At 35.1% G+C, this 239,599-nt stretch overlaps 6 protein-coding genes and 3 long non-coding RNA genes across 12 annotated transcripts; 6 read left to right on the forward strand and 3 right to left on the reverse strand.

Moving 5' to 3' along the window:
• The first annotated feature begins 2,786 nt into the window (after positions 1 to 2,786).
• Positions 2,787 to 133,265, forward strand: LOC118277929 (aryl hydrocarbon receptor). Of its 3 annotated transcripts, XM_035596951.2 has the most exons (10): positions 76,702 to 76,844; positions 121,041 to 121,135; positions 123,831 to 123,920; positions 127,811 to 128,020; positions 128,348 to 128,535; positions 129,852 to 129,958; positions 130,140 to 130,281; positions 130,425 to 131,151; positions 131,881 to 131,927; positions 133,085 to 133,265. In XM_035596951.2, exons 2-9 carry the CDS (start codon positions 121,046 to 121,048, stop codon positions 131,920 to 131,922), a joined length of 1,596 nt encoding a protein of 531 aa, XP_035452844.1. In that variant the 5' UTR covers positions 76,702 to 76,844; positions 121,041 to 121,045; the 3' UTR covers positions 131,923 to 131,927; positions 133,085 to 133,265. The 3 variants fall into 3 exon arrangements, 2 of the variants coding, with proteins under 2 accessions (XP_035452843.1, XP_035452844.1); XM_035596950.2 differs by adding an exon at positions 2,787 to 3,102 and having other exon boundaries at positions 76,654 to 76,844; positions 130,425 to 133,265; XR_004783813.2 differs by having other exon boundaries at positions 130,425 to 131,927.
• On the reverse strand, positions 27,121 to 28,068 carry LOC118277930 (uncharacterized). The gene is made up of 2 exons (XR_007706197.1): positions 27,915 to 28,068; positions 27,121 to 27,827 (listed from the first exon to the last, which is right to left on the reverse strand). It is a non-coding gene; the product is annotated as an uncharacterized LOC118277930 (long non-coding RNA).
• On the forward strand, positions 50,166 to 54,740 carry LOC126911670 (uncharacterized protein K02A2.6-like). Its single transcript, XM_050700065.1, has one exon. It carries the CDS (start codon positions 50,372 to 50,374, stop codon positions 54,509 to 54,511), a length of 4,140 nt encoding a protein of 1,379 aa, XP_050556022.1. The 5' UTR covers positions 50,166 to 50,371; the 3' UTR covers positions 54,512 to 54,740.
• Positions 133,266 to 140,045: 6,780 nt separating the features above from the next.
• Positions 140,046 to 154,154, forward strand: LOC118277942 (uncharacterized). The gene is made up of 2 exons (XM_035596974.2): positions 140,046 to 140,190; positions 152,559 to 154,154. The coding sequence occupies exons 1-2, from the start codon at positions 140,152 to 140,154 to the stop codon at positions 153,702 to 153,704; spliced, it is 1,185 nt and encodes a 394-aa protein (XP_035452867.2). The 5' UTR covers positions 140,046 to 140,151; the 3' UTR covers positions 153,705 to 154,154.
• An 8,419-nt stretch (positions 154,155 to 162,573) lies between these two features.
• On the forward strand, positions 162,574 to 163,443 carry LOC118264508 (uncharacterized). The gene is made up of 2 exons (XM_050700258.1): positions 162,574 to 162,733; positions 163,241 to 163,443. The coding sequence occupies exons 1-2, from the start codon at positions 162,574 to 162,576 to the stop codon at positions 163,423 to 163,425; spliced, it is 345 nt and encodes a 114-aa protein (XP_050556215.1). The 3' UTR covers positions 163,426 to 163,443.
• A 2,851-nt stretch (positions 163,444 to 166,294) lies between these two features.
• On the reverse strand, positions 166,295 to 169,245 carry LOC118278247 (tol-Pal system protein TolA-like). The gene is made up of 3 exons (XM_035597380.2): positions 168,812 to 169,245; positions 168,335 to 168,538; positions 166,295 to 167,495 (listed from the first exon to the last, which is right to left on the reverse strand). Exons 1-3 carry the CDS (start codon positions 169,061 to 169,063, stop codon positions 167,196 to 167,198), a joined length of 756 nt encoding a protein of 251 aa, XP_035453273.1. The 5' UTR covers positions 169,064 to 169,245; the 3' UTR covers positions 166,295 to 167,195.
• A 457-nt stretch (positions 169,246 to 169,702) lies between these two features.
• On the forward strand, positions 169,703 to 170,854 carry LOC118278105 (uncharacterized). Its single transcript, XR_004783816.2, has 2 exons — positions 169,703 to 170,094; positions 170,345 to 170,854. It is a non-coding gene; the product is annotated as an uncharacterized LOC118278105 (long non-coding RNA).
• A 1,081-nt stretch (positions 170,855 to 171,935) lies between these two features.
• On the forward strand, positions 171,936 to 173,480 carry LOC118278274 (uncharacterized). Its single transcript, XR_004783842.2, has 2 exons — positions 171,936 to 172,168; positions 173,061 to 173,480. It is a non-coding gene; the product is annotated as an uncharacterized LOC118278274 (long non-coding RNA).
• Positions 173,481 to 176,857: 3,377 nt separating this feature from the next.
• On the reverse strand, positions 176,858 to 236,126 carry LOC118278196 (uncharacterized). Of its 2 annotated transcripts, XM_035597307.2 has the most exons (8): positions 235,804 to 236,125; positions 188,058 to 188,180; positions 181,275 to 181,414; positions 179,951 to 180,275; positions 179,320 to 179,686; positions 178,718 to 178,892; positions 178,046 to 178,274; positions 176,858 to 177,883 (listed from the first exon to the last, which is right to left on the reverse strand). In XM_035597307.2, exons 1-8 carry the CDS (start codon positions 235,859 to 235,861, stop codon positions 177,018 to 177,020), a joined length of 2,283 nt encoding a protein of 760 aa, XP_035453200.2. In that variant the 5' UTR covers positions 235,862 to 236,125; the 3' UTR covers positions 176,858 to 177,017. The 2 variants fall into 2 exon arrangements, with proteins under 2 accessions (XP_035453200.2, XP_035453199.2); XM_035597306.2 differs by having other exon boundaries at positions 179,320 to 180,275; positions 235,804 to 236,126.
• Between the last annotated feature and the right edge of the window lie 3,473 nt (positions 236,127 to 239,599).

The raw sequence follows: 239,599 nt of genomic DNA on the forward strand, positions 1-239,599 counted from the left end.
TGTTTTAACCTTTAAAAATGGCCTATAAATTAACAGCTACTTAATTTTATGATAAAAATGTGAAAGTTGGTGTCTAATGAAACAATGTTGCTTAACATTGATCGCGATGTTACAAGACTAACTTCAAAACTATAGACAAGTACTTAATGTGATGAGAAACAAAGAAACTTAAGTATATTTTAGTATTTTTACAATATCTATGCAACGTCACGCCTTTTATCCCCGAAGGGGTAGGCAGAGATGCACATTACGGCACGTAATGCCGCTATACTTACAATGTACACCCATTTTTCGCCATTTGTGTTATAAGTCCTATGTGATAGGGGTAAGCTTATTGTCATAAACTGGGCACAAATCCAGACACCGTGTTACTATTGAGATTTTTTATGTATTCTTTAGACTTTATATTATAAAAGTATTTTGATGTATTCTTAAAAACACATTACACCAACATTATACTTCCAGACCCAAAACAATAGATTGTAAATTACACAAAAATTATTCATTGCGGGAACGCGAACCTACAACATGGTGTGCGGCAGTCAGCCGCTCAGCCGTTGCGCCAACTATGAAGTCAAAAAATCTATATCATGAGTAAAATGGGTGTTACGGGACATTTCACAACGCAGGAGTAGGAAGTAATTTGGTTTTGGCATTATCTCTATGCTTGTCTTGCTGGTTGGAGATCTCTGTTTAAAAAGTTCAGTGCTTTGAGGTAAGTAAATGCTATTTAAGCGCTTATCTACTGACAGAGTAGAAAGCGTGATGTAAGCTTATATTATAATCTTTTGTTTATGTTTCATTTATGAGAACAGTTTTTTTGGAAATCAAATGCATCTCTTAACATTTATTTCATCCATGATCACAATTAGTAAAAAAATGCTAATTTAAACATAGGGTCGTCCGCCTGTGTGCACGGTCGAGGGGAAAATGCGAAAACTCGCCCTCACCCGGCGGCCATTTTGTGACGTCATCCCTAGCCGCATGGGACGCATTTGGATGTTATATTTTTTACAAAAAAAGTAATTAGTGTGACTGACGATATCTCGATACAAAAATATCAAGTAACAGTAAATAAATTAAAATTCAACATTCGCAGAATAATAAAAATATAGACGAACAAAATTTATACATACTTAAAAACGAAGGACAGTTTTTATTAAAACTTAAAGCACTTATAAAATTTTTATGTTATTACTGTCCCATTTTTCATATTTCCAACGTTGATAATAATTCGTACAATACCGATACCGGTACTAAACATAATTTTCCACGAAACTTAAAAACTAATGCACTTAAGAAATGCCAGTTATCCTTTCTCCTGAACGTCGACATTGCAACTGACATTGCAAACAAAACCTATACAATTTAAAACAAAACTATACAAAAAAAGGTGCAAAAGAAAAACTCGAGCGCAATTGTTAAGAAAAATAAAAATGAACGTTCAGTACGTCCCCGTGTGCGCTTTGATGATGCCGGAGAGTTTCGATTGGTCGGCGAGAAGTGCAAGGCGTGGTTAGTTTTAGTCCCACCCACCTCCGTTAAGGGTCTTAGATTGTGAGGCTCCAAACGTCATCGGGCGCTTGCCGGCTGCGCCACGCGTACTCACACAACTTAGCAAAAATTTGAACACGTGCTTTCTGTAAGAAAAATTATAAAAAAACCGGTGAATACCCCGTGCAGTGACAATGTGGTATATTTTTATGTGACTCAAGATAAATATCGGACCCAAACTGTGTTATGGGTTAAAAATATGATTGTATAAACCAAGAATGTTATGAAAAGTGTGGAAACGAATGTTTTGTGTTTAGTGTTGTGGCATCGATCGGCTGAAAAGTGACCTCTGGCGGTTGAAATTGGCCGTGGTACAAAACAGTAACAATACAGCTATTTTGTGGAGTGAAATGTTCAGTTGATCGACGTAATATTTTTTAGTTTGAGCCAAAATATCTTCCAATAAGATTTTATTCTGTTAAAGCTCAATCAAATTCTTCCAAAAATTCTTAATCAGCTTCTAGTTTTGGTATAATTTTTAGAATTCTTTTTCATTTTCTTAAAAAATCTTGACAGCCATTTTAGGCTTTATTCGTGCAATATAAAAACAAAGATAGCCTAGTGTACAGCGAGTGTAAATAGAAAGCTCAGCCTAGATCGAATTTAAGATCGAAATTTAAGTGTAAATAATAGGCTCATTAGTAGTGATAAATTAGATCAATTTGACATAGCAAGAGATAATGACAATGATGATATAGAAGCTGTAGATAATTTAAAATTCGTAAATAAAGAAGATCGAAGGGATATTGAAGATCTCAAGTATTGTATAATAGTTACAGACAAAGGAACAATTATAATTCACGTTCGACCTTTACAAGCGGATGAATTAATTGCTATCAAACTGTTAATTTTGCAAGGAACATCTAATTCGAGGTCTTTGTTCACGAGTTTCCAATACAATCAAGATTTTAAGTGCTGACCAATTAAATTTGGAGTAAATATACCGAAGAAGAAAATATTAAAATTCAAATTGCTGAATTGCCGCATTTAGCATTTATAATTAGAAACTGCACACGTTTATCTATTGGAATTCGGAACGTTTATAGTTTTGTGATTTGAAGCTTCTTTTGATATTTGATCCTTATTATTGGAGTGTGCATTAATTGTGGGATCTGGAGCAAAATCATCAGTTGTGTCGTCACGGACAGAATCACATCCAAATGCTGTTACGCTAACTTTGCCTTCGCCACTATTGACAATAATATCTTTATCGCCAATCCCGTGAACTGCGGCTCGCAGTTCCTCAAAATCTTCGTTCGCATCGTTGCAAGAGTGCGTTGAACCAGAAATACCAGATGCATCATTGACCATATGTTGTTACCCCACCGATCACATTAACCCGGGGGTGCACATATCTGGCGTGGAGTTGCAAGCCGTCAAGATAGCCACTGAGTCGAAACTGCAGCTGTGCGGGGGCTGGAGTGGGCAGGCTAGCTACGCGCTGGATGGATGCGTGGACGCTGGCCTGCTCAGACCACCGCCGCAGCCGCACTCCAGTCAACTTGGTACTGTTTATGCCACAAAAAGAAGAAGAAGGAATGGAAAGAGGTTAGTGTTTACATATTACTCTATTCTCCATTTTGTTTTATGCATTTGACGAGGGTCGGATTTAAGAATTAAGAACACGATAGGGATAAAAGTATTTATTATCATAATCAAAAATACGTTTTTAAGAAAGTTTAAAGTTTACATGGACCAAATCATTTATCATGATCAGGCCGAAAAGCTAGGTCATACATTTGAACACCGATTAGGATTTAAAAAAATGTTATTTATTTATTATTCTTATAGTTACAGCTTTATGTTTAGCAATATTCGGTTAATCTCGGGCCAATGTTTTAATTTCTTACACCATCACTATTTCGCTGAGTTTCAAAAGTCTTTCAATTGGGAGGTCATTGCGGCTATATTTTGATATGAGATCCATTTGTCAAAGTCTTATTGAGAGTATTTTAAGGTTATGTTTTTTGGAAGGTGAAGGTTAGCTATTTATCATACACAATACACATTCTCAACTCATTCAGAAAGATAGTATTCTCAGTATACAAACAATAACCTAAAGATTTCCTAAAATAGAAGTGTCAATCAATCAATTAAAGACAATAATTCGTCAAAAACTTAACACTTTTTTATGAATAAAGTGCCGGATATACGATATGTAACAAAAAAGGTTCAACAATCGTAACAAATCGATTTAAAACAATTAATAATTTTGGAAACATCAAAATTCTCAACACGTTTCGCCTATGCCCTCGGCATTTTTTTACAAAATTGTACTTTGTTCCTTATAAAATAGGGATAGAAGTTGCATGTAATGAAGGTTGTTTAAAATTTGACAGCTACGCTCATCTGAACATAGAAATTGAATTACTAGATGCGGCTACAATGTAAGTTTTGTCATAATTTTTCAACGTAATCATGAAAATGCTACCCGTTAATGTCTTTTTCATGTTTTGTTGCTAGTAATTATTTTTAATAAGTACCTAGCAACCATCTAGTAATTAAATATCATTAATTATTAACATCAAAGTGGTTTGCATGCATTATTATGAACTATGGATTTTTTTACGAATTCAAATAGAAGTTCTGATAATAATAGTTGGTAATTTAAATTTCAATCAGTGTGTATTGTGATTAGATATTTTATTTGTTTGAAGTATAGGTAATATATTTCATTTTAAAAACCAATTTAATGTTTTATTTTTCACATCAAACTTAATGTTAAATCTTTTGATGCTATATTTTTTTAAGGCATTTTAGTGAATTTAGTATTCTTAAAAATATGAAATGAAATCGAGAAGCAAGGTTAAATACAATTTATGAATATTTAATTTACGCATTTATCTTTTATTTAAACTTTATGTCTTCCTTTCCTACCCTTTTATTTTACCTTAAGAAATAATTATTTTATTAAGTCTCATGCTAATAATCACTCATACTCTTAACGGCAATATCAGTCATTTTTATTTAGAAATCAGAATACATTTAATACATTGTCTAAAGCAATACTTTTTATCACAGAACAAAATTTTAACTCACAAATAGGTGCAAACGCATGATGCAACCGCCAATACCATTGAACTTATTGCAACAACCGTTATTAAAAACCGCTATTTTAGCTCAACAACCTATTAAAAAAACGTTGCACATATTTTTTTCAAAACTCCAATAAAATTTAATGCGTCAATCACATCTAGTTTTCTATATCCATAAAAACCAATAGCGTTACGAATGGTCCGTTCAAAAATCAGTGCTGGCCTATTAGGTTAATTCGATTATTAATTTATGAGGTGAATAATAACCGTGTATCGATACAGTTGAATCGATTCCACTCGGTATGACCGTGGCGATTGAATCGTATAACGGATTTCGAATGTGTGATGTTGAATTTCGAATCTGTGATTTTTCTTTGCTATTTTTTTTTTTATTGAGGAAAATGTAAGAAATATATTTTTTGCTATTTTTAAATTGAGGAAAATATATTTAATTCTTGAGAAGAGCCTTTAATGTAGTAGTTGTAAGTGAATTAGTTTAGGTTTTTCAATGAGATTCGATGTTAACATGTCATTACACTAAAATAATCTGAGGCAACATATTTAGCATAACTCTACCAATTATTAATTTTATTGTTTAAATAATGTTTTAAGTAAATGAACGTTATATCTTAACCTTTTATAAATATCTAATATTTTATTGCAAGTTAAACGTAGCAAAACTTTTAATAAACAAAATAAGGTAAAATCATGTGAAAAATAGTAAAAAAAATAGGAAAAGGCTTTTTATGAATTGGTTTAATGTTATTAATTACTCTTCACGTTAAAAATGGCTATACTATATAAAGTTTTACTCTTAATTATTTATTGATCCTCAATTATAAAAATATTAAAAGTTGTGTAGTTTTGTCATTGAAGCGGCTTCATTCCCCGTCGCTGCCGTGGTAAACTATATACAATCACGGGTTGAGCAAAATCTTTTATTGGCGAGGGATGTTGCATATTGTTATTTTAGTGCCGTGTCATTCTTGCTTAGACGCGTCGGAAATCTTAAATTACAAAGTAAACCATAACAATTGCTAGAGTGCGTCTGTTGTCACTATTATTAATTGATCAGGACCGACGGATAACAATAATTCAGCATCATGAACAGATCATCCGCGGAACTGCGGACTACCTAGCGGGTCTCAGGCTCGAAAAGCAGGAGTAGGAACGGGGTGGTTTTTAGTCAGCAGAGTCTGACACTCCCTCTCGCCTCGCCCAAGGCGGGAGAAGTCAAGGATGATTTGCCACCCTCATGAAAAGGCATCATGAACAGTCCTTTGCTGGACAATGGGCTTGTTTTACAATTGACAATGGATATTTTAGTGTTTGCTATAATCTCCACGCTTGGCAGAAGGGTTGGAGATTGCTAAAAAATCATGATCCTCTCTCGCCTGGGCAATGCGAAGGGACTGTCAGACTCTTACTGGCTAAAAACTACTTTATTCTTACTCCTGATTTTCGAAACGGAGCCCCGGTGTGCTAGGTAGTCTGCAAAACCTTTTCTCAGCTAGGTATACTATTAAGTCTATAAACTTAACCAGTTTTAAGCGAAAATGCTATAACACATTGAACGCCGTGGTGGTCACCGACCAACGTTAGCGGAGGACTTGGTTATTCAGTCAAAGACTTAACTATAGCTACACAGAATTTGAGCTCGAAATAATGAACGAAGAAAGCGATGTTTCACACAAACTTGGGTGGAAATTATGGGGTTGAATATTGACGTCATCACCTCCCCCCTTCTCTTATACTTTTAGGGGGGTTTTAAATACACGGCACACCTACTGGCTAAGGTTACTATGTGATAATGACCTTATGTTTTGGTTATTATTTTAACAAATTGCTGTGGCAAGAGTTAGCTAGCTCGTCGTATTGTGTGTAAAGAAGGTTTCATTGTACATTAAACACTTGTACTCTTATACACTTCTGATGCTCTGGTTATCCAAATCGTATGTCTAATAAAATATATGAATAGAAATTAGCCTATATGGTACCTTGATGAATAATTTTTTTTTCTTTTTAAAAATCGTTGCCCCACACTAGGATTTTCTCCTGTGTCGTGGGTGCGTTTACAAACATACAAGTTCACATACACATCACACCCAGACCCGAAACAACAATTTGTGGATCACACAAAGAGTTGTTCCGTGCGGGAATCGAACCCGCTACCCGTTGCGCGGCAGCCAGTTGCCCAGCCACCGCACCAACCGTGCAGTCAAATTCTTCTCGCCAACTCGCATTGTGCAAGCGTGGTGGTTAATGCTCAAACCTTCTCCGCGTGAGAAAAGACCTTTGATCAGTAGCCACTTATATGCTGTCGATGTGAATAAATTTTCCAACAGTTCAGGTTTTCAAATCGGTCTAGTAGTTGCGGGGCCTATTGAATACGAACTAACGGATAAATCTTTTTCTCTTAGTTATATCAGTAGGCATAGACTTAGTTTTTGTTTTATAGAATTGGGGGCAAACGAGCAGTCGGGTCACCTGATGGTAAGCGATCAGCGCCGTTAGTTAGTTTTTTAGTACGCTATTAGATATGAGATTGCTGAGCAAGATACTCAGTTTTGATTACCGTAAACAAATTACATTGTCATCATAAAGACCAAGAGAGTGAGGAATCGTGTTCAAACGCAAACATCTTCAACATTTTCTTGTTTAAATGAGCAGAAAACTTTACACCTTACACACAATTTTGTAACACCATTCGTGACGTACGTGTGACGTCATGATTACGCAATTATCTTCACTCGAAACTATATTTATTAGACAAGTATTGTGTTTAAAAACCATGGATCCATGGCGTATAATTTTATAAAAGTACAATCGACGCATGTCTTGGGTGACTACGTGTGAATGTGTGCGTAAAATGTCGTATTATATTATTATTTATTATGTTAGTAGTGAGTAGAATTAATAGATATGATTTTTATTCAAATGCTATGAAAATATTATAAAAAATATTAGATGTTAATGCTAGTATAGACTTTAGGTATTTTTAAATCCTTATACCTGAATACAATTAAACATAGTTTCAATAAGTAAGTAAATAAATAACAAATAAAACAACATTATCAACGGTAAGTAAATAAATAACAAATAAAACAACATTATCAACGCTGTCACATGGAGTCTACTTACATAATAATATTTCGGATGACTAGCTTTTGAACATGGACTACAACATTTCAATTTTAAAAACAAAAATATCACTATACACGAAGCATTTCGTTGATAGTACTTACTCATAACATTTTCATATAAAATTGAGTACAACAACATTGTAAAACGTTTTTGACATTAAAGTAGACTTTTTAATTATAAAGCACTTAATTATTACTTTCGTTAAAGAGAACATGATGTCTCGTACTTAATGGTAAAGTGTAGAAAAGAGTGACCGCCTGTAACAGGTAATTATATTTTAATTTTAATGAAATTATAAAATAGGGCTTTGCTTGTATCTAAGTATTAAGGTACTTGCTTTTACTATACAAAGGAGTGGTAAGAAGTAGGTTTGTGATAAACATGTTTAGAAACTTCTATGGTTCTTTCTTTTAAAATTGTATGGAAGAGAAATAGAATGCTTCTCTCCATCAGACCACCACAGATGAGCCCCATAGAGTTATGTCCCAACCGGTGATGCGAGATAAGTGCAATGCTATCTCATCAAATTTCATCAACATCCTAAAAGTGGTCACTGCTGGCCAAACGCGTCTTCGCACGGAGAAGGTTTCATTAATCATCACGCTTGCTCAATGCTGCGGTTAGGTGATTTCAAACTTATAATTAGACATTATAAGTTCAAGTTATCTAAAGATGTTCACCTTCACCGTTTGTCAGTGCTTAAATAATTCAAGAACAATGGCATACAGCAGCCTGATTAGGAGCAGTAGGAGCGGGGTGGTTATTAGTCAGTAAGAGTAACATTCCCTCTCGTCTTACCCTGGGCTAGAAAGAGCCATTTGATGATATTTTCCCTCGTCAAAAAGACGTTCGCTCAATAATTATAGTTAATTATGTCTAGACTGTGACCTCCGAGTTAATTTCGGTGTTTCTTATCGAAGAATTAGTCGAAATTTACATAGAACTTATAACATACCTGAGTAAAGATTAAATTGACTGCCTCGTTTGTCGAGTGGTCGCAAGTGCGACTGCCGGACAAGGGGTCAAGTCGGGCAAAATAAAACTGGGTTTTTTCGGCTTTTCGAAAAATTGTCAGTAATAGCACGGAGTCTGGAATTGTGCTCAGTATATAGTAAAAGGCTCACTCCCTTACATGGGACTTATAACACAAAGGGTGAAAAGTAGGTTGTACGTTGTGTGTAATGTGCACTTCTATACTACTTCGGGGATACATAAAATGACGATAAAAAAATAGATTAAAGCAACCTTAAGTCTATTCTATAGATATATTTTTAGATAATCTAGTATTTTTGTCATTGCACACTTTCACCTGTACTGCAAACACCACCAAAGAAAACAGCGTGAAGTTGAATTGTGAAGAATTTTTACTTAAACCAACTGTCAATATAGCTAAAACTTTTTGTCCGTCTTCATTAATAATAAACTAAAGTAAGTAAAAACTTCATAAGTCGTTTCTTCCACTAGAAACGTTATGTATAATTTATAAGATTGCAATGTATGTTTGTTCGTAAAAAGATGCTGGCGATACCTGATAGGCAACTGTTGGGTGTATGTTCTAGTTTGAACGGTTGAAGAAAAATCTTTTTTTTGGTCGTACTTGCTTAGGAATTTATTGTTGCACTGATAAAAATGTTATCGGACTACAAAACTTCTAATTTATACACTTGAATCATACAATGAAACGGTTTTCACAGTACAGTTATTTATCAGACATTTTTTTATGATAATACTAGCTGAACCGGCAAACTTTGTACTGCCTCAAACATTTTTTCTCACCTTTTAAACCTTCCTTGGACTTCCACACACAAATAATTCAAGACCAAAATTTAACAAATAGGTCCAGCCGTTCTTGATTTTTATTTAATGGGTATTTTTTTTGCCAATCAAAAGGATAAAACTATGTTTGTAGGCACTATTGCTATTAGAGATGATCTTCACTATCCTTTTAGCTACAATAAGCCACTGTAGAAAGACTTGTCCATCAATGAATGGCTGACTGATCCATGAGAGATTTGTCACTGGTGACCGACGCTTAGCGGAAGATTTGCCAACAGCTTCGGCAGTTAATGCTTTAATCATCATCATAATCAGCCTGTTCTCGTCCACTGCTATACATAGGCCTCCAAATAGCACGCCACTGAGCTCGATCTTCAGCTCTACGCATCCAACCACAATAAAATGAAATGCTTTAATAAAATAAAATATTAAAAATAAATTAAGACAATAGCAATCACATATCAAACCATTTTCATATCTAATAACTAAAAAAAATCTGCTTTACTTTATACAAAATACTTGAAACAGCTATAAAACTAAGCAGATGTTCTCAATAATTGACAGACTTTAACAAATAAAATACATAGTAATTAACAAACCCATTTAGACAGCTTAATTAAAACGTAAAGAAACCGAGACGGGGGCTTGTATCTAAGTAATAACTTAGTATTGCCGTTTAGAGGGTTAGATAAGTACATTAGCCGCCATTGCACTATGCATGACCATTCGTCAGGTTTAAAATGGGTCTCTACGTCTTAAAACTGCAACCAACTACCGCGATACCATTTTAAGGTTTCGCTAAGTAGCACAGTCCCCAAAGGATAGATTTTGGATATCGGTATAATGATGACTAGACTTCCTTAAATATCTATATTACATTAAAAAAGAACAAACTGTAACTAACTAGTAGAAAAATATAGACTGGTAACTGATGAAGTGAAAGAGGTATGTAAGAATCGTAGCAGTTGGCGTTCCATAGTCTCTGCTTACCCCCATAAGAAACAGGGCTGAGGTTATGTATAATTCCCATTAATCAATGTAACGGAGTTTGAGCATGACCAAAGAACAAATGTCTTTGTTCCTAAAGAGAATTAAACAGTTCCACGCGTCACTTTGGCCTAGATAGGCACAAATATCTGCATTTTTGCTACACCTGGTTCAACCACGAACGATTGAAAAGCTCATGTACGATTAGGCAGTAAATAACAAACTTCCTACCACCCACATATTGCAAAAAACACACATAAAAATATATAAACAATCCACACAATCGTTAATTCAAATGAAACCGTCGAAAATGTAAAATAAAAAAAAAAAACGAAATGTACAAAATTGCGCGCGCGATGCGCCAGCGCCACCTGCGCACGCAGATGGCAGCTGTCAGTTTGTTGTTAAATAATAAGTTTGCCATTTGAACCCCAAAGCGTAGTGAATTTGTCGCGCGATTTCTTAGTTTTTCAAAAGTCAAATGGATACGTATTAATTTTATTTGAAGAGGTATCCGTTATGTTGCTAGGAGATAATGAATAAGATAAGGAATGTAAAGTTCATCTAGTTGCGTTCATCGTAATTAGTGGCGGTTTTAGTTTGGAATTATTGAGATATTTTTCTTGGTGACACGTTTTAAGCTGGGGAATTTTCGATGAGACAGAGACTAAAAGTATAGGACATATTAATTTATTATTGTATGACCCAGCAGTGTAAATTTCGAAACTTTACTCAAATATTGTACTGAACAACCATTCAAAATGAGACTATCTATATGACCCAGCAGTGAATATTTGTAAACTTTGCTTTACTCATATATTGCGCTGAACAGCCATTCATTAGAATATCTAATAAGCAATCTAAAATAATGATTAGGTTCTACAAATTCTTCTAAAAAGTCGGTACAATTTTAAACGTTATACCATTCTAATAGAAGCATACATCACTCTCACCAATATCTCTTCAAATCCACCAACAAAATCTCAACTCATCAGACCCTTAAAGATGTCTAAATGATGAAACTTAGAATAGAGTAGTTAACTGATCTATTATACAATCAAGGCGTTAACCAGGAGTTACCAAGACAATAGACTTGGCCAGCCTCAAACAAAAACGGTATCAAAGAATCGTGATTCCCATAAAAGATCGCGTTTAAATCGATGTGAAACCATTGATTACCGATTGGTATCGATATAAGATCGCTTTGGGCGAAATGCGCCTATAATTTCGTGGACCGTAGTATCTTCTTGTCGCGTGCTCCTTGTTATTGTTTTATTTATCGATGGTTAAGTGTTAATTTGATGTGTGTGTGGTATTTAATTGAATAGGATGTGTACTAGAATTGGTTATTTGTTATTTGGTTGAAATTTAGAAACTTTAAATGCGGTAGCGTTCTTTTCTGAACCTACTTTTCCCTAAATGCTTTGGTTATGTGTTATACTATTAAAATCTCTCTGGACTAAACTGAATCTACCCTTTTTTAATGCGTCTCTGATATTTAAGGTTTTTCAAAGCAATGCTAAGATACATATGTATAAAAGCTTTATCTCCCTATATCTTGGTTTCTCGTCCTATTCATATGATCTAACCAAATCAAAAATGTATATACTGATTAATTATTATCAGCCCCTTTAAATCCACTACAGTATATAGGCCTCTCAGCACGTTACACTGTGTTTCCTGATGGGTATAATCTGTTTGTCTTCAAGGCCCGAGTGAATAGATCGCATTATGGGCAGACGTGCTCCTTTCGTAGGCCCATCATCATCATCATCGCTTACCACCAGGCTAGATGGTAGCTAAACGTCGACGTCATCAAATTAATAAAATTCAAGCAACGTTGAGCTTCAACAATTCATGCACTATAGGTATACCCCAATCACTTTCTGTCCTTTTATACTACAACAGGTATTTTCTGACCACAACATTTCGCAACCTAACACAATATTTATCTAGCATTCATTCTCTTTTACGCTTATTCCACCAATCCAGCGCCGCTGGCTCCATTTATGATTATCATTATGTGATAGTTGTGGTAAATAACAATAAAACGTATAAATTATGACACACACAAAGGTACTTATCGTGTAATAATACATCATTTGATTGCAGGAACATATAAAATCAGTGGACTGTGAATTATGTAGGTTTTAGTTCTAGTATCATTTTGGTCTATTCTGTCAATCAGTCTGTGCCCTTGTTTTAGATATTTGGTTTTTATGTTGTTTGTTTTGTATTACATTGTGTATTTAATATTAGATACCTAAAATAGTAGGCTATGATGTTCTTGAGATTCTTAATTTTGGAGTTCTCTATACTTAGATGATGGTAGTAGATACCCCATACAATACATGATGTCTTACAATCATTTGCACGGCATATGACTATGACTGCACGGTTGGCGCGGTAGCTGAGCAACTAGCTGCCGTGCAACTCTTTGTGAGATCCACAAATTGTTGTTTCGGGTCTGGGTGTGATGTGTATGTGAACTTGTATGTTTGTAAACGCACCCACGACGCAGGAGAAAATCCTAGTGTAGTGTAGACAATGTTTTTAAAAAAGAATGTTTATAAATTGTCTTAAGACCTGACTACAGAAATAAATCGAGTAGCGACGCTGTCTAATAAACATAAAATAAAAAAGCCTTTCATTTCTTGCTTTACAATTAAAATTAAATAAAAGATAACATAAAAATGAAAAATAAACATCGAAACAGTATACATATTAATTATTTAGGTACCGTACTTTATTTTATTTCATGTACTTTATTCTCTATCTTTGTGTTTTTATATTTATCGGCAAGAACCATAAACCTTTTAAACTGCAAATATTGAAAACCTTGGAAGCTTTCAAACTCTCTCTGTCTCAAATAAAAAAAATTATGTTTAACATAATGACACGTTTTAAATACCATCCATTTAGGCAGCATTACGGCAAATTCTCCCACACAGGAGGAAAACATAAAAATATCAAGCAACCGCATGATAATAATAATAAGAGGGGTTATTATCAAACATACAAGTAATTAAACATTTATCTTTACATTTTTAACGTATAGTGTCAGTATTAAAGATTTTTAAATGTCCGGTAACAAGGCTCAATTTAAGGCAGATGCGCTGTTGTGCTGCGTTTAAACGAGATAGTGGGGGTGAGCAAGTAATCGTACAAGTAGTATTAAAGGCGAGTTTAGTGAGGGATGGATAAAGTTTACTTATGTATTTATTGCTTTTTAAATACTCGTTGGTTGAGTAGTCGCAAGTGCGACTGCCGAACAAGGGGTCTCGGGTTCGATTCCCGGTTCGGACAAAGTATTAGTGGGGTGTTTTCCATTTTTCGAAAATATCTCAGTAGTAGTACGGAGTCTGGAATTGTGTCCAGTATATGGCAATAGGCTCACCCCCTATTACATGGGACTTATAACACAAATGGTGAAAAGTGGGTGTACATTGTATAACGGCATTACGTGTCGTAATGAGCACCTCTGCCTACCCCTCCAGGGATAAAAAGCGTGATGTTGATATGTCGTTGCTTTAAAAATAAAAAAATATACTCTTATAACAAATAAATCCAAATTACCTCTATTTATTATGTTCAATTGTATAAAAAAGAAAGCTGATTGAAAATAACAATAAAGTTAATTATTTCAATCTTAAACTTGTTGATGTCTAGTTTTCACTGCCTCGTTGGTCGAGTGGTTTTAGTGCCAATTCGTCCATGCATGCCTCAATGTAGAATTTTCTTTTATTTCTTCTCTAAAACACTTACACATACACGTCATATCGAAACGATATATCTTTTTTAAAGATCAAATGTTCCCTCCCGCTCTGGCAGGAGAGTGTTTAACTTTTACTGACTAAAAGTCACCTCGAGCCAACGCCTGCTTTGTGCTGTGACCTTGGTACATCTTCGCTGTTTACTCCAGTATTCTTTTGTTCATGCTGGATTCAACTCTTTTATACATTTTAAAACATCCTTGCTAAGACGCCAAGCAGACACGTGTTATTAATTTTCTACGTGTAAGAAAGAATACTTACATGGTTACACAGCAATACGCCTTCAGTGCAAAACGTAATGTAATTTAAAAAATATGTAGACGATTTGTCAGTCTGAATTGTAAGTCTATATTGTTGCTAAATTTTGAATAAATAACGTCACACCATTTATTCCCAAAGAGGAGGGCAGAGGTGCACATTACGGGAATTAGTTAAACGGTTGAATTATGAATAAAGAAATAGTATCTAAACTAGCCTCCAAACTTGTCAATTCAAACGAGGCTCCATTTTTGCATTAAACACATGTGCACGTGACTACCATGTCGATTGTCCTAATTAGATCAAAGGTGACCGACGCAAACCAGTTATGATAGCCATTTTAATTTCACACCACACACCAGTTACATTTAAACCACACCTAAATATAGTAAGGTTAAAAACTCACTAGCATAATTAGGTATGTTAATTTAAATGTATTATTATAAAATTATATTTCGCAAGTTGTTATTTAGTTTAAAATAAAAAAAATGGAGATAGTTATTGACTAATCATTGATTGGATTATAATTTTAAGGATAATTTTATTATAACTTTAATAAATACCGTGTCCCGGAGCTGCGGCACAACCAAATAGGTTACAGAGTCTGTGGCTCAAAGCAAGAGAAGTAAGTTGTTTTTAGTCGCCAAGAGTCTAACACTCTCTCTCTATTCTCTCTCGCCTCGCCCGCGGCCGGAAAAGTCCTTGGATGATTTTTCCTCTCTAACAATTTTTTTTTTTTTTTCTTTTTTTGAGGGGGAAAATCATCCAATGACCTCGCCTTGGGCGAGGCCCAAGTGTCAGACTCTTATTGACTAAAACAACCCTGTACCTTCTCCTGTTTCGAGCCGGAGCCCCGGTAAACCCGCTAGGTTGTCCGCAGCTCCGGATTAGGCATCAGCCCTACTGGGCCCCATCTGTGGTGGTCTGATCTGCTCGTTTGAGGCGCGCGCGGATACGCGATAAAAAAGTACGGGTCTGGTTCATGGTCGGGCGGCGAACTACCTTGCTCGCCGTCCGCACTACTAGACATTTACAATTGCATACCATTGAACTCTGGAATCTAATAATTAAAATATCCACTGTTACCCTATAAAACTAACATGTATTAGCTGTATTAAATAAGACAGTATAATAGCATCTAGCCTTCACAATAGCAACAGTGCCAATTACTCCATTCAAATTACAGTTTCTTTCAACATAATACTTTAAATATTTATCCCTAAAATGGATCATTTGATTACAAACAGATGTTACAAATTAGTTCGTACTAATTGGGCCGAGAAAACTATTCGCTTATCTTCATAACTTGTTTTTAAAAAAAACGTATCAATGATGAATTTTTAGCCGCTGTGTAATAATTATGACACTTGGTTTTTGTTGCTTTGTGACTTTTTAGGGCTTCGTTAAGAAAAAGTAGCTTACTGCCTTGTGAAAGACATAAATTTAATCATTACTTAAACTGATTCGTTAGCTCATTTACCGGCTTATATCCGAAAACAAGTAAACTCTAACAAATCATGCATCGTTCCATTTCGTAATCCATTAGATATTTACAATCTGCAGTACCACTGAGCTTTGGAATCTAATAATTAATAATATCCAATGTTCCCCTATCAAGGCTAGTCATGTATTAGCTGTATTCAATAAGACAGTATGAATAGTGCGATCTAGCCTTCAGGCTATAGCCAACAGTGCCAATTACTCCAGTTCAAATTACAGTTTCTTTCAACTATTAATACTTTAAATATTTATCCCTAAAATGGATCATTTGATTACAAACAGATGTTACAAAAAGTTCGTACTAATTGGGCCGACGAAAACAATTTATAACTCAGAACCTGTTAAATCGATTTCGCTGAAAATTGGTGGGGAGACATTTTATCCAAGAATTTTCCGAAAATCCCACGAAATTGCGCGAATGAAGTCGTGGGCAGAAGCCAGTTAATTAAAAAACCTTTATCACCTGAAATTCCACTGAGTCACACTTCTATACTTTCATGAGTCACCCTGAAAGTCCAAACTATTACAAAAACCCGATGAAAATTTATACAGCAATTTCTGAGCACAGTTTTCCGAAACTATTGCAAGGACCTGATGAAAATGTATATACTAATTTCTGAGCACAGTTTTTGATCTAAGCAACACGCGTCGAGGTTATCGTAAAGACCATATTCAAAAAGCCATAGAATTATACATTCAAGCAAAGTCTTCTCTCAAATGATTTATATCTAGACTCCGTCACAAACTAAACTGGGAACTAAATCTTCTAAACACCGTTTTGTTAATCAGATTTCTTGAAACAAAGCGTTCAGTTTTTCAATCGTAAATCTTCATAATCCGCTTTATATGCTTACATAGTACACAATACATAATGTGTGTATGTATGTATGTGTAAACTGTTATTTCCTAGGTATTAGAAAAACATTTATCCGCGTTAATCATGGTATTCATACAGCGCTAAACCAATAAAAATATCAACAATGTGCTTTTAAATACATACGGGATGGTAATATGTACGGTTGTGGCGCGTCTTATGTTTGTTTGTATGTTTTTTTGTACAGATATCGATATTTTCTTTACATAGTAACGTAATTATACTCACACCTTTGTCTCATGGGAGTAGACACTATAGAACGATAATTACCTGTTATAATTCTTACATGCATTTAGCCATACTACATAATGTACTGTTTTAAATAGGTTTGCAGAAAAATGCTGACGATACCTATCGCTAGGAATTTTTCTTATATTGTAGATGAGTTGAAAAACACAACCAAATGTCGCATAAAGCGTTGCTCCTGACAAGACGTCGAACGCTTTAAAATAAGGCGCAGCTATTCCACAAAACATGCACTTATAGACAGCCTATTTGCTTTCCTACAAAATTATATTGACTAATCACATCATCCATAAGTAACTGCTCCTCCACATTAAGTAAAGATCGTGACTACTCTACCACGTGCAATGTCTTAGCATCGGTCCTTATTTTAGCAACTCCTAAGTATCATAGTCTGACGCCCGAATACTCAAATGCTACTCAATTTTAAGTTGTACTTAAATATCTATCTCTGTCATTTTATAAAGAACTGATAGTGACAGAACTACATTTGAGAGCGTCTTAAAATTGAGTGTGTTTAAGTATTCGGGCATGAGTGAGCCCTACCACGTGCAAAGTCCTACCATCGGTCTTTATTTTAGCAACTCCTAAGAATCACAGTCTGAGTGAATCTGAGCACTACATAATCGTGCCCGCTCCCAACGCATCCCCGTACATTTCACGCGCGGCTGTATCTAAAGGAAACATCAGTGAACAATGGCGGAATGGTATCAACTCTCATGGTTGTCACCTGTCGTAATTACAATAAAAACACCAGAGTCTCACATTCGATTATACTTGCTACGCGTGGCGTGAAGTTTTGACGTTTTTTGAGAATTACGGTGCGGTTTTGGAGATGAGCGGTAGCGAGTTTTAAAGCTCAAGTGACATTTTTACACTTTTTTTAAGTGGGTCGCATGATTTATGCGATGACTTCTCCCGCCTTGGGCGAGACGAGAAGGAGTCTTCTGATACTCCTTCTCTTACTGACTAAAAACCACACCGTTTTTACTCCTGCTTTTTTAGTCGGAGCCCCAGTTCAGGCATCAGCCCTACTGGGCCCCACCTGTGGTGGTCTGATGGCTCAGTTTTGTATTTTGTAAAAAAACGTTATGGTTGGTGCAATTTGCTTCAAAACAGATGTAAGCTACGTGTTTTCTATTGATAGTTCTAATTATAGAAAACCTTTTATTCACCGCGTAGGCAAAATAGAAAACCTAGATCGTACGGTTCGATGGTATCCTTGGAAAAAGGATCTTATCAATATTAGTAACATGGTTCTAATTTCAACTTCAAAGTCAACAACACCATCGAACCGTGAATAGGCTTTATCTATAATATTTTTTATGAATATATTTATGTGCTAGTAATTGCACAGGATACTACAATTGACAGCTCAAACACGACATGGTATTCTCTATGAATTGTGTTTTTGTGGCATTCCCACTATGCTAGTAGAAAGCTACTTTTATATGCTCATTCTTATCTGTAAACTCATAATTATGGAACATAGAACCTGTATCAAATACAATTTACAATTCAAACATTCGATTATAAATGTATTTGCAAAACCCGACCTTTCTGCCTCGCACAGCAAAACTATGGTATGAGCTGTCGTTGGCGTTATTTCCGAACCGATACGACCTCAAACTTATTTCTTTTTAAAAGGCCGGCAACGCACCTGTGACTCGTCTGGCGTTGCGGGTGTCCATGGGCGGCACTGATCGCTTACCATCAGGTGACCCGTCTGCTCGTTTGACCTTATTCCAAAAAAAGACCAAAGAATAATATATGACACAATATTGGGCATTACGGCCTATTAATCAACTGCTCAACTCTCGTTGCTTCTCGTTGTCTCTTACTCAATTAATTTCAAGCCACGTCATAGGCCCTTATTCACGAGCAACATCTCGTTCAAAATACCCTTCTTATTTTTTACCCGCTACCGCTCATCACCAAGTCACACCCTTAAACCCACCGTCACACTAACAGCAATAATTGTCGCCGCGTTAAATGTTGGTTCAGTATTAAGTGATCCACAACTATGGCAGGAAAATTACTAGCAATGGATCGCTAGCATTTGTTACACTTTAATCAAAATTGTACGTGACGCGGTATTGGCTACTTTAAGTCATTATCCAGTTGATTACGTCATATAGACTTTTTTACCATAGTCTGGATGTTTTTTTTAAGACTAGCTAGGGTTGCTTTGAAGAGAAAATTGTGCTAAATGATTGATTGCAAGGCTGTCTGTTTGGTTGATGAGTTATAAACGTGTAGGGTTGAAATGTAATTTATAGATTAATTTATGCCACAGTTTTTTGTACAATATTTTTCATACGTATTTGAAAAGGTTTTGACGTTAAACCAAGCCTTGTTGACATAAAAAAGGCCAGAAGAAAGAAAGACAGCAGAAGTATAATTTACTAAAATAAACTTCTGCTATCTTTGTTGGATACTAAGGATGGCTTAGAGTGATACTAGGAGTGCTACAAGGCACAAATATTATTGAAAATCTTAAAACAAAATATTTGTTGAGTACGATTCGAAGACTTGCAAGATCAAGAAACTGGTAAAAGTAATGATGTTTTTGTAGCAAACTTGAAAGTACAAGACAACTCTGATCTGGAAGGCCTTACGAGTTTATCGGGGGTCCGGCTCAAAAAGCAGGAGTAGGAACGGGGTGATTTATAGTCAGTAAGAGTCTGACACTCCCTCTCGCCTCGCCCAAGACGAGAAAAGTCATTGGATGATTTTCCCCCTTAAAAAAATACATGACAACTATAATGTTCTACATTTCAACTGATAAAATGTGAATCACCAATAGAACTACAAAAAACACCATAACAGTACAACCCAATTGAATGAAACAACAATTTCATTAATGTGATTTTAACACCCATAATAACATCTAACGATCGACTTTCGCACACGATTCGCGATTAATCGCAGCGATTTTTAAACGCTAGTGTAACGGTTCCAAACGCCTATTAAGTATTGATCGCTTCACGCGTAATTTTACTTAGACTTTTATTACTAAAGACAATGGAAAACTATCGATGTATGGTAATAGAGGCGTGAAACGGAAAAAAGATGTGGTTGTGGTGTTGGAGGCGGTGTTGGGTTCCGTATAGGCACCATTAACATTGAAAACCTGTATTAACCTATCCTATTACTGTTTTGGGAAACAGGGAGTAAAAATCCCTAAGAAAAGGACGATGCTCCGACCAAGCGAGGTGATCATACCTGACAGGTTTTCTGCCTAACTGTTGTTCGTTGAGATTTCCTTTCCTTGTTTATTCGCATGTGCGAAATATAGGATTTTATGACGTCATCCGTTGATTTGCTCGTCGATCGTCTATGTGCGACTTCTGTCATCTGTCACTTGTTACCTGTCGCCACACTGTTTAGCACCAATAACATTAGAAATGGTTGAAGTATACTTCTAAGTATCTACATACCTGTACTAATCATCATTATCATCATTCTCTGTAGTTTGCAACAATTCACTGCTGATGGGCTATATGGGCTTCCTCTACATCATAGAGGGTTTACCATAATTTTCACTTGGCTTAGCAGGCATGTTCAGGGAGTGCAGATAAAGGGTGCTTTTTCCACCAGAGATGTGTTATGCTACGTTGCTGTGAACGCGTTTAGGCTCCCACCAAAACGTAACCTAAAAGTTCAGGTTCTCTCACAACACCCGCTTAAAGAGTAGGGGTAATAATATCAAATATATTATAATGTATCTGTCACCACACTGCGAATGAACCATACTTCTACGGAACCCTAAATCCGTTATTCTAAACGCTGTATTAGAAACATTCTATAACGACTAATAAAGATTATTAACAGCTATTGTGACCCGATCACACGACGATATAAAACGCTTTTTTGTGCGCAAGCGCAGGTATATTGAAAAACTGACACGTTTTCAATGTCTTGCTTATAGAGTTATCAATTACCGCGGATGGCTTCGATTCTGATCATTTGTGGAACTTTCTTTGAATTTTCTTTGTGTTTGTTTCGAAGGAAAATAACTGAGGGTTCTTAGGATTGCTGATCAAAATTGTGGAACAACAATTATAGTAGGCATACTGAGCCAAAAACATACACAAGTGTCCTGACGTCTTTTAATTTTAGACAGCCATGCTTCGGCAAGAATGGGCCGGCTCGATCGAAGTGATACCACGGTCTCACAGAAAACCGATTCGGGACAACGTTTGCGTTGTATTCAGTTATGTAAGTAAGGTTACCGGAGGCTCAATTCGTTCCCCCCCTTCCCAGTCCCCGATTCTCCAACAACCCTTAAATTCCTAACCCCCAAAAGCCTAGCAACGCACATCTGACGCTTTTGATGTTTCGCGTGTCATGGGCGGCGGCAATTGCTTAACAACAGGTGATCCGTCTGCTCGTTTACTGGCTTATACCATTAAAAAAAATTAAGAAGAAGCAAGCAGAGGTGCAAAAATTTAGCTATCATTATATGCACAATATTGCTGAAAATTTTCGTTTGTAACTGAGAGTCTTTCAGAAGTCGCACTTGCTTCCATTCGACCACCAAAAGCAATATCTATACAAGTATTTTTTCCTAAAAACCAATCACCACAAAAGGCACATGCGCGCAAAAGTTACGCTTCTATAGCAGTCGCATAAAATACTAGCACTCGTATATATGAATTAATTTGCAGCATTTCTCCGCTGATATGGTTTGTGCGTCACGGTGGTCGGAGCCGTTAGTATCAGTGCACACCGCGGTTTGATTGTAAACATTGATTCTGGGTTTTAGTTTTAATTTAGAGCTGGTTTTTGAGCTTGCCTGTATAAAAATATTAACAAAATGTCTGATCTTTTTATGCGATACAAATTAGGTGATGCTGCGGGTCCTGTTAATATTGGAATAGTTAAATTATAATCTACAGCCATTTAGCCAAATAGGAACAAAGGTACTAGTTCCATAGTTGTAGAATAACACTTGCGCTGATACTCTGCCAAACTCTGAACAATAACAAGGTATTCCGAAATCGAAAAAGCCAATAAAACAGTCCTTAAATGCGCTGAAAGTTGAATCCAAGACTTCAATGCCATCCTTGCTACAATTTTATCAAGTAGCTATAAATAAGTTGACATTACAGGATATCTCATAGATATTAAAATAACTACGTCTGAAAAAAAGCTCATGATAACAATCTTCATTTATTTCCCAAAACATCACCATACACCATATATACAACAAAAGAAAAAAAAGACCCTGTTTACTTTCTTACAAATTAATGCAACATACAGAGTCATGTATTATGCTAATTTTGACCATATAAGGGCATAATGGGTAATATGGCCATGCATGCATTTGACGTATGCTATGCATCAGACCGTTTGATGAGGAATATTCATGACAGTATTTTGTTGTATTTGTTTAAGTTGGTTTGTTTGTAAGTGTATGCTGTGTGTGGTCTAGTGATTATACAGGTGACTGTTGATTAACTTAACAATACATACGTTTTGCAGAATTTGTCAATTCTGTTTTTTTATGATATAAGCCGGTAAACGAGGAAACAGATCACCTGATGTTAGGCTACCGCCGCCGCCCATGGACACACTAAACACCAAAGGCGTCACAAGGTTGTTGGGGAATCGGGGATTGGGACGGGGATTAATTGGGCCTTCGGTAACCTCACTCACACGCAACGCAAGCGTTGGTTCACTACTTAGTTTTCTGTGAGGCCATGGTAGCACTCCAGTTGAGCTGGCCCATTACGGAAGAACGAACGAAGAAATAACGGAAAGAGTTTCAATTAAAGTAAAGGGATACTTACTAAATAGTTACGGTGATAAAAAGATTATAGATCATCAATATTACAATATTTATAGTTTTATGTGTCCAGTTCGCCCCATCGCAGTCCTTCGCCAAAAGTTAAGAGAAAAATATGTTGTTTTAATTATTTTTGATTCCCTTTTTCCTCTTCAATTATTGCCCAAAAACATTTATAAATATTTTTTAAATGTCCAATTTCTCCTTATTGCCACGACCCACAGATATGGGAACTATACCATTGTGAACTAGATTTAATTGCCTATCCACCGTACCTAATTTTATTTTTGTTCGCCGTAGGTAAGTGTCCCATACAAAAATGCCCGATGTTCTTTGCTCAATAGGTTTTGTGTTTCAATTATTTTTTTACACAAATCTAAACAACTAAGTAGATGACATTGACGGATTATTTTGTTCGTTTTCTAGTCACAAAAAAATGAAATTATATGAAACATATTCTAACTGCATCTTTGAGTTTCATCATTATTGCAATCTTATATTATTTTATCAATTTCTTACCATACTTTCTAGCTCCCAGCTAATAAGAGAACACAATCTAATTCATACTCTACCAACTTTATAATAAAGTTTATTATCCGATACAACAAAAACATAAGTAAAAAAATTCAACACAATACCTAGTGTTACTCACATTAATCATTCGAAACCAAATTGTTTTAGATCAGTGTGTGTTCGGTTTTCCATTTTCAGTCTTAGTTATTAAGTGATAAGGTTAGAGTTCCTTTGTTTTATGAGAAGTACTTAAGGCGAAGCTCTTCGTATGGGAGAAAGATTGACATTTAAATACTTAAGTGGAAGTGAAAGGCTGAGAAAATGATATTTTTGATTAAAATTGGAAAATAATTGCGTCTCCCACGTAGATGCGGTGCTCAAGTAATGGTTATAGTTTTTTTTAGTCGTTTAGTTGACTGCCGGTTGCTCCTAAACTGGTTATTTCCGGTTATTTAGTCGATTTTGCCGGTTCTCGAGAAGTCGAATCTGTGATGAAATCTTGGTTTGAAGATCTGAAAAGATTTCTAAATTCGTTTTCAACTTTAGTAAATGGCTGGTTTAGAGTCCATTTATCCATTTTGTTCTCTATGCGAATTATCTCTTTGGCAACATTTTTTTTAATAAAATCTTGAAAAAGAACTCAATAATAAAATAAATTCAAATACCGTTAGAATCAAACCAGTCAATACAGTAACCTTATTATGTCTTAATAAACCGATCACATTTGCATACAAGCAAGCACCAATACCAGGAATTCTGCCCATTCCGTTAACCTAATGATGTGTGAAGATATAGATCGCCAGTCTTACTATTACGAGACTTCCTTTTGCAATAACCTCTACACATACTTTTACGTATTATTACAATATTTCCTTTGATTACTAAGTCATCATTATTATCGCGCGCGCCTTAAAAAGCCATCAGACCACCACAGATGGGGCCCAATAAGGCTGATGCCGACCCGGAGCTACGGACTGCCTAGCTGCTAAAAGTCTGAAATTCACTCTCGCCTCGCCCAAGACGAGAGAAGTCATTGGGCGATTTTAACCGCTTAAAAAAAAGTCATCATCATCATCAGCCTATTCTGATCCACTGCTGGATATAGGCCTCTCTAATAGCTCTACGCATCCAAACACTACAGTTAACTTGCGGATATTTTCATTCCACTTAGCTGGAAGAGGCCCTTTGGGGTTAGGAATTTAAGGGGTTGTTGGGAATTGGGGATTGAGAAGATTGGAAAGAGGGTAATTGAGCTTCTAATAACCTCACTCACAAAACGAAATGCAACGCAAGCGTTGTTTAACATCGGTTTTCTGTGGGACCGTAGTATCACTCCGGTCGAGCCGGCCCATTTGTGCCGAAGCATGGCTCTCCCACACTTAAACAGAAGATTACAACAAGAGTAATTTTTGAAGGAATAGACCGTTCTTATTCCTGGAGTAATTTGATATTTTATGACGCAAGCAATCTACTTAATAACAAACTGATTAAAACTAACCAGATACTAATAAGCAGATACATCAAATAACACATAATAATGCATCCTTAACCAATACCTATCAACGATTAATATTTACGATCATCCTCCATACACATTTCTTCATCAACTGGTGAAATAACTTCATCAAGCCAGCATATATCTTCAAACCATTTAATGTCAGCTTCGAACCGTCCAATATCTGCCCATATCAATTAGCTTTTATCCCATAACTAGACATAATTACTACTAAGTATAACAGTAGTTTAAAAATAGCACTTTCCACCAAGACCCTTCATCCCTTTGTTAATGTATGTGAACAGAGGTCTTGTTAAAATGGTCGCTAGTGCTATGAAATTTAATGACGCCTGACCACTGCACGGTAAAGAGCAGCAAAAAGCTAACAATTTCAATAGATTGAGGTATTATTGTTTATGATCAATATAATTTACTGATGTTAGTGTGTTAGAACATAAGTATTTGTGCCACTTACTTATGTGTAGGGAAAATACCGTTGAACATGATAATGTTTTAGTATTTTAAATAATTAGAGACATGGCCTTTTTTGTTCAGGCAATCATACGCAATCTATCACCTGGTGAAATTCTACCGTTAAATTTTAGATCACTCTGTATAAAAATAATTTGTCGAACCTAAACATTATTTTTAAACTGCGTTCTTAAAACTGCCTTACCAGCATTCAGATTACAGCGAACCCACTTATTGTAGAGGAGACCAATAATCCAGTATCACGGGGTGTTGATTATCATGTGGTAGATTTTTTTATGGAATAAGTCGGTAAACGAGCAGACGGATCACCTGATGGTAAGCATTTGCCGCCGCCCATGGACACTTGAAACACCAGAGGCGTTACAAGTGCGTTGCGTGCGTTTTGGGGGTTAGGAATTTATGGGTTGTTGGGGAATCGGGGATTGGGAAGGGGAGTAACAACAAAACACAACGAAAGCTTAGTTTCACGTCAATTTTCTGTGAGGCCGTGGTATCACTCCGGTCGAGCCGGCCCATTTATGCCGAAGCATGGCTCTCCCACACAGTTTATTGTGACTTATTTTTCTGACTAATAAATTTAATTAAATCGACGCATTTGATCTTTGCCTACATGTAATTACTTTTTATCCGACCATAAACTAGTTTGCCACCCTAGTAGCATTAAAACATAAATTAATAAAATATCGTTAAACTTATATATTGCTTATTTAATATCATCGGTAACATGATGTGGAAATTACTATAAAAGTCAAGTTAACTAGCTTATAAACTTGATTATAATAAGTTTTATACATATATGTGTAAATTATAATTAATAATATGGGGAAAAGGTCGGTGAAAGAAATAACGACAAACTTTCTATTTGTGTTTAACAATATGTGCAATCGTTATCGTACTTAGTACACATACTGCCACACTCAGAGTCAGTTAATGGCTACTTAAGTCGTTCCTTAGTAAAACTTAAAAAAATTCACTCTCAGAGACAGTTAATGGTCCTTTATCTTGCTTAAATGACATTTAAAGTTAAGTATGGCAAAACCTTTACTTAAGGTAGTTAATGGTCGATTATGACGTCCGCCATCTTTGTCGAACATATGTTTACACAAAATTGGTCATATTTTAATTTCTAGTTTCATTGTTTTAAGGGAAGATGTTTGATTTGGTAGACTTTATTGATTTTGTGGAATTTGCCAGAAGGAACAGAGAAGTCGGATCGTGGCGGTTTTCGAGAATTCCATGAGCGTTATAGATTCACCCCAGTATCCGTATAGTGTTATAAAATTGCCTTTGCCGGCTCCTAATCTAAAGAAACCAACGAAATCAGTGTTATGGTGTTAATATAACACCAATTTTAAACAGAAGCCAAATGAAAACCAGATATACTGTGGATAAATGTTTTTGTATTTGGAAAAGAAGATTTCCTTGTCTTTAAGACGGACTGGGAATGGGTATGAAGGTGGAAACAATTGTGGCTATCGTATTTGCATGTGCAACATTGCATAATATAGCATTATTGGTAGACGGTTTGGTACCAATGAACTGTGTTGGTATTCAGATCCAAAATGATGTTACCGTTGTACTAATTAAAGAAAACACCAACAACAATGTGTTTTATGGTACAACATTCTTTGGTTGATAGGTTCCTATGTTAATATCAATTATTGAATAAATAAAAATCCATAAAATAATCAATTGTAAACATTTATTTCAATCCTTTTTAGATTTTTTCATTTCTTCTAATTCTAATTTAGCTTTATAAATAATATAATAAATAAATATGTTTATTGAATTACAGAGCACTCAAATTAATACATGGAGATCTACAAAAATATAACTTCTGAAACATTCTAATAACTCCAAAACGTAAAGTCACAAATACAAACATTTGTATGAACTCTGGTACCCAAGCGAAAGATTACATTATACACTATAGTAAATTTTATTCAGAAAGTACATAGTCAAATTCAATATGATCTACAAAATTGAGCAATTAATGTAACAATTTTATATAAGAAGACCGAGCTTGCCTATTTTGTGTGTGTTGAAATTAGTCAAGTAATTAATAGCACTTCAGTGTCCTCGTAACTCTGAGTTTTTATTCAGCTGACAACCCTTTCCTTACACTCACGGATGATAGTAGAATGTATGAAACAGATTTTGTTGATCTTATTATAAATTTGGCTACCAATCCCATAGAAGTGTTGTTTAGCCAGTGCTGTTTTACAGCGCTGCACTGGGCACACCCTATGAAGCTGTCTCTTTCCCTGGGAGCAAGTGATGTATGATAGGGTCCTGTGCATATGCAACACTGTGTGAACCTTTTTGTAGATAAAATTTGTTTTCCTCTTTCTGTAGCCCGAGCTATAAGTGTGATTGATTTCTTATCATCAAGCTGAAAAAACAGAAAGTTTATAGATACTTAGGTATGACAATTATCAAAACAAATAATTCTGTATCAATAATAATAATTCCTTCTTACCATGTGTATATTAGCATTACAATTAAACTCCCATGCCGCTTGTTTCTTGGGGACCATCTTTTATTTTGGATTTTACAACATTAGTCTCTTCTTAATCACTGTTGTGCCAGTAAAGCTGTTCATCGGCGGAGAAATTGACCACTCTGTCGCGTGATTTTATCCTAAAATAATACAAAACATGAACAGAAGTTTTAAACATAACCATCTTTTATTTGTTGTTATTGTATTGTTAGATGTACAGAATGTACTTAATGAAACTTACCAGGGTGTGATAACGGATAGCACATAGGTTTATTATTATTGGTTTAAGCGCAAGAACCAAAGGAAATAATTTATTAATTTTAATGTAAACAACACAAACTACTGTCATAATAAAACATAACAGACTTTGATACTGACAAATGCCAAAGAGATTCCAGTTACCAGGAAAAAAAGAGTCCGATTGCTTTATCTTGTTTGATCGAAAATAGCCGTTTTGGTTTGTATTTTATTAAAAACTATCGATAAATGTACGAAATTTAACTTGTATTACTGTTTTATATGCATTCAATGTGTTTAAATAAACGTTTTTAATCATTTGATATTAACATTTTTTCATGTGTAGCCACACCAAACGTTTATCGATATGCAATCTATACAATGATTTGGCGATACCCTACCCTACGAATACTTAAAGATGACATTAACTAACGAACCCTTAAAAAATGTCTCTGAGATGAATCGTTCATTAACGGATTTAATGAAAATTAGTTGTGTATTCGTTAGGACTAATTTAATGAGCCACTCTGAGTGTGGCAGAGAGACATATTACTTAAAATATCCTTTAGTAGCGATTTTGTTTCGAAAACAATTGCTAAGGACTAGGTTAACTAACGATTAAATTACTGAATACGGCATATTTTATCCTTTTCTACCCATTATTTTTCTTTATTCTAATATTGTTCTTTATTTTAAATTTTATTATTAAATATCACTCATCTCTTTAAAAGTACTTATAGTTTAATGTAAACAAAACTGCATATTTTATTAGCATTTAAACATAGATATTAGCATTCTAAACAAAGAAGAACTAGCCACAAAAGAAGTGTACTACAAAAATAACACTAAGCACAACATTATGCCATAACCAAGCTCACAAAATACAAAATAAATGATATTTTAATTCCAACATACGCCCCCAATGAAGATCTAAAGAAATGAGTCCTCGACAAACTGTATAGTCTAAGAGCCACTGAACCGTCCAAATAAAGTTCGTCCTGTAAGGCTAGAAACTTTGTGGGATGATGATTTAGTACACGCTAAGGCCAAACGTCATAACATGGCAGTCATTGTCAGTGAACGACTGAATGTGCTGTGTAGGTTACACATAACCAGTATAAACTGACCATCTAATACGCGGAAATATCATACAAAGCGAGAACATGATAAACAGTTTTTTTTTAAAAAGGTGATAATTTATAGGACTACACTCTACACTACAAATTCCTCGTCTTACAAGACGATTTTTAACCGATTATAAAAATCAGGAAGTTCTCAGTTTGACCTATATCTATGTATGTATGCACGAGATTATCTCCCGTTTAGTTGAACCGATTTTGACACGGTTTTCAGACATTTTTGAAGGTGGTATCCCCATTTTTAAAAAATGTTTTAATTCAGACGGATGCAGCGGCTCTTAGACTAGTAAGTTTAACATTTAAGCAAGAACGCAACATCTGCCCGTAATCATTTGGATTAAAAATTATTTTTTAAATATGTAACCGCGTGTGGTCTAATAATTATATAATTGTCTACAATTTATTTTGATAATTAAACGAGTTGCAGAATTACGCAGTTACGCGAAAAATGTTGCCTCTTTATGCATGTTAATGTGTGTGTGTTAAGTTGATATGAGATTAAGTTCAGCTGTTGTATGAAGCTTTTGATATTGTGATGTTTCTTTTGTTTATAGTGGAATACAGAAACAGAATAGAAGTTAAAAAGAAAAATAAGTTTCGTTTTGTTTGATATAGGTATCGATTTTGACGCGGTTTTCCCACGGAGCACTCTTTGTGTGATCCACAAATTGTTGTTTCGGGTCTGGGTGTCATGCGTATGTGAACTTGTAAGTTTGTAAAAGCAACCACGACGTAGTAGAAAATACTAGTCTGGGGCATTTTTTTTTTAATTTGCTTGGTATTACATTTACTACTACTGTACAAGCTACTGTTAATCCTAATTATGTGTGCGAAGCCACAGGTAGAATTCAGCTTTAACGGTACATACTATGTACACTTCATACTATGTGTAATGCTACATTTTGGTTGCATTTTAAAGAGCTTTTTTATAATATAAAAATGCGTTATATTTAACTAACTCTAAGGACTTACACAATGTCTAAATAGCCGCTATGTATCAGATAACTTTGAATTAAGAACGTAATTTGTATGCACTATCTGTCACATAAGTTTATCGGGCACTTATATGAAGGTGGTGAAACAGACACTAAAGGTTACATAAATAATCTTTATTTATTACAAAAATCTATACATAAAACAAAAAAGCATAGCTCCTATATAGTACAAATGTAAGTTTTTTCATAATTGAGCCTTATTATGGCGCATCAAACAAATGCTTTGGAATTTGTTCCACGAAAACTGTTGTACAGTCAGCAGCGAAACAACGATCATAATTACTACAATTATTAATAATTATTACTGAAAAAAATAGTATTATTATTTTGAGAAAATAATAATTCGAATGTCTATTATGTTATTATTAAAAATGGTGTAGATAAATGTGTAGGATAATAATAATAGTTAATATGAGCATTATTGTTTTGTTATTAATTTGTGCGTGACTTCAGTAATGATATCGTAAACTGTGTATTATTAGATTGAGTAATAATAACGGCACTTCTACAGATTACTGTTAATATCATTATTTTATGGCTGAAAATAGTAAGGTTTCTACGTGTCTGCATAAATTATGAGGCGTTCTTTGTACAACAGAAATGAAATGTTTATTCCTAGTATGATAAGTAGGTAACTTGTGTTTTATTAGTAGGTAAATAAGTTTATTTGAATCTTTATTCAATTGGGAACATTTGATTGTAAATTGAATGAATTAAATAGGATTTATACAATTCATACATTCATACGTATTTGAATGAAAAAACCCTTTTTTCATTTTAGGAAAGTTTCTTGTTGTAGATATTGTAAATTGCTATGGTGTTCAATAACAAGAAAAATATACAACGCGTTACGTTTAATAAAAATATTTTTGTAAATTACTATGACAATAAAAATAATATATTAGCGTTACGTTTTACTTCTTATCATTTTGTAATACTGTATACCTATTTCGAACGACTTTCTTTGCTGACTGTACATCAATATTAAGTCCACTACACCCGCACCGCGGGGCAGCGTTTAAATGACTTATCATTATGTAATTACTATCATTGTTCACCCACACATTCACAAAACACTCATTCATACACGAAACTCACACAAACACACTCATAGCCACACACATGCAAATGAGCGCGTAAATTTTTCACACATACATATAAAGATATAGGATATAATTTCAACAATTTATTCGAATTGATGTGTTTCAGGTTTTGTATGTTTGTGCGTTTGTTGTGTATGTGTTTGTGGTAGCTGCGGCAGTTGTGAAAGGGTCGTTTTTTGTTTTAAAAATAATTGGTAAATTGGCACGTTATTAGTTACCACCGTGAAATAATATTAAAAACATTAATATTAGCTAATTCACTACAATTCTAAAAATATGATTATTATACTGCCTCATCTAAATGTGACTACCAAGATGATTTGTCGGCAATCTGAAACTTTTCAACAGTTTTGTTACATTGTCATAATTATGTAAACCAGAATCGAATTTATTACCATACACTGATTAAAATTACAGTCTCCGTACTGATATTGAGAATTACCGAAAATCGAAAAATCCTTAATAAAACTTAATCCGATCCGGGTATCAAACTCTCAGTCTCTCTTTCAACTTATTGACCAACAATGTTGCCAATGATTTAATACATAAACAACACAATTTAACTAAACCACCAGAAATCGCAAAATTTTCAACAATTCACGATTTTAGCCGAAACTTAAGGCGACAGTCGTGAATAAATTCGATCAAATTATTATATCAAGTTTGTCAATTCAGTCTAGATTTTATCTAGTTGATAGACATGTCTAATAGCCTAGGTGTTAAAATCTGACCAGTAATCCAGAATAATTGGAAATTTATGCCTAGGTATAAGTTTAGTTTAATTTAAACTATTCAGAGACACGCCAATGGGTATTGGTATTAGTCATTGGTGGTAAAAGAATGTTATTTTAGTTTCAGTAAATAGACAAAGACTTGACTTGACCATACCAATGTGACTTTTTCCGAGTTGTATGTCCTTTCTATGATTATTTCGATGCCACCGTCAAACGGTGAAGGAAAACAACGAGAGGAAACCTGAGCTTATAATTTCTCATTATGAGTTTGAAATCGCCAAACCACATTGAACAAGCGTGGTGATTAATGCTCAAACCTTCTCCTTGAGAGAAGAGGCCTTTGGTCAGCAATTAACTCTGCTCATACCCATAACACCAAAGAAATCACTGATACCAGTTGAGTAGTTTACACTCCAACTGCCCAGCACAAGGTTTTAGCGTCTATTGTATATTTATTTTTACCTAAGGTGAAATAAAACGTATAACAAGTTATTATTACATTACATTATGAAACTATTCCACACAAGACTTACTACCTACAATACAAGCAGTACAGTGCACCATAAATTAGAGCTACATAATATCTTTAACAATATAATTGACGGTTCCCGAATCAAATCTAGCAATCAAGTAAACTGACATTGCTCAGGAGTCAACATTGTCATCCAACAGATATAACAGAAGGTCCATTGATTACAATAGTCTTAATAAATATATAATTTGTATGCAGTTTTTATTGATAAAATTATACGACATGTCGACATAAACTGAGCTTTTTGACTAAGTACCTCTATTTTTGAATACTCACTTCGTATAGCTAGGGATTTCGCTTTCCGGAGCTGCGGACTACCTTACGCGTTTACCGGGGCTCCGGCTCGAAAAGCAGGAGTAGGAACGGGGTGGTTTTTAGTCAGTAAGAGTCTGACACTCCCTCTCGCCTCGCCCAAGGCGAGAAAAGTCATTGTATGATTTTCCCTCTCAAAAAAGGGATTTCGCTTTCCCAAAAATTACTCAGTATTGCGACGTAATTTTTATAATAACTATCGTGAGACATACTAAATTACCTAAAAATCACGGTTGCTCAAGTAAATTAATGAAGAAAATAGACTGCGCAACATCGCCGTCTGCGCTCAAGATGAAGATTGCCATGACGAATAATTGGCATAGTCTAGAAATGTGTCTGGTATAATAAGCTCGTCCTTATTACATGGGATTCAAAATACATATTTCTAGAAAATAACATGATATGCATGCATATACAGTTAATAAATTAGACGTAAAAATATATTTTCTTTTAAGTTATATAAATCTACAATATTTCTTTATTGATACCTATAATATATTCATAGTTTTATTGTACTATGCTAAGTGGTGGACCTTCTGATCAATTTTGTTCTACGTCTCTTCTTTGAAACGGTCATTGGTCGGCTTCCCAGAAAACGAATAAACTCTAATCAAACTCATTATTACTCCTTTGTGTTAGTCGGTTATAATTATTAGTATTTTAGTTCGTTGACTGTACTTTGTAGTATAGTGTATAGAAAAGAAAAGCAAAATACATCTTGTAGTATAAAATTACAAAATATTTTTTAAAGTACATAAGCAATACAAATGGTTCTATAGGATAATATGATACTTTATAAAGTACGTTGATTTACCTTATAAATTATTTCTAGAAAATAGATAATAGCCGATTCTCAGACCAACTGTATTATATACAATTTGGTAAAAACATTTTGAAGAACTACGGTGACTAACATTCTGACATGGAAATTTTATGTATTAGATAAGGAAATTTTAAATATTTCTTTTACTTCTATTCTAAGTCAACACAACAATTAAAATCATAATAAACAAATACCGTAAACCCTAAATAGTTTTCATTAATATACCTATCACTAACTGCGAATCAATAAAACTTAAAGTACCTAGGTAGTAGTTTAAATGTCAACTGAAATACCGAGCGTATAGCCATTATAAATAAGGTCTAACTCATTACACCTCCTTGCCGCAGTCGGCTAATTTAATTGGATAAGTATTGTACTCCGCTATCTCTGAACGTCCTCTTATCTTTTGGTTTTAGAACAGGGGTGGGTGTGGAGTGGTTGTATGTGTTGTGGTGCTAAAATATAATAGTGTTCCTGAAATGTACTTAATGGTCTCGATACTTTTAGCGACATGATGAGGAGTCCCTCTGTGACTCGAAACTAGTAGAGCTTTTCTCCATTAATGAGTAAACCGTGATTTTTAGTTGATTTAGAAAATATAATAGATAATATTGTAATATTTTTTATGACTATTTATAATATTTATTATTAACCTTATGTAGGTTACTTAAGACACAAAATAATATATAGTGCAAGAAGTACATACGCTCATTTTTATTAGAAATAGCACTTCACACAAATCAATCACACTAACAATAAACTCAACAACCCGAAACATCAAAAATAACTATAAAGCAACTCCATTCCCTCCTCTATTCCACCTTTAGCCAACCAGCGGCAAACAGTTTGACGTACGATGAAGGAATTTAGCGATAAACCAGCTCTACGTGCTTCGCTGTCCGGTCCCGATTGTCCCTGCCGCGAAGGTTCTCGTTAAAATGGGTTTTAAATGAGCACCTGTTTTTTTTTTTCGTTGATACTGCATTTATAAGTTTAAGCGAGGTTATAAGAGTATGGACTAATAACTCTCTTTGTGGCGATATTTCTATAAATTGGTATTGATGATTTTGCGTTTTATTACTTCTTAAAAGTAATAATAATCTATCTTAAATTATATTATCTTAGATTATACTTTGTTTTTGAAACAACTGAAATCTCATAGGCGCAAGCACAAAAGCGTTGTAAAATTAAAAATGGCTACCAATGCGCATGTTAACAATTCTGCTTAAAATGATAAATAGACAACAAAATTAATAAGATTCATACAAATCTACATACTTGAACCTTAGTATAAGTTTAAAGTAATCAAAACCAGAGCGGGTTCGGCGCTATGATTAGTTGGTTTATTCGAGCCAGCCAATCATAGCAGTAGAATTGCAGCGGTTTAGGAGGTGGTGGCGGGCTTGTCCCATAAAAACACCTATCTTAATTAAAATCGATGAAAAAGTTGTCATTAATTTCATACACGATTGAACGGATTAACAAAATCTTTAGCATATTTTGATCAAAGGTAGACAAAACCTATCCTAAAGTCTTAGGGCCACAAGGCCAATGCCCCAATAACCTACAGAAGGCCAATGGGCCGAACAGAGGCCGATCGCGAAATCACCTCGTTTCACGCCGATACGATTTGACGTACTGATGTTTGCTGTTTAATGGCATGGAAAACTCTTTGGTTTTGTAACTTTAAACCTTTACACCTCTGGAAATATCTTGCTACAGTAAAAACAACCTTATGTTCGAAGGTGTAAAGCTGATTTCAGTTTGGTGTAGTCACAAAAGTTGTTGTAAAGGATTTTGGGATTTAGGCTTTGAAGCTTAAAGTTGAATTTTGGTTGGAGGCTAATGTTGTTCGAGAAGTGTAAATAAGCTACTGTTTTAGTGTCAGTTTACTTGTACGTTGAGTTTCGATGTCCAAAATTCGATTCTTGGTCAATTAAACATGTTATCATATTTGGTAGACATGGCTGTATTGAGTTGTTCATTTTGGTTTGTGGTTACCTTTTTGATTTCTTTAAAGAATTTTGGTTTAAAACGTTTGTAGTTCAAGATTATTTTGATAGATCAAAGATTTTTGTTGGTCAAAGTGATAGGTATATAAAAGTCATTACCTATTCCATTGTTTCTGTCTACCCCCATGGGAGACAGGCGTGAGGTTATGTATGTATGTATTACTTATTCGTACATTTACGAAGCAAGACTTAGGTTCAAAACCTGTCCTAGGTAAAGTTCAACTTGTCAGCACATATTTTTTTTTATAACATTTCGTTCGGTCCTTTGGCATACCACCAATCACAATCCCGCATTACAAAACTTACTCATGCTAAAATTCCAAAACACTTTACTTTATAACTTCAATACCTTACCCGAGAATCGTATCGAGAGTGATAAATACTTTAAAATAATACTCCAATAACCAGACTAATGAGAACGAATTCTGCTGTCCACATAAGGACAAAGGAGCGAGATAATACAACGCAATATTGAATTCAGTCCCCCACTGCGCTTGCGCATACCACTGCCGTAATTGAGACATATATCAACGCAGTGTGTTTAGCCGGACAGGGCCGGGAGGCAAAACTGTACAAGTACTCGTACTTTTGTACATTTACATTTTTACTGTAGTTATTATAATGTGCGAAAGTTTGTGATTATAAATGTTTGTTACCCATTTTTAAAACAGAATTTGTGTGAATTTTATTGGATCTAAGGAAACACAGAGATTGTTGATTGTTTTTTGATTCAATGACTTCTTCCGCCTTGGGCGAGGCGAGAGGGAGTAACTCTTACTGACTAAAAACTACCCCGTTCCTACACATGCTTTTCGAGCCGGAGCCACGGCAAACCTGCTAGGTAGTCCGCAGCTCTGGAATACATTTTTATGCTGTAAAAGTGTTTGACTGACTAGTTTCAAGCCATGCTAGAGGCTCATATTCACGAGCAATATTCCACGACACACGACGCGGCGATTGTCAAGCTGCTACTGAAACCAACCGAGTTCCTCGTCAAACAGTTACGTGCGTAAGCCGATAACATAATAATTAATTTAGTATGTGTCATGAAAGTTATAATAAAATTATATTGAACAAATTCATCCAAGTGTTAACTTTTCAAAGAGCAACAATTGAAACTATTTATCCCGACACTTTTACAGAATCGAGACCTACTCTTGAAATGAACCTTTTTAAAAACTACGCAGACCCGCAGGCGATAAGCTAGTCATCTATATATTTATGACGATATCATAAATATCTATAATTAATTGACGCTAGCGGCTATTTATGTTTGTCAAGTTTAGTAATAAAATTATCGTTATTTATTTGTGCCTTTTGTTTTTACGAAGCGCCAGGAGGCAGTGTGTTGAAGTGAAATAATAAATTGAATATGGTACCTACATGACGTATGCATGCATCTACTTTAGTTTTGTTAGAGTTAAGAAGAACGCTAAAGATTGAGCATAAATATACTGAATTAACATAAAAATATGACTAAAAATATTATTTTTGTGATAATTATTTCGAAAGTCACAAAGTTGCAGGTATCTTCAGTTAATATTAATACTAAGTTTTAAGACAAACATAATAAAAAAAACATCATATTAAGGCCAACGACATATAAAAAAACAATTAAAAATAATAACTTCATCAAACCAAAACCTAAAGCTCACTGATCCCTAAAATCGATAACCAAATTAGAAAGCATAAGAAATCTTTAATACGTACCACAAACCGTTTATTACGGGGTTCCGTATATATTTTTTCCTTATAAAATTATGGTTTGCAACCAACAATGAGGTATGCAAATCTGCGGGGGAATCGAACCTGTACTGGTATTAGCTGCCGTCTAAGACATTGAGCATTTGGTGTTATTATAGAGTTTAGTCCATTTTCAGAGGTTAATGGCTGATTGATTGGGATTTAGCATTTGTAGGGCAACGCTCCTGGCCTGATGATGTAAAGGAGTTTTGATACTTGAAACATTTTGTTCTACAGTCGAATTCGTATTGTTTTTTTTTCTGATATAGAGTAGGCACACTGGCTGACGGACCACCTGATGGTAAACGATCAACGCCGCCCATGGACACCTATAATACTAGTGAATAATTAAAAAGGGATATGCTCTTTTCTTGAAGGTTTGAAGGTCGTTTCGGTTCGGCAGTTTTGCCGATGACAACAGTAACTCATCCCACAGTTTTGCTGTGCGAGACAGAAAGTTTCAAGAAAAACGCACCAACACACATCTATGATGAGGATGCAAGTACTGTCGTGTATGTAGGTCGATGGCGAAAAGACGAATTTAACATTAACATTATTTTCACATATACAATGATATATCTACATTTAATATTCTACTTCCTTGATTCCATGAAGGAACAGGTTCGTCACCAATGTCATCATCATATCAGCCACAAGAAGGCAATTACTAAACAACAACCTCCAAGTTTGACATGTCGTAAACAGTAATTATTATCTTAAAGCGAAAAAGACTTGTGTACAGGCAAACCAGCTAGTTTTACCAGACCGTGGATGATTGTCCTTATTATTTACTACCTTCATATAGACCAGTTAAAAAGATCCTCATCATTCCTTATCGTAATTCACTTACCACTTACATTGTTGGACCTCTCAGTTCACCGCAAGCTAACTACGTTATTAGGCTGCTTTTTCACCAAAGATGTGTTATGCTACGTTGCTGTGGATGCGTTTGGCTTCCACTAATCATATTCATTGGTACACATAGTTTAGCACTGGTAGAAACGGACTAAGCTAAGCTATGTTTTTTATATGGAAAGATGCGTGCTATGGATGGCTTTCTTACTATCGATACATCGCATATTCGAGCTGCGCATCTTCCTCGCACAGCTACTTTGCGGCGGTGCATATACATACCACATTTTACTCGCACATAGCATAATATCGGTGGAAACGGCCACATAGTTTCACAGCTTAGCTATAACATCTACGTAGCATAACTACAAAGTACATCTCTGGTGGAAAAGTACCCTTAGGTTCAATTCCCTTCTCCTTCTTCTCTATTCTCTATACTGAGACCTTCGTCACCAAAAACCTCAAAATGATCTTCTTTTCTAAAAATTTCAACCTAACTCCAGACCAGTCAGTTAGGTTGTACACTAACTTCTAACAAAGAGACAGTTAGCAACACTAGTTACGGCTTAACTTGGAAGGTACTGAGCGTGTGTATCTCGCGTGCTTTCTTCACCTTTAGCAGGCACGAGTTGTAGAGTGACGTCACCGCCTGCTTCCACTCCTCTTCATTCAAGAAAATGGCCTCTAATTAGACCTGAGAGTTGTTTAAATGGCTTACTTATAATATTTATAGGTAGATTTTTATGCTGATATAAGGTTATTTGCTATTTTGCTTTATGTTTCATCTTTTACCTTGCTATCCTTTATTAGGAATGTAGGTACTGCATGAATCTGAATACCTAAATTGTAATTTACCACTCATCAATAGCACAATCATATTTGTCTTATGTCTCATGTAGAAACCGTTTTCAATCATTTTCAGCAATGTATCCCAAATTCATATCCTTGTTATGTTAAAATACAACATTTGACCAATTAATCCGGTAGACCAGATATTCCAAAGATTAGACCAATCGACTCAATGCTAAGCTAAACCAACCCAGCCACAACCCAGACAGCATCACAACACATCTCACTACCAACGAACGGAACAAAACATAACCTAGAAAGAACGAATGTAAACAAACGATCTGACTGCAAGCTTGGGCTCGTCCAAGCTCTAAAATGCGTGCACGACTCGCGTGCTTTCTTCGCGTGTTACGTCACACGTGGCAACACGCAAACGTAAAACTGTTGTGATAACGTTGTGTCAATGGATAGCGTGTTGATTTTTAATCATGGTTGCCTGGCCAAGAATGGTGCGTTCGCGTGACAGTTCAAGCATTGAGGAAGGTCGATGATAGGATGATGACGGTGATGCTGAATGACTGTTGCTATGTCGCTGGGTTGGTTGTTTTGGGACCAGCTAACCACGTGGTCTCAGTCACTTCAGCTGGAGGATCTGTAGTAGAAGCTATATAGAACAACACAGAGGAAATGAAATCTTATGCAAGTCAAGAAATTGGACAAACTGTTTTTGATCTTGTTAATGTGCCGTATAACAAAAGAGATGGTGATCAATGGTTCGTGAATTAAGACTAAAGTTATCTGCAAAAGCATGAATCTTAGAAATTGCACGACAGTTGTGCACAGAAATATTTAACTAGAAGTAGATTAGCAACACAGGAACTCTGCTATGGCCATAGGTACTACTACGGCCAGTGGATCAATCAAACATTGAACCTTAAACCCCATACTCATCAGTAGTTACGACCAATCCAAAACAAATTAAGTACCCCATAAAAATAATTAAAATCAACGATTAACTTACTCCACACACACTATCTTATATGATCTAAATAGAAAATAATAAGTGAAACTATAAAATGAAATACTATCAGTATTTACGCGGCCATTTTAAAAACAGCACATGAGCAGCTCAGGTAACGCTAATCTACTTTTTTTTTCTTTAGATCAGTGCAAAGGAAATCGTTAATGTGCCTGTATTGTTTTAAAATGGACATAAACAGTTCTTAGCTTATCTGTGGCGCAGTTAGGGGCAGCGAAGCGAGGTAAATGGATAAAAAGAAAATTGTTCATAAACTTTCATCTTTGCATCAGCCCGGCTAAGTATGTTGGTCTACTAAATACAATGATTGCACATTTTTAGTTTTAGTGCACGCTTTGTTTCTGTTGTGTGAAATGGTTTCAGAAGGAAACAATAACATTTTTGTTAGTTTTGGTCAAAGCATAAGCATATATTTCAATTAATCCTTAATAGGTACTTTTGAAAATATCAGATGAATTCAGTCAGTCGTCAGTTTGTCTGCCAGTGAAGCTGGGTGCTCATTCCAAAGCATAGTTTTGAATGGAGAAAAACGAGCAAGATATTCCATCGCTATTATGGGTGGTAGCTTAGATACATTTGATTATTTTGAATGTACATTAGTACTAATCTCATTGCCTAATGAAGTTCAAATGAGTTGAAATCACTCTAAAGCCTTTCTATGCCTTCGGTCTTTATTCCTGACTACCATTTTTTTATTATGTTTATAATAACTATCATGAGACATGCTTAATTAACTAAACAATCACGGTTTACTCACGTATTAATATTGCAGCCTACTGAATAGGCAACGCGTCTGTAAATGGGATGTAACAGCACGCTGCTCATGATGAAGTCCCTTTGTGGCACGAACTTAGTAGTACGTACATTCATTTATTTTAAGATCCAATTGTAACAGGACTTAGACCCATCAGGAAACTACATCATTTTTCCTAGGAAAATATTATAGGTATGAAATATTATAAGTCTCAAGTAATAACAACACAAGGTGTGCAAACTACATACAATACGTCACGCTTTTTGACCAGCCCATGTGACCAGTGTGACCACTCTATCGTCCACAGAGTTTAATGCACTTAGCAACGAGGGTGCACCTCTAGTGAAATAATTTTCTTACATAACAATAAATTGGAATTAATGAGCTCACTGCCAACCGCTAAATAAATTGTATGCAAGTGTAAATCTTTTTTAATTAGTCATAGATTTGTGCGATTTTAAATCTATGTACGAGTAGGTATATAAAGTCACTAGCTTTTGCCCGCGGCTTCGCTCGCGTTAAGAAGTATTATTATTAATTAGTTATGGTTTTTGCGGCTTATTTTTGTTTAGCGTGTGTAAAAAATTAGGGCCTACAAAACTTCTTTGTACACAATATTCTTTACTAATCTGTCATTAGGCGCTACGCCTTAGTAGCTTTATGCATGCAAAGTCTCAGTCCGATTGGCTTAAAATTGACAAAGTTTCATACAAACTTTCATCCCCTATTTTATCCCCTTGGGGGTAGAATTGATCAAAATCCTTTCTTAGCGGATGCCTACGTCGTAACATCTACCTGCATGCCAAATTTCAGACCGATCCGTCCAGTGGTTTCAGCTGTGCGTTGATAGATCACTATGTCAGTCAGTCAGTCAGTCACCTTTGAGTTTTATATATTTAGATTCTTTACTAATCTGTCATTAGGCGCTACGCCTTAGTAGCTTTATGCATGCAAAGTCTCAGTCCGATTGGTTTAAAATTGACAAAGTTTCATACAAACTTTCATCCCCTATTTTATCCCCTTGGGGGTAGAATTGATCAAAATCCTTTCTTAGCGGATGCCTACGTCATAACATCTACCTGCATGCCAAATTTCAGACCGATCCGTCCAGTGGTTTCAGCTGTGCGTTGATAGATCACTATGTCAGTCAGTCAGTCAGTCACCTTTGAGTTTTATATATTTAGATTTGAGTTAAATTATTATTGTAATAAGTAGGCAGTTGTGGGAAATAAAAGAATAGTCTGTAAAGCATAGTCATGAAGTCAATAAATTAACTTATAACCGTTGTACTCAGAGTCGTGTAATGGTTACTTAAATCAATCCTTAACAGTTAGTTTCAGTCATCATTGAATGACTCTGACTTATGTAAATAGCCTCGAAAATATCATTTTATAAAGTCATTTTAATTCTTACACGTTTTTTTTTCGCTTTCTCTCCCTTCCCGTCTATTCCTTACTGTCAACTGTTAGACCAGTCCACAGACTTCTCATATCTGGTTGCTGCTCATGTGTCCATCAGCTAGACGAATGTCTCTTCTCATACTGAAAACATATTTATTACTATGTTTTTTACCTGTTTCTTTGTGTTGCCTTTCTTCTAATTCTTTTTTCCATCCACATTTCAAATCCTTTCAATGCCAGTCCGCATTAAATGGATACTACAGAAAATGCAGTTTAGCAACAAAAGAAATGTCATTCAAAACATGTACCGTATTTAAACCTTAAAGATTGATTCAAAATTCTTACAAGCTAGCACACAAACAAATGCATATTTAGCTCCTATGTGTATGTATACATGGTTGTGTGCATGTGTGTGTTGTTATACGAAATAGTTTTCATGTCTGTTGTTGCTAAATGTGTTCGTATCACGGAAGACACGGTACGTTGCGGTCAGCTGTTAGGGGTTCGATTCTCGGGATAATCATTAGGGTGTTTACCTTTGCGTTTTGATGTCTTGTAGTGAGAGTGAGATGGTTTTTCAAATTGGAATATAGTTTTATGTTTCTTAAAGTTGTCCAACGACAACCATCATTTAATAATAATTATCAATTATTAACTCCTGCCTGGCTTTGCTCGTGTTCACGTCGTATGAAAAGTATCATTTCACCCAATGCAGTGTATACCCTGTCTGTATACTAAATTTCATCAAAATCCGTTCAGTAGTTTCAGTGTGAGTGATGTACAATCCATACATTCAAATAAACAAACTGTCATATTTATTATATTAGTATGATTGCAAAGATGGTAATACAAATTCCTACATTCCACTGCCCGTTCTGATCGGGCGATGGATCAAAGGAGACCTGATTTTTGATCCTGAGGTAAGCGGCCATCATCGGCCACATCATCGTTTCCCACCAGGCGAGATATCATCCTATAAAGTATAAAAAACATTGTAAAATTCTTGTTTTTTCTCTGGTGTTACGGGTACCCAATCCATGGGCGACGCCGATTGCTTACCATCAGGTGATCCATCTACTCATTAGACCCCTAGTCCCATACAAAATAGGATATCGTTATTAGTCCACCTGGGTTTTTGACCTTTTAAAGTTAATGTAAGTTTAATTGTAATGTTATAATAAGTTCATTTCCGATCATTACATTATTGATGTAAATAATTATTATTTATTGTTTTCAATAACAATAAGTATTGTAACTGTTTTAGATTGTTATAAATTTATTTATTGTGCCAATAAGGAAAAGTTGCTTTATAGCAATAATTGTTATCAGGTTTTGAGATTTTTTTAAATTATATAATCCAGTAAACGAGCTGACGGATCAACTGATGGTAAACAATCGTCGCCGCTAATCGACACCCAAAACACCAGTGGCGTTAAAAGTGTGTTGCCGGCCTTTTCGGGTTAGGAATTTAAGGCTTGTTGGGGAATCGGGGATTGGGAAGATTGGAGAGGAATTAATTGGGTCTCCGGTAACCTCACTCACACAACGAAACACAACGCAAGTGTTGTTTCACGTCGGTTTTCTGTGAGGCCGTAGTATCACTCCGGTCGAGCCGGCCCATTCGTGCCGAAGCATGGCTCTCCCACACTTTTATTATCAAAACAACCATAAATAACGAAAAACAAAGCTATAGATAACATTTCAATAACAATAAACTATTCTAATTTGACGTAAAATCGAAGTAATCTTGGTCTGACTCACCTAATATTATAATCGTGGTCTGAATCACATTTTGAACGAACACCGTTGCGTGACTAGTAATTATCTGGTACATGAGTGAAACTTTCATTATGTTGGGGTCTCAAAGGCCACACGTCGGCGTAGGAGGGTTGAGCGAAGTCGGAAATAAAAATTGTCGAAAGTGCACGCCGTGTTAAGGGTTGGGTTGGTTTTGTGTGTAATTAGCTATCTTTTTTGAAAATTGTTTATTGAGTTTTATTAGTTGTGTTTTTGTGAAATTGACTGGGTTTATCAAAAAAGGATTGTAGATCTATTAGGATGTTTATCATTAGACCCAGTTCTAAACAGGCTTTCGTATTTTCAATACCAAAACCCTAAATGGTAGAATGGAATCTGCAACTGTTTAGTATGAGTAACAAGCCCTCTCATAACGGGTGTTATTCCACCAGACATGTGTTATTGTAGCTTTGCTACGAAGATTGAATAGCTAAGTAAGTTGAGAAACTATATGACCGTTTCCACTGATACTAAACTATATAGCAGTGTGAGGAACTGAGGAAGATGCACAGCTCGAGTATGTGATGTTATAGCTGGCAAGAACTTTGATTTTTGCGAAAATATGTTAAAAATAACGGTCAAAACATACACACTTACATTTCAAAACCCAACCATACCTAGAAACAACTCCAAAAAAAGCAAACCCAACCCCAAAAAAGTAACTTTCAACCCCCGAAAATTGTATCCCACCCCAATTTTTCTCCAAAACTTCAGGCCACGTGCAGGCCAATTACGGTTCCCGAGTGCGTTCACCCCTACAAACATAACGATAACTCGGTACCCACGAGACTACCCTCTTAGCAGTAAGAAAGGGGGCGTGGCTAGTCTGGGGTGGTATCTTGCATCTCACTCTAACACCACGCTCTATTTTATTGAATTTTTTCAGAATAGCGCATTCGATTTTCGGTTGCTTTTGGGGTAGCTCCGGATTCGTTTGGAGTTGAGTCATTGGTGCTTATGTATTTGTTTGTTTGTCTTAGTATATAGCTGAAAGGTAATGTTACTGTTGTTTGCAGTTGTTTAGAGTCATGTTTAGGTATAAATATTGGAACTAACTTTTCTGCTGTGTTACGAGTAATAATGCAGCTCTATTTTATTCCAGTACAAAGTATAGGTAAACCTCTTCTTTATAATTTTCCTGACAATTTAACAGAGTTTTTGAATCGTCAAATTGAGTTGTCCATCATTTAGTCTGTCTGTCAGTGAAGGTGCTTGAGTAATAAAAAACTCTTATATTAATTGGCAAAAATTGGGTACCTGTATTGTCTGCAACCTCTATCTACCTATCGTTTATGTAATTACCAGTTATGTATAATATGTGGAAGTCAATGTACAATTCTATTGCATATACATACTTATATATTTCGTGCTTACACACACTACGTCACAAAACGACATTAACCTAACCATACACACCACACAATTTTTTAACCCGACAAAACCACAGCCACATACGAGTAATTATAACAATACAAAACACATGTTAATAGAAAAATCCCATAAAAAAAAGTAGTCACGCAGAACAAATTTCCTTAACTAAACATGATCAATTAAAAAGCAATCAATTAGAAGTAACATCTATCATGACAATACGTCGTAACAGTCACTCATTAGCTAATCGGTACCACCCAATAATTATAATGAAATCTAAACATTTCTCTCGTCCAAAGGAATGTCGACTTTCCATTTGAGTGGAAAAGCGAGCTAGTGGACGTCTCGAGGTTCCGTATTCGTGGATTTAATTTTTATTAACACATTGAACGCCGTGGTGGTCACAGGTGACCGACATTAGCGGAGGATTTGCCTTCAACAGTTTTCTATTGGCAGTCAAAGACTTAAACGACTTACAAAAAGGAGGTTTTCAGTTTGACATGTATGTTTGTGCGCGATTATCTCGCGTTTAGCTTAACCGATTTTGATGCGGTTTTCAGCACAGTATTTTTCAGATTTAGGAAAAGGTTTTTAGAATATTACTTGACTTAAAAAAGAAGGCGGTAAAGAAAATTTAGGAATCAAAATAAATATCCAATTCGAATCCAGTACTTCCGGTGATTAGCGCCTTAGAACAATTAAGGGGTCATAATTTATATTAAACCCATTAATTTTATGTTTATTTAATCTCACTGATCCCTAACAATATAATTATTTTATTTCTTAGAAGTTTAACATAAATTCATTAATCAACCGTTTTAGTTCGCTATCGATTCCTAATCAATCAATAACCTTACATTTGATCAAAGAACATGTAAGACATGTAAGACATGTTCTTTTCATCCCTGAAAGGGGAGGATAAGGTAGAAGCAGAAGAAGTATGATAGAAAGAAGGAGTTGACATTTTGCAAACGTAACACTCACTTCAGATCCGGAGCTGCGGACTACCTAGCGAGTTACCGGGGCTCTGGCTCGAAAAGCAGGAGTAGGAACGGAGTAGTTTTTAGTCAGTAAGAGTCTGACACTCCCTCTCGCCTCACCCAAGTAGGGAGAAGCAATTGGATGATATTCACTTTAAAAATAAACACCCACTTCAGGTATTAGGTATATTGTACGTCTCCTGGATTATGCAAAGCCCGATTTATTCCTGTGAACCCTAAAATACATCGAGTAAACGTTCCAATCCCACACTATGATTACAAACACCGTTTTTTTACCATTAATTAGTTTATTAATTATTCAAATTTGTATGCGAATTCGCGATGCTTTAAGCGATTAGTCGTATCGAGATTTTACGGGCGATAATGTTTTGGCGCAAGTTGTGAGATACAGCGATAAAAATAAAAAGTAAAAGTGTTAAGAATGATTGCTGGTATTTTTACCAATATAGTGTTGTCTGCCTTCATGTGATGAAATTAGACAGCAGAGGTCTCTGATTGACCTGAACTATTTAAGCTGTGATATCCATGCCACTGTAAAAATATGATAAACCCTCTTATGTACGCAATCCAGCAGTAGATTGTCAAAGGTTCTGATCCGGAGCTGCGGACTTCTATGGGTTTACCGGGGCTCCAGCTCAAAAAGCAGGAGGACAGGATGGTTTTTTAGTTAAAGTCTGACACGTTTGATGATTTTGCTGGATGATTTTTCAGATGATTTTTCCCCTTAAATAAAAAGGTTGTGTTGTGCTGTCAAAGGTTGTCACTTTTCAAGCGTCGAGATTGTGGCAAGCCCGCATAAATAAAGGAGGCTTGAAATAATCCACCTGCCAATGTCTGTATCGCTATTTCACCCGCTGCCGCTACAGCTTATAACTAGCACCAAACAAATGAGTTGTTTGCCTTAACTAACGTCACTCATTACTTTATTGTTGGCATACTCTTTGTGTACAATGTCTAAGCTCATTTTGCACAATCATTTTACTTTACCTACGACTTTTCACTTTAGTTACTCGCACTTTGATACACTTTGATACTTTTACCGCCCGCGGTAAAAACACATGCCATTTGAGGGTTATTGTAACGTCTAGTGATGGGATAGTGTGTAAAAAGTTGACATCACTAGTTCGTAGTATCGCATGTTTGTGTTTAATGCGAGAGTGCAGAGTTTTTGTTTGTTGCAAACTTTTTAAATGACGTTTCTTAAGTTGCGTATGTGTTTATCTAAAATAAGATAAACACTAAACCGTCGTACTTACTTTATTGCTATAACAGTGACGTCTAGTAGAAGTTATCAGTGTAAGAAGATGATATATTCTTTTTATTTATTGTTTGTTAATATTAATTACAAAAACAGTACCCATAGTCGACGAGAATAGAGAGAGAGAGAGAAAGCACATGGTGTTTCTAGTATACTAGTAGTATGTACCTAAATACAAGATGGAAACAAGAATATATCCATCTACTATTTATTGTAGGTCGTTAATCGACCTTATAAATTAGTACGTAAGGTGATTAGTAGCACACTACAAGACAAGTTGTCCTATAATAATAATTTACTAACTCATAAACGTACCTATATGTGTGTAACTCAATAAAAGGAGTATTCATATTATTCTTGTATTCATAAATGGTCAGCCTCACATCAAACTAGAAGTAACGTAGGTAATTAATTAGTGCATATTCATCACAGCCGTCGTCACACACCTTATTTGGCTATTAACATGCTTGATTGATATTTAGACGGTTGTTTTTTAAGGGGGAAAATCATCCAATGACTTCTCCTCCCGCCTTGGGGGAGGCGAGAGGCGTCAGGCTCTTACTGACTAAAAACCATCTCGTTCTTACTCCTGCTTTTTAAGCTGGAGCCCCGGTAAACCCGCTAGGTAGTCCACAGCTCCGGATCAGGCATCAGCCCTACTAGACCTCATCCGTGGTGATCTGATGGCTCTTAAAGGCGCGTGTGGAACGTAACACGTTGAACACACGGGTATTTAGACGGTTGGCGTAATGACTGGGTATCTGGCTACTGCTCATCGTGTCCCAATTTCGATCCTCGTGTGTGATACTCTTTGTGTGATCGACAATTTCTTAGTGGGTCTTGACTGAGTGAGTGTAATGTATTTATGAATGTGTATGTACCTATTGTACATGACGATACAGCATATCTGAGTATATGGTGTCATACATATTATGTATTTTAGTCTACAATTTCATACGACAACGTGGCATTGTCTAAAGGATGTTTAAATTTAGCAAAACACTATATCATGTGCAACTCTTCCTGCATAGAAGACATTTTTATAACCTCACTCATATTAACACAGTCTACACATACAGGTCACGGCCCCAAGCGCACACAACGACCCTATTACCACCACATTAAAGTCTAAATTCCCACAAACAGAGAGAATATCACAAAAAAGCAATTTTCACAGCCTCTCAATTCTTTAACACAATGTCATTGATTGATAAATAATAATTAATAAATGCCTAATAGCATTGTTTAGATTCTAGGTCGTCTAACTTTTTTTCTGAAAACGAACAAAGGTATTATTCAGTTTACTGTGCACCAAGACGATGCAACTGTGTCAGCAATTAAAATGATTAGGTACTGGTGTGTGGTTGTAGTGACAGCGGGGAGAGTAGCGGAGCGGGTAGCGGGATACGCAAACTAGAATCAACAAAATAGTAAAGAGAAGTGTGTTTGTAGAATTTGAGCATGAAGATAGATTGAGTGATTGTTTAAAGGTTAAATGTAGATGCAGTCTTCAAAGTTTTTTAAAGCAAATCGTCTCTTTCTTGTAATTCATCATCTTGAACAATCAGTGCATCTAATCATCCTAGCTTTGTAGATTAATACTATGTATATAGATTTAACTATTTAATTAACTACATTATAAAAGACGAGCCATATTACTTACAAATGTTCTCTCTGAAAAAATAAATGCGGAAAGGCCAACCGTAGACTTCTACGAAACTCGCTATCACTACCACCAAACCTCACCAGTCGGATGATTATGAATTATGTAAATTATAAATGTTAAACAATCCGAGAGATTGTTGATGCGATGCCATGAAAAAATACACCCTCCATGCTTCGCCTAACACTCATTAAAATAATTACTTTTTGCAACCGAGTTCTCTCCGTCTGTCTGTCTGTGCTTGTGTGTGTTCGTATGCACAGGAATGCTACATATGTGTGCACAGTGATAAACTTGGTTTCATGCTATTTGGACATGGGTTTTATGATAAACAACTTCTGTGAGAAAAAAAGGAAAGCTGTTTGGTTGGTCTTTTTGTATGGGACCTGTGTTTCTCTGCGATGTGGGTTTAGCAGCAATATTGTTGGTGCTGCTGGTATTATGTCGACTTCCCTATGTGAATTGTTTTCTACTCTATCTTCTTGAATTTAAATCTATACTACATCTACTCAGGTAGAACACAAGTTCTCTGTGTCAACAGTCTGTTTTGTTATATCCACCCAAATAAACATGGTAGGCATAGCTTTTCAAAATACACATAAGAAAACATGGAAATTGGTTTGTGTGCGGAGTACAAGATTAAACCAGCTTGTTTCTGTAATGTAGGTAAATGGATAACTACAACATAATGGCTGTAAAGTAGGTAGATGGATAAATAAATCATATGTTTGTAAGTTAAATAGGCTGGCGCCGGCGGCCGCCGGCAGTCCGCAATATACGAGCTAAACGACTATACGCCTTTTATTTACTCCACCGAACAAATATTACAGTGGCGACGAGAGAATTACCTTTGTGCGCGTGCGTTTTAGAACAATAGTCAAGATGTCGATTGGAAAGTTGAGCGAATTTGACGTGGAAACGGGACACTGGTCATCCTACGTGGATAGGTTGGAAATGTACTTTGTAGTGAATAAAGTGGCGGAGGAGTTGAAGTTACCTACCTTAATTTCTATTATCGGTGATGAAGCGTATGAGTTACTCGTCAACCTATCGAGCCCAAAGAAACCGTCGGAGTTAAAGTACGGTGAAGCCGTTGGTATAATGCGTCAGCACCTTCAGCCGACGCCATCTTCATTAGCGGAAAGGTACCGTTTTCGGCAGAAAAGACAGGGAGGGGACGAGAACGTGGCAACCTATGTCACGGAGTTAAAAAGATTAGCTCGAAACTGTAAGTTTTCAGAATATTTAAGTGAGAGCTTGCGGGACCAGTTCATATGCGGACTCAAGAGTGACGTTATCAGGCAACGACTGTTTGCGGAGGATGACTCAATAACATTTTCACAAGCCGTGAAGATAGCGAACGCAATGGAAGCGGCGGAAAGAGACGCAGCAGTAGTGGATGGAGCGTCCACATGCAGTTCAAAGGCGGAAGCGGTACATTTGGTCGCATCAACCACTGGGGATAGCTGCGGAGCGAGTCACAGCAAGAGTGAGAGCAGCATGCGGCCACACAGCCGCCGCGTACCGGGCGACACGGCTGGTGGCGGCGGCGGCGGCGGCGGTAGGCGAGCCGCAAGCCGTGTGGCGCGCCCGTCTACCACGAGTTTCGCATCGGGACGAAGCAATAACTGCATAGCTTGCGGAGCCACTAACCACAGTGTGGCAGGCTGTCGCTATAGGGAGTTCGTGTGCAGCAAATGCCAGCGGACGGGGCATTTACGTCGGGTCTGTCCGGAGAACGACGGACAATCGTCGCGCGGAACTACATATCGTCGCGGCCGACGGAGTGGTAATATGTATTCCGCGGAGGTCGTCAGTGAGTCCGACGTGGAGGACAGCGAAGAGAGTTTAAACCTGATTGGACTCAATAATTATAAGCCTGTAAGTTTACCTATTTTTATAGATGATATAGTGTTAAAAATGGAGGCAGACACTGGAACGGCGATTTCATGTATAAATAATTGTACCTACGAACGTTATTTCTCACATCATATTCTTATGAACGATGATACAATTTTAAAATTTTATGATGGTACTAAAATAAAACCTTTAGGAATAATCCGCCCACGAGTTCGATTCCAAGGGCAGGAAAAAAATCTAGAATTGTTTGTAATAAAAAACGGTACTACATCTTTAATAGGTAGGCAATGGTTAGCAGACCTACAAATAAAAATACCTGTGCTTACATGTACCCGCAAAGGTATAAATAGCATGAATTTTGTGCAAATTAATGAAGGAATTAAAAATATTCTCGACAGATATAAGGAGTTATTCAGCGGCGGACTGGGTCGGTACAGGGGCGGCAAGGCGACGCTGCGAGTGCGCCCGGGGGCGACGCCGGTGTTCCAGCGCGCGCGGCCCGTACCATACGCGCTGCGCGAGCGCATCGACGCGGAGCTTGATGGCATGCTGCGCGACGGCGTCATCGAGCCCGTCGACTGCTCCGACTGGGCCTCACCTTTGGTACCGGTGACTAAGGCAGACGGTACGTTGCGGATTTGTGCGGACTATAAGGCGACTCTGAATCCTGCCTTGCTGATCGATCGATACCCACTTCCTAAGATTGAAGATGTACTTGTAGGCCTCAACGGGGCACAGTATTTTAGTAAAATTGACCTTTCACGTGCGTACAACCAGGTAGAACTAGATGATTCAAAAAAATATACCGTTATCAATACACATCGGGGTCTATTTCAGTATAATAGGTTAGTTTACGGTTTGTCGTCAAGTGTAGGTATTTTCCAACGTATAATGACAAATTTATTGGGCAATTTACCGAATGTGCAAGTGTTTCTCGATGACGTTATAATTAGCGGGAAAAATAAAAGCGAGCATTTACACGCGCTCGAACAAGTCTTACAGCGGCTATCTGAGAGTGGGCTAAAGCTAAAGCAAGAAAAATGTGTTTTCTTGGTTGATGAAGTGACTTATTTAGGCTATGTTGTTTCTAAAGAAGGGGTCAAAGCAGACAAATCAAAAATAAAAGCAATAAGTAAACTAGAAGCTCCCAATAATATTAGCGAGTTACGTTCCTTTATAGGTATGGTGAATTTCTTTTCAAAATTTATTAAAAATTTCAGTTCTATGTTAGTACCCTTACACAGACTATTACGAAAAGGTGTAGACTGGAACTGGGATGAACAGTGTGAGCGTGCATTTACACAAATAAAGCAAGCATTAATGAGTACCGAAGTATTAGCACACTACGATCCCAACAAACCTTTGATCGTGACGTGTGACGCGAGCGCGCGCGGCGTGGGGGGCGTGCTGGCGCAGCCCGGGGCGCAGGGCGAGCGCCCGATAGCATATGCGTCACGTACGCTTACCATCGCGGAGAAAAACTACTCGCAAATACACCGCGAAGCACTAGCAATTATATTCAGTGTACGTAAATTCCATCAATATATTTACGGAAGGAAGTTTATTTTACGCACTGACCACAAACCCCTAGTATCTATGTTAGGCCCGCAAACGGGGATACCTACTATGACGGCGAGTAGGATGCAGCGATGGGCAGTGATATTATCTGCCTACAATTACGACATTGAATATATTCGGACGAATGAAAATTGTGCTGACGGCTTATCACGTCTGCCAGAAACCAATAGCGTTAAAAACGTGAAGGAGGAGTCAATTCCTGAACAAACATACCTACATTTTGCACAAGACGGGTTGTTGCTTGATTATAGCCAAATTAAAAAACAAACGGAGAGGGATCCGCTTTTAAGTAGAATTTTAAACTACCTACGAGACGGATGGTCAGATAGGTGTGAAATCGTAAACTTACAACCGTACTTCAATAGGAAAGCGGAACTGTACGAGGAGTTAGGTTGTGTTATGTGGGGTCACCGTGTGGTGATACCGGAAAGATGTAGGAATAAGGTTTTAACAATCATCCATGAGCCACATATGGGCATCGTAAAGTCGAAGGCGTTGGCACGCAGTTACGTATGGTGGCCGGGCATCGACGAGGCGGTGGAGCGCGAGTGTCGCGCGTGCACCGTGTGCGCCGCGTACGCGGACGACCCGCCGCGCGCCTCCCCTCGCCCTTGGCCCTGGCCCGCCAAGCCGTGGTCTCGGCTGCATCTGGACTTTATGGGGCCTATAGGTGGTAAAACTTACTTAGTTATAGTAGACTCAACCTCCAAGTGGCTGGAGGTATTTCAAGTTCCCAGTACTGCAGCGAGTCATACGATGATGAGGTTACGCGAGCTGTGGAGTAGGTGGGGAATCCCCAGGCAGATAGTGACGGATAATGGACCACCGTTCACTAGTGGTGAATTTGCACAATTCATACAAAGTGACGGTATCCAGCACATATTTACAGCCCCCTACCATCCCTCATCCAATGGGGCCGCGGAAAATGCAGTTAAGACTTTAAAAAGGGTTGTTAAAAAAGCTAATTTAGATAATAAAAGTGTAGAACAGGCTCTGAACACATTTTTATTATATTATAGGAATACCGAACACTGCACTACGGGAATAAGCCCATCAGTCGCACTCATAGGACGACGGTTGCGAACCAAGTTGGACGTGCTAAAACCCGATGTAGGCGTTAGAATACAAAAGGTGCAGCAAGGGCAGGTTGATTGTGCGGGAGGGACGGAAAGGAGGGTGGAAGTAGGAGACGACATTTGGTATCGACAATATCTAAAGGGGGAGAAATGGCAGCCCGGTACTATAGTTAACTCGACAGGACCAAGCAATTATAAGGTACTAGACAGTAACGGTAAACCAGTACATAGGCATATCGATCAGCTTAGGCGAAGGACAAGGAGTTCGCTAGTGGTCCCCACAGATTGGTCACGTTCACCAGAAGCTTCGGCTCCTACGTCGCCTCTCGAAGGCAGGTCGGAGCGGCCGGAGGTCTCGGTGGCATCGTCGCCGCCTCAGACAAACGATCAGACCGATCAAGATACAGTGGCAGAAGAGTTTTCGTCGCCACCGTCTATACCTGTGCCGCCCCAGTCTCGTCCCATTAGAAAATGTAGGTTTAATAAAGATGTTAATTATAAGATTTAATATTAAGGATTTAGTTAAGTATTTAATTGTTAAATGTACGTTAAGTATTTAGTTAGGTATAAGTTATGTCTTCAGTATATAGATTAAGTTAGTCACTTGTAGTCAATTAGTGGTGGAGGGATGTAATGTAGGTAGATGGATAACTACCACATAATAGCTGTAATGTAGGTAGATGGATAAATAAATCATATGTTTGTAAGTTAAATAGGCCTGGCGCCGGCGGCCGCCGGCAGTCCGCAATATACGAGCTACAACGACTATACGCCTTTCATTTACTCCACCGAACAAATATTACAGTTTCAATGTACGATACCATAAACCTGCCTTACCCTGTCATTCATCATTTAGCCACAGCACCAATCTAATTTAATTTCCCAACAAAACTTAACCCTTTGACCGCTCACACCTTTCTAAAACGCACACAAAATTAAATTACCCCAATGGAATAAAATAAATAAATCAGACATAAGGAATTAATCCAGTACACACACGTTAATTCAATCAACGGCGTATACTAATCGAATAAGCCGCTGCAACTTGGTGAGGCAAAATAAGGGTTAACGCATAGCGTGTCTCGAAAACGCTGAGTCATAGTGACGAGGTAAAAACATTAATGCATTGTGCTAATATAGGTGATAATAAGCCTTTTTTGGTCGTTGGAGTTGTATTTGATTGATATCTGTCAAGTATATGGTGGTGGGGTTATTTGGTACATTTTTGACTTTCTTTATTCACACATCAACAGCCTATACGCTACTGCTTCTAGCGGGTTACCGGGGTTCCGGCTCGAAAGCAGGAGTAGGACCGGGGTGGTTTTTAGTCAGTAAGTGTCTGACACTTCCTCTCGCTTCGTCCAAGGCTAGAGAAGACATTGGATGATGTTCCTCCCTGAAAAAATATGCCACTACTGCCCAGAGGCCTCTTCTTGTACGGAGAAGGTTTTGAGAATTTATTACCATGTTGCAAAATTGTATCATACAGACCAAACTGAAAGTTATAGCTACATACGTTTATGTTATCAAAGATCTTTTATTTCTTTAATTAATATTATCGAATATTATGTAAAACCATTTCGAATTCCTAGTCGTTCCGACCTCAGTGTCCGCTGCGCTTAGCCACAAAATGCATCGCCGACGCGCCGCCAGCAAATCCAATAGGTTTTCATTTAATAAACCCTTTTATTGGCTTACCTCAGATTTACCGGGTTTATAGTTCGCTGGCTTAGCATGATGTGGACTGAAGGGTTTTACTTTGTACTGTCGCTATGGTGCTTTAAAGCTTTAAGACAAGGGTTAACGGTTTAATTAATTTTTGGTACATTTTCCGACCAAATTGAGAAATCAAATGAAAATGTTGTTTCAATTGAAAATGTTGAGATTTTTTAATAATTTATTTTCGTTTTTGATAAGATTTGGAAGTGAATTTGTAATTATTATGTTCCTGTCTTGTTAGTACGATTGCTTTCACGTGTCTAGGTCGATGTTTTATAGACATTTTGATATGAATAACGCGTAGTACGAAATAGGAATTTTCTTGTTAAGTTTTTTTATCAAAATTTACGTGGAAATTGGTTTCCAAGCATTGATAACGTGTTGCAATGCTTAGAAAGCTTGTAGGTATAAAATTTTGCAGCCATCTTTGATTTGCCCTGATTGTATTTAAAGCTTATCTAACTATATCTGCACTTATATTTTGTATCTAACTTCCAATCTACAAGTAACATTGGCTCTTATCCCAAAATATTAGCGTTTATTTTACCATACGCACAATTTTACATACCCTTACATATGACCAGGACTTACCGATCTTCTATTGGAAACAGGGCGTGGTTGTTGCGTAATAGGCCAGAAGTGCTAGAAATAAATAAAAAAAAAACACAGGAAATGGTGTAAAAAGTGTAGCCTTTAACAAATAATTGTGTGTTCAAATAGGATTAGCGAGGGAATCGTGTTAGAGACCACACCTCCGCGTTCACAGGGTTAATTCAGATGACATCGTTGTTATGGTTACGTAACGCCCCGAAACTACGAGTCTGCGCTGTACGTACCATCTGTTTCGACATTTTAGAAAAACGAAAATTCAATATGGATGTTTGACTTGGCCAGAAAATACACAATATTTTTCAATAAATCATACCTATTCTCAAAATAGAAATTATTCGTAATAATATTTTAACAAAATAATAATGAGATATCCACAAAATTCTTTACATTAAAAGTATTTAAAAAGAATCCCTTCTAGGGTGTAATCGATCCGCACTCAGCCATTATAGTGACCGGGTTTCCACGATCGCATTTGCAGGGTTAGGTCGGGTAAAAAACGTATCGCGTGATTAATTAAAAACATTATAAGTTTAACTATTGTTGAATAAATGTGAACTTTATATTTATGCATATAGAATTGGCTATAATATGTTTTATCTAAGTACCTTTTATGTACAATCTACCCAAAATTTGCAGTATAGAAACTCTCACTGCACTCTCAGGTGCTTTTCTTCTTTGTAGGTACTGTAACACACCAATCAAGATACACAAACAAGGCACCACGTAGTGTAAAGTTTTGAATACTTAGACAAACATAATAAGGTGAAAATAAATCAGCACAAAGACTATTATTAATCAAAATTGATGTCAACTAAATTAACTACAAACAACGAAAATATATTGAGAAAAGCTATACTAGTTTTAAGTGACAAATTTTGACTGCACGGTTGGCGCGGTGGCTGAGCAACTGGCTGCTGTGTAGCGTGTAGCGGCTTCGATTTCCGCACGGAGCAATTCTTTGCGTGATCCACAAATTGTTGTGGATCGAGTCTGGATTTCTTATGCATATGAAATTGTATGTTAATAAACGCACCCAGGACACAGGACAAAATCCTAATGTGGGGCAACGTTTAAAAAACATAATATCTTTCATAACATCTGTCTACCCTTTCGCTGTATATAGCCGTAGTTACAAGTATGGACTGTTAGTTACCTGATTGATACATTGATCGTTCAGATTTATGTAAATTAAGAGGAAGACCGTATCCTCCAATAGCCAACGGATATAGATAATGATTTGTAGCAATCGCACGTAACATCATTTAATTCCACATCCTTCGCAGGAAAATTGTAGTAGATATGTGATATCTTAATTTCAATTTGAAGGGAATATTTCCCATCAGTGAACATAAGGAAACTGGGACTTGGCGTAAAAGGGAAGGGTTGTCAGAATCCTAGCGGTTGTGCTCTCTGATAAACTGTTGAAACTGTGAGCCTTCCTGCACAGCGAAGAAAATAGAATGCTTATTATGGAAAATACTCTCATACCTAATGACAGACGAAGGAGTGTTAAGAACTGATAATCTGATCCTGACCATTCTATAGAGAATGTATTTGATCGAAAACTTTACTTTTTTGGAAAGGAAAATCATCCAATGACTATACTTCTTTAAGATAGGCGAGAGGGAGTGTCATACTCTTACTGACTAAAAACTACCCCGTTCCTACTCCTGCTTTTCGAGCCGGAACCCCGGTAATCCCCTAGGTAGTCCGCAGCTCCGGGTCATGTTAAACTTTATTTAGATCGGTATTTCTGTTTAAGATTCCATTATTCACCTACTGTATGCATAAAATAAACAATCATATTTCTAAGAACCATGCTCAATTGTAAAAAGTAAATAAATAAATACCATAGTTAAAGGTTTTACGATTTTGAAAATCAAAACACAATTTATTCTAGTTACAATAAAAAGGAGAAACAATTACGACCAGCATAATTAATACGAAACGCAATGAACCAAATCAATATAAAATAAGAGCTATTATTTCAACATTGATTCTATCGAAAAAAGTTCAGCATTTTAATATGATTTAGAACGAAATGTTCACTCGAGCAAAATTTATTCTTAGAATGTCAATAATTTCATTATTAGGGACCGTTTATAATGATAGACGATACGCTGCGATCTGACTGCTTAGATTTGGTCATCATTTATGCATTGGATACTAAATTGATTGACATGTGGAAATTATACTATGATTAATTGACTATTAACTTACTAAATAATTTATTTTAACTGGCACATTAAGAAAATCGAACAATCCTACTAAATTTTCGGTATCCTTATTGCTGACAATTATCTTTCAAATCATGATTTTGTAGTGATTTTTAAAATAAAATAAACAATATTTATCTTCTGATATCTTTACTCAACTAACGGCGCATTCCAATAAACTACGGATTGGTAGATGTGCCTACGAGCCGTAGAATTTTGACACATTTTGTATGGAGCTTATGTCAAAATTCTACGGCTCGTAAGCAAATTTACCGATCGGTAGTTTATTGGAACGCGCCGTATGTATATAAAACAAACTCTTGTATCAACTAAACACAACAACAACAGCAATAAAACAAAAGACATTATAAAAACATACAATCAAACAGACAATCCAACCACTACTATTACTCACCCGATCCCTCAAAGCCATACATTTAAACCATTTAATTTTAAAATCCAATTTTAACGCGGGCGTGTAGTGTACAATCTCTCCAATTCATCTACATATCAAGTTGCTCGGTTTGACTACTGTTTTGCCTCAACTCGGCTCGAGTCGGTCCCGGTTTGGCTCGACTTTTTTTTGCCTGTATCGCAAATCGAGCGTTACGGTATGTTTTCGTTTTGTGGCAACCATGTTTGTTACTTTTTGCTTTTGTTTTTAGTATTTCGTCTTCGCGCGAAATTGTGGATTAATTAAGCTATAGGATGTTAAATGGTGAGTTATTTTGTTGTTTTATGATAGAATGGAAGTTACCATTTTTTGTTATCATTTAAAAACTTTAAGTACTACGAAAGAGAATTTAAATCTCGATTTCGACTCGACTCGACTCAACTGAACGTTAAAGTTGGTGTAAGTGCGTAAAGAAAATATAGCTATCGATCAGTCATACCTATGTATGTCAAAACCAAAACTACTAAAACGAGCGTATTCGTGTGATCGCTCTGGTGCTTTTCAGATATAGATATTTAATGGCAATTCTGTACCTCATTGAAAATAATGATATTCAAAAGAAAATAACTATAAACTTTGTAGTCTAAACCATCCAGACATCCAACGCGACTCAACTTAGATTTTTTACTATTATCTGATTTTACTCAAGTAAATACTAGACACCAACAAACAAGATACAGTAACCTCCATGCTTGATTGCATTCATTCAACCAGCCATTAAAATTATGCAAACGGACCTCACCCCTTTTCTTTATAACCGTACTAACTACATCAAAAGATAACAAAAAAGAAAACACTATCACAAAGATAAGTAAAAGTGTCGCACTATCGAAAAAGATAAGTTGCACTATCATTAAATATCTAAAAGTTAAGTTGCACTATCATTAACTATCTCAAAATTGAGTTGCACAACCATTAAATGTCTAAAAGATATGTGTACAACACTATTTTTGTATGATAGTGGTACTAGTGATCATGTTTTAGTGATGTGTGTTAACGTCCAATGCTACATGTGTCTAATAGACCTCTAGAACAAATGGTCTTGATAATGGAAATGTTAAAATTATAATAATTAAGTAGCTAAGTTGAATTAATTTTCATTATTTAGGTGTTATGGTTGCAAGTACGATTACAGCGTATGTAGTTCGAGTATTTCCGAGTTGAGTAAGGTATTATTGGGTTTTTCACTGGTGACTCATGAAGTTGTAATGGTTACTGGCGGTCTACTTCATAACTACATACATCGTACTTACTGTAATTACGTTTTGTGAAAAAGTATAGCTCTAACTCTCAATGTAAAATCATGTTTTAATATTTTTCTGTTATCACATGCTACTTGTATTTACATTTATATTATTGTCTTTCAAATAATTATTTTGACATATTATAAATACGCTTTCCAAAGCAAAACATAGCAAAATCTCTTTATGTATAGCAAACCTCTAATGCACATTCACAAATATATACTTTAACTTTTAAAACCTTTATTGATGATTCTAATAGCAACACAACTTAGCAGCACAAATTCCTTTCAATACGATAATAAAACTAATAATTACAACAGGACAAAATGGGACCATAGGATATAATACACCTATTTATTATTAATTTATTCTAGGCATCATGTCCTCCTGTATCCAATATCTAATAACAGAATAATTGACTTTTATTGTTACACACTTGTTCACACTAACCCCCTTAAAAGGACAGTTCATACATAAAGTAATAAAAAATTAATTGATTAAAATTCATTTTTGTCCTATTCGATGCGTATGGAGTAGCCAATAAGTACAATCGACGAAAATTCTGGTGTACAGGTGAAGTAAACTTATATTTCATGAGTATGTGATATTGTATGTTTGTAAATGCACCTAGGTGAAAATCCTAGAGTGGGGGCAAAGTTTGTATTAATATATATATTTTTTTTATCTTTTATTTTAGGGGTTTTTATTCTTAAAACATGCCAGCCCCGTTGAAGTTAATTATTATATTTATTCTGACTTCTGTAGTAAGTAAGTTCAGAACTCTAAAATTTGCAAATCACAAATTCGAAAATCTGTCAAAGAAAGAGCATTTTAGAGGCAAAATATTAATTACTGGTAAATCAGAATCAATTGCTTGGATGAAATGCTTAGAGAGTATTTACTGTAGTATGTGTAGCTTATACGTATCACTTACAAGCTATGAAAGAAAAACTACCTGTGACAAGAAGTTAATAATCTGACTGTACATTACTATACAAGTACCTACATTGTTGCTACGTGGATACACCATAATGAACTTTCGTTCATTTCTTATCCGTTCTGTGAATAATTGAACAAAAAACTATGTAGTATAAATTTTTAATCAAATAATAGTACACTTTCGCTGTTTAAAATTAATTTCACCATTTCCCTTTCTTCCTGAATTATTTATTTGTCTCTTTGTTCGTCCACAAATCTAATATATCAAGCGTTTAATGCGTATTTTAATGAAAACTTTTATCGCATTAATCTAGTTGAAACTGGTTGGTACTAGTTGAAACCGGTTTTTTCCACCTTTTAGTGTGAAATAGTGAGTAATGCACTTAAGTTACATCGAATTACCGTTGAATTTATTTTTTCTTGTGTTTTGTTCAATTAATCAATGTATGTTTTATTATGACCTTTTAGTATGTGCTAGATATACATATATTGATAGGGCGGCTGCTACTATGTTATTTCTTTAATTTAAAAATACGTTACAATTCATTGATAATGTGCTGATAAAAAATTAAAAATATTTTAAATCTTTTTGGTAGACGTCGTACATTAGTAAATTCTGTGTCTTAATGCGTATCGTCCTGTTTCTATTTCCCCGAAAGGATCAGAAAATCTACCAAATTCCATACATACATCTACAATCTACAGTCCTTTGCTCGCAAACCTTACCAAGTAACAAACACTGAAACTTAAATCTCCATACTTAGCAATTTCACAACCACATATCCACCAAGACATACTCATCCACACCCATCTTCCCAACAAAAGAAACATAACCCTCAAACCGCCATCAGAATTAAAACTTCAATTGAAATAAACTCAAACCATTAACCACAGCTATCAGTTAACAGGTAAGCCAAATAACCCCCACAGTGTCATTGTGTTCGCACAATACGGTCTGTGTGACCACACGAGCGGAACTAATACCCTTTAAGTGCCGGCCGCGTTTGGAGGGTTAGTTCGGTTAATCGTGCGATTTCGGCTTTGCTAATGGATATGGGATCGAGATGGAGCTATGGGAGATTTTATTGGACATGCTGTGGAAGGTTTCATGGTATGTATATGGTTTGGCTAGTAGGAGTTCTTGTGTTGTCAACGTTGCTTTTTTATTATTTATTTCTATCTATATTAGTTCTACACGGATTTTTGGTCCGTGCCCTTGTCATGTTTTTTTTCAATAAGTCTAATCAATATTTATAGTACCTATGTTACACACTACAATTAACCACAACCACAACCACAATACCCTTGGCTCTCCTTTATTTTCTATAGACTTGATCCAAATCTAGAACTGAACTATGGGCTTACCATCAGGTGATTCGTCTGCTCGTTTACCGGTCTATACTCGCACCTACATAATATAAAAAACCTTCTGCGCCCTTCAATTGTTGTGTCTATCTCTTTCAACATCAGAACTATCTTATAGGGTACCATTCACTTCATTTCCAAAACTCCTTCATTCAACCACATGATACCTCACAAAAACACTTGTAATAGATATGATATTTGAGAAATGGCCGTGGTTTGAACAAAGTTTGATGACGTGCCATTAAGGGTCGTAAGCCTGGAGCGCACTTAATATAGTTTTAATAGGCCTTCTTAGACCCTTCGAGTGCGTCTGCTATCTACAATTTTTTAGGAACTTATTTTTGATATTTGGTAGTTTGTGAGTTGTTGGGATTTTAGGTTCTTTATTCTTGAATAGTATTGTGTTTAATCTTGCAATATTGATAATCGTTACTACGTTTTATGAATGACCTTCTTACAGATTGATAACTATAAATTGGGATGTTTACAAAGACTATCAAACCATAGGATCCGATTCTTTACGTTCCTTATTTTATGTAATAAGTAACGCCGCTAAACCCACTGGACAGTCCGAAACCCCAGTGGTGTTACGTTATCGCCCTACTGTGATGGTCTTATGGAATTTAAGGCGCGTGACTTCACAGACCCATTCAAAACTGATAAAAGTCTTATGTTAAATATGTATTTGAATAGTAACAAGGGCTCGTTTGTCCTCTAATCACGCAGTATTCCAGAAACTATGCTATTACTAGTATACATAATATGTACAATAAGTCTACAAGTTATATCTCATTTTAAAATACCAAGTAATGTTATTCAACAATTAATACGGGCTATCAACTGCATTTAGTACCAATAAAATTTTGAACACCGCGTAGGTAGGAGCGGTAAGTCTAAACTAAATTTTACTAGCTAATATAATTTTCAAAATTATTATTATAACACACACGAAGAGAAATGTTAGCAATAATTATTTAATCGTTCGTATGGCGTAATGATATTATGTTCCTGGATTATGTTATGTTTACTTAATACTTAAGTTAAAACAGTAATAATTTGATATGACAGCAGAATAACTACTGGTAGTGTTTTGTTTATTATGTTTTAAAAGAGCTTAATATTAGTTACATCTTTTCTGTATTAAGTACTTATAGTTACGAGCAATTTATTGAATATGATTATTATTAATACTACGTAGTGCTGGGGTCGAATTTTAGGGTCTAAATGATATAAGATATTTCTTAGTAACTTTAACTCTCTTTCTCCGTATGTTTTGCCTTGTCTTGTGTTTGTGTGTAAAAATGCGTTCTTGCTCAGCAATGCTTGTATTACTGGGTTTCAATTTCATAATTTTCAAAAGTATTACTGGCCTTGAAAGCGAGGAGAAGGAGGAGAAGGAATCTCAATTGTGCCCAGTAGGTATATGGCAAGAGGCTCACCTCCTATTACATGGCTTATAACACAAATGGTGAAAAGTGGTATATAATGTAGAGCGGCATAATATACACCGCTGCCTACACCTTAAAGGTAGTTTAAAAGCGTGACGTAGCGTTGCAATCTGATTCAACTCTTATAGCAATTATACATAGAAAACGACTAGTAATACAAAAATACATACAAACAAAATACCCCTCTTTTTTTAAAACCAATGAAAAATATAGCAAAATAATGATTGCAACACAATAACCATTACCTTATAATAGGTATATAAATAACGGACAATAATCCGATTTTCACGCCCAACCCTCTAATGCGATCAATCCCTTTTCATCCAACCCTCGTATCGATGTCCAGGGACAAAGAGACCGCGCATTGTATTTTGACAGGAGTTAATGTTAGTAGGGGTCCTGACATCTCTACCTGACGTGAATGGTACAATAGACCCCCTGTTGGCACAACGTGTGCCGTATTGTCCTCGTATTTGCAGGGTTAGATAAATTGTAAGTGCACTTGTTTAATGTATTGGGTTGGTTTTATTGGCTATGATAGTAATGTGATTAATGTTAAATTAATAAGAAATAGTTTTAATACGTCAGTGATTAAGTTGAATAGTGACATTAAACACGTGAAATAAAATCATACATAAGTAATAAATAAATAACCTACAATAATTTAAAAATAAAACAAAGAAAAAGAAGTTCCCTTCATTAGGCGTCAAAGTACTCGTCCGCATCTATGTCACTAGGGAACGTTCCCAAAAGAGTGGCAGCATTGCCACGTTGAATGGCAGTGCTTATCTTCTCACCGAAGAAAATAGCCAGCCTTCTGTAAGAGTCGATTAGCTTAAGAGCAATTTCTTTAAAAGAAGAATGTGCACTTTGACCGCATGGTCCAAGTGTCAAACAATCAATCAGAGCCGAACGCACCCTCATTTCGATGTCGTTAAACGTAAAACAAACTTGTATTAAGCCAGCCTTTGAACATAGACCCCCAAATCAGACAACCAAAATCTTAAAAACCCATCTACACCAACAAATCTTCTTCACCTACTTCTACTCAGAAACTCACCTTGAACATCAACCGTTAAACCATTACTAATTCAAATAACAGTTACAATCATCCATTACGATCAAATGTTAGTAATAACAGTCTAATAACGAATCTGTTTACATAGTTAGCTTGGAATCGTAGCACTTCAATTGTCCACAAATTGCAATGATTTGCCACAATCATGGCGACGGTTATGTCAAGTTGTTATGGGGTTATTGGTCGTATGTGGTTTGTGTTGACGTTGATATTATATGTGGGTATGATAGGGATGTGTGATTTGCTGTTTTAATAGTTAGTTGGGGAAGGTTTTGAGGTATTTTGGTGTTGTTGATTCTAATTGGTATTGATGTATCGCCTAGGTTTTAACGTGTCTATCTCAAAATTAGATCATAAATGATACTATGCCATTTTATAGTTCTTAAAGTGAAAATTCAATCATGCAATGAAGAAAATCTTAGCTTTATCAATGAAACAAGGAAAATTCCTTTAATGTTTTGGCATGATAGACATATCTGAGCTGTCTTTGGCGGTATTTCCAAACTGATACGACCTTCAAACCTGGAAGAAAAAAGCGTATTCCTTATTAAAAGGCCGGCAACGCACCTATGATTCCTCTGGTGTTGCGGGTGTCCATGGGTGGCGCTGATCGTTTACCATCAGGTGGGCCGTCTGCTCGTTTACCCCCTATACATATAAACAAATCTTATTCGTTACTCCAGATCGCTGTGTGTGAATCTGTTCATCATTGCTTATATTCAATATATTATGTAATCATATATCCATCTTATTCACTTTTATATCCCAGACGTGCTTAACAACATATCTTCCTATTGTAACCTTGACAGAAAAAGAAACACATGCCTCAAGTATTACGAGAAAAATCGTAGGAAAACGCTCATTCCTGTGAAGGCTGTACGCAATCAAGCGCGAACTATGGTATTGGCATACTTAATTTTACTTGGCATACATGCTCATCCGACTTTAACATACAACCCACTGCCACACGATATCTAACCCTATCATCTTCATCGAAGACTGAAATTCCAATACCAAACCGCCAGCACATACATCTTTTTACCACCAAACTTTTTGGTCAAACAAAAGTCGTATCTTCATATTTCAGCTTCAGAATTTGGAATTTAACTCCAAGTAAGTAAGGTTGGTTTTCGTGTGAATGCATCGAAAGATGAGTATTACTGTTTATACGTCCTAAATCTCTTGCCTATTATTCAATTAATTGTAAGTAGGTACGTACGTTCGTCGGTTGTGTGAAAAAATATTTTTTTTATGTTATTAGTTATTGTTGAGAAAAATAAGTAGTTGAGTGTAGTTAAGGGTTTTTATTGACATATTTTATAGAAGATAATTGATGTCTTATTGTGTTTATGATAATAACTGTTAATGTTCAGTCACCTATTGATAAGTCAGTGTTTGATTTATTCTGAGATGATTAAGCTCGTGTAATCTTCTCGAGCGACGTAAACAATGTACACAAGAAGGGACGATAATCGATTTTACTTGTAAACAAAGTTATTATTAATTTACCTTTTAAATGATCCTAGCAGCCATGAGACTCATTTTCCTACTTATAGAGGTAATGAATGAGGAAGAATCCGAGCCAAGAAAATATTTATTGGAAAATAATTAATTAATGAAAATGAAGTGACATAATTATTATAACGTTACTTCAAACCCTTGTCTTATACTGAGTTTGTATTTTAAGACTATAATAGTTTTAAAATACAAACTCATGATAAGAATCAAACCGCAGATCTCATAAAGTCATAACATAGGCGAATACCTATGCTCCGATGCACACAGAATGCAGATAAAACTCACTCTAGAACTCGGTGCTACTTACAGGTGTTAAGAGTTGCTACTGGGGTGATTTTAGTGAAGTGAAAACCCCGCCCTTATCTTTTATACCCATAAAGCTAGGCGCCTATATTTCTCAGTCCACCTAGAAAAATATTAAAAGAAAGACTAATGACAGAAAAAAAGTATTACAGTAACAGTAACAACCGCATACGAACTTTAAACTAAACTTACACTTGCGGACAAAAAAACTAGTCGCTCTTAAAACAAAGGCACAACCGGCCTTAACCCGTCCAACGACCTTTCTAATACATTTATAATTATAGACCACAACACTCCACATTTGTAAACATGGATATGACGTAACCAATCTATTATTATATTATTTTATTGTTATTTGTACTAAACTAGGCTTCGACGCGGCTGCGCTTGCACAGACTCCATATTTAAATTTGACAGCTGTCAAAAATTAACGGATGACAAATGTAGGTTCTGTTTTCAGCTGCCTGTTGATGGGGGTTAATCATGTAATTGGGGATTTATTGTGTAATTAAGTGTTTTTTGGATTTATTTGTTTACTAGATAGGTCAACAGCTTGTGAGGTTTTTTTTTTTAATATCGGTTGAGTTGAGAAAACATCTCTTATATCTTTTGTGCTAATGATCGTAAGTACAACTGCAGATCTTGAATTCGATGCTCAGGTAGTCAAACTGTTTCCAAATCTTTGCATCCTCTGTAATAGTGCATTCCGAATTTTTATATATTTTTTGTGATATACGACTAGATCTGTAGAACAACCGATTTGGCATGAGTATATAAGTAAATAGAAAAAAAAATATGTCACATAATTTACTACACTTTACTATCTTTACTTTGAAATTAATCAACAATACAATCACATACCTACATCATGGACAAACAGACACAGAGAGAGAAACTTTTGTATATAAGTGACGCATTCCATACAAAATCATGGGTGTCCACATTTTGACAGTACAGTATACTTATTTAATAATGTGTCATTAAAATTAGATTAATATAAACATATGAGTGATACCAGAAGAATGTGTAAGGTTAGAGAAATAATTGTAATTAATCTTGTGTCTTATTTGTTGAAGGTTAAGTATTAGTTTTGATTGTTAATAGAACTGTTTTTTTTTTTTGCATTTTGCTATTAGCTTGTGCTGTCACCGGTGTCCTTCGGTCCTAGATCGGACAAAATGTGTTATTTCCGACATTTAACATTGTATGTCTTGGCCGTTATCATGTACCTACCTGATAAGGTATCATACAAAATCGACTATTTTAGCTGTTTTTTTCATAACATAGTTTGCAAGGTTACGTCGCGTTCCACGCACGCCTCAAAGAGTCATCATAGATAGGGCCCAGTAGATCTGATGCCGGATTAGGAGCTGCGGATTACCTAGCGGGTTTACTGGGGCTCCAGCTCGAAAAGCAGGAGTAAGAAAAGAGTGGTTTTTAGGCAGTAAGAGTCTGACACTCCCACTCGCCTAAGGTGGGACAAGCCATTGGATAATTCTGCCCCCTTGAAAAAAAGGTTATACTTATAAGGGCGATGACCATTTCACCATTTACTTCAACCAGCTTCACTATGATATACTATAAATAGAGCTATATATGTATAGAGCTGCGCACGTTATCCAACTTCATATGCACATGACAACTTAAAACAATCACACGTCACTGTCTTAAAAGACAAGCGGCGATGACGTCACAATGTCATGTGACGTCACAACAATTACGCAAGTGTACGGGCAAGAAAACGGTAACAGTCGAGACATCTAGGTGAATGAGTGGCCACGTTACGTGCTGACATGCGAACAACTGTCACGCATCAAGCGAAAACGATACTCGCGGGTCACGTAAACGAATTGTAGACGTACAACATACTGTTCGATGCTTCGTAGGGTCAGTTTGGGTTTTGTTGGTGATGATGTTTTTGGTTTTTTTGGGATGTTTTTGTCTGAAGATGTCGCTTTCTCTGTCCCTATGTCCATTTGTATGCTTCTTCTACGCTACGCTATCTTCTTTTCTTATCTTTATAGCTTCTTCTTTAAAGCTATCTTTAAAGCTACGCAACGGATTTTGATGCTCTGTAGGGTTAGTTCGGTTTTGTTGATGATGATGCTTTTGGTTTTTTTAGGGATGTTTTTGTCTGGGTAGTGTACGTGGATGTTGAAAGTAACGTAGTTGTATCAGAGAAATTGTAAATATATACTTAGTTTTTAAAAGAGATGGATTTTTTTCTCGTTCTTTTCCTTTCAAACCTACACTTTGGAACGAGCACCTAGCTTCACTGACGGACAGGCTGTCGTTTGTTTTTTTTTTTGTATTATTGTACAATAAATATATATTAATCTATCTATCTATCTATAATTGTAGACAAATAGAACTTGATCCCCCATCGACATCACCTACCAAGAACAAAAACGAATTACAATTACAAAGATAACAACAACATCATTTCTTTTCCGAGAAACAGAAGCGAAACACTGGAAACTGGAATCCCAAATTGCTTCAATTCCATTATATTTCCAAATTGTTCCAAAACGTTATAAACAAAAGTATAAGAAACGATTTCACATACTTAAGTATAATTTCAAACGTTTGGGTTAACGATCGCTTGATAGTTACCTATTTATATGCAGTTTAGACTTACACAGTCCGTTCAAAATATTTAAAAGAGATGTGATTTTTATTGTTTTGTTTAAAAAACGGTGAGTTAAATGTCTGTGCGATTGCGATTATTTTTGGTGTTTGGCTAGTGTTAATAATAGACTACAACTCCGGGGCCATTTTCTGTTTTTCGAAAATTCCTTAGTAGTACTCGTAGCACAGAGTCTGGAAATGTGTCCAGTATACGGCAATAGGCTCATCCTTTATTACATGACTTTTGAAAAGTGGGTATACATTGTATAGTTGCCACTATTACATACATGCCATAATGCCTCTGCCTGCCCCTTCAGGGTTAAAAGGTGTGAAGTTAAACTAATAATACTACTACCTGCAGTATCTGCTTTCTATTAGACGTTTTCTTGGAATGTCAAAACGATAGGAATTATAGTAAGAAAATGTAGCTAACTAGAAACTTCTATTGACTTCTTCAAAATGAGAGAATTGTACATTTCCAAAAATAAACGCATGAAAATTAAAAACTGTTTACCGTCAACAAGTTTTGAACCTTGAACCTTGACGAAAATATAATTAAAAAATAAATGTGAGAACCCAAGACTCCTTGTTTACGCAAATTATAAAATTTTCCCCGTCGATGCGAATAGCGAAACAAATTAATTAAAATTATAAATTTAACGAAAATCACTAACCGTACAAAGTAGAAAAGAAATATAACGAAATTATCTATAGACATAGACACAAAAATATCTATACTTTTTTTCTCTAATAAAATATTTTTTGTATACTTTTAATAATTGTATACGTAAAAATCCATTGTCTATGCTACGCCTATGATTTTGCAATGAAATCTTTAATCACCTGTCCGTTTTAGATTTAGATATAAAAGTTTATATCAAATTATATATTCGTCACGTTATGTCTAATAAGTCGTGTTTCCTATAATTCTATAGTTCCCATGGTCCATCAATTTGAATATAACTGTTCTGTCAAAACACACACTTTTGTTATGGGACGTGTTTTTGTGGGGTCAAAAGACATGGAGTTTTGGCTACTATGGGAATTATTATACAGTATGGAGATCACTCATATGATTTAAATGAAACTACAAGTAATACTCGTCCATAGAAGACTAATACGACTAAATATTTAAACAAATATGTGGTTTAAATTAAGTCGTAAGAGGTGTCCCCATACGGTGCATAAAACGTATTATTAAAGGTATTTGGTCTATTATTATTACGATAAGGTTATTTTTTTCTTTTCAACGCTGTATGTTAGTTTTTTTCCTATTTATTTGCACTTAGGTGACTGCTTAATTCATTCGAAAAGTAATTCATGTGAAGATATCTTATTGAATCTACAATACTAGGTATATGAAAATAATCAATGGTTATGAGCAATAAATTGCCCGGGTATCGAACTCTAAACCTAGTGTTTAAAACTAAAACCACCCAAAAATATACCAACCAAACTTTCTCACGTAAACATCGTTATAATCATTTGTCAATACAAATAACAAGAATGTTACAAAAAAGGAAATAAAAATAAATATCTCTCGATTATAACGATACCTATCACAATCGCCAATCGATTATAACTTAATCGAGTTACGATTTATAGAAATAATCGGTGTTGATTTATACGGCACTTGCACTTTCGATGTTCATTTTAAAACCAACTCTATGTTTTTGGGATTAAAGTTATAATTTAAATGACAGTTTAATGTTGTATGAATACAAATTGTATGGTAGTAATATCAAAGGGTTGCGCGTGCGGCGCTGGTACTAACGTTTGAATAAATCAACAAAAACGACGGGCGGCGATGACTAATGTACTATTTATAATTTGTATTGGACTGGGAAACGATTGGAGTAGTTTAGGGTATGTTAAGTAGACCGATAGGTCTTAACCACAATTGAATTTTATAATAATGAAAAGCACTACCTACTATAGGTACATTTTGTTATTGCGTTATTGCAATACTAGTCGAACATTGTATATATAGGTATTTCTTTCAACAGTTTATAGGAAGCAAAGAATTTATCTTCACCAATTGTTTGTCAAAGATTTAATGAACAATACATTAATTGAAGGTCACTTTCACGTACTTAATTTAAAATGCACAGCTGATTACTACAGTTCTAATGCAGAATTTAGGATAACTAAACAATCTTGATATTTTTTAATCTAATCAAGTTTAAAAGATAATATGATTAGAGAAATACCTTTTTATTATCTAAGCTACAAAGTACTAGCTTCTGCCAGCAGCTTCGCCTATCACCTAAGTCAGCTCATACCCTGTCTGAATACCAAATCTCAGTAAAATCCGTTCAATAGTTTCAACGTAGTTGACAGACAAACATCTAATACACCTATACAAACGAACTTTCACAATTATAATATTTAGTGTGATAAATTGATAGTAATATTGAACAGAGTCGACTCCACTACCTCTATTCTATATCTAATTTAAATTAACGCAATACGAACGAGGTTCATAAACAAATTATAGAAAAACAAACAAAACTACAAAATATGTATGTGTAGGGAGGTAACAAACTACTTTTAAACAATTAAAAAAAATTAAACAACTATTCATCATCGGAACCGGTGTTGATTGTATTCATTAAAACAAATAATAGATATTATTTTTACATAAATAAAAGTTTAATGTAATTTGATTTTAGTATACGTGTGACGGCATGGAATAGAACGGATTTGACACCACTCTTGCTGTTTCTGCGGGTAAGAGCGGACTATGGAAATGTAATTTGGATAGCAATAGAAACCAAGGTAGCAGCACTCTTTAATAAAACTGCACCTTTTAAACAACAATTTCCAATCCGTCGCTAGATGAATTGATTATGGCAAGCTCTCGATCTATGGGCCATAGAGTCCAGCTATGAATAGTGACAGTTCATGATGATCAACCAACTAAGCTGAAATAATAAAAATCTGAATATAATTATGTCCTCTAAACCCCTTTTTTCAGGGGGAAATCAGCCAATAACTTCTCACGCCTTGTGTCGACTTAAAACCACCCCGTTCCTACTCCTGCTTTTCGATCCGGAGCCTCGTTTAACCCGTTAAGTCCACAGCTCCGGCCTCTAAACCCTTACTCAAGGCAACCAAAACCAAACTCAAAACCGATAACCAATAAAACTTAAAATCAAATGACGCTGAAGAAGCCGCTTACGTAAAAAGAATCTTCGCAAGCAAAACTAGTGTAGGTCCTAACATAAGTACTATAATCTAGATAGTCAGTATTTAATAACATAATGAGCTATTTCAAAGAAACTCACGTAATACGTATGTAGGTAAACATAGATGATTGGGTTTACTTCTATATTTTTCATGTTGAATCTTTTTCTTTGTATCAGTCATTACGAAACTACTTTGTAAGTAATCATATCAATTTTTGTTAATCTTACTGCATTTTTGAAGATATAGAACATCTGGCATATAACATGTTAATAGAGCGTAGAACTGATGGCCAATGGAACAGATGAGTTCTAGAGTGGAGGCCACATGATACCGGTAAACGTAGCACAAGCTGCGGACTACCTAGTGGGTTTACCGGCGCTCCGTCTCAAAAAGCAGAAGTAGGAACGGGTTGGTCTTTAGTCAGTAAGAACCTGACACTCCCTCTCGCTTTACCAAAGACGGGAGAAGACATTGGTGATTTACCACCAAAAAAATGTAGCACAGGGCATCCACCTAAACAGTAAAAAGATAACCTAGTAAAGGTCCCAAAGATCCGTTGGATGCAGGTCGCTAAACCCAATGGACCAATCTAAAAGCCATTGGAGAGGTGTAGTAGTGTGTAAGCACGACGTCACTCGTTCTTTATAAACTGTTTTAGAGATGAACCAATCAATTAACATTTTAACATATTGACTGTCAAGTAAAACACATAGACGCCACGGATATTTACATGCAGGGTCACTCAATTCTTGCATAACAAACTAGCATTTAAGTTAATACCTGTAAAGTGCAATTTATAAACTGTCAATCGTGTCCTACGCTTTGAATCGTTTAAACATTAAATCTAGGGTACACTACTGAAGATGATTTGAAAACATGTTTAAGCTGTTCTTACTTTTTTAACCTGGTCTTATCCTAAGTTATTTGTAGTTAGTATCTTTACATATAATAAAACTGTAGGAGTGTTAATTCTGTACATTGAAAATATTAAAAAATAAATAGTACGTGGTGTTACTGTGTTACTGGTACTGGTTAAAAATGTGATTAAAAAAATGTTTGTTCATCTGTCAGTCTGTCTGTGACTGTGGGTACAGGTATCCCTGGGTACCGGAACCAAATGCTACCAAAAGTCATTATTCCACGCGGACGAAGTTGCAGGCAAAAGCTAGTAATCCAGTATAGTGTGTACATCATTATGCCCGGTCGCAAACAGATGTCAGTAATCCTAAAAACAAACTGTATATGTAAGAAAACGATTATACCCAAACAAAAAAACTACAATGTAACTTTAACATTATTTGTTGTATTCAAATCAAAAACGTTTCACAATTCCTTTGTTCCTCAGCTAAAACAAAAAACCTGCACAATTTAAACACAATTAAACAAAACCTCAAACGTAACAGAAAGCCGCCGCTAGCTCCAAACTAAAGTAAAAAAGTAAGCACAATTTCACTAAAAAACTAAGCACAATAATGCAGTAAGCTCACCCCTTATCCGTCGGCATAAGTTATGCTAACAAGTTGGTTTGCGTGACCTGAGGCTCGTTAGCCTGGCCAGGCCGAATGCTACCGTTACACAGGCCCGTAATGTGATGTGTCATTTTAAATAGCCTCTTAGAAATGAATGATCCAAAATAAAATGGTGTTATGAGCGCATAATGTAGGGTGGCTGTGAGGTGTGAGTTTCTCGGGATATTTTTTTTGTTGAGCTTAGTTTTTTTGGGGCTTAGTATTTTAATTGTTAAATTTAATATCGGGATATTATTCTTTTTGAGCTTAGTTTTTGGGCTTCGTATTTAAATGACAATGCCAGAATCTCTATAGAGCTTTGCCCCACCAAAAAATATAGTGTACAGGCATGCCAAATGTAGCATTCTATTGCTGCTCTATTAGTGATAACTAAAAACATGATTAAAAGCCTTTAGACCTTGCGGTTTCTATATAAATCTAAGAACAAAATATTACATTTAGGTTAGGTACCAGTTTAGATTAATTGCAGTTATAATGGTAGAAATAATTAAATTAAGTGCTTTATATTATTACAATGCTATCATAGGGTCTTTAGCTATGAAAGGAAGGAATTTCATCACCAATATCATCTTTAGTAATCCTATTTTTAATTAATAGTCATAACGAAACAACAATGTAAACAGAACAGACAGAGCGAATGTCAAATAATGACTTTTTGGACATAACTGACACACGCATGCCAATGACGTTTCGTTACATGTAATCACTAACGTTCAAACACGAAATAGTAATTAGAATATGCGTTCATTATAATATATATTATAAAAAAATAAATTAACTAACAGTATGTATTTATCATTTAAAATCCGTACACATTACATTAATAAATCTGTTTTTTTATTGAATTACTCTTTGTGTTCCTTGTGCAAGCGTACTAAGAAACGCAGATAGTCGCGATAAATACAGGAAATAGGCCTTAGGTTTTTTAAATTCTTTTTATTTCCTAGTTTTTATCCGCAACTTTATCAGAATAATAATTAAGTAACCAAGGGTCTTATTTTCATTGAATAATATTGATTAATTTACATTTCTTGTCCATTGATGAAATTAAGTGGGGCAGGATCTGGCATTGTCATTTGGTATTTTTTATTTTAATATACTATTGTAAGAAGCTTTACAATGATCTGGTTAAACAAAACACTGCTTTATAAAACATAGTCATAAATTAATAATGTTTTACATTGCAGGTTGGTATAGAGTCTATTTTTAACCGCAATAAATAGTTAAAAGTGAATAAAAAGTTGATATGCTAAAAGCTACAAGCCACTATTGCATGTTAGTTCAGAAATTAATAATTGTAAAAAGAATGAAAACTTAATTACACAAAGGAATGTGCTATGAAGAAGTTTATTTAATTTCATCTGATACCGATTGGTATTTTAACTAAACACGAGCTTAACTCAACATTGAAATACAGTATTTTAATACAGTATTTGTTTTTAATTTCTTTTTCTCAAATTTTCATCACATACGCCGTCTTGATTTACAGAAGTGGTAATAGTATAGTAGTGAGAAACCTATGACAAAAAGAATAATAAATATTCATAAAGATAAAAAAAAATACATAGAAAAACTGAATACCATAATAATTTTCCAACCTTGAAATCATCATGAATGATAAATCCACACAAAGCCCAACAAAACAAAATAAAACCTTATTAAAAACTATTTCTACATAACACAAACTACAAAAAACCTACACATAAAATAATTTCTTTAAAAACAGTTCATAAAATAGACATTATATTTGACCCGAATCTCCCTAGAGGTATCAATATCAAACAATAGGTAATGTAATGACAGCATTAAGTTCAATATGCCAAAGGACAAGCCTATCACATTAGCCGCAGTACACTACACTACGACATAAGTAACTTTTTATTTTCAATTACTTACATAGGTTGGTTAACCCTTGCTTAGTTTACTATGCTATTTTCGTAATAGGTACTTGTAGTGTAGGTACTTGCTTATTTTTAACTGTATTGGTTGAAATGTAGGTTAAGATGGAATAAGAACTTTTTACTGATGATTTAATTTTGTAAAACGTTATTAATACATTTTTGAAATTTCTGGTTTCTATGTAAGTTTTCATGTAGCGTAGATCATTCAGATTCTACAGTAAAAAAAAACATATCAAAATTTCACTACATAGTATAAAACAAGGTCGCTTTCCCTGTCCCTATGTCTCTTTGTATTCTTACATCTTTAAAACTAAGCAACGGATTTTGATGCGTTTTTTTGTAATACATAGAGTGATTCAAAGGTTTATATATATATAATACATGCAGAATATATCACCATTGCACCCATGCAAAGCTGGGGCGGGTCGCTAGTGTATCTATGAATTATTTTTCAAAACTAAATTCCAACATTTAATAAACCACCTAACCACCCCACCATCTTTCCAGCATCAAGCCACCATCAAAAGACGGCGTCACAAAGAGCAACCCGAGCAAGAGACACAGGGAGCGCCTTAACGCGGAGCTCGACACCCTGGCGTCACTCCTACCCTTCGAGCAGAACATCCTCAGCAAGCTGGACAGGCTGTCCATCCTGCGGCTGTCCGTCAGCTACCTTCGCACCAAGAGTTACTTCCAAGGTAAGTCGAGCTTTGATGCTGTTATATTGATTGGATTGGTCTGCGGCTCTACAAACATGACGTAACTTGAAACCTTCAAGAAAAGAGTGTATTCGTTTTTTAAAGGTCGGCAACGTACCTTTGTCTCTTCTGATGTTGCAGGTGTCTATGGGCGGCGCTGGTCGCTTAGGTGATCCGTCTGCTTGTTTGCCTCCTATTCACATAAAAAGTGTACTTATTTTGGTATTTGAGAGTAAAGGACATGTGTGTCAAAATTATGTATGTTCTTTTTGTTTCGTGAATTAGATATGACATCATGTTTGAGGAAGTTAAAGGAAAGATTTATAAAAATAAAATATACGTAATAACAGATTAAGGAAGTTTCACATAAAATTACTAACATAGTAATATGAGAAAAGTCTCACCATCCCCTAAATCCATACGTACACTACAATGAAATAGGGTTCCCTCAAATAATTAGGTGGAGATTGGTTTTGTTAGAAGTTGCTCGGGTTTTCGGAAATTGTGCGAAGTGTTATTACGTTACCAATTGTTATGTAAGGCTTTGGTTATATGAAAGAAAACTTCGAAAGAAAAATTATTTCTTTGACTGCACCGATTGTCGTAGATTGTTGATATTATTATGATAACAATCGCTGTTCTTTCATTATGCAAAACTGAAATTATACATGAAATTAAAACAATTTCGACCGTTCTATACAATAAAATATTCAAAAATAATTACACCTTCATTCAGCTATTGACAGTATAATTCATTTTCAAGATTTTCTATCCTAATTTTCTAAAAATCAGATGTGCTACTTGACAAAATTACGTTGGCATCATGTTACGATCTCGTAGTACAAAATCCGTATAATATTTCGGTATTGACAATTTGACAAAGATAGTAAATTTCAACTAGTCAGCAACTACAGTATATTAAATTAAAATTAATCTAGACAACTATAGAATAATCTAAAAGAGCCTTGAGCCCTTTCAGACATTCACTTAGAAGAAATAGATTTCACACAACTTCCATAAATACAAGACGGCGGCGCCAGAACAATAGAAAAACAAAAGCCTAACATTATAAACCAACAAACAACGAATCTATTCTCATTTTAAACCCAACACCTGAAGCAAAATTTAATAAATCGAATCTTAGAATCGGTTGCATACCGAATACCGATATCGATTACTTATAAATGCCTTTCCCGGCACTTATTTAGCGTTGTCAGCTAATTTTATTGCGGAGTTCAACGTATTAATATATGTGCCGTCTGCTGTGTTCTCGATTCTCTGGAATCGATACCGCATTCGATTTTGATGTAATCGATGTAGTTTAGATGTGCTTTCGAGTAATCTAGTACAGGTTAAGTTGTGTGGATTTTAATAGGAGGTTAAGTTTGTAATGTGAGATGTTACTATGTGTAGTTTGTATGGGTTTTCTTATTTATTTTAAGGTGTTTTGTTTTATTTTTCATGTATCTAGTTGAAATGTGAAGAAGAAAAATGTATGACGACTAACGTCATCATATTCACAGTAATCTGATATCTAAAAGTTTTATAGCTAAAAATTTTCTTAGTAACTGCTACACTCAGACACATTTAATGGTTACTTTACTGATTATGAAAACGTAATCGTTTTCATATAAAAGTGCAGCAGTAAATTATTAAATTACATAACATGAAATTCTTATGAGTATACTGCAAATGTACTCATTAACTATACTAACTAGTTATTGTCGCTATTATTTTATTTCACCAACCAATATTTATTTGGCAATGGAGACAAAAACTGATGATTTCGACAAATATTTTTCCACAAAAACCTACCTAATTAAATCTGTCCTCTCTAAACCAAACAAAGAACAATACACCTAAAACCAATCCACAATACAAAATCTTAATTGGACACATAAATCTTTTGAAAAAAATCCTTTTCCCGCTACTATATGCATACATCAATGTATAAATTATGGACACTGCATATAAAATTATACAGTATCGATGAGATATAAAACTCAGTAGGGGTTGTGGATATGTTTTATTTGTGGTTTCGTGTCTTTAAGGGATCGACGACGCATATAGTATGCCGCTCATGTACAGATGTCGACACAAGCGTTTTTGGGTTAGTTTTAATATTTTTGGAAATTTTATTGAGACCGATGTGAACCACTGTAGTAATTCTAAAATGGCGTCATGGGTTTTTTATTTTAGAGATATAATTTAAGTAAAGAAAACTAATGATAAAATGCATTTTTGATAACGAAAACTACATACTTTGCCTTTGCTTGTACTGGGGAAATATATTTTTTCAACAATACAATGAACAACAATATAATGAAACAATTAATCTATTTTTGTAGATAGACTACAAAAGAGCGCTTTTATTATTATAAAAAAGTCTAGATGAGGTTGAAATTTCCTAACAGTTCACTCTAAGAAGAAATGCCGAGATAAACTCAGAGGTCATTGTCCTGACTAAAGATTATTATAATACACTACCTACAACCTAGTCTTATAAGTCTAAATCAAAGACTAATATCAAGAAACCAAGTCAAAAACATCATTTTACAATACTATTGATAAAACTAACAACATGACAACTAAAATCTCTGACAATGACATAATCTTTACACCACACACGCTACCACAAACGCCTAAAAGAAAATATTTACATTTAGCACGCTTTTAATATAACTAGGAAATGGTTGACATAATATTCGTGAAATGTTGTTATAAAGTTCACATGTTTCTTATATTATATGACTATATTTATATGTGCTAACATATGACCTAAGTTCGGGCCGTGCCAAGACATTTGGGCGCTAGGTATTTCCTAATGCATAATTATTTATAGAGGCGTGTTTTACAAATACTAGAGATTTATTTGTAAATATTTTGTCATGTTGTAGTGAATTGAAGAATTATTAAAACAATTCTTTGTTTATTAATGGGTTTTTTTAAAGAAAATGGACTACTGTAATGTTTTACCATTGTACAGTCAAAACTTTCAATAGGTGATACACAACCAATAGGAAAATCATTTTTTGATAATAATCCCGTGGCGATGTAATGGAAAGACTAACTTAAAACAACGCAATGTGACGTTTTAGTAAAGATTTCAATTTTCAAAAAAATAATTCCAACAACTATTAAAATTATTGAATTACAAAATAACATCAACAAATCAAACACCACTGCCCACGACTGTACTTAAAAAGTACCGATAATTCTAATTAAATCGATTGTTGAAGCATTCGATTACAGCAGTTATTTCGATTCGAAACGATTTCGGCTTACACCACGGGGTACTTTGGCTATAGGATAAAAAAATACAGTTCAGTACCGGTAGCATGTAAATTATTGGTGTACCTTGTATTCTTAGTACCGATACCTGATTAATGTATTCGAAAAGTTAATTTTTCATGTTCCTTTATCGCCGCATCCATCTTACTTTCTCTTCGTATATGAAGGGTTGATGGAAATTTGATTTATTTCACGATTTTTGTCATGATTGTTTTGTATGTATGCAAGTAGCTAGATAGTATATTGTTTAATGTCTCTTGTTTCCAGTTGACATTTACTTATCATTTTAACCGAATTCAAAAGTCTGACAGTTTCCTCAATTCCGAGTATTTATTTTTACATCACATTGCACTATTGGCTTTGTATATACGTAATCTATTTAAAATAAATTTTTCACTTTGAACTTATTGGCTTTGTATATGCGTAATCTATTTAAAATAAATTTCATCAAAAATGCATCAGTAAATTCTTTAAAAGAGGAAACTAGAAACATCATTAAGTTCCATCTCTTCGAATTTCTTTTAAACAGAAACACACAAGAATTAACGATTTTATTTTGTTTAACCCATCGTGTGCCGAAACGTGGATCCACGCGAGACACAATATATTTTCTATTATGTCTTATATACAAGAGATTAAATAGATAACTGTTCAATTTCCAACAACAAATTTTCCATACCTCCAATACCTATACAAACGTACACTCACAAACCAAACTCCCCCACAAAATATACAAAATACATAATACATAATATATATTTCCATGAAAGTAAACAGAGCAGTATCGTACCTGCTACGGCGGTTACGATCCGGAAGAGAATATCGATCCGATGCTAATTCAACACCGTTACCTCTACTTTATTGATGGGAAATCGCTCCCATACCTTCCATAAAAGCCGCCATTAAATAAAAAAGTCGCTGGATTTTGTTTTTAGGGGGGTATTTCGGTTTATGAGTGAAATGGAGTAGGTTTTCTTTCTAGGGTTTATTTTTTGAATATTCGCTTTGTTTCCAGAATAGAAGATTTTATGCGAAAATGTTATATTTTGGTGAGAGATCGCTCTCGAAAATGTAAAATTTGAAAGATCGCTCAATCGGGATGTACCTTTTTTTTACTTGTATTATATCTAATGTAACAGAAAGATACATACAACTTGACTTGACTTGACTTGGTTTTGTGCATGTCAACCTATCCTAATCTGTCCATTTTTCATTACATTTTCGATCTTACAACAAAAAATAATAAAGCTGAAAATCGAATGTAACAGAAAGGTATAACTTGAGCAGCTGTAAAAATAAAATTGTCCAGTTTTCCTAGCCAAGTTCATTAGTTGACGCTAAAGAGTGGTTCGTTCATAAGAATTAGTGTTCTAGGCAAAAATCCAGGCAGGGATTTATCGAGAACTAGATACGTAAAGTTTTAGGTCTTAGACTTAGATTAGACTTTAGGATTTAGTTACGTTTTCTGGCTAGTGTTTGGTTGTTTAATGTTGTTGCTTGGTGTCTATTTTGTGTGTTCTTCTATAGTTTTATTTACACGAAAATTATAAGTGATAATAGTAGTTTTAATGAAAAATAGGTTAATTCATAAACTCGTGTAACAATCTATTTTAAAAGTGAGTAGGCTAGTTATTTACTAGACAATTTCAATACTTTTTTCGAAACATCAAAAACGATATTTTCTATGTATGTAATAGTGCGTTATGACGTCATCAGATTTTAAAGTAAAATAGCAGACGTACTTATTTCTAGAAAATTTGCTAGTAAAATCTGAAAATGAAATAGTGAAAAGTGTTATTTTTTTATTTTGTTGTACTTATTGAAAAGTCGAAATAAGTAATTTATTTTTGACTGAGTTAACTACCAATTTAAAGGTATTAGTGACATATAGGTATTATTAATCGTACTCTTTAGTAGAAGATACACATGTACTTCAGGAAATCGATTACTTGTAAAATCAAGTAGAAATTCATTGATTAAGAAAGACGATTTAAGTTAGACTACACTCGACATTGAACATTGTTACTGACGAATAGTTGTTATTTTTACAAAGCAAAAAGAAAACTCATGAATAAATACCTCCACCATACTTCACCATTATTTCATATCAAAACAAGTTCTTGGCAATACATTACAGTAATATTATTCAAATCAAAATACCAAGCACTAACCATTTTCCTTTTAAATCCATTTACTTTTCTTTCTTTACAACTTTTTTCAACAGTAAATAGTTACCATCATCACATTAAATAAAGCTCATAAAGCAAATTAGCCTTTATAAGAAACGAATTAAAATCTAATTTGGCGTGCACCGAGTTGAAGGTTGGCTTGTCCTAACGACGAACTAATTGATCAGATAAAAGCAGGCTAAAACCCTTGGTTCTGTTTAGTCACAATATTTTTGTTCTTTACTTTGTTTTACTAGCTATTCCATTGCCTAAGTTGAGTAGTAGATAATGTATTGTGAGCACCTACGACTGACTGGACTGACAATGGTGAGATACGGTTTGATTTTGAAAAGTTAAATACCATTAATTTACAACTTCACGCATTTTATCCTGGGTAAAGTATTGCTGGGTATTTTCGATTTTTTGAAAATTTCTCAGTATTAGCACGGAATCTGAAATTGTGCCAATTATAACAATAGGTTCACCTCCTATTACATGGAAGTTATAGTACAAATTGCGAAAAGTGTGTGTAAGTTGTACTCTGTCTACCCTGGATAAAAGTCGTGACGTTGCAAATATATGCTGCTGTTACTTATTATTTATAAACAACCGGTTATTTTTAGAACTTGTAACGGTATATTTACCATGTTTATCTATGAGTTTCCGTTATTTCGGCACTGTTGCAAGCTCCATGAGCATGGATGAACTCATCAGATCCCGTTTCAAGTTCTAATGATAGTTTTACTGACCATGTCAGTTTAAAAACTGAAACCAGTTATTTAATATTTATCAAATATTAACACAGTAAGTATTTTCCCCTCTAGTTCCCCTAAGTAAGCAATAATCGCCTAGCCTAGACAATGACGTAACTATGCAAACTTAGTGACGTCACAACTGAAAACTTATAGTCAGAACTGACAAATAATTTACATTGGAACTGGCGACATTTCCTTTGTCTTTGAAACTTATTTACTTTTAGTTTTATATTCATAGTTTGAATAGTTCTTGAAAATCGTTGTTTTATAATGTACTAACTTCTGCCAACGGCTTCACCCGCGTTTCCGTGGGATAAAAAATAGTCTATGTGTTAGTCCAGACTATAATCTACCTCTGTTCCAAATTTTATCCCGATTCCTTCAGCCGTTTTGATGTGATTGAGTAATAAACATATACACTAACACATAAACTCACAAATTTATTTCAATATTAGAAAGATAGTAAGATTAGTAAAAAGTAAGATATAATATTAGTAAGACATGACAAGAAGAGTTGACTCCATAGTGAATAGAACAGCGAAAAAAGCGACACCTTGTGGATGAAGAGTGCAACTACCGAGCTAGGATTATCAAAATTCACAAAGAGCTAACTACCAAAATCTTAACATACTCTTGTTGTTTCTTTTTACATAAAAGGTAATTGAAGAATCCCTTAATACATTCCTATTTCCATACCAGTAGACGACAAATTCAACCCAATTATTGAGTTACGACTAACAATTTACCACAAATCCAAAGCAAAAAGAAATCACTAATAACTTGCATAACAATAATTAACTATAAGGTAAATGCAGCTATACTGGCCCGGCCATAGGTAATTACCATAAGCGTCTTAAAGAAAATTAGAGTCACAACATTTATTAAGTTCCACCACAAATTAATTTCTTATCACGGCTTTAGTATTTCGAAATCAATTATGGTACGTTAACCATGGCATTCGATGTGACAAATTAGCTTTTTTTCCTATGGAGTGAAGTGGTTTATGAAAAACAATGATGTCCGATAAGGGAGCTAATCAATCATGCGCTGGATAAAGGTTGGCCAGGAAAGTGTACTTTTACCCTAAATATAATGTTCCGTGGTGCAATTTTTGTTGTGGTGTTTTTAAGTGGAAGCTAGGAAATGCTTTTTAGTTATTTTTAACCGACTTTAAATAAAGGGAGTTATTTTTTTATTATGTAGAATAAACATGCATAACTTACAGCTTAACCCAATAAATAGATACGTTATACAGTTAAGTTGGTTTGTCTGTGCGCGATAATCTCGCGTTTGCCTAAACTGATTTTCAAAGTAGTACCTAGAATCATGTTTTTTTATTTTGAAATCAGGAAAAGAAATAACTAAATTCTAATGACGACTTAATTCTGTACCCTTAGTACGAGTTTGCTTTACCAATCAGAGCCTCGAACGCGCTCTCACTTCGATGTCAATAATACAATGTAAAACATACTCGTACTAAGCTTGTTAACCTCCATCTATAAAAGAATAACGGTATTTATAATCATGTAGATATAAATCTAGGAGTAAGCACTCTTACCAATTATATATTAGGCACTTAAAATTTTCACAAAGTCGGCCTAATGTCCTATGGCAGTTACATTTACTTTTTCTTATCGAAACAGAAATCTAGGATTATAGCTCGGGCTTTTTTCAGCCAGAATACTGTAGGCTTTCATGAAAAATTTTACTTCTAGGAAAACAAATATCGTTTGATCGCTGAAAGCTTAATATTGAGTACCTACCTACTATGTAAATTGTAACTGAATATATTGACAACAAAAGTTAGTTATTTCTCATGCTTGCTACGAAAGTCCCTCTGTGACTCGAAACTAGTAAAAGGTTTTCTCGACTAATTTGCGTGAGTAAACCGGGATTTGTTTGTTTGTTTATATATTTCATGTCATAACGGATTAATTTTAGGTTATTTTTAGGTATGTAGAATAAGAGCGACAGACATACTTATCATCAATCAACTGTAGATATTACTATTAAAGAGAATTTAATATTTTTATTATAATTCTCAGTTAGAAACAGCTTTGCGCATCGTGATAGTCACCCTCGAAACCACATTTAATACAAGTTGCAAACCCCGACCAAAGTAAAAAGCCATAAACACAAAATAATAATTTGACTAATACAATAATATTACCGAAAAACGAGAAAAGGCCTTAAATATACCTTTTTCAGTTTGTTCGTAATAATGAAATTAAAAGGCACTTTGTATGAAATTCAGTAAACGGAGTTAACGAGTTGAAATAACTCGTAAACGTTACTATGGCAAGCACGCACACTAGCAAACTCGGGTATTGTAAACACTACGGCTACATACAGGCTGTTGCTGAAAATGAAACATAGGTTTTGTGTATTGTCTGTGTATAGTACCGATAACTGATGTGTACAGCAATAATTGCGTAATTGTACTGCAGTATGTTAATTTTGAAAATATCGTTTGATAATAGGTTAATCAACCTAAAGTATCAATTGGTTTATTTTGTATCAGTTTAGATCCATTCGTTAGTTTTCATTATTATTATCTCTATTATAATACTTTAGTGTCGTAAATTCGAGCAATACCTACTTTATTACTTTCCTCATTTACAAAATGTAAGCAAATCGATATTCATATAAAACCACTATCATACTACAAAAAAAAAACATATGTAACACCAAAATAATACACAAAAACACACTACCAAAAAAGCAACACCCCATACAGAATAGGGCGGCGACGGCCCGCCCGCCCTGCGCTTCGCACTTATAAAATATAAATAAGCCTACATTGTACACAATCTATGCATCAATGCTCGCTCGCCGCGCTAAAGGAAATTGTTACCCTGAAGGGCGAGGTACAATATAAGTTCTATAGTATACCTATATATAGCTGTGGCCTTTAAGTGGTGCCTATACCTTATAGGTTTGATGGAAAACCTTTGACGTTATTCAAGTTCTAGGAATGAAGGTAGATGTTGTGATGACTTGTATTTTGTTTGTATGATGGGGTTTTTTGATGTTTTGGTAAAGATTATCGGTAGTCGACCGAGCAGGGGGTTGAAATACTGGAAAAAAGTGTTTTTAGTTAAGGCCTCTTCTGGCACGGATAAGGTTTTGAGCAGTAATCACCACGCTTGCGAGTTGGCGATTTCAACCTTATAATCAGAAATTATAAGCCCAGATTTGCTCACGATGTTATCTTTCATTTTTAGTGTTGTCTAAATAATCTTAGAAAATACATTTAACTCGGAAAAAGTCACATTGGTACTTGCCGTTGGTATCAAATCCAAACCCTCATGAATGAGAAGCGGGAGTCTAAAACCTCCGAACCGTACTGTCTAGACTAAATTCAGTCAGTAAAATAAAAAAATAATAAACAACAATTGAAACAAATATTTTTAGAAAGAAAATTAATTTCAATGTAATTAAACAAGTTAATTTATGTGTAAGTTTCAAACAAATGTCTTACAATTAACTTAATATTTAATTGCATTGTACTTTCTGTCAGTATATGAACTAAGTTGAACTTTAGTTTTTGAATTCAGTGACCTTTTGTAGTCGCGGTATAATAAAGTCATTGAAGTATGAATTTCAGATGGTGTTAATATAAGAATTACTTTGTTGCCATACAACACTAGACCTTAAAATTATATGTATAAGGTAGAATTAAAGAAAGAAAAAACATTTATTCCACCCGTTAAACAAGTGACATGTATAGTTTACACAAATATTTATTTAACACGTGAGATTTTATAAAAAAGTGTTTCAAAATTGCGGTGAAATGGTGAAGTGATCTATATGTACCTGAATATAGAACCTACATGGACACTATATTCCTATAACTAACAGCTATGCTACAGTGTGTGTGTGTGAATAAAAACTGCTGTAGTATTTCAAATTCTCATTATCTTTAACTAAACTTTTGTTAAAGAAACTAGTCTACTTGACCAGTATATTTAAAATAACTATTTTTATTACATAACGACACCGTTTAAAAAACTAAATCCCAAACGTCTCATCATCATACATAGACACATCCCTAAAATACTGTCATTAAAAATCACGACAGTAAAAACTGCATGCCATAAAAAATCCTTATGGAATCCCCAACCAATAGGGGCCGTATAAAAAGCGGCCCCTTACGGGGGCACCCTTATATAGCTACGAAATTACGGCGGGTAGTTTGTAAAATTTGCCGACTGGTAAAACTGGGGGGAGGGGGGAGCGACGAGGGTTGGAAACAACCCTTAATGGCGGAATTGCGTGACAGAATTTCGGCAGTGACCCGAGTTGGCCTGTGAAAGTGAAAATATTTATATGGAGCTGATATTACCAGTGCAGTGGTTAGAAAAATAAAAATCATCTCTTTATTTATCGTGAAGTGGTCGCTAGTGCGTATACAGCGAATAAATGTCAGGTCTAATATTTGAAACAAACAAAGTTATTTAATTAAAGATTACTTTGAATTGATTTTGGAATAATAAATCAGTGTACCAAATTCACCCCTTTAAAATATTCTTATCACTATTTCTATTTCTTCAGAGATTATTAAGATTTAAGTTATGATACGTATAAAATTAAGGAGGCTTTGTTAAAGACTTAATTTAATTTATTTACACATAACATAGTGATTTATTATGACGATAAAATTGACAATTAAAAAGGGCTATATTCTATTATTATCATTTTATATTTTTATTACTATTAAGTTATTCTAACGTTAAATTAATCCTCGCAATCCTTGATTGTCTATAATGTAAATAAAAATAGAGTTTTGTATATCATATCTAGTCATTTATGCTAACACTAAATTAAATAACCCTTCCCCTATTTCTAATTACTATTCATTTCATAGATAAGGTTTATAGTTGATCTTAAAAACCGTTTTCCTATCAATTTTAAATAATGCTTGTTGAATAAACAATCTAAGTAATTATTATTTATGAGTTCCATCAATGGAAATTGACCGCTGGAGTTATTTCAATGGTACAATTAAAAATTAATAGACCATTGCTTCCTTTTTATGATATAAAATTTACATAAACGTCACGTAACAAATCGGTTCGATCGATGTAAAAATATTTTCTTGATGTATTTACGATACATCATGGGTATCTCGTTGATGGACTGCTTACAAATGTTGGCAACTCCAAGTTACCAATATGGAGACTCGGTTTTGTTTCCCAGATAGTGCAAAGTAAAAGTATTGTTATGTTATGTTACAGTGCATGTTGTGACACCTTAAAATGTTGTGCATTTAAATTAATTATAACATAAGTGTTTAGATGTAAGTTGCAATGTAACAGCTACTGGTTGTCCAAATAAATAAATAAATAAGATTTTTTGGTAAGAATCAATCGAGAATCAAATTAATGTAGTTATTTTCTTTAAAACACTGACTGATTAATCCAATTTCCAATCTCATGCACTTAAAACACAAATTACCCTATAGTATCATAATATAGCAACTGGAAAAAGCGTGACTCTAATCTGTGAGGTTTTTAACACAACCAAAGGTGGTATAAACACCTCTATACAAATCTGTAACATTTCAGCGCGCCACGGTAAATTTTATTATAACCAAATTGTGAACAATATTTTCGTAAATATTTTGGATGGCGACCAGTTTGTGTGTGCTACACAAACCGACGTAAATACTTAATTTATGGATAGATAACTTGTAACGTTAATTTATGTGATCATTTGCGAATGAAAGAAATTTACATTTCGTTTACTTTCATAATTTTTGTTAGGTGACGTAGTGGTTGCTGAAACCGATTTAAGATTCGATTTCGGAGTATAACAAAATGTTTTTCTTTTTTATTTCGAAGTGTAACATGAATGAATCTACCCAGTAAAATACCGCCTTCTGCTTGACTGCAGGTCTCCTAGATACTTACATAAGAAGAGTTCACAATACTAAATGTGTTGTGTGTGTTATTAGTTTTATTTTTTATTATTTCAAATTATACGAACCTCCCCACTAAATAACAGCTTACTGCTGGACTGCAGGCTGCTCCTAGATACATAAAGAGTTCGCCAAACTAAATGTGTGGTGTGTGTTTTTAGAGAGCACTGTTGCCCAGTTTCTGTTATTTGTATAATAATATAAACGGCTCTTACAATACCTGTGGAAAGATTAGAGTTGGTGACGAATGAATGTTTCCTCTCGCTCTTAGGGTCATCATGGTGGCGCTACTGGTCGCCGCTACCAACGAAATGTATACAACTCTATAGAGAATGCTTGGTTGCGCAACCAATCTGGCGGCGTGACCAACTCGGATGGCAGAATGTTACTGGTCGCGCATCCACCCTGGTCGCGCTACCACTAATTACTGTAGCGCTGTATGGTGTGTCACTCACTCAGTCGCCATTCCGGCCGCACCACCGTGGCATCCCGATGAAACATAGCCCTTATGTTAAGCAATTTCTACCAATAGCTCACAAAATCTAGAATAACAATGAAATAACCACCCAATCTGTATCTTGTTTACATTCAAACATTTGCCAATAAATGCAAACAAAAGCAAACGTCGTATTTATGTTAATGTTGCCAATAAATTATTGAGCGACATCCCAATGATTTACAGTGTCAACCGTTTATTTGCATTTTGTTAACATTTACATATTCACGAACTATATTCATTAATTAATTTCGAATTAATTGTGTTTCTTTGTTTACTTACTATAATATTTGTGTTCATTTCTTCTGCTATGAAATCTCAGGCAAAAATTATTGTGATTGTTATAATTATTTAAAATGTACCGTCACGCCTTTTATCCCCGAATGGAAAGGCAGAGGTGCACATTACGGCATGTAATGCCACTGTACACCCACTTTTCACCATTGTCTCCATGTAATAGGGGGCTACTACTGAGAAATGTTCGATGAACCGAAAAAAGGTCAGTAATACATACTTGTTCCGACCTGGGCATTGAAGCCGAGACACACTTGCGACCATTTGACCGACGAGGTAGCAATATTATGAAATACATTTAAAATATTCTTAGTGGAATCGTAGAGTTACAGTTATAGTCTTCTTAGTCTTCCTACCTTTACTTTTGTAGGAACCAAGTTATTTAGAGCTAACACGCACAATATATCTTTTTCCATTATTCTATATCGATAAATTATTTTCTTTCTCTTTCATATCATACCTTACACAATCTTTTACCTTTCTATTATTTGGTCCTGTTTCTTTTCTTCCATTCACATTACTTACATGTCATTGATCTTAGGTATTAAGTAGTAACTGAGACTGATCCTTTATTGCTAAAATATTATGTACTATTTTAGAATAAGTACCTACCTACTTATGAAGAATTTCTAAAACCAGAAAAATGTACGTTGTTGGTCGAGTGACTACTCGCAAGTGCGACGGGTCTCGGGTTCGATACCCAGGTAGGGCAAAGTAATACGAATTTTCGAATTTTTTTCAGTGATAGTACGGTGTCAGGAATAGTGCCCGGTATGTGGCAATAGGGTCACCCCCTATTAGATACATGGGACTTATAACACAAACGGTGAAAAGTTGGTATACATTGTAATAGCATTACGTGCCATAATCTGCACCTCTGCCTATCAGTTCAGGGATAAAAGGCATGACGATATGAAATACGAAAAAAAATAATTAACTTTTTTTAACCAGGGATTCTTACTTGCTCGACAACCGTTCTATAATAGCGATTACTCGCTGTCCATTAGTAGAAAAATTGGTATTTTTAGCACCATTGCCAACCCCTTAACGGAAATACAGTCATAACATTTATTTTCTACATTTCCTAGTATTTTCTGTTAAAAGATTAATTGGTGACAGTTGCGTGGTTGAGAGTACGCGGAAGAGTCGGTTCGATTCCGGGCTGGTAATTTTAATGTATGTTGCTGTTTTATTTTACAATAAACTATGAGCATGACCATATTTCGAAAAAATCTGTGCTTAACAGTTATTTACCAGTTAAAATCCATGATACTCAATGTTTGATTTTAGATATTTTAATTCACGGGAGTCTCATGCGTTAGCATAAGACAGAAGATTACTATTGTTCGATAGCAAAGACTGATAAAATATCGACAAAAAATATCAATCTTAGTAGGTAAAAGTTGGTGTACTGATTTTTTGACGAATCAAATGAAATAAAATAAAAACAAAATCTTTGCGGAACCAAAGACAAAAAATTATAATAGACAGGCAAAAGATTCAAACACAAATATCAACCCTTAAACAACGCCTAATGATCATAATAAAAAAAAAACTTTAATCTAAAACATTATCATAACCTACTAAACAAACTGGCACATAAAAACACTCCCTAGAGGGCGCTGGCCGCGGTTTTATTACAATTATAAGTTATAACTTATAACATAATATTTTTTAATATAATTTATAACATACTGCTCTTAATGACTTTATGCTAATCGTAACTGACACCGTGTTTGTTAGTAATAAATTAGTTTGTCTTTCAGTTGAACTCTGAAAACATGAAAAAAATGCTTCTGATATATTCCGAACATGAAGTTTTCGTTAATTAATTATGTTTCTCGGTTGTTATTTTGCTGTAAATTATTAATTGTGTGTTCTTTTTCTAATGTCTGCTTTAGATAACTGTCACAATGCCGTTTTTATCGATACTAGCTTTTGCCCGCGACTTCGTTCGCGTTAGTGACTTCCGGTGGTTTTAACCAATACGATCTGATCTCTTCAAAAATGAGATTGGAAGATATTCCAGGGAACTCTTCAAAAATCAACATATGATTGAATTTAATTATGTATACTCACTTAGGGCATTGAAAAAATAGTTTAAAAACGGACTTAAACACTTAAAACTTAACGGAAGCTACGAATTACGAATTTATAACAATTATAATAGAAAGGCAAACTATATTACAAATCCTCTATGCTATAATAACCAAGCTTAAACTAAATAATTTAAAAGAAACGACTTAAATCTAATCTAATTAATTTATAAATTAGACTTACAATTTTATTAAAAAAACTAACTACAGTAACTACTAATAATCGATATCAAACTAAACCTACGTTAAATAGTTTAAGGAAAACCCAACAAATAAACAATTGACAAATACAACGCCGAAACAGCAGGACCATACAGACAATTATAAGTTATAATCATACGACTGATAATACACTTTTTCTACGATAGTACCGAAGCGCTCGGCCGATACCCAACCAAATGATGTAACGAAACCATGCGATCTATTTCGATCCCAACGACTATTAAAGACAACTTGGATTATTTATTTATACTCCGTTCGGGCATTTTCTTTGTTAGTTTAAATATTGAATTATTTTTTTCATACCTTTTTACTAGTTTATTTACTTTTTTCGATGAATTAAAACAATAACATGAACCGAAGTCGTGTAACGATCGACATAGAATTATCTATACTCCGTTAGAGCATTTTATTTGTACTAAATGTTTTATTATATTGATATTATTTTTTTCATACCTTTTTACTATTTATTTACTTTTTTTCGATGAATTAAAACATTAACATGAACCTCGATGACATAGAATTATTTATAAATAATTTATTTCTTATTTTTATTTTTTGATTTTTGAAATAAAAATATATCTATGTCCTTTCTAAGGTTCTAAACTATATCTGTACCAAATTTCAACCAAATCCGTCAAATAGTTGCGGAGATTAATGGTATAAGCATAGAATGTTCGACGTGATTCTTTAATTTGACATAACTTTTTTATTTATGAACCGATTGACATGAAACAAACACTAAATGTAAATTTAAGCATCCCACAATATATTCGTGAAAACCGCATCCAACTCGGATCAGCCGTTTCTGAGATTAGCGCGCACAGACGAACAGACAAACAGACAAAAAAAAAGTTAATTACATTTTTGGGTTCGACATCGACATAACAATAACCCCTGCTATTTTTTTTATTTTTATTTTCAATGTACAGACAGCACTTTTCTACGATTTTATTATATGTATAGATATGATTTGGACACATTGTATTTTTTATCGTAAACGGTCAGACGAATCACTTGATGGTAAGCAATCGCCGCCACCCATGGATAACCAAAACAACAGAGGCGTTACAAGTGCGTTGCCTTTTGGGGGTTAGGAATTTAAGGATTGTTACGGGAACTATGATACAAAAAATAACACCCTGTGATAATTCCCAACCAGACTATGCATTTCGTCATTGAAAGGTTTGTCAAAACTTTTACTCAATTGGGAACAGAATTTAAAACCACTACTCCACTAGTTACCTTAGTAACCAACGAGGCATTTAAATACAACAAAAACAAGCGCAAAAATGCCACACACAATATTTACACCCATTTAATTAGATCACTCAAAGAACATTTACGACGAATCAGTAGCAATATTTAAATTCGTCACCAATAACTCTTTCTTATTTACGAGCGACGCAGCGGCACAAGCTTGTATATAACTTATATATGGTCATAAATAACACTACTGCTGCTCACCGATGTGTGATAAATGTGCTCTTAGCCTTAAATAATTAACTCAGGGGTTAAATGCGGTCAGGACGAGGGAAAACGTTTTTTGTATAATCGTTTGACTTAACGGCGGCGTCTTTGTAAGTTTAACTGTTAAAAAACTGGTTCAAATGTTACTAGGAGTATTAGTGTTTATATTATGGCTGTTTGAGTGCTTTGTGCGGATCTTTGATCGATATCACTTTTTTCAATTTTTCTTTATGGTCCTTTTGTCCCCTTTTCCAACTTTGTGGTCTTTTTGTCGATTATAATTATTAATTAGCCAATAAATTCAAATGAAAGATTTAAGTCACTTAAGCTGTATTTCATCTGTTACTAAGTAAAGCGAACAATATTTCATAATGATACGTACACATAAATATATCAAAATATGACAAGATTCACGAGATCGAATCAGTCATTCATTTCTTGAACAGCAAGCATGTACGAATCAGATAACAGTGTTTTTTGAAAACGTCTCGCTACACATTGTAACTCCTAGCAGCTATAATTTACAATGCTTTTAAACCATAAATTAATTCAAGACAGTGTGTGTCCTAGGGATATGAAATATCTGAGGATTTACATCAAAATTCTTGTATAAAGTGTTGCTTTTTTTCTGAATACTTATCAATTTAACAAGCAGCTAGTTAGACAGTATTAGACCTAATATCAAAATAATCAAGTCTTTCCGTTTGATACCCATAATGAAAATAGTTGTGGAAATATATAAATTATACTGTATGGTCATCAAGATTAAGACTGTGCACCAAATATCAGATCGATCTGTCTTCAATTAGGGGGTAAAGTTCTAATTACTAACGACCCAAATAAACGGGGCTAGCTAAATAAAGGCGTTCAATGAAGGGTCTAATTTCTAAAACAAACAACAAAAAATTTCCATCATAACAGAAACAACTAGTCAATCATCTTCAACTATAGAATAGTGTTTCAATAATTCCACTACGTAGTACAGCAATTATCCAATGCTTGCTGTGTCAAGGAGACTTGCTAATAGTAACAATTTTACGCAGAGCGACCACGGTAACCCGGTATCGCCGACTAACCCACTACCATACTTAGATACAGTATCTTTACGCTCTTTTTCCGTTATAAGAGCGACAGGAACTGCTTGTGATGTTGATGGAAAATTGTACTGAATTGAAAGAAATTGGAGACATTTAGGACCATTGGTTTTGAGGATGTTTTCATCTTTGGAGTGCGATAATCAACCTAACACCAATAATTTTAATTTGATTCGTGGTTCAGTCTTACTTACTACCATAACATGTATTCCAAAATAAAAATGGCAACTTACAAAAACGTGGTCCTTTTTAATGAATCTGGTCCTTTAATACACAAAGGACCAACAAACACAATCAAAGCAGGCATCTATTTATATGTATAAAAATCATTTGCAGAAGAAAAAACTATACAATTGCAACGTAATTACATAATTGTCTCACTCTTAGCATTCAGTAAAACGTATAGTTTTCTCTTAGAACACGAGTTTATGCTTTCTAACATAATAATGGACAAGCAGTGTGGCCGTAACGGTTGGAAAATTGAAAGTCGATGAAAAAAAAATACATTTTCTTGAAGATATGTCGGCTATAATGAGATCGATTTCAGTAATTAGATGGTAAAGATTGATATGGAATGAGCGAAGTTCTTTGAAGAAAACGATCAACGGTTAATTGCTTGAAGAATTGGAAAATAATTGGTATTATAATGAAGATTGATGAGTTAGGAAAATTGAGTTTTGTTGTTATGTAATATCGGGGATTGTTGGAGGGTACATAATATTGCATTGTATCTGTTTTTCCTTAAAGGAGGGCAAATGAATTACAGTTTTTCAAAGTTGTTCCTTAACTTTAATTTTAGAACGGGTGAAGATGATTTGCTCATAAGGGTTAACACCTCTATTGACTAGTTTACAAAAAATTGAATGCAATTGAGGTTTTAACTTTTAATGCTTTTTTTGAGGGACAAAATCATCTAATGACTTCTCTTGGGTGAGGTGGAAGGGAGTGTCATACTGTTGCTGACTAAAAACCAGCCTGTACCTTCTCCTGCTTTAAACCGGAGCCCCGGTGACCTATTACGTTGCCCGCAGCTCCGTTTAACTTTAAATACTTAAGGTTGATAATAATAATATTAGCATACCCACATTGAACCAAATAAAAATTCCTAATATAATATTACAAAACATAAGAACACTCATAAACAAACACAAAACCCTTTTATCCCTAATTAGTCCAAACCATTACATCACTCCTAATAACTTGGATATTTAAATAATTATCGAAACAAACACTCAATGTTTTTCTCAATATTAACTGGCCGTATGTATGGGGCGTGAGCTATAAATTGGTGCGCGCGAGCAACCGTCGATCACAATCGGTTGCATTCAAATGAGCTGCCGACCGAATTTATGACTTCGACACCCGATGAGTAAGACATTCTGTTGTAGAGCCAGGAATGGTACAGAGCTTCGTTTAATTTATGATTGGCTTTAATTATTGACGATGAAAATGGTGACAGCGCTGTGTTAGAAATGTGGGTGGACCTAGAATTGTGCCTTGAGGAACTCCTGTTTTAATTAGTGATATAATAAATTGTAATAGCGCTAAGAAATCAACGAAGATATAAAATTTTGTTTGAAGTTTTTCTAAGTAAAATACAACTTACAATTTAATGTGGTTATTTTTTCCTGTTAGAAAACAGCTTTTTGCGGGAATTAGGTGATTACAACAAAATATATTTTTTTATAATTATAATTATAACTTTATACATATTAGATAATGTTTATTGTAGATATTCTAACGGAAAAAAACACAAACTTTAACCAAATTCAAATAGATTTTTCAGATAATACACCTAAACTAAAATATTGTCAAAAAATTTAATTAATAAATCACAATACCTCTCTACTCCATTCAAAACTCTGTGCGCACTCGAAGTTGAACCGAATCCCATATTTAACAGGTAGCAGCGTGGACACCGTGGCTGATAACTGGAATTAAACACAGCCACACCACTGCACTGTCGAAATAAAACGATATCAACGCCCAAAGTTGTACGAAGTTGACATACTTGTATATTATGTTGATGGAAACGGGGAACTAACTGAACTAAGTGCTATTTTATGGGACTTTAAAATGGGTTATTATTATTTTGTTCTGCTAGTTAGTGTATGAGAAAATTCCTCTCCGCTATTGATTTGAGTATCAACAAAGGTTCCTAATACTTAAAAGCAGTTATTCCCCATAAATATGCTTAATTCTCATTTAAAAATTAAGGCATATATCATTTTCTATGATACGATGTTTCATCTGGTCCTTATCCTAATATGAGGACCTTGATATTTTGGCTATATCTTTAAAAGTTAACATTTCACGCGGTCCTTTTAAAACTAGCTTCCTATAATCCTGTAATATAACATTAGACACATCTATTCCCCTAAAACTCTGCAGTCTAACAGGCACAACGAGAAATACGAATATCAAAACGGAGAGCAACAAAACTCCACACTTTCACGCTTCTGCATCAAATTTCAAGCAGCATCGTCGCTACATTTTATAACTAAAGCTTGGGACTTAAATGGATCATTAAGACGGACACCGATAACAAACACAATCCCGTGTTTCACACTGAACAAAACGAACAGACCGCACGACTCACGAACTCGTATTAGTGACATAATGTTTATACGCCTGACTCTTAAAATCTTTTTGTTCGAACATTCTTGTTGCAACCGTTGTCTGTCTCTCAGCCCGTTCCTTTATGGGGATTTAATTAAGATTTAATTTTACCTCACGGCTCCCGTTGTTTTAATTGAGTATCTTTTCGGTTTGATACGGTACGGCAAGAATTATAGCTTTATGTATTATTTTTAATTGTTGAACAAGCGTGCCGGTGGAAATGTCGATCTTGACTAATGTTTTTAGATTGTTCCGCGATAAATTTGGTCCAGAATCCTTTTTGATTGTTGTTTTGTTCGCGTTCATGAATGGGAGTTGAATGATTCTGCTTAGCACGTTTTATAATAATACATTCCTTCTGGTTGTGTTAAAATTTTCTTGTACTTTTTGTACAAGATGAAATTCTAACTTTATCGTTAGCTATTTATTCATAGTTACCACCCAGAATACTTCACGCAAATATGAATAAGAAAATGCTTTCCACGAAACTAATTAGGCACTATCGTACGATTATAATTGATCGCCACAACACTACGCTTCGAATAACAGTTATTACCTGTAAATAGTGACGGGGTGCGCATCAAACACTAATTATATCGATAATTAACAATACGTATCAATTACACATTTTTATCTGAAAGTTTTTTTTCGTAATAATCGCAATTTTTGCAGTTGTACATGTGTAATAAAAATGCGTAGAAATAATGAATACTCGGTGATATAATTAAAGCAGTTACGACTGTACTGAGTGATTGCTGAAAAGTGAAATCGGTGCAATGCAAACGAATTCTTTTCTCTGTACATAACAATAGATAACTTCGGACTTCAGAACATATTTTCTCTCGGAATGGCATGAATGCTTTATAGTGTACACCTTGTATAGTGTTCACGAATTATCTCTTGTACTTGTAGTCATGTTTTGCCGTGGGGCAACTTTAAAGCATAAACCATCGTTTATAAAACAAGGCACAACTTAAACAACCAGTCACATTGCATTCTGAATTAATAAAATAAAAATGATCTGATAACAAACCTATTCATTTATTCGAAAGTCAGTAAACAGTAGCATTATTATTATTATTTTCTCTCATAATTCTTTTACAACTTCATATTTATAACCCGTAATAGCAATAGCCAGCCAGACGGCTTATCTAATAGATGTGAATAGTTACAAGTTAGTTTTTAATTATAAACGCGCTATGTAAATTAACTTCACATATTTCTTCATATAAGGATGACATATCGTTTCTGGCATCCATAAGTAAGAACGAGCTCTGTATGTTTGAGAAATAAAAAGTATTCGTCATAAGGACTAGTGTCGACAATCGATAATCGATATTGTATGCAAATATCACCGGACAACACTACGAAAAAGTAAGCATTGGCAATTATTATACTTTAAAGGCTACGAATTAGCGATGTCAAAGAACAATATTTAATCGATAATTGTCACAATTTGAATTTGAATAATCGAATACAGAACACGTTGAGCGGTTAATTCGAATTTTAATTTAATGTTTGAATGAAGAAATTATTGACAGTGACGATGGGTGTTTTTAATTGTAGGTTTTGTGTTGCCATTATACTGTTATAAAATTTTCATGATGGCAATTTAGAAGTTGACAAAGCTTTAAAAGGTAGTGGACAACTTTGTATTTGATTGCTTTTTCGATCGTATTTTTCTTCGTTGCAAAAACTGTCAATTAACTGACATTGAAGTGTCTACGTTTATAGTCTATGGCTTCATCAAGTGCTGAAGGTTATTATGGTTTAGGGCCTATAAAACTATTGATTAATGTGTTTTGTATTCATACACTGTGTAGTTTGTCCTCAGGACTACCTGAGGGCACATTCTAAGGTGTCACTAAAAGATGATTTGACTGATGACTAGAAGCTTGAAATTGAAATATTCGACCATAACATAATGAGTTTAAAATGTTTGGTTCACGCGTAACTCAAAGAACTTAATCTTCCAATAAGGTTGGTATAGAAATGCTTCGGTAGTGTGAGTCTTTTGCTATTAATTTTTAAAGCTAGGGGCCGTAAGTGGACAAGATTTACCTGTTATTTTATGAAAATCAACACTCACCCACAGGAGTTCAGTTTATACTGTATTTAGGAGTCGAGTTGACAACAATAATCAATTTTTTTTAGGGGCCGATGTGCCAAATTAAATTGTGCTAAACGTAATTATGGAGTTAAGAGTTTCTACGTAACCTCATAAAACCGTTTATAAAATGCAAAAATCTCAATAATACTATGCAAAACTCATGGATCAAAGTTGACACAGCAGTCGCACTAGCAACATGGCAACTAACAATGTTTTATTTTATAATTTGACGCTAATGTATGTCGTAGGTTAAGTTGAAGGACAGAGAAAGTAAAACAAAGGAAACTATAAAAATATGAACAAGGTGTGTTCAGTCACGAGTTTCTTTGTCTATTTTGTACTAAAACGATTTTGCAGGATGTTATATTTTATTAGGGTTGCAATGTCTAGGGGAATATAATAAAATAAATGGTAAAAAATTGAATAGGACAATACATACATATATAACCTCACGCCTGTCTCCTATGGGGGTTGGCAGAGACAATGGACGCCAGTTGCTACGAATCTTACATATTCCATCCATCAGTCAATGTATGTATGAAGATGACAAATCTTTTATGAACTATCCCACACTTGAATTTTATTTTTCCTCAAAACAGGGTAAATTGTTTAAGGTTCTGCTTCTAAAATTGGAAATTCCCCATAACTACAGTAAAATCTATTGAAATTTTAATGATTTGAAATTTATCCAACCTTGCTATTGAGTTTACAGCTCATGCTCGGCTGATAACCACAATATCTATTCTTCATCTTCTGATATCTCAATTACCCAATAAAAAAACCGTCCATACATCCACACCAAACCTATTTCATTTCGCAATACCAAGCAATTTATGGGTAATGAGCAACGAAACACGTGCACATACTAAACATCAGAAACATAAACAAACACGTACAATCAGGCGCAAAATGATTTAAGCGTCGCAAGTACCCGTAAGCGCAGGCGCACACGATTTATGCTTTCTCGCGAGCAATCAATGAGCCAGATACTTTGACGTTTCATTAAACCTCTCGACATCTTCATATCTTGCTCGCAGTTATTTATGTGGCTGACTGTACCTTTAGGCTCTTTACACAATATCAGCTTCTTTGCTAAACGTTTTCAAGCGATTTTGGTGTCTAGTCTTCTGTTGTTAGGTGATAGAATTGTTTGAAGGTTTGTTGTAGTAAAATGAGACGTAAATTTAAGAGTATCTATGTACTTAGTGCTTAGTTGTTCTAATGTGTTATAAAATTCAAATATTTTAAAGGTTATGAACATAAATGGTGTCTCTTTTGTTAAGTGAAATTAATATTAGTGATTTTATGATTTTAATTATGTCATAATCTTGAAATAAATTCCTTGTTGGACATTGCTTATTCTAGAAGCAAATGCTAGAAGTTCCAAGTTTGATCCCCGGACTTGGTTTAACATTATCTTTATACTGCTATCAGACTCAAGGATCGAACCAGAGACCACTTGGCATTCGTACTTTAAACCATTCATCATTTCTTTGAATGAGAATACATAAAGAAATATTATTCCTACAACTGCCACTATTAATTTGTATGTTTTATTTATTATCTACCTTTTATCTGATGGATGGAAAATCATCCATAATCGGTAACTAATTTATTTGCAACTAGTTTCTGCCATCGGTTTCGCCTACATTCCTGTGGGATTAAAAGTGTCCTATCACCCAAGTCAGCCCATGCCCTGTCGGTATACCAAATTTTATCAAAATCCGTTCAGTTTTTTCAGCGCGATTGACGGAAAAACATCCAAACAAACAAACTTTCACATTTATAATATTATTAAGTGTGATACTTTATCTCTCAATTCAAATACTTATCTTTGTAATTCAATTGTATTAGAGAAAAAAACATCATGAATATAGACCATCGATAATTTTATTATTCTCATAAAAATATTTATGGTGTTTCTATTTTATCACACACCGACCTTTATAGAAATTCAAAATTATCTTTGTCATGTCTCTTGTAAATAGTGCTGCGAATTTTATTCGAATTAGCATCGATAAACATAATCGATACATCGATAACCACCTTACCGATTATTTAGCGAAGATGAATTTTAATACCGATTTCTATCGGTATCGATACAAATTTTACACGATAGATTATGGGCTTATTATAATAATTATGATGGATAATTTCGTTTGGAATTAAAAGATGGCGGAAAATGTAAACATAATTAAAATATTAAATGGTTATTATTATGTATGGTGGTCGATTATGTTTTTATTAGCTAAAGAATACTGTTACATTGTTGTTAATGTAATATTTATCGTATAACAATGTTGCTTTAATGTAATAGTAATTATAACAAAAAATATATTTAATCCATGGCGTCATTTACTATGCATTTCTTTATTCATAAAATTACCAATCAATAAAATTACTCTCTTCCTGGTTAGCAAAATTTCGGTTTTATAATATTTATTAGCAGTGAATGAAAAAAAAAATAAACATAATAATACCTACACAAAAATAAATACAAAATGCTTTTCCTCAATAAATTACTATAAATATCTGTGTAAAGATTTTTATATCTGTATGTAAAGGTAAAAACAATTCTCTTAAATTTCATTAAAACTCAAAAATATATAACTGACCCCTTATCCGTTATTATAACAATATCAAAACGTTAATTAAAAAAAAAGAATCGCCATACATTTAATTCCTCAAGTCAACGATATTAAATAAAATTCACAGCTGCGGTGTTTCGCGTCATTACCGATTACAATCGATTAAAACGATATCGATCATAATTGATCGGCGCACGGCCACTCGATTCTCACAAAATACCGTAACCGGAATAATGGCCAGTGTTGCTATATCATTGTGAAATTATTTTTGTTGGCAATTCATATAGGGGAATGCGTAATGAGTGAATTATCCGTTTTGTTAAATAAACGGCTCCTGGCAACACTGATGATCGATAAGGAAAGAAAATCGATATCGGAATTGATAATGGTATTTTATGACTTAATTTTAGTGTTGTGTAATTATTAGTGTAAACATTGTCCATGTCTTTGTACCTATAGATAAACATCACATTTTTATGAAGAAGGTTTCTTTTTAGCAGAAGATGATTTAAAAAATAGAACTATTATTGAAAATATTGGAAACTTAATGTATCGCAACAAAACTGAAACAATTATCTTTGTGGTTCAAACTAAAATTCTGATAGGTATTGCATATTTTTTTAACGCAATACCAATGTTACACATATCGCCAACTTAAAAATACGTACGTATTGGAAATAATTTCTGCGTTCAATAATGAAATAAGTAGTTTGAAATTGTCGCAAGGCTCAAACAATTATGTGTCCAATTTCAAGACAGATGAAAAAATAGCACTTAAAACTAGGCACTTAAAGAAATAAATCAAACTGGCATTCTCGAACAATATCAAGACAATCAAAATATCGACGATAATTACCGAAAGTTGATTAAAATCGGTACCGTAGCAAAGGAAAATCGGTAAATTGGTGCTATTACTCGCTGGTACATAACTAGCGTTTTATGAGATAGTATTTAGAGCGAGATAGATAAAAAAGTGTTTTTCAACGCTTGCCTTTCTTTACTTTCGATTTGTTTTTATTTTTAAATTGAAAAGATCCGGGAAAGAAATATTGAGAAAACTGGCTCCATATTAGTTTCTATGGTGTTTATTTCAACTATGTATATCCATTTCTACTTTAGTCGAATCAATAAATCGTAAACACACAATTGACTACCGAAGGCATGGTTTCAAACTTGATTTCAAGTAAACTACAATTGATTTTACCATTGTTAAAATTACGAATAGCATTAAGATTAGATAACACCCCGACTTTGCTATAAATATGCTTCTCACTTACTATACTATATTATGTCATAAATGTACTAAAATATTACGTAAACTTAACTTTGTTATTTTAATTCTTGCATGTATGCAACGTCACGCCTTTATCCCCGAAGGGGTAGACAGAGGTGCACATTACAGCACGTAATGTTACTGTTCAATGTACACCCATTGTTCACCCTTGTAAGTCCCATGTAATAGAGAGAGGGTGAGCCTATATTTTCATTCTCTTTGTCATATATCTGTCGTCCCTATATTAATATATATCTCTATATCTGGCAATTTATTGGTACAACAGCTGCTGACTTGATAAACAAGTTCACACTGCCCACCGATTAATCTCTGAAGAAACCAATACCATTCAATAATTACTTATATCAAGCAACCTCGTGTTGATAACGTATTGGAATTACTTAAATATTTATAGAATAATAAATTGAACGTTAGAGAAATCATCTTCAATGTGTTTTCCAATGGTGACTTAGGAAAATATAGGATGAGTATGATAGTTACCCATGTTAAAATACTTAAAAATAAGGTATCTATTAATTTTACTGTTTCATAAATAAATTTTTAAATTATCGTTTGTTATCTAAGAGTGTTAACGATGGTGTGCTTTTTAAATATACAACGTGTAACAAAAAGGGGGTATACACATCAAGTGCACGGTTTCTAGATAACATAACCAACTATACGGGAAGGGTTTTTTAAACTCATGTTTGCATGGAACGAAGTTATGAATTTTTCCAATACATAAGATACATGAAATCCTACATTTGGAAATGAAATCATTACATCACTTGCAAGAAATCAGCTGATCGGTGTCAGTGCAAGTGCACTCAATGTACTTAAATAAAATCAAAACCCTTACTCCTGGTATTTCTTCGAATAAATGAAAAATGGGTTCCGGATATTTATTTTTCGTAACATTTTTTTTTCTTCGTAAAAATTGTTTTAAGAAGAAAGGTTTTCATAAAAAACAAAGAATATGTATGTAGACAAACTAAGTCAAAACCTCGAGCGAGTACAAGCACCGGGCATTTGTAAAAGAAAATCTCGTCGGCCGCATATGTGTCCGTTTATGCGAATCGTGCGACCCGCACCAATTTTAAATTACGCTAAGTACATAGACAAGGGTATCCGTAAGGATATGAAATAATTAGGTACCTGTCTGGTCTTTACGTGATACAAAGAGATACCATTTTTTTTTTTTGTTTTACTTGGATAAGATGGTCTCAAACAAATGAGTGAAGTAATCTACCTTTGCATGTTTTTCTCATTAAGACTAAACTAACTTGCTGAGCTTTTCGTGAACTTCTGTCAATCTCTGTCTCCTATCTCTCTGTTGTGGGTGGGTACCTCCTACTCTTACCTACCTTACCTAGTCTTAATGAGAAAAACATGCAAAAGTACCAGGAACCCATAAGAAACGAGAATTGTTATTACATACATTGAAGACGTTACGAAAAAGGGTTACATATCATAATATTGTGTTCAACTGAACCCTAAATATCAATTCTATGCAAGTTATGTGTGTCCTAGTACAAAAAACTCCCAGTGGGTTCCGTTCTTGAATATTTTTTTAATAAACGTTTTTACTTGGAGGCGTTTAGAGAGATTGACAGAATTTAAAAAAAAACTCAGCAAATTAGCTTAGTCTTAATGAGAAAAACATGTAAAAATACTAGGAACCCATAAGAAACGAGAATTGTTATTACAATAATTGAAGACGCTACGAAAAAGGATTTCATATCGTAATATTTGAACCCTAAACATCAATTCTAAGCAAATTATGTGTCTCCTAGTACAAATAAACTCACTGGGGGTTCCGTTCTTCATTTTAATTAAATTATCGACAGAATTTACAGATAAGATAGACAAAATTTTACGAAAAACTCAGCAGCTTAGTTTAGTTAACATGCAAAAGTACTAGGAATCCATAAGAAACGAGAATTGTCATTACATAAATTGGAAAACGGTTGCGCACTCACAGATCCCTAATTTCATATTAAATACGATAAAATCTTGTTTCCCAGTCGCACGCGTTGCTTGAGTGTATTATGTGAGAGAGATGGAAATGTTGTCATCGTCTGTTGGCTACTCTCTTTGGATGTCTCCCTCTCTCTGTACATAGGAATTGTCATTGATGATGGGGGACTCGCTCCGAAAGAAACCGATTTAAAGAAAATACGATTTATCGTTCTTGGTTCGATGTATTTCATAATAGTTAAAAGGACACTGTAAAAATCTAATATTATTTGTAACTACATTAGTTACTTGTAAACTAAGGCTAAGTTGTTAACTTTTTCAGGGCTAATAAGAGCCTGTAGTCAAATTCGACGTTTATTTCTAAAATACGTATTTGATTAAATTAATAGATAATCACACATGTTGTATTTTAATTGGCTACTATTCAATGCATTTCTTTACAGTGGAATACATAGAAATATCATTCCTAATCTAATTTACATTACCGATTCAATAATAATGTGAACCGATTTAAAATAGGTATCAACCTTTTTGGTTCGCGGGAAGAAGATCTCAGATCGCCGGCCCTAGTTGACAGGGTTGACATAATATTGTCATCATGAACGTTTCAGTCATCTCAGTACCGTATTTCGGAAAAATATTAGAATTTTAGTTTTACGAAAAAATATTATCAATTTCTTTAATGTGGAGTTGAATTAACTTTCGTTGGTATTGTAACAGTGTTTGTAAGAGAGAAGATTTAACGTAGCATTCAGAAGGTGTTTGATATTGTTGTGATTGTGATTGAGATTTGTTTTACAAGCTAGCAAAAGTGTGTTGTGTATTCACTATCACGGTAGTCACATCGAACCATATCTTTAAAAATGTAAGTTAAATAAATTTTTCATTTTAATATTTAGGCAAATTTTAACACACAGGTACTAGGCAAACAAAGCGTCTAATGTACCTACGTACGCATCGTCGTCGCCGCGCGAATGAAAACTAAATAATTAATCAAAATTAGGTAGATAGGTACTAGGCGATCAGATTTACAGAAGAAATGTCTCGACCCCTGTAGTGTTGTGACACGTTTGTATGATTTAAAATCAAGAATCATACGACATCAAGAATTTGGTACCAATTTTTTTTTAAACGAATTTTAGGCTGAAACTTTGTGTAGAGATTCTATTAAACCTGTATTCTTCAGTGCTTCTTGATGTATATGGGTATTTTGTTACACCCTGTATTTGGGGAATAAACTGTCATCGGCGGTATTTCCGATCCAATACCTACGACCTTCAAACCTGTAATACAAGAGCGTATACCTTTATAAAAATCAACGCATCTGTGACTTCTCTGGTGCCATGGGTGTCCATGGGTGACGCTGATCGTTTACCATCAGGTGATCCATCAACTCAGTAGCTTCCTATTCCATGAAACAAAATCTCACCTAATACTACACTAAGCATTAAACACTACCATATTTTACCAAATATGTCTATTCAGAAGTAATCACAATCAGTTCTTAAGTCTCGAAAAACGCCGTCTGCACCCTGTATAAAACATATCTATAGCGAAATAAATGACACGGAGTACTGCCTACATCAGATAGTCAGCTTTTAATTGAGCTACACTGGTCTTTCTGATTTATGGGAGGACCACGCCAAACTTATTCCCATTTTGCTTGGTCTCGGGTATACTGGTGGGAAGAATGGCTAGATATTTTTACTTGAAGGTCATGCCTTTTACTGTTTAAAAAGCTGATGGTGCATATTTTCAATATGGTACCCATTTATCAAGAGTCCCATGTAATGAGTAGGTTAAGCCTGTTTTACACATTAAGCATGATTTCAGACTCTGTGCTCCGTGCCTATTGGACATAATATGTATTTCTAAAAATCGAATAATCTAAACTACTTTATCTATTTTTTTGTTCGGCGTTGCAATAAGGATCATTTAATCAAACATATTTTATTTGATTTCTTCCCTATTTTTCAAATTTTAAAATAAAATAATACAGTCATTATATTCCTTGGCTTGTCGACTTCTTTGTCCGTATGTCCAGCGTAAGATCTTCACTTCGATACCCTGTGCCACCCCTTACCGTCATCTGCAGCGTCCATTTCAACATCAAATAAAACATTATTTCCATCTTGATTGAATATTGACTTCTTGTTCCAAGCGACACGAGTAGGATACGAAGTTCCAATGTCTTTTCTTTCTTACAAAATGGTGGATATTTTTAAATTCCGAAAGATGTTTTTATCAAGCAACTTCCTAACGAATAGGTTTCCACGATTTTTAAATATGGGAGAGCCATGCATCGGCACGAATGGGCCAGCTCAGCTGGAGTGATACCACGGCCTAACAGAAAACCGACGTGGAACAACGCTTGCGGTGAGTGCGGTTACCGGAGGCCCAATTACCCCCTTCCCAATCTTTCCAATCCCCGATTCCCCAACATCCTTTAAATTCCTAACCCCCAAAAGATCGTAAACGCACTTGTAACGCCTCTGTTATTTTCTCTTATGTAGAAGAGCCCTTTAGTCCATCAGTGGACCGTCACGGACTGTTGATGATGAGCATAAAATACATGGTAAATTAATACCATTTGTACTTATTAATATTCGCATTCGATTATGGAACAGTAAGTCTGCTCATACCTATTTAGACCCACTTTTTTTAAAGAAACCTGGCACCCATAGATGGACTATTACCCGATGGGTAATATCCATCCTTCCTTATCTTTTTGCAAACAATAGAATGAGATAGAAAAATGCTTATGCAGTAGCTAATTGATAAACATGAATTATAAGTAACATTGACAGTTCGTTATTTATTGCGTCTATTAGCGTTGAAGACAGTTGCGTGCTTTGTTATTGTTATGAATTGTACTGAAGACAATATAATATAAGAGTCGAAAATAGTCAAAATCTACCACACATTCTAATCTACCAATGCACAAACAACCTTGTATTTCTTAATATAAATCCAAAATTACATCTCAGTATGATATTACTATACATCACTTTGATTGTTCTTTAGGCACCTCTGGCAAACAACCAACTCGCTCAAAGCTACCTCTAGAACATCTCTTCAGCTGTAACAGATTTTATTTATAAAATATTATGCAATGTCAAAAAATACGATCACAGAAGGACCAAGTAGAGCGTTTGACCAATATCACTTACTTTGCTGGACCAAAGGACCACATTATTTTAAACACGCAATAAATTAATACACATTACACAAAGCATGATACATTGTACTATTTTTGTTGTACATCATCGTTATGCAAAAATAAATAATTTATGTACAATTTAAATGCGTTAATGTAACCTTTAAGACGTATATATCATTCTTAACTCGCCTCTACATGTTGAATGGCAAACGCCGATGATTTATGCATGTATGTCCATTTCATTAAAAGGTATACTATTTTGATGAAGTCGGTACTATTCACACAGACTCCTGCTGACTACCTGTGTTAGAGATAAATAAATAAATAAGTCCTAAGTGTCTTAAGATAGAGTTGAGATTTGCGCGTAATGCAAAGTAAATTTTGTGGCGAAACTTTCAAATGAATCTCGTGTTGATATGGTGGATAAAGCTTATAATGTCTTGCCGTTGGGTTTTAATCGCCAAAAAATCAAACTATAGTGTTATGCCATAGACCATAGAGTATGGCTATAGACAACATAAGTGTGTTTTGAATATTATATACCTATGCAAGGTAATATTTTAGTAACACTGGGACCCTACGTATCGTAAAATATGGGAAGCCAAAAGAGTAAGACAGTAAATTAAAGATCTCATGTTATCATCCCCTTAGGTAATCTTTTATACAAAATGTCTATTAACATTTTAGATGATTAATACTTCATTTCATCCTTCATTCATCCTTCTCTCCTTACATACTTATATTACATGATTACAATTTTCTTACAACACACACTTTTCATAAAAAAATCTTTATAACGTCCTCTAAATCAGTCAAAACGGCTATTTTCCACACAACCACTAAAAATCATTACAAAACATTCAGTCTACCCTTACCCAATAAACACAGTAATCCCACATTAAATCGAATCAAAAGCATATTAAAGAAGCAATAATACGAACACATTTTATAAATGTGGACACAGAAAACAGTGGACACGGTGAGATGTGATACTACAATATTTTTTTTTTTATTTGTTTGTACTGTCGTTCGTGACCAGTAGGCACCGCGCGACCGGATCACATGCCCGCGATTGTACCGATACTCATTTATGTTTTATTGTTTATTAATAGCAATTAAATTGGGGTTGCTTGGGTCAAGAGGAATTTTGGTTATTGTACTTTTCTTATTAGTTTAACATTGCAATCGAAAGTTAATCGTTAGTTAATAATACACTCACTTACATATTTGCATAAAGCCTTACAAATTAATCAATCATAAATTATGTTATGCAATTTAGACAAATGTTGCAGTTTGGCAAAAATTCTGTTTACAGTGATAGATTTACACCAATATTTACACAAAATGGCTCTTGTATAGTAAACTCTTTAAACCATATTTTTTGAATCCACTACCAACAAATAATTTCATTACAACACCCCAACACCAACAAAACACTACCTCACCATTTCATCAACAATATTCCCAACAATTTATTCACAAAACCAAAAAAAAAGTGTCAAAACAAATAAAACCACCCTGTATGCCAACTACACTCGAGTGTGAAATCAGTTTATTGATAAGGTAACGACCGAACGGACCCGGATTCCTTCGTCTGCAGTATCAATTAAAAGAGCGAAGGAAATCGCAGCACTTTTAAATTTAAAAGCAGCGAAATTGGTCCACATCGGTCCCGTAACGGGCTGGTAATTAATTGGCTTGTGATCAATGAAAGGAACAGCACAGGTGTAGGATTTTTGGTTCTTGTTTACTATTTAATATGTCAGGAGATTCATTGGTGTGTACCGTGTTTGTTGGCTGAGTAGAAATATGTTTTGTTATCCGTGTAACGGTCAGAATGAATAATAAATCTAAGGTGCTTTTGCACCAAAAATTAACTCTCTGGTGGAAAAACTCCCTTTTAATTGTAATAATGGGGTCAGTTTGTTAACTAACCCCACTTTTAAAAGAGATGTTCCACAGTAATACCTACTGTTATTTATAAAGAAATAATAGGTTGCAAATAGTTTATTTATTAACCACGTACTCACATCAAGAACCTAGTAATGGCCAATGCTGGCCAAAGCCTGTTATCGCATGGAGTAGGTTTAAGTATTAATCCCCACACTTACTTAATGCAGGTTGGCGATATAAAAGTTTTAATTAGATATGATAATCCCTTAATTATAACAAGAATTTGTTATGATAAATGATAAGGGAATAGTTTGTTAGAATCGAAATGAAATCTACTTCTAGAGGTAGTGTAGTAACAGACTTCTGAAAAAAGCAGATAGTCTAATTTATATCAGCAAATGACCCAAGTTTTAATGAATGAATGAATTTATCTTACTACAATAATTCTTCTACAAAAAAAAAAACAACAAAATTCATAACAAAAACTACAAACCAAACCCAACCTTAAACACGTAAACAACCCAATAATATCACAAAAAAATCCTACCAATTTGAATATCATTCTACCCCTAACATTAACCCACTCAACGCCACACGTCTAGCCAGCGTGACATTCACATATCAAATGAGCCAATCTCGCGATTACCGTCCCCGTGACGTTTCGTTTCACGCAACTGTCCCGCCAGTTGGCCGTGTAGATAGTATAACGGTTTTAATTGGTGTTTGTACTTATGAATATTGATTTCGCGTTAATAAATGATTATCACGATTTTATTGCCAGTATTATAATATTGTAATTGATAGTTTAAGTGTTTATAATGTATTTTTTAAGCATCGCCATTTATCTTCGATTTTAATGTGAATTATTTTAGTAGACATCTTTTATTCAGTGCGTTGGTTATTGATGTTGGTTATAAGCAATGTGCGAAATTAATTGAATGATGAAAAATATAAAAGAAACGCCCTAATACTGGAAAAAAACTCTGTCATTTACAAAGAATTTGTGGTGACAGAACAATTTTTGGGAGTGTCTTAAAATTGAGTGACATTTGTGTATTTGGCAATAAGTTACTAGAACAGTTCATAATTGCACTACTTTACTGCGTACTTCTAGAGACTAGGCAATAAAGCACGTTCAAATAAAAATGTATCAAGTCCACAGCTCCATTAAGTTAGTTCAAATAGATGACAATATAATTATTTATCTTTGTGTGCTAAATACTCGCTGTCAACAAATTCCCATGGGTCCTTTTCTCCGCCACAGACTATATTAACCTTTCACCATAAAGTATCGATATTTAGGCCAGTATTTTTTTTCTCCTCCACCCGAGAGACCAATAACGAGTACACAAGATTTAAAATATTCGAAACATTTACAAAATTGTAATTTTAAATTTAGAATAAAGGGTCTTATAACTCTTCTGGATTCCCACAGGGAGCGTCGACGGCAAATGATTTAAAACCGTTTTGCTCCTTAATTAATACGAAATGTGGTATTGTTTGTTGTCTCGTTCTTTCGTATTGATTTTAGTGGGGTTTGTATCGTTGTCTCTTTTGCTCTAGCATTGAAATTACTTCGTGGTATATTGAGACATCTCGGTTTCTCGTGATTTATTGGTAGTCGGGAAGAAATTTTATCAATATGTTTACTTTAAGAATTAGAGGTAACTACATCGCGTTTGGCGATTTATGTTAATATGTTAATTCGGTATTGGTATCACACTTTATGTTTATAGGTTTAAAAGCTTTTTTCGACTACTTTCTATTGTATTTGTAATTGTAATCATGTTGTTTAAAAGCCGGCTTGTTCTTTGAATGTTTAATGTTGATTTAATGGTTTTGTCGTTGTTTTATTGATATAGAGCAGCTGTTATCTTGCTGTACAGGAAGTTTTATTGGGTTACATTTTTTTATTTTAAATAATCAATTAATATAGGTATAAGTTTATTGCAATATCGACTATTTTTAAGATATTATTGTCGATACAAGAGCCAAAAGTTCTGCTATTATTTAAAATTCCCGATAACAAAGTCTTTATCCATACCTAGGACATCCTATTAACCAATAATAAACACTAAAACGTCCTAAAATACAGTTAATATAACCCTAAACTCAATAATATACAAATTCACACGACTACGGTAATCCTTTAAATTTAGCGTGACACAGGGCACGCGACCCGGCGTGACACGGCGGTTGAAGTGTTAAGATTTCTAAACGATTTGCTGTTTACTTGCATTTCTCAACGTTCTGATTTGTTTACTTTGATGTCTGGACTCGTCTAGACGTATGTAAGATTACGAAAGTGTTAGAAGTTTTGTATAGCAGTTTTTGGTAATATCATACTTATTTTAAGGTGAAAATAGAATCCCGGAGCTGAGGACTGCTCAGCGGATTACCGGAACTCCAGCTCGAAGGGCATGAGTAGAAACGGGGTAGCTCTTAGTCAGTAAGAGTCTGGTACTCCCTCTTGTCTTGCCCTAGGTAAGAGAAGCCATTGGATGGTTTTCCTCTTAAAAAAAGACGAGAGGCCCAGTAGTCGAATTCTTCTTCGTATAATTATCTTTAAATAAATCTTTCTATCACATTATTTAGCTACTTCTAAAGATTGTATAAGCTATTGACTGAAGGCATTACATTTGGTTTTAGCCATTATGTTCAAAATATGATCTATATTTGTACAAAGTTAGTTAAATTGATAAATAATATTTATCCTAGTTATATGGTATAATCAAATATAACTTTAAACGTTACACAGTAACAAGTTTACCTATCTAAAGTTACCAATAATATTTTGGTCCTTAATCCGTACCAAAGGACCACGAACGTTTTTCTTCAAAAACCGACAAAAATAACTAAACAACACAACACAAAGGTGATGTCCATTATTTTTTACCTCAAAACTATCTCACCCATATTGTACCCCACATGTCCAGTCATTAAGAGGTCACGGTGCACTACCCCCCGTGTGGGGTTCGACCACGTGCCATATTGTGAAACGGTTACTGCAACAGATGTGCTGACTAAATTATACGTTTTTAATTGTTTTCTGTGAATTATGATGTATTGTTGTTTTAGTTTTTTGGTCCTTTTGGTGGGTGTTTGGTAGCGTCTTGGTGGTAGTGTGTTAAGGTATTTTAAGAGGTTTGGGAGAAGAAGTATTTTGTTTATTGTATTATTTACAATGATAGTAAGCTTAAAGTATTTTTTCCTTTAAGAATCGTTGCCCTTCATTTAGATTTTGTTCTGTATCGTGGATGCGTTTACAAATATACAAGTTCAAATACACCATGACATCGAAACCCGAAACAACAATTTGTAGGTCACACACCGGGCCAACCGTGGAATCAGCATAAAGAGCCAATTTCTAAGCAGGACCAAGGTTTTAAAATGATTTGTCTTTAGTAGCATAAAAATACAAGAAAAATATTCCAAAATTATTTTCTTTAAAGTCTAAAACCCATTTTCTTACACAAAAATCAAACATTAATCACAGCCTTCTATTAAAACCTCAAAAAATATTTTAGCAGCACATTTAAAACTGAACGTTAACCACACAAAATAAAGTTAAACCAAAATTCTAAAATCACGTACTCATTACACATGAACCTACACAAACCAGTATAAACTGACCGTCGAATGTAAAGAAAGATCATACAAAGCGAGACCATGGTAAACTGGTTTTGTATAGCTCTATTTGTAACCGTGTACAAGGGTATTATGTAACGTTAACCGCTCTTGATCCGGTTAACTTTATGTGGTTTTATCACGAAAGACTTGTTATGGTCACTGTAACCCAACCATTGTTAGTTCAAAATTAACATAAACTTTACTTTGACAAAATTATTCGCGGTTAAATACTGAAGAGAAAATTTTTGAGAGGGAATATTTTTTAAACAAGACTTGTTAGGTTATTGAACTGTTTTACATAGAATAAAGTCAAAGGATTAGACAGAGGTGCACCTATAAAAATGTTACATTCATTTTTCAGCAGTCAAGAGTACTTGTAACTCCTTTGGTGTTGCTGCACAAGATCATAAAAGGGCAAATTTCTCGTCATCTCTTTTTAGACAGTCGTGCTTTAGCTTATCATTATCATCACAAACCTTTTTAACCAATTTGGTGTAGGCCTCCTTCAATTCTTTCCATTTGGTCCTATTTTGGGCTGTTAGATAGAGACGTGATTGCTTTACACCTAGTGCTCGGCTCCGTTTAGTCATTTTCTATAGTCTCCCTTGATAAATGTGTTATCCAACACATTCATAATTATTCAAATCAGACTAGTACTTCTTTAGATCAGCGCGTTCAAATCAACAAACTCTTCAGCTTTGTATAGATAATATAGATTTAACTCTTTTCCGAAAAAAGATATTTAAAAGGGTTTTTTACAACCTGTCATTACACAGACGGGTAAGTTGAGGTCTACATTACCAGCGATACCAATTTCGCCAGTTATGTTAATTACATCCATTGTTATAAAAAGGGGACCGCTCTATTACCCAAACACCTGGTACAATCCCATAATCTTTATTGCTAGTTACTGACCATTTTAAAACCGGAAAATGTTTTAAAATTTTACATAAATATGTAAGTATGTGAAATATCCTGTCTGTCAATTGTAGGTATGTGCTTTGACATTCTTGATAGCTTATAGCTATAGCTTTTGAGCTTCTGATACCAATAGTAAAAACATATCAAGGCGTTTATTGTTGATATCATACATTGTATACAAATAGACTGTTTTGTTGGTCGAGTGGTCGCAAGAGGCATCGGGTTCAATTCTCGTATCGGTCAAAGTAGTACTGAGCTTTTTCGGGTTTTCGAAGTTTTTCACAGAGTCTGGAATTGTGAACAGTATATGGCAATACTCATCTCCTATTACATGGGACTTATAACACAAATGGTTATAAGTCTGAGTCCTTTCGAGCTGAGCTGGGTAACTCATAAACCATTGACTAGCCTCCGAAGGACACTTAGCAACATCCCATTGACACTCTAGTCCATAGCAACTACCTTCCTACGATCCTTAATAATTCAACAAGTAAATACATATGCCTAAAATAGCAATAACAAAAATGCACAACTACATAAAGACACCCACAAAATAAGACCTCAAAACATTTCAAAAATACCTGTCAAGAGAGGTCATCTTAAACTGGTTTAACTGTCGCTCAATAATAACATAACGCTATCTCCCGTATGGTAATCAGCTGAACATTTACATTGCACCTTTCCGTCTGTATGAATATTCATACTTTATGTTAAAAATACTTGGACACACTTATTCACTCGTATCTTTAATTAAGAAGTTAAATAATTGTTTGTTATACTTTTTACTTAATTATATTGCATATTTACTTGGTGTATTTAAAAACTTGTTGATCTAGTGTCTAGTACAGGATTCGATTGATGGGTTGATCAGAAAAATAAGTCGCTCCGGACTTCGGTTTGGAGCAAGTTCGGTCTGAACGTAGACTACATAAGACGGACACGCTCGAATTTGTGTTTGATGTTTAAGAGTGTCTCGTAAAAGTTGGAGACAGTTCTAAATATTCGTCTTTTGTCCACTATAATGAAGTGTATCTCATTTCTCATGTTTGGGCTTCATTACGTCCACTTGTTGTTGCTTTTGAGGCTGCTTCTTGAAGACGGAGTTCTTCTAGAATAGCTCCTTCCTTCTCCAGGAATTATGGTTTTGATTTCGTCACAGTATTTAATTTTGTTATTTGGTGTATGACAATAGGCTCACCCCTTCTTACTGAAGACAACAACACAAACGAACAACCTTTTCTTTAATCTATTAAACTTTAGAATCAAAAATTAAATTATGTTATTTTTTTTTAAAATTCACATCAAAACGAGCGGTAAACTGAAAAACTAAATAAAAATTTGAAATTAAGAAACTATTAATTCAATATCGAATCTTACCAAATACGTGACAATAAAGCCAATATTTAATACTTTTTTACAGCGCAATAAATATCAAAATCTACAATTTAACAACGAAATTACATGAATCATATTCATTAAAAAACAATACATATACGAAATATATTTCCAAATTATTCTAATTTCTTTTAAACAAGCCAATGGAAACACGAAATAAAAAATCGATTGCCATTATTAAAATTAAAACACGAAATATTCATTGCAATAAATCTTTAATAAAAATCAATGCAAAATAATGCAGGCAATGTAATCGCGAGACAAATTGTTTGCACGCGACATTTTTTATTAATTAGATGACCATTGCGTTTCCTAACATTGTTCGTTTTTTATATAGTCGTACTAATAAGGCATTGGAGTGATAGCTCGGAATGTTTTCCGGGTACACTGACTTATATGTTAAGCTAAATATTTGTTTTATTTTCGTTATTTGAATGGACAATAGATGCGTGGTGCGTCAAAAAAAAATTGATTTATATATCGTGACAAATAACACAAAAGGGTTATTTATTGTGATTTTCTACACCATCGGGCTTTATGAGTATCTCATAATGAACACAAAACAATTATAACACTATTTTAAAAAACTGCAATTTATAAATAAATCCCATCAAATCTCTTTTATTTTACATACATACATATCTAACCTCACGCCTGTCTCCCACGGGGCTAGGCAAGGACAATGAGATGCAAATTGCTACGGATCCTACATACTGTACATCTCTAATTTTAAATTTGACAATATGACACATAAAGAATAGATCCCAATTACCGCATGTCTTATTAACACCACAACTGATAGTATTGACCAAACCACTATAATTACAGAACGTATAGACAAAAGTGCTAAAATATAAAATGAACAAGTTTCGCGCAGCCACTAACAGCTACTGTCATCAATTTACGTTTTCAATTTATAACAGAAACAAAAAAAAAAAGAAAAAATACCAAACGAACCCCCGATAGTGTAATGACGATTATAGAGGGTGATAAACCACCGCGCATTCGATTAGTGACGTACCTACGGACATTATCGATAAATCGGTAAATCCATTCGATTGCCGGCCAACGCTATCTTGATCTGTGAGGCCGCAAAACAATAACTTTACTTCTTTTTTTTTATTAAAAAGTTAAAATGTTGTGCAAAGAAAAGTAATGAAGGCTGCTCGTGAAATAATTGCGATTGTTTTTATTATAGTGCACGGCTTAATGGAGTGCTGTTTAAATAATTATGCGAGCTATTGAAATGTTTATTTCAGTATAATTCGTATACATTATAATGCCACAGTTTGTTATAAGAATTGTAAATTATAATTGCAATGATAGCCTTGACTTGACGTTTTTGACTGAATTAAGTTACATAGTTACAAAAGTTGAATTTGTTTTTATTGTTCCAATTGTTTATTCATTTCCATTGTACGCCCTGATGTTACCTAATTACTTTTTGTGAGGCTTTTCGTATTGGTTATGATGATGTTCTTTTTATACAATGTTCAATAATTGTGTCTTATTGAACTTTTGAAACGCTGCCTTTCAAAAGTTCAGGACTTTGCAATAAATACAATAAATCATTACTAAAATCTTAGAGAAGTATATAAATATGCATGAAAACGAAAATAAAATGTAAAACCCTTTAAAACTATAACTTCAATAAAAAAAACTCAGTCTTCAATTCAATTCCCAAAACAAAATCAGAACCAACAAAACGACAATCCATAATAACGTCCAGCCAATTGAAAGTGACGTCGATAAACTATGATCTATCGACATAAATCTATCGATAGTATCACATCCCTGGCTTCCATATGGTGTGTCCCAGGCGCCAGTAATTGGCCAGCCTGGTCGTAAAGTGTACCGTACCGTTTGTTGGTGACAACGCCATTGTTGGGGAAAATATTATTTATTTTATATGTTAGGCTTTACCTCGAACATGTTTTGGTATCTTTTAGTTATGTTTTAGAATGTTCGTGGTAAATGATTTTGAGTATAACCACAGGGTACTGCCGCTTTAGTAGAGTGGTCGCAAGTGCGACTGACGGACAAGGGGTTCGATTCTCAGGTCGAGCAAAGTATTACTGGTTTTTTTGGTAGCACGGAGTCTGGAATTGTGCCCAGTATATGATAATAGGCTCACCCTCTATTACATGGAACTTATAGCACAAATAGTGAAAAGAGGGTGTACATTTTATAGCGGCGTTACATGCCGTAATGTACCTCTACCTACCCCTTCGGGGATAAAGGCGTTACCGGGTTACCGGGGACCGGCTCGAAAAGCAGGAGTAGAAACGGGGTGATTTTTTTTATTCAGTAAGAGTATGACATTCCCTCTCACTGTATAGTCGATGATATGATGATATGAACGTAGCAAAAATATAAAGATGTGAATTTATAATGCTTGATGATAAGATCTAAGTATTTGTTAAATACTTAGTACTAGGTGGTCTGTGGTACCTTATAATATCCCTAATAACAGTTCAATACAAAAGGTTAAGTCTAACAGTTAACATTTGACCGCCAAGTTAATGGTATAGTATGCAGGATAGGGTTAACTTAAACGTATGTGAATTGGTCATTACAATAGCTAACATCTAATTATGGATTCGATTCCCGAGTTGTATAACATGCGCTTTGTAAGAGTAAAATGTCGATAGTTCACTCTAAATAAGAGGTTTTTAATTTTTATTCAAAGGTTAGGAATGCTTTTTTCTTTTTGGTAAAAACGTTGCCCTACACTAGGATTTTCTCCTGTGTCGTGGGTGCATTTACAAACATACAATTTCACATAGATTTCCGTGTGGAAATCGTAGGTACCCGCGACATGTTGCACGACAGCCAGTTGCCCAGCCAATGCGCCAACTGTGCTATCTATTATATCTATCCCTAAACGATACCTAACTAAATAACTTAGGGAAATATTTCTTTTAAAACTGATCACGTCTTCGCCTACATAACCTATATTGTAATTAAGAATCGTTATAGCATTTCAACGATTATCGATTAATGTAATCGATTCTTGTTATAGATGAAATAATACAATCGTGTGCAGGTGTCATTGTAACGTGTTTATTAGCTGTGGAACTTATAATTATGTATGTAGACGGTATATTTTTATGTCTGTCTGTATATACAATATTATGTGAAACTAATAACAAGACGATTATAACTACTTTTTTATTTTCATTTGTTTCTGATATTATGTTGACGTTTGATTGGTAAGTATATAGCCGACCGTTGCGTCGATCGCAAGTAAATTCATTAAATAATTAACTAAAAAATCATGGTTTACTCACATACATTAATGGAGAAAAGCTCTAATAGTTTCGAGTCACAGAGGGACTCTTCATCATGAGCAGCGTGTGCAGACGCGGCGACGACGCGCATCCTACTGTAATCGTGATTTTTTAGTTAATTTAGTATGTCTCACCATAGTAATTATAAATATACAGTAAATAATTTTTAAATCCTACACAAAGCATATTCTTCTCTTTTTATGTTGCATTCATTAAATTTTTTATTCATATTTTTATTAAATAAAACAACATTTACCTCTGATTTTTACCGAATCATGCTTTTCATTCTTCAATATCATAATAATACATACCTACAGGTTATACAATAAAGCATATTTTCCCATAGCATAACAATAATAAAACACCCCTTACGAGTGTAACCCCAGCATCCCTATTGCTCAATGAATCTGATTTGTCACACAAACCACGCCCTCTCATCTCTGGCTGTATGTATGTAGGTATTATTACTATTATGTAATAAAGACCTGTTTATAATAATGTAGACTGTCTCGTTGGTCGAGTGGTCTCAAGTGCGACTGCCAGGCAAGGGGTCTCGGTTTCGATCCCTAGGTCGGGCAGAGTATTGCTGGGCTTTTTTCGGTTTTTCGAAAATTTCTCAGTAGGAACACAAAGTCTAGAATTGTGTATATGCTCACTCAACTGGTGAAAACTTGGTGAACAGGTACGGGCAGCTCCTTCGTCATCTCCGAATAAAGGGACACCTTGAGATCATACTATTAAAAAAAAACACATAGCTTGGAATAAAAGCGACATAACTTATTAAAAAATAATGTTCAAATTCACTGGCAAAAAATACCACACTTTATCAAAGTATAAAGAAAATTTTATCTGTTAGACACATACTCGTAATACCACACTTTAGTAGAGTATACAGAAAATTCTTTAACATGGAAAAATGGCTTATCTATCCTCACATAAATATTATAAAAATAATAATAACTAATTATCAATAAAACAATTATAAATAAAGCGTTATCTCTACTCGCACCTTTAAGGTGTTAATTGGTATAGAATTCTTGTTGTTATTTTGCAAACATCCCATCGCAGAGCTGTGTAATTAAAAAAATATAATTATATCTTTTTAATTACGTTGTGAGACATTAGTTGGGACTTAGCTTCACACCTGCGTAGTTACAAACACTAGATAACATCTACGATCGAGAATTAAATCGTAGGAAACCTGGCTAGAGTACTAGACTATACTTAGTATTATTATGTGGACTAGGTTCCTACACGGCTTTACCCTGACCAAAGAAAATGTAACCTATATCACTTTTCAGCTCAATCAAGTGTGGGAGAGCCAAGCTTCGTCACGAATGGACCGGCTTGACAGGAGTGATGCCAAGGCATCACAGAAAACAGTCATCTTTGAAACATCTTTTAAAATTAGCTACTGCATTTACACAGATAGTCTGACAAATTCAATTCGAAGTTCTTAAAAAATATTAATATAAGTAGGTGTGTAGTTAAAATACATTCTTTGAATAAATTTTAATTATGTTTTCTATTGTTCCAGTGGTCATGCACAAAGAAAAAGAGGACATCCATGGTCACAGGAGAGAGCACTCACCCTACGACCACGCCATGCCAGACGGAGAGATGTTCTTACAGGTAAGTATTATTATATAGTTTTGTATAATAAGTATTCTACGATATACAACATTATTGATATATAATATGACTGACTTAAGTAATACAATTAGCTACGTGGCTCATCCTGCACGTTGCTCTTGAATATAAGCCCCACCGTGCTTACATAATATTTTTATATAATCAGAAACAGAGATAAATACTAAATGAATCGATATAAATATGAATTATTCTAGTGATACTATTAGTTACGAGGGTCATCGCGCACGCTAATTATGATTATGAGTTCCAGTATGACTTGAAACTAGTAGAGATTTTCTCGAATAAATTTTCAAAAGTCAACTTACTCGAATATGAAAATTTTTTGAAATTGTGCCTAAAAGTCGAGAATAGTAAACCTCATATTGCAATGTGACTACCATAGCTAAGAAAATTGAGTAAAATACTCGTAGGAAAAAGCTTTTCGAGACTTATAGGGAAATTGCAGCATTGAAGTTATAGCTACTAGATCGTTTACTTCAGGAAAAACATTCTGAAACCCAGTCTATATAAAAATGTCACTATAATATCCACGATAAACAACAAAATATTTACTCAGGCCGAACTATTTTCTATTATCATACCGTTACAGCATTAACTTCAGCCTTCGGGCCAAGGTTACATACAACCGAGCGAAAGTTTATCAATTTTATTAACTTTTTCGATTTATAGTACAGCTGGTACTACCATAGATATGTATAATGTTATTTATGGAACATTGCTGGCTTTGTTCGTTGAGGTTTATGAATAACTGGAGAAAAACCTTCAAGACAAGAGTGTATTCCGTTTTAAAAGGCCGGCAATGCACCTGTGATGCTTCTCTGGTGTTGTGGGATCCGATCGCTTACCATCAGAAGATTAGTCTGTGTGCTCTCTATTCCATAAAAAAAGGAAATGCTACTTAGGTATAGGTATTTTACCCGGAGCTGCAAACTGCCTAGCAGGTTACCGGGGCTCCGGCTCGAAAGCATTAGTAAGAACGAGGAGGTTTTTAGTTAAGAGTCTGATAGTCAATCTCACCTGGCCCAAGGCGGGAGAGAAGTCATTGAAATACTTTCCCCACTTAAAAGAAAGGTATAGGTTTTTTGAGTTATATCTGTATTAGTTGGTTGAATATGAGGATTTTCGAATAGGTAATTATTATATAATTAAAAACTTTGTTTGAATTTATTATAAAATTACAAATAGATATAGATATAATCAACTTGTCTTCTGATAGTTATAGATACATAACATATTTAATCTCTTCTTGTATTTTAAGTTTTGGTTCAAACAGGTCTTACAAACCTCGTTAATTTCAACCTCATTCCCAACTAATACAGTCAACAAGATTTCCACAACAAAATATACATTTACAAGCTAAAACAGTAACAACTATGACCAATAAAGACGACATAATAATAAATTATGAATAGTTAGTCAGATACGAAATAAATCAATGGGAAGTATCGATGCTATAAATAATCTGTATTATGTGCTTATTCTACGTCCTCTAGTTAGCGGGACGTTTCCATTGTTGGGCGATACGATATTTTTACTGAAGTATGCAATAATCTAACTCAACATTGTATAGTCTGGCGACTGTTTGCAGATAGACATAAATAAAAAGAAACTAAAAAAAGAGTATGGAATAACGTACTTTGTGTTGATCCTTGGAAATGAAGCACAATGTTTCTATTTGATTAGAAGATTACAAATCTGTTGTATTTTTTCAAACAACACACGAATTAATATCTCCTTATTTTTGAACCTAACTATATTATGCGTACAGATTCATTTCCCACATGTTTAACAAAAAAAGACACATTTACATAATATATCAAATCTTTTACAATTGTAAAATTATAAAAAAAAAGAGGTCTGCTTGTTTGCCACTTATTCCATAAAAAATAAACAATTATAGATTTCCACTGCATAAGTAAACAATACACATAGATATAGTAACATATTCAAATTAAATAAATATTTTCCATTACACTTAGAAAACTTTTTCATCTATTCAATGCAAATGTAAATAAATAAGGATGGTCAATGTAAACACGCTCCCCACATTTCTTCGTCCAACTTGGCTCGTAACTCAGCCGTGTGTCTGGCCAAGGAAATAGCTACGAAACCTGTCGAAAAACTTGCCAAGTCTTTATTGTAGTCGACAGAATAATTTCGTCCCCACATCAGGCCACAATTCTGGCGAAAACTTTTGTTTTTTCTTGCTATTTTTATTTGAAAACCTCTGTTCGTTTTCTGATAACGAATTAATGTTTTTATTTTACTTCTTGTTTATGGTTTTGTGTTTTGTTATTGTAATTATTGATAGTAACTTCCTTTTTTTCATACAACACTTTTATTGAGGGAGAAGTATCATCCAATGATTAGGAGTATTAGACTCTTACTGACTAAAAATCGTCCAGTTCCTACTCCAGCTTTTCGAGCCGGAGCCCGGTAACCCGCTAGGTAGTCCGCAGCTCCGATTCAAACAACACTATAAATTGTACTGTAGCTTTACAGAGAAAATTGAAAAACTCTGCCATCAAAGACAGTTTTCAATGCATTTCAATTTTAAGTTTTGTCGCCGCATTCGATAGAAATATGTTTGTGAGGTATATAGAAATATATGGTAGGTAACTTATTAAGTATCTTTTTTTAAATTTAATTTAAATGTAATCATGTTCTATTGCAGGCACTCAACGGTTTCCTGATGATCTTAACGTGTGAAGGCGAGGTGTTCTTCGCGACACACAGCATCGAGAGTTACTTAGGCTTCCATCAGGTTTGTGCCACTATTATTTACTTACTTATTACCTACGTGTCCTTGTAAACACTAAGTAAACATGTTTACAGTTCGAGCAATTTCTTTTTTGATCACTTGGGTTTATACAGCAGTATATGTTACATGAGGTTATAATAAAGAAGCTATCAAACATAGTGTATGTCACATGTTAAGCTCAACTAGAAATATTTTCTTCGAAGCACAATTATTCTTATCACATAGCATAATCAGTTCAGAAATTACATAACAACAGTCGGTCTTAAAACCACTAACAAGTATACTAAAATCACTCATAAAAAGAATTTAGTTACCAAAAAACTCGGCCTTGTTCACAAAGAACTATAAAAATATTTAACAAACAAAATTTAATAATGCGGCACAACTATACAGAATGCTACCAACAAAATAAGGTACCATACTCGATACGCGACACATTTTCACCCACAAAATACACTTTAATTAATTACATTATTTCCATATAAAAATTACCCTATTTTTTTCCTTATGAAAAGGTCGCATTAGCCTTATTAATCACTTAGCCCGTATAAGATAAGGTTTGGACCAAAATTTAATTATTCATAAAATAAAAGTGTAATAAAAATATTAATTAAGCCGCGATAAGTACCATACAGCCTTTAGCACCGCCCTAGTGTTATCAATGGTCGCCTTATCGGACTTTTCAACGAATGGCTTTGTAATCTCTTCGATATTTTACATATTTTTGGGTTTTAAGTACTTTTTTGGGGGTAAGTGACTTAAGACCCCGCCCCTTGAGATTGGTTCTGATTATATTTTATCGGTTGCTACTAAAAGCTAACGTCACATTGCTCAAAATTTTTATGACGGCTGCTATTAAATGGACCTAGTCGTTTCGTAATTTTGAAGACACTATCTTTCTTTACCTTTTCTTATCAAGGCACTCGAGCAATAATATTTTTCTTATTGCAAATTCATCATCGCAGTATAAACGTAGCATATACGATGTATGATAATAATATAAAAGAAAGCAATTGAAATAATTATGAAATGTTCAAATCTATAATCACAATAACTTCCTAACCAATAACTCAAGTACACATGAGTATATAATACAAAAAATAAATCATTTTCATATCCTACCAACACGACCCAAAAAAAATTAACATAACCACGGAATCTACGAAAAAAAATCATCAAAAACAAAAAAAAACCGCGTCGCATATTAAAATTGCTCGTTAACAAATGCCCTCCGCATTACAGTTAATAAAGTCTCCGATGAAATATTGCTATTAGAATGTAAAAACCCCCTGGTTTCGACCCCTCACGGCCCCAGCTATAAAACTTTCAGTTGGCAGTGATCGTATGCGTATAAATTTTACGTTCAACCCCCCCTTCTCTCTTTGTTTTGTTTATGCTCAAAGCCAGCGAGTAATTCGGTTACCTGTACGTGCTTTTGTGGGACAAAGATTATTTAAATAGAACTGACATAGTCATGACAATGGATTGATTTATTACGAGTAGGTAAGGTTTTCGTTTATTTACTACTGGATCTTAAGAACTGCAAATTGAACCTTATGACTTTCAAGAAAGCAATTATAATGACATTCTCATAAGCTTTGGCTCTAGTTTGCTCAAATCTTTAAACTTAGCCCCACCTAAGATTTTGAAAATATTTCTTTAGGATCACCATGACTGTATTCTTCTGTTTCATCAAAAGTATTTAAAGCCCAGAAATAAATACATAGTTTAAATCCATGAAGTGTATTTACCATCCCCTAATCAGACACAAGCGCGAGATCGAGTGTCAAACTCTTAACTGACTAAAAACTACCCCGTTCCTACACTTTACGAGTTGGAACCCCCGGTAAACGCGCTAGGTACTCCGAAGTTTCATACCTACCCGCTAGTTTCCACTCTACACTAACCTAACCTTTGCCCATCAAAGTGCGTAGGGTGGGTTGCGATTAAAACAAATCGATTTATAAATCATTAAATCGGTCCGGGTACTTGCCACTTCCGGGCATAGTGCGTGGCACGTGGCTGAGCAAGCCATGCTTAAATAAGGGCGATTATACGCAGTAAAGATTGCCAGTGTAAATATGTATTGGTGGCAGTAAAACCGATCATTGGTGTATAATTGTGGGTGGTCATAAAGATTTTAAATGTAAGGTGATATTTTGTTAGGCGAAGAGAAGTAAATAAGACGTAGACTTGGAATAAATATCAATCATTCGTGATGAATCAGTTGATTTATTCATCTATAGTCAACATTTTTGTGTTGTACCTACTTGATATTCATACTAAAATCTCGTCTTTAGAATAAAACGAATGTTCAAATCACTATCAAGACTGATACACTAGCAACAAATAGACAATAATAAAGAATTTTTCAATACACAATTTAACCCCCGAACGAAACAATAAAGACCAATTCCAAATCCACATTTTCAAAGAACACCTTTCAAATACAATCGAAATTGAACATTAAAGTCCAAATGCATCTGAGTCGTTCGAGGGGTGACCTGAATGGCAACATTAACTTCAATCCGCGCCAGGTGGGTGCCGAGCAGTATCGATCGCTAATGGTCTGCGCTGCGCTTCGTCGTAAATGGCTCCGACCGCCACCAAGATCATTTTTATTCTAACCATTAAAAAGTCTTACTGTTTTTTGTGTTTCTTTATTTGCTGCTGTCTTGGATTGAGTCGTGTTTTAGTTTAGGTGTTTTGTGTATGTTTAATGTTAGGTTTTTAACAAGGTCAGAATAAAACAATATTAGCAGAAAAGGTTAAATGTAGATTTCTTTAAACTATTTTGTACATGACTAACAGTTTAGCATTTAAAAATACAATCGCTACTTTCAGTCGTTTATTAAAAGACCTTTAAAGAGTTTATACGACTCGTAAATCCACCGAATTTTACTATTCTTACGACTTTTATTTCCCATAAAAAATAATAATTCAATAAAATTCTACATCAAGATAAAATTCTACCCCAAAACTAAATCAAAGTTAATCAAAACTTTTATCTACCCCATTAAAACATAGAGACAAATTATGGGCAATATATTTGACAACAAAAAATGGAGCTTAAAATACAAAATGATGTCATCCATCAATACAAATACAACGAAAAATTGCCAAAACAAAGGTGTATCAACAAAACATGATGCCGTACCATAGCAACCCCCCAACCCAGTGAGAACAAAAGCAATTACCCAACAAATCATCTTTTGACGTTTAATGCCAACGCAATATGTTGTTACTCATACCAGCCCTATACATATTTTACAAATTCATTTATATATTTAGAGGGGACCCAGGTCCGTGCCTTGGGTAACCCCATTGATTATCAATTAGTTTTGTACTAGCATCATATGCTGTTGCATTATCTACACTATTTACACGGTCTTTTGTTGTGTGATGGGTGGTAAAATGAATTAGAACAGCATTCAAACAATATTCGAACATATTTATAGGTTGTTAAGGTAGTCATTAGCTTGTCTTACGTCCGGAATTAACACGTCCATCTTCGTTATAGATGATTCTTTAATTATTGAGCCTTGAATCGATTTCTAGGGCTCGCTTGCTGTGGTTTATTGATTTACGGTTTGATTGTGACTTGCTCTTTTTGTTACTGAATAGATTATGTTTGTTAACTAATTATCTTGTTATCTTATGGTTTATTGAATCTTATTAGGGAAGCATTAGAATTGAATAATTATGAGTTTGTTTAGTCATTTAAACTTCTGTCCTTTGAAGTAAAATTTTTATTTGTCTGTGTACTCATATTGCAAATGTGATTGCTAAGCACAAAATGTCAGGTCCGTCACCTAAATAAAGTAACACCTAATTAATTATATTTTCTTTATTGCTTTACTAATTTGAAAAATATCTCCATTCTCAATTTCCAGTCGGACATAGTCCACCAGTCAGTTTACGAGCTCGTCCACTCTGAAGACCGGGAGGAGTTGCAGCGGCAGATCTTGTGGAACTCCTTCCTCCCTCCAGAGGTCAGCAACCTCACGCTGCAGGACGTACTGAGGCCGGACAGGGCACATCTATTAGAAAGGAGCTTCACCGTCAGATTTAGATGTTTGCTTGACAATACTTCTGGATTCTTGGTAAGTCTGTGTTATTTGTAATAAACATGTAAATGCTTATCTGATTGTGGTCATATTCTTTAAAGTTTTTAACACATTGGAAGTTTACTTGGGAATTACCAAGGATTCTTCACATACCTACTTATATATATAGTTACTCCTTGTGTTTTGTATACAGTTTTCTATACAGTTACTCCTTGTATTTTGTATTTTGTAAAAATATCAACCGTAATAATTTAATAAAGATATTAATTACGAGTGTTCGTTTAACAGAGTGATTAATGTTTCGATCTAGTATATTGTCTAAAAACAAAGCGCAATTACTTTAAACTTTATTTTTATTTACAGAGGCTTGACATCCGAGGTCGGATCAAAGTGCTTCACGGGCAGAATAAGAAAACAGAAGAACCTCCTTTAGCTTTGTTCGCGATATGTGCGCCCTTCGGACCTCCCTCACTCCTCGAGATCCCTCAGAAGGAAGTCATGTTCAAGAGCAAACACAAACTGGACCTGTCTCTAGTCTCTATGGATCAACGGTAAGGGAAACTGCTTCAACAAACTTTGTGCTGAGAACCAAATTGGAATGAGCCTGTAATATTTCCTACCTGATAAGACTCGAACAAACAAACTCAAACCCTTAAGTTTTATGCTTCTTGGATAAAAAAACACATGTAAATTGGTAATAAAAATATAGTCACAGAACAATAACAGGTTACGAATCTTTATATTACAACTTTTGTGAGACATACTAAATTAATTATTACGTTTTTCGGCTTACTCACATAAACATTTGACAAAGAACTCGATAAGTTTCAAGCCATGCTAGAGGCTCATATTCATGAGTTGCATTCCGTGACACATGGCGCGGCGTCTGCGGTCCTGCGTAACAGCGCGACAGTCTCGATTTGAAACTAGTCTAGTTTCTCGTCAAATAATTACGTGGGTAAAAACATAATAAGATTGGAAATCAAAAAAAAAACTACACATAATAATATTAAGTGACATGCATTTTAAGATACAATTTTCTATTAACAGCCATTATAGCACATTGACGCAAATATCGAAATACTTAAAGATGACAAACAATACACACTTTAAAACGAATATTTGAGAAGTTGACAGCAAACACATTATGATGAACTATACTAGTTTTTAGAACTTTTAGCAAAAACCGTAACAATAAAAGATCACCATTGATGAGAAGTATAGAAACCATATTAAATTGATAATTGACACTAGAACAGCGGACGGCTTAATTAATGGGAATGCCACAAGGTTTACAACAAAAAGGTGATTTTTAGACAATAGCCATAGTCTTGAGGTTAACGAAATCGTGAGCTTTGAATTCCATCCTGGAAACGTGTTGTTAGTTCATGTCTATGAAGTTTGTATCCATTTTGTTTGGTGTAGATATGACTTGAAATAATGGACATAAATATCAAAAGCTGTATAGGGTTCTATTAACTGAAAAGACAAAGTAGTTTTGCATTTTTTTTTCAATTCTGTTATGGTATTTACTGGTCAACGACAAGACGGATCACCTGATGGTAAGCAATCGGCGTCACCCATGGACACCCAAAACACCAGAGGCGTTACAAGTGCGTTGCCGGCCTTTTGGGGGTTAGGAATTCAAGGGTTGTTGGGGAATCGGGGATTGGGAAGATTGGGAAGGGGGAATTGGGCCTCCGGTAACCTCACTCACACAACGAAAGCGTTGTTTCACGTCGGTTTTCTGTAAAGCCGTGGTATTACTTCGGTCGAGCCGGCCCATTAGTGCCGTAGCATGACTCTCCCACACGTAATTACACATAAGACTTAGTAACACTAATCAAAATTATTTCCATCGTTCCAGGGGTAAAATGCTGCTAGGTTATACAGATGCTGAGCTGGCCAACATGGGAGGCTACGATCTAGTTCACTACGACGATCTAGCTTACGTCGCCAGCGCACATCAAGAATGTAAGTAGCACCATGCATAACTATTATCAATGAATAATACACCTATATTTATCAACGTAATTATTTCTGTACCATCCATTTTAAACATGCTAACTTATTAATAAATATTAATATGAATTATACAGGTGCTAGTAATATATTTTTATATTTTATATAGTTAACTGTTTTATTTTCGTTGCAGTATTAAAAACAGGTGCTTCCGGAATGATCGCTTACCGCTTCCAAACAAAGGATGGTCAGTGGCAATGGCTGCAGACCTCTTCCAGACTAGTCTACAAGAATTCTAAACCTGACTTCGTTATTAGTACGCATCGACCGCTCATGTAAGTTCTTTCACAATTTTAGTAACTGTCATTAATAGTGATTGGTGTTCAAAATTAAATTAAAAATGGTTTACACTATTAGTCATTATAATTATCTGGTGTTTCATTGACCATGAATCTTAATTGTTCTTATTTAATTTCAGGGAGGAAGAAGGCAGAGATCTATTAGGCAAAAGGACAATGGACTTCAAAGTCAGTTACCTCGACACCGGCCTCACTAGCCTCTACTTCTCAGAGACCGAACAGTTGTCCGGCTGCGAAACCAACGTTACTACTCCTCCCAGAACCGCAAGGAGATACAAAACACAACTCCGAGATTTCCTATCAACTTGTAGGAATAAGAGAAGAGTGCCCACAACTCCTGCACCGCCTCCTGTCGACTACTTAGCAGCGGACGCAGTAGCGGCAGCATACACTAATCTAAATGGCGCATACACAGCTCCTTACGGAGAATACCCTCCAGCCCCAACCTTACATTATGCTCCGCCACCTCTAGACGACAGATTCTTAACAGCAGACAACCTCTTTCATCAATATAAACCTTTATCTTATCATTATACTCCCTATGCGCCGAATGGCTTCCTTGAACCTGCGCCTCCGCCTGGTTACGAAGTGGCCCCCACGTACCATCGACCACCTTCGAGAGAGTACACGTACGTGGATAGCAGTGGAAGATACATGAGTCCTGTAACTGGACAGGAGAGAAGGTCGCCTTCCGTAGTGCCCGGACCAAGTCCTGCAGGGTCGAGTAACTCGGAGCAGGAGAGGATGCAGCAGCCTCAGGCTTCGGAGATGCCACGGCAAACTGTGCTCATGTGGGGTGCTGGAGGAGCAGCTCAAGAAGTTCCAGTCGAGTACTCGCCTCCACAGGTTTGGCGTTACCATCCATCACACTATCATACCGCTGAGGCCACTCAATGAAATTAATCTAGTATTTTATTGACTTCCACAAAAACAAGTATAATTGGATCTTTTGGAAAATCCTTGTGAATGATCTATGAAATACTTAGAAAAAATATTGCAATCTTTGTTACCAAGACTTTATTTTCTTATACCTCGCTCAGTGGTGAGACCGAGTCGGTCTTTAGGTCTTCTTGACTTAAACAGGGTCCTTCCAGTATCGATATCTGATACGTCTTGATGTATATTTATAATTCGAGAATTTTATCCAAATATAATAATATTAAAAGATAGTCGTTTTGTAGAATAAATGGTACGAATCACGCGACGCAATGTTACACATGATAGGTTTAAATGCTTTGTAAATATTTTTTTTTTTACATTTTTATTGGATAGCTTGCTTTGAGTGAGGGTTTTTATAAATGTTGGCTTCAATAGATCTAACTGAAGCGTATGATTCATAGTTTTGTGAAAGTGATTGTGTATTGTGTCTGTACTTTGACTTACAATACCTTGTTTATAAGAGGTTACTTTTCTATTCTAGAATAATTACGTTCTAGTTCAGATATATCATTGTTATAATCTATATCATCTTCAACACCAATTGTGTTGAGAGGAGTACTATCTTCTGGCTCGAAATTTTTTATTTCATCTGTTTTATGTTAATTGTCATTAACATTTGTGTTCCTATCATTACAGGCTCTTCACAGTACTTTAAGTTACGCAGCAAGTCTCGTATAAACAAGGTACATATTAATATTTTTATTACAATTTCGCTGTTTTCCCAAAGCGAATGTTTTTGCAGTACATATCATTATATTTAGCACGCAATGATCACATATCACTTTATCTAATGATGCAGTCGATCCCTTTTATATATTTTCTTACTCTTAGAAATACTTTTACCTAAGTATTCCCTTTAAAAAGGTATGCATTGATGTTTATTTTGTACAAATTATCTTACAACTCCCTGAGATTCAATGCGAGCACTAAATCATTATACTTTGGTTAGTTCAAAATTGTTTAAATAATACGAACTTTCTACTAAAAGAAAATATCTGTATAATACATATCAACAGTACACACATTTTTGTCAGCTAATGTTGTTTGCAATTCAGTTTTACCTATAATATCTATTGCGATTTTATTATCAATAACTAACATATCCATATTATTGTTTCTACAATCATCTTTAACCATATTATTATTGGTTAAGGTATTGGAATTGTGTTCAACATTAGTCCTTTGGTCTTGCTTAAGCACAGTACTTGTAGGGTCGACTGTTTGCACCGCCGAACCAACGCCACGTAGCATTTTGTACATACACTTGCCGTGCCTTTCACTGTTACTCTGTTTTTACAACTGTAAGCACTCAAGTTTTGGTGGCTTCTGAAATATGTTATGAAACAAAATTTGTCTAAAATTTTACTTATATAAACTGAAAAAGGATTCTTTTGCCTCTAGTGTTAATTTAGATGAAATGGTATATGAAATGTGGCCCCTTTTCTAAGTCTCTTACTCGAAACTATTTACAATAATTCTTTGCCTTGTTGTCTATCTCAGAGTCTTACTGCCCATGCGACAAATATAATTTTAAAGCTATAAGTAGCTATTTGTAAAAAAACATGACAATTTAATGTGAGAATACTGAATTTGTGGATAACACAAATACAAATACGACACGCCACAACCAGTCCCATAATTTAATAAGATTAAAATAAAAAGACAAATGCAGGATTGTTGGTAATATTACATTTTCCAAAAAGATAACCTACTTTAGGTTCCTTCCATACTATTATTATAAATACTATAGTGGACATTTGTATTATATTATAATCATATTTCCTAAGGCTCCAGAATTTCAGTCACCATATATTTATTTATTTATTCCATTGTGCTACAGTGACCAACGTTGGTACGGCTACGGTGACCTAGCGTTCAAATGACTCTTCCGCCGTCGACATAGAGTTTAAGATAGCTTAAATTTTTTGATAGTTCTTTGTGGAAAACATTGGATCATAAGTAGACAATTGGTAATTTGACCAGAATGTATTTTGATCTGATATTGAAATCTAAATTTTATGTTTTTGTTCAATGTAAACAAAATTAAAAATTATTTTAGTAAAATAGTTAATTGATGATCAGGTATTTCAATGATCCCCAATTTATCCTCTATATCAAATGGTTTGAGTAAAATTAAAACTTTTAATATGTCACATCATTTAATTTTATTTATGAATCCAATGTTATTCACAAAGAAAAATAAATCAAAAAAATATTTCGTCTTCTTATTGTATAATAAAAAAAAATAGTTTTATCGATACGGGTCGTATGACTATAGGTTTTGTAATGTATCGAGTCTTTATTCGATTTATCGATTTAATCTTCCATTGTGTGACTTTCGTTTCCAATAACTTAATTATTAAGAAAAATAAATTTAAAATATCACATTTTATGAGCAAATATTTATGATTAACATATCAATATTTCGGACCATTAATGTTTTTGTCCAATAAGGTCTATTGTCTACGATGCGTCATTTGACGAATACGTGCAGACTGCAAATGATGATAGATGGATTTGTATAAGGAGCGAGTGACGTAACGTTGCCGCTTCGTGGAAAGCATTTACTGTTTCTTAGCAATACGTAAGCATTCGTCATTTGTAGGTTGCATGCAATCGTTAAATGCACCTCACGTGGGTAATATGTCTTTAGGGTTGCTGTTCACGTTTCGTCATATATTATGACGAATGTATGCATTCTTCATACTCAATAGGCGGCCTACAAATGGCAAATCCTTGCATTTTGCTTAAAAACAATGAAAACTGTCCAAAGTCAAAGTCAAAATTATTTATTTCAAATAGACCAGGAAGGCATTAAACGTCAAAGCAAATATTACAATATAAACAAGATGTCAGTCTGTCTTTCAATTCTTTAGTGAAGCTATTTGCTCGTTACAAAGTGTAGATTCCTATGGAAAAGAACGAGTAAGAAACTCCAAAACTTACTCTTTTTCAATCCGATTCAAATTACAATTTTAGTTACATTGTTTCGTTGGTTCACGAAGCAGCAACGTTAAATTTCTACTGTTTGTGAAGGTTGCATGCATGCGTTAAATGCCGTAACGTGAACAGTCACACTAACATATTATTATGTCGATTACTAAATTAATGATAATAGCATAAATATTTTCAAATTGACAACTGAATTTATATACGATACATTATTTTTTATGTAAATCGAGTCACAATAATTTAAGTAACATGCAGGTCATTTCGATATAATTTATTAGACAGTCGTAATAAGTCTGTCAATAATTGCTCATTATTAATAACAGGACAATTAAAAACATTAGATAAATTCATTGTTTTAACATAATAATGTGTTCTAAGTATAACAGAAAGAAACCAATCATGTTTACCTGTCATTTGAGAACTATTAATCATATAAATGGTTAAACATTTAAATTCTACAACACGAAATTAAAACATAAATTTCGTAATTTTTTTGCAAGATGAGAATTATTTCAAATGCCAATATACGACCAAAATATTGTCATAAATAAAATAAAATGTGTGTTCAGCCAACATTTTTTCCATTAAATAAATAAATCACCATAATTTTACTCTAATTTATTAATTAAATTGTAAATAAATAACTAGGTTTAGAAGCTTAACCATGTATTATTGAATTAATTATAATTATTAATAATTATTTAAATGGACATAATTATAAATAAGATGAAGTTATCCGAACAATTTCTGTATTTATTTTAGCATATCGTAATACATAATGTAATTAAAAGAAAATCAAATAAATTTTTCATGCCACTGATTTTGGAATTTTTATTTACCTGTGCAAAGATTAAAATGTAAAAGGTGACTGTTACCTAAGTAAATAGTAAGTTGGATATGTCCCAAGTCCTAACTCTAGTACCTGATGGCCGCTTGGTGTGTGGAGTGCGGTTGACATTTTTATATCAAGCGAAAAATGATAGCCTTCATAATGGAATATTAATGAAAATCTAACTTTCTTTTAAAAAGGTCTAAACCTAATGGTTCTTAAGCATGAATTCAAATCCATAAATTTAACGATATAAAAGCAATAAATGGACATTCTAGAATTATTACCTAGACCTCTCGCAATATTTCTGAAGTTCCTAGCTTTCTAGCTAGGAACAAAGGAATTTTTGTGTAGCTTAACATTTTTGTCCGAGTTACGAGTCCCTATCATCATCATAATAATCATCATCAAGAGCTAAGTAAGAATCTACGTCTAGACTATGGATTCAATAGGGCTTACCATAATAGTCTACCCTACAGAAATTATTCCAAAAAACAATAATAAAATTCTTAAAGTCCGATAACTAGCGCCATCTGTTAATATCTGTACGAACTACGACAGAAAGTTTTACGTCTTTACAATACACTGCAGCGGTCAAGAAATTAAGCGTCCGACACGAATGAGTTCCACAAGTTTTGAATAGAGGGCGTGCTATTCAAAGTTAATATAATATCAAGACATTCATTTTTGTAAGAGGTATATGCAGTAGGGACTACAAGGTTTGGACAACGTCTTGATACTAAATCAAGTCTCGAATCAGATTTTTGGGTTGAGTGAAATGATTAATTACCAATTTCAGAAATATTTAGTAATACTTACTGCATTTTTTAAGGGGATAATCATCCAATGACTTCTCTCGCCTTGGGCGAGGCGAGAGAGAATGTCAGACTCTTACTGACTAAAAACCACCCCGTTCCTACTACCCACTAGGTAGTCCGCAGCTCCGGAAGCAATGCTGCATAAGTAGAATCTGAAGTTTTTTTTTTGTCGGGGGACTTCTCTCGCCTTGGGCGAGGCGAGAGGGAGTGTCAGACTCTTACTGACTAAAAACCACCCCGTTCCTTCTCCTGCTTTTCGAGCCGGAGCCCCGGTAAACCCGCTAGGTAGTCCGCAGCTCCGGAGAATCTTAAGTTAAACCCATTTAAAGTGGTTGTCAAAATATGTATGTACTATGAGTGTAGAAGTAATGAATGCTATTGTTTTAGGTTACTGATTCAAATTGCTACTAGGTATGCTGTTATGAATTAAATTAGGTCAAGAGAAAATTATTCAGTGCAGCATTGTTTAGAAAACATTCGGTGACTCATTGAGAGTATTCTTTAAACATACTGTACACTAAACAATCAAGTGCGAAAGCCATGCTCTAAAATTATGAATGGGCTAATGGAGCCCCGGTAAACCCGCTAGGTAGTCCGCAGCTCCAGAACAGTACCTAAACTACAGAAGTGATAAGTATAGGTAATGGCTTCCCAAAAAAAACGGCATGAAACCACGATTGTCTTGAGTTTCCACGCGGGTGTGAGATTAATGAATGCACTCCACTGCCGCGCCAGATTAGTGCGTGGCGGGACGAGCTCCGGCGCGATCTCATGGCGGAATGGCAGCAACGACTGTCGCAACCGAGGGCTGGGCTCGCTGTCATTGCAGCGATAAGTCCCCTCTTTGAGGAGTGGCTTGAGAGACGCCACGGCGTCCTCACCTACCGCCTGACGCAGGTGCTTACCGGGCATGGAAGTTTCGGTAGGTTCCTGTTTCTGATTGGGCGGGAGGAAACGCCCGGGTGTCATCACTGCGAGGATCGTCCTGAGGACACAGTGGAACATACGGTGGCGCTGTGCCCTGCATGGGCTGAGCACCGCCGTGTCCTCAGGGATGTAGTCGGCGACGGCGACCTCTCGCGTCCGGCATTGGTACAAGCCATGGTGCGGAGCGAGGGGGACTGGGATGCCGTCTCCTCCTTCTGCGAAGCAGTCATGCTAGCTAAGGAGGAGGCGGGGCGCGTGAGAGAACGAACCTCCTCACGCCCCAGCCGTCGCGAGAGACACTCCGGGCGTCGGGGATCGCGTGACGATCTCCGGCCACCGTAAGTGCGGGCCTGCGGACGGCGAGCAAGGGTAGTTCGCCGCCCGACCAGAACCAGACCCGTGCGTGCGGCGCGTCGCGTTCCGCGCGCGCCTCAAAGAGCCATCAGACCACCACAGATGGGGCCCAATAGGGCTGATGCCTAATCCGGAGCTGCGGACAACCTAGCGGGTTTACCGGGGCTCCGGCTCGAAAGGCAGGAGAAGGAACGGGGTGGTTTTTAGTCAGTAAGAGTCTGACACCCCCTCTCGCCTCGCCCAAGGCGAGAAAAGTCATTGGATGATTTTCCCCCCAAAAAAAAAAAAAAAAAAGGTTAATGAATGCCCTCATCGCTTGATCATGTATAACTTCTCCGGTATTGTAGATGTCATCAGATTACGGTGTTTTCCCACCAGAGACACGCTATGTAGCTACGCTACGAAGATGTACTACTAGCTAAGCTGTGAAACTATGTGACCGTTTCCACCGATATTAAGCTATGTAGCTATGGGCGAGTAAGATGTGCTATGAAAATGCACTGCCACAAAGTAGCTGTGCAAGGTTGCGATGTATCGATAGTAGGTTAGTAGTTTTCATCTAGAAAACATAGCTTAGCTGTCCTTTTCCACCAGTGCTCTGCCATGTGTAAGTACCAATCAAGAAGTGGTAGAAGCGTTGATAGTATAGCACATCTCTGGTGGAAAACCTCTTACAGGACTACATGTTTGTCAGCAGTTTTACTAAGATATTGCACGCCTGGAAGTTATGGGAACCCCTTCATGTAGAAGAGGCTCATAGCCAAGTAATAAACTGTCTCAGGTAACACAATGAACCCGAGCGTGCTATGACAATCTCCACCGCCAAAACTGTAATAACAAATCCCATTTTATAATATAATTTGACACGTTGAAATTTCGAAGTTATTGTTTATAAAGCTGTAATAAATAAACAAAGTAGATGTGAGAGCGGCGCGTGCGCCTACTATGTTGGGAATTGTATAGAGCTGATGACACATCTGTAACAATATAGGTTTGTTTAGAATATTGAATGTGATGATGCTATTTGATATGTATCTAATTATTGTTGCAGGTCTTTCATGTAATGCGTATGAGAAAAACAACCCATTTTAAATTTCTAAGCCGTAACATTTTGTAAAATTATCACATTTATTATTATATCCGCCACGAGAAATCCACTGCTGAACATAAGGCCTCCCCAAATGACTTCAAGAAAGCCCCGTTGGAAGCGATCTGCATCCAGGGGCTCCCTGTAACCTAGTCTGTCTACCTAGTTCTGAGAACACTCTTGAAACAAGTTTTATTGGATTTGCAAAAATATAAATATTCTCATTATCTAAAAATGTAACTATTAGGGTAAACTTGCCTAACTCGTACCACTTAAGGAGAACCTCAAAAATTTTGGAAATGAACAATGATACACAGTTATTTATATTAAGTAATTATAATTTCACTAATGTTCTATTAGTATTTCAACAAAAAATAACATAAATCTTGTAAACTTCTGAGAAATAAACAATTTTCAAAAACTTAAAAAAAGTACGATTTAAGACCATTCATCTTAAATCGTATTAGTATATTCTTAAATCGTACTTTGAGATCCTTGGTTTATCTCATTGGTTTACAGTCTTAAAAATCACAATCTTAATAATCTTCTCCTCTTTTTCTTAATCTTAATGTACCTAGATTAATTCTTATTAATACAGCGGATGGTCTTTGCCAAATCCTGACAGTCATCGCAATAATATCATTTTAGTTGTTTTTTGTTTTTTTTAGTTGTTCCTGCACATAGATCATGTACCCATACTTCACAATTACTGCATTTAATCATGTTTTCTTTTACGTCTTCTTGACATATTTTGCAATATCAACAGTCATTTTCATCTTGTTCTTGTTTTTTTTTCTTGTTTCATTTCTGAGGTGTTTTCGTCTTCTTTAAATTTAGCTTCTTTGATATGGTCTTCTTCTTGGTTTCTTCTATTTTTATTTCGAGCTAAAATGTTGATGATGTTCATGTTGCCCTAAAATAGTAACAAAAATAATTAGAAACAATTAAATAAAAAAAAAAAACTAAAAAATAATCAAGTAGTTAATATTCACTGTGAAATTAAAAATTGTTTTCCTAAATCGTACCGGTACGTTTTAAGAAGTTGCTGCGAGTACGAAATAGGCACAAGTATCAAATTAATTTCAAATTTGCCGCAAAAAAAACTGTCAACGAACAAGCCGGCTGTACTATGTGAAATATATTCACAAATATACGCATAAATATATAATAAACAGTTAAACAACTTATGAACGGTATACTTGGAAGACAGTTCTTGTGAAGTATGCGAAAAAATTACTCAAAAAGTAAGAAAAAACTTACCTGTTCAATATTTTAGTCGGGAGCAACATAACAGGTGTTTATTTGTCACATGGCAATATGCCCGACTATTATTGACATTTTATGCCACCAGAGGCGCTGGTAACTATTACCCAATCCGAGATATAGACGAGGTACGATTTAGGCGCAGGTACGAATTAAGCAAGTTTACCCTACTTGTTAACTTGTTAAGTATTAGTTACATTATTTTATTAAGAGATTAACCTATATCCTCTATTTTTACACACTAAATTTTCTACATTTTACCAGTTCCTAGTCACATGTTTAGTTTTATCTGTAAAAAAGTCATGGAATTGTAAACTTCACTGTTATTTCGCAAACTCCAAACTCTAGTGCAGGGTAAGTGATTAAGAATTTGCTATTTAACAGACGACAAACAATCATTCAAACAGAGTAACCTATTGTAACTAAAACAAACAAGGTAATTAAGACTCCCAAAACAAAACTGACATCAGCCTAATGTCAAAAACAAAGGCCAGTGTAGAATAAATAAATAGAAACAATATTTAGAATGAATGGTATCATCATCTCTAGATAGGCCGTCATAGTTGGATGGTCGAGCGCTATCCGGTGCCGCTCAGTCATTCGCTGATGAGCTTTCGACGAGGACACACGTTCGCTCATAAGTCATAAGTATTTTCGCAAAGAAAAGTGTTGTGATAATGCAGTTAGCTGATATTTTGTGTTACGTGGTTTTGACGGTGAGTGTACCATTTTTTTGTTATTATTTTTTTTTGTTTTGTTTCGCGGTGCTAACCCTGATTGATTTTGAGCTAAGGGTTGGGAAACGTCATTTTGATTTTTCGGTAAGGTTCTATTATTTTATTTTACTGCCGGATTTTATTCATATTCATATTCATTTATTTGCAGGGGGTCTACGATTCCCAAGTCAGGCAACGTATCACTGAACGTTTATCGATTTGTCAGAAATGTCTCAATAGTAGAACTAAGTCTGGAATTATGCCTAATAAGCTCACCCCCTATTACGTTTGACTTATATCACAAACGGTTAAAAGTAGTACATTGTGTAGCATCATTACGTACCGTAATGTGCACCTCTGCCTACCCCTTCGGGGATAAAAGGCGTGACATTGATGATGTTATGTTCATACCTGGTGAAAATAAAGTACTTAAATCTTAATACACCAGTAATATTTAACTTCCAAGCACCTATATACAAACATAGTAGAATCTATGATAGAGTAACCAGAAAATACCGTTTGAAATCTAATTACCCCTAGCTCTGGTCTTAAACTCATCCTTCAAGAAAAACTAGATTACAAGTATTAGACCAGGAATGTAACTGTTTCTACCGTTACATTTTCCAGTAAATAGATTTTTTATTAGTAATAGGTAGGCGCTTATATACTTAACAAGTATTAGTTACCCGGTACATAGCAATAGGGTCGCAAGTTTTTTTAAGAAAAGTCATTCAATGATTTCTCCCGCTTTGGACGAGGCAAGAAGGAGTGTCAGAATTACTGACTAAAAACCACCCCGTTCCTACTCCTACTTTTCGAGCCTGTCTATTCTTAATTTTCCTACTTAAGAACTATTCATTACGATGTGCATAGCAATAGGCTCGCCCCTTAGCGTAGTCGTAAGTCAGATAACTGGTGAAAAGTGGGTGTTACCTTAATATATTTACTTAAGCCCTCGGGGAATAAATAGATTAACTCTAGAGATTTATGCTACACTTCAGAACGAGCATCTAGCTTCACCGACAGACAGACTGACGCACAATTCGATTTGATGTTTCAAAAGTGCCCTAATTAAGGATTAATTTTGCTTTACGTTTGTAGTCGATATCCTTATAATATTAATAAGAAAAGTTTAAAATTAAATATACTCGATTTTATTTAAGAAGGACACTGTGATCTAGTATTCGAAGTCTAGAGATCATAAAATTGGTATTTGACTAGATTTTTTCACATCACATCAACAGCCGTGGCTTTTGGTCAGCAGTGGCCATTTATAAGAGGTAACTCTTGCATATCTTTACACCAATTTGCTTCAAACATGTGTATACAGTACTCACAGTTCATAGGGACCAGTTAACTTTGTAATCTACACAAAATCATAAAATATATAGATAAGAAAACACATACTTAAGAAACTACTAAAAAATAGACATTCATGATAGAAAAACCAACCAAAGCTGATATTTTCCGTAACTTCAACTATTGAATAATGCATTATTTATTAATGAAATCAAATGTCAGTGAACTGAGATTTCTTTATGTGTTGTCGTGTTTTATGAACGATTCTTACAAGTAACGTACAATCGATTCGTTTGAGAGAAAAACTAGTTTTGTTCATCAATTAGTTGTAAAAAAAATAAGAAAAACGTTGAGATATTTATAACTGCGCTGCGCTGCGGTAGAAAATTAGTGCAATGATGCATTATTGATCAAATTAGCATTTGAATCTAAAGCAACATCTTTAGATTTGTTCCTTCTTAAAAAACTACACGGTAAAACAGGGATATCAAAATAATACAGTAAAAGTGTGGAAGAACTTATCTAGAGCACCACGACCTCATCGAAACTAACGAGAAACAAAACTTGTATTATATCAACGGTCATCAGTATTTTCATGCATGTTTTTCGGTTAAGAGTGGTTTCAATATGACCCTTCTTTAATATTTCGCCAATATGGTCGCTATATGTCCATCCTAGTCGGTGTCCGTATCTAATATTCTATGAAGATAATAATAATATATAACTTCTCAGAGATATTACCTAAGTATTATTCACTCATATTTAAAGTCTGTGCAAGGAAGTAAATGAATATCCCTAGCTATTTGTTCGCGTTACCACGATAAAAGTGACAGTTACATGCATAGATGCTATAATTCGATACTGATATCAATTAGACTTAGTTAATCAATTATCTTTATTGAAACACCGAAATGTCGTCGTCTGAAAGAATATTTTATTACTAATATTTGATTTAATGAACAATTTATTACAGCATACGGATTTTATATTAATAGAAATCTGTGATGTGTGTGAAGTTCAATGTACTCAGTCGCTCGGTTTAATAAGTTTAATAACATTAAATATAAATGCAATAACTTCGTTGTCACGTTTATTACGTGTGTACAAAAATCACGACGATTGTTTATATACCTGGATATAGTTTTACACGTACATAAAATATGTATATAGCGAGAGGTGAAACGAAAATGAATTTTCACGCACAAGAAGTCGTTATTAACTACATTTTTATTCTTGTTCCTACGCATTACACACATATACTTACAGGGGATTTTTGTGGGGGTAATATAACACACACACACACACACATACGGGATGTTTTTTGTAAAGAGAAAACTATCCATTGACTTCTTCTCCCGCCTTGGGCGAGGCGCGAGGGAGCGTCAGACTCTTACGGACAAAACCACGCCGTTCGTAGTCCTGCTTTTTGAGCTAGAGCCCTAAGCCCCTAGGGAGTCCGCAGCTCCGGGTCATACAGAACTTACGCAAATTGGACGTTTCAAAAGTGCCTTATTAAGGATTTGACTTTGATTCTGAAATATGAGGTCGTCATAAAATCTGACCATAAGTAAATATTTTCTAACACCAACAACAAATCTAGTCCAAAATATTTATAAATCCATAAAAACCGTATCGTTATTTGGAATTAGTTTTCTAAACATCACGTTGCAAACCGGTTCTTGAGCACTTTTTGAAAGTTCCATTTTTATCTAAAATATTTGGCTTTTGCTTTGTTACACGGAGATTTTATAATTGTTTTAGAAACTTGATTTGGTACTATGACTAGAAGTGTAATTACAGGCCTATGGATAAAAGCAAAGTAATATTATAAGAATGCGTAAAAAAAGTTTGATGTCGTGGTGGCCCAGAGGTTTAAGATGCCCGCTTCTCATGCATGAAAGTGCGGGTTCAAAGCTATATTATACATATAAATAAATAAAAGAACTACATATCCCACACAAAAATATTTATTTTTATCGAATCAAATTCCAGGAATTAGCGCTTTCAAACAAACGTAAATAAGTATAAGATTAACAGTATATGGGGATAACAGTATCGTGATACATGTTGTGCATTATTGATAACAATACATGTATTAGATTACCTAATACGAGTTTAAACAATATGATAGGTATCACTCTGCATGATTGACGCCCACTTTTTAATAGTCAACAAATAATGTGTTCTAAATGTGTCTGCTACGGCTTTAATAGGAGGTAGTGTTATGTTTGAAGATTACAATAGTAAATAAATTTGAAATTATTTACATAAGAACCTTCTCATAACAATAACAAACTCAACAAAAAACGAATTAGCGAAATCGGTTCAGCAAAGTCAAAGCCAAAGTCAAGTGCCAGATTTGCGCTTAGCAACACATTCTACGGTTCATTTTTATACTATAGAAAACTTTTCTATTTTGTACCCAATCTAATAAATAACTACAGCCTATAAACAAACAATATTGCAAAATAGAGTAAAAATAATAATAAGCGTATTATTTTTTGGTTTATTCGATCTGGCCATCAGAACGCCGAACGCGCTCTCGTTTCAATCACGTTAAACGTAAAGCAAACTCATAGACTAAGTTTACAGTATTAAATACCCGCTACAATATTTCCACTGTAATCTTATACTGCCGACCCACTTCAAAACACAAGATTCCAAGCTACTACACCATAATAACAATTATTTTCTCTCAGTTACCCGTGTAGTGTTACAAAGGTGAAAATAAATGACCACCGTATTGTATTACCTAGCCTAGATAACTAGATACAGACAAGCACTGGATTTTAGAATGACAGTCTGTTTTATGATACTGGCGGGTTAGTCAGTTAGTATTCTAGAGGTGACTATTTCTCCGGGGTTGCGGACTACCGAGATTTAAATACATAAGCTATAAATTAAATTAGATATTTAGTAAAACCTTAGCTTTTAATTCTTATCTTATTTATAGGATAAGCCGGTAAACAATTGCCACAGCCTATGGACCCCCGAGACCGTTACAAGCGCGTTGCCGGCCTTTTGGGGATTAGGAATTGAAAATGGCACATTAAAATGTGGAAAATGTGGATACGAATTTTTTCAACAACCAATTGCTAATGTTACCTATTGTTTCCCAACAATTCTTTGTAGTAAATTGAAAATAAAGAGGGGCGTTGCTTGTAACGTCTTGCGCTCCCCGTAAAATGTCACGCATTATGTTAAAGGGAAATCCAGCCATGACATCTCTTTGCATTTGCTTCATAGACATAACATACAAGCTACCCACTTAAAACAAAACACCATCGATCAAATCCCCAACAAGCAAAGAAAACTCGGCAATTTATATCAAATCGAATCACCACAGCGATTTCAAAACACTTTTCTATAAGCTCTGCCTATTCTCTCCTATCACACCAAAATGATCTTTAACTTGAACAAAATAGAGGTGGTTTTTAAACAACAGTGTTGTCACCACAGCACTTTCCCTGGCAACCATATTGTTTTCATTGTTATAATGTGTTTAATTATATAATTTAATCCGATTAGATGTGTAACGTGTTATGTCTGTGGGAAGTAGGTTACGAGTGCGTGGAGTTAAGGCATATTGTGCATTAGTTGTATTTAAATATAGATCAAATTCAATTAACAAAAACATTAAAAGATCCGGAGCTGCGGACTACCCAGCGGGTTTACCGGGGCTCCGGCTCGAAAAACAGGAGTAGGAACGGGGTGGTTTTTAGTCAGTGAGAGTCTGACACTCCCTCTCGCTTCGTCCCAAGACGGGTGAAGTCATTGGTCATCAAAAAAAGAATCCTATATACAAACTAACAGTAATTTTACAAAAGACAATCAAGTTTGTATATAGTTAACAAGTCAAATGAGACCAATTCATTTTCAATCCTTACTTAATAGGCCGACTTCTTTATATACCTACGATAGGAAAGTGATCCTCCACTTTCGATTAGTGAAATCGAAATTTCACGGTGTTTAACCCAGTAACACATAGCTTGCCCACAACAACTGGCTAATTACCTAGAAGACTAATTAAACAGTAACTATGGGGTGCGATACGGACTGAGGATCAGAGAAATGAAGTCTTTTCGTGGAAGTCCGGTGTTCCGATTCACCTGGCTTGAGTTTGATTGGGTTCATGATTGAAAGAATCGACAAAGTTTGTGTTCGGTACTAGGTGTTGGTCGATCGATTTTAGTGATGGGTGAAGTCTTCGGTAAGTTTTACGAATTACCATAACAAAATCAAGTCAGCCAACGACATTTTGTCTACCCATGTATTTATGTGCACAAAGTTTTTAACTAAATAAATAAAATCAATTTCATGACTCATAGAGGAAATTGATACTTTTCAGTACCTTATAAAACCGATATCAGTACTTTTCAGTACCTTTCAAAATCTGCGATCATTTCCAATTTTTTGTCTTCTATACAAAAAGGAGCTAGATGAAGTATTTATCAAAACCTTTCAAATGTAATAACGTTTTATGGTCCAGTGTATCAGATATAGATTTTGTTGTTAAAAGAATAATATAGGTTGCAGAGTGCTGATATCAGTCATTCTATGTGAAACACAACATTCTTTAAAATCTGCTTTAGACTCAATGCTGAAATTACAAAAATTGACAATTGTATACTTTAATCAATCAACGCACTGGCAAGTTAGTCAGTAGCAACGTACTAAAACGATGATATCACGCGAAAGAAAATCGAAAGTATAAGATACGAGCAAATCGGATCGCGTTTACATAGCTCTGTGTCGAACGCTATCACGAACTGTACGTTGACATGTTTATTGTTGAAAGAAGCGACAGATTAAAGTACGCGGCCACAGGCCCGCATCGTACGCATCGCACGCAACGGATTTTAGTTTGTCTTTTATAGAAACTCATACAACTGCGTCTGATCCGCATCGTACGGATCGCATCATCAGCAATGCCTACATGCAATGCGTACTGATGACGTCATACGGGATGCGTGCGATACGTGCGGGCCTGTGGACGCTTACCTATACAGAGCATCGTTTTCTTTGCTTAAAAGGTATTTCATATTATAATAAACCTTTCTCTGTCCTTTGAAACCTACTTTCACATCATCATCAACAGCCTATAAATGGCCACTGCTGACCAAAGCCTTCTGCTCACACGGAGAAGGTGTAAGCATTAATCACCATAACTATGTTCAATACGGGTTGGCGATTTCAAACCTATAATCAGAAATTATAAGATCAGGTTTGGTCACGATCTTTTCCTTCACCGTTAGTCAGTGGTTTCTTAATAATCTTAGAAAGTATATACCTATAACTCGGATAAAGTCACACAGTCACATTGGTACTTACCATTGGTAAGTTTGGAAACCGAGCTCTCACGCATGAGAGGCGTCTTAAACCTCCGGACTACCACGACTTTAACGACGAAATGGACTTACAAGCCAAATTTTTTTTGTCTGCGAATTTTCACTAACTCATTATTATGTAAAGAACTTAATACAATTATTTATATTAACGTGGAAAGATAAATTAATGACTGATGTGATGTTTTCTCACATATCGATATTCAATCTTAATCACATTATTTCTCGTAGAAAACAAGATTTTTTGTAGATTTAATCCGTAGAGCGTGATAAAAAGTAAATTAATTAAAATAGTTTGCTGAATACTTTTGCTTTTTTATAAAAAAAATATGTATGTATCTACGAGATAGAGACGATTCGTTAAGAAATTCTTCATTTATTTAGTGGCAGTATTACATATGATAATATCAAATATTGAGATTACCATTTCATATTAAGTATTAACTGGTACATTTAGGTAGGTAATTTAGTTAAATTTTCTTTTAATATAAAACATATACTTAAAATGAAAAGCTCAGATAGGCTATATACCTACGACAAAAAAATATCGTTAACGCTATAAAGCAAAGCAAATCAAGTAAATACAAGACATTAAAGTCTAGTTTATGGGAATGCGGTCCTATCACGCACAAGTAAAAGTTTAGGTATCAGCAGACAGGTAGCTACACCTTACTGGAGTAACCAGTTAGTTATCCTCCGATGTTTACTTGAAAACATTAACACTTTTTCTCAGAGGAGGGAAATAGAGGTGCTCGATTTCAAGAAAGCATAATAGGTTTTTACCATTCCGGAGCTGTGGACAACGTAACATGTTACCGGGGCTCCGGCTCAAAGCAGGAGAAGGAACGGGGTGGTTTTTAGTCAGTAGGAGTCTGACACTCCCTCTTGCCTCACCCTAGGCGGAAGAAGTCATTGGAATTTCTTTGCCATAAACCTCACAGAGCTCGAGACCTTTCCAACGAAAGCAAAACCGTGGAAATCGGCTGGTGTATTCTGGAGTTAAATAAGTCGGGTTTTCCGGAATATTATATATATTCCGGAATATATTGCCGGAAAACCCGACTTATTTTTATATTACCTATAGATTAATTTGCAACTTGTTACCATCACGATTCGTCTGATAGCTTTGCGGTTATAGGGTGTCATTGAACTTGAGAAATCTTACATTTCCGCACTGTCGTCCACGGAAACATTATATCTAGCATGCTTAAAGATCTTTTTAAATGTTGGCCCACGCTAAGGATTTGTTTTTAGTACTGTGGGTGCATTTATTTAAAAACCAGTTACCAGAGCTCCAGCTCGAAAAGCAGGCGTAGGAACGATGTGGTTTTAGTCAGTAAAAGTCTGACACTCCCTCCCGGACCGGAAAAGTTTGGATTTTCCCCTCTCAAAAAAAAATCCTGCCTATCCTTTCGAGACTAAAAAGGCGTGATGATGAAAAGAAACCACCACGTCCCAAATCCTTATCTGACTTCAACTAGGAAATGCAAATCCCTAATTTAAAAATCTCGTCTAGTATCACTTGTATATGGTAAACAAATAAACAGTTGTACCCAAAATCCGGTACCTACACGGTCAAATATTTGAATGAATTAAAAAAATAACCAGTTTTGACTATTAAATAACATAAGCCACATTATAATCGATTCACTCAGTTTCCTATTTTCACTCTCGTTTGGCGGCCTTCGAACTTTCTATGTGGATGTGAAATAACTTGTTCTATCCGATATTTGTAACGGTTATTATTAATTCATTTAAAAAAAAATATTGGCCATGGTAGGCACATTGGTCAATATTTTTTTCAAGCTGGTTCTATAAGTTATACAAGCATTCCATGTGTCTTGGAAGTTAAAAGAAGTATAGGTGCTAGGATCCATGGGACAAAAACATGAATATACAACGTGTACTATAATAATAATTAGTATCACATAGTTCCATTATATGCCTTTTATAAAGGATCTAGTGATAAAAAGATAATCAGAAGTTCCATCACAATGGAACTGATAATGGAATTACTGACAGGGAGTATAAGTTTACCGCAAGGAAGTTTTGGGAACCATGCTTCGGCACGATTGGGCTTCACAGAAATCGACTTGAAACATCGTTTTCGTTGTGTGAGCGAGGTAACCGGAGGCCTAATTAACCCCTTACCAATCCCCGATTCCCCAACAACCCCTAAAACTTAACCCCCAAAATGCCGGCAACGCACTTATAGCGCCTCTGGTGTTTTGGGTGTATATGGGCGGTGGCGATTGCATGCCATCAGGTGATCCGCTCGTTTACCGGCTTTACCTTTTTGTAAGTTAAAATAATATTTTATTATTTATAAAAGAAGTTACCATGGCTCTCAACTTAGTTGAAATTCCCACAGTAAATAGAAATAGTTAAAAATAAACGACAGTTAAGTTAATTTTTAACTATTCTACGAACGCAGAGGTCAGTGAAAACGGACAGTTTAACTTGACCTCACATTGTTATCTCGACAGCGGACACTGTAACATACTAGGTAATACTTTTTGTCCAACTACACCGAAAATATTATTTATGAGCCTGTGTGTTGTATAAATATGTGCATATATTATTCATGAGAAAATAGATGTTTCTTGAAATGTAAATGTACCTACCGTGGGATTTAAATAAAACACTCAGCACACTCACATTACACTTCTTTAATTTGAAGTGGGTCAAAACTATTTAGATATTTGGATACTTACAACGTAAAATATTAAATACTATCGATCTATGAGATCGAACTTAGTGATGTGGTGTTGGAAAGGTCTATGTTCAATTGCCCACAGTTGTCAGAAACAGTTAAGAAAGAGAAAACCTGAAGGATGTACCAACAAATTAATGTTCATCACAATTCACATGGGAATACCATACTTTGCTAGTACGCATTGACAATGAAACATTGTTTCCCTGTGTCAATAAAATTACCAGAAGTTCCAACCACCCTTAATCGCCAAATCCCTAAAACCTTTTAATTTCAAAGGCCTTTTAGTTTTATTTGTTTTTCTACATACATTAATATCTTCATCATATCCCTTACAAAAACAAACACACATACTTACGAACACAAACAAACAAACTAGCCACATAGCAAGCACGTGCCGACTTAAAACATTTACTTTTCCTACATATCTACTGTTAAACTGTTTACAAGCAAAAAACGACTATCTACCACATTCTATCGTCATTGAGCAACGGCGCAAGCGTCTAAGATTTACCGACACTTATCTTAGCACGCACTAGAAAGTGACGCGTGCGCATCTGCTCCTAAATTCCCTATTCAAAACGTTGCTTAGTATGCATAATAAAATCTTTAGATATTTCACTTTTAAGGAAGTTTTTTTTTTATATTAATGTTATAATCTTGCTTTTTTGTTTTAATAGTCTTAAGTACAAAATAGCTTTAATAAGATATTTTTATGTTATAAGCTAGTAAACAAAAACGAATCTCCTGATGGTAAGCAATCGCCGCCGCCCACGGACACCCGAAACACCAGAGGCGTTACAAATGCGTTACCGGCCTTTTGGAGGTTATGAATCTAAGGGATGTTGGGGAATCGGGGATTGGGAAGATTGTAATTGTTTGTGGAAGAACTAGCGGTTTACCCTTTGTTTGGGGCTCCGGTTCAAAGTATGAGAACAGGGTGGTCTAACACACTCTCTCGCCTCACCCAAGACGAGAGAAGTTACTTGATGATATTTTAGGGAACAGCGAGTAAAGTTCCCTAAGAAAAGGAGGATCCTCCGACCAGGCGAGGTGATCGTGCCTGGCGGGCTTTCTGCCCAACTGTTGTTCGTTGGGATTTTCTATCCGTGTTAATTCGCATGTAAACTTCATATGTGCGATGCAGGATATTTATGACGTCATCGTTTGATGTGCTCGTCGATAGTCTATGTGCGACTTCTGTCATCTTTCACTAGTCAGAGTGTCGCCACAATATTGTCCTCAAAATAAGACTTAATAAAACATCGCGTTCCCCAAGTTTACATTGACAGAAATTCTAAACAAATACACAGACTGAGCTGGAATGATTAAGCAATATGCTTAGCTCTAGTATTCTATAAGATTCTACGTGGAAAAGCCGATGGTAACTTTCATTTAACGTCTTAATACATACTAGTTGACCCTCGGGGCTGTATTAGCATAGAAATAATACCAAGAGACAGTAGCAACTTGACAGTGAAATATGAAATCTTTTGAATGGTAATTTTTATGTAAGACGTGGTTCGTTTACTAATTACATACATACATACATAACCTCACGCCTGTCTCGCATGGGGGTAGGCAGAGACATTGGAACGCGAATTGCTACGGTTCTTACATACCTCTTTCGCTTCATCAACAGTCGTCAGTCTTTTCATTAGTCTATTATCGTAATTGGTTTGTGTTTGGTAATAAAAAAACATAAATAAATGAGAATTACTGTCGCACTCAGAGACGTTTAATGATTACTTAAACTATTCCTTAGTAACGATTTTGTATAGAAAATAATTGCTCTGAGTACGGTGGTAAATCTGACCCGTCATCAACCATCAATTCGGGTAAAATATATGAGGAAGTTATCGAATAAAATTTGTTAAAAAAGAAATTGAAATCGTAATAATCGATAGAGGAAATAAAATAGGTATTTTATAGGAAATAGAACTGTACGTAATGAATGTAATTATAATAATTAAAAAGAGTGAAATTTAATCGATACACGAAGACTAAACGAATGCACGCAATAGAAAGGTTCATCCTTGGAGAAATAGGCACAATACATTGTATGCCATATGCTTTTGGGGGGAAGGTATCATCCAATGACTTCTCGAGGCGAGGGGAGTGTCAAACTCTTACTGACTAAAAATCACCCCGTTCCTGCTCCTACTTTTCGAGCCGCGGTGGATCTGCTAGGTCGGCAGCTCTGGATCAGGCATAATTGGGACTACCCAATAAAGGGTCTGGAATTCAATTTTAATGTTTGATCAGTTTTTTGGACTACCGTACAAAATTCTTTGTAATAGGACTAAGTTTCGAATTACCATGCCCGATATATGTCAATACACATGTCTAATTACACAAACAACACCTAATGAAAAGTATGATAATATTAACATACCTACATCACAACTCTACCTACCCCTTCAAGGAAAATTCGTTTTATTTAAACTGCTCTACTTACAATGAATCCTATTAATTAATCCTTTCATCTATAACGAGAGATCTATGTGTGACGCTAACCGGCGCAGACGCATACTTTCTTAAATCATTACCGTCACGACGTGAAAACCAGCATTCTAACACCATATTGGGGCTGGATACGATCAAGCAAAAAATATAACAAAAACTATGATTTGTGGCTGCATTTTGAAATGCCTGTGTAAAAGATGGAAACAATGGAAATAAATAATATCAGAGAGAGACATTACAAATGCCACGAATAAAACCGAAGCTTAAATAGTGGTTGAAAAAAGACTTAATTTTTTTTTATAATTTTAATTATCTTTTTGGTATCCAAATGTTACTTTAAGATTAAAAATGACAGTATTCATGGATTTTAAACATAAACATCTTAATTTAGATAAACATACCGTATATAATATTGTATATCAAAATAATAATGGTTTATGATAAATTGCGTTTTGCAATGAAGCCCCATAGTATTATGATAGCTCAACTAATTCTGTATCATTTTAAATATAACCATTCTCAAATTCACCTTTATTTCATTCCAGATAACTGTCACAGCATGTATCGCAGCAGAAGAAAAAGATAACGAAATAGAAGAAAAAGAAGAAGGTAAAAGAATAATAAGTAAAAGAGAAGCGACACTAATACTAGAAGACTATCCAATGGATAGAATATTCCAAAAGCCTAAAGTCATATACAGAAGAATATCGAAGCAGAGATACGGACCTCCAAAATCAATGTATGGACCACCAAAGCCAAAGTATAGGCCGCCGCAAGTGTCAAGGAAACCGGCAAAGAAAATACGCAAGGGAGGGCCAAAAGCTACTGCTCCGCGTTATGGAACACCACGGTCCACCAGCAAACATATAGCTAACATAAACGGAAAGCGAGCATCAAAGAATAAAGGTAACTACAGCAAGGGTAAAGCGAGACCGAACAACAAGCCAGGATTCGGACATATTGTCAAGTTGCCTCATTATTCTTTCTTTGCGGTCGAGAAACCAAGTTTTGGGGAACCACCAGTGGCGCATGTGAATGATTACCAGGAGCCAAAACAAAGTTACGGAGAACCCCCCGTCGACTCTTATGGAGCGCCACTAAAAAGCAGTACCAATGACATTTACTCAACCCCTCAGAGCTTCCAGGAAACATCGCAACCTTACGGCGTTCGTGGATTCAACAGGCATGAGTACCAATGGACGAAACACACTCAGTCTCCTGATTCAAACTATGCTTTCTCAAAAAAGAAGCCGGCTTACTCCGACAATCAAATCTACGTCACTCCTTCCCCTAAAGATTTTAATGAAGAAGCTATGAACTTAGACGTTGCAGATAAGCAAGTGATGCAGGATAGCAAATTTTTCTTTAGAAAAAAGCGGCCGTTTTACTTTGCTGACTCTAAGGTACTGAACAAGCCGTGGAAATCGAATAAGCAGGATGACTTTGAAGATGAAATTATTGTTGGTGGACAATACGCTGAGCCTCCAGGGAGGTACATGCCGAAAGTACCTCCTCACTCACCAATGTACGATGATAATGAGGAAGATGAGGACTCGTTCACTGGTCAACATGGTTACGTAGACATCGACATGGCGTTGTCAGCCAATAACTCACCGTACTCCAACTACAAGCACAGCAATATGGCGTTCAGTCCACAGAACCTCAATGATGCCTTCAGTATAGTTGACTAGTTTTAAGAAAATTTGTTTTATTTATTTGGTACTGATGTAAAAGGTCGTATGGACAGTGTGGATAGAGAAGTATGTTCAATATAATTATTTATGTATGACAAAGATGAATCTTGATTGGATGGATCTCACGACCACACATGAAGTGTGAAATAATTTCTCTGTCTAAAAAAAAATCGTGAAACAAATTCCGACTTGAGTTTTGTAGGTGTAGTACCTTGATAATATTGACGAAAATAACCTTGTTTTAGGTCAACGATGTAGTTTTACCTTACCTATTATCCTTTACATTCTGCATTCATTTGATATTTGATAAAATATTTTTGCCAGATTTATTTTTGATCCGATATCAAAATTATATCAAGGTTCTATTTTTATCTTTGTGTTACATATTATGTATATGCATGCGTACTTAAATTAGCGTTTTGAAATTAGACAATTTCGAAAAAAGTACTTTCTTTGTATTTTTTTTTAATGTTTATAGCCAGTTTCACAGTCTTTAGATACTTATGTGGCCTGTTTCACAATGCCGGTATAGCCGCTACTTATGTACTAATTTTAATCAAAAACGTATTGTATATGAACTTTCTATTAATTAAGCTTATTGGAAATTCTATGAAGGTTGTGAAACAGGCCATAGCTATCTTCCAGATAAAGAAACTAATTTAGTAATGAACCATCATCTTAGTGATGAGTTGGTGATGAATTTACTATATAAGGTGTTCTAAAATTATCTGCCACGGCTTTAATGGGAGGTAGTGTTGTGCTTGAAGATTACAATAGTGAAGAAATTTCGTACCCCAGACCAGTTAATTCAATTTGAGAACATAAAGAAGTTAAATAAAGGTATTTGTGTACAGAGTTGAGTCATCTACTCTGTACAATACGCACAATGTGTCAATTGTTTTCATTGCTATCAAATTGTTTTCATTGGCGAAGCGACAGACATAGTGAAAGAGACATCTCTTTCATAATAAACTCTATTTTTTGGATGTAAAAAAATACTCATATTTAATCATTTATATTTACAAATCAATTGTAATCTTCAAACACAACACTACTTCCCATTAAAGCCGTGATTTGCAATTTACAATTACAATTTGACAAAATGGGAAAATATACGATAATCAAGTCTTTTTCCCAATGACGTCCTGTTTATGCAAAACTTTGCTTTACATTTTATTTAAGAGAATAGAGTGGTATATAGAAAAGAAAGATCTTCTATCACAAAATACCAATCAACATTGAATAATCTCGCCACCTTGGTTACCACAATTTATGCAGACGACAGTTTACTACATGTTGCTTTATCGGGAAAGATAATGCATATTATAATGTGGACTAGACAGGAATAAGATCTAATATATGTACATGTCTATGGCAATTTTTATGATCAAGAAACTTAACTGTATCTATTGCTGATGACTTCAATATTAGCCGTCCAACTTGTTGCGGCTTAGCTCAAGGCAATGCTTTATTTCCCTTACTATTTTATTTAGGGACTGGGTGATTCTCCGAAAAACATCATAAAACACGGCGTCGTTATCCTCAACCTAATATTAACAATTCTGGAGATTGAAACAACATTTGGTTTCAATAAATTGAGCTGCGATACTGCTCTAAAGAAAAAATATGGATGATAATAAGCTACCACGATGCTTAATAACGCAGAAGAATAATGATTAGTTAAATAAAAGTTAAAGTTTTTGAAGAATCACCCACTATTTCTTAATATAATATATTTATGTAATATTTCTGTATCACAGTTTGCAGATGACTTCATCTTACTTGTATTATACGACGGACAAAATATTAGAATCTACTAACAAATTACAAAATGCATTACGACAATTCAATAAAATGTTAGAAAATGTAGGATTAATAGATAAAAGTAAGATATATTATGTATATTTAGACTAAACTAATAAGAGACTATTTATCGATCTTAGCATAGATGATGTAAGCCTTTAGTTGGTAGACAAGGTTTAATATATAGATCTAGGACTAGATACCTTTCTTATGTGGGCAGTGGGCAAAATACATCAATGAAGTTAAAGAGAGAACACCAAAATATTTATAGTCTATTTACAATAGCATTAATTAATAGTAAGCGTTCACAGACCCGCATCATACACATCGCACGCATCGGACGGATCACACGCAACGGATTTTAGTTTGTCTTGTATGAAAGCTCATACAACAGTGTCCACTGATCCGCATCGTACGGTATCGGCAATGTCTACATGCGGTACGATTGGATTACCGACCCGAGTGAGTGACTGCGTCCACTTTATCGACAGCGATCGGATCTGTCGATAAAGTGGACGCAGTCTGAAAAAATATCTGTTTGTTGCGATCCGTCGATGCGATGCCTACGATGCGAAAGATGCGGATGGTACTTTAGACAGAAGTAAAAGAAAACTTATTTTTACACTTTGTAATAAAACTTACATATGTATCACGAAGCTATAGGTAAATCTGGATGGAAATCTGTGAACAGCTGTAGTCAAATACATATTGTTTATATTAGACGCACCTGTATATCGAAAATTACTTCTAACTCAGAACTCTACATTATTCGAAGTGATAAAAGTGGTAAGTCAATTCAGGTATATATTTTTATATTAGCTAGTATATTCACACAATTTTTAAAGGCTGGGTTAGTAATAACTACGTTTGAATTTTTATAAATAATCCTTTAAATTGAAAGCATTTATAAAGAAAGAGATGGTAAGACAACTATGAGCGAGATAAAAATATATAGGTTGATTTCAAGAAGATTTTTGTCCATCTTTGATGTAACGTTTATGGCACATATTTTGCGCTTTATGGTAAGCGTCCACAGGTCCGCATCGTACGCATCGGACGGATCGCATCAAACGGATTGACTGCGTCCGTACGATGCGGATCAGTGGACGCAGTTGTATGAGTTTCTATACAAGACAAACTAAAATCCGTTGCGTGCGATGCGTACGATGTGGGCCTGTGGACACTTAGGTACCTTTTAATAGCAGTTCTTACTTTGTTTTTTTTTCTTTAATGGCATCCGAGTCTCGAATGTGGTGTTATCAACTGTACTGCCAATGTCAAAAAAATTCTTACTGGTAGACAATACAAGTGCCCTAAAACCTAGAAGAAGTAGAGGCTATCAGTACCTGTATTATATATTTTTTTTTTATTTTACTACATAATATGTAAGTAGTTATTTATATTTGTATGAATGTTAAAAATAATTTTCTGGTTGCATTGTATTGTAAATAATGTATTCGATTTGTAAGAAGGAATCTTGTTGATACAACATTTAATTTTTTTAATGTTCGTAATTAAAGTTATGTGGATGTAATAAAATCTATTTCATTTACCAATCCAACTCTTTAGCACTTGCCACTAACCTAAGGCTAGCCGCACACACTCAATAATATTGTCAATGCAAGATTGTCAATATCTTCATCAATAAAATGATCCCCGCACACTACACAATATTATTGTCAATTTTTCATTGTAAAATCTGACTCAGTCGATCCGCAGCTAGATTCATGTGCGCACGTGAACATAATGGAAAGAAAGAAATAAGTCGTTGCATTGAGTATTGCATTAATTTTACTAACTAAAAAAAAGCAAACAAGAAAGAAACGATGGATTAAGGACTGGATGAGAAAAAAAAGCTGAGTTAAATCACTTTAATCTAATAAATGAACTACGAGTGAATTTGTAATTTTTTTTATTTTTTTTTTTCGATTTGTGAATCTTCTTTAATTCTTTCCGAAAATTTGTTCGTAGGGAATTAATTTTTTTCTTTACGTCTTCTCTTGTACTATTTGGTTTGATTTTTTAATAAATCTCGGGTAACTTATCAAGCGCATTATTTTTCTTAACTGTATCACGATATGCTTTGCAGGATGTATTCCATAATTCTGGATAAGTTTCCCATGTTTTAATAAATCCTGACAAATAGTGTTTTTCCGTAAGGGTACTATTATCAACAGTATCAACACTATTTTCGCTTTGGATACTGTTTCCGTCTTCCATTTTGAACAAATAACAAGAACGTCCGCCTGCCTTGAAATCTTTTCCTCAACTAAAATATTGCCGCGCGCCCGCACACGTCAATATGATTGACAATACCCCTGCCTCCCCCCGATATTGACAAAATCAGAATTTCTGGATAATCTACTGTAAGGAGTTTCTATCTATCATGTAAGGAGTTGTAAGGAGTTTCTATCTATCATGTAATGAGTTTCTATCTACCCTGCAGTAGTCTATGAAAGGAGGTTGTTAATAAGAAATGCTCCTATTTGCTCGCCAGCTCTCGGATTGTACGGAAGGGTTGTGATAATCTGTGTTGGTCGTAAGGTCACGTAAGCCATTTTTCCAATCGTTTTGTTTAATTATTGAAGTTTGCAGTATTTGAATAATTGTTATGTTGAATTGATTAAAATTTGTAAGATTTAAAAATAAACGGCTTCTTGTCGATTGTATTTATTTTTTAATAAAATTCCACTTCTGAACCTAAAATCAGAAGTGGGATAAAGGACTTATAAGCCCACACTGACATTAATTTGCTTTTGAATTTGTAAATTAGTTGAAAACAAGAAAACCGTTAACTTTTAAATTTTGCTTTGTTTACAACTACTGCTTACTTCAGTTTTCTTTCTTTTTACTATTTTTGTGTTTAATTGCTGTTGTTAACTGTATTTACGAGACGTACAAGGATGCCTAGTCCACGGAGGCGCCCCTCCAGAGGCGATTCGCGTAATCGAGATCGGCATACTTCTCGTAGGTCTCGCGACAGTAGTGAGGTTAGATCAAACCGCAATTCGAGCGACAGACAACGAACTTCGCGAGATGGCTTGCGTGTCCGAGATCGACATGATTCTCGCAATACTGAAGTGCATCGGTCGCGTACTCGTGTTAGGTGCGAATTGCGTAGTAGGGATCGCTCTCGTAGTGCTCCTCGCGACCGGTCGAGATCACACTCGCGTTCAATGCGTTCTTCTAACGATGAGGCGCGCTCTGCTCATAATACCGATACCTTGCCTACAATCGTTACTGCTATACCACAAAAGGTTGCGCCGCGACAGCAGTCCATGGAGTCTAGTACCCCCTGTTCTGAAGCGTTAACCCTTGCTAATGCTTTGATGCAGGCAATTAAAACGATGCAACCCTCCAGGTCGCAACATTATTATGTGTCTAATTTCGACCCCTCGATTAATGACATCGGAGCATGGTGCGAAGAGGTAGACCGCGCTAGGGATGCTAACGGATGGAACGATCACGAATGCTTGTCGCGCGTGGCGACGTGCCTTAAGGGTGACGCTAAGGTTTGGTTAGGTGAATGGGTTTCAAACGACCGTACCTGGTCTAACTTTAAGCGCGAGTTCAAACCTCTCTGTCCCGGTAAAATAGACTATGCCAATATACTGTTCGAGGCAATGAATACAACTTCGGATAAATATTCAAGTTACGCTGAATACGCTCGCCGTACCTTGTTGCGTTTGAGAATAGTTCAGGGGTTAAGCGACGACTTAAGGACCCTCATTGTAATACGTGGTATAGATAATGCTCAAGTGCGCGCCGCTGCCGCTAATGCCAGCTTAGCCCCTGACACAATTGTTTCATTTCTATCAATTTACTCAAAGCCCTTCGCAGGAAAACGGGACAGGGTGGTTGAACATAAAAAGCATAGTCAAATAACGAAGTCGGGTACTACTACTTCGGGTCCGAAATGTTTTAATTGTAATCGACATGGTCACATCAGTCGCGTCTGTAGGCGACCCAAGTCTAATGCATCCGATAACCGGTCGCCTCATGTGTCTTCCGACGCGACCTTCAATGCGCAACCGTCATCGAGTAACACTTGCACATTCTGTAAAAAATCGGGACACACCGAGGACAAATGCTTCATGAAAGCGAAGTCAGAACAACGTAATCAACGAAAAGTCAATCTCTGTTCTTATCGATCTAGCTTTACACAAAACAGCGATATAACTTCAGCAATCATAGATGGTATTCCAGTAGACGTGCTCATTGATAGCGGAGCCCTAGATGTGTCTCTTATTTCTTCTAATGTTTTAAAGTATTTCACCTGTCAGCCTAAACCAAGACGTTGCGTTTTGAAGGGTCTCAGTGATCGGGAAGTGATTGCGACATCCTACGTCACACTCACCGTTGAGTTTAGCGACATCTCGATTGAAGTAGATTTAGTAATAGTTCCAGCATCTTTTATGAATGCGCCTATCATAATTGGAACTGACGTATTAAATCGCGACGGCATTACTTACATTCGAACTAAAGATAGACAATATCTCACGCGCACAGACATGATTAATAAAGAGGTTAACGCTATCGATAAGAGTGATGAGTTAAAACTGAATACACCTTTAAGGGGTGCAGAATTGGAAAGCCTTATGTCTGTCATAAATGATTTTTTGGAGTTCTTAATAAAAGGGACCGCTGTAACTACAGTCCGAACAGGAGAAATGGAAATAAGGCTTACCAGTTCTACTCCTGTCGTTTATAAACCGTATAGGCTCTCGTATTCCGAAAAACTTAAAGTACGGGAAATAACTCAAGACCTTTTAGAGAAGGGAATCATTAGACGTTCTAAACCTGAATACGCGAGTCCAATCATTCTAGTGAGGAAACGTGATGGGTCGGACAGACTTTGCGTAGATTTTAGGGCACTAAATCGTATAACTGTGAAAGACCGTTACCCGCTCCCACTAATAGACGATCACATTGATAGGTTAGGCAGTTATAAATTCTTTTCCTGTCTCGATATGGCTACTGGTTTCCACCAGATCCCTTTGAAAGAGGAATGTATACACTTGACAGGGTTTGTAACACCAGAAGAACACTTCGAATATGTCAAAATGCCTTTTGGTCTAGCCAATTCTCCAGTAGTTTACCAGCGCATCATCAATAACACCCTTCGCGCACATATTAATGAGGGTAACGTGTTAGTTTATATCGATGACGTCCTCCTTCTGAGTAATACGGTACACGAGGGAATTGAACTGTTGCGTAAGGTACTTAGAACTCTCACAATAGCTGGTTTTTCAATAAATCTGGCCAAATGTTCGTTTCTGGTTACTGAAGTCGAATATTTAGGTAGACTCATAACGCAAGGTCAGGTTAGGCCGAGTCCACGGAAAGTGGAAGCCTTAGTCAGCTCTTTGCCTCCCGAGAACGTAAAGCAGGTGCGACAACTTTTAGGCTTGGCAGGATATTTTAGGAAATATATAAAAGACTATGCCACTAAAACTGCCCCTATTGCTCTTCTCACACATAAAAACGTTAGGTTTAACTGGTCCCCTGAATGCGAAGCTATCCGCTTAAATCTAATCAGAGAGTTAACAAGCGAACCGGTCCTTTCTATCTTTAACCCAGTCTTTCCTACTGAAGTCCATACGGATGCTAGTAGTATTGGATACGGCGCTGTCCTCCTACAAGTACATCCCGACTCAAAAAAACATGTAGTCGCATATTTTAGTCGATCCACTCAGGGGGCAGAAAGCAAGTACCATTCTTACGAATTGGAGACCCTTGCCGTGGTTAAAGCCCTTCAAAACTTTCGCCATTACTTGATCGGCTTAAATTTTGTAGTAGTCACCGATTGTAATGCGCTTAAGTCCACTGAGCGTAAGAAAGACCTTTTGCCCCGAGTAGCGAGGTGGTGGATCTACCTCCAGGACTTCAATTTTTCAATCGAGTATCGCAAAGGAGTAATGTTACCCCACGCAGACTACTTGAGTCGCAACCCTGCCTGCGTAAATCAAATTTCGAGGCCCCGCAACTGGGCTCAGGTCGCGCAGTCAGCCGACAATGAAACTCTAGACCTTATTCAGAAACTTCATGATGGCAGACTAGACGCTGATCGTTACAAAATTCAAAATGGAGTCCTGTTCTATAAGTACGTCCCGGTAGGTCAGGAAGCGAGGTTGCTCTGTTACATACCGAAAGGGCACCGACTTAGTCTTCTGAGAGTGTTCCATGATGAACATGTACACATAAATGCGGAGAAAACTGTTGACCTCATCCTCAGGCACTTCTGGTTCCCTGGTCTCAGGCGATTCGTTTCTAAATATATCTCTCATTGCCTTGTGTGCATTTCGCACAAGAGAGTCCCTCGGGCCCCGTTACAAAATATAACTTCATGGCAAAAACCAGACACCCCATTTAATACGGTTCACGTTGACGCTTTGGGACCCCTGCCTGTATCAGAAGGGTATAAATTCATCCTCCTTATTGTAGACGCCTTTACTAAATACACGCTTCTCTACCCTATTTACCGACAAGATTCTACGGAACTTAAACGCGTCATTACTCAGGCTATCTCCTTGTTTGGGGTGCCAAAACTTATGGTCACGGACAAAGGACGTATGTTCGAGTCTAAAGAATTCGTGGCATGGATTAACGAACTCGGCTGCAACCTGCACTACATCACGCCAGAGATGCACCAGGCAAATGGTCAAGCGGAAAGGTACATGCGGACAATACTCAACATGTTACGCATCCAAGCCAACCACAAAAATCTGCAGTGGTCGGAAACTCTGTGGAAACTACAACTGGTGCTGAACATCACAAAACAGAAGACTACGCAGGTATCTCCTTTGAATCTTCTAATAGGCACAGAATCTACAACTCCTGTGGTTCGAGCGCTAGTACGTGATGTGGCAATCGAGGGTTTGGCACCTAACAGAGAGGCACTACGTGAAATCACAAGAAGCAGAGCCCGAGAACTCCTCAGTAACAACCAAATCAAGCAAGACGAGCAAGTTAACCAGCGACGGAGTACACCACGCCAATCCAAGTTGATGACTTGGTCTTTGTAATCAAATACTCTCAGTCGGCAGGGAAACTCGACTCCGGCATGCGCGGCCCATACAAGGTGGTGGAAGTTCTACCTAGTGGCCGTTACACGCTACGTTTGCTCGGCGGCAGTTATGGTAAAACAACGCAGGCTGCTGCTCAGTTCATGGTGCCGTGGCGGGGTGAGTGGAGCCCTGAAACATGTGCCGCATTTTTTGAAAGTAAGTTGACCTCATAATGTCGACAGTTATGCAAGGCTCATTAGTACGAATATTATCTAAATGGTGAACCTCACTTGTATGATGCACTCTGCTTGTTGAATGCCTCAGCACGGATGATTGCGGTCACCGTGTTGGGAAGCCTCGACACGTTCGAATACGGTCTGCGTGTCGGGAAGCTTCACACGTTCGAATACGGTCTGCGTGTGGAATGCGCTCGTACGTTTGAATACGGTCTTCGTACGAGTGGGTCTGTTTTGCAGATTATGTTATTGGATTCTCCGGTGATTTAATGATGAAGTCAACCGGGGAGATTAAGCATACAGGCCTTGGAAACTCACAGTATATGCCTTGGCTTGGTTGTAGTTTGTTTGCTTTTTCTTTGAGAACGATGAATGTGCGTCTTGTGAGATAGTTCTGATAGAATGAGGAATGAATTGACTGAGTGGAGACTGAATGATTGGTTAGTAAAATTGGGTGTTCCTATGTTGTATTCCTGAACGTTTTTAGATGAAACTAACGATGACGAGGAGACGCAAGCGCAAATAGAGTTTGCTCCTACAGCTGCACTGTCCATGCCCTTGCTGGATGAGGGTGTTGTAACCGATCCACCGACCTCTCCAGTGGCCGGTCCCAGCGGGATCACAAGAAGAAACTGTGTCGAGGACGACTCACCGTCAGGAGAGGCCGTGTAAGGAGTTTCTATCTATCATGTAAGGAGTTGTAAGGAGTTTCTATCTATCATGTAATGAGTTTCTATCTACCCTGCAGTAGTCTATGAAAGGAGGTTGTTAATAAGAAATGCTCCTATTTGCTCGCCAGCTCTCGGATTGTACGGAAGGGTTGTGATAATCTGTGTTGGTCGTAAGGTCACGTAAGCCATTTTTCCAATCGTTTTGTTTAATTATTGAAGTTTGCAGTATTTGAATAATTGTTATGTTGAATTGATTAAAATTTGTAAGATTTAAAAATAAACGGCTTCTTGTCGATTGTATTTATTTTTTAATAAAATTCCACTTCTGAACCTAAAACTACAATATTATTGAACAATACCGCAATACAGGTCGCACACACACAATATTATTGACAATACGTACTTTATTGACAATATTATTGAGTGTGTGCGGCTAGCCTAACTATGAACAAAATCTAAGTAAAGATGCTTTGTATTGAAATCATTTATTTAGGAAAAAAGTTTGATGGAATTTCGAAAAAATAAACGAGTTGGGGTATGCATCTATTACACCCAAGACGGTAATCATCGTCAACATCATCAGCTAGAAGACGTCCACCATTGAACAAAGGCTTCCCCCTTAGTCCTCCATGTAGAACCAAGCTGCCACCTGCACCGACTGGCTCCCCGCGACTCCGACGATGTCGTCGATCCATCTAGTGGGAGGTCTGCCCACTTTACGTCTTCCAGTCCGCGGTTGCCATTCGATCACTTTCCTGGCCCAGCGGCTATCAAAACGACGTTGCCTGCAAAACTTGCAGGCTGAAGTGCAATGGGCAGACGGTTGCATATCCCATTAAAACGCAGCCGCATTATGATTAGGCGAGTTTTTTGTATAATTGCAGTTGCCAGTCTCATTTGAATGATTTAACAGTACTCCAGAATCAATGTTTGAGGGTCATTGGTGGTTTTATAAAAATCACAGCAATCCATGTAATAGAAAGCCAACTTTAATTGCAACCACTTCATATACGTAGATGCTGACTTTCTTCAGAGGTAGAGTGTACAGCCTTTTCACACGACAGTCCAGATTTTTACGGGATCCTGTTTAAAACTGGATGGTCATGTGAAGTCAAAAGATCCTTTTTGATGGCAAATGTGAACGGTAGCATCCCGCATGCGGGATCCTGCAAAAAAAACCGATCCGGTCGAAATATGCCATTCAGTTTTGTTACTAGAAACTGGATCCGTAGTCCAATAAAAAGTGGGATCCTATTTAATCACACATTATATTTCAATAGCATTGTTCACACGGCTTCCGAGTGCAGTGAACACTTTTTTGCGATATAGTGAAACTTGCACGATCCACCACGCCCGCCGGGATGAATCCAGAATCTTCTATTTTGCCGCCGACTCCGAAAGACTTGGTATTAACCAATAGAAAATTAGGAAAGTTTCTTTGTCTATTTCACCTGAATACCGGCGTAGGAATGATAAAAAACAGGATACAACATATTCATACGAATCATACGGCAGTCTAGTAGGAATAGGTATTGCGGAACTAGCTTTTTACTGAATCCTGCAAAACTGAACTGCCATGTGAACACAGCGTCCAGTTTAGTAGAATTCCATAAAAAGCCGATCCTACAAAACTGGTCTGCCGTATGAAAGGGGTGACCTTAAGGCCTCGGCCTCGAATTTTGCGGGCAGCGGGGCGGCGGCGGCGCGGGAGCGGGAGCGGGGCGGCGGCGGCGGACCCGTTCTCGAAACTAGCGGGCAGATCGCGCGGCACTACAGCGGTGTAGTGTTGTGTTCGTGGTTGTGTTGTCGAGATATTTGTTTTTATTAGCGAACGAAATCTTTTTGATTCAAATTTATTCCTAACGCTCGATTTACTGTGGGCAAAAGAAGAAGACCTACTATAGGGCAAGGAAAATAAATGGCGAGTTTTATCGAAATTATGAAGAACAGAGACAAAATCCCGACAAATTCTACGACTACACTAGAATGAGTGTAGAAACTTTTGACTATATTCTTGAAACTATCAAGAGTGATTTCAGTTTTTGCTTTAGTCTTCAATATTCAGTTCGTTTTTTATTTCTTCCCATAATTGGTTAATTTTTCTTCTATTTTTATGCTTCACATCTTTGCTGTTCCGTATGGGTGTCCTCTCAAAGATTGCCGAAATCATTTGCTCTTGCACGTCCGAGGACATTTTGATACGTCACAAAAAAAAATGTAGGTACACAACACTATACTACAATGCAGACGCGCAACGCGGGCGGTCACCGCTTGACTGGAGTGCACCGCTCGTTGCCCGCTCCCGCGCCGCTCCCGCGCCGCTGTTTTCGAAAACCGGTCCATTTGATTATACGCAAAAGATCCTGCCGCTGCCGCGCCGCCGCCGCCGCCGCCCCGCTGCCCGCAAAATTCGAGGCCGAGGCCTAAAACCACCACGTCCCTACTCCTGCTATTTGAGCCGGAGCCCCGATGAACCCGCTAGGTAGTCCAAAGCTCCGAGTCGGACGGTGATGACCTAGTATATAGGTAATCTACCACTGATACCTACTACTGAAACTAATATTAATCATGACAGATTAATTTCAAGAGAAAGACCACCAAGCCTCTATCTATATCCCTGAAGGTCATTATCAGCAGTCGTACCACTGGCAACAATGCTTAATAAGTTACTTTTTCAGCTAAATAGCACTACATGCTCTTTGCAGAGTAAATTTTTAGTCTTCATGCCAATGAAGACTAAAAACTTCATGAAGATAGGGTTCGAACCCGTGTATACCAGTCTAACAATAAATAAGGAGGCATGATGATGTTGAATGATGATAATGAATTATGAAATATTGATGAAGGGTTGGTAAAATAAAACAAGTGTCTATTACCTGATCCATACTATATTAACAGAAGCTTAAACGAAATCCATCATATCAAAAGCTTATACGTCGAACGTCTTAACACACAATACTAAAAAACTAAAGTAAATAGAACTAATCAAAATTATCGTAAATCCATCTCAATCCACGCATTCTTGAAAACAAAACGTCCGGTAAGAGTATATTTACATTCCTATAAAAATGAAATGCAAAAGCTGCTATTGTAATTCATTTTTAGAAGCCTGCACTCTATGGGAAACGAAAGGAAATAATAGTCTCTGCTCTATCTATAATTAAAAACAACTTACCTATTAAGAAAACTGACATTACAAACTAACCAGGTCCTAGCAAACGTCACCAGGAACCAACTGATGTCTTTGAGAAATAAATACCGATGAAGATATTTTTCCAATTAACTTTTTCGCCAATCTCGCAGCACCTCCAGGAATAGTTCGATGTCGTCAGTCAAATGATACAAAACAAGTCATATTTATAAAGTATTACGTTCAGGCGGAGACATTAATTCAGTTATCAGTCGTTATAATAGACAGCTAGTGCATTTGAACGAGTTTCTTATGATATTAAATGATGGAACTAGTATCTATCTCCTTCACTCAGCTCAAGTGGCGGAATTAAAGCTTTTCGTACTAGTCGGAAATTCATTCTAGTGCTGAAAAAAGTACGGAATGTGGACAATTTCTAGAGTTCTGTTTCTAAAATAAATCAGTAGAAACAACTAAAGTTTCTACTGATTTATAAGCTACCTATAAAATTTTGGCAAAATAATATTACGAAACTAGGTGGAAAACTGGTCTAATTTTTTCTACACTCCGCCACAAAAACCGAATTTCCGACTCTGAACTCATGTTTCAATCACTTAACCATACTTTCCTTATTTGCTCGATCATCGTCCTCGTTTGCTGTCTTTCGGTGCTACAGCAATTTGGTTGGTGATATGTTTCTTCCTGCGCGCATTGCCGCAGGCAGCACGCGCCGCTTCGCAAGCACAGTGGGCAGCTTGCTTAGTCGCAGCACATTCAGCGCAAGCGCATTGCAGTTTGTGTTGCAAATGTGCTAGTCTCGCTCTTGCCTCCGATAGATTATGGCATTTCTCTTGTAATCCGAATTTAGTCTTCTCTAAAACGCAGTGAGCTGATTTTTCAAGTTGTGCAGCTAATTGCGTCGCTTGGACCATGAGTTTATGCTGTAAAGTGTGAAAACAAAAAGATAGGGTGTCGTAAAATATTTATCGTCACTTGATGGTAGGCTAAATAAAAAAAAATCTAATTAATGAAAATATATGAAATTCTACTAGTGATGAAACTGCTAACTACAAATAAAAACTAAGACAAAGCTGATGTACAGGTTTGTATTATTTCCAGTAAACACAATAAGTTTAAAGAGTTATGCTTCATATACACGTTTATCCACCATTTAATGATTGATTTTTTTATTATTTCTTTTTTTTACCGTTGCCACCGGTGCAGAAACATGATATTCTCCCTGAATATGCTTTGTAACATACAGGGACACAAGACAATATGGCGGCTGTTACGACAAAGGTACACAATGACATGCAAAGCATTATTGAAGATAATTTTCTTGGACAAGGTTTTAAAGAGATTCTTGAAGCTGCGAAGTCTTCAGACTTGGCACCTTGTGGAAAAGAGAAAACAAAGTTTTACGAAGTATCAATGCAGCAAATTAGGCACTTCAACAATTACTACCAAATAACGTTGGAATTTAATAAATATTCAGAACAATGGTAGTAACCGCAATGAATTCGCCATAAAATATTAAATACTTCGTAAAACTTTGAATTCCTTTTCGTTCGGTCGGGTAGGAATTGTTGAAGATACATAGACCAAAAATGTTGGGATATCATTAGAAATTTCAATAATAAGCTAACGAACTTTTTTCTTTCATTAAGTGAAGGTTAAGAAGATGGGAAACAAGGTAGGATACAAATTTTGAATCAATCTAAAAGGAAGAAAGTATGTATGTACTATAGATACTTAGTAAAAAACTATTGCTGAAGCTCACCTGAGCAGTAGCTTGCTGTGCGGCTTGCACAGCTGCGTTTACAGTCCCTTGTTGTTGGTGCACAGCCGCTGTGTTCTCCGCAACAACTGCCTCAGCCTCCTTCACTTCTTGTTGGAGTTGTTCTACTACAGCTTGTTTGCCAGCGAGTGCTGCTTCGGCCGCTTTAGCTGCCTGCAGTGCCTTCTCTGCTAGTTGAGTTTTTACCTGTAGGAAAATGGTAGTGGACAAAATACATTCTGGAAAATCAATGTTGAGAGTTCCACATATAAAATGTGACAGATCAATGTAAAAAATTTGACGTTGTCAATCAAATTCTTCGAAATTGGTACAAGATGTCGATTTTTTCATTTTTTTTAACTTTGTTAAAATGAGGAATTTAACTAAAGCTAGCTAACATTGGCTTGGACTGTATGCTGTTTTTAGTTTTGAATTCTGCTGATCTACTACCATACAGTCGATTGAATATAAATTACTTACCATATGAGCCGCCTGTGCTCCCGCGGCGTTCTGTGCCGCTTGTGCTGCCTTCGCCTCCGCAGCAGCCTTCTGCGCTATACTGGAGGCGCACTTCCCCTTGCAATCCCTCGGAGCTTCCCTAACTCTGTTGTCCTTCTTGCCCTGCAGCTGCTGGGCCAGCTGCGGCAAGTCAGGCTGCTTCTCGGCCGACCGTCTCTCCGGGAACCCCCACACTGACGCACAAGTCAGCAACAAACACACCCAAAGTCTCATTTATACACAATTTATTATTCCTATGAGTATATATTGGCAATATTATATTGCCTATCGTTGACCTAAATTACTACATAAGTTTTTTTCCTTTTATAGAATGGTGGATAAGAAATTTTTCCTCAGGGCTTGTGACACGAACAAATCACGATCAGGTGGTCCGCCAGTTTGACATTGATAGTTCTAAATTTTAATTTTCTCCAAAGATTTTTCAATACCACTTTATGGTTTGTATTTCTTCTTAAAATCGAGTCAACCTGTTTCCACTTTTAGGCTACACTTTTTCTTTTTATTCCTCAAATGCAGCTTCTACTATCGAGGTTCGATAGCATTAGCGTTATGGCTATCAGCTATCTTCACCCTCAATACGGTTTCTAGGAATAGGGACGTGGTACTGCACTTGTACCACACTCGCAGATTTTTGAGCCAAGGTTACCCTTTTAGCAACTACAAATTAAAACAAAAAACATTACCTTCGTATATTAAGACCGCAGAGGCCAAAATTAAAGAGCACGCCAATCAATTCGCTATCCTAGACATCGACATGAAAATAAAATATTTAGGTCTTATCAAAATTCATACCAAAACTACTACACGAAGTAAAATGATAAAAAAGAAGTTCTTTAATCATAAAATTTTATTGTTTATCTAAATTTACATCTCAATGGAGTCGTACGTGAAAAGGTAAAAATATTGCTTTGTGTGTGAATCTCTACCTACATTTTCGTTGAAACAAAGTGTGATAAAATCTATTCAAGAAGTTCAACATGATTAATTTACTGGCAGCAAACACAATACACTGCTCGCAGAACAGAACATTCAAATGTTGACGTCGCTGTGTAATGTCAATCAAAAAATTGTCATGGCTTAAATTTTGTGTGAAAATTTGTGATTTATAGAAACCCGATGAAATTATGTGTGCTTTTACTTTAGCTGTAAGTTTGAATAGCCACATAGCTGAGGCGTGAGTTGGTCGCCTCAAGTTACTTTGAGGCACACACGTCGCCAACTGCTTGGCATAGTGTGTTACCGTGGTCAGTATGATTTTCAACTTCAAATGTTTTAATGACCAAAAGATTTTAACTAATCAGCCTTATCTATTTGTTTCCGCTCTCTAACCCATAAATGTTATGTATCTTGTCTCTATTATTTTCTCCATGTAAAATTTACAAACAAGTATTTTGAAATAATTAAGAATTAACTCACAGCTGAAGACCTAGCATTACAACCGTAGCCTACATGTTTAACAATTTTATTAATTCACTTGCCCTGCTCTATTTGCAGTACTGGTCGAGGGACTACGTGTCTGTGGCGTACCTCAACGAGCTACGTCTCTCCTTACCTGAAGCCCCTCGACACATTGCTCTAGACATCCAGGAGCAGGCATCACAGCACCGCTGTTAAACAAACCGCTACACATAAAAATACGGAGGCAGGACTTGTGAAAAATGATTTGCCTCTCTTTGTACGCCCTGATCGCTTCAGCCACGATCCTTGCGTGCGTTCCAGTCTGCTACCGACAGTTTGAGATGCACAAGTTCGTCAAGTGTCTTCGTTCTAAATAAGAAATATGTTAATTTGCATGAGTTGCATGACGGCGCTCATTGCGGTTGGTTGTATCACTTGTGGTCCCATCATTTTGGACGCGTATTGGCCTAAATGTACCAGTGGCAACCCCACACCGCCGCCATGCAAGAGCCCCTGCTGCCCTAAACGATCTCACGTTAGCTGAGAAATTGTTTTGTGTTTTGTTTACTTAATTAAGTTGTATTAAATTATATTTTTTATCATCTATTTTTTGTTTTGGTTAAGGATAATAACTTTGACTAGACTAGTTCATCTGCTAACTAGTCTAGTCAAAGTTTGCTGTAATTGTTTTCAGATTCGATGCCAGTAGTTTGCATCTTAAAAACTGAGCAAACATTTGTAGGCAAATTAGAGCATTTTTACAAACATAAAGTGTGACTGTTATTAATTTCGGCCATGAATTGACAACTTACCCTTTTTTGAGGTGGGGAAATCATCCAATGGCTTCTCCCGTCTGGATGAGGCGCCCTTGTATTGTGAACCTGATTGAAAAAGAGTAACCTATGGAGTTTCTTGCTCGTCCTTCTCCATAGGAATCTACACTTTGGAACGAGCAACCTTAGCTTCACTAAAGGACTAACTGACAGACAGACATTTTGTTTTTTGAATATTGTAATATTTGCTTGACGTTCAAAAGTGCCCTCTCGGTCTATTTGAAATAAATAATTTTGACTTTGACCTTGATCTACTCATGGTCTTCGAGCCGAAGCCGTTGAATTAACCCTAGTTGTATCTTAAATGGTAGTCTGCAACTAGGTAGGCGTCATAAGTTTTTAAACTGACATGGTCACTAACACTATTATTAGAACTTGAGACATAAATAAACATGGTAAATATCCCGTCTCAAGTTCTAATAATAGGTAGGCGTCAGCCTTAAATTGTTGTTTTGAATGATGCTTTATTGCTCTGTGTTTAAAAAAATAATGAACCAAAAGACGTAGTCGTAATCGTTTATAAGGTAAGACGGCAACTAAATGGATCACTTAATGGTAAGCAATAGGCGTACACCATGGACTTTCGCAAAACCAGAGGAGTTAGAAGTTTGCTGCCGGACTTTTGGGGGACAGGCAAAAGGTTAAGAATTTGAGGGAGCTTTGCGGATTGGCGATTGAGGGGAGGAATGTTTTCTATATGTGTGTTGAATCCTAACACACACTGCATTTAGATAATCATAACTGAACGTTACCATCAGTTACCATCAGGCGGTACAGTGGAATATAATCAACCACGACGAGGTTTTATTCGCCCCCAATAAAACTGTAACCTCTTCTTCAACCCATCGACACGACAGAGTTTTATGAAGAAATTTTAAATTTAGAAAATGTGGTGATCTTTCTGTTTGTGTCAAACTAGAGCGAAAATTTTCATGTGTATAAATTAATAGTAAAAACAATATGCGTGTAAAATTATTGTGGAATGTCGCTAAGATAATCTTGATATCGGGGTTATCATTTGGCGTTTAAATTATACAAATGATAGCAAAATTTCGGTGCCTTGTCAAGGAATCGTTGGCTTTTGCATGTAAGTACCTACCATAAGACCTCTTACTACACGTTCCGCGGCCTTCGTTCTGACAAGAAACATTCGTAGCATGAGAAATATGTTTTTGACTCGTCGGGAACCGTTGACATGAGAACAATGTTTTTTGACAAGTTCAGTGATTAAACTTGGTGACGTGTCTTCCAACCATACAAGAAAATAACCAACAAGATTCCAGATAAGCATAATTTATTACTTTTTGTAAATTTCCTATCGTTTTCCAAAATTACTTCGATTTTTGTTTCAGAACCTATGTTGTGTGCTCCAGCGTGTATACTCCTCGCCAGTGCAGTCGTCACCCTCTGTTGTCTTCGACTGACGTCGAAATTTCTCCAAGCTAGAAACAAAACCTGCAAAGGCTGTGGTATGCCGCGGTAAATTGAAGTTTTGCTTCAAATTGTTATTAATAAGATATAGTAACTATATCAGACTCGAAGATGGTTTGCATTAGTTGCGGCGCCTTCATCTCTGTGTTGGGACTCATAGTGCTTGGACCTCTGATATGTGAGAGAATATTATGTTGCATAACTACCAAAAGTAAAAAACCCTCAGGTTGATGCCACCAAAGCTACATATCTAACACAATGTTTTGTACTCTACTGTTTATCCAACCTTGTACTTTACTTCATAATGAATTATATTTTTAAATTAAATACTGTCCATCGTTTTATTTTTAGTTGTGGTTGTTTAATTGTCAGCTTCAAAAGCTTTATCTTTTATTTTTGTTTCAACATTTTAATTGTAATACTTTGTGTCAACTTAAACAGAAGCGTCATTGTGCATAATGCTAACGTTAAGTCCATCCAATTATTTATTGATATCAATTTATTTGTTTTTGTCTCCCTCTTTTATATTTACATCTCTTTTGTTTCAGAGCCAATGATTTGCTTATCGCTTCTGAATTTCATTGGTGCTGCCATAATCCTGCGACTTTTGGGAGTTTGTGCCCATCACTTTTGTTTACATAATCGGTGCTTGTGTGGAAAGAAATTGGTTGGTAACGATAGTAGTGAAATAAAGAAACCGCAATCTTCTTAGTCTAGCTAAGTTCTCACCGCTGCAGTAAGCTGGGCAGAGCTTGTGGGTGGAATATTATTTCTGGAAGTGTGTCCTTGTTTACTTGCAATGATTTGCATGAGTTGTGCTACAGCCCTCGTGGCAGCTACTTGTATAGCCTGCGGGCCGATAGTCTGTGATAAGATCTTAAAATGTTTCATCAAAAGTAAACGATAATGTCCTATGCTATATTGTGTCCGTAACATTGTGATGTAATAAATTGATATCCCTTTAAATAGTTATTTCTTTTATTATTTCTAGATCCCATTATTATTATTTTGTATTTATATGAAATTAGATATTATTATTTCAAACTTTATTTATCGATCCGTATTATCTTACACTATTAGTAAAGTTAAACGAAACACATCAGAAGTATGTTTAGGAAGCGTTTAAGCGTATTAACACATATAATTACCAGTGGATTATTATTTAAGTAGATGATATAGTAGTAAAGTAAATTAAACTAATACAAAATTAACTCTACGTAATATTAAGTAATTAAACTACATAATAAACTAAACTAATAGAACTAAAAACTAAACTGTTTGCAACTTAAAATAATTGAAACATAAACTATGAAGGAGCACCGAAGATCTCCTCATCATTGTCGCGAGTTAGGACGCCCAAAAGCAGCAGTGGCAGCATTTAGCAAGGTAACCAGCCTTCCGGTCACCTGAAGTGTCAACTATCCTCTTTATAATATTTTTGTAAACAAGATGCACACTTGGACCCTACGGGCCAAAGGTTTTAACCCCAAACGGTTCGAAAACATAATTTTCAACTAGGTAGTTATAATTTCGCCGTTTGAGGTTTTCGACTCGATACGCTTTGCTTGAAAGATGGGATGACGCAAATACCATCAGGTCTCTTGCCATTGTCACGTCCCAAGCCATTAGGTTCTAAAGTAGCTGGCACGCCGACAGAGACAAATAATATCAATAATATTTGCGTGTCGAGCAACGCGGCCCACGACAGGCCATGTGGTGTCCGAGGCTGGTAACAGTTTAACAATAACGACAAAGATGAGATTAGCAAAAGGGTGCTCCAAAGCAAAGGCAATTTGCCACACAGAAAGTAGTGTCGTCCAACAAAGAAGTCAGTCGATTTTGTTAAAAAAATATTTTGTTTGTTTTTTATGAAGCAAGTACTGATCGCTTATTTTTATGTCAATCTTCGTATTTTATAGTTTCACTTGCGTAGCTACTTCATCATATTTTTCTTGTTTCAGAATCTGCTGAATTGTACGGATGCATGATTTGCATATCTTTGCTGAGTCTAGTCAGTGCAGCTGCCCTAATTGTCTGTATCCCCTATTGGTCGCGCACTTTCTTCCAGAGTAAATGTACCTGTCCTGCAGTACCTATATGTCCTGATTGTGGAATGCCATTCTGATCGTATGAATTATACTATTTTACATAGCTGTAGAATAAATTAACTCTCAATCAAGATAAAATAAAAGAAATTGGTCCGGATTGTTTGTCTAAATTTTTTGCAACTTAAAAGAACTTGATTGATTGGCTCTGAATTTTGAAGTTTGGTTTGAAGATTTAGAACAAGTTTTTCAGTAGCACAGAAATGCTATAATTATACCTATAGAGCCTAAAGTGAAGTGACTTATTCATAATATTATTCAGGTGGCAGGACTTTGCAAGAAACTGGAAGTCCAGGAAATCTTCCCAAAATGATTTGTATGAGTTGCGCGACCGCGATCGCAGCGGCTGGCATCATAGTCTTTGGACCCATACTTTGCGAAAAGCTGTTAGCTTGTCTTGTTAAAGCCAAGAAATAAATGAACTACACAAAAATGTGTCTGTTAAATTGTAAGAATGTGCTAATTTTCTTAGATTCAGTATGTGTAATAAAGTGATCGTTCAAAATAAATAAAACGACATATTTGTTTCATTTTAACTTGTAGTTTAAATTTTGTAGCAATGAAACGTGGCTTAGGTGAACGTAGGTTGGCCAAAACAATATTGCTAGGTTGTTTAAGATATAAGAAAATGTTGGAATATAATACACATGATGGTATAATTGTTTAGTTTCATTGAAAATAACCACTGTTATAACATGTACGGTGGCAGGGTGTTTACAATCACAATGTTGCCTAAATACCATGCATGATCTTGAAAAACAATATAGAACACATATTATTTTATAATATTATCCACAATAAGCAACTATAAATAATGCAACATATTTATAATATGACAAATATTAAAGACACATGATAATATCTACAGACCGAGACTGTATTGTAAGGGGTTTTGCCGTCACTCAGTGTACACTAGCCGCTTAGATTTCGTAGTATGCTATGCTCCTTGGCAGCTCCTACTGCCCGATATACTTTAGTCTTAATTGTCTGCATTCCCCGCCGCCTCACTACAAGAAGCATCACGAATACTGATCACGTCCACTGTACTGTTTCTCACACTGCTCTCAGGGAAAAATAGTTCTCTTTTTTATAGTAGACCCAACAAATAACATCGCAATATTACTTTACTATATTGAACTAGACTATTAACGTACAAATATTCAGCAAATACGTGCCCTTGTATCTGTACGTGTGAGAGATTTGTATTCAAAACTAATTTATTTTCATAAAAAGAAGTTTAGTGTTTTCGTTGTTTTTTTTAAGAAGCAAGTACTGATCGCTTATTTTAATGTTAATCTTCGTATTGTATAGTTGCACTTGCTTAGCTACTTCATCATATTTTTCTTGTTTCAGAATCTGCTGATTGTACGGATGCATGATTAGCATATCTTTGCTGAGTCTAGTCAGTGCAGGAGCCTTTATTGTCTGTGCTCCCTATTGGATGCGCTATTTGTTCCAGACTAAATGCACTTGTCCTGTAGAACAAGAATCTATGATATGTCCTGAATGTGGCTTGCCGTTCTGGTTATGTGAAGTATAACTTGGATATTCTGGAATTGTAGATGTTCACCAAGATTATGTGAAAAGTATTTTTTGGTCTGGTTTTTATCTCAATTATTGATCATTTGAATATTATTTACAAAACTTGATGCGGCCATGGTTTCATGGCTTTGAATTTTGAAGTTTAGTTTTGAGGATCTAGAATCAGTTGCTGAGTTGCACAGAAACGCTACAATTGTGTATCTACACATTGAAGACTTTGCTGCAAGAATAAAGTCCCGGAAAGCTTCCAAAATGATTGCCATGAGTTGTATGACCGCGGTAGTGGCGGCAGGCCTCATAGTACTTGGACCCATATATTGTGAAAAGATATTAAAATGTCTCGTAAAAGCCAGGAAGAAATAAAATATACAAAAATTTGGCTGTTAAATTGTAAGAATGTGCTATGTGTTTCTTGATTCAGTATGTGTGATAAAGTAATCGTTCAAAATATGTTAGAAACATAGATGTGATGATCTGATATGTTTGTTTCATTTTAACTCGTAGTTTGTCTAGCACAGAAATTTTACTCAGATTTGTTGGGTCTACTATTAAGATAAATATGTAGATACTTACAACTAAATACTTACATGTTGTCTACATCTTTGCAATTGCCTGGTTTCTTGTGATGATAACCAGCAAAGGGATATGACAGTAAGTTTTCTCGCACGAAAAACAATTAAAGAAATAAAACACACAAAGAAATTAGGAAAATTTACTAAACAACTAACATACACCGTAATATCACTTGACTCCATTCAACTAGACTATTAAAGTACAAAAATTGAGCAAATACATGTCCACACGTATCGGCGAAATAAATAACTTACTTATGACACTTATTAATTGACTAATTTCGGACTACGTTTCTGGACTGTGTTTTTCAGGCGTCACTATTGCTATTGTCTGTTTCTTCGTCCTCACTTTGCCTAGGACGGCTTCATCTAATTTCGCTATCGTCGCACTAGGCGTTGGGTAATGTCCTACGAATCTTGAATGTGAAGTTGGCCTCACAATCTGCACTTTTTCATTATTCACTATCGCCATTTCTTTGTCCTCAAATCTCTCTGCACTGGATCGGTAGAAACGTCTGACTGGGGCTGAATTTGCTGCGTTCGGATTGACATCTTCAATTTGGTCGGTCAGTTTTTCTTGCCTTTGTATGTTTTCTATTGGTTGTATATCTAGTTTAACTATTTCTATACTAGGTGTTGTTTCTTTAGGTTTCTCTGTTGTAGTAGTTGTAGTAGTCGTGCTAGTAGTAGTAGTAGTAGTAGTGGGTTGAGCTACTGGAGTATTCTTCAAAGTCATTCGTCTTCTATGCTTTCTTTCCCTGGAATCGTTCTCAGTAACATTACCATTGGCTATGTTTATATCAGCGTTAACTGTTATAAGTTTGATATCTGAAGTGTTTTCTGCTGATGCTGAATTCTTTTTAAAGTTTCTTGTTGCGTTTAGGTTCCTATTGCCTCTGTATACAGGGGCTGCTTCAGTTGTAGTTTTCTTGTTCCTTTCATCAATTATTGGAGTGGGAGTGATAAATTGTACGTGGTTAGATGAACTAGCAGTGTTTTGTGTACTGCCTGCATTAGGCACGCTTGCTGCGTTAGGGAAGCTAACAGCCGCGTTAGGTTGCACAGGTCCATTTGGACGAGGAGTATCCTGATTCTGAAGGATAGATATAGCTTCTTTTATACCATCTACATCTTCTGGGTTAGTTTTTTGACCTGAAAAGTAAAAATTAATGTATGTTTATAAAATATCGTAGGCAATGGGCTTATTTACAGAATTTCGGAGTAAACTACCTATAGTTATATTTAAAGTTGACATGCAAATTAATATACTTAAAATCCAAAACACAGTATTAATATTTATCATCAAATGCTTACCATCCTCTTGCATCTCCTTCTTGTATGACGAGAAGAAAGTGAGTGCCTTCATCAACTGGTAGCTCTTGGAGACTGGTATATTAGTGTCATACAGTTTCTTAGTATTCTTGCAGTCTACGTAGAACCACCAGTTGCATTTGAGGATGGTCTGATCGAAGAGCGTGGATTCAGGACAGAGGAAGGATTTCATGACGAGACCATCGTCTGTTAGAGCACAGACGTGGAACACCTGGAAATTTTAAACACAATCATATGTATGTTTTAAAGTTATCTTTACATTATGATTTTCTGATGTGTCGTGGGTACGTACACACATGGGTACGTACAAAAATAGATGAAAATATAAATAATGGAATCGGATCCGCAACACAAAGCTCAGCAGTCGGTTTCTCAGCCACTGCACCAATCTTACAGTCAAATGTTTTTCTTAAAGATGATATTATTATAAAGGACGTTAAAAAGGTGGACGCAGTCTCTTGCAACAACGTCAGAGGCTCTATCATTTCTGCCTTTTTTCAACATCTTTGGATGATAATAATTAAAACTTAGTAAGAATCGTTTGGTAAAACTCAGTCAAGATCAAAATATCAAAAAATACTATTGTTGTCGTCGTCAAACGTCGCGTGTATAAGCCGTTAAGTGTAATTTTAATATTTGTAACAATTTACTTACCATACACCCAAGACTCTCGTCTCCATACAATCCAGGGAAGTACTTCTGGTCACCACAATGGAAGTTGGTCTCCGGAAGGTCTACCTTGGACTGGAAGTGGTCGTCGAAGTTCTTCTCATAGCCGACAGGGTAGTACTCACGAGGAGCATTCATTACCTTGCCAGATATTGGAGTTCTGGAAATTTATAGGACTAGTATTATAGATCTTTTAACGATATGAGCACCACCGTTGACTATAGATGGCTAACAAAAACTGAGGCACGGGTTTGGTTTTGTACTCAATGTTAAACATAAGACTAATAACATAGGTAACTTAAAAAGGGTTGGCTCAAAGCTTGTAATGTTGTTTTTAACCCAGAATGAGAAAATATTTTTATGGCGATGTTCTAGCGCATTTACTGAACTTAATTCACTTATGGCATATATTTGCTTAATAAGCATAAAAGCAAATTTATGCGGTGCTGCCAAGCTGTAGTAGGTAGCTTAATATTTTAACTTCTATCATACCTCAAAACCAAGGTTTTCCTGAGAACCTAGACCAAAAATGTGTTTAATTATTCCTACTATTATTGCGTATTACAGATGATTGGTAATATACAGACCTCTTCGGCGGCTTCTGAGGTATCGCTGCAGTTAATATTTCTGGTTCAGGCTCCTGCTGGAACACGAACGGCTGTTCCGTCGTCGTGGTGGTGGTGGACGACGTGGTGGTGGGGGCGGGGAGTGGAGCGGGGATGTTCGCGTATTTACTCAACAACTGCTGTTGCCTCAACGCTATCGCAGCTTCTACTGCCTCCATAGATATATTCCCGGCCTTAGCAATCTCTGCTATCTTCGAATTAATCTCTTCTTTGTTAATCTTCAACACAGTATCATCTCCGTAACCAGTTATAGAATTGTAATCGTCGACTTTCTTCGTATTATAAACAGCGTTGTTCGCGATATCGTGGACTTGATGGGGAACTGGGTCTACAAAGTTAGAAAGAGGATGTTTTTGGATGATAGAGTTGGGTGAGTAGGGTTGTCTTTGTATTTCTTTGAAAGCTGGAGCAGGTATAAGAGATATAGCTTGAGAGGGGGGCATGGGTACAAATGGATTAACAGTAGTGATGGAGTAAAGTTTTGGATGTTCTACAATGACGGGACTTTGTGTGAACTTGACTGGGGAGTACTGTTCTGCTGTCATTTGTGATACCATTTTTGATATTTGGTTGTGTGATGGATATAGCTCACTTTGATATGCGAGTCCTGGGCCCTTGGACTGAGGGACTTGCAGTGGGGTGTAGGTCTTCCTTGTTGAAGCTATGGGTAGGACGGCAAGGGTTTCTTCTTTTGGCGGTAGAGGTTTGAAGGCTGGTATTCCCATGGGCATAGGTTTGGCCATGGTGACGGTGGGGACGGGTTTAGCTATTGTTTGCTCTACTGGAGCCTGGACAATGATGGGCTGCATGGTGGACGAGACGCGGCGGTGCAGGCTGGTCAGCTTATCCATTGCGGATTGGTTGGGACGGTTAGCAGGAGCCACCGGACGCATGATCCGGTTCTGTTTGCCACGTTTCTGGAAAGAGAGATTTTAATTATGAATATTGTTTATCGGGAGACACACTCAATTAATTATTGTGTTTTTCGGCTTAATTAACTGTTTGACGAGGAACACGAATAGTTTCAAGCCCTCTGCTACGCTGTAGCATTGTGTCGCGGAATGCTGCACATGTTTATGAGCCTCTAACATGGCTAGTCGAGTTTCTCGTAAAATAGTTAATACGTGAGTAAGCCGAAAAATATAATAATTAATTAATATTGTTCTTATTATGTAAATCACAGCTTGATAAACAATGGAATAGATTTGTTACTAAAATATTAGAAAGGCTTTACCTCGATCAAGATGTAAGACTAAAAAATACGCGAGTGTTACCAACCATAGTTATTTGCCAAAGGTAAACATAATAGACCAATCAGAAACAAGTTTTCAGACAAAATAGCATTACGGGTGTGCAAGTTAATAACAGTTATTTTTAACGTGATTGTTTTATAAATCATGGCTTTTTGGCTCACTGCAACGTATTGTAGTGTTGCAATCGTAATTGAAATTAATGAGTCTAGTTATATTTAGACGGACTAGCTCATGGTTTTTGTAGCGGAAAGTGAGAAGATTTTTAATTTCGAAATTCTCAATGACGATGTTTAGATTTGGTTGAAACTCCCTCTTGTTATTCACATATTTTATGTAGGTGATATCTGCGATTTTTAACATGAGACATGTTCGAAAAAAGTAATCTATTATATAAAAATAAGTCGGGTTTTCCTTCCTGACGCTATAACTCCAGAACGCACAAACCGATTTCCATGGTTTTGCATTTGTTGGAAAGGTCTCGGGTTCCGTGAGGTTTATAGCAAAAAAAAAATTAGGAAAAAAGACATGGTGGCGAAACGGAGTTCGCCAGGTTTGCTAGTTTCTTATAAAACCACTTAAATAATTATATTAATAACGTTTTATAGTAGGTATACTATCACAAACTTGTACAATCAACTCAAAGAATATTTGATGTCACCTTACCTCCTGCTTAATATTTGTCCTCGATGGGTCAGTAAGAACGTTAGCAGGTGGACCATTCTTGACGCTGACCGATCGTCGCCTGCTGGGGTCCAAGTTTGTTAGGGACTGCTCGAAGCCCAACTCATCGCCAAGACTGAAACCTGGAATTAGCAAAGGAACAGTTAAGTACAAGATTCTGTGGTTTTCTTTGTAATATACTAGTAAACGAGCAAACGAGCATACGGATCACCACATGGTAAGCAATCAATCGCCCCTGGACTCTCACTACACCAGATCAGTTACTAGTGAGTGGCTAACTGTTTGAGGATTCGAAATTATCGGATTGGGGAATTGGAGATGAGGGGAGAAGACTGAGCCTCGAGTAATCTCATATATTGACGTGTAAAAGTGTTATTTTATAACCTACTAGCAAACCCGGCGAACTCCGTTTCGCAACTGTTTTGTCTGAATTTTCTTTGCTATAAACCTCACGGAGCCCGAGCCCTTTACAACGAATGCAAAACCGTAGAAATCGGTTCGTGCGTTCTAGAGTTATAGCGTCAGGAAGGAAAACCCGACTTATTTTTATATAATACTAGCTGACCCAGCGAACTTCGTACCGCTTTCGCGTAGCAATGATGCTCTACTTTATTTTGTATAGCTGAGTTATGTATGAGTCCCTATTCAATTTGAATTGGAATCTATAAATATCCTTCATATAAAAATGAATCCATAATTTCCTGATCTCACTATACCTTTTTTTTTTTTTTTTTTTTCAGGGGGGAAAATCATCCAATGACTTCTCTCGCCAGGGCAAAGCGAGAGGGAGTGTCAGACTCTTACTGACTAAAAACCACCCCGTTCCTACTCCTGTTTGTCGAGCCGGAGCCCCGGTGAGCCCGCTAGGTAGTCCGCAGCTCCGGATTAAGCATCAGCCCTACTGGGCCCCATCTGTGGTGGTCTGATGGCTCTTTGAGGCGCGCGCGGAACGCAACGCGCCGCACGCACGGGTCTGGTTCTGGTCGGGCGGCGAGCTACCCTTGCTCGCCGTCCGCAGACCCGCACTTACGGTGGCCGGAGATCGTCACGCGATCCCCGACGCCCGGAGTGTCTTTCGCGTCGGCTGGGGCGTGAGGAAGTTCGTTCCCTCACGCGTCCCGCCTCCTCCTTAGCTAGCATAACTGCTTCGCAGAAGGAGGAGACGGCATCCCAGTCATCTCACTATACCTGAAAAGGACTTTACTAATTTAAAAAAAAAACAAAATATATTTTCATAATAGTGTTTATTTCATAGGATTCAATCATTTCACTGTCCTGCAGGCGCCTTATCGGCTCTGATGACAATTTTGTGATTATCTATTCTGATGGCATGCGGTCTAATGCATTTGTGAATGTCTAATGCATCGGTCTAATGCAACTAATTCATTGTGTTGAAGGAAAAATGTTTGAAGTTGTTCATCACAATGGATCTCTTTACTGAGTTGTTGTGTGCGCAACGCTGATCGACTTCTCTTGCTGAATTGTCCATAAAATATATTTGCAAAAATGTATAGTCTTCAACAGGCACTGGCAATAAGGAACCTGTTTGATGATATATTTGAATCCCTGAATCTGCAAGAATATAAATATGTATACAGGTAATTGTATAGCAAATTGTACCACCATGTGGCTCGCAAAATACTGCCACAATACTTTACATCATTTCAAATTAAAACTACTTTTAACCTCAACATTAAACAGCCTTCCACGGCAGCTTTAGGTAGTAGGCTTTACCAAGAACATCTTGCTCATGTCACTATAAAATACAACATGTTATAAATGTTGCTGATTAAGTCTTCGGATTATAGACTATTATTATGTATTTGATTTACTGTTTACAAAATAAACACATCACTGACTCGACATATTTTGCACCAGCTACATGGTTTTAAAACTAAAAAAAAACGTTTGCCATTATACTTACTTGCTAAAAGTAGGCAAAAAATTGTCTCGTACTTATAACTTTTGTTGCCCCAAATGATGTCATTTGAAAGCAATTATTGTACTGCTGGATATGAGTCAAAAAATGAACCAATGAATGTAGTTGCTCTGGTGGCGGTACCAATGTTAGGGTTGTATGTATTTTTGAATATCGTATCATAAAAAAATAAATAAAAAAAATTTTGTCGAAAAAATGAAAAAAAAAATTTGAGGGGTGGACCACCCTTATTATTTAGGGGTGTGAAAAATAGATGTTAGCCGATTCTCAGACCTACTCAATATGCTTACCAAATTTCAGAGGAATCGGTCGAGCCGTTTCGGAGGAGTTTGGAGACTAACTTTGTGACACGAGAATTTTATATATAAGATATTTATAAAATAAACATCATTTATCATTTATCATTATCATTTATATCCTAGAATGGTAATTGCCCCAAAATCTGTAATTTTCCATACTTTTACTTGATTTAAACTGACCATGAGTGAGGATTATTAAAACCATTGTTTTCGACCTTCAATGTCTGAGATCCGCGCATTCGATTAGGCAATGCACAAAGACAGGTGTCTGAACACTCTAGGAGATAACTTACAGTGCGATTGTAGTCTGCGATAAAAACAAATATTATTGATATGATCAGAAATTGATAAATCGATAATTGAAATCGTTTAATAATCGAAATTGATTGCTTAGTAGTAAGCTGGGGTCAAGTTTATTTTATATTTTTATATAGATATGGTAGAAATTATTATTACCTACATGCAAAAACTCTAGTGTTTTTCGACAGAGGTAAGCAAAATATATTTCTGTTATTTTACATCTTTATATATATAATTCTTCTGTAAGTGTGTATGTCACTGAACTTCTCTTTAACGACTGGACCGATTTTGATGAATTTTTTTATGTGTGTTCAAGAGGATCTGAGAATGGTTTAGATTCACAATTTTGTCCGCCAGACAATGTTTTTTTAATTAACTTTTAATTTATTAGTAGTTGTTGATTTTGGAATGTTTTACATTGGATACAACAGACGGAGCTACCATCGCAGTGTCAAATATTATGACGTTAGATATTGTCCAGAACATGGATAAAAGAAAGAGACTGGATTGGCCTTGTGGGCGGGCCACACGCGCCGAGGGTGCGAACGAACGTGCATACCGCTGTCGTAACGCTCAAATGTTCATACTTACCGGCTAGCAATCGCTGTCATGTTTTGACAGCGTACGTATCTCCGCAAAAAATATTATATTATGCCGTCTTGCGCTATTATAACGTGTCGGAAAAGAAGCCAGGTGTGTAGCATAGCACGAGAAGGAATTTCTTTTCACCGGTAAGTACAAAAACATAAAAATACTTGTGATATTTGTAATTATAACATTAGCATTATGAAATTTATAGATAAAAACGATATAATCGCAAGCAGACTAATAGTAATACATTGCTTGCGATAGATGAGTACAATCTTGCACTACGTGAAAAATCGCGCAATGTATTACGTCCATCGCGAGAGTCCCGAGTACCGAAACAAAAGTTCATTTCCTTCAAAATCTATGACATCGATAGTGTTGGGCAAATTTGTAATCAATGTCGATTGTTACTATGATACAGTCTATTATATTCAATAGCACACTTTATAATTAAAATAATAAGTATTATTTATTACGACTAATTAGTAATATAGATTTTGAGTGAGTTTTATGTTTTTTTTTATATAGAATGTGACATATGATTTATTTTAATATTATGTTTTAGGTTTCCAACAGATCCAGGTGTAAGAAAATTGTGGATTGACACAACTGGTAGAATTAATTGGATTCCTACTAAATGTAGCATATTTCGTTATAAATATAACTATAACCATGTTATTTCAATGTGTTCTGTACTTTATACAAATTTATTGTAAATGTGAGAGCCCTGTAATTAGCTAAAATGACAATGCCAGAATCTCTATAGAGCTTTGCCTCACCAAAAAATATATTGTACATTCATGCCAAATGTAGCATTCAATTGCTGCTCTATTAGTGATAACTAAAAACATGATTAAAAGCCTTTAGAGCTTGCGGTTTCTATATAAATCTAAGAACAAAATATTACATTTAAGTACCAGTTTAGATTAATTGCAGTTATAATGGTAGAAATAATTAAATTAAGTGCTTTATATTATTACAATGCTATCATAGGGGTTTAGCTATGGAAGGAAGGAATTTCATCACCAATATCACCTTTAGTAATCCTACTTTTAATTCATAGTCATAACGAAACAACAATGTAAACAGAACAGACAGAGCGAATGTCAAATAATGACTTTTTGGACGTAACTGACACACGCATGCCAATGACGTTTCGTTACATCTAATCACTAACGTTCAAACACGAAATAATAATTAGAATATGCATTCATTATAATATATATTATAAAAAAATAAATTAACTAACAGTATGTATTTATACCAAATTCATATTAAAATCCGTACACATGACATTAATAAATCCTTTTTTTATTGAATGACTCTTTGTGTTCCTTTTGCAAGCGTACTAAGAAACGCAGATGGTCGCGATATATATATATAATACAGGAAGCAGGCCTTGGGATTTTAAATTCTTTTTATTTCCAATTTTTATCCGCAACTTTATCAGGATAATAATTAAGTAACCAAACGTCTTATTTTCATTGCATAATATTGATTAATTTTACATTTCTTGTACATTGATGAAATTAAGTGGGGCAGGATCTGGCATTTGCGGGCCTGCGGACGGCGAGCAAGGGTAGCTCACCGCCCGAACAGAACCAGACCCGTGCGTGCGGCGCGTCGCGTTCCGCGCGCGCCTCAAAGAGCCATCAGACCACCACAGATGGGGCCCAGCAGGGCTGATGCCTGATCCGGAGCTGCGGACTACCTAGCGGGTTTACCGGGGCTCCGGCTCGAAAAGCAGGAGAAGGAACGGGGTGGTTTTTAGTCAGTAAGAGTCTGACACTCCCTCTCGCCTCGCCCAAGGTGAGAAAAGTCATTGGATGATTTTCCCCCTCAAAAAAAAAAAAAAAAAAAGGATCTGGCATTGTCATTTAATTAGACTAGTAGAATGCATTTGTGTCAGCTTAGAGTTGTCATGCTCACTCAAAGGTCTCATTGGCGGTGGCACGGGCATTGGATCGTTCGATTCCCTGCAACATGGTTGAGTTGGACGGTGCTGGTGTACGTGCCATGTTGGTGAACGAGCGCTGTCAACTGGGACTGGTCAGCTCCAGACTGTATTAATTTTGTTGTTCTTATGGTTTTTTTTTCTCTCGCTTTGACTGAATATTAGTTTTACATTGTTCTCACATAGTTGAAGCAATCGATGCAAAGAAAAGCAATGTAATCAAGAATTGTATTGTGAATCTGATTGAAAAAGATCGAATGAACAGATCTTCGTTCTTCTCCATAGGAATCTACACTTTGGAACGAGCAAATAGCTTCACTAGAGGGCTGACCGACAGACAGACGTTATTAATATTATTATATTTGCTTTGACGTTCAAAAGTGCCTATGATTTAATTTTTTTACTGATTTTTAACTTATTGAGTAAAAAAGTGGTTTTAAAATTCAGTTATGTATTTTTTATTTATTTTACTTTTATTACTTGGTTTCTATTTCGCATGAATACAATTTCACAATATTCAACAATACTTGTAAAACAAAAACAAGATTACTTAAATTTTATCGATATCAACAATCGACCTTTCTCTCGCCCTAGCATACATGAGTTTTTATGCGTGTTAGAGTGTACGTCAAATGCAGTCATTGCGTTTGTGTGACAACCAATAGCAAATTCGAGATTTAAATGTGTGTTATTTATTTGTGGGGGTAATCCGCTCAGACATTGGTCTCTTGCTTGTAGTGAAATTAAAGGGTGGGAGAAACGGCGACACGCGTTCTGATACAAATCAGGAACTATTTCATTTCTACTCTCTTTAAATGTTCTGTGGTCCAGAATGTTTTAGCTTATTAAAAAAATATTTTCAAATGAAAGACGTGTAGACAGGACAATGTCTGTCGGGTCCGCTAGTATACTATAAACTTAGATATTTCCAAGGCGAAACAAAGTACGTAAGGTGCACTAGTTGTTCAAAAAGTAAAATATTTGTAAAGAAAATCTAAGCAGTTCATCACTATTTCCTTGATTGAAGAAACATAGCGTTTGTATGTAAATGAGTTTTCCATTCATATGGCCACTGAGGCACTGACCAGTAAGTGTTGGAGTCCACTCATGCGTCGACTACTAATGATGTGTGGTTATTTGAATGGCTATTGGCTTATAACTTTTTATTCAGTGCTTGTAGGCTAGTTATTAATTGGGTACGGTAATTATATGTGTACATTATTATTACGTACATGTGTACGATGTTTACTTAAAATGTGTGCTACTTTCCAGTTTTCTGCCGGAATTGGAGTTAATATTTTAAGGAGATATTGTAGAGCCAGCTACTCTGATTTATTGCTCCCTAATCATTGTAACAATTTCTTCTATGGTATAAGTCGATAAAAGAGCAAATAGACCTGATGAGAAGCAATCACCGCCGCCAATGGACACACGAAACACCTGAGGTTTGGTAAGATTGGGAAGGAGGGTAATTGGGTCCCCGGTAACTTCCTTACACAATGAAACACAACACAAGCGTTGTTTAACTTTGGTTTTCTGAGAGGTGGTATTACTCCGGTCGAGCCCATTTGAGAAGCATGGCTCTCCCATACTGAAAACTTTGTTGGCAACTTTTTGGAGTTTAAGAATTACGACTTTGGATAAGGGAGATGGGATCAATAAAAAAATAATAATGAAAGACTTACCTAAGCTGGCATGTGCTTTGATGCCGCCAAGATTCCGTACTCTGAACAGGCCAGACTTTTTGAAGGCGCAGTTTATTTTGAAGCCGAAATCTGACTCTAATACACATGTTGGTTGCACGATTTCTGTGAACAAAGACAATAATTTGTTAATACAAATGAATAGTAGTATCATTACACCTTTTATCCCCAAATGGGTAGGCAGAGGTGCACATTACCTATGGCACGTGATGCCATTGTACAATAGTGCAAACACTTTTCATTATTTGTTTTATAAGTCCCATACCAAAGTGCGGAGGTAATTTGTAGTTATTCTAAAACTATAGGCTACATTGCTCAATGGAATAGTCAAAAAACAATCCTTTACATATTGTTACTTTGCAGAAAACTGATGCGGTTGCTGAAAACGGATAGAATTAAAATATGTACTACATGACTGTAGAGTGTAGATATGTATGTCTAAGTGTATTTTTTTATTAAATCCATTGCCTTATGCCAGTGTAGTAACTTATAAGAAATATATTTTTACTAAATAGCTAAAGAAAAAACCGTGGTTTATAATGGGCTTTAGGCACTAAATTGATCGGTTAATCATAGCTTGTTTATTTAATTACAGGTAGAACTTCAAGGTTTAAGATATTTATTGTTTTAAGATATAAAAAATCTTTGTCTTATCTTAAGTTTTAGGTATTTGGGTCTCTACTTAATTATTATTGGGATAGTTTTTAATTACATATTTTTTACATAATAATAACATAATTCATAGTAAAGATTAACAGATACTTTTTCTGACTGTAATTTTACGCTAAAGGCTTAAAAATATCAAAAAAAATCATTTTATATAATTTTATATGCTAGCTTTTAAAGCTCAAAATTGAGAAAATAAAAATTTAAAGCCTCGCACAATCTTTATTCTAATTATTTAACATCATGAATCTTCATAATTGACTTAATAACCAAAATTTCCTTTAACAAGCCTAATTATATTATTCTCAAACACGCGAGGATGTATGCCCGATTACATCTCCTCATGTATAACCAATAGACACGTAGCAGCGCGTGCGCATCCTATTGCTACATATTTAGCATAAGTGGTAATTACAGTCGGAACATTTTTCCGGCGATACGTAACTTAGTCCAGGATATTAGGTGGCCTAGATTTCTCCTCGATCTATGTAGAATATGTAATATCTTAGTTATTTATTCAACAATACTTAAGTACGTACTTAAGCCATATGGGTTATCTTTGAACTTTTAATCCTGCTTGTCTTGTTTTAGAATGCTTAATATAACGAATTATTTATTTCTCACTACGTATGTACTCTCACCCATAAGTGCCAAGTGCTATGTATGGTTACTTTGTTATGTCAATTATGTGCTTTACCTACGCATAAACAAACAGAATACAGATCTTCAGATTGAAGACATGTATACGTAAGAGGTGTACTCAGAGTTATTTAATGGAGCGCTACTTAACCCAATCTTTAGGAATTGTTTTCGGTACAAAATCGTTACTAAGAAAGAATTTAAGTAATCATTAAACGACTCTAAGTGCGGCAGTAAGTATTCCTGTACTGAATGTGTACCTACAATTTTGCATGCATTAATTAAATTACTGCAGTTTGTTTTTTGTGTAGGTAATTTTATCTTAATAATGCAAACTGAATAGGTTCATATCTTTATATATATAATTCTTCTGTACGTGTGTATGTCACTGAACTCCTCTTAAACGACTAGACGGATTTTGATGAAACTTTTTGTGTGTGTTCAAGAGGATCTGAGAATGGTTTAGATTCACAATTTTGTCCGCTGGACAATGTTTTTTTAATTAATTTTTAATTTATTAGTAGTTGTTGATTTTGGAATGTTTTACATCGGATCCGACGGACGGCGCTACCATCGCAGTGTCAAATATTAATGACGTTAGATATTGTCATAACATTTGAATAATAATTTTCGTCAAAAAGGTCCAGAATGTTTCAGCTTATTAAAAAAAGAATAAAATTTTCAAATTAACGTGTAGACAGGACAACGTCTGTCGGGTCCGCTAGTCTTTATCTATAATGCTTGATTTTTCTCAACCAGGTAATAAATAATCTTTAGTTTTAATATCTGTCTGCTCTCGATCTAAGGGTCGAGGGTACCTTCACTTCCGCGGATCCTTGAGGGGTCACTGACCCCAACCGTTCACCCACTTGGTCAAGATTAACAATGGTTATATAATTATTATTATTTCTGAGAAATAAGGTTGCACACGGATGTACTGGGTGATTTCTTTTTATTTTATTTATTGGTTATTTATGATGTTCGGACAATTTTTAATTAACTTGCTAGGTAAACTTAATTGGTTTAAAAGGTTAAGGGGTTTTACCCAACATTAGTATTGTTTATAGAAGTGTAAAAATATAGACCTAACCTAGTCATTTAAGAATTAAACCCAGCAATTGTTTTAGATTCAAAATCGTTACTAAATAATAGTTTAAGTATGCGGCATTTAAATCTTTAAACCGTCTACATTTCAAGCAATCAATTAAGACAAAAAAGTACATTTAATTGACCATGCCGTCGTCGTTACCAAACTTATTAGATGAAAGACAATATTAGATAATATAAATAGGTATAGGGAGCCGCTGGATGCAGGTCGCTACCAACCGGCCTATCTGGAAGTCATTGGGGGTAACCTATGTTCAGCAGTGGACGTCTCGTGGCTGATATGATAATGATGATGATATTATTAGAACTTATTACGGGATATTTACCATGTTTATTTAATTTGGCGAGTTTCCGATATTTCGGCACTGTTGCAAGCGCCATGATCACGGATTAACTCAGTTAATCCGTGATCATGGCGCATAAACATGGTAAATATCCCGTAATAAGTTCTAATAATAGTGTTAGTGACCATGTCAGTTTAAAAACTTATATGATGATGATACTAAAGACAAAATTGTGATCTAATATAAAAAGTAAGACTTCTGTTCATCACCTGTATAACCTAATGAATACTTGGAAATATTAAATAGCTTGTATTGGTCTTTATAGGCTTGTCTCACGACTACACAGAATTTATTGGTTCATGACCGGATTGTAATAAAGTCACAATTATTTATAAATACAACAAGACTTAACGATGCAATGTGGGTAAAGTATTTATATTTATTGTACATATGTATTTAGTTGTTAATTAATGCGACGGCAAAATGTCATGTTTAGAGTTCCTGTACTGAGAATAATAAAGATATACCGTGTTGCTCTATTTTAAGCTTATATTCAATACATAGCAGTCTTAGTTAGTACATAGGTCAGTATCTAATCATGAGTAAAGCACATTTACACCGATGTAGTAGCTATTAGCAAAAATCATAAGAAATATGTATTTCACAATTTCTGATTTAGTAATAGAACGCCTGTAGAATCTAATGAGCAAATCTTATATCAAACATTCAATACTATTCTTTAAGTAGGCGCATCTCAAACATCTTATACTTTTTCTTATCCAAGATCACTACCATGATGAGAAAACATTTATTTGTATTTTTAAAGGGAGATAATTATTAAATGACTTCGGCGAGGCGAGAGGGAGTGCCAGACTCATACTGACTAAAATCTATCCCTTTGCAACTCCTGCTTTTCGAGCTGGAGCTCCAGTAAACCCAGGTAGTCCGCAGCTCCGGCGCATTTATTTGGCTACATTGATTAAATATATTAATTTCAGAACCAGTCTCAGGATGGTATCCATAAATAAAATTAAGGTAATGTAATGTATTCATGTGGAGGATTAAGGGGAGGTTGTCAGTCATTGTTCAGCAGTGGACTTCTCTCGGCTGATGATGATGATGATGAATGTAAACCACCTTTTTTGGTCACAAAAAGGTACTTGACCTTCATTATTTTTGTAAATAAATCATTATCAAGTAAATGCAAGTAAGAATGTAATTCATAATAGCAGCAGTGTTGACACCTCGTATATACTTATAAACTTTCGATTAGAAGTACATAACAAGGCCGTTTGCACAACTCCTATGTAATTTAAACGCAATCGCACACTTTTGAATGAAAATCATTCGTCTTCGTATTAATATGCGAATGATAGTATTAATATATATTTTTTATAGTTATACATTTTGTATTTAGAGCTTGTTAAAGTGGTTAAAATTAATTGTTTAATAGGTACTTGTTGACTACACATTATTGTCTTTTAATTCGTAGGTAAATTATATAGCCAAATTATGGAAAATTCCATTTACCTTCACTTTATTTGATTTTAGATCTTTGAATTATTGGCGTTCCATTGTCTCTGCCTAACCAATTTTTGTTTCCAGTCATTTTATTTCATAAAGTTCCCCACACATCATTTCATTTCATACCAGTATTGACGCAAATAGTATATTAACTCATTACTTTCAACACCTTAAAAGTAAATATAAAATGACAAAATCTCCAAGCATATTAGCTTGAAAGAAATTGCAACTTTAATGAGATTACGATTAAGACTATATTTCGTAAAATGTACTTGTATGTGATAAGCGCAAATTATGATGCGGTGTACAGACCGCGACGGTAATCATAATCACCGTCGTCTAACGTCACACTGCAATAATTAAGTAGATATTTATAGAAAAAGAAAACCTAACAAGTAATAGGTACATCAAAATATTTTTTATGTTAGACGGTTTTAATGGGTTTATATTCGATGGTCATCGAGATTAAGAGTGTGTACCAAATATCAGATCGATCGGACGTCAGGAAGGGGATTAATGCTAATTACTAAAGACCCAAATAAATAAACAGATCACGCTAAATAAACCGTTTAATGAAAATTACTTAGTCTAAGCATTGTTGTTGGTCATGATACAACGATGACTTAGCTTGGCTTAATTAAAATTATAAGTTGTCTCAGGTCTAATTTCTGGACACCAATGTTTTTTGCCAATGAAAGAAAATAAGAGTCGTTTGATAAAAACCCTTACGTAGTTTTTGCACAAACGCAGACTAAATAAACACTACTAAAAAAAATAAAAAGAAGAATTTCTATATACATAGCAATTTTAGTAGTCACGTAGTTATGTCACAAAGTTTTATATCCTATGTTTAATCATCAGGTCATTGACTCAGAAGAGACGCAACAAACCGTAGATACGTAACAATGTCCGTAACTCTGAATCATCGGTCCGGCTTCATGTCCGGTCCGACAACCGGGTCTGACACGGCGACACACTTATGTATTACTTCTTAGAAAACATTTTTTTATTTACCCTTATTGTTTAGAAGACTCCTCGAAACGCTTATATATTTATACGCTTTTAATGCTTCATAAACTAAATACATAGCACATAAATGAATGTATACTGGTGGGCAGATATAATATTCTTTACCAGTCTACTATAAAATCGCGAAGAGATAGGAAACTGAGAAAGAATTTATTATTTTGTTATGTATGAGCATAAAATTATTATACATGGATGTAAGGACAAAAAAATCTAATGTCCATTGTCACTGAACATCTAAAAATTCCCCAGTAACATCCAAATGTAACATCATAAGAATGTTAAGTGTGGGAGAGCCACGCTTCGCCTCATAGAAGCCGACCCTTGCGTTGTGTTTCGTTGTGTGAGTCCTTATCAAATCCCGGATTTCCCCAACAACCCTTAAATTCCTAACCCCAAAAAGCCGGCAACGCACTTGTAAAGCCCCTGGTGTTTCCATCAGGCGATCCATCTGCTCGTTTACCGGCTTATACTATAAAAAATGTTGTGTAATATTCAAAACTATCTAATATCCTTGCATTATAATACTAACTTCTTCCTGACATAAGAAACTAGTTTTGTAATGCAATTAAAACCAATAACAGTATCGATCCGTAGCAATACGTAACACAATCGTGCGCGTGCGCACACACACGTAGTAATGTCAAAATCAGCTGTCCAAATAACGCGTGGTCTGCCGGATGTTTCGGAGAAAGGCGCCTTACTTACTTACCGACGGGTACTGGTCGCAAATCACTCATGTCTACTGTCTGAGAACCTGTTTTTACCCGACTGGACAAACCGAAAAGGAGAGGTACTTATTCCAGTGATAATATGGGTAATGATTTATATAAAAACTCTTAAAAAAAAACAAGGTGTTTTGGGCATAATTATTATAGTGTTTAGCCAGGGGTTTGTTCGTTGGGCCTACCTAATCGATTTACAATTTTTAATTTTAAAATATTAATTGAGCGTCCAAAATTAGGTTGATGATAAAAAGTAAGGTGTTAAGTAAGTTCGCCTCTTGAGTCCATGACCTAAAGACAAGGATTTTTTAAATTTTCACTTAATAACAAACAAAAAATATTTTCCTTCATTCCATTTTACTTGTTGACGTTACTAAGTGTATGCTGTATAACATCTATGCGTGCAATTTACCTGACCAACGGAACAAAACAGGCTAATGTCGAAAATAACAATATTATGAATGTGCCAAATCACCGAATACTTGATTAAAAACAATTTAATGTGCGTATTAATATTTAGATTGCTATTTGACCGACTTTTACTTTCAATTTAGCTATCAGCTAATCTGAAATTATAGCTTTTTAGTTTTAACTAGGACACAATCAAATTATTGTTTTACATTCATTATATGCACTACATACTTAGATCTAGTCTTAGTCCATTACCGTGCTTTAAGCCAGAACTAGAGCATCGATTTCCAAAACATTTATTTAAACCGGATCAGTAAATTAAATTACCTTTAAAGAACGATTACAATAGAGCTTTTTATTTCAATTTTACACGCCTGTAAAAGACACCTTTTATATGTATTTAAAATTTTGGGAAACTTTACATAGAAAGGTACTATTATTCTCTTTTCCTCTGTTTTATTCTAGCATCAGTATCTTATTTCAGCTGTTTATCGGTCATTTAGTAAGTCACTTAAAACATAGAAGTTTTTTACAACAACCAAATATCACAAAGCGGATTTTTTTAAATGTACAGCTAATAACGAATAAGGCACACCATCCTATTAGCTATATTAATAAGATATGGCTTTTCAAAACGCCCTTAATAACCAGGTCTCGTGGAAATGTATCGAAATTTCTACTTTATAGAAACCGGTTAGGCTTTCACGGTAGAGTCATAAATTAAGGTGTATTGGGAAAAGTGAAGCCGTGCGGCGCGTGCGACGGACCGTGGTCGATGGACATCTGTGAGACATAGGCTTGTTTGTACTACTTTTAGTGCAGACACTATAGACTTGGGTAAAATTGGAAATACAACATTTATTGTTTGATTGGGTGGGAATAACTGAAGCTGAAGTTCTTCATGAAAAAGGCAAAAATCAAAGTCTTCCAGATAGGTAAAAGTTGATTCCTTTTGAAGACTCATCAGCCATATTATTTAAAAAAAATGTACACCTACCTATGCTTTTGTACAATGGCGTGTTGAATACATATATTATAATGGGCTTAAAATAGCAAGTGTTATGATAAAAATTAACTAAAAGACGTGTCAACTCTAAAATTATAACACCACAACTTACACTACCATAATAAAATATGAAAATCGAAAGTAGCTCAAGTCCACAAACTACACAGCGTAACCGCGACCGACAGTAATGATCCCAAATAGAATCATCGCGTTCAAATCGCCGTGTAATGGTAATACCGTCAATTGTGCGACGGTCGCGCAACGATAGCTACCATCTACCATCATTGATACATCCGTTTCTGAGACTACGTAAATTGAATGTGACAAACGACAGACCAAGACAATAGGTGATTTAATTTCACTTTTTTTATTTGAGAAATTGGATAATTATGGTGTATAAAGTAACTATTTGATTGTTTGGAGAGTTTTCGGTTATTGTTGGTTTGGTTCGTTGATTCGATGATCTTTATGTAGGTTGCTGCTGTCATTTTTATAATGAATATCTACTTACTTGGGGAGCTATATTATTATCTAAGCGTATTTTACATATCAACGACATTCAATTGGCAATTGGCAAAGGTGACACACAATCGTTAAATTTTCACCAGTATATAATGAGGGTGTCTCATAATAGGTGTTAGTTTAGTCTATTGTCATTCACCGAGCACAGTTTCAGATTCCACATTTTGATTTCAGTTTAATATTATTTTTTGACTGTGGAGATGATATTGTAATGGGTGCATTGATCCAATTCAGTGTTACAATTCATTCGGCTCATACAAACTAATAACTTGTATGTTCAAAGTAAGTTACGATTTTCTTTTAACTGCTAATACAATATTTAATTGTAAATTACAACGCATGATTGTAACCCACAAATCAATTTGCCAATAAATCATTATTACAAGAAGATTCTTCACATTATACTATTATCTATGTTCATCTCTGATTTCTTTACAATCAAACCAAGCTTACAAAATGTCTATCAGTTTGTAAATGTCATTGATCACTAACACTGATTAATTTACAATTTTATGCCTACATATATAGAGGTCAGATTTCACCGTTAGTTAGGTACTGTGAAAAGAGCCACATGACTTCTAACCTTTTTCACCTTGTGAGTGCGGTGTCAAATTTTTGTACTTGCGACATTGTTTTTTTTAAGTGGCTATAGGCGCATCCCTTGACCCTATAGATATTGCGTGTGTTGGAGTTTCAACAAAGTAACTTGATAACAGATAGCTTAATGTATAAAAATTAAGAAATAGACTGCCAATAAAAATCTATTAAAATATAGTTAGTCCCCAGCCACTTAATTAACTAAACATGTTCCTACCATGAATTTAATTTCGATAGACCTTATGGTCACCAATAACACTGGACTACCACTTTTGCAAAGCAACACTACGGTATTTTGCTTTTGGAAAAAAGTGCACACAATACAATAATTAAAAACAATAAGTTAAATCGTTCTATTGCGACGTAGAAGAAAGACAGACAGACTTGTGAATTTACAGTGGTGTGGATCAAAACTCGTAATTATACTATTTATATTCTTCTTTCGGCACTACTGACAGTGCACTAGTGACGTCACATAGACGCTCCATTCGATTCCCAGAACATCCAATGACGTCACAACTTTCGCCGTATCTTGAATGAGCGTAAAGTATCATGTTTATACTACAGGGTCACTTTCCATTTCAATGGGAAAGTAATCGCGAAGAATGTCACCAGTTATGGTAAAATTGCCATCGTAATATTAATAATTATGGTTTAAATGATTCAAGATTAGCTGCGATTATGTTTTGTAATGTCTGTGGTCGAGTTTGTGCGTGAGATGTGAGACTGGTGGAAGAAAACACCGTAGTAACCCCACTACGGTGCTTTCTTAGCCTTAGAGATTGAATGACTAGATACTACAAAATATTTGGTTTTCAAGTTTATATTACTGTCACTGGGATCTATGTTAGGCTTTGTAATTATAGATGACTTGTAATAAGGGTTCATTGAGGTAACATCATCAGGTATTTTGTCCCCAAAGGGGAATTCAGAGATGCACATTACCGGCATGTAATGCCACTTTACAATGTACACAAACTTTTTACCATTTGTGTTATACTAAGTTTTTTTTTCGAATAGTGATTTTTTGCCCGACCCGGGAATTGAACCCGAACCTCCTTGCACCACCATGCAGTCGATCAATGCGGCAGGCAGTCATTGAGGTAACATACGGTGGGAGTTTATCCCGGGAAAAGGAACGATATCCGTGATGTAAGATTTTTATCCCGAAAAATTGTTTGGTAAATGTCTCAATGACGAGAGAAGTCACAGGCAACAACATAGTATATCTATGTCTATTATAGTTTGTAGATCACTGGGTGAACACTCGGTAATGACACTTAATGACTGCATGTAGGATATTGCGCAAGACTTTGAAGATAATCTTTTAAGCTTTGTAGGTTCATGATTCTCGTGTTTAGTTCATGATATAAATTTTAATTGTAGTTACGTTTCTATAGTTAAAAAAAGGAGTTAAAGGGATTTTTTATATAGGTATACTTAAAATATTTAGCATATGCTTTAGCCTTGTGAAAAGTAACATAAACCTTCAACCGATTAAAAGTTTCAGGCAAACATTTCGACTCGTACATACGTCTGTCTCCCATTTCGACTGATGTCGTACAAAATGTAATTTATCAGACTACCTACTTGCAGCATTTATCACATTAACAGTTTAACATGTTCTCTTTGAAACTTAACCCAAATAATAGTTATACCTACCTAGACAAACTGACAAATCCTCTAGCTGTTTTCACTTCATATTTCGCTGGAAAATCACAAAAGGCATACAAAGCTGAAAGCACGGTCGTAACTTCAAAACTATGCTTATTGACAAAAGGTCGTATGTCTAATATTGCACGTCGTAAAATCTTACTTCACACTGGACAATATGTCGTAAAATTTCTTAAAGCTTTTCTCTCTGTTTAATGACATTTTCTACGCGACTTTACATATGGGTGTCATAATTATTTTCATCATATATTTTATTTATTAACTTATTGTTGTTATGTGCTGACCTATCCTAGTCCTTTATCAAGTTTTTTTTAAGAGCGGAAAATCATCCAACGACTTCTTCCACCTTGGGTGAGGCGAGAGGGAGTGTCAGACTCTTACTGACTAAAAACCACCCCGTTCTTACTCCTGCTTTTCAAGCCGGAGCGGCGGCAACCCGCCAGGTAGTCCGCAGCTTTGGGGATATTTACCATTAACCATCAGATCACCTGATTGTTAACAATAGCTACATAAAATTTACATCACCATGGAGAGACTAGGTATCTATTGCCAAAATATTAATTATTGTCTTTGAAACATTTTTATAACTTAAGACTTAGGTAGGTACATAAAACATGTTACGTGGTAAATTAAATAATAAAGTATTGTTTAAACTCTTAAGTTATAAATCAGCTCATTACTTAAGCAAAACTTTAACATTATTTCTTAACATATGACAGAAGTAGTAAGTAAAACAAAGGTTACGGGTTAAAGATGGCTAGTTAAGTTGTTAGTTACTTAATTTTGTGAAAAGCTGTTATGTAATTTAACGGACCTAATGAGTAAAATCGCCTTTTTTGACCATTTGTGTTTATTGTCAAAGATCTTACATAAAGCTGCAAGTTCGTACCCTGTTACATACTTAATATAATATTTTGAAATGGTCGATTAATGAAACAAAACTAATGTTATGTTATTTAAGTTCTAATATTATCGTTAGGTCTTATAATACTAGACATTTTTAATAAAAAACGTCTTGCCATTGTCACTAATAGAAATAAGGCTGATACACAAGTCGAGGAGAGGACATTTTAATATGTGCACCTCAGTTACTTCATCGTGAAATAAAAACAGTTTTGTAATGATACGGACCTTTTATGATACAAAGATACTTATCTAATGACCTCAGCCAAAATCATAACCTTAACATATGTGACCTCAGAATATTTACGTGCTATTAAAAACTTCATATAATTTGCGCTAATGGTGTCAAAGTTATGTGAATTGTGATGTATCTGCAATAACTGATTATGTCTTGTGCAAGTACAAACAATACGGTAATATGCATCGTTTAGTCATTTTTAAGAAAAAATACATACGTTTGTAGATAGATGGGTGTTTTGTAAGATTTTTAATAGTGTTTGATTTTGTGTCTATTTTTAGAATTTTGCCAAATTATTATCGTAGATCTAATAAAAAAGTTTATTTTTTGCTGGTAAAAGATGTCTTTCTATTTTCCTTTCTTTTTCTTTTAAAATAAACGTTGCCCGATACTAGGATTTTCTCTTGTGTCGTAGATGCGTTTACAAACATACAAGTTCACATGCACATGACACCCAGACCCGAAACAACAATTTGTGTATCACACAAAGAGTAGGCCCGGTGCGGGAATCGAACCCACTACATGTTACGTGGCAGCTGGTTGCCCAGCCACTGCGTCAATGGCGCTGTCAAGCTTATAGATAGTATTCAAACCCCAAAAAAAAACTGTGCACTAAACACGCAGTAGTCTTCAAAACGTCAAATGATCATTAAACATTGCTAAAACTGAAGGTCAATTCCCATCTAACTGTGAGATTAATATCTTAATCATTTAATAATAACCATTAAATTCAATTTCACACCTGACCATAAAATAACGTAGCAAAAAAGCCTATCTGCCAATAAAATCGCATTTAAAACTCAGTTTCAATTATGTATAACGATTGAATCTGATTGATGGTTTTGTGGCAAAAATCGTAGCCTTAGGCCATACTAATGCCTATCAACTTTAATAGAGTTATTGGGTTATATACCTATAACATGAGACTACATTAATCTTTAATTGATATATATTTTGGCAACCGCTTCTAACCAGAAAGAAATAAGTTTCAAATAGGACTTGTGTTTTTTCGAACTATGGGTAAAGACTTCTATCAGCTCGGAGACTCTAACTCTGCATATGTTTATACCTGTCACAAAAAAATAACATTCCGAGAGTATTTAGCAGTATTCTCCATTCACCTATCTAAATGTAGATTGGGTTCAAAGATCAAAGCCTAAACCTCATGTTATAATATGCTCTTAAAAAAATTAATACTGACAGTTGATGCCAACGACTCAACTATCTGTAACATACAAGGTTATTCCTCGTCAATTTGTAACATGTCTTTATTAAAGATATCACTTAAATATATCAGGTATAACTGTTTAATTCGTCTTGTTTGCCAACTTGTTGCTTCCAATCCCTTCAATGTCGTATAAATAATTCAATATGCAAATTATAGTAAATGATTTTAAAATAAATGAGTTTGTACTTGTTGAAGGTACTTCATTTTTAATCGGAAAGCCTTCGAAGTGAATTGTCGGTTAGATAAACGGAACATAATATTTTGAAATTTAAGGTAGTATCGTATCGTGAAGGATGTGTATCGTATCAAACACATTCTTTCGCGAGTTTATTAGTAGTTTTACAGTAGTAGCACGGAATTTGGAATTGTGCCCTGTATATAGCATTAGGTTCACACCCTATGACATAATACTTATAACACAAATGGTGAAAAGTGGGTGTACATTGTATAGCGGCATTACGAGCCAAAATATGCGCCTCTTACCTATCCCTTCGGGGATAAAAAGTATGAAGTTGCATATTTATTAATACATAATGTAAGAAAAGTATGCATTTAGTTACATGAATTAATTATTTCTTAATTCTCTCTTATGTAACATGTGAGTAAATAAAAAATAAAGTTATTATGAAAGGATGTGGACCAAAAATCCCAAAAGAATATACAAAATTCTGTATTACTTTTGTAATTTCGAAATAAACCAGAAAAGGAGGTACAATATGATTAAATTACGCGTGTTACTCAAACATGGTGCACAATGAACGTTTCACAAAGCGGCAGAAATGTCAAATATTCATACTTAGCATGCTTCGCTGAGCGGAAAATGTGAGTCAAGATGTTTACTTAACCAATTTTTGCAAATCCCATTGTGTATAATACGATTATGCATTGTAATTAATAGTTTAAATATACTGTTTTTGAAAATTACAACTCTTAACTTAAATATATCATACCACGCCATCATTCTTCCATAGCAGACGATAACTCCAACAAGAACAAAGTGAAATTACCTGTAAAAGAAATTAAAGGAAATTAGATATATTGTTAAATTTTCACAATATATAGTAGGTTCAATTTTAAAAAGATGCGTTTAGGTATGGATTTATTTAGTTGTTATCCATCTTTCGAACTTTGAAAAGAGCAGCTAGCTTCAACGTTACTGACTTTAGGGAACAGAGAGTAAAGTTCGCTAAGAAAAGGAGGATCCTTCGACCACGCAAGGTGATCATGCTAGCCTTCTGCCCAACTATTGTTCGTTGGGATTTTTTTATCCATGTTTATTTGCATGTAAACCTCACAGTAGGATTTAAGACGTCATCCGTTAATTTGATCGTCAATCGTCTATGTGTGACTACATATTAATAAAATTTGACAAAATATTAATAAATTCTTAACAAACCATAAAAAGACCCTAAATCAAACACTAGTCAACATAGTAGGTGGGTAATAAAAGACCTCTTCTAAAAGACCTTACGCCCAAACACCTCAATTAGCGCGAAGATTAATTACTAAACACGCAAGTATCTTACAACATGATCGTAAAATTGAATGGCACATCTTCATTTCACCATATACCATGTTGCAATTATAAACCCTATGTAACCTTTACCATCTGTCAACTATACTTGAGAAGGTAGTGTGCGTAACTTGATCACGGGGGAAACCTTCAAGAGGCGCCTAGCTTTTTGGGGAGAAAGACTATGTGTATCTGGCAATATTATTTAATGTGTGTAGATAATATTAAATGTTCGTCTTGGTTTGATATTGGGATGACTAGATAGAGTAAGGTGGTTGCCACCTCGACGCCTTCTATGAGCAGGATCGGCCCTCTCACGATCCCGCAGTAACTGGCAATATTTTTTTATGTGTATAGACAACAATTATTAATGTTCGTCTTGGTTTGATATTGGGGTGGCTAGATAGAGTAAGGTCGCAAGTTTTGCGAATTTGGTAAAGATTAACTTGGACTTTTTCGTATTTATTGCAAAAGAATAGCATTGGATGGTTTGACATAAGAATACCTTTTATATCCGAAGGTCTTCAATATTAACTATTAAGCTTAAAATACCAGGAGGTTTTGCTAAACACAAAACATGATCGAATTATTTCTCAAGACGACTATCCAAGTGATCCATCCTCTACACAAAAATACATTAAGTCATTCATACACAAAATAAGTCGAGCAGTTTAAGAGATAGATTACAAACACGCAGGAACTATACACACAGATACATATACACATAAACGCATGTCCGGTCGTTCCTAATAGCTTTACTTCATGTTGATCTAAGTTTTTGTACCAACACATTGCTCCAGTGACTCCAATATACTTGTAATCAACTTATTAATTGTTTTTTGTTCTTAGTAACGAGTCCAATGGCCTATGATGAGCTATTGAGAAGTCTTTAGAACTCTGTCGGACATGCTAAGTGTAATATAATAGTTATGGAGCTGATACGTGGAATAATCTTTTCTCTTAGCTGTGAGATTCAATTATATGGGTCGGTGGAGAACTATAGTGTTATTGTCTTTGTTCCTTGGTCAAGTTAAGCATTTTTTTACTATAAAATATTCAAGTAGTAATTTTCCTGCAATTATATTATGATAATATAAATAAACTCGTGGGGTATAAAAATGTAGAGTGAAAGTAGTTACAGTTCGGGCGTATAAGACTTTAACAAAATCACGCCTTAATTTAATTAAATTCTGCAGAAGAAGGCACTCACTACCAATCAAGCAACGTTCCAATTATAGACAAAAAACATCTAGTTATATGGACATATATAACCGTAAAACAGAAGTCAATCATAATAAATCTCTTATAATAACAACAACCACAGTTTCGGTATTCACAATTTAGAAAGCACTATTACTCGACAGTTCTATATTTCAGACATTACTTTCAACTGCTATTAATCAAGTACCATCGGACTAACAAACTTTCGTAGCCCACAAAGCCATAATACAAGAAACAGCACTTATGAATAAACACTTTTACTTATTTATTTAAGCTTTTAACCAAATGTGCAATAGTTGGTTTAGCAAACAAAAGATGAATGCATGGTATTGGTCAAGGGTTCACTCTCTCCATACTCAACTGGGCATTTCACCTTTTGCGGTCTGGAAGTAGGGTTGTCGGTTGTAAAACAAAACTAGATAGAAAACTGCATTTTTAATAAATAGTATTTTACAATACTGTTAAAAATATTTCTTTAGTGCTTGTCTCCCACTTAAAAAAGACAAAGAAAGTACCTACTCTACTGACTGGTATTGTTGATATTTCAAAAATAAAAAGGCATTTAGATTAAATAAGGGGTCGCTTGTGTAGCGAAAAGTCTCTTGTAACTTTTTGGCATCTGCAGTAATTAGATAAACATAACTTTAATGTTACTTTTATGCAGAAAAAGGTTAGTCTTCATTAAAGAATGAAGCCATTAAATACTTTTGAATTACTAATATAAACTTCCTATCATAAATTAACAAGGTTTCGTCAACCCTGCTCATTACGCACACACAAATTTCACCGCCACACACATCTACTTAAGCATAAACACTTCGATTTGTATGCAGATTCGTAAGTCGAACAGAATTCGTCTGTGTCGTGCGCCTGCGCCGCTGGTGAAAGTGAGCGAGGATGAACGAAATATGGATGAGGCATTTTTGATATTGATAGGTCACGCTGTGGTGTAAAGATGCACGTTTTATGGCCTTTTCTACATAAATATGAGTAATTGATGGCGAAATGAATTCTTTAAGATTTAGTTGCCGATAAAAAGGTAGTGTAGGTGACATAAAATAATTACAAAAGTAAAATGTTAAAACTAACCATGAAAAAGATAGTTGATATGAAAATCTCTAACTACAAAAATATCATTATAATTGCTTAAGTTTACGTGGTCAGTAATTCCACTGACACTACTATTCTAATTACTCTTTTTTGTACAAAAAAAAAAAAAAACATAAACAATAATTGTCCGAGAGACTATAAGAAACCTTGTGTTATTCATAATTACAGGACGCAGGTAGCTCATTGCATTTTAATTGCTTAATTTCGCCTCATCCAAAACCCATCACCTTTCACAACTCCGTGACACGATGACATTGACCCGGTCAAGGCTGAATGACAGCTAGGGAACTTGTAATGATTTATGATATGTTTAAAGTTACTTTATATCGTATTTTCTGATCGTTTTGTACTATTTGGGACTTTCATGACACTGAAAGGTTGATTCTTGACCTTAATTAAGGAAAAAAAGAAGGTATTGAAATGAAAACATCAAACACCACATTTAAAGAAATCTCACTACTACATACAAATAGAAACTAAGAATTTGAGAATTACATTACTGTAAAATTTGATCTTTACTTTATATTTAGTTATGAATTAATGAACTTACGCAAAGTGTCACGCATTATATTAAGGGAAATCTAGTTATGAGATTTCCTCTTTGTATTTGCTTTATGGCTATAATCAAGAGTCAAAAAGTGATTAAGCTATTTTAGTGCTACCAAAACTATAACAAACACCTGCACTCTATGACATTGATAATACCATTTTCGGAACAAACACATTATAGGATTCAAGGTTGACATTTCCATTTTATTATTATACATTTTTTCTCAGATTTCAAAATTTCTAGTTTGAATACTTGCATTATGTATTTAGGTGATCCGATACTAAAAGGTTGATATTGTGATCTATACATATCTATATATATATCAATGATGTATGAGAAATATAGGTACAATTATTATGCTTTTTATTTTTAAAGACATTCCTTCCTTGGTGTTTTAGACATCCCATTGGATATTTCTGTAGCGGTATTGCAACTACTTAATTAAGGTAAAATTAGTTTTAGAATAGAAACATTTTTGTTTATCGTAGTTAAATTACTTAATGAAAAATTAGGAATTTTATTTAATTAACAAACGTTAGTCATCATCTCATCAAAGATGCATCTGTAAACTTGTTCTAATGGAAAAAGAAGAAAGACAATTTCGATTAAAGCATTAACTGCCGAAAGAAAACTGTTGAAGGCAAATCCTCCGCTAAGCGTCGTACACCAGTGACCGACGTGGCGGTTAATGTGTTAATTAAAAAGTCGATTAGTCCAGACCACATAAGATTTACATACCAATACCATAAGTTCTTGCTTCCGAACAGTCTAAAACCTATTCCACCACATCAGTTCACCTTAAATCCATCATCCATCATGCCAATATTTCATCATTAGGGTTTACTAACATTGTGCAAAGCTAATACCATATTATTATTAGTACGTGTGCAACGTTCACTTGATCGAACTTAAGTTTCAAGTGATTTGCCACGGATTAGTGACCTTAACTTACCATACTTAAATACAACTTGAGTTAGAAGAGGCTGGGAAACATTTTTGGCAAGTCATTAGACAGTTGTGGGTGTTTAGTTATTTTTGAATTAAGTAATAATGGTGTAGAGTGAAATGTGTGGGTAGAAACTTAGTTTGGCTATTTTTCTATTTCAAGGTCGTGAATTTATTTACAAAATACGATGCGAAGCAGATGCCAAGCAACACTGTTCAGTTTTACAGCGTCCATTTCGATCAGATGATCGAAATGGACACTGTTTTCAGTTTCACCTGTTCTAGCCAGAGCAGCCAGAGAAATGAGTTAAAGATGTATTGTATTGTCAAACAAAAGCAACTCTTTATACCCAAAATATCATATTAGTCTTTCTTAAAGACTGGAAGCTACTAATTGACTTGACCTATATTTAGTTTTCAAGGAGTACGAATTAGTTACGGAGAGAGATATATTTACAACATATTCACTATCAACCATTTTCAATATTAGTTATTCTTTTTCAAACTTGTGACTCTTAAAAGTTATGATCATCGATAAAAAGATAAAAGGTACAGGTTGTCAGTTGCATTATACATATACACCGATCATCTACGGATGAATTATTGCAAAATAAATTTCATATGCATGGGCTAATACTTTGTCAGCTATATCTAGCGGCCATCAATCAATCAATGACAATATTGGTCAACTAACCCGAGGCCTATGGTAGAAGCCATCTTCGGATAGGCATAGTGTAATGGGTACTGGCACATTAGTGTCGACTGACCGAGTCTTCATATTGTAACGGTAATTTTGATTAGTACTATCAATTTTAAAATTGATTGAATTGAATAACCGGTGTGTAGCTGTGAGAACGCCCCACAGCTAGATGGTACTCATTTATCATGCGCAAAAATGGGTGTTACCTTTCGATTTTACAAAGTATTGGTTACCATCCAAAGCCCGAGACAGACTAGAGGGCTATGAGTCTCCTCTGTGTAAGAGGAGTTTGCATAGATTATGCCGACGGATTAGAAATTGTAGTTTTAAAGGTTCAGGTTTATTAGAGAGCGCTGCTTTATCATTGTAAAAGATTATTAAGACACACAAATCTCATCCGTTTTGACAAAAAACCTGGTCACATTCCTTACTCAGATTATAAAACACACACAAGATTACCTACTATCAATATGCCTACGCTAAGTAGGTTGTTTGGTAGGCATATCCACAGATACATTATATCTAATTTTACTTTATATCAGTCGGCAGATACAGTCGTCATCAGATACATCTTAGTTAAAACCTACTCAACAGATGAAATGAAATGTGAAACGTATACTTTCATAAATATCACTTGGACAAACACTAGTTTGACCTAGAAACAGAAGTGAAGCTCAAACATTAAACAGCTGAACGGATATAGAGAAATAAACTAGTGTTTATGTATGGAAGTGTCATCAAAAGATGGTCTAGTAATCATAACATTAATAGGAAATGTATAAAGTTTCTAGTGCATACTTAGGTCGTTACTAACATAAATAAATGTAAAGAATATTACGAAGCTGTGTTTGCAACTGCAATCAATATATATTATGATACGAAGCTGTGTTTGCAAGTGCAATCAATATATGAGGGTTCGTTTCCGATCTCTGCGTTGAATAAATATAACTTCTTGGTATTAAGAAATGTTAAAAATAATAAAGCCTATTTTTGAGAGGAGAAAATCATTTAATGACTTCTCCCACCTTGGGTGAGGCGAGAGGGAGTGTCAGACTCTTACTGACTAAAAACCACCCCGTTCCTACTCCTGTTTGCATCGAGTTTGCGATCTAGTTAAGACGCAGTGTTTTAAAATTAACTCTCTAAAGATAAATCACCAACTGATGTACACATTTTTAGTTTTTTAAATTACCTTTTCTAATGCAGTTGTTCTTTAGTAGAGAGTTTAAAATCGCGTCTAGAGTTTAGCAAAAATATTGTGGGACATTTAATTAATTGGATATTTAGACTTATATGTATAAAGCAATTTAAATTATATGATATAACTAATTAGTGTTTAGTCGTGAAAATATGTAAAGTCTTTCATTTGGAAACACACGCTAAGCTTTAATTAATCTTCGTGATTAAGTTAGATCATTGATCATAATCATTCACTAATACCAAACCAAATGATTAAATAATGATGAAACTGTAATGTATACGTAGGCAATTTTTATAATGTCAGCGAAATCATTTGGTGGATATTTCCTTTGAGTGTGTGAGTTAAATGAATAATTACTTCGACGCCAGACCCATTCTAGAAAGCCAGCCCTCACTGAGTCTTCATATTTAGAATGGGTCCCGACTGCTTCAATTTTACGATGTCTTTCTTGTTTTAGGGTTTTTTCATTTTCATATTATAAAAAAGAAACGCAGTCGGGTTTTTTAGTTTTTTAAATTACCTTTTTTTATTTAATCTTTTTTAGTTTTATTATATATTTTTATTTTGATATATCTAGTGTCACTCTCAAGGTAAATACGAATCAAATGACCCCTATCAAGCTGAAATCCATCAAGTCGTTTAGGCTACCGAGTGAGAAATATTCGAATTTGGCGCCAAAAATCCGCCATTGTGTTTTTTTTATTATTTTGATATACCCAGTGTAGTGTGTGTGACACCTCGCGCCCATAAGTAGTGTAAGTTAGTCAATTAAAGGTATTCCTAAGATCAACACGTCTCATTATTTGCTCCCGAACCCACGTTATTGCATGGCGACCCTGCCAGTGCTGCCACGCGGGCAGCGCTGAGCACGAGTACAGAATAAAAATATGGAATTTATAAAATCTCCTTAAGACAGTAAAATTAGTGGGCTAAAAGTGTCACTCTCACAGTAAATACGAATCTAACGACACCTCTCAAGTCAAAATCCATCAAGCCGTTTAGGCTGCAGAGCGTGCCAAACAATTATACATACATACATACACTCGAAAAACATAACCCTCCTTCTGGCGCAGTCGGGTAAAAACATAATAACACGGCGATCAACCCCAAAGACCTCTCACTGGCATTTAAAGTATAAAGTAAAATCTTCAAAGAATATCAAATACTTTCATTGGTCCCACGATACCTGCTCTTCTGATCTTCACATAGCTCAATATCGAGTATTGTTAATATAGTAGTGAAAATAGAGAAAACAGTTTGCACATTCACCACGTGAACAATGGGAGAATATCGGAGAAATGGTATTCTCTTACTAATTGTGATAAATAGTAAGTACATGGCAAGTATATGGCAACAACTTTTTATTTGGAATTTCACTATCGTGGATTAGAATCGTTTATATTATCGCGATTTTCTATATATTTATCCTAATAGAATTTAAACTTGGACTGAGAGAGTGAATGACACACATTACGTAAATATTTTACACATTTTGTCCATAATAATGCACATTTTTGTAGTTATTTAAATTCATCTTTAAACCCACTTATAACTTAATCACCAACCCACATCAACGTTTGATTCTATCTTAACCATCCTAAGTGAACTATAACCCAAACAAATTCAACACAATAGCGGCTGATAACCGTCTAACACGGCGCGCGCGCATAATCATAAATAATGGCGGCGCTCACGCATCTAATTTGACAATACCGCACATTTTGTGCTATTCATCACTGATTATGTTCGTTAGTGTCAATTTAGGAGAATTAGACGTTTTATGGCTTTTGTAGAGGTTGTGGCTAACTATATTGCAATATGTAATTTAATCAATTTTATGGGTCAAGTTATATTGGTCATTTTGTAGATGTGACAATATTACTGATCTTTTGAATAATAGCAGCTGAACTTTAAGGTATACGGCGGTATTTTCAAAGGGTGAAAGTCTAAGCGAGGAAAGCAATAGGTGAAAGGACACATGCCATAAACTATAGTATGATGACTAAAGAGTAATATAATCATCAATGATGTTTTAATTAAAGATAATAAATTGCAGAAAGAAAGCAACAGTAAGCAAAGATAAATGATTTGAAAGAAGAAAGTAAACACAGATTCTTTAGCTAATAAATTAGTATTAAGAAAGACAATAATTAACGAAACATGATGTAAACAATTAAAATGTCTCACCGTCAGACGAATAAAATATAGACGCTACAGTTAATAGCAAGTAAAGAATGCAGGTAATAATATAAGCGTGTTTGTGAGATGGCAATGAAAGTGAAGGAAGGAGAAAGAAATGTAACGAAGATTTACACGCAAATATTTTTTGTGAACATACCAGTTAAGTACGGTAGCGAGAGAAAGAGTAATGAATCATTTATTTGGACATGAAGATAGTTGTGTTGATGATGATTGGATTATAATAATGAGGGATTATAATAACTATCGTGAGACGAAAATTAAATAAAAATACGATTTACGGTCACAGATGGGCTCTTCATCATGAGCAGCGTGCGCAGACGCGGCGACGTCAAGCAGCCTATAGACTGTTGATGAAGAGTCCCTCTGTGACTCGAAACTATTAGAGCTTTTGTCCATTAATGTACGTGAAATTACCGTGATTTTAGTTAATGACAAATTAGATAAGGAAAAAATGAGCAAGGCAAAAAGAACTTTATCTACGTTTAATTTTAAGATATATTATGATTTATTACCATATCCAACTCTCTACCATTCTCAAAGAGCTAAGTAAGTTGCAGATTTCATTCCCTACTTAGAAATACGATTTTCAATTTCTCAAATGTCAGCGGTATAGTTAGAGATATCCGAGTCTTAGCGTCCCGAAAACAAGTGATCTCACAATCACCAAAGAAAGACTTAAAAATAAATTGATATGTAGGTACATACTGTTTAAGTGAAATCGTCTCTACTATACTTGTACATTTAGTTTAAGGAGAAACTAGTGTCTACTACCATAAATACACTGTAAACAGTGCAAACCTTGGCCGGACTCCGAAATAAGTCAATTCTAATTCCGGTTGGACGCAGTCTGTTGGGTAATATCAATTCTATCTGTGGGCTACACAATCTATGGAAAGACCCATGTCACAGTAGTGAATGACGCATAGTCGAGATAGAAGTAGAACTGCTTGAAATATTGCAACAGTCTGTATTAGCCAGCACAATTTATGAATGTGGAATAGTCATCCTGGTTTTCTTTGCATGTAACTTGAAGTTGGCAGGTCTGTGTATGAATAAGTTTGATTGAAACGGTACTTGGCGCAATCAGCCATCTCTTGTGAACGTTTTCCTTTAAATCAAAATGAGGTTGGTTTATCATGACTAGGTCTAAATTTTGAATGCGATATCCGAAAATTATGCTCCAATATATGCTCCTATTATCATATAATACATGACCTACCTTAACACGCTACGGATAAGACCATACATTATTTTATTTTAAAGCAACTAACAGACTTTCGACCTTCCAAAGACAACTGGAGCGTTATGCATTACAATCTTTATATAACAAAAATAATCTAGTTTCAACACAAACATGAACATGAAAAGACAATAAAACAGACGAGTAAATAAACTTAGTTGCCGTAATATAAGTACCTATCTAAATCTTCTAACTAGTTTGGCCGGTCCTTGCATGTTCAATTACAAAACATTAAAGTTACTTACGTCTATGCAAAACTTACTAACACTTTCTACTTCCATTGTTTTACTTACTTAATCATTATATAGAGTGGAAATTATATACGAGGTTGTTTTTATAGAGACGTGCGTGTTGTGATCTTGTCAGGTTGACTTACGCTCTTTAAAGCCTCATCTATCATTGAAGTTTTTATCTTTTTATTAGAAGCATGTTACATTTATTTTTGAATTCCTGTCTGACACTTAGAGCAAAAATTCTATTGGTTGACCATGTGTTACTTTGTTCGGGTTTATTTGTTCGGGTCAAATTTACTAATTAGAATTTCTCCCTTTTTGTGACGACAGATCAATCTGATTCTTGGTACACACTTCTTATCTTTGATGACCATACACATTAAAATCGTTTAACATATTGATATTTTACTTTTCAACTAATGTAACATCCGTATTGTCATCTTGTTGTAGTTGGCAATCAGCCATACGGATAAGGTTAATAGTGAACTTTCCCACCTTACCCAATGCGGATACAGTTTGCTAAAATCCATGAATCACATAAAACCACGGACGGACAATTTGGAAAAAGCAAACGTGTTCTCAAAACGTCGTTCTACGTGGAGGACTAAAGGGGAGGCCTTTGTTCAACAATCGAACGTCTTTCGGCTGATAATGGAGATGCAACGAGTTCTCAAGTAAAGTCTGCAAAACGAATACCCTGTAACCACCCAGAATAAGAAATAGTAGAACATTAAAATTACTTTAAAGTCAGAACTTGCTAGAAATAAACAACAACAGGAATTAATGAATATGATCGTGATTCTAGAAAACATCACACAAAGTGATGGCTCCGATACCGATGGCTCGCGTGACAATATGGCGTCCGTTTAGGAATTAGAAAGAACCAGTGAAAGATACACTGCTTAGATCGCGTTCGAAGCATAATGGCGGCGCAAAAAATTGAATTCATTACAAACAGAAGTTTGTCTTCATTTCCCAGAACGTTGACATTACTGGTGGTATTGAGAATTGAGAACTACTGTTACAGGTATTTATTATAGGTAATAAGTTCTAATAATAGTGTTAGTGACCATGTCAGTTTAAAAACTTATATATACTATTACAGGTATACGTGATAAGTATGTATAGCTTATTTAATTAAAATGTTGATAATAATTGAGCAACTGAAATACTTTTTTTTTATACCACGACTGTGGTAAGGTATGCCACATGGCTCACCTGATGGTAAGTGGTTACCGTGGCCTATGAACGCTTACAACACTTGGGGCATTACATGCACTTTGCCGACCCTTTAGAAACCTATTTACTCTCTTCTTAAAGTACCCCATATTGTAGCCTGTTGTATTGAAGGGAAAGCCTCGGCAGGGAGAAACATGTGACGAAAGTGTTACCATTGAATGTCACTTATTTCTGATTTGGTCAATAATGCAGATGTCTTTAGTATGAGAAGATGTCAGTTATGTAATAGACGTAAGAGGAGTAACATGTTATTATTGTTAGTCATTATTCGTATTGAAACAAAATAATGCAAAAATATTGCAACAGCTGTCATTTGTTTTACCAAAGCCTATTGCATAAATAATCTTCAGTTTGTATGTAACTCTCTAAAATGGTTTTTGTAAGGAATATATTTGGTCTTCTTACGAATCTTACGTAAATACTTTGAAATGGTTCTGTTTACATTTCATTCGTATTTTCTTTCTCTCCTAGTATGGTAAGTAGAAATGCTTTAATGGGTGGGCGACTGTCTTTAGGGAAGTACCTACCTATTATGCCCATGTGTGTCGCATCTTCCTTATAGGTTACCTTAACTGTTTACGTAGAATTTAATGTTCTCCTGCCTTTTGCATTGCTATGTATGAAGGATTATTCATAAGTTTTATGGCACTTTAGTCATCGTTATTCATTTATGGTATAATGTTAACACCCGATTGATGGGGTAGCCTCAAAATTGCCAAGATCAAGCAGTGTTTCTCCTACATCGAAATTTTATTACTCTTAAATTAGACTCTAATCCAGTTTAACCAACATAACTTAAACATTAGCACTTACATTCAGTGCTGCATTCTATCTTGCATCAGTAGGCGAGTCCAGTGGCCTATAAAGTGAACCTTTCACTGTATGCACGTGAAAGTCAGTGGTATCCGAAATTCATCCTCTCAGGTACAATCTCAATGAAATGTTGAGGTGTTCTTACCAATCTCTTGGCCTTCATCTTTTGATTTAATAGTGCTGTTATGACCAGTGGCTGAATTCTTTTCTTTGCAATTTTGTATTATTTATTGTTTTTATTAGTTGATTTTTATGTCTATATTTAAATGCGTGTTGTTATTAAACGACACGTTTCTACGTTATAGTACAGTGACTCAGTACCATTGAGTTATAATATAGAAGTAACTATTTTTAGAAGTAGCAAAGAGTCTGGAATGGTACCCTGTGTTTGGATATCACATTGATCCACATAGTTTAAGATTTTAAATACAAGACACAAAAAAGGAGAAGATATTTTTATTGTTTTGGAGAACCGTATACATTATTTTCTCATTTTAATGATGCATTTGTTAGAGCTAGCAGTAAATACAAGCTACCAAACTTGCTTCATCAGACGCTCCAACTGTTTACAAGATGTATCTTCGTTCATTGATTGGCGACTATAAACACCATAAATTACTCCCATGAAATTAACATAAGAACACACCCATTAACGAACCATATTTCATCAATATTTCTCCATAATTGGAAAACTGCTTTTCATATATCACCCACACGTTTTATAGTTCGTGTGTGGAAATCTTCAACTTTCCCAACTAAGGTTGACTCATGGGCAGAATATTCAAATACGAATCTCCACATTAACTAATTAATTACAGCTGGTTTCCCATAGTTAATGGGTATCGGAATACATTTTCGTAATATCTATTGGTATTAAATTTGTCACTATTGGTTATCATAATCACTAAAAATAATTTAATTATTTTTTTGTTCTAGCTTTATGAATTATTATCACTAGGTTTCAGTTAAACCGAAAATATACGTCAACCGAATCATGAATAACAGCTATTTTATGAACTTACCTACTTCAGTACACAAATAACAAAATACTATAATAATATAGACGACAAAGTAAACGTTACCTTCATTTGAAACTTTAACTCTTACTGCCGTACTCAGAGTATATTTAATGGTTAGTTAGCCCAGTCATTAGCTATTGTTTTCGGAACATATTTCATAATCTAACAAAATATGAAGTTACCTAGTTAATATCTATGATTACTTTGATTCATTGCACACAATCGACCCTCGGTTATGCTAATTCTTAATTTCTCATTCATGGCCAGTGCTAAGTTCTCACGGGTGCGCAGGAGTTTAAACACGTTCAATGGCGAAATGTTAGTTCTTTGTAATTTCCTTATAAGTGTTACAAGTTGAGAAAAAAGTCGTAAATGTATGTAGTGACACCATAGCACATGTGTAATGAAATGTAAAGACTTATGTATCTTGTCTTGTATGTAGTTAATTTTGATACCTAGCTTCACTGACGGACAGACTGACAGATTGTTTTATTTTATTTTATTTGTTGACATTTCAAATATTTATGGTTAAATTTAATTGGATAAATGCTTTGACTTTGACTTTATGCAAGATTTTTGTCTCTCATATCTTCTGTGATATGAGCGCCTTTTCACTACAATGTTTTTTGCCTTTAGAAACACTAAACCCAAATATATATCTTTACTGTAGGTGTATCAAGGATGTTGATCTCATAAACTATGCAAAATGGCCACCGCGCCTACTTGGGATGAAAGGTTAATCTCATGTTTTGAGGACAGCAGAAAGCTGAGATCTTTACTCGTATTTTGTTTAATTAATGAAGATTGTTTTATATTAGCTTGTTTGTCAATGTCAGAGAAAATGTGTAAATATGTAAAAAAGTAGGCTCGCCAGAAAAGAAACGCGTGTCAAGTTCGAGACAACCAACTCAAAGGCATGAATTCTACTAAAAAGTGTTTGATATTATGACCGTATAATATTATTTTACTCGTTTTAATTGGCCACATTAGAATACGGCAAGAGCATTATGCTATGAAATAATGAACACTTGATTCACCAATACTTTCTTGACACTAAGATTAATGTATAGGATAGGACCATGAAGAAAATACAAAGAGCAGATGTCACAACTGGATTTCCCTTTAACATAATGCGTGTCACTTTACGGAGAGCGCGACACGTTACAAGCCACGCCCCTTTCTATATTTTTCATATAGCAGTCGCATACTACAAAAACGTTGTCAATTGTCAATATTTTTATGTGTCACTTTTACTTATAATATCATTGGACAGGGCCCTCTTTTTGTGTCAGTGCACAATCACATTATAGTTGTACTTGCTTCATAGATAAGATTGACTGGCATTATAATTCTGCGAGGAATGGTTATTCGACATGTTAAAATTAATAGTCACCGTCTACCATGTTGAAGCACCTTCACAATTCCGTGACATTTGTTAAGATGATTCTAATCACTGTTTCATTCAGCAGAAACTACTTATTCACTCAAATAACACGTGGGAACTTAAGAAAACATTCTTCATCGTTTTGTTCGTGAAATGAGAGAAAGTGGCGTGAATGAGAAGAATCTTCCATTATTAATAAATACTTTGTATGAATTATTCATTAAATGTTAAGAAGTGTCTGTTTGTATGTCTTCTCTACTATTATGTTTCTTTTCTACAAGATTTGTGTTGCTTTAGTGTTTATTTGGGATGAGTAGTGAAGAATGAGCGTGGGTTTTGAGTTAGTAGGTCAGATAAATGATAACTATGTACTTTTAACACATTAATTAGAAAAGTGGAGTGATAAAATCGTACTAATAAATATCATTCGATCAACTATAACTAACCGTTAGTTACGTATAGTTGATCGAAGTAAATAATTATTTAATATTTAGAAGTTCAATAACATATTCCATTTCCAATCCATTCCTAGGCCACATCACTAAATTACACAACCTCACATACATAGCGAAAGATTACAAAACACGCACACTACACTAAAAACAACATTAATACAAAAAGTAAAAGAACAACCCTGACACTAGTCACGGGCGATGATCGATAAAATGTCACCGCGTCGATATCGATAAAGATGTAATTTCACAGACAATTTCATTCACTCGCTCTAGTTGTTGGCGCTATGTGACAACATTTCTCTGTAATAACTAGTCTTTGGTTCGAAGAAAAAATCGTTTGAGCTTTCTGGTTTACGAGTATTACTGATGGAACATGCGATAATCGCATCGCTTGATGGATGATAAATGAGTGTGTATTTATTTTCTGTTGAAATTGATTGATTTTTATCAATTAAAATTTGATTCTTGGTAAGAACTTGACGTCTGTGAACATTCATTCCCATTCTCTCCCAAAAAAGTGTGAAGTGTGTAATAAAGAAATTACCTATGTAGACAAAACAATGTATTTTAGAATCTTCTTTTAAGTTAGTTAAAAAATATGTTTAATTGGTTTAGTACAGTTCTATCTTCCAGTATTAAAAGTATGGCCTACGCATATGCGTAATATTCTGTTAATATTAATATGTTTGGTGCGTAACACACTTGCGGAAACTGATGAATGAGGGCCATTGAGGACGGCAAGTGAGTAATAATATTATAGTCAATGTAAGGTCACAACCAAACTACTTTTACTAAAACGTCAAACGGACAGAATCAGGGTTTTACCAAAAACTTAATTAAAACCATAATGTTACTTGATGATTACTTACTATTCTATTACTGACGGACAGAGATTTATTTACTTCTTTATTTGTTGACATTTCAAAAGTTTATGGTTTAGTTGGAAAAAAATAATTGATTTTGAAAAAAAAATGTTTAAACAAAATAGGTATTGATTAGGCACTATGATTGTTTTCAGAAGATAATGATATTTACCGAGGGTTAATAGTATAACCTACGCACATGCGTAATATTCTGTTAATATTAATATGTTTGGTGCGTAACTTGCGGAAACTGATGAATGAGGGCCATTGAGGACGGCAAGCGAGTAATGATATTATAGTCAATGTAAGGTCACAACCAAACTACTTTTACTAAAACGTCAAACAGACAGAATCAGGGTTTTACCAAAAACTTAACTAACTAACTTACTTATATTAAAACCATAATGCTACTTGACGATTACTGTTCTAAACACCTAGCTTTACTGTCAGACAGACTACTATTTATTATTTTATTTGTTAACATTTAAAAAAAATGATTTTGATTTAGAAGAGATTTATGCAAATAAAATAGGTTTTAAATAAACACTATAATTGTTGTCAGAAGATGATGACATTTGTAGTACACACCAATTCGGTTTCGGATTTCTACGGCCTTAAAGTCTGCCTATGTCCAAACATGCAGCATTAAGAATAACAACTATATTTATAAATACAAATATGTACTCTTTTTTCAGTCGAGTAGGTACAAAGTTACCATCTTATTTTGAACACACTGTACTTTCTGATGATTCATACCTGAAACAAAAACAACAAAAATATTAGTATTTCATAAAACTTACATCCAAAATTGTACTTGGAAAGGTTAATCGGTGCTGTTTACGGCACATTCTGACCTGGCAAAACGATATTAATTAATTTATAAGGACACTCGAAAATGCTCTTCAAGAACCTTGCATGAAATCTGCCACTTTACAAATTGCAGAGCCAAATTTTCACCATAAAAGAAGCTTAACAATTTGGCAATATTTATAATAAATATTTGGCAATTTCAAACACATTCTAATCACGTACTAAATGCCTAACAAGTATACCATAATGTAAAATAAACATCGAAAGTGTCAAAAACATAATCGCACTTTGTCAATTTGAACCTTGAATCAATTCGCACTTATTTGACTGACATGTCTTCTCTTGCATTCTCAAGAATTTTGTACTTTCCCAACCATGTTTGGTTGTGGTTGTGTAAATTCAATCTTATGACCATGTTAATACGTTTGACATTGACTTTCCAATATTGACTGTACATGTTAAAGAGATGCGCAATAGAAAATGGCATTCCGTAAAAAAAATCATTTTTTAAATGATCGTTTGTCAAAAAAATATTTACGTTACATATTGGTACCGTACCGTACTTATTTATAACTCAAGCAAAGAAACTTAAAATTTGCAAGTAATGATTTCAACCTATTCATTTGCTTCCATTACACGTAGTTTTCGTAGATATATAATAATCAAATAAATTAGAATATTGCCAAATATATTCAGATAGCATTTTTTACGACTCGGGGAAACCTTCAAAAGGTACCTAACTTTTTGGGTATAAAATACTAGGAAGTGTGGGATTTATACCTCACTAAAACCACCCCACGGGCCACCCTCTGGGCTTGTAAAAGGCACCATGTCCTCTTAGTAGACCTGCTCAAGAGGTTCAGGTAGCTATATTACACCAAGGTACCAAGGCTTTTGGAGGGTTGAGTATCAACCCTGGTTAAGGAAAGTCAAGGAGAAAGATAACACTTAACTTGGAAAACAATAATATAATTAGCATACATAGTACGCCCCATAATTTTACGCATTGTCAACTCACATAGCCTGCTGAAGCAGAAAGCAGAACAGAATATGGAAAGTATAGATCCGGTTATTGTGACGTAAATTTGGATGTATACTGTTTTATAAGCAGTTAAGTAATAAGTATACGATCACCGAATACGACCATTAATTTCACTTCAGTTTTTAAATACGCCCCACACTTTTATTTATCTTATGTTGTGGTTGCGTTCACAAAAACATGACACCCCGATTGGAAACAACAATCTGTGGATCATACAAAGAGTTGCTCCGTGCAGGAATCAAACCCGCTACACGTTGCGCGGCAACCGGTTGCCCAACCACCGCACCAACCATGCAGTTACCTATCCTACCCCTTCGAGGATAAAAGGCGTGACGATAAGAATAAGACAATAATGAAGCCTCAATCATTTAATATTCTTAGTTTCTCTCATTTCATCTAAGAATCAAAACCATTATTAAATATTTTAATTGAGATTTTTATACTGTACAGAACGTCTTAAAAACGTTCACTTTCCTTTGACACTGAAAGTGAACTTCAGACTAAACTTTAATCAAAAATGTTTCGAAATTGTGATTATTATACATTTTATTATTCAAATATAATAAGTTGTTTGTGGTCTAGAACATTATAATTTAAAATATTTCATTAAATCGATTGATGTTTTTATCTTCGGTGTTACGAAAATGTTAATCTGTGAATTTAAAAATGCATTAACAGCATCTGTTATAAATCTTTAATTAATAATGATATTATTTTATGTTTTGCGCAGAACTTTACAGATTTATTAATATAAAAAGCAGAAGTTACGTTGTTTTGAACAAAACAAGTCCTAGAAGTTAAGTAAAGCGTTTGCTACGAAGAGCTACGAGATGCTACGAATATTTGCTACGAAAAATATAGGTCGTTGTTCTATTTTCTGTTATAGAAGAACATATTAATTCATTACTGTGTACTACGTTAGTATATATACCTATGTACTATGTATATGGGTTACTTAAAAGATGTATAAAAGCTAGATAGTAGAGAAACATAGTAAACGATATCTTGGCTCTAATACGTAGTTAACAAAGCGTAATTTAATTTAGTAATTCTAACAATGTAACAATACATTGTGTATTTAAATATTACAATAGTGCACAAGTGTGTCACTGGACTGTGCTGTCCGTTTAAACTCTGAATGTGCTGTTAGAAAGCCTATTTCTTTGTATTTACTTATACAACTAAGAATTAGGTAAGTATGGCTCAAACAATAAACTATTATTTATTCCTATAACCAGCATTGAGCAAGCGTGGTGATTAATGCTCAAACCTTCTCTGTGTAACAAGAGGCCTTGGTAAACAGTGGCCACTTATAGGCTGTTGATGTGTTATGTGTGTATTCCGAAAACAATTAAAATGTAACATCAATCTTGTTAGTAGCACGATTGCAACTATATCTATCAACAAACATGAGGTCCTTGGTTTTGTTCCTCTCGTTGATACATTGAGATTTCTTTCTGCCTCTACCCAGTGTTTAGCAATAGATTCAACACCTATTACAATAAGACTGACATATAATAACTGCTAATAACAAATGATTATGATCTCTATGTTAGTATTTCACATACAAAATGTCATGATCAAAAATTAACCATTTTCACATAAAGAAGGTAACAAATAATGCACACATTTCAGTATTTGTCAAAACGTTCCGTAACTACTTATTACTTTATTACCTCAGATGTGAAACTTTGGTATGTGTGGCGAAATCTAACCTTCCGTTGGTGACAAGCCATTTAGAATTCTATTGATCTCTCCCATTAGTCAATGTTTTGAAAGAATTTCGTAACTTTCCTACGTTTACTGTGTCAATTTTATAGGGTTCAAAGTTAAAAGTCAGGTGTGATATCTTCATACAGTTACTCAACTTATCTAAGTTTAATGTTTAAGGAATTATTATTTTATCAACAATTTGCATTTAATCACTGAAATTTTAAAGTCAGCTTAAAATGAAAGGGAAATGCTATACATACTGTATGAAATATAAAATGATATAATTTCAACTTACACCAGCAAACATAACCATACTTTAGGAAGTCGCGTACAGCATATATTATCATACAATTTTCTAAATTATAATCTTTCACTTTCATTACCACGTGCCTACCTGCTTAACCACAGAGTAAAGCGTATATAAGTTAACGTTATGTATTACACGGTATACCAAACTTATGCATGTCTACAGCTCTGCTAATGGCCGGAAAACTAACGAGTTTATATGTTATTCAATGATCTGGAAATAGATGTAACTTTTGAATCATTCATTCGGCTACTGGTAACATGTGGAACTATTAAGTATCGCCGTTGAAATTCTGGCTTTATTACAGTGTTTTTAAAGTATCTTTTCATTTTACTTTGGATATTTTCTGTTTGAAAACAAACATTGTTTCTCATTCATGCAACCAACATCCAAATCACCATTCCTTGAATGTCGACTAGAATATAATATAACATAAGAGAGTTATCACACTAAAATAATATTATAAATGAGAAAGATTTTTTGTTTGGATGTTGCTGAATCTACTGACCGGATTTTGATTATTGGTTTTTTTTTTTGGTATACAGACAGGGCATGAGCTGATTCGGGTGATATGATACTTTTCATCCCACGGCAACGCGGGTGAAGCTACTAGCTAAAGCTAGCATAAACATAATCTTCAAGTTTGATCACAAGATCATAAGTAATTCATAACTTTATTTTCTGCTTACAGCAAAAATTTCTTTTATTCATTCTATTTATGTCAGTGTCTTATGATTACTGTTGGTCAGACAAGAGTTTTGATCACGTTTGAAATAATTAGCGTTTCAGAAGTAAATATAAGGTTCTTTGAAATAGTAATAAGTTATGTTCGTGTTTGATTCATGCATCAACTACTGCAGTGATACAATCTTAAGACAACTGGGTCAAGAGCGTATGAAAATTGATATTTATTGTATAAAAATATTTTAGAATTCAAAACGGATTTGTCAGGCTGGTGATCTCAAGTACACCAAACATGTCGGGAAAGTATTAATATTCCCCTAGAAAAGAAAATCTTCGGCTCGAAAAGCAGGAGTAGGAACGGGATGGTTTTTAGTCAGAAAGAGTCTGACACTCCCACTCGCCTCACAAAATGCGGGTGAAGTCATTGGATGGTTTTGTCCCCTCAAAAAACCTTTCAAGAGGTGCTACTTTATTAATGTAGGTACATATATAAATATCAAGGAAATATACAATTCATAGTATTACGATAGCATTATGTAATTGTATGTGTTTTCGATTATAACTGGGGCAAGGTTATGGTCATAAAACATGTTCAATACGTAAGCGTATTACTAGTAAGTGATTTGGGCTGGTCTTCTAACTCGTTGACCGTCAATTTTAGAGTGTAATTAATTTAGTAGTAAATTGGCTTTTCAATATTTTTGCTTGGTTCTCAGTTCAACCGGTAGATAGAGACATTGTATCGTCGTATCGTCACGCCTTTTATACTCAAGGGTGTAAGAAGAGACGCACATTACGGCACTTAATGCCACTTTACATACGTCATTTGTGTTACGAGCACGTTACGAGCATACCTCCCATGTAATAGGGTGAGCCTAATGCCATATATTGGGCACAAATTCCAGCCTCCGTGTTACTACTCAGAAATTTTCGAAAAACTGAAAAAAGCCCTGCTATACTTTACCCGACTTGGAAAACGAACCCGAGACCCTTGCCTTGTGTAATTTTTCATCCCGAGGACGCCGCTAGCTGGTAAGCTGGCCGCTAGTAATACATGTTACATGTACAGTTATTTTATTTACGAAGCGTAAACTTGAATTAAATTTTATTTCTTAAGCATTGTATTATTGTTGTTATTTATTTATGTTTAAAAATACATTTTTAGTCGATGCAAAAAGTAATTGTGTACCTAAAGGTGATAAAAATGCTTGTATACATACTCAATGCAGGTGTTTACTGTGACATTGGCCCTAAACGCAAGCACTGTGTAATTACTAATTAGTAATTAGATAATGACAAGCGTGTGTGCAATTAATGATTACTGTCAATACTATTATTGTTTAGATGTATGAATGAATACACTCAGGTAAATAATTTATTATGAATTAGCTGACCCGGCAAACTTCGTACCGCCTCAAACATTATTTTTCTCACCTTTTAAACTTTCCCTGGACTTCCACAAATAATTCAAGTACAAAATTAGAGTTTTAGCGAAACTAACGAACAGGGCAATTGTGATACTGATTACTTTATGCAGACTTATAAAAAAAACAAAAATGCTGTTTGTAAATAGTAGAGCATCTGTTATGCCAATCTACTCACGCGATGTCATAAAAATATTTATACCTAAATTTTTTATAAATCAAAAATATAAATACTCATCGCAAAAACTATACAGCAACACACTATGAGAACTAAAGAAATCCATTTATAACTGACAAACAGAAAAAAATCAATTTAGGTAAATACTACCAACCGAATAATTGACATAATCGGTATTTTCGGTGTTTAATTGCTTAGCCTACAAAAACCGTGTTACATAGCTATTAAAAATGTCATATGTCATTTAACTATTAAGTCACGCGAATTTGAACCCAAAATCTTTGACACAATAACCTACTCACTTTTATAAGTCAGTTTGAGCATTTATCTAAGCTCAGCTGGATAATAATACAAATGGGTTTAAGTAAAAAGCCTTCGATCCACACTATGCCTAAATAATATTAGTAAAAAACGTAAATTAATGGAAAAAGCTCTACTAGTTTCGAGTTACAGAGGGACTCTTCATCATAAGCAGCGTGCACAGAAGCGGTGTCGTCGCGCAGCCTAGCAACTTCTAATGTATGTCAGAAAACCGTAATTATGTATGTCACTATAGTTATTATAAAAAATACTCAAAATTCTTAGAAAAGCAACGAAAATTGATCATCTAATTGATTTTCTGATGTGATTTTTTTAATTTCTACGAATTATTTTAAACCAATAATTCAGATAAAGCAATTCCAAGTGAACAAACCACACCTGGTCTATTCTACAGCCTCAAACAAACCCAGCGGCTATTGTAGTTAAACCTTATTATGTGCAACCAAAACCAGTAGTAACTGCAACTAGTTATTTATTATTTACGCGGTTATCACGAGAATTAACTTGAACCACGGAATCGTGCGCCCTCGAGCGTTCATACTTGATACTGATATTTAATTTCCTTTCATTTAAATTAAAGCTTCATACAATCACACCTATAGCAGATTTGGGGCTGTACATGATTTACTTGAAGTATATCTGTGGCAGTAGTAGTAGTCTAAGGTAATTTGGGTGGAGTGTACTAGCTGTGGTACACTTAATTACTATAGCTAGATAGTAATTAAGTGTCAGTAGTGTTTTAGTAATTTATGATATTAAACCATACAAATGTTAGTCTATGTTATTGACAAGACATCCTTTATAATAAGTGTTTGGCGTAAAGCCATAACTCGTAAGGCCTTCGAGCAACGTTTAGAATTTATTTGGAGACATTATTCCTTTAAATTGTAATACTAAGCAACAGTTATTAAATGCTCAAGCTCTATGTCATTCAACAACCTTACCACAAACAAACAAATTCAACTTCTAGATCAAAACAGATTGTAAGTTAACTTCAAATCACGGTTTACTCAAGTAAATTAATGGAGAAAAGCTCTACTAGTTTCGAGTCAAGGAGGGACTCTTCATCATGAGCAGCGTGTGCAGACGCGGCGACGTCGCGCCGAGCTTTTCCATACCATAATTTTTGGTTAATTTAGTATATCTCAGAATAGTTATTATAAAAAAGATTGTAAGTTGAAACCGATTCAATATCATTTTGAAACATTGCTTCCACAGACATCAGATACGAGTATCGGTACATAGGCAAGGCCGCGATTAACAGGTAATGTTCGTTTCTTTGATTTCATTTCGACATTTGAGTCTTAGTAGACTTCAACACATTCACATGTCAAATAGTCTCAGAGTACTAGCTCTTAGACTATGTTAGAGCCTATTGAATCTTTTGTAGCATTGTCTACATCTTTTTAAATGCCAATAAAAGTCCCCTCAAAATCGGTCCAACCATTTCAGCGATTAGCCGGAACAAACAGACAGACAGACCGACAGACAAAATTGTAAAACATGTTGTTTTGGTATATGTTTCGTATGCATGTAGTAAAAAGCGATTATATGAATATTACAAACATACACTTCAATGTTTTTTATTAATCTAGATAACATAAAGAGAATTACATTAACTTTGCATAAACTTTACCTTACCGCGAGATCAATGGGTCAAACTTACAAACAAATCAGATACAATCAAATCAATACATCGATAATATTACTTTTTTATGTTTAACAATCTGATGCAAACAAAATTTCTTGTAACCCTAATGTTTCTCTTTCATCACAGGTCAACATAAAGTTATCAATCAATAATGTAATCGAAAGATCAATAAGAAATATTGTAAGTGAGATGTTGAATTGGTACTTATAATCGAAGGTCGAATTGTTCAGACTTAGGCATTCTACAATCACAGCTAAACAAACTGTAGTTAACGCAATCTGCATTTGAACAGTGACAAGACGATAATAAATTGATTAACATAGAGACTTGACAGAGCTTCATAATGCATATGAGTGTTGTGAATTAATGTTAAGTAACGGAGAGCCATGCTGCAGCCCGAATGTGTAGGCTCGACCGGAGTGATACCACGGCCTCACAGAAAACTGACGTGAAACAACGCTTGCGCTGTTTCGTTGTGTGAGTGAGGTTACTGGAGGGTCAATTACGTAATCTTCCCAATCCCCGATTCCCCAACACCAACAACCCTTAAATTGCTAACCCCTAATAGGCCGGCAAAGCACTTGTAAACCCTCTGGTGTTTCGTGTATTCGTCAGCTTGATTACTGGCTGATACAAAAACCTAAAAATCTTAAAGTTTATTTTTCCTGATACATAAAAACACTTATTTTACCAGATGTCATTGCATTTTAAGCTCTACCAACATGTGATATCAATCAATTTCGAGTGACGTTTTTACTGCAAGCAGTTTACCAAATAAACAAATTGTTTTAAATCATTTCCATAACAAAAGGCAGCCGAGCCATATAATATTAATACCGTACTTTATAGACAAACCAGTTTATGGAGTCTATTTGCGGATAACAGTGAAAGGTGGGCCCATTATTGTTACATTTTTGTCTTTTTTAATACCCACCATAAACACGACAAGTCACGCAATGGCAATGAGAATACTTTGAACAACAGATGGAGCAAAGTAAAAATAGTTTTAATTCATTGACAATTTGAGAATATTAAAAAGATGCGTTTGTTTACATTTGCTTATTCCAATGGCTACGAAATATGCTCTAAAAAATTTTTTTTTTCATTTCAAATATTTTTTATTTACCTCTAGATATGAAAGTAAGTATCTGTTTGGAAACATTTTTAAAATAATAAAATTTCCTATTATCGTAATAAAAAAAAAGTAACACTTACTACTACTAACTTACTACTAGCATAACGATTATACTTCCCATCAAACGGTCAGTTTAACATTTAACAGTGTTTTAATTCACTAACTCTAACCACGATTAATTTAACTCACATTCACAATATTAATGGATTTTAATAAAACCGAAACGTCAAGGTAACTGGGGTTAACCGTTGCATTGCGAGTAACGCCGGTGTATGTAATATGTATGAAGTTACAACATACATACAACTGAATGTTTAGATATGGATGGACTTGGAATTAAGTTGGATCCCAAGGTTAATGGGTGAATAGCTTTGCTATCATATTTTTTGTTCGGTGGCTAGATAATGTGTGAAATTATTGTGCATTAGGTTTAAGAGATTTGTGGCACTCCGTGTTAAATTACTTAAAGTTAGTGCTTCTATTGTTGATGACCTATGAAATTGAATATAACCCAAGGTCTTAGTTAAATGCCGTGCCTTTTTTAAGGGGGGAAAGACATCTTATAACTTCTCCCACCTTGGGCGAGGCGAAAGGAAGTGTCAGACTCTTACTGACTAAAAACCACCCAGTTCCTACTCCTACTTTTCGAGGTAAAACCCTGCCTGATCATACTATCCCCTTGATGATCATTATCATACGCCTACGAAGTCGTGGACATAAACTAGCATTATTATAATTTTAATAAGGATACGATAGACAAGTGAACTAGCACGCAACTAGATAGCAGAGTTACAAATAAGCAGACGTTACGCGTCAATGGGCATAGAGAAATGAGAGATCAGTAACCCTGCTTGTGTTACTACTGGTTTTGTTCATAACTTGTTGGTTTATTCATCGTGTTTTTACAAAGTGCACCTGACGGGCGTGAAGGGTTAGCGTTAGTTGTTTAATTTATGGGTTTAGAAAAGTATCCATCTAACCTAATTTATGGAAATTGACAGTAATAATATTAGAGTACCTATATTATTATTAGAGTAATATAAGGTTGATATTTCAAGAATAATGTATTATTGTGATAAGAGTTTAGTTTGCCAGTTTGGCTCTGTCTTGCATCTTATGTCGGTTTATTTTATGACAAAACTGAAAGTCTATGGTGCATAACTAAATACCACATATCTACATACGACTTCAGTTTTACAAGCGTGATGTTATGTTTATATTCTCCTTGATGTAAAGATCTAGACTAATAAATTTAAAAAGTTATACCATCAAGGCTAACATCGCCATTTAGACGCTGCGGTTAGAAGCTAAAAATTTTCGCAATGTACCGAATGTACGTCAGTGGTAACTTAAATTGGCTTATTGCTCTATATGTGTATACTGTGGCTATGCGTCATGAAGTCCAAGGTTCGATCAACACATACAAATTACATAAATATAAAGTACCTAATATAAGTGTACATGTAATTCAGCCTCTGACACTTCCTCTCGCCTCGCCCAAGGGAGGAGTCAATGGATGATTTTCCCCACTCAAAAACATATATCCTTGATAAAATGCGTGATATGGTATGAAAATATCTTCGAAAATTAAAATAAGGTTCGATGGTGATGAAAATGACTTTACAAAAACAAACCTTGTGACAAAAAAAAATAATTGTAAAACTCAGAACCGTACGTTACATAAAACACAAAGTAGAAACCGTTGAAGACTTTATTTTCTTCAAAGCTATATTTTTGTACAATCACCATCTTTTGTTCACGGTAGAATTATGAAACACTATTAATATGTGGTTGCCTGGTTGGTAATCGTTTCAAAACTAAGTACTAGGTGCATCAATTTCATAGTGTGATTGTGAGCTTTCAAAATCTGGCTAATTGGTATAATATTGAATTGGTAAAACCGAACGTTTGGCTAATACTTGTACAATAGACGTTACATTAAAAAACTTAAAAATTAATATGTTTTATACATTAGGTGCGTTTGTTTTAATACTCAGTAATCATACAGAACATCGTTTTTCTTTTAAAAGGGGATCGTATAGGTACTTATGCCTCAGTTTATAGAGGTTTCACCTCGCCCCGCATCAACATACCTACATAACCTCACGGCAGTTTCCGCATGGGGATAGGCAGAGACTATGAAACGCCAAGTGCTACGATTCTTACATACACCTCTTTCGCTTCATCAATAGTCATCAGTCTTTTCATGCATGCTCGTTGGTTAAGGGTACTTTGAAATTTGGCCCTTCTTTGATTTATCGCTAATCTGGTCGATATATGTCCGTCTCTCATTAACAGGATAAATAATATAAATTAGTGAGTGGGTATGGTTTAAATGATGGCTATACCTATGCTCATCTACTAAACTAATTTATTTTTGTTTTATCTACAACACAAGTACAGAGTAGGCTCTATATTAAAGGCATTACTCGTACATTGGCCGCGACACGACTGTACCGGTTGTATGTGTGTCAGAATCTGAATTAAGGTTCAATCTGCAATGTGTTACCGTTAGCCGATGACCTGAGAACACCGCACTTTTTGTAGCTTTTTAAATGTGCTTAAATTGAGAGCACTTTGAATTAACTTGTGTATTTAGTTGTAGTAATGTTTTGGTGTGTCTATGAGTAATCAGCTAGAAATCTTAACTTGTATGCTAAATTCGATAGTCTATGTTAGTACATAGGTACACTAGGTTTAAATGCCATTTATCTAGACTTTTAGAGGGACTGGTCATATTAAGAATACGATATTATCTATTTCCAAACTTCGTTCGGTTATAGAAGCGATATGCAATTAGCAACAAAGAAATTGAATGAAACATCCTTTTTACAATTTTGTGATTGCAAACTTCTCGCTAACATTCTGCATTCTTTATAACACTTTACCGACCCCACTACCGACTTATGCGTATCCGTCCAGCAGTTTTTCTTTAAACCGTCCGATGCAACATTGTATCAAGACCTAATAACATCTAGAATTGATAACAGGATGAACAGCGAATGAGAACTATAGGATCTGTGTTGAAAACCATGTCAGGTGTCTGGAACACGAGCAAAAAGAGTTTTCTATGTCATGCAAAAATTTTACTTGATACGTATTGGCCGTAAAAAAAAAAAAATTAACTACTCACGAAAAATGGGTGCTATAATGAAACTGATTGAGTTTTTTGTTACCAAACTCCATCGTGATAAGATGGTTGGTTTTTCTTGTTCATTATTCTTTATACATCTATACACTTATAATGACCGAATATCTTTATTACATAACACGATATTTTGTATGTTGACCTTCCAAATAGTTTTACTAGTCGAACCAATCAAAAAGACTACATAAAATCGAACTCAATGCATAGCTGCCTATCCCTTCGTAGTATAAAAGGTATGAGGCTATGACCACTAATGTAGACTAAGAATCCATATGGTGGAAACTATGTCAGGTGTCACGAGGCTGGTGCATCATACCGTTAGGGCTTGGCATTGAACTGGTGACCCATGCGATTGTTCGCGACGCATTCTCATGACCGATGAAACACTGATGTGTCACAGATTGGTACCTATTGTTATTCATTACTGGATCGATTGAGAGATAAACGTAGGGTTTGGTACGGAGTAAATACCTATGTATAACTGGCGTGAACGATTTGCTCAATTGAAACGATTGGTTAGTTTATTCGAGTCGGCCAATCAGAACGCCGAACGCGCTCCCGTAACAATTACTTTAAACGTGAAGCAATATCATACTAAGGATACTGATTACTGCAAACATCTTTGTCCGCGGTCGTTAAGTGTACAAAGTAGCCTGTATGTTATTCCGGACAATAGTCTATTTCTGTGTTAAATATTCAGGACCTTTCAGTAGTTTTAATGTATCAGTGTAGTTATGTAGGTAGGTACATGGTGAGGTAAGGGAAACTTATTATCACACATATTCACCATAATTCCAGACACTGCTCATTCAGAGAATTTCGAAAAGATTCCATTTAACCTAATCTGTTTGGAGTAGCAACGCTACTAAATAGTACCCAATTTTTTTTTAACTGCACGGTTAGCGTGGTGGCTAGGCGACTGGCCGCCGCGCAACGTGTAGCGGGTTCGATTCCCGCATGGAATAACTCTTTATGTGATCCACAGATTGTTGTTTCGGGTCTGGGCGTCATGTGCATGTGAAATTGTATATTTGTAAACGTCACGTTTTGTAAAAACAAAAACAAAAAAATTAAGAGTCTATTATGACGGGGCTCGGACATTGATAGCACTGAAAACTGACATAACCAGGTTACTATTTTACACAGAACAAGTGCTGATTTCTAAAGCTAACTGTAAATGGAGATTTAATTCAAAGATAAGAAGCGTAATGGACAGATTTTAGTGCCAAATTATAGTGTAGAATGCAATAAAATGTAGATTGCACTTTCTTTCAATTATTCTTAGTTGTTTTGTTTGAATTACTCGCTTCACTGTCAGCTAAGAAGTTGGTTAGTTTTGTTACTATCTTAACACTTTTTAGACCCTTAACGTCAAGCCTGAAATTTATCCCCGAAGGAGTAGAAAGAGTACATTACGGCATGTAATGCCAGTATACAATGTACACTCGCTTTTCACCATTTGTGTTATAAGTCCCATGTAATAGGGTGTGAGCTTATTGCCATATATTGGGCATAATTTCAGACTCCGTGTGATAATTGTTTTTTTTCCAAAAAAAAAACACCGTTTTACTTTCCTCGACCCGGGAATCCATGAGACCCCTTTCCCGGCAGTCTCACTTCCAACAACGAGACAGTCTTCACGTCAACATGTATTTATAAAAAGACTCTAGTATTAAAGCCATGCTTTAGTATATGGTTTAAATAATTCCAATATTTATTTGTGTTTCAATATACAAATGATCTAGACAGGACGACTAATATCTATATTTAAATATCCTGACAGGATATTAGTAATGTTGACTCTCAAAGCTCTTTAACAAAATTGACATAATTGCTTTGACTTTGACATTGGTAGAGACAGGCTTGCCTTAACCTGTCAAGCCTGACCTACACAAAATGTCAAATTTCTTCCTGTTTCGGAACATTATCTCAAAAGCTGTCATTATTAATCGTTTAATAGATTTTCTGTGAGTAATCGATGTAACGCACTAAATTGCCATTACTTGTCTATCCATAAAATATTAATGTAGAGATAAACTTTAGTATAAATAATAAAATTAAATGTTTCTTCATTAAAATAATAAATTAAAATAAAAAATGGCTTTGTAAAATATTATATCTTGTTACCATGTCGGTCCAAAAATCTCAGTTCGTGTTGAATGGAGATCTTTAACACATTAAACACCATTGGGAGCAAAAGTGACCGCTGCTAAACGAGAATTTGCCTTCAAAAGATTTTTGTTGGCTGTCAATCTTAAGCCCAGTTCGTGTTACGGCAATAAGTTCACCCAGGGTGTTGTATAGTATTTAAAATCACAGTTGGTGTAATTTTAAATAGGTAAGTACTAGTCTCCTCATGCTATCCTCGGTAAAGCAAAATGTATGAGTTAATACCGATGTTACCTACATATAAAATGATAGAAGTGGCAAGGCGTACGTTTGGTCGTTACATTTCGCGTGGCCATGACTAGCGCCGTCCACTGGTCAACCGTGAATGTTTGTGTTTTTACCTTTGCGTAACATTGGCGCGCCAAAAGCGTATAAATGTGGTATAAGTACCTACAGTTTTTGTGACTAACTATGATGAATAAAGAAATCGTAGCGTCTTTTGTGAAACAACAGTCGATTTAAGTAAAATTATACAAGATTATCACTAAAAGGATAGTCTTTGAAATTGTATATTAGATATTAATTAATTAAATATTAGAGTAATATTCTCATCCCCCTTTTGAGATGAACTTGTAATATAAAAGGTGATTAAAAGACATTGGAACGTTTGTTAACAAATATATTCATTAATTTTCCATTCAAAAGTACATTCACCGACAGAAGCGCTAAACACTTTAATAATATAAACATATTTCACTTTTGAAAGGTCAGAGTTTTAATTAGTTATCAATATTACTACATTTAATTAAGTTACTTTCCATCCATTTGCTTTTAAATTATAGACATCATATTGCTCGTAAAAATATATTACAAATTTTTTTAACTTCAAATTCGCTATTGATGCTACAACGATCATGCTCGAAATCAATTACGTATTATTCAATAAACAAAGATGGTGTATTTCTCTCACGATTTATTGGGTGTTTTTTCAACGAAACACATAAGGAAACGATTCAAAAACCCGAGGTAGTTAATTACGGACAACTTTGAGCGAGTCCACTTTCACCAAGCGAAAGTGTCACAACAAGTTATGCATTTTAAAAACAATTTTTACGATACGATGACAACCTATGAATCGATATATTGGTGTAGCTATTATAAGGTTATACAAAATCGATTTAGAATGTTCTAGCCCCTTGTTAGTTAGCGGCTTTAAATGTGGATTAATCATCTTTCTGGCTTTTAATTTCAAAATTAAGGACGTAAAAGTCTAACCTGATTCATCAAATATTAACATCTTAGGTAGCGTCTTCATAAATAACTTGTTTTGTATTAATCATTCGTTGACCTGTGATAGGCATACCTAAGCACTTTCTTTTGCTAGCATATTCGAATATTTCTATGGAAATCTTGCTGTGTCATCTTTTTAAATTTGGTTTTATGTACATATTGTTTACAAAGCATTTTTTAGGCTTAATATCATTAAACATCTTAAAACTTTCGCAGCGCATAACTAGGTACGTTTATAGACTACTAATTAGGAATAAGGAAATGTTTATGATGTATTATCTTATTGGTAAGTTACGTAGTTGACCTATGAAAGTAAATGACTACCATTTGTAAATCATTTGCTGATTTACGAAATATCAAATTCTAAATTGCGTGATTGTGCTAACAATTACCTAATTGCTAATTTGATGACTCATCAGGAAGGTCTTTTATGCAATCCAACGTCACGTGTTATTATATGGTCCCTATGGAAATTATTGATCGTATTCTGGATGTTGAAGTATTTAATATTAAAATACATAAGTAGGTACATGAGTATTATGAGTATTTCTATTAGTAGCCATTTCCAATAGCTGATCGGAATTCCATACAAGAAAACGCACGCGAAGTAATAATGTAATCTTTCTAACAGTACTTTGCTTTAATAACATAATTAATTGATTTAATTTGGCTTTAATGTAATGTGGATACAAATACTTAGAGGCCGGTAAAAATAACGACCGGAAAGGTTATGAAGGAACTCGGCGATTCTAATCTTAATTGCAACTATTTACAAACTATTTTGCGTAACGATAAAATATGCAAGTTTACCTCATTCTAAGAAGTTCATTACCGCATTTAATATATTTTGTAACACCTATCATCATAGTAATATAATAAAATTAACGACTGTCTACATTTTTTTAATCAAAGTTTTGTGTTGATTTATTTCACATAGACTTGCTATGAACTACGAATATTGCAAACTGGATAATTTTAGCAACTACCAATGAGTTGAGGTATAAAAATAAATAAAACTAAGTATGTACGGTACTTATTATATTTAAAAACAAAACTTCGTATTCAGTAGTCGCCCTTGCGATCAACGCTGCTGCTGCTGCAATTGCTGCTGACATTCAGTCTGTCTTTGTGCTGCAGAAAAGAGCCATTCGATCAATTTATAATCTTAGTCCGAGGCACTCTCTTAGGGAACTATTTAAAGAAATTAATATACTGAGCTCAAAATGTGCTATGCTAAATCTAAACATTTATTAACAGGTGACATTGGTTTTAAATGCTCTATGACTTAATTTTGAGCACTAAATATCTATCTCAGAATAAGTACTACTTTGGACTATATTATTACTTAGGTACATGAGTAATTATTATGTTTCCGATTGCTAAGTTACCTATTACTAAAATGGATTCTTATTTTTGTCTGTATGTGTTATTGGTATGTAACTTAAAATACAGCCTGTGGGAAAGTAGGTATTACACAGCGTGTGGGAGGACAGCTTCTTTACCTTCTCTTTTATATTACAATTTTGTGTTCTAAAATTTACCTAATTCTTAATTTTTCCTCTCTTTATCACAAGTATTTCCATTTTTTCTGACAAACGTGAAAAAATTCTGACTCATTCAAAATTAAAGATTACTACACTACCACAATTTACGTATATTTTGGTTTATAAAAACTGTTCACATTGTCTTCATAGCATAATGTCTCAGAAACCATTCAATTTAAGAAAACAATGTGCTCAGATTGTTTAAAAAAGTTGTTACTCGTTCATATTATAATTATTTTAATTTTATTAAACCGTGAGAGTTTAAGTTCAAGGTCGTATTGAAAGCAATTGAAAGTAGTTTTACTGAATCATAAAAGAGAAAATTAAAGAAAGTACCGAAGTACGAACATTCAATTTTATTAGTGTCCTGCGCACCTCTATGTACTCGTATGTATGGATTAATGGTTCATGTTTTGTGGGTCATGTGTGTCCTTATGTACTATTCTAATGTGGACCTAATAAATTTGCTTGTACGCGTATTCATAATATGTATATGTCAAATAAGTATACAGTCGGGCAATATTTCGGATAAATTACTCAAAATTGGTAAATATGGAGTGAATGCTGAGATTTATCCAAAAAGTTCCCATCTCTAATTAGGAAGGTGTTTTATGTAGTATTATACAGCAATTAAATAAATACCTATTATTAAAATACAAATTATAACATATTTGCAATAAAATATTTGGTTTTTATTAATTATTCTGACTTAACACTTTTCTGTATGTTTGTACCTTGGCTTTTTTATTTTTGAAATATTATTTATAAGAAAATACGTGTAAAACAAATCGTTTAGTATTATTTAGATAGAAATGATGATAAACGTTTCAACTTCTAAATAATGTTATTTTTGGGAAGCTCTCAAACTCTCAACGTATGTAGGGTAACATATTTACTTAAAATTCATAAAGTCAGCTGATTACCTTTGAAAAGGAGGTCACAGCAGTAATTTTCACGGTAATGGTAAAAATTACACAAATTAAATCATATACTCAAAATTCCCGGCTAATGCGATTACCGCATAGTTAAATTATTACTTGCAGGATTGTTTTTTAAACTTACTAGTTTTTTACGGAAAAATATATTTTAGCGACATTGGAAAGTTGAACAATGTCTATTATATTTTGGTCTTACCTATTAGAACAGCCAATAATAGCAGACATCCGCCAAATAAAAGCGTAGTAGACTTCATTGTAACTTTTTAAAATTCAAATCCTTACACTTTCACTAAAACACTGAGTAATTCACTGCATTACTACAATTCTAACGTAATATTTTAATAAACAATCAATTTACTACACACCCATTTTGTTCACTTCCACTAAAAACACAAATTAAAATAAAAAATGTTGTTTATGATTTGCGGAAAATGCCGCCAAAATTGTGACAGCGGACTTTTTAAATGCGCGCGTCGAATCACGTTCGAAAGTCAAGCGCTAACTGCGCATGCCCGGCCAGCGAAACAGGTGTGCGAACCGGTGAAGTAAACGACCCGTATAACCCGACTAAATAGAAAACTGACGAAATTAATAAGCTCGTCTTTAATTGAATGACGTGCTAATTTGTTCGGGTTATAATTTGTAGGCGTAGACCGTATGTGCGGATAGTTGTCGTTATCACACTTTCTACAGGTATTTTCAAATTGTTACGAGTGCTCTGATTAATTTAATTTAAACGTAACATCTTCACGGTGTCTCTGTTTACTTCTTACGTGTCTTATGAGGTAACTAGGGTGATGTCATTAGTTGTTTAATAGGTACTGTCTAGCCACTTTCTACAGTTTCGGTAAAATGTTTATAGTAAAAAATCTCGTCTTGATGATAAAAAATGTCGCTTTTTTGTATTTTATATTAAGTGATGTAATAGATTTTTTTCTTTTAATTAATTCAATAACAACGTATTTATAGTGGTTACAATCTGCATTGGCAATTTTCAATGCAATTAGGTATATCTATCTACTGAATTAAATAAAATCCTGATTTAAGGCGCTCTGTCTCAACCCTAACAAAAAAAAAATCTGGAAGAAAATTAAACAAAGCTACTTCCGATTTTCCACAACCAATTAATTACAATATTCCATAAGTAATTTCAACTATATTGTTACATGTGCTATGTGTGTCAAAGTCAGCGAATACACACGTAGAGTGGTTACATTTGCTAATGAAATAAAATGGTCTTGACCTATAGGTTTGGTCACCTGTCACCCATTGCACATGCGCATTGCACGCCAATTGCCCGGTCAATGTTTGTGATTGTTAGTTAACTATCAGTTGATGGTAGCGATCACACTGGTGTCGTGGAGAGCTCCGTGGCTAATGGACAGTAATGGATGATGCGGTGTAGACGTGCCGGGTTATATTCCCACAGAAAAATATTTAAGCGGTGTTGTGTCGGTTGTATGATAATTAATTACCACCTTTAGCACTATCTCTACTCTTCCCACGGGTTCTGTTAGAGCCAACAAGGGTAGCAGCAACATCACGCCTTTTCTCCACGAAGGGGTAGGCAGAGATGCACATTACGGCACGTATATTCCAGACTCCGTGCTACTACTGAGAAATTTTAGCCCTACTAGGCTAGCCAACTAGGGAATCGAACGTAAAACTCCATGGTTGGCTGCTTACATTATTACTTTTAAACGATTAAAGATTTTTACCACTTATTTACGTAAAGATCTTAATATAATGGAAGCTAGCTCTTCGCCTATAAATAGTAAAATACAATGTAGACATTTTGTGAATCAATCAACGACAGTGAGTTTTGAAAATCGAACGACACATGACATGCTTCCAGCTACGCTTCATCAACGCTTTACAGAAAACCAACGTAAAACGAACTAACAAGTTCAACCGAACTAACACACAAGAGGTTTTCACCTGCTCAATCTTCCAATACGATAGAGATTCTGTATTCCGTGTTCCAATACCTAAAATTTTAAAGACTTGCAACGCAATTTGTAACTCTTCTGGTTTTTGAAATCGAATAAGTAGGTACCTACCTACCTATCCACCTACTAAATAATCCTATTTATTATTTATTTGACCAATAAATTTTATTGAGCCTATAATTACATAAGTTATTTTCTAGGTGATTGATTGGTGGATTGGTGCATTTATAAATTGTGTCAAGTAAAAACCTTCGCAGACAATGTGCAAACACACACAGTGAGTATTTATCGTAGGTAGGTACTCAAATAACTAAGGTCCGTTACGCTTGTTACACCAATCATTTTGTTTGGTTAGTTATGTTAGTTATTACATAGGTATAATTAGTTAGACAATAAAAGGTTTTGATATCTATACATATAATAAAATTGTAGAAAAGTGCTGTCTGTCATTGAAAATAAAAATAAAAAAAAAGCAGGGGTTATTGTCATGTCGATGTCGAACCCAAAAATGTAATTAACTTTTTTTTTGTCTGTTTGTCTGTTTGTCTGTGCGCGCTAATCTCAGAAACTCTGATCCGAGTTGGATGCGGTTTTTCACGAATATATTGTGGTACTTAAATTTACATTTAGTGTTTGTTTCATGTCAATCAGTTCATAAATAAAAAAGTTATGTCAAATTAAAGAATCGTCGAACACTATTCTATGCTTATACCATTAATCTCCGCAACTATTTGACGGATTTGGTTGAAATTTGGTACAGATATAGTTTAGAACCTTAGAAAGAACATAAGATAGTTTTTATTTGTTTTCTATCGTTTTTATTATTGTATTTGTTGGGTATCGGCCGAGCGCTTCGGTACTGTTGTGGAAATAGTGCACTATAAGTCGTATGATTATTTGTCTGCAGTGGTCCTGCTGTTTCGTATATTCTAAATTGGTTTCGTTGTATTTGTCTATTAAAAAGTTTATTTGTTGGGTTTTCCTGATTAAATTATTTAACGTATGTTTAGTTTGATATCGATTATTAGTAGTACTGTAGGTAGTTTGTTTATAAAATTGTAAGTCTATAATTTATAAATTAATTAGATTTAAGTCGTTTCTAGTTTAAGCTTGGTTTGGCTTGGTATTATAGCAAGGAAGGTTGTAATATAATTACTTTTTTAATTGTTATAAATTCGTAATTCGTAGCTTTCTTTAGAGTTAGTTTTCATCTTAATTCGGAAAGATTATAATATTTCTTTAGTTTAAGTCCGTTTTTAAACTATTTTTTCAATGCCCTAAGTGAGTATACATCTATTAAATTCAAACGCAGAGCTCATTATGTTGAATCGAGGAGTTCCCTGAATATCTTCCACATCTCATTTTTGAAGAGATCCCGCGAAATCGGGAACTATGTGGTTAAGTACCAAAAATTTGCCGGAAGTCACTATTCCACACGAACGAAGTCGCGGGCTATAATAAAAGGGGCCTTAGTCTGCTATTACAATTGTGTCAGAATGGTCGATCATTGAGCAGTGCGAGAGGGACGGAGGTATACAACCTTCATAGCTCCGTTCCTCTCGCACTGCTCAGTGATCGACCTCTGACACAATTGTAATAGCAGACTAAGGCCCCTGTAAGGGTCAATTCTGTTCATTGAAAATATCGAAAAAATAAATAGCTTACTGGATCGATACCAAACCAAATATGTGATTACATTTTTTTGTCTGTCTGTCTATTATGTTTCACTGTGAAAACTAAGTTATTTCGATGAAACTTGGTAATTAACTTATTATACTGGACATAAAATAGGTTACTTTTTATCCTGGAAAAATACGTAGAAAAAAATCTTTATTTTTCAGTTTTATTCTGCTCAACAGCAGTAGCTCAATAGAGGGATCTCCTTAATTATTATGGGCCTTGCTGTATTTGGGTCCAATAGATATTTATAAGATGTCATTTTCACAGTTACTCAAAATGGAGAAATAAAACTTCCACGCGAAGACCGACATCCGCGCGGACGGAGTCGCGGGCAGAAGCTATAGAATAATATAATTTTAGGCA

The sequence above is a fragment of the Spodoptera frugiperda genome, chromosome 18 (assembly GCF_023101765.2).
Source record: "Spodoptera frugiperda isolate SF20-4 chromosome 18, AGI-APGP_CSIRO_Sfru_2.0, whole genome shotgun sequence".
In the NCBI taxonomy this organism is placed as follows: Eukaryota; Metazoa; Arthropoda; class Insecta; order Lepidoptera; family Noctuidae; genus Spodoptera; species Spodoptera frugiperda.

Excerpts from the sequence above, each read along its gene's own strand:
- LOC118264508 (XM_050700258.1), top strand. The coding sequence starts at position 162,574 with ATGCGCGGCCCATACAAGGTGGTGGAAGTTCTACCTAGTGGCCGTTAC. Across the intron at positions 162,734-163,240 it reads ATGTGCCGCATTTTTTGAAA|ATGAAACTAACGATGACGAG; the intron begins GTAAGTTGACCT and ends GAACGTTTTTAG.
- LOC118277942 (XM_035596974.2), top strand. The coding sequence starts at position 140,152 with ATGCAGTTAGCTGATATTTTGTGTTACGTGGTTTTGACG. Across the intron at positions 140,191-152,558 it reads TGTGTTACGTGGTTTTGACG|ATAACTGTCACAGCATGTAT; the intron begins GTGAGTGTACCA and ends ATTTCATTCCAG.
- LOC118278247 (XM_035597380.2), bottom strand. The coding sequence starts at position 169,063 with ATGAGACTTTGGGTGTGTTTGTTGCTGACTTGTGCGTCAGTGTGGGGG. Across the intron at positions 168,539-168,811 it reads GAGCACAGGCGGCTCATATG|GTAAAAACTCAACTAGCAGA; the intron begins GTAAGTAATTTA and ends ATTTTCCTACAG. Across the intron at positions 167,496-168,334 it reads CACAGCAAGCTACTGCTCAG|CATAAACTCATGGTCCAAGC; the intron begins GTGAGCTTCAGC and ends CACACTTTACAG.
- LOC118277929 (XM_035596950.2), top strand. The coding sequence starts at position 121,046 with ATGCACAAAGAAAAAGAGGACATCCATGGTCACAGGAGAGAGCACTCA. Across the intron at positions 123,921-127,810 it reads GTTACTTAGGCTTCCATCAG|TCGGACATAGTCCACCAGTC; the intron begins GTTTGTGCCACT and ends CTCAATTTCCAG. Across the intron at positions 129,959-130,139 it reads CGCCAGCGCACATCAAGAAT|TATTAAAAACAGGTGCTTCC; the intron begins GTAAGTAGCACC and ends TTTTCGTTGCAG.
- LOC126911670 (XM_050700065.1), top strand. The coding sequence starts at position 50,372 with ATGTCGATTGGAAAGTTGAGCGAATTTGACGTGGAAACGGGACACTGG.
- LOC118278196 (XM_035597306.2), bottom strand. The coding sequence starts at position 235,861 with ATGAAGTCTACTACGCTTTTATTTGGCGGATGTCTGCTATTATTGGCT. Across the intron at positions 181,415-188,057 it reads CAAAGCACATGCCAGCTTAG|GTTTCAGTCTTGGCGATGAG; the intron begins GTAAGTCTTTCA and ends TGCTAATTCCAG. Across the intron at positions 178,893-179,319 it reads CCTCAGAAGCCGCCGAAGAG|AACTCCAATATCTGGCAAGG; the intron begins GTCTGTATATTA and ends ATAAATTTCCAG.